This window comes from Hyperoodon ampullatus (genome assembly GCF_949752795.1).
Source record: "Hyperoodon ampullatus genome assembly, chromosome: 2".
Lineage (NCBI taxonomy): Eukaryota > Metazoa > Chordata > Mammalia > Artiodactyla > Ziphiidae > Hyperoodon > Hyperoodon ampullatus.
Window position 1 is genome coordinate 158595190 of NC_136915.1, and position 221720 is coordinate 158816909.

General features: G+C 39.9%; 2 protein-coding genes across 2 annotated transcripts; one reads left to right on the forward strand and one right to left on the reverse strand.

The window, feature by feature from the left end:
- Window positions 1–17453: 17453 nt before the first annotated feature.
- On the reverse strand, window positions 17454–138494 carry LAMC1 (laminin subunit gamma 1; the record flags this gene model as incomplete). The annotated part of the gene is made up of 28 exons (XM_079696558.1): window positions 17454–17814; window positions 19717–19816; window positions 22046–22204; window positions 23723–23922; window positions 25348–25462; window positions 25729–25878; window positions 26896–27040; window positions 27585–27722; window positions 29256–29335; window positions 30000–30205; window positions 33448–33604; window positions 34950–35128; window positions 36096–36238; window positions 36844–36997; window positions 37493–37738; window positions 49100–49288; window positions 49409–49630; window positions 52179–52291; window positions 52604–52793; window positions 52885–53007; window positions 53382–53518; window positions 53610–53708; window positions 54311–54428; window positions 55251–55439; window positions 58141–58307; window positions 60345–60475; window positions 64594–64898; window positions 138080–138494. The coding sequence occupies 28 exons, from the start codon at window positions 138492–138494 to the stop codon at window positions 17558–17560; spliced, it is 4827 nt and encodes a 1608-aa protein (XP_079552684.1). The 3' UTR covers window positions 17454–17557.
- Window positions 138495–208436: 69942 nt separating this feature from the next.
- SHCBP1L (SHC binding and spindle associated 1 like) lies at window positions 208437–218818 on the forward strand (the record flags this gene model as incomplete). The annotated part of the gene is given in 3 exon segments (XM_079723666.1): window positions 208437–208844; window positions 218662–218793; window positions 218795–218818. Coding segments are annotated over 3 exon segments (564 nt in total).
- Between the last annotated feature and the right edge of the window lie 2902 nt (window positions 218819–221720).

A 221720-nucleotide genomic window follows, 5' to 3' on the forward strand; every position in this document is an offset into this window, starting at 1 on the left:
GAAAGATCTGAAAATGAATAAGGAATTAAACATAAAATGAGTGGGATGGTCAGAACCAATATAAATGAATAGCTGTGAGCCAAATGGAAAAGCATCCCTTGGCAAGTTTAAACTGGTTACCTCAGCATGTCCTGAAAATGTGTTCTCAGTGTTCCAGGCTATTAGGCTCCCTTTGTAGGCATGAATCCTGCCCGTCCTCAGAAAGGAAGCTCTCTCTATGCCTCTCTCTTTCGATTGATCTAGTGTTAACATGCTCTTAAAAATCACACACACACACACACACACAGACACACACACACCTCACCACATACCACACACAACCAAACAACTTGAGAATAAATTCCATGTCTTAGAATTAGAATAATGACAATTAGAATAATTGGCTGGGTAGCTGAAAATCCACTTGAACTTCTCCTTGGAAAGATTTCTTATAAAACTAAAAAGCATATGTTTGGGGTTAATTTGAAAGAAAATGGGGGAAGATTATTGTTGGATCAGCTTATAAGGTTTCCATATCTCTTTGGTCAGATCAAACTTCAGCCGCCACTGTCTTCATTCTATCAGAATACTTTTTCTCTTAAAGCAATTCAAAATTTGCTTCCAAAGCACGGGCTGACAGAAATAGGTGAGGGCTTATTTCTCCAGAATTTACTCCAAGACAGAGAGACCTCTAACATGCTCATGTCGGGCACAGCCTTAGTCACAGCATTCCATGGCTCTGACACATATCTTTGGAAACCCACCCACTGCATAGTGTATGGAAGCATCCATTTCCCAGCGGTGGAGGCTTTTGTTCCTGTCTTATCCTGTTCTGGTGTGCTTTCACAAACACCTGAAAACAGGCCTGCATTTTGATCTAGTATCCCAGGCCATTAAAATGAGCAGAAGGAAAAAAGCCCTTGAACAGTTTTACTGTAATCGTGGTGAAGATTTTTAAAAAGAATTATCCTGGTCAGTTCAGAGCCTTCTCAATTTTTCACTTCCTATACACACAGCAAATGGAGAATCCTTGATTAAATAGAAAGCTCAGGAAAATAGATGGTGTGGTTGAATATGGTTTATTGCTAACTAAACGCCAGCTAACAGTTTTTTCTTAAATATGGCACTTTCGCTTTGCAGACTAAGGCATTCATGCCTTTAACAAATTAGGTGCCCTCTCTGTGTCATCCACGTTGCCTAAAGCATGATTATTATAATGTTTCTGGAAGATTTTGGATCTTGTTCTTTTTTTTTTTTTTTTTTTTTTTGCAGTATGCGGGCCTCTCACTGTTGTGGCCTCTCCCGTTGCGGAGCACAGGCTCTGGACGCGCAGGCTCAGCGGCCATGGCTCATGGGCCCAGCCGCTTCGCGGCATGTGGGATCCTCCCAGACCAGGGCACGAACCCGTGTCCCCTGCATCGGCAGGCAGACTCTCAACCACTGCGCCACCAGGGAAGCCCATGGATCTTGTTCATTCTTAATCATTATTTTTACTCTTCAGCACTATAGTTAATATAAACAGTGTAAGCCAAATTTTTGCCCATCCTCTGACTTCACTTGGAAATTTTAGATAGTTGTCTTTTTTTTTTTTAGTGAGATAATTGATATGAGCTTATATTCTTGAGATATTTTTCTTTTCAGTTAAATCAATTGCAGAAAAAAATTCAGTCCAATTAAGTGTTCTGATTAAGGATTTCTGGGTAAATGGTTTTCAACTTCTTTGCCTAGAGGGGAACACTTCAAAGAAGGCCAATTTGCAGAATGCACATGGCAACCGCAAAAGGAAATACAGTAATCTGATACTTGGTTAGAGCAAATCAAATATCCCTACATAAACCACTGGCTTTACAGAAATTACTCAAGTACACTTCATCAACACCAGGTATGTATGCTAATGTTCATTCGAGATTCAAACCCATCCATTTCCACCAAATGTCCCAGTCACGTGTATGGGTGCAGGATGCAGACAGTCAGGGCATCTGTGAATCACAGTGGTTCACTCATGGCCTATGAGCTGCCAGTAAACAAAGATTTCATTCGGCTTCATTTGAAAAATAAAACTTTTGGACAATTTACTGAGGTAGCTTCCACTGGGACAGGATTGAAAGAGAGAGAAGATTGTGATGCTTAACCAAGTAAACTCTCTAGTAAAACATACCCTACTCAGCTACTCACTCTCGCAATCACATCTAGACCTTGCCATTCCAAGCCACTGTACCTCTTCTAGAACCTCAGTTTCAAGCACCCAATCTCTAATCACAACCTCTGATTTTTGGAGGTCAGGCTCTCTAGTGCCCAGACTTTAAAAATACCACTGAACCTTCCACATATACACTCCTCCCACACCCTCTTGCCATCTCAGCCCCCTTCACCCATGTTAAATGCCATGGTCAGTCATTAGAATCCCTCCCTTAGAATCCCACTAAAATCCCACGCACAACTTACTGTCACATTTTGAATTCATACTTATTAACCTCAAGGGGTTGTGAGCGATCAGACTCCATTTCCCTAGGCTGCCTGTTCTTCCATTCCCCTCAAAGGCTATTTCTCTTCCCCCCTTTCTCCAAACCTCTCACACCTCCTCCCCATGTCACTGTCTGCTGACCTATTTCCCAAGACTCTGAGAAAGTGGAAGCCCTCGGAAGAGAGCCTCTACCATACACTTTTACTGCCTCATCCAATAACCTGCCCTCCTTTCACCTGTCCCGCTGTCACATCCCTCATCCCAGGCCAACAGAAGGGCTCCCCCCCACCTTTGTCAAGGACAGCACCCCACCCCCTGGAAAGGGATTCTTCACCTTTGCTCCTGTGTCATCAGTTTTTCTTTATCTTCTGGATTTTTCTCATCTTAAAAATAACTCCCAGGGCTTCCCTGGTGGTGCAGTGTTTAAGAATCCGCCTGCCAATGCAGGGGTCATGGGTTCGAGCCCTGGTCTGGGAAGATCCCACATGTTGTGGAGCAACTAAGCATGTGTGCCACAACTACTGAGCCTGCACTCTAGAGCCTGTGAGCCACAACTACTGGACCCTGCGAGCCACAACTACTGAGCCCGTGTGCCACAACTACTGAGCCCACAAGCCACAACTACTGAGCCCATGCGCCACAACTACTGAGCCCGCAAGCCACAACTACTGAGCCCATGCACCACAACTACTGAGCCTGCGAGCCACACCTACTGAGCCTGTGCACCACAACTACTGAGCTCTTGCACCACAACTACTGAGCCTGCAAGCCACACCTACTGAGCCCGTGCACCACAACTACTGAGCCCGCGAGCCACAACTACTGAACGCCGCGTGCCTGGAGCCTGTGCTCCGCAACAAGAGAAGCCACGGCAATGAGAAGCCCGCGCACCGCAACGAAGAGTAGTCCCCGCTCGCTGCAACTAGAGAAAGCCCATGTGCAGGAATGAAGCCCCAATGCAGCCAAAAATAAAAATAAACAAAATAAATAAATTTATTAAAAAAATAACTCCCTTGAACCTGTGCTACACTTCAGCTTCCGCCCTATTTTTCTGCCCCTTCTACAGTTGTCTCCCTTGCGGACAACAAAAAAATTGTCTATCCGTGCCCTCCCCGGGGTTCTTTCTTCCCAGTACCTTCTGAAACTGCTGCAGTTAGATTTCAAGAAACCCCTCCAACCACTGCGATTAGGCCTCAGCCTTCACCATTCCACCATTCCGCTGAAACAGCCCCTGCTACGGCCTTCCAGGACCTCCATGGTGTAAAGCTCAATGGCCAATTCTCAGCCTTCGTTTCTTGCATCTTTCAGCATCCTTTAACATAACTGACCATTCCTTTCTTTCTCCTTAAAACACTTCTCTTGGTTTCTAGGACATTGTATGCTCATGTGGCTTTTCTTCTTCCTCACCAATCACCCCTTCTTGGTCAATTCCTCCTCATCTCTCTGACCCCTTAACACAGAAGTGCCCTCCTAATGGAGAAGAAACCACCCAAGGCTCAGGTCTTGGACCTCGTCTCTTTTCTGTCTATACTCACTTCCTTGGTTTTCTCAGCTAGTCTCAGCTCTAAGCACATCTGCTAACGACTTCCACATTGATATCTTTAGCCTCCTTGCACAGCCCCCCTGAACTCTTAAGATCAGATTCAACTTCCTAATTGAAATTTCCATTTGGATGGAGAGTTCACATCCCCGGTGTAACACACAGCTGAGCTCCTCATATTCTGCCTCCTGCTCCTCTTATGCCTCAGTCTTCCCATCCTTCTGGACTTCAGTCCAAGCACCTTAAAGTCATTCTTGACTCCTCCCACTCTCACAGTAGATCTTGCTGCCCTGCTGTACCTTCAGAGCATAATCAGAATTGGATCACTTCTCATCACCTCCACTGAAGTCACCTTAATACAGGCCCCCTCATCTTTTGCACAGATTATTGTGATCTCCTCCTATCTCGCCTCCCTGCTTTTGCTGTTGCCCCCCTCTAGTCTACCTTAACACCACTGCCAGAATCCTCCTATTACAGTATAGCTCAGACCACATTACTGCTGGTTACAAAAGCTTCCAATGGCATTCCATCTCACTCTCAAAGCCAAAGTCCTTGTAATGGCCTCAAGGTCCTACACTGTGCATCCTGGCCCACCTCCAGTCCCCTTTCCCTCAGTGTTTCCCTTCTTCCTCACCTCCAGTCACATAGCCACTTCCTCTTTGTGGACTCTGCACTCTCTCATGCCTCTATCAGGAAGGTGCTTTCTCCAGACAGTCATGTGGTTCAGCCCTTTACTCAAATGCCATCTTAGTGAGGCTGTCTGGACCATCTTGTATAAAACTGCAAGCTCCGCCGTACCCTCTAAACATTTTCTTTCCCCCTTTCCCTGCTTTATTTTTCTCCATAGAGAATTATTTTCCTTTCGACCCTACTAGACATCGGTGTGCCACTTAGAGTCAGTATGATGCGGTGGTTGAGATGCAGGTATGTCCTGGAGTCCGTGTGCCTGAGTTCAAGGTGCCGCTATGTTACTTACCAGGTAGTCAAGATAGAATCTCTCTATTGTTCATTTTTCTCATTTATAAAATGGGAATAATAATAGTCCTCACCTCATCAGGTTGTAGGTTTCATATTTGTAAAGTTCTTAGAAAGGTATCTGGAACATATGAAGTGCTACATGGTTAGTTAACACATATTTCATCCATCTTTTGTTTATTATGCCTCCCCCACTAGAATGTGAGTTCCATAAGGGTGGGGTTTTGTCTGTTTTGTACACAGCTTGATCCCCACCACATAGTCAGGGCCTCACCCAGGGCTGATTCTCAGTACACAGCTGTAGAATGACAAGTCATTAAAGTTTCTGAGATACTCAAGAGTCAGTAAGGAAAACTTGCAAAAACTTTCCTTGATTTAATGATGTCATATGAACAAAAACTAAAGTTCCTGATTGCTGATGTTGACATAGTCCTGGATAAATTTGTGTTCATCATTCACAGGTGGCAAGCCTCTCTCCTAGGTTATTTCAGAAAGTCACAGAATAGACTCTCAGCATGCTAGGTGAGCATGCATTGGTTCTATTTTAGTACTAGATCTATAACTACCAAAAATCATTTTCCTTTGGTAAATGGGAACTAACTGAGGTGTTCGAGTCCTACATTGAAGCTCTACTCAGTGTTTTCTGACCAGAATATTCTTCACAATGCCACTTAAGTGCGCAGATACCCACAGGGTACTCTGGGGCCCCAGTGAAATGGGCTCCCTAAATAGTTTGAAGAACACTGTTATTAACCTATACCAGCGGTCCCCAATCCTTTTGGCACCAGGGACCGGTTTCGTGGAAGACAATTTTTCCAAGGGGTGGGGGGGTGAGGGGTGATGGTGCAGGCGGTAATGGGGGCAATGGGGAGTGGCAGATGAGTCTTCACTCGCTGGCCTTCTGCTCACCTCTTGCTGTGTGGCCCGGTTCCTAACAGGCCGAGGACCGGGGGTTGAGGACCCCTGTCCTATACCCCTGTCCTCTACCATCTCACAGGCTCCAGAAAAATAGACTCAGAATGGTAAGCTTAAGAGTTTAGATCTTTCAACTCGTTAAAATAGCATTGTTTTTGTTATGTTTGCTATTTTGTTTTGTTCTAATAAAAATAACCTGGCACCAAGTCCTGGCTGAAACATGAGGATCTGAGTCCTTGCTGTCCAGAGTTTACGTTCTGTTCTGTATGGTGAACGCTTAGAGCAGGCTTGGGCCTGAATGCACCTAAGAATGACTCCAGTATTGGACTGTCTTCGGTATTATATATAATTCCCTGAGGAGAGAAGTGGACGGAATTCTATTTTAAGAAGTGATCTTTAAGAATAGAGTCTGCCTCTTCCACTTCTGAGATTAAAAGGTTTAGTGAAGAAGATAGTGTGGGCTCTCCCCAGTCAAGTCATCCACCGTTGCTCCAACACGAATGCCTGCCCTGGGGCGCTCTTTCTTCCTTTGGCAAAAGTCTGATTCTGCAGCCTCTGGGCACATTCTGGAGGCCAGGCACTCCCTTCGGAGCCGCACCCACTGTCGTCATGCAGTGAGCACACCAAACAGGTTCTCCTGGACAGACGCCTCTGAGGTGTCTGCAGTGGAAGGGAAGTACAGTCATGCACACGCCCGATGACACAGTGACATGAAGGAAGCAACTGCTCTGCCTTCCCCTGGCTTAAAATAAATATAGTAACCACATAGACGTGGATTTCCCATGTGGAGGTAATGGAGCTTATAGGCCTCTTTCCAGCTCTATCCTTACTTTTGCATTTGTGATTGTATATACTTTTTTAAAGGAAGGTCCCAAATTGTACAAGCTTCAGGCCCCACAAAAACTTAGTTTACCTGACTATCCTATGTTTTGTATAATGTCACATACTTACCCACTTACGTGAAGAACTCTGTAAGGTTGTGCTAGCCCCACTTATGGGAAACACTGGCAGGTTGAGAGGCTTAGTTAGCTAAGAGCACACAGCTAAGTTGTCCATGAACTGTGGCCACTCAGTAAGGCCTGAGGTTTAAACTGAGCTTCTTTTGATGTCTTTAGGTGTATTTGTTGGTTAGCCTAATTTCAAATGAATCACCCACATTAAATGATTTGGCTCTCTTTTACTTTATACTTCAGAACAAGCTCACCACATTCACAGCATTGGATGGTAATGATGAATCATAAAAAGTCTAGTCTATCCTGTAACCCTTTGGCCTGTTCATACCTAGTGGATAGAAATTACTATTTAGAAGATCTTATAAAAAGTGGAGAAATCAATTGGGAGATAAAATACTTATATTAAAAGATTTTAAAAATAGATACATCAGTCTCTGCCTACTTTTTAAGAAGGCCTTTGGACTCCAAAAGAGGAAAGTCTTGATTAATCAACCAATTCAGTGTTACAGAATACTTAGAGTTTCTCAGTAGTTTTAAGAAGCACAGAAAAGAGTTAACACTGTCTCTAACACTGTAATTAGCATAGACACATTCTGAACGTCTCTCTCCCCAATTACAACCTGTTTCCTAGCAAGGAGAGCTGAAAGTAAAGATGATGCTTGGTTGAGTCCAACATGCAGACACACAGGATATACCAGTAACAAAGATTAACACAAGGGGGAAAATTGCGAGAACAGTGCGTAGCACTCTCTGATGCTCTAGGCAGCATCAGAATCCCCTAGAAGGGGCTTGTTAAAACACAGATTATCCCTCTCCCCCCAACTCTGAATTTCTGATTTGGTAGGTCTGGGGTGGGGTCTGAGGATGTGCATTTCTAAGAAGTTACCAGGCAACGTAGATGTTGCTGGTCTCAGGGCCTCTCTTTGAAAACCATTGCTCAAGGAAAAGTTCTGAGTCCACGATTCTACTTGAGTACAAACCTCATTATATTACATATTTAACCCTCATAACACTCAGCAAAAGAGCATAATTAGGCCCACAATAGTTTTTGCCAGCCCTTTCTTAGAATCTAATAAAACATCAATAGACTACTAATGGTTTGATAACTACCTTTTTTGACCTCAACATGGCAAGATCTTTCTACTTTGGGCCCTGACTAATGACTAGGCACTTCTTCAGATCCTCAAATAATAAGTGAGAGTTTGAAATAACCAAACAATTTGCCATGATGTCATTGGTCTTATGAAATGACAGCACCACACATTAAGAGTAGCCAACAATAATCAATCAAGAACTGGAACATGGAAAATGCCCATATAGGGCATGAGTTTTCCTTGGGGCTAGAGACCACAGGGCTGGGTTGCCAGAACATCTTCAAGACATAGAGAGGAATAGATGGGAAGAAAACTCAACTATGCAGCTGCACATCATTGAATTCTCTGTCCATGCATTGTCGTATTTGGGTCAGTGTTTCCAAGCTCATTTCCCAGATTATATTCTCTCCAACACAGCTAAGAAATACACACCTTTTCATATAATTTGTCCTTCTAAGACTTCCCATAATAAACAGTCCTGAGCATTCATTGGTCACACACACACACACACATACACACACACACACACACACATGCACACAAATATATATATAATGTCCCTATGCATCTGTTTACCAACATCCTCACATATTCCTACTTTATAGAAATATGTCGTTCTCTATTTTTGTTTGTATTGTTTATGTTTTGTTTTTTGCTGCCTCCTTGACTTAAATAAATTTCCCAAAGTAGGAATAATTGCTTTTGTCACACTGTAAAACCCATGAGTACCAGTACTAGGTAGGCTATACGAGCAATGAGTACTCCAAAAATATTTGTTGATAACGCATAACCTAGGCAATCATCTATGGGGAGAGAACAGGCCATGTCCCCTAAAATCAGGTAGCCTAATGAACAATTTGCTTAAAACTCATCACCATTTTCAAGAGTTTTTGCATTCATTTGAGCAACCTATTTTTGCTATCATTGTTGTTGTTGGCTATTGGCATTTTGAGAATTGACAAAACCTAATTTTGCTCCTGGAAAAGTGCCGGATTCCAAGATCAGGGCAGGGAAAGTACAAGATGAGCCTGTAATGTCTTGATGTGCCAGAAGTAAGATAATGCTCAAAAAATGATGGGGATGTATCAAAAGGTCACAGAGGCCAGCTTTAGAGTATTCCCATTGGCCAAATAAGGGACATTTAAGATCAAAACAAATATCAAGAACAAAATAGTAAATAAAATAGGAATCCATGAATCTAAAGTAATAGCAATCAGGAATTCCCTGGTGGCCCAGTGGTTAGGAATTGGTGTTTTCACTGCCGTGCCCAGGTTCAACTGGGGAACTATGATCCCACAAGCCATGCGGTGTGGCCAAAAAAAAAAAAAAAAGTAATAGAAATATATATGATATAGATATAGATAAATGGGAGAGATGGAAAAGCTCTACCTGACAGCATTAACACCAATTAATATAGAAAGAATGATGGAGTTAGAAAATCTCCATTTGGCAGCCGCCATCATTGGGTAAAGGTATAAGGAGTAACAGGATATATAGTCTCAAAGCATCTCCTTGTGAGATACTTAGTAATTACAAAGGATAACAGAGTAACTTTACAATGGAGAAACCTAGAAGGTACCAGCCCAACCAAATGGCAAAGTTAACATTGCCAGTAATTAGTTATGTGCCTCCTGATTTAATGTGCTGAAAAAAATTCAGCATCACTTCTACGATCACCCTGATGAAAGTGCACAACCTGAATCCAGTCAAAAGAAAACAAGACAAACCAAATTGAGGAACATTCTACAAAATAAGGGTCTGTATTTTTTAAAAATGTCAATGTCATGAAATACGAAGAAAGACTCAAGAATTGTTCCAGATGAAAGGAAATATGGCTTAACTTAGTGGCTTAAAACAATGCAAATTTCTTATTTTATAGTTCTGTAGGTTAGAAGTCTGATAGGGGTCTCCCTGGGCTAAAATCAAGGTGTCAGCAGGGCTTTGTCCCCTTCTGGAGGCTCTAGGGAAGAATCATTCCCTTGTCTTTCTTTCTGAGCTTCTAGAGGCCACCCACGTTCCCTGGCTCCTGCCCCCTTCTCCATCTTCAAGCTGACAGTGGCAGTCTTAACACATTGCATCACTCTGACCTCCTTTTCTGCCTCCCTTTTCCAATTATAAGACTCCTTATATAGTATAAGGATTGGCCCAACTAGATAATCCAAGATAATCTCTCAATTTTAAGATCAGCTGATTCACAACCTAATTACATCAGAAAGCTTAATTCCCCTTTGCCTTGTGTAACCTAACACATTCATAGGTTCTAGGAATTAGGATGTGGATATCTTTGGGGGGCTGTTATTCTGCCTACCACAAATGGTGCAATCTGTATAAGGGCTGTAGATATAGTATTGCATCAATGGGAATTTCCTAATTTTGACAATTGTACTGTCGATATGTAAGAAAGTTTCCTGTCTTTAGGAAATAACACATTGAAGTATTTATGGGTAAACGGGCATTGTGTCTGCAACTTAAAACACTTCTTTCTCTCCCTCTCTCTCCACGGAGAGCAAGAGTGAGAGCAGTGAAAAAGCAAGGGTACCATTGGTGGAATCTGAATAAAGAGTATTGGAGAATTTTTTGACTGTTCTTGAAAATGTTTCTCTAAGTCTGAAATTATGTCATAAGAACAAAAAATTTCAATGCCGTCTTTGTGAGTAAATTTCCTATTTCTAATAAATACTTAAATTTGTGTCATATTATGAATGACATGTTCATTCTGATGGGTCTTTCAAAATCTCTTTTGAAACACTGACATTTTAGCAAGTTGTTTAATGACTTATTTGCAATTAACTAGGAATAAGTTATGTATTGGGCAGTTTTGAGTGTATTATGAAGGTAAAATCAATTATTTTGGACTCCACACTCCCGTTGTCCCATAGCTTGGGTATTAATGTTGAGTACTTTCATTTTCTGTCTTAAAATTCAGTATTACTTTTAAAATGGAGTCTTGAAAAGGTATTTAAAAGTAGGCAAAAACTGTTTAGTTAGTAGTATTCCTCCAATATTAATTTCTTAGTTTTGGTAAGTGAACCATAGATATATCAGATGTTAACATTAGGAAGCTAGGTAAAGCTAGGTGACCCAGCTTCATGCTCCTTAACCCTGAGCCTATGTAGAGGGAAGAGACAAAGAGGGAAAAAGCAAGAGCAGAGAGAGAGGTGTGAGCCGTGAGGTGTGTATGACCCAGGTTGCTTGAGGACAATCAGGTTCCAAGTAACAGTTCTGCTGCTAACTGGTTCCTTAATATTGGGCAAGTTACTAATATATTTAAATCCTGCCTTGATCACTCTAAACAAGGGATTTGAGGAAGTTTTAATAAAACACATGTACATAATCGAGGACCTTAAAAGGAAAATGGATCAAAATCATGACAGAAAATGAGGCAACAGCTAACTGTGGCTAGGGTGATGGGGAAGCAAAACATGGCTTCGATTTTCTCAATGGTCAAATGGAGAGCGTCATCACATGAGAGGCAAATGAAAGAAATCAATTATGAAAGTGCCTTTGAAAATACGGCATGCAGTGTGAGTTACTTTCATAGTGCTAGTCTTGTCTGAGCCCTCAGAAACATAAAGAGGGCAGGCAGCCCATCTGAAATCTACATGGCAAAACTCATCTCTCTGGCCAGGTGTGCGCCTCTGTATCACCCTAACCGAGACAGCACAGAGAGCAGACTGTCTGAGCCAAGAGGGATCAGCAAGTTGTAACACAACCTTCTCTGACCACGCTAAACATGTAATCACCCAAATCACAGCTGTTTCTCCTGAGCCTTTATCTTGGACGCTGGCTCAGCAGCCCAGGAACATGTAATCCACACTAGGACAGCACATCTTCCCCAGACGTTTCTGCTCCTGGCTGGACTTGTGCTTACTCTGCACTAATCTCACCTTGGAAACCATGCTCAGGAGGAAAGAAAGGTCCATGGAAGAAGAGTCTGGGATCAATGAACAGAGAAGATTAAGGAAAATTAGCACCATATACATCCTAGAAACCAAGCACTGAATATTCAGGATGAAATCACACTAGAAATTGTTAACACAAGTTGCCATGGCACAAAATTTGATGATTGCCTTGAAGTTACCAAGATGACAAAGGATCTCAGTTATTAGGGCAGACACCATGGCATGGGCCCCCAAAGCATCAGTCTAAGGCTCACGTAGAATTTTCAGTTACTGGCCATGGTGAAAAAGGATTATGCGAGGATGGAAGGGTGGCCCTCAAAGGTATGACCAGGGACCTTTTACAGAGAAGCACTTACACTGACTTGGGTAAACTCATGGGAACAGTGATGTAACAGAGGGTTACATTCTGATTTGATCAAAGGCCTGAAGCTCAACTTTTTACAGAAATAAATACAAACTGAATTAATCATACGCGATACCTCTGCTTATGAATTAATACTGAATTAATCATACTGAATTAAACATAAGCAATACCTCTATGGACTAAGTTATAAGGCTTTCCAAGGTAGGAAGCAAACAATAAAACACCAACCAGTCTGTTGAAATTTACTAGGACCATTCCCAGGAGTTAGAGAAAAAGAAAAGGAATTAATATTATAACTTGGGCCAGGAGCCAGAGATGCCTACAGAAGGGGCTGTGGGTAAAACTCGCAGACACACATACACAGCGTTGGGAATGGCTAGTGTGAGGCTGGGAGTGCAGAGGCCCAGGCCTTGTAGACCGCATCACACCAGCTGGTTGCTGACCGCATAGCCCGGTGAGGTCAGTGCTATGCCATTTGGTGAAAGACAGTGGTTTTGGTTATTTTTCTACAAATCCATCCTTAGGTAAGAGTGCTGAGTGAACGGAATGCTGTTGGAAGGAGAGGAGGAGAGATAGAGACAGAGAGAGAAAGAGAGAGAAATTAACAAGTATCCATAAACCTCCCTCTCTGCTCACAGCAGGGAAAAAGTAACAGGAGTGGGAGAACAGGATGAGAAAGGTTGATTTGATTGCATCTTTAAGACAACATGAGTGACTACTGTCTGCCTCCTAGCCCTGAGGATGTGAAAGGGAGTAACCAAGACCCTGATCTTAGAGGTTAGGAGAAAGGGGGGAAGGAGAGGTGGGTGAGACACACCTGACCAATAAACACATGACCAAGGGCCGAGCCGGAGGCCAGTACCAGGCTGAGAGGGGTGGTGAACAAAGGACTGGCCAGTTTCAACAGAGTAGGGAACACCTTGACCTTAGGCTTTCCTGTACTGGGGAAGGGAAAGCAAGCACATTCTGGGCAGAGAAGAGTTAAAGCAAAGACATGGAGGTCTTAATACTTGAAATGTTAAGGTTTCTCTTATTTGAATTCTTATTTGAGATTTTCTTTGGTCTTCTGCTAAATATTTCCCTTTCTTAAGAGGCATACGATTTTTACTTAGAATTTCATTTATCGGTATAGAGCAGGTATAATCATTCTAGGAGACTCCATACAAATAGAAGACACTCTGGTTGACTCCTGAATGAGTGCAGCCTCTGAGAGATACATAGATTCCTTACAGAAAGTTCTTATTTTTCACTCCAACTATTAATATTTTCAATTAAACCTGCTTAGTGTGAACAGGCAAAATTAACTGACATTTACAGTCGTCTCATTTCTGTTCCCATAAACTATTGGCCTGAAGAGATTTGATCTTTCCTTGGGTGGGTCCTTCCTCACCTTAGGTGGAAGGTGCCACCTGCTTTTCTACTTCATGACTCTCCTGGGCACCAGGAGTCCTGTCTTCTCCAGACATTCTATTTTGAACTTAACGGAAGTGGGTCTGGTGAGTTCAGATTTATTAAGGGGTTAGAATGCTTATTTAAGGGGTAAACCTTTGGAGATATTTTGAATCAGATTATGCTGATACCAACTTCGGAGAAACTGCTGACTCTGAAATAACAAAAGGAATAGGAACAAATTTTTAGAATTCCACTCATCACTCTGACACAGTAACTATGGAGGTATATTTGCACCTGAATCATGTCCTACAAATGGGTTAAGAACACGGTATGTAAGAAAGCTAGTAACTAGTGCCCTCTAAAGCTCTCTTCGAGGAAGTCTAAAGAGAAGAGTTCAGGTTCTTCTTTACAGGTGTTACAGCTGTAATGATTTACATGACTGGGAAGGTGGCATGTCATTCCCAGAGCCTCAGGGCTATAAACAGAGCCAAAGAGTAGAGCAAAGCCCTACTGCTGTCTCTGTAGTTCCAAACTTCTTCATCTGGTCTTAAGTTACTCCAGTTGGGTCAGCCCTCCAGATGGCCTGCTGGTCCAGCACATTACTTACTGTTTCTTCCATTATGTTTGAGAGTGTTTCTCATCATATAAAGAAAGTACGAAAGTACCTTTAGTTTAGCTGAAGACATGTGTATTTACAAGGTGGAAAGACAACTCTTTACATACATCTGCTAATTTAGAAAGCCCAAATAATTTGAAAATAGTCCTCCGTAGTCACTATTCAAATATGGAGACTACACCAGGGGGTCCGGCAGACTCCAGCCCGCAAGCCCGGGCCTGTTCCTGTAAATAGTTGTACTGGATCACAGCCCTGTTCATTTGTTTACAGACTGTTCACAGCTGCTTTCCTGCTACAACAGCAGACAGAGCAGTTGTAACAGAGACTGTATGGCCTGCAAAACGTAAAACATTTAGTATCTAGAGCTTAACAGGAAGAATCTGCCAAACCTCTGGACCACAACCAAAGTATTCCAATCTGAGAAGGGTTAAAAAAATATATAAATAAATAAATTTATAGACTCACACACACGCACGTACACATACCGGATTGTTGTCAGGAAAAGAAACAACCCAAAGAATACATTACGAGACGCTTCCCCTTCATCATACCTTTTAAAACATCTTACATCCTCTGTACCACACTCAGGCCACACCAAGTATAAAGGGTTACAAATATTCAGATTTTATTATAAATAAAATACTGGGTTTTTTTAACATAAAAAATGCCAAGTGTTGCATTTTATTTACTACCCTGGAGAGCAAGACCGTAGAGATTAAGGCAAACAGCTAAAGTGAAGGCACATGGAAAAGGGCCACGGTTGGAATTAAGAGGGAAAATTCCAGGGGACAGCTGTGTATGTTCCCTGTGACACCCAGCATTCTGCAGCAGCCATCCTGTCAATTTTATTACATAAAATACAGATAACTGGAACTATACAATAAAATAATGGCTATATTGCAGGTGTGTAATTAAGGTATTGTCTTATAAAGAACTTTTATTTTAAAAATAAAATTCTGTTTAAAAATATACCACACAGATGGAAAAGGAGAAAAGAAACAACAACAAATCCCCAAAATTTTACTGTGGCCTAAGACTTACTGGAGTGAACCTGACCCATAGGCTAGAGGGTAAACTACCTTAGCAGTCTATCTTCAGTCCTTTCCCTGAAACCTTGACCAAAATGTCTCATAGGATGTGGCCACTTAAAAAGAGGAACTAGCTAGGAAACACTGATGTGAACACTTGGCAAGAAAGAGCCAGGCCTCCTGCGATAGGAGAAGAGGCCTGAGAAGAGGAATGGAGTGGAAGCTTAGGAGGATGCCAGGTCAAAACACCAGCAAGTCAACTCTGGGACGCAAGGAGGAGATGGAAAGGGGAAGAACTAAAGGCAGACCACCTCTCCCACTCTGTCTGTCTGCAGCATGATCCCTGATGCACTACAAGCACTCAAGTAATTACGCACCCCTTATAAAAATGACCCCATCCAGCTCAAACAACGGCCAGAGGGCATTTCTCACTCATTCCTGGCTAGGCTCACACGGATGGTAAAGATGCCCTTCAGCGAACTTTCCTAATTCCATCTTTCCCTGTCGAGCTGGCGTTCCTGCTCTGGGACAGGCATTAAGAACATCGTGCTGTGGCTGAGGACCACCAGGACTGCAACGGAAGAGGGTTCGAGGTACCTCTTTATCGTGGCTGTGTGGAGGAAAGCAGGTGGATGTGAATGTCAGAGAACGGACATGCTGCAAACACAAGGCGAAGAGCAAAGCAACAGGGAACAAATCCAATCCAAAGAAGTGCAGACGGAAGGGAAGGAGGTATACAGACACATTGTGCCGGTGAAGAGGAAAAATGAAGTGAAGAAGTGAACGGACAGTGCCATTCTAGAAACAGGACCAAGTATATTTACATAAACTCCTTACTCTATAATCATGATAAACAAAAAAACATTCACACAAAAATATAAATTTGAAATAATTAATAGCACCAGTGTGTCAGATAATAGTTTCTTTCCCCCGCTACGCAAAGTACAAAGTTGCATAGTGTTAAAGGCTATATATGAATCTCGAAAGCGGGTTGGTAGGAAGTAGGGGTTTGTGGCAGAGAATCGTCATGCAGTGACCTTAGAAGAAAACCACAGAGCTGAGGGTCAGAAGTTGAGAAGCTCACTAGGAAACTCCATGTAAGGGTCTTCCCTCTACGCTTAGAGGGAAGGTTTAGAGGTGGGTTTAAATCACAAAGTGCAGGAACGAGATGGTGTTGGCAGCTGTGTGAAATACTGAGTGCAAGTATTTGTCACCAGGATTTGGCAAACAATGTGTTTTGAGGGGTTCTACAAGATGGGAACATCAGGAGAAAACTGAGGCTAAGGGTCAAATGTTTCATCTCTCCCCGATGGAAGAAAAATGGATATGTGGGATCCTGACAATACAAGTTGCATCTAAGTTCTATCCCTTTGCTAGAAAAGACTAGGACAAGGAGGCTTTTCTTTTGTTTTGTTTGTCAAGATCGTAAGGACCACCCGTTCTCTGCCAGGTAACAACACTAGTTCCAAGACTAATATTCTAAAAAAGCTCTAAGAATTAGTTTGATTTTGAAAAAAACTTTAGTGGTTATCATATCCCTATTTCTTCTGCGTAAATTCCATCTATAGGAAGAGAAGACGTGTGTTGGTGAGTGCAAGCTGCCCATCCAGATTTAAATTATCAGCTGCCCAAAGATCTGAAAAAAGTTTATCTTCCTAGTCAATTATTAACATCTGAGAAAATGTTCAGCCTACTTCTGCAGTCTCACATTCTCCTGGAGGCTGTCATAAATCATTGCATCCTTACCCGTGGGATGGCTCAGTGTCCTAAACTCAAAATAGCTAAAACAACAGTTGATGGCTCTCGACATTCTAAATGACCAATACCTTTGGCACAGGATGTGTATTTCCTTTTGCTTAAAAGGAGGAAGGGCAGGAGATGTGGATGCATTTTCTTTACCTATAGACTGGATATACTGGCCATCACAATGCTACTGTCAGTAGCCAGACTTCTCCTTCATAGAAACAAGAGTACTGAGACTGAGGAGGTTCTGTTGGCATCGGCGAGAAAGGGAGGGCTACTGGCTCAGCCCTGGCCCACAACGGTTCCCACGAAGGGTTTAAGCCACTGTACAGCAACGCAGGATGCCACGTCCTTATGCAACTCAGAAGGGAAAGGTGGGTCTAAGGGACCACCACTAAGTGGAAGAGAGACTTTATTAGATAAAACCCTTTGTTCCTGATTCACGATGTTTAATTTGCTTCTCTTTAAACTTTGTGACTTTTCCTGGCTCAAAAGGACAGTGGTGGAGAGCAGCAGAGAGTGGGGGTCTGAAAAATGTAATCTTGGTGTTAAGGCACTCTGTGGCCTCACAGTGGCTCCCTAAAGGAAGACGCTAGGGCTTTTCAATAGACGGGGTGTTGAAGCAGCCAGAGGGTAAGGTCTTCTTGATGTCTTCCAGGTTGCGGATGTCCTTCAGGATCTCCTCAATGTCTCTGTTATAGTCCATGATGGCAGCCTCCTGCCTCCTGGCTTCATTCTCCAGGTTAGACACTTTCCTGTCTAGATCACTGACTTTCATTTCATCTTTGGCTTTGTTCAGGGTACCTTCAATCTCATTTAGCTTGTTCAGGTCCACTGTGTCCAGCTGCCCTGTTGAGTCAGAAAAGACACAGAAGAGGACAGACACATTCAGTGAGAATTATAACATCACTCCACAAGTATCCCCACCAACGTTTTTATAAAGGAAGCCCAGCAGCTGTCGCTATGAAAAAGTGGCCTGAGAACTTGATGCCTGTCATACAAGGGCATTAACAATGCAAAGCAAGTACAATCACTGACCTAATCTAGCAGGGATGGGTTAGAGCTTATAATGAATATTGGGGCTGGATTTTTTTTTTTCCTGAGAAGACGGTTTTTGTGAAATGTTTTCTAAATGTATAACAACCATGTCCTAGACCTTAAGCCTCACTTGTGGTTTTGAAGGTCATCTGGTAACGTGTAATACCTTTTTCACGTTTATATATGTAATCCTTGTGTCTTTTTAGTGCCCTCTAATGAACATAAAAATCTTTACGCTAGAACCCTAAGCCCTCAGCTCTTCAATTCCAGGGAAACTGGGTTTTTCTGGGAGTCATGTCCTGCTCCCAAGAGTCAGACACTATTATCGGAGCCCTCCTATGGAAAATGGCCAGGGTTGAAATGCTGAAATAATTTCAGCAAAGCTTCACTTTTTAAAAAAAATTAATTAATTAATTAATTAATTTTTATTTTTGGCTGTGTTGGGTCTTCGTTTCTGTGCGAGGGCTTTCTCTAGTTGCGGTGAGCGGGGGCCACTCTTCATCGCGGTGTGCGGGCCTCTCACTAGCGCGGCCTCTCTTGTTGCGGAGCACAGGCTCCAGACGTGCAGGCTCAGTAGTTGTGGCTCACGGGTCTAGTTGCTCCGCGGCATGTGGGATCTTCCCAGACCAGGGCTCGAACCCGTGTCCCCTGCATTAGCAGGCAGATTCTCAACCACTGCGCCACCAGGGAAGCCCCAAAGCTTCGCTTTAAAATTAGCAAGAAAAAGAGGTCCTTTTGAAAGGAACTACTTCTATATTAAACGAAAGCAGATAGCCAGCTGCACAACGACCAGCACTTTATGCATATTGTACTTGATTAAATTCTCACCAGATCATTTGACATCAGTGGTTCTCAGCTGTTAAGTAATTTGCCCAAATTTGCACAGCTTACAGGCAACAAAGCAAAGATTCCAACCCAAGTCTGACTAACTTTAAAATACAACCTTTTCTGTCACAAAACCTACCCCTTCCAGCTTACTTTCATTTTAAAATCCATCTGATGGCACATAATTTATTATTCTTGAAAATTGAGACAGATAAAAATATCACACACACCTCCCAAAAAAAACCCCCCACAAAACAAAACACTGACCAAAACCAAACTTTAAAGGCTATCACATTAAAATAGAGTGCCTTGCTTACAAAGCTGTACTGGCTAGAGTATTACAACTTTATAATAGAGGCTGGTGACAAAGTACACCTGCCCTATAATGAGGCCTGCTCCCTATATCAAACTGGATTAAAGGAACATTTCAATATGTTTATATTTCCTTCAAAAAGAAGGCCTTCTCTCTTTTGGCATAAAAACTGTCACCTCATCCAATTAGCCTTTAATCGATTATCCTTTAAAGTGTTCTTTTATTCTGTCATTGAAATCCTTCACTTTAAATCCTTTAAAGACATTCTGCCAGCAGGATGAACTAAGAATAATCACTGTTCGCTTGTACCATAAACCTTGACCATAAATGAGCCACCCTAGCTGGAAGCATATCTTCACAATTTTATTAAGTCCTCAGACCACGGTCAGATTCCAATACTAAGTCAGATTCCATGGAAGGACCTAGTAAGTACACGTTGAATTAATACAACTTAAAGTCATGATTCAGTTCATATGGTCTTTGCACTGTAGTATCTACTTTTGAGTCAACTATCTCAGATCCCAAGAACAGTACAAAGAATTCAAAGGCTGCCTAACAAGACTCTGGTTACCTACCCAGCTGCTCCAGGAGGTCATTAATAAGGTTGAGGAGGCTGGTGACAGAGTTTTTGGCCTTTCTGGCATTGATCTCAGCTTCCTGAGCAGCCTGTGAAGCCTGTACAGGAAAAAAGGATAAATGATACAGTAGTCTTGATGATACATTTTTATCTTCTTGAAGTATCTTTTCCCCAATGAGTCAACAAATCTAATTTTCAGATGGTTTCCCTTCTTCTAACTCATGAAACTATTATCTCTTACTGTAGAGATGTTCTTTTTTGGTCATATCTTCATGTTGAGGATGTTGCTATTTTTAATTCACTTAATAGTCATAAGGAGGCAGTCAGTATGCCTATAATGACTGTATTTGTATTTCAGAGATCAATGTTACCTCCTTTTCTCACTTTCTCACTCAAAAACACATGGAGGTGTATTCATAATAAAACCCATCAAGCAGAAACAAGTTACTTTTTAAGGATGAGCATAAAAACTACCATTTTAGAACCAAAACATGTCCTCTGGGATGATCTTAGAGACTTGATTGTCAGAAATGTCCTATTCTCAGAAATTTTTCATAATTAAGTGACATTCTTCTAAAACTCCCTCTCCCCATGCAGTCACACAAATACACATATACAAATTGGGGCAATACAATTTACATTTAAAAAATCAACCAAAGGTAAAAATATTTGGGAAAATTCCATGAAACCTGAACAAATACACTTGTGCATGAGTCACAGGAAATGGCAATGGAAGAGGAAGTGTCTAAGTATCAGAAAACAGATGCTCTCACAAATAAATCTGGTCAGGATATACACGAGTAGCTTTGAGCTTCCTACCACAGAACTGTTTTTCCTAGCTTTTTTGGGTCAAGAGAATACAAAATGTTTGGATAGAAACAATGTGAAAATTTTAAAAAGAAAAAGAAAGCAACGGAAAAAACCTTCACAAATAAACGATTAACCTCTGTTCAAACTGCAGCCATTCTCACTGCACCTTCCCAGGCTGTCTGCGAGTGTTCTAGCAGAGCTGTAAAGGACTCTGCTATGGCCATACTATTACATTTAACCTGCTGTCTGCAGCCTCCTCTTCCAGGAACAACTGTGAGCCTTCACTCTTTCCCTTAAAAAACAGGTTACAGACTGCAACAATAATGATACAATGTTGGCCTTTCAGGACTGATATTTAAATATAAATGCGATAGTATATATGATGAGGGTGCCTTGTGCTCCTTAGAAGTTACTTACCAAAAGGAACAAAAGGTGCATCTTCTTTCTACCCTTTTCATTGAATTCATACCCTTTTTTGAAGCTCATAGAGAATACATATCTTTTCCTTTCCTTCAACAGGCTCTAAATCTAATGTTTCTATAACTGTATTAAAACATAAAATCCAGAGACCCTCAGCACATATGAAATATACACATTTTTACTATATGGGAATTTCCACTTGAGCCATACCTTGCTATAGAAAATGAGGACAATTCAAAACAACAAAAAAATGCATAATAAAATAAGGTATTTGCACACGATGCTTCCTGTTATCACTTCCCTAGGGACTTCTTTACCTAGATTAACAGGCTTAGTAGTTCTTTCCATCCCAAGGTGAAAATGATCTACAGTGAAGGGTGTGATTTTTAGCAGGAGTGGAAGAAGGGTCCCTTCCTTGCACTGAAAGTCCACAATTAAACAAGTTCATGTCTATCATTGCTGTAGTTATAATCAGATTGAACTGTAAAGGAATATTTCCATTGTGACTCCATCAAAGTCTTTCAAAAGCAAAATATAGCACAAAACGGAACCTAGTCCTTTGTTGGGCCATGCATTCACAAGTCAATTTTGTTACAAACAGGGCTATGTATACACATCATCACAAAAAGTGAAAAATCAAATTGGATGTAAGTTTGGTGTGTTTTGTCATCTTCAAAAATGTCCTTTTACACAAGAAACTGGTCTTTGTCTTTAGGCAGCAAGTTGCTGGGAGAATAGGAGGACGGAAATTAACTTTTCACTGCATGGCTTTTGTTCTTTTTTGATTTTATACCACCTATGAATTACTCATTCAAAAATATAAAGACATACTTTTAAATGTCCTAAAATCTCAAATGTGTAAAACAATGTTTTGCTTTTAACTGAGCGTACCTTTGGGAAGGAACTATTGTGCAACAATCTGGCAGAAGATCCAAATTCTTTGTCTTCTATGTAAGTTACTAACCCAATTCTTGACCAGAAAACACAATTAAAAACAGAAGTCAATATGAAAAAGACTCTTCTCAACAAGTTAGGGATCTTTATTATTAAACACCCTTCACTTTCTGCCCATTAGCAAACATGCAAAAATCACTTACCATCCCTGCCATCATCATATCCTGGTCCGCATCATCTTGTTTTTTCTTCAGCTCCTTTTCTGCTTCCTGTAGCTGTTTCAACATATTATTCACCTCGTTATCCAGATCTGTAACTTCTGCAAAAGTCCTCTCAGCTTCTGCCTTGGTGCTGGTAGCATTCTAGGCACAAAGTAAACAATTCCTAATGAAAAAAAGTTTCCCTTTTTCTAAAGTATGCTGCCACTCCTTTTATAATCTGTAAAATGGTTCAAAAATATGATCCAGAAAGAACAGGGCAATAATTTGTACTATATGTTGAATTACGTTATCATTTATTTGGGCTACAAATTTAATGAAAAAAATAACATTACCACCTAACATAACATTTTATATTTTATAAAGCACTTTAATTTGTATCCTCTTGTTTAATCCTGTTAATAAAAATTCCTGGGCTTCCCTGGTGGCGCAGTGGTTGAGAGTCCGCCTGCCGATGCAGGGAACGTGGGTTCGTGCCCCGGGCCGGGAAGATCCCACATGCCGCGGAGCGGCTGGGCCCGTGAGCCATGGCCACTGAGCCTGCGCGTCCGGAGCCTGTGCTCCGCAACGGGAGAGGCCACATCAGTGAGAGGCCCGCGTACCGCAAAAAAAAAAAAAAAAAGTTCCTGTTATATTGTTGCCTTTTTTTTTTTTTTCCCGGTACGCGGGCCTCTCACTGTTGTGGCCTCTCCCGCTGCGGAGCACAGGCTCCGGACGCGCAGGCTCAGCGGCCATGGCTCACGGGCCCAGCCGCTCCGCGGCATGTGGGATCCTCCCGGACCGGGGCACGAACCCGCGTCCTCTGCATCGGCAGGCGGACTCTCAACCACTGTGCCACCAGGGAAGCCCTATCGTTGCCATTTTTAGTTGGGGTCACATAGCTGCAACATTTAAATGGTGTATACTTTCCACCACATTGTACTGATTAGACTCTTTCGCTTGGATAATTTTCTATTCAAAGCTAGCCTTAGTCTATTGATACTTGGCAGTTCATCATAATGTACAAAAAGTCCATAATTCTGAAATATATTTTATAAAATATAATTAATCCAAGAAACTAAAAAATGTGTGTGATTTCCAAACACATAAGTTTAGAATCAGCTCCAATTTCTCCTTTAAATAAAACAGATTTATCTTTAAGTAGGAGAAAGCCAGCCTAGAGAAATTATTCTTTAAGATGAGTAGAAAGAATCCTACCACTGGTAACTTCAAAAGTTCTAAATAGGTGGGTCTTAGATATGGCAATATGCTTAATAGGGGGTCTTAAAAACTGTACTGACTTGGCACTGTATATAAGATGGAAAAAATATCAATTGTTCATGTCAAGGAACTGTGTTTACTTAGAAAGAATCTGTTTTTTGTGGGCAGGAGCTTGATGGGTCACTGAAGCCAACCCCCCTCCTCAACAACTCAGACCCTGCCACTGAGACCCAGTAGAAATTTTAGAGTAAAGGACCCTTTCAATGACTCCCTCTTCAATCAGTGTGGTTACCTGCTCTAATGCCTAGTAAAAGAAAATGAACGACAAGGATGGTTTAATATAACTTTACTGGAGGTGAGGAAAAAATTTGCAAGAGCTTTTGGGGGTCTGGAAAGAAACCGGAAAATGACTAGAGAATAGATGAGCAAAGGCTTCGTTTCGGACAAGAGGGGAGAGCACACCTTTTGGACAGCACTGGCGATCCTCTCCGCCTCGTGGGCCTTGTTCTTGGCCTCGGTGGCATCTGCGGCAGCATTGCCCAGAGCCAGCTGTGCTTCCCTGGTCTTTTCATTGGCTTCGATTATAGTCTGGTTGATGGCAGGGATTCTCCTTAGTGCTTCCTCTGCAGCCGTCTTGTTATCATTTACTCGCCTATCAAAATCTAAAACAGGTTCAAGGAATGCAATTAAACTAAACTTTCAACAAGCCAAAAGGGAACTTTTCAGGGAGCTGCCACTGGATTTTGTTTTATGAACAATGAAAGTCAGGGGAAAAGAATGAAAAACAGCATGGACTGAAATGTTAGAACAAAGCACATAGATCTACATGGAAGATTCATGTGAATGAACACCTGTTTCTGGAAGGCAAATTCTCACTTGAAACATTTATTTTCATGCAGAGCTGAGTATGCCATCACCTCCACCTCAACCAATATCAAAAGGCTGCAGTTTATTTAGTGTTTACTAAGTGTTAGGTACTGAGTTAAGAGCTTTATGTGCTTGTGACACAGGCATTGAATCATTTTTATACATGAGAAAACTGAGGATTAAAGAGGTAATTTTTTTCAAGGATTCACAGTAAGTAAGAGGTGGATCAGGGATTCTAAACCAAACCCACTGACACAAAGCCCATACATTCAACCATTATCCTATAAAGCTTCTGTATATAGAGAGCTTATGTTTATCAGATGTGAATCCAAGGCTACACAGTGAATTGAGCACAGTTCGTTTTTATCTTGGGTGAGGAAAGAAAATATAAAGACTGAGATGCAATTGGCAGAGAAAATTAAAGATAACCTCCATTTACCAACACAAGTCAGCTAAACAGGCATATCTTGGTTACAGGCAATATCTTTTTTTGGCTGCCATACCTAAGAATGTTGGGGTAAGATGACATGAGCACTGGTATTTTTCTTTGAAATACTTTACCATAAAAAAAGGTAGGGTAGGGACTTCCCTGGTGGCACAGTGGTTAAGAATCCACCTGCCAATATAGGGGACACGGGTTTGATCCCTGGTCCGGGAAGATCCCACAGGCCGCAGAGCAACTAAGACCGTGCGCCACAACTACTGAGGCTGTGCTCTAGAGCCCGTGAGCCACAACTACTGAGCCCAAGTGCCACAACTACTGAAACCCATGCGCCTAGAGCCTGTGCTCCGCAACAAGAGAAGCCACCGCAATGAGAAGCCTGCGCATCGCAACAAAGAGTAGCCCCCGCTCGCTGCAACTAGAGAAAGCCCGCAAAAAGCAACAAAGACCCAACACAGCCAAAAATAAATTAATTAATCAATTAAAAAATAAAGCACTATCAGCTGATGCGTAAAACAGTAATTGTTGGCTTTTTATATGCATTAACTGATAAAAATTTTTTTTAAAAAGGTAGGGCAGGTGTTGGGGGATAAAGTAAGTGCAGTAAAAATCTTAACTGCTGAATCTGAATGACAGGTATATGGGATTTCTTACACTATTATCTCTTGTGCTGTATGTGTTCAGAAAGTCTCATAGTAAAAATTTTTTTACAAAAGAGAGAGAATCACCCTAATGAAGGACACATACAAATTTACCCTGTTATCTGACCCTCTCATACCTTTCAGGTTGCTGAGAATGTCATTGGCTTCTTGTAAGGTATTTCGTCCCTTTTTAGCAGCTTCTTCCGCAAGAGCCTTGGCAGCATCAGCTCGGGCTAGGAGTTGGTCGGCAGTCTGCAAACACGTGGCAGATAAGAGGACAAACCCTCCAAGGTAAAGCCCTTCTCTCTCCTAACAGACCAGGCACCTACAAGCCACCACCCTGACACTGGCCAGTATACAGCAGGTTAGGCCTGGGCATCAGCATAAGGCCCTCCTCTGAATACTTTTTCATGTGTTTTGTTTCTTCTGCAATTGTGGTAACATCACAGACACAGCCTACAGTCAGGCAGTTTCAATTTTTGCCTCAAGAAACGAAGCAACTTGCAAAGCAAACCAACCTGCTGTTCAGTCTTTCCTTTTTCCAGAAGGTTCTTTACTTCAAATTCCTTCCCTCTCATGTCCTGTCTGAGGTCCTCATAATCTTTTAACTTTTGGTCAATCAGACGATCCAGATCCTCAGCTTCCTTCTTTATTTTATTTGCCTCATTCTATGAAAAGCAAGTAAGATCATCATATTTTAGGCAAAACAACTAAACTGATGAAAAGGTAGGCTTAGTAATTCTATACTTAGAGAATATTTTTAAAAGAATAGCACAGGTCAAGATTTTATGGGCCTTTTTAAAAAACTGAGGTATACTTACACATAGTGAAATGCACAGCACTTAGTTTGATGAGTTTTGACAAATATATTCACCTGTGTAACCAACACCCCAATCAAGATACAGAATATTTCCACCCAGGAAATTCCCTTGTATCTCTTTCCAGTCAATTTCCACACCCACCTTTCCAACAATGCAGCTGCCACTGGTCTGGTTTTTATCATCATAGATTAGTTTTGCCTATTGTCAAATTCCACATATATGGAATCATACAGTATGTACACGTCTGAGGAGACCTAAAACTTTATGGTAAAAATGAAGTCAACACCTCAGATGTAAAAAGTGAAACTTAATAAATTGCAAGTTTAATGTAAAAAATACACCATTTATATAGAACTTGGTATGAGGATTCATGATTAGAGTACAGATGAAATAAAATACTACCAATCCCTAAATATTTTACCTGCCCCAAAGCATCCTGATATAGTTCTTTCATTTAAACCATTCTTTTATTTCTCTCTTGTTCAAAACCAGGGTAACGACCTAGGTGTAGTCTGTTTTAATTAATCCAAATATATTATAATTCGGATTTATATCCAAGATTTAGGAGTGATTATTCCTATCACTAAAGGAGTCTTTGCTATTTAATGTTTATAATAACCACAGGATTTTTTTTTACCTCAGTAAGTTCTACTACCGTATCTAAACTAGAACTCAACTTTACCATTGAGCTCTTGGGAGGACAGAGGAGGCAGGTACTGATGACAGCTGCAGGGCAGTCAGAAGAGCTCTTACCCAGACTGAGGGGGTACGTGGCTGTGCGTTTGGTGGGAAGAGGGTAGGAGCTGTGAATGGGGGATGGCAGTGACAACCAAAGCCTGTGCATGCAGGCTGTCAGCGCCATACCTCCATGGCTTCTGAGTCCACAGGAGTCAGCTGGGCAACACTGGCATAGATCTCCACAGCTTTCTCACCAGCCTTCTTGGCCTCCTCATGTACTCGGGCAGCTTGCTTCTCTAGATCCTGTGAGATGTTCTTTGCTTGTTCATACCTAAGGAACAAAAGATGTGATTTGATGAAAACCCTAGCTGCTTTTAGCATCTTAATGTTCACCAGATTCATTCCAGTTTAAATCACCGTGATAGTATTTCCAAAACCTCAAAGAAATGTTATATTAAAATGCTATTATTTAATACCAACATAGCTTAAATTTAGATTTCATCTCAGCACTTCTATTTATAGCATATGGTTTACCATATGCTTTCTTATTTCAGACACCTTTTAAATATTTGTAGCTCAAATATATTTTCTCTGCTTACTCTATGATATTTTTTCTCTTCTCCTTTATGCAGAATTTTAAGTATCATGGCTAGTCGTTACCATTCTCTGCTGATACAGTAACTGGATCAGATAAAATGTCTGTGGCTCTACATCCCCTGCTCTAATTACTGCACCATTTCAAAAGCATGATTAACAAAAGAAATCTTACTGCATGAACACATGGCCTGAATTCACCGGCATTTGATTTTTCCTTAAACTGGTATTACTTACAAGAACAACTGAAGGGCTATAAACCACTTTTAAATTACACTCACTTTCTATTAAGCTCTTCAATCTCAAATGCTGTTTGATTTTCTCCTGCCAGCGTCCTCAAAAGCAGATTATATGCCTCAGTTGATGTATCATTGGCTGCCTTTGCCACTCGTACAATGTCATCAGCTTCTTGTTTATGGCTGTATGACATAAGAGGAAAAAGAAGCCATGAAACACAGCCGTCTAAAAGGGAAAGAAGTAGAATTTAGGTAATGCTTACCTTATTAATACACATAAACTAATGTGGGCAGAGTTCCACAAATATTGAAAAAAATCTTATAAATTTGGAATTTTGTTATCATTTCAGCGGGGCTGAGTTTATAAATAGCATTCTGTAATCTGAGAAAATGATATTTCCCAAGGATATTAATGATATAAAATGTATAGGGGCAAATGCTTATATTTCTTAAAAATTACTTTTAAATATAATTATTTAAGGGTATTTATATATGAAACTGTGTATACCAGCAAGAACTCATTTCTCTAGTCATAAACACAAATCCCAGACCTCATCTTTAATTGCTACTCTGGTTCTGTTACTGCATAGTCTTGAAACAACTTTGACTATTCAGATTTCTCACATGCAACCTAGTTACTGGCCAGGAAGAGCAACTCAACAAGGAACATGTCAACAGGGACTCCAGACAAATAACGCATTTTAGCTGGGTAAATGCTAAGGTTTTTTCAACTCTAAAATTTCATATTACATTGTCACACTGTAATACATGGCCATTCTTCTTGATATGATAAACTTTCCTTCAAAATTCATGCATGAAGTACACCACAATTAATTTCCAAGACCTAATTTTCTCGGGAGTTTTCGATAATGTTTTCAGCTGTCTTCTTTTAATCAGAAAATTCAGCTCTGAAACCATGAATGTTCTATGAGCTAAATGACAACAGTTCACACACATTTACAAAGAACAGAAAGAGAGCACATATGGTAAAGCAAGAAGCCAATGTAACTGCTCAGATATTGAGGCTAAAATTCTAACATCAGGCTTATTTAAGCACCCTGTGCCTATGAGGTCTACTAGCTGTTCTGCAATACATTCGATAAACATTTATTGAGTACCTACTATATGCCAGACATCGTTTTAAGCATTGGGACTTCAGCAGTGAATAAAGCACACAAAATCACCTGCCCTCACAGAGCCTACATTTTAGCAATTTTATTTTTAAAAAAATGTTTTCACTTGATGCCCTCTACAATTTAAAGTCTTCTTAAGAAATTACCTTACATTTAATCAGGAATGAAATAGTCTGTTTCTGATTTTCACATGTACTATGGGTTAGTAAATGTCTCTATTGAAACTTGAAAATTAAACATTTTTGTTGAAAATTTAAAAATTTTTAAAAATAACTAAATTCTACTGAGCTTAATTATCTATTAACTTTAAGGTTTCAAAATTAAAAATCTAAAAAATGGTTTTCCTTAGATGTGCAAATATAATTTCCCTCCAAACCATCATATTCTAATATTCAAAGTAAATATTCTAATTTCAAAGTAAAGGGAAGCAAAGAGTACACGTAGCTAATCGCATTTCAGAAACGAGAGCAAACTTTGCAAAAGTGGGTTACATGGGAAGTGTGTGTGGGGATAGGATGAAACAACGTGTGCACACCGCGATGAAAGCCATAACTTAACCATTAAAGAGGGAGCTGGAGGTTACCGTTCAGCAAGCTTTCGTGCCTCATCCGCCAAAAGAGTCATGTTGTTTGGGTCCCCTGTAGATTCTGGTTGAGTGATTGACTAGAGAGGAAATAAACAAAGCACTAATCTCAAAGGAATGAATTATTTAAATTTAATAAAGCAAGTGTCAAAACTAAATTTTCACTAGTGTTATTTAGAGAAAGAACGTCTCTTCTTAATTTCCGAGATCTTCAGGTAACATCAGCATCCTTGATTGTGGATTATTATTTCTATTTTCAGCAGAGAATAAAGGGAGCTTAGGGACTTCCCTGGTGGCCCAGTGGTTAAGATTCCATGCTCCCAATGCAGGGGGCCTGGGTGAGATCCCTGGTTAGGGAACTAGATCCTGCATGCTGCCACTAAGAGCCCGCACGCTGCAACTAAAAGATCCCGCGTGCGACAGCGAAGATCCTGCGTGCTGCAACTAAGACCTGGCACAGCCAAATAAATAAATATATATATATATATATTTTTTAAAAAGGAAGATTAAATTGCCTAGTGCCATAGAAGGAACAAAACTAGAGAAAGGACCCAGATGTCCTTTGGTTTTAATCCAGTTTGTGATAACTATTTCATGGCAACTATGAGCAATGTGGCTTTCTTGCTCCATGTTTGAAGACAAATAAAAAGATACAAGGAGTCAATTTAGCTGGAGAAGCATTCCACTACCAGTAGAAGCCAAGGGACTCCCTCAGCCCCACCTCAGACCTTCCCAGTCACTCACCACATTGGCAATGGCAACTTTTGCTTTCTCCAGTTCTCTGGATGCGATTTCAATCAACTGCTCTGTGCTTTCTACCCGGGCAAATGCTTGTTCAGCCAAGTTTCCAGTCTCTTCAATGGTATTCCGGATATTCTGTAAACGGCTAATTTGGCTGAATAAGGTGTTATTCACTCTCTGGAGGCGATCCATCAAATTTTGGTCGACATCTGCAATCACAGTGCAGAAGAAAGTCCATAAATTATCTGAAGCGGGGTTGGGGCGGGGGACACATATCATCTCACGTGAAATCTGAGGCGCTGCTTATCCTTACTCTTCCAAACATAGCATCTTTCTGACAAGTTCCTCTAAGTCCATTGGCAGAGCTGGTCAGTCTTCACTGTGCCCAGCAGTAGCGCCATTGTTACATTCATCTACGGTCTCCAAGTGGGTTAACTGGAGATTAACACACTGTGTCTCTCCCACTTGACTATGAGTCCCTCATTCTTACTCAACACTGTATCCCCAGTCTTACACAGTGATTGGCAAAGAGAAGACACTCGAAAAATGTCTGCTGAAGGAAAGATTTTGATATTCCAGCACATGCAAGATTGAATCATAAAAATACAATGTTGTTAAAAGCACTACCAGCCCTGAGAGCTGGACGTTTTTCTAAACTAGGAAAAAACTCGGTTCAAAACTGATGTTGAGGGACTTCCCTGGTGGCGCAGTGGTTAAGAATCCGCCTGCCAAGGCAGGGGACACGGGTTCAAGCCCTGGTCCAGGAAGATCCCACATGCCGCGGAGCAACTAAGCCCGTGTGCCACAACTACTGAGCCTGCGCTCTAGAGCCCATGAGCCACAACTACCGAGCCCGCGCACCACAACTACTGAAGCCCGCGTGCCTAGAGCCCGTGCTCCACAACAAGAGAAGCCACCGCAATGAGAAGCCCGTGCACGGCAACAAAGAGCAGCCCCTGCTCGCCACAACTAGAGAAAGCCCATACGCAGCAGTGAAGACCCAACACAGCCAAAAATAAATAAATAACTAATAAGAATTCTTTCTGGGAAAAAAACCCAAAAAAACTGATGTTGAAATATGGCACGTTAAAGTTATTTTGTATTTTAAACTAAATAGACTCTTGCTGCCACCTCCCACTGCCTGGCACATCCATGTAATTTCTTTCAAATTGATCTCTGCTTTTGAAAAGTTCTTCAAATTGTTCTCTATTAATTATGCCCATTCAATTTAAACCTCATACCTGTGTCCTAATCAATCAATAAATATAAGCCCATGCAAAGATAATTGTGACGTTATTACAATTCTCACGTCATGAAGTTATATTATAATATACAGGAACCATTAAGTCAATCCTATTCAAAATTGACCAGTTCTTATTTCTGCATGGTGTTAGTGTTGGCATCTAAATTTTCCAAGGAATGTAAAAGAGATGAGGAGTCAAAGTTAAGATCAACAAAGATGAATACAGGTTTGGAAAAATAGCAACATACAAGCAGGGCCACCCAATCAATACACATGCAAAGCTGGTGGCCTGCAAAACATCTCACCCAACTATACAAAATGGCCCTGCACGGATGATTACTTAAAACAATTCTTTCATAATCCAAAGATTTTAAAGAAAATACAAAATATAAAAACAAGCTGAAATCATAGAAAATCATTTAGATTTAGGAAACGTAAGCATTGGCTTCATTGGCTAATGAAGTTATAGAAGCCCCTTCCCTTTAGAACTTCAAAAAGGTAACAGATACCGATCTCTCTGGCCAGTTCTTTACAGAAACAATAGTATCCCAAAAAGGGAACAAATAACCTAAGTGGATCACTTCAAAGCCCTCTAATTCCAAGTGTCCAATTGCAAGACCTAATTGCACCATATAATCTCCCTTCAAACTGCAGAATAAACACAAGTTTAACTACAAATGAACACTTAGGGAGAGTCTGAAAGGGTAAATCAGTTTGAAGATATTTTTATTCTTGGCTAGTTTGAACCTAAGTAGGAAAGGTCAGCCAGGAACTCCATGAATCAGGATTTAGTGGGAGTGGATTTTAACTCCAGCCTCACTGTGGTGCTCCCAAAGCTACCAGAAGCAGCCCGTTATGCTCCCCATCTTTCAGGTGGCTCAAGGGAAGGTATGGTGGCCATGGCTCCTATCAGAGCTTCTGTCCCACAGAATCACTGGCTTGGGCAGAGGAAAGCACGTAGCCAGAAAGAGGCAGATGTAACTGGGGCTGCACCAAGGTGTGGAGCCTGGATGAGTGGCAGTGCTGTCTGACCTCCCCTACCTGCCCCGTGCCCGTGCCCATGCCCATGTGCTGGTGCTGCTGGCACCAGAGCTGCCTGCCACGCCCCACCTCTCAGGTTGGCTGATTGGTACTTAAGAATGATCACCCCACGTTCAGTTCTTCAACGGATAGGGCAGGACAGATGCGAATTTGCTGTTACAAGAGAATACATTAATGAAAAAAAACGTGTGCCCAAATTTGAAAATGAACAGCCTAAAAAAACCACCATGGTTTATACAGAACAGGAAACATATAAATTCTTCTTAATCTATGTTTAAGACTTAAAATGTAACAACAACTGAAACAAAACACATAAGTTTTTGACCTCTCATTTTATTTTTCAATTTCTATAAATTTACCTCATAGAACAATTTTTGGACTGTCCTAATAAAAATGAAACAAACTGGCCCAAACCAGATACATCCAATTTCTTCCTTCTCTACTTCAGTAATTTTATAAAATCTTAGGGACATTTACAACGAGAAATAAGCAATATATTTAGTTTTTGTTGACCCGTACTCTGACAAGAGGACTTCTCTAACTCCAGATGGAAACATCATCAATAGGGAAGTTGATCATTGTGGTCCCGGGTGTATCAATGTTAATGCACATTTACTATGAGTATCTGATGAGCATCTGTGTCTCAGTGATGGAAAACTCCAAAACAAAGTGACTTCAGCCCAGTGGTGAACACCTTGATAGAAGGATTTATAAAATGCTTGGATTTTAACATCTAACAGTTTTTGATGTGTTGGGAGAATTATTTCTGCTTAGTGTATCTTAAAACATTGACAGGTTCTTTTCTACATGTTTAAAAAACAAAATAATTCACATTCTAAACAGAGTTTAAAAATTGGTGGGCTTCCCTGGTGGCGCAGTGGTTGAGAGTCCGCCTGCCGATGCAGGGGACACGGGTTCGTGCCCCGGTCCGGGAAGATCCCACATGCCGCGGAGCGGCTGGGCCCGTGAGCCATGGCCGCTGAGCCTGCGCGTCTGGAGCCTGTGCTCCGCAACGGGAGAGGCCACGGCAGTGAGAGGCCCGCGTACCGCAAAAAAAAAAAATTGAGAAAGAATTTTATAAAACCATACTACTTAACCTTGCATTAGGAGCTACATCTAAAGATGGACCATCTTATAGAAATTACCCACTTGTTTAATCGCGTGTACCTTTGACATCCTGGGCCTCACGAAGGAGGTCAGTCACCTCTCTCTCTGCTTCCTTTAGTCTATCCTCAAAGGCTTGATCCGTCACCATCTCATCCCCAGTTCCAAGGTTTGCAATGAGATTCTCTAATTCCTGGAGTTTTGCTCGATGATCAGCAACCTAAGCATAATGGAGGAAGAAAAGGGAAAGGTAGGGTGTACAGACATTCCTGAAGAACTCGACTGTACGTCCTGCAGGAACAATAATCAAAGGGGGTACTCTAGAACAGGGGTGCCCAACCCCCAGGCTGTAGACCGGCAGCAGTCCGCGGCCTGCTCGGAACCGGGCCGCACAGCAAGAGGCGAGTAGCGGGCGAGCGAGCAAAGCTTCATCTGCTGCCCCCATCACTCTCCACGGCCTGCGTTACCACCTGCACCATCACCGCCCCCCGCACACCCTGTCCACGGAAAAGTTGTCTTTCACGAAACTGGTCCCTGGTGCCAAAAAGGTTGGGGACTGCTGCCCTATAAGTATGAAGGTCTATACACTTCATGTATGTATACTTTTAAGTAGATAACATGGGTAGTTTTTCCTCCTTTCTCTGGCTTCAAAAGAAAAACTGGTTGATTCCTTTGACGTTAAACTCTACATGCTCATGATTCTCCAGTTCTGACCTCTCCCTTGTGTTTGAGATTACCTATCTGATATCCCCACTTGGCTCTCTGATAGGTATTCTCAACTTAATATCCAAAATTCTACCCTTGATTTTTTCTCTTAAATATGTATTCTCTGAGTCATCGCCATCTCAGTAAGTAATGCCTACAACTACCTTAAGCAAAAAACCCAAGATCCATCGTTGATTCTTCTCTTTCCCTAACCTTACCCTCTCTCATACCCTGCCCTGCCGAACACACATATAATATTTATCCGATTCAATCTAGGCTTCCCCCTTTTGCCCCACACCTAACCATCAATCTTCACACAGCAGAGTGCTGTTCTTAAAATATAAACTGGATCTCCCAGCTTAAAACTCATTAGTGCATTCCCACTGGATTTGGAATAAAATCTGAATTCCTTACTCTGGTCAACATGGTGCAACCTAAGCTGTCTCTACCAACCTTTCCAGTCTTATCACAAACCACTCCCTCCTCACTCAGCAGGCTCCAGACACTCTCCAGCTTTGAGGCCTTTGTACCCCACGTTCCCCCTGCCTGGAACAGCCTACCCACCACTTCTCCTTTGGTTTTCTCTTTCTTATCCTTAAGATCTCACCTTAAGTGAGTTTCCATAGAGGCTCTATATAAAGTAGTTCTCCCCAGTTATTCTCTGTTTGTATTCTTTCTTGCACTTATCTCAGTTAGTATTTCTTTAATTTTTATTATTTGTCTCCCAACTGGAACTTGAGTCTTTGAGAACAGGGACTGTGTCTATTTTGTTCACCATTTTTTCTCTAGAGCTTAGAGCATAGGAAGTGCCCATTCAACGTCTGCTGAATGAATGAACGCATGCACTGTTGACAGCTGACCTTATCCTTTACCAGCCGGTAACAAGCTGGACATTCCTGGCAGCCAGGCCAAGACCGATTGTAGAAATAGTTCTCTTCACACTGGTCACAGCGATTCCCCACAAAGCCTTCTTTGCATTCACAGAGACCATCATCTTTGCACTGGAGGGAAAGAGACCCCTCAGGATGACAGTCACAGGCTGCAGAATAAAGGGAGAAGGGTACATAATAAGGAAAAAAGGAAGAGTGCATTTTCTTTTAACTCACATTGGTATCAATAAGTCAACTGTATTATTATTATAATTAGATGCTTTGTGAAAAGCAGGCCGATTTAGGAGAATTTAAATGGTTAAGCCTGCTTAGCAGAGAAGCCAGACATTTTTAAAACAACAGTAAATTTTAAAGTGAGCATCTTTTGGAGGGGGCACATTTCATGTGACTGAATAATTATAGAAATTAGTCTATTATAGAAAGTGCCCTTTTTGTGCACTTCGAGAATTTATCTCTACCTTCATCTCTCCACTGTTTTTCTCTCACTAAGGAACTAGAAAACCCAAACGCTAATGCTTATTTTCCATTATTTTATAGTTTGTTTACTCATTTTGTTCTCTGAACGGAGTCAATGACTTATGTTACATTCCACAGGAGAAATGAAGGAATTCAGAAAGCAAAAACCCAAACTGTTCCGTGGCCTAATTCCAAGCAAGTGTTTATGCCAAGGAGCAGCAGATGTGGACATGTAACCGCACCAAAAGGGCCCCAAGGGTGGGAAGCAACTGAGCCAGTAAGTCAACAAACACGTTTGAGCAGAATCCCTCACTGTTTCATTTTCTGCACTAAGAAGGTGATCAATTAAAAAGTTTCATTAAGCACGGGGAAGGCTCGGTAACCAAAGGGTAATCATCTGGAAAAATTAAAGACTAGAAAAAGGAAGGATCAGAAACACTGTAACAGAAGACATAAATAGGGTGGTTGCAAAGAAACTAGAGAGACTTTCGGTCCTCTGAGTTTTAAAAAATGGATAATATTTCTTGAATAAAGCATCTATGATGATTTGGGCACAGTCCTGACTGTGAGCCGTGTGGCTACAGTGAGGCTGTCGAAGTCCTTTCTGGACTAACAGTTCTAACTGGAATGAGACGAGACTTTGCCACCAACGCCCCTTACGTTTACAGCCTTCAGGTCCAAACCCAAAGTGGTTGACCTCGCAGCGCTCGCAGTGCTGACCAGTGATGCCAGGCTGGCACTCACACTGGCCAGTGTGGATGTCACACTGTCCATTGGTGGAACCTAAAGCATGGCAGTCACACCTGAAAATGAACACATGACATTTCTCAGGTAAGAAAAACAGACTTTAAGCAAACCTTTCTTTTTTGTTCCTTTCAGCATAGGACTGATGTAATTTGTATTACAAAACAGAATGTTAAGGGCTATTATGACAGACATTAAGGGTTATTAAAACCTGAGGTTCAAGTAATTTTCATGAGTTCTATTCAGAACTTCTTTTTCTAACCTAACCCACACAAATACTTTTATTTCACGACTAAAACTACTACCCATGGCTCTCCAATCTGGCACCACATGGGCGCTGAATAGGAGGTTTGAAAACAGGAATTCCCAGGCAACTGCAACCCTTGAAGGTCTAAGCATCTCAGAAAGGACCATATAATTTGTATTGTTAAAAAAATGTTGCTCAGGTGACACTGACACAGCTGGGGCCACTGCATTCCACTCTTTTCTCTCATTACTTAATTACATCTCTCCAGTATTGCCTCAAAAGGGTGCCTTGCCTATTTTAGGCACTCAAATAATTCCTGAACAAAGCCAAGCCAACTATGAACCATAACTTATAAAAATTCATCTCTGACAATAAAAAAGCAAAGGTCACTTGAACCAAAGGCAGCCGCCATCTTACCTCTCACAGCCCTGCCCGCTCTGCAGGTTGTAGAATCCAGGGTCACAAGCTCCACAGTCCCGGCCGGTCACATGAGGCAGACACTCACACTGCCCGGTCACAGGGTTACAGCTGCTCTGCTGCTTCACGGTCCCATAGGGGTTGCAGTCACAGGCTAAGGCAGGAAGACAGAGACAGCAAAAGATGCAAATCATCTGAGAGAAATACTAAAGTATAAACAACACAAATAGATTCTTCAGATCTGCATTATCCAGTACAGTAGCCACTGGTCACCGGTGGCTACTGAGCACTTGAAATGTGGCTGGTATGAATTGAGATGTGCTGTCAGTGTGAAACACACACTGGACTTCAGAGACTTGGTGTGGAAAAGAACATACATCTCAAAAATTTTTTACTGATTACTTGTTGAGATGATAATACGTTAGATAGGTTACGTTAAATAAAATACAGTGTTAAATTAATTTCACCTGTTTCTCTTTACTGTACTGTGTCTACTAGAGAAATTTAAATCACATAAGTTGTTTGCACTATATTTCTATTGAACAATGCTGCATTCGACCAAACAACTGTAAATATTTAAAGAGACCATGCAATGATTTTCAGAACGAATGAATATAACCGTGACAGAATCTGGCCGATGGACGATTACCTTTGCACTTGTCTGCTGGATTGGGAGCCAGGGGATTTCCAAAAAATCCGTCTTTGCACCGGTCACAGTAGAAGCCAGCCGTGTTATAGATGCACTTCAAGCATTCTCCCGTCAAGCGATTGCAGTTTCCAACTGCATTGGGATCGATGTTGTCATTGCACTGGCACAGGCGACAAAGCCTCACAGGGCCGTTTCTACCCAGAGGGTCTCCAAAGTAGCCGTCATCACAGAGCTCACATCTTTTACCTGCGCATGAGACAATCTGATGTTATGAAAGAAAAGGCCTTAGATGTTTCTAGTGCTACTGGTTACAAACAGTCTGGAGTAACCATCAGATGCAAGGCAACATGGGGCAGTGGACATGGCACCAGCCTAGAACAGAGGACCTGGGCTGCAGTCCTGGGACCCTGGACACATGTCCATTTCCTTATTAGAAAGACACCACCTGTTTTGCCTCCTTTGCTTCAGTTGTTTGGAGGATTAACTGAAATCATGCACTAGGAGTGCTTTGTAAATGAGTCCAGCTCAGGTTTATTAACCTTTCCAGTCCCAAGGGCTGGTACACTCATCTATGTTTGTTTTTTCTGATAATATTGAGAAAAATGAAAGATGACTCTTGATACCATACATTTCTTATACTACAGGGTGGGCAGGATCATTCTCTTAAAAAATAAAAGGCACGTGCTAATCCTTGTTTGAGCTGGCACAGGAGAGAACTTGGAGATCATCATTTGCCACTCACTTCTATTACAACTAAGGGAACAGCCAGGTTGAGAAACTTGCCCACAACCAAACAGCTGATAGTAAAAGAGACAGAGGTAGAATTCAGGGCTCCTTCCTCTGTATTAAACTCACTGCTCCTCATCCTTCTTTTTCCACTTTCCCACTATTATTGGCTCAAGTTGTGTTCTTGGTATCTTTGTAGCCAACTGGGCCTGAATTACCTAAACTTTTTGGAGAAGCAGAGGTTTCTTCATTTACTCATCCCACAAATACTAACTGAGCATCTACAGACACTGCTCGAGGTTATCAGGGTGATGTGGTGAACAGGGTGGATGAGGTCTCTGCTCTCACAAAGCTTATGCAGCAACTGAGGGAGACCAGTTCACAGACATATAAACAAGATCACTTCAGAGAGCGACACACATAAAAAAGTTAAAACAGAAACCATGACAGAGAGACAGGGTGAGGGCTACTTTATATTGGGTGGTTAGAGAAAAGCCTCTGTAAGAGGAGACATTTGGGATGACAATGGAAAGACACAAGAAACAAACCATGATAATATCCAAGAGAAGAATGTTCCAGAAAAGCAAGATAAGCTTGTGGAAGCAGTAAGAGACAACCATATAGGTCACAGTAAGGAAAATGGGTTTAAAGTACAGTGAGATGCTATTAGGGTTTTTTTTAAGTGATGAGATCTGATTTACATTTTAAAAGTATTATTCTGGCTACTCTATGGAGAATGGGTTGTAGGAGAGCAGAGTGAAGCATGGAGACAAATTAGGAGGCTATTTCAGGTGAGAGATGACAGCGGAGTAGACCAGGGTGGTGGCGGTTTAAGTGGTAAAGAGTGCTCAGATTTGAGAGCCAGCAGCACCTGCTGACTGTCTGCTCCTAGGAAATGAAAGAGAGAAGAATCAAGGACAAGCCTCGGATTTTAGCTTAAGCATCTAGGTAGATGGTAGTGTTTTTACTGAGATGAACAAGACTGGGGAAGGAACAGGGTTAGGGTTGGAGAAAATCAAAGATCTAGCTTGAATTTGCTTAAATTTGACATTCCTTTAGCCATCTGATTCAAGATCACACCAGAAAATATTTGGCACATTGAAACTAGCGAGACTTGAGGAAAGACATTCACAGAAAGACAGACAGGACGAAAAGGCAGAGGGCTATGTACCAGCTGGAGGAACAAGATAAAACCCCAGAAAAACAACTAAATGAAATGGAGATAGGCAATCTACCAGAAAAAGAATTCAGAATAATGATAGTGAAGATGATCCAGGACCTCGAAAAAGAATGGAGGCAAAGATCGAGAAGATGCAAGAAATGTTTAACAAAGATCTAGAATTAAAGAACAAACAAATAGATATGAACAATAACTGAAATGAAAAATACACTAGAAGGGGCTTCCCTGGTGGCGCAGTGGTTGAGAGTCCGCCTGCCGATGCAGGGGACACGGGTTCGTGCCCCGGTCCGGGAGGATCCCGCATGCCGTGGAGCGGCTGGGCCCGTGAGCCATGGCCGCTGAGCCTGCGCGTCCGGAGCCTGTGCTCCGCAACGGGAGAGGCCACAGCAGTGAGAGGCCCGCATACCACAAAAAAAAAAAAAAAAAAAAAAAAAAAAAAAATACACTAGAAGGAATCAATAGCAGAATAACTGAGGCAGAAGAACAGATATGTGGCCTGGAAGACAGAATGGTGGAATTCACTGCTGCGGAACAAAATAAAGAAAAGAGAATGAAAAGAAATGAAGACAGGCTAAGAGACCTCTGGGACAACATTCACATTATAGGGGTCCCAGAAGGAGAAGAGAAAGAGAAAGGACCCAAGAAAGTACTTGAAGAGATTATAGTCAAAAACTTCTCTAACATGGGAAAGGAAATAGCCACCCAAGTCCAGGAAGTGCAGAGAGTCCCACACAAGATAAACCCAAGGAGAAACACACCGAGACACATAGTAATCAAATTGGCAAAAATTAAAGACAAAGAAAAAATATTGAAAGCAGCAAGGGAAAAACGACAAATAACATACAAGGGAACTCCCATAAGGTTAACATTAACAGCTGATTTCTCAGCAGAAACTCTACAAGCCAGAAGGGAGTGGCATGATATACTTAAAGTGATGAAAGGGAAAAACCTACAACCAAGATTACTCTACCCAGCAAGGATCTCATTCAGATTCGATGGAGAAATCAAAAGCTTTATAAACAAGCAAAAGCTAAGAGAATTCAGAAGCACCAAACCAGCTCTACAACAAATGCTAAAGGAACTTCTCTAAGTGGGAAACACAAAAGAAAAGGACCTACAAAAACAAACCCCCCAAAATTAAGAAAATGGTAATAGGAACATACATATCGATAACTACCTTAAACGTGAATGGATTAAATGTTCCAACCAAAAGACACACTCTCGCTGAATGGATACAAAAATAAGACCCGTATATATGCTGTCTACAAGAGACCCACTTCAGACTTAGGGACACATACAGACTGAAAGTGAGGGGATGGAAAAAGATATTCCATGCAAATGCAAATCAAAAGAAAGCTGGAATTGCAATACTCATATCAGATAAAATAGACTTTAAAATAAAGAATGTTACAAGAGACAAGGAAGGACACTACGTAATGATCAAGGGATCAATCCAAGAAGATATAACAATTATAAATATATATGCACCCAACATAGGAGCACCTCAATACATAAGGCAACTGCTAACAGCTAAAGAGGAAATTGACAGTAACATAATAATATGGGGGACTTTAGCACCTCATTTACACCAATGGACAGATCTTCCAAACAGAAAATAAGGAAACACAAGCTTTAAATGACACAATAGACCAGACAGATTTAATTGATATTTATAGGACATTCCATCCAAAAACAGCAGATTACACTTTCTTCTCAACTGCGCACGGAACATTCTCCAGGACAGATCACATCTTGGGTCACAAATCAAGCCTCAGTAAATTTAAGAAAATTGAAATCATATCAAGCATCTTTTCTGACCACAACACTACGAGATTAGAAATGAATTACAGGGAAAAAAAAGTAAAAAACACAAACACATAGAGGCTAAACAATACGTTACTAAATAACCAAGAGATCACTAAAGAAATCAAAGAGGAAATCAAAAAATGCCTAGAGACAAATGACAATGAAAACAATCCAAAACCTCTGGGATGCATCAAAAGAAATTCTAAGAGGGAAGTTCAGAGCTATACAAGCCTACCTCAAGAAACAAGAAAAATCTCAAATAAACAATCTAACCTTACACCTAAAGGAACTAGACAAAGAAGAACAAACAAAACCCAAAGTTAGCACAGGGAAAGAAATCATAAAGATCAGAGCAGAAATAAATGAAATAGAAACAAGGAAAACAATAGCAAAGATCAATAAAACTAAAAGCTGGTTCTTTGAGAAGATAAACAAAATTGATAAACCATTAGCCAGACTCATCAAGAAAAAAAGGGAGAGGACTCAAATCAATAAAATTAGAAATGAAAAAGAAGAAGTTACAGCAGACACCGCAGAAATACAAAGCATCCTAAGAGACTACTACAAGCAACTCTATGCCAATAAAATGGACAACCTGGAAGAAATGGACAAATTCTTAGAAAGGTATAACCTTCCAAGACTGAACCAGGAAGAAATAGAAAATAAGAACAGACCAATCACAAGTAATGAAATTGAAACTGTGATTAAAAATCTTACAACAAACAAAAGCCCAGGACCAGATGGCTTCACAGGTGAACTGTATCAAACATTTAGAGAAGAGCTAACATGCATCCTTCTCAAACTCTTCCAAAAAATTGCAGAGGGAGGAACACTCCCAAACTCATTCTATGAGGCCACCATCACCCTGATACCAAAACCAGACAAAGATACTACAAAAAAAGAAAATTACAGACCAATATCACTGATGAATATAGATGCAAAAATCCTCAACAAAATACTAGCAAACAGAATCCAACAACACATTAAAAGGATCATATACCATGATCAAGTGGGATTTATCCCAGAGGTGCAAGGATTCTTCAATATATGCAAATCAATCAATGCGATACACCATATTAACAAACTGAAGAATAAAAACCATATGATCAACTCCATAGATGCAGAAAAAGCTTCTGACAAAATTCTACACCGATTTATGATAAAAACTCTCCAGAACATGGGAACAGAGGGAACCTACTTCAACATAATAAAGGCCATATATGACAAACCCACAGCAAAAATCATTCTAAATGGTGAAAAACTGAAAGCATTTCCTCTAAGATCAGGAACAAGACAAGGATGTTCACTCTCACCACTATTATTCAACATAATTTTGGAATTCCTAGCCACGGCAATCAGAGAAGAAAAAGAAATAAAAGGAATCCAAACTGGAAAAGAAGAAGTAAAACTGTCAGTGTTTGCAGATGACATGATACTATACATAGAGAATCCTAAAGATGCCACCAGAAAACTACTAGAGCTAATCAATGAATCTGGTAAAGTTGCAGGATACAAAATTAATGCACAGAAATTGCTTGAATTCCTATACACTAATGATGAAAAATCTGAAAGAGGAATTAAGGAAACACTCCCTTTTACCACTGCAACAAAAAGAATAAAATACCTAGGAATAAACCTACCTAGGGAGACAAAAGACCTGTATGCAGAAAACTATAAGACACTGATGAAAGAAATTAAACATGATACCAACAGATAGAGAGATATACCACATTCTTGGACTGGAAAAATCAATATTGTGAAAATGAGTATACTACCCAAAGCAATCTACAGATTCAATGCAATCCCTATCAATTACCAATGGCCTTTTTTACAGAACTAGAACAAAAAATCTTAAGATTTGTATGGAGACACAAAGGACCCCGAATAGCCAAAGTGGTCTTGAGGGAAAAAAACAGAGCTGGAGGAGTCAGGCTCCCTGACTTCAGACTATACTACAAAGCTACAGTAATCAAGACAATATGGTACTGGCACAAAAACAGAAATATAGATAAATGGAACAGGATAGAAAGCCCAGAGATAAACCCACGCACCTATGGTCAACTAATCTATGACAAAGGAGACAAGGATATACAGTGGAGAAAAGACAGTCTCTTCAATAAGTGGTGCTGGGAAAACTGGACAGCTACATGTAAAAGAATGAAATTAGAACACTCCCTAACACCATACACAAAAATAAACTCAAAATGGATTAGAGACCTAAATGTAAGACCAGGCACTATAAAACTCTTAGAGGAAAACATAGGAAGAACATTCTTTGACATAAATCACAGCAAGATATTTTTTGATCTACCTCCTAGAATAGTGGAAATAAAAAAAAAATAAACACAAAAATAAACAAATAGGACCTAATGAAACTTAAAAGCTTTTGCACAGCAAAGGAAACGATAAACAAGATGAAAAGACAACCCTCAGAATGGGAGAAAATATTTACAAATGAATCATCAGACAAAGGATTAATCTCCAAAATATATAAACAGTTCATGCAGCTCAGTATTAAAAAAACAAACAACCCAATCCAAAAATAGGCAGAGCACCTAAATAGACATTTCTCCATAGAAAACATACAGATGGCCAAGAAGCACATGAAAAGCTGCTCAACATCACTAATTATTAGAGAAATGCAAATCAAAACTACAATGAGGTATCACCTCACACCAGTTAGAATGGGCATCATGAGAAAATCTGCAAACAACAAATGTTGGAGAGGGTGTGGAGAAAAGGGAACCCTCTTGCACTGCTTGTGGGAATGTAAATTGATACAGCCACTATGGAGAACAGTATGGAGGTTTCTTAAAAAACTGAAAATAAAACTACCATATGACCTAGCAATCCCACTACCGGGCATAGACCCAGAGAAAACCATAATTCAAAAAGACACGTGGCGGGGGCTTCCCTGGTGGCACAGTGGTTGAGAGTCCGTCTGCTGATGCAGGGGACACAGGTTCGTGCCCCGGTCCGGGAAGACACATGCACCCCAATGTTCACTGCAGCACTATTTACAATAGCCAGGTCATAGAAGCAACCTAAATGCCCATCGATAGATGAATGGATAAAGAAAATGTGGTACATATATACAATGGAATACTACTCAGCCATAAAAAGGAATGAAATTGGGTCATTTGTAGAGACGTGGATGCATCTAGAGACTGTCATACAGAGTGAAGGAAGTCAGGGATAGAAAAACAAATATCATATATTAACGCACATACATGGAACCTAGAAAATGGTACAGATGATCCGGTTTGCAGAGGAGAGGTTGAGACACAGATGTAGAGAACAAACGTATGGACACCAAGGGGGGAAAGCGGTGGGGGGCGTGGTGGTGGTGGTGGTGTGATGAATTGGGAGATTGGGACTGACATGTATACACTGATGTGTATAAAATGGATGACTAATAAGAAAATAAATAAATAAACATTAAAAAAAACAAAAAAATTGAAAATTATATCCCTATTAATATTTAGTTTAATTTCCTTATATCAAACTATTTTTGAGAAATGGTAGGGAACTCTGACTAAAATGTTTATATACAGCACCATCCTATGCAGTGTCACACAGTGGAGAGCATTTTTTCAAGAATAATTTTCCAGTGTTTAAAAATTCATGGGATATTAGTATATTAAGAAATTAGAACATGATAAAAATGGTATTTCAAAACATCAAAGAAAAGACAGATAATTGAAAAAAAAATAAAAGACTTGAAGAGAGTTAATAAAATATACTATCCATAGAAGGAAGGGGATAGTGTTGAGAAACCACAAGTAGAGCATAGCACCTGGGATAGTAACTGCAAGGCTCCAGAACCTTGGCCTCAGAGGGTGGGTGGAGGGAGCAATTACCAGAACCTAATAGTTTCTAACTTTCTTAGAAAGGGCTGTTTGGAGAAGGTCACCTGCCAAGAGCTGGTAACTTTGATTAAGGCCACCAAACCACAAGGACCCTACAGAGAGGGGGCCTTGGAATACATACTCTGCCCTCACTCTCCTTCCTCTCTCTCTGATCTCCTATGTGCTTCCCACCACCTGCACTCAAATGGAGGTGGCCATGCGATGTAGTACATGCGGGTCTCATCGGGGTGGAGAAGGATGAAGAATGGATATGGAGGGGCAGATGGAAGGCTTCCAGCCCACCATCCAAGTGGACACAGCAAGTAGGTAGCTGGTACTCAAGAGAGCGAGGTCAGGGCTGAAGACATGGATTTTGCAGTTGTAGGCACGGAGGGGCTTTTGAAGCCAAAAGATGAGACTTGCTCACCTAAGGAGAGAATATAGATAAAGCTGACATGAAAGCCCTAGGTTGAGAAACAGAAGTGATCAAAGGAGACCCGAGAGAAGAGAAGAAAAGGAGAAGAAAACCAAGGTGAGGGAAGTGTCACAAAAAGCAACAGGAGAAAATGTGTGGAGCAAAGTGAGTAGTGAACAGTGTCCAGTGCTGATGAGAGACCAGGTCAGATAAGGACTGAAAACTGACCACTGCCTCTGGCAAACAGAGACCACTGATGAGGTAACAGAAAATGTGGCTGGGGGAGGAGCAGGACACGAAGAAACAGGACGTTAAGAGAGGACAGGAAGCCAGGGGCCCTTCTTGCCTCTGAGGCAAATACTCAATAGTTTCCACACCCGCACCCGAGATCCTTCTCCACATTAGGATTAAGACACCATTTCAGTTCTGCTTTTTCATCGGGTAGTTTAGCTAGTCTAGATACGATCCATATTTAAAATGTCTTAAAAACTGTTCTGAATAAAACTCAATTAAAAAATCTGCTAGAAAACTTAAAACAGAGCTACGTGATAGCCCATGAAAAGCTCTCATTGCAAAATATCTTCCACAGCTACAGCTAGTCTACCCCTCTGTCTCAGAGTCTAGGATGTAGGTTCAAGTCCAGCCGGTACTACTTATATGACTTCGGGCAAATTATAGACTTCTCTTAGTCTTGGTTTTCCTTATTATCCCTCCCACACTGGGAGTGGTGTCTTCCTTTCTTCTCCTTGAGCACTCTTGTGTGTGTTCCTTTATCTGAACTAACCACACTATATTAAAATGATCTGTGCTTTGCTCCACACTTTTAGACCCTGAAGATTAGGGACCCTCCTTTATTCATCTTCATGTTCCAAAGCCATGCACTCAAAAAATTTTGTTGAAAAAATGATTATTATTTTTAATTTACCTGAAAAGATTGTTTGAAGTATTAAATTAAATGCAGAAGCATCTCACACGTGAAGATTTCAGTGACTACCAGCAGTTATTCATATTCTTCAACCATTTTCTAAATGAGGAACATCTTACTTTGTATCTGCAACCTCTATTCATTTATTCAATAAATACTTGCATTCATTCAACAAACACATGTGCCAAACACTATTCTGGGTGTTAGGGACACAAAAGTGAATTAAACAGACAAAAGTTCCTGCTCTCAAGGAGCTTAAACTGGGGGTGGAGGGGGAAGACAGGCAATCAACAAATGAATACACATAAAAATATCAGGTGGCTAAAAAGCGCTATGAAAAGAAGTAAAGCAGGATATAGGAAGATAAAGAGTAATGGACGGCATTGGACTTCCCTGGTGGCTCAGTGGTTAAGAATCCACCTGCCAATGCAGGGGACATGGGTTTGATCCGTGGACCGGGAAGATCCCACGTACTGCAGAGCAACTAAGCCCGTGCGCCACAACTACTGAGCCTGCGCTCTAGAGCCCGCGAGCCACAACTACTGAAGCCCACGCGCCCTTAGAGCCCACATGCTGCAACTACTGAAGCCCACGCACCTAGAACCCGTGCTCCACAAGAAGAGAAGCCACCGAAATGAGAAGCCCGCGCACCGCAACTAGAGAAAGCCTGCACGCAGCGAAGACCCAACACAGCCAAAAAAAAAAAAAAAGACTGATGGCATTACTTTTCACAGGGTCTGTGCTGTTTTCATGCAGACTTCTACATCCTAATTAACATCCTCAAGAACTGCTATAGATCATTTCCTTCAATCCAGGTGATAGCTAACAAAACAAATACAGCTGACCCTTGAACAATGCGGGGGTGGACTGATCCCTCTGCACAGTCAGAAATCCTTATACAACTTATAGTCAGCCAGCCCCCACCTTCTGCGGCTCCTCTGAATTTGCAATTCCACATCCATGGATTCAACCAACTGTGGATTGTAGTACTGTAGTATTTACTATTGAAAAAATCTCATACAAGTGGACCCATTCAGTTCAAACCTGTGTTGTTCAAGGGTCAACTGTATATTTCACAAATGTTCTGTGAGAAGCATTTGATTAGTGACTAATATGTGTATAACATTTTCTAAAATCTCCTGTATGATACTCCACTCTCTATAAGCATCCCGAATAATTTTACTTCACCATTTGTACTATTTAGTATAGATATGAGAACGACTCCACAATGCCTAACTGTTTAGTTTACTGTCCAGTGAAACAACAATCAGTAGAGGGATCTCTTATCAAAATGCTCTATTAAGTACTTCTGAGAGTAGACACTGCACGAGGGATACTTACTATACTCTGTGGCAGCAGAGTAAAGGGTCCTAAGAACCTGGGTACAGCAGGGAGGGTTCATTGAGGAAAACCATCCTGGGGAAGTGACGTTTCAACTCAACCCACAGAACAGACAGGAGTTGGCTAAGAAAAGTGAGAGAGTCGGGTAAGCACTCTAAAGAAAGAGAACAGCACGTGGCAGGCCAGAGTCGGGCACACCTGAGCCCAGGAGGGCTGGAGCAGAGAGTACAAGTGCAGCGGTGGGTGGTGGGGAATGAGGCTGGAGAAGTCTATCTCTAAGAGACTTTGTTGGGCCACTGTTTTCTTAAAAAAAAAGGGAGAAAAGAGTCAAAAATATGAAATTCTACACTAGCTTCTACTCCTTATTTTTTCAACTACCTTAAGCAAATGATTGGCTCTCCCTGTGTGGCACTTCCCTTGTGCTCAATGTGCGGTCAGGGGAGAAGTAGAAAGAAGGTGGAGTGTTTTCATGTTTCCCACTGATTAAAGAATGTTTTGATGAGACATGAGAGATACAGATTATGAGCTCAGTGTTTGGGTTTTTCTACTTATGTTCATGCTCTCTAGCAATATCTTTTGAACAAAGAGCTTGTAATGGAGTCAAAGTCTGTATCAGAAGCCTGGCCAGAACCTCTCCATTACGTGGAGGCTAAAGTCAGTGGAAGAAAGGGGAACGGGCAACAGTGAGGCCCCGTCTCCTCTGTCAATCAGCACAGGTAACTCCTTGAGTAGCTAGGAAAGATCTAGTTTTATGTTCTTATCAGAAAGAAAGAAACTCAGAGAATGGGAACAGAGGTCTTATCCAAAGCTCTACAAATATTTTTTTCCCCAACTAAATGCAATGGGCCCTGATACACTGAAAGGACTATTTAGGTAAAGAATTTAAAGAATTTTAAAATTACCACTTTACACCAAGAATCCCAGGGCAGCCTCACAAACTAAAAATCAAGTTTTGATTCGCATCTTGTAAGGGAGAGTATATTGTAGTGATCATCATCTTTGGAGCCAGAATGCCTGGGTTGAAATTCCAGCTGCTCCAATGACTAGCCATGTAGCCTTGGACATGTAACTTAACGTCTCTGTGCCTTAGTTTTCTTAGCTGTAACCTGAGGATAATGCAAGAAGCTATCTCAGAGGGTTGTGAGGATTAATGAGGCAGTACACGTTAAAGTGCATAGAAAAGCACCTGGCCATAAATATGTTAGCTATTATTAGTATCTGATATGCATTTTACAAATCCATAATAAACCTGTTTCCTACAAAACTTTTGCCTACTAGGAAAACTAATCATGGAACCAAACAAGAAAATCCAAAAACCTCCAAAGTCCTTCTTCCCAAGGTGTGTCTATGGATAGGGCAGACTTACCAGTGGTGCCAGTAGGACAGTTGGTGCACACCACCTCCTGTGTCTTAGGGACAACAGCACAACTGGAGCCCCCAGGACACGGACAGGGTTGGCAATCAGAGGAGGTGCCCACGGTTGAATCTCCATAGTACCCGTCACTACATTTCTCACAGTGGGGGCCGGCTGTATTCTCTCTGCAGTTACAAACACCTATTTGGAGAGCAGGTGTGAGAAAACAGGCGAGTGTATAAGCAAATAAGACAATGAGCATTTCCAACCACCTGCGAAAGAGCATTTAGGTCTAGCAGCCCCCAGAGGTCATCTTCTCACCTGTCTCAGGGTCACAGGTCTCACTGTGCCCATTGCAGGTACAAAGCACACATGGACTGTACGGTCCAAGACTCGGAGTTTCTCTTCTGTAACCTGAGAGGCACATCTCACAAAACTGCCCTCCGTATCCCACAGGACAGGTGCAGGACTCCACCCAAGTTGCAGGGACCCCAGGCCCAGGACGAGCGCTTGCCAGGGTGACATCATCCAAATATCCAGCACCTGTGTATGATGTGAAGAAGAGGATCACTGAACTGGCTTTCGGATTCCAAAACTTCTTGCAAAGTCAATAATGCTAAAGGGTAACCACACCCAAAATTTCAGAGACAATCAACCATCAGTTTAATTCATCTGTTGGAGAAGATAACCAGAAAATAGCATTTAGAACAATTATGTGCTACCTGGTGCTAAGTATCTGGCATGGTGGTAGAGCAAACTTCATTTTTTAAACACACACACACACACACACACACACACACACACAGATTTGTTGGATTTTACAGTTCTCCCAATCACCAATGTGAAAAATGAAAAGCACTGGGCAATAATCTGGGGCAAGAAAAGATAAAAGGAAGAATGTGGAAATAATAAGAGTTTAAGGCTACAGCCATTAAGCCGTGTTTCTGTTCTTTTCCCACAAAATCAGGCACTGATCGTAGAGTTCAAGGGTAAGAAAGGAGGGAAAGCACCTGTCGACAAGTACCACTCAAATTATATTTTTTGCCCTGCATAAAACAGAAAAAATAAGTAAACAAGTTCTAATAATCAGGGCTACTTTGACAAATATGTAATTATTCCAAAGCTGTTATGCCGTACATCATAATGCTTTCCCATTTCCAGAAGAAAGTAAAAATAGAGGAAGCCTTATATTGGCTTAGCCCAGTGGTTCATCCAACCTAACAGTGCACATGACAGACTCAGCAGGAACATCCTATGGAAGACACAGGTTTTGATTGTATCATCATATTTCCCTTTAATTTCCATTCCACTCCTGTCTCTTGCACTCTTATCTTTCAAGTGTATTTCCCCATGTTATGAAATATCACTTGCTGTTTATATAATTCTTAGAAACTGATGATCTGAGGCTAAAGGACAGCTCTTCTATTTCTGCCTTGAATTTAGCTAACTTTTACTACATTTATGGGTTTTTTCAACATTAGGTCATGAGAGACATCTCCACTGTTAATGTGCTTCCAACTCCAAACATTCTTAAGCCTCCCCATCCTAAAAGTACTCTTTCTTTGTTCGATCTGTCCCTACTCCCAAATTAGAGTCCAGTCACTCTCTTTTCCTTCCCTCACAGCAGAACTTCTTAAAAGAATAATCTGTATTTTACTTCTTCACCTTTGAATTTACTTAATTTGTGATTTAATTTACTTAATTAAATCACTGCAATCTAACTTCAGTTTCAACACTTTTTTTTTTTTTTTTTGCGGTACGCGGGTCTCTCACTGCTGTGGCCTCTCCCATTGCGGAGCACAGGCTCCGGACGCACAGGCTCAGTGGCCATGGCTCATGGGCCCAGCCGCTCTGCGGCATGTGGGATCTTCCCGGACCAGGGCACGAACCCGTGTCCCCCGCACTGGCAGGCAGACTCTCAACCACCGTGCCACCAGGGAAGCCCAACACTTCTTAAAAAAACAAACAAACAAACAAAAACCCTCACCAATGATTCTTCAGTTACCCAATACCAAAATCCAATTGTACTATCTTCCTAAAGATAATTGTTCCTCTTCCTTAAAATTCTTTTTCTCTCAAGTCTCAGGTCATGGTCCTTAAATAACTATGTTTCCAGGATTGCATCTTCTTTTCTCTTTCTATATTTTTTTGTTACATTTCCAAGTTTAAAAATGATTACCCAGGGTTTCCCTGGTGGCGCAGTGGTTGGGAGTCCGCCTGCCGATGTGGGGGACACGGGTTCGTGCCCCGGTCCGGGAGGCTCCCACATGCCGCGGAGCAGCTGGGCCCGTGGGCCATGGCCGCTGGGCCTGCGCGTCCGAAGCCTGTGCTCTGCGGCGGGAGAGGCCACCGCGGTGAGAGGCCCGCGTACCGCAAAAAAAAAAAAAAAAAAGATTACCCATACGTTGACAACCCTTCGATTTTAGATCTCCCGTCTCAACTTCTTCGTAAGCCCCATCCATATTTCTAACTACTTATAAGACATTTTCATCTGGATATTCATGCAGGCATCTCAAAAATCAACACGTCCAAGCTGCTGATGCCACTTTCAATGCCACACCACCACTCCTCTGATTCCTCTTCCCCCAGACAGCTTTAACTTTCTATAGAAATAGGTCCTCATTAAAAAAAAAAAAGTTATAGGAAAAAAATTTAAAGATATGCTTAAAAACAGCTTTTTAAATTTAAAATTATAACAAATGTTCATTCAGTAATTTTTAATTTTTCATAATTTAGCCAATTTAGTTAAAAGGGCTTGATAGTTACATAGCAAGAAATAAAAAGAAACAAAGGTTAAGCAATGTGAGTCAGCAGAATTATATTTGGGATTCTTAGAAGATTCTAATTATATATAATGTAGCCTCAATAGGCTTATTTATTATAAAACAATACTATTTACTAATTTTCTCCAGGTCCTTAAAAGTAGTTTTAAAATGCATTATTTTTATACATAATTCATGTATGATGAGGCAGCTTATACCACTTCTTTAGGATCAGTGTTATAGTATTAGGACTTTAGAGATAACTTTTGATTACGGATCCTTTTATCTAATCATCCTAAATGATTCTCTTAAATTATATCATAACTTACTTCTCTCACTATATGTCCCACGGATCTTGATAGAGGTCAAATTGTTTAGGAGTTTCTGAAATTCGAAAGGGGTAAGAGTAGGCCTCCAAGGGTAATCTGTTGCTTCATGGAGCCTAGAGAAAAAGGAAGGGCCACATTAACCTCTGTAAGGACAATTCTGGGTGCTGAGAAAGCATTTCTTACTCATTTATGCCACCAACAATGCACTGCTCTGCCAATCTAACCAGGTCAGAGATGAGTCTGTTGGTTTGATAGTACAACTGGAAAAGGTACATGTAAACAAAGGGAAAGTTCCCTTTTACAAAGTCACCTTGAGAAGTCAGAAGTTTTTCTTCGACACACACCTTGAGGACTGATGAACTTTGACAAAGAAACCACTTTTATAATTCTGGTCAAGTCAGATTTTACAAACAAAACTGTCTTACCTGAAGACATATTTCATAGTGGTCTCACTCGGATAGGAATTGCCCTGAGCGATCAAGGGCACAGACACTCTTAGGCCAGCTCCCTCAAGCACCAGGTCTTCTGCAGAGAGGCGAGTGTCTCGCCTGTCCACTCGAAAGGAGAAGGAGAAGTTCTGACCATAACTCAACACCTGCTTGCCCAAGAACTTTGCTGGAAGGCAGACACAATGGTGAGCAAGAATGTGAGAGTACGAATAAACAGGGGCACAAGCCAAGCCAGACCGCTTGCTAGCATTACTTACCAGGGGCAATGAAGTACCTAGGAAAGTAGCTATCTGAAATGACAGCGATATCTTGCCTCTCAGAGGACCACTCAAATGATGCTTCAGAGCCATCCCTTTGTTCCGCACGCCACCCATCCTCATCTGCAAGCAGAGGATGGAACACAAGTGCCGTTACTTTGTAAATGTCCTGAATTCAGGTCCTCTATATACCACAAAATATATAGCAAGTCATCAATGAAAGTTTTTTAACAAATGGAGGCTATAACAGTACCTACATATGCTATACCCCTCAAGCTATAATTTTCTTCATTTTATATAACATTTTATACTTAATTTGGTAAATTCTAAAACCATTTATATATACTTTCATTAAATTAAAAAGCCAAACAAAAATCACATACATTAAAAAGCAATGTGCTGATACCGTCAAAAAAATCCTCAAAGAGCTACTGACTTTTTAACACTGTAAGTCTAGTCTCACGATTCTAGAGGACAGAAGGAAAGGTCTACTTTACCGATCTGAAAGGTAGAGGTTATAGAATAAACACTGTAGCCGACAGCATTTGTACAGACAGAAGAATGCCCAAAGCAGAAGCAAGGTGTGCAACCCATAGGATTAGATGATTCCAGATTAAAAAATCCAGGTTTGCATCTGAAAGAGATTAAGATACAATCAGGTATTCATTGTACTTGAAATATGATAACAGAGAAAATACAATACGGCTAGAGAAAAAATGAGCTACCTCTCGCAATTGAAGCCTTCAACATTGTCTTTGCAAACACATCTTCCTGTTTCAAAATTACACTCGTCTGTGCTGCCAGAAGGATTACAAGAGCATGGCCTATTGGATGGAAAATGGAGGAAAACAATGAAATAAGAGAAAAGATAAAGAAATTCCACTCAAACTCAATCTTTTGTTTTATATGTTAACAGATTTTTAAAAAAGGAATTCCTTTTTTTTTTTTTTGCGGTACGCAGGCCTCTCACTGTTGTGGCCTCTCCCGCTGCAGAGCACAGGCTCCGGACACACAGGCCCAGCGGCCATGGCTCACGGGCCCAGCCGCTCCGCGGCATGTGGGATCCTCCCGGACCGGGGCACGAACCCGCGCCCCCTGCATCGGCAGGCGGACTCTCAACCATGCGCCACCAGGGAAGCCCCAGGAATTCCTTTTTTTAAAAAGGAATAAAAAGAGCAAAATGAATCCTAAAGTCATCTTTATATTTGGATTTGATTTCAGTCAAGGATAACCATCACTTTTAGACATTGAAAACTCTGCTTCACCTCTGTACGGAACAATCCTGGATCATCATTACAGCTAGAAGCCTTAAATCTTGGTTTACAAGTATTATGGGGGGAAAATGTTTATCTGGCTGCAGATTAACTACAACATCTATTATTAAGAATCAGCTACATTTGGATCCTGCCCCCTTGAAAAATCTTACCTGCATCCAGCCTCAGTAAGAGAATGGTACCCAGGCTGGCAACGGTCACATTTGTCCCCCATCACTCCAGGCTTACAGCTACATCTGCCATAGCTATCACACTGTGTACTGAGAGAACCTGAAATGTAAAGTGTTCAGTGTCAACTACCAGTTAGGTAAGTAAAATGAATGTCTCAAAGAAAGAAGGCTGGTAACTAAAAACAATGCCTGAAAACCAGAATGCAGATTGTTTTTCAATATCTAGATGGTAACCAAGAGAATAAAGATCAAATTTTAAATCAGAACACTCTCAAAATCATACCCCTTTAAGCCAGGACTTTTAAACTTTCCAGACATACACCCTAAGATGAATCTACTCATAACTGTTGAAAAACACTAACAAATCACTCTGTACCCAATGGTAAACCGTACACAAAACCAGTCGCTGCTCTGTGGACAAGCACAGGCTCCTTATGGCCTGTGTCTAGAATTTAAGTATATACAGGCATGAATAGCAAAAATAAAGCTCAAACTCCTGAAAAAGTACAACAGACTAAGAGCACTCTGCCCCTCTGAACACACACCGATGTGCTGAAAGAGTTCAGCCCTCCAAGGAGGTTAGACTAAACAAAACCATTAACGAGGAAGAACTCACGAAGCAGCTAACCTTTTACAGTCAAAGTTCAAATGGTCTTGATGATCTTATTGCTAATTATTTACAAAACCATTACTCAGGCCAACCCCACATTTTTATACACACCAGAAAATCATCTGAAGGTCCAACCTGGTTAAAGAGACTAGAGGCAGATCCTAAATCATTTACATGTTATAACAATGTACACTCTCCTGTACTTAAGCTGTGCGAATCCCTAGGAAACAAAGCTTTATTTTCTGGGGGTACAGGGAATGCTTATTTTGTCTTCCAACCATCACAATGAAGCAGACACTGCCTCTCACTTACCAACAGGACTACAGTGGCAGGGAGAGCAGGCTTCTCTGTTCCCAAGGCGGAAGAAATTCTCCCGGCACCTCTCACAGTTGGCGCCGTCCGTGTTATCCTGGCAGTTGGTACAGTGGCCACCATGGCCCGTGGAACGGTATAGTTCAGGGTCAAAGTAGCATTCCTGCGATCGGCCATTGCAGTCACAGGCTGTTGGCCAAAATGTTAAGTCAGATCCATGTTCCTTTACAAACAGCATTTTAAAAGACTCAAAGAAAACAAAACCATAATTCCCCACATCTCTGACAGACAGGTGGTGGCAGATTAAGAATGACCACGAGATGCACTGTTCATTCAAAAACAAAAACGAAAACTGTATGTCTGTCTATAAAGGGTTCATACAGTCAGGTTAACAGCTTACTAAGAAATGTTCATCCTTATCAAAAATAGTACCATCATAAAATATAAGTAATCCTCGTACTTAGGAATCTCCGCATAGTTGTACACATACAAACAAAAGCCAAGTCAAATTACAATTTTTCTGAATCTTTATCCTTCATTCTAATACCAACTCCAAGCACAAGGGGCCAATTTATATGCAGGCTTCAATTTATGTTAACTTTTCAGGGCTCAGACAATTCAAATACATTAGATACCAACTTCTAAAATGCCAGATTACTTGCATACCCAGACTGGAGTAATCTTGAGACACATGGGTAAAAATTAGTGCCTCTTTCAAAAGAAGCAGGAAATCTATAGATCCACAAGAAGGGAAATCTAGATCCATAGATGCCTCCAACTGCTGGCAAGCCATAGTGCCAAACGGGTCATCTGTTAAGTAGCTATATTCCCTACATGACGAGTATCTGTAGTCACTGAAAATCTTTATTATATTTATACTAAGATGATTTTTTCCAAATTATTGATTCTGCTCCAAGTACAGACACTAAATAAAATTTTATTTGATTACAGATAGAGCAGGAGATTGTTGTTTTAAAAAATTTTTGAATATGTTTTTTTTTCTCCTCCCTGCCTTTACAATGAGTTCTATTATAGTACTATATCTGAAAACTTTTTAGAAACTTGAATCGCTGGCACCAAGAATTAGAGTTAAGTAACTTTGAAAGCTCCCATTCCCTTCATCAGCTATTTCTCTTCCCTCAAGTCTCCCTAGATTATCTCCCTAGATTACCTCGCAATCAGCCCAGCTCACAGCACCTAGATGGTCTGGTGCTTAGAGACTGTGAGGCACAACAATCCCCATGTCCTAACCCACTGCTAAAAGCAGATGCTGTGGCTCCCTCATCATCAGCTGGTAAGAGAGAAGGCAGCTGTCATTTTCTCTTCCCTAGCTCCAGCACCCTGACAATACTGTAGTACTGTCACACCTCCAGAAACTTCTCTCTTTGATGGGCCATAGTGCTGAAGGGACCAAAGAGGGAAGCAAATTGACTTAGCTCCTTATCAAAGTCTGTTAGCTACTGTATTGTGTTCACTTGCTAGTGAGAAGCTGGATATAATGTTACACTTGTTTTTTTCCCATAATGTTCCTGGATAGACTCAAAATATGACATCATTAAGCAGATTACTTTTCAAACACATGTGTACATTTATTTAGATGTCACATCTTAGGAGTATTTCATTTTTTTCTTTTATCAGCCTTTATCATGTAGTTTCCAACACTGGATATTACAGTTCAGTAAAAGAATTCAAGAAGTTCAAGTGCGTAGGAATGCTAGAGGAGGCTATAAAATTTATCTGAAAATCAGGAATTTGTTGAGAAAAGAAAAGTTGAATAAGAAAATCTGGGGCTTCCCTGGTGGCGCAGTGGTTGAGAGTCCGCCTGCCGATGCAGGGGACACGGGTTCGCGCCCCCGTCTGGGAAGATCCCACGTGCCGCGGAGCGGCTGGGTCTGTGAGCCACGGCCGCTGAGCCTGCGCGTCCGGAGCCTGTGCTCCGCAACGGGAGAGGCCACGGCAGTGAGAGGCCCACGTACCTCAAAAAAAAAAAAAAGAAAATCTGCTGTAGGCAGCTAATGGAAACAGTCATGAGTCAAGATATTGGTCCTTTTTCAAGGTTTTTGCCAATAATTCCTGCAAGTTCAGAGTGTCTTCCTTCTTATTCCCTTTATTACCAAGAGGATACAATAAGGAATATTTATAAGGACATAAGAAAATGTTGCTGCTTTAAAAGTTTCTCACTTTCAAGTCCTTGGCAAATCATGATTACACGGTTTCATGATTTTTCTCCTGAGATTCCTTCCTCTATCTATTCAGAATAAACCAAGACATTATGAAGGAATAAACAATGTGTAATCTTTTTCATTTTACCTCTTCCTAAGAATACTAGGATTTACTCTTCCCAGAGCCACCCACCTCTGCATGATGGAAGTAGGAAAATCCTCCCCATTGTGCTCTTTAGTGAGATAAAGAAAAAATAATTTTGATAAATAATCCATCGAATAGCAGTCCTAGTCTAGAACTCATCACACCTGACAAATGTTAATCAACAATCCTGGCTGTTCGAATAAATGAGCATTGAAAGCAAGAAGAATATTTTAAAGGGCAACAAAGAAAAGACTGGAGAAACCATATTTTAGAGTAGGCAACCCCAGCCCAGTATTTAGAGCTAAGCAAAGGCCAAACCTTGAAGATGCTGCTCCCATTCTGTTATGTGTGTTCATGAAGGAAACATAAAACCAGCACAGTTTATGTTTATGGCCAATTGCCCGCATCTATGATTTTCCTTTGACATGCATGCAGGTTATTGTTCTACACTCTCAAATTAGGGAAGAAGCTCTGCCTTTCAGGCTTTTCCTTTCAAGGAGGAATCAAAGGAAGTCACCCATTCCTTCTCCCACCTCTGAAGTCCTCAAGACAATTTAGCAGACGAACACCAAGGGGCACTCACGCAGGCATTCGCTGGCACTCTCAGCAGTCGCCCTCCTCCACGGCCGGTCATTGAAGAAAGGAAGGCACTTCTCACAGTCTACGCCGTAAGTATTATGTTTGCAATTACACACCAGCTTGTCAAATTCATTCTTCACGCACTCGCTTGCATGTCCGTTACATTTACACCTGGGGAGAGAAGAGACCCTTAAAAGAATGAAACACCTATGAAGCCCTGAAATGGATGCAGAAAAAGGATGTACACATAGAACTGAAAACCACCTCAGGATGTTTTTGAGTTTACCACTCAAAACGGTAAACTGAGAAACTGAGCAAGATTAAGTAATGACTGTGTGTTTTCAGGTATGAAGAAAAATTAAACAAGAGAAAAAAAAAAAGGTAGCTTTATTTAACAGGGGATGGGGCATTAACCAGACATGAGAAGAAAGTCCCCAGCAATTTCTGAGGGCATCTGTAGGACCATTTCCTGAAGTGAAATGTGTGCATCTCAAGAGGCAGCCAAGTGTAGTGGTTAAGAAGAACATGGACTCCAAGGCCAGGCTGCCTGGGTTCGAAACCTTGCTCTGTGACTTACCAATGTAACTTAAACTTGGTGCCTTACCTGTAAAATAGGGAGGATGATAATACCTATTTCACAGAGCTATTGAGAAGATCAAGAGGTGGCTATATGTATGTGCCCAGGACTGTACAGGCATATAACAAGTCAATAAATTTCAGCAGCCATCTGCCATCATGATTTTAAAGTATTTGACCTGAAGACAGTGAGAGACAGATACCACACCACCGTATGGATCTCTGGTAGACTGACGTTCCCTCGGGTTGTTTGGGGCAAGAATCCTGGAAGGAGCCTCTAGATGCAGGTACTACCATAAACTAAGGACTCATGGAAACCCCCATGAATACTAACACGCACTCTGGCGCAGAGCCGTTACCCTCACTCGCTCTTTAAAGATAGCAGTCAGTTCCACAGCCTCAAGCACCACCTAATAATACACTCAAACACTTCTGCAACACCTACAGTGCACCAGGATGAATCCCAAATGTATATCTCCAGGCCGCCTCTTTCTCCCAAGCTCTGTCCTTGACTGCTACACAAATTTAGATGTCCTCCACGACTTAAAACTTTACATTCTACAACGAAACTCACCACCTTCCCAAATGAGCTCACCTTCTCTGTTTATTCTGTTAATGATACCATCATTCTCCTGGTCACTAAACCTTCAAAATCACCTCTGACTAAAATCCTGATAATTCTTCCTTCATAAAATGCACCTAAATGTTTCTTTCCATTCTGTGCTGTCACCACCTTAATGTCAGGTATTTGTCACCTAACACCTAGATGACAGCATAATAACAGGAATATAAATTCTCTCGATCATATTCTACTGTTACCTTGCCTGCAGCTAATCTTCCTAATCTACTGTGTTGAAATCATAGCCCTAACTCCAAAAAAGTACATGATTTCTCATTGGTCACAGTTTCCATCAGCTTTCACTGAGCATCAATCCCATACCAGGAACACTGCATACAAAAATGATGTTTCTGCTCTTGAGACTTCATAGTCTATTACAAGGGGAGGTAAGTCCAAGATTCTTGGCTCACTGTCTAAGGTCTCTGGCTACCAAACTCTCTCTGGTTTACAACTCCACAAATTCATATAAGATTTTCCTTAAGTCAAGGAGGTTTAAACGCTTCCAACTCTATACTTTTGCTCATGACATGCACCCAACCCTCCTGCACCCAACCCAGACATCCTCTCTCCTTATCTCAACCCTACCTATTCTTCCACGCCTAGCTTAGATTCCATCTGTTTCTCTAGCCTGACAGTCCTGTAACTACTCTCTGACATTTGACATCTCTTTATCTAAACGCTTGATGGTACTAGTATTTAACTTTTCGCATATTCATACATGGCCTGCCCCATTCACCTGCAGGATCCTAGAAGGTCAGGTCCTTCTCAGTAAGTGAATGTCAGACTTGCACTTCCTCAGTAGCTCCATAGTGCCTGTCATAGAGCTTTGCACTTAAATGCTCAATAAGAATTCACTAATGTGTTGATTTGACAAGGTTTTAGAAAACCTAATTACTTTGTTTCCAGGATAATGAGGTCCAAAAACATTACTAATACAGTTGTAAACAAGTTGCTACATTCACTTCTACACCAAAGCTCCAATCACTTTCAAGGTTATTTAATGGTTTACTTACCTACCACCCACAGCGAAATCAGAGATTGCATAATAATAGGATTTGAGAACTTTGGGGTCATTAAACACTTCATCCCCAAAAGTGTTCAGGCGATTCAGTGTTACTCTGATGTCAGTGGCAGTTACCCATTCCTGTCAGAAAACAAAAACACAGAAAAGATAGGTAAAGGCACTGAAGATAAGAGACATATATGTGACAAAATCTTCTAAACAGTTAATGTATCATTTAACTTATGTCCTCTTCTGGCATTAAATCTATTATAACACTCAAGGACTCCTTTCATTTCTTCATACTTGAATTTCCTTCTTGACTCTTCCTTTCTTTGATCTAAGTTGTTACTTTACCACTCAGAGTCTCCCGAGGCAGGAATAATATTAGTTTCTGCACAAGGCTGTAGAGAGGCTTAAATGAAATATGCTTTTCAACGCTCAGCATGCATTAGGTAGTCAACAGACATGTCTCGTCTCTCCATCCTGTATCCACACCCCAAAGCCAGTCAAGAGAAGCCAGCACAGAACTCACGTAGTACCACACTGTATCAGATACACTGGTCATTGCCTCCTCCTGCCCATTTTATACCATCTCACTCTCCCTCTTACCCAATCCACTACGGACAGATCTGGGAGACACATCCAAGCACAAAGCAATCAATCATTACACTGGCCTGAACCAATCAGACATACTCTTTGTCTTGACCATTCCCAAATGTCACTTCTCGTGAGGCCTTCCCTGGCCACCCTATCTAAAATCGCCACCCCCCAGCCCCCTGCAACTCCCTATTTACCTTCCTTATTTTATTTAAATTGCCTGTTTCCATCACCACCACCTGCCCACCCCACCATTGCCACCACCAGATTATAAGCCCCACAGGGCAGGAATTTGTTTTGTTTTGTTCACTGCATTTCACTAGTGCTTAGCATATAGTTGGTGCTCAAGTAACATTTACCGAGCAAATGAACACATTTGAGGAAACTACAACTGATCAAGTCGGTAGGTACACCATAATGGCAGAGGACAAGAATGAAGGTTATACAGTTTTCCCCTCGGTTTTATGAGATCTATGTGCTTATAATAAATGCACTTTCATTGAGCTAATTTTAGTCAGATGTTTACATCTGTAGTAGTTATAATAATTATCCCAATGGATCATGTCTGCCAGTGTCCACAACCTGTGTAGTCCCTGTATATGCTGATTCTAGGCTTGGGCATGTGACTTGCTTTGGCCAAGGAGACATCAGCAAATGTGACACAAGCAGAGGTTTAACAAGCATGGGTGCACTGGGATTTACCCTCTTGGAATACTTCCTCCATCACATGAAGAAGCCTAGTTTAGCCCTCTTGAGGATATAAGACCACCGGGAGAGAAAAACCCAGCTCCCAGCTGACCTGCCAGGGAGCGAGCCCAGGCCAACACAAAATCATGAGAAATAATAAATCACAGTTGTTTAAAACCATTAAGTTTTAGAGTGGTATATTACATAAAACTACCCAAATATACCATGGCCACTTACTTATTTATTTTTTGGCCACACCCCACGGCATGTGGGATCTTAGTTCCCTGACCAGGGATCGAACCCGCCACACCCCCCTGCAGTGAAAGCACGGAGTCTTAACCACTGGGCTGCCAGGGAAGTCCCCCGTGTCCACTTTAAGTCCTCTCCTGGGACTGCATATCAGCATTACCTACAGAGACGTTAAGAAGCACGTGCAGAGCTGCAGGCGTCTATGTTTTCAGAAGGCTTCACATGAGACTGGGAAGCACACTCCTGATTAAGAATCACTGCTTACACCAGGCCAAACACCTGGCATGTAGAACAACACAGAGAGCTCATCAAGGCTAATCTCCATGAAGCCTTCATGTATAATTAGAAAGGAGAAGAGATGATGATTTCACCATATCCAAACTTGGAACTCCAATAACAACGCCCACTCATGGCCACAATGTTAGGAATCTTTTAGTCGTCTGTAGTGTAAACAGCTAAACATATCTCTGTGTTTAATGCTTATTATATCTTCGACAGGCTTCATCTTTATCACAGCTCTCCTGGAATAAAAGCTTCTCAAGAGTTGAATCTAAGCCTTTTTTTTTCCCCCCATAATGGGCATCTTAAAAAGAACAGACTCTAGAACTAGACTTTCTACGTTTTGAATCCCAGTTCTGCCACTTAAAACTGTGTGATTTGGGGCAAGTGATTTTATCTTTTCTGGGCCTCTGATTCCTCATCTGTAAAATGGAGAAAATAAAAGTATCTACCTTATAGAGTTATTGGGAAGGTTAAATGTGTTAATACATTTAATATATCTAAAGCGTTTAGAACAATGCTTGTCACATTGTGCCACATTATAGTAAGTGCTATAATAAATGCTAATTATTATTATAAATCACTACATGCTTAGTAATATTCATATACATTGAAACCGGGAAGGTTTCTTCCGGGAGATCACAACTTTTAGAGGGAGGCACAGGGAGCAATGAGGGCAGAAGCCAACTGCCTCTCTCCTCACTGTCAGATCGGCTACAAGTCGTATCAGTTAACCCTCCTTGGCAACTGTATATCAGAGCCAGAGCTCTTACATCCAGAGACGCATAATTAATGTTTTTGCATAATGATACCAACTGACCAAATCTATTGCAGATGCCCACAGCCTTTTGCCACATTTAGTCTTACAAGTTTCTGTGGCATGAAGAGTTAAGAAACATGAGAATTCCTATAGCTGGGGGAACTGCTTCAAGACAGGCTGACAAGGCATACAGTTAGCAAAGGTGCCAGAAAACCACAGTCACATCATTACCTCACTGCTTTTCCCTACTGACTATACTGTTCCCTCCCCAGGACAGTAAAATACAATAATTTGTGTAGGAAGAAACAAAGTTAGAAAATGTGTGCCAGTTGACCAACTTAGAGTATTTATAGATCACTTCTGCCCTAGGTAATCTGTCTCCTGCTTTTTCGTCTATCAAAGTCGGTTATTCTTCCTGCCATGTATTTTGAACACACCTTAATGCCTTTTAAAGAAATATTTTCTGAAAGACCTTTGCAGACACAGTCATTGCTCACCAGAACCCTCAGAGCTTACCAAAATCAAGATTTATGATCTCCCAGCAAACTATAGAAATACAATGGAAGGGAAGAACTGGACCCAGCGAGAATATATTCTCATTTTTTGCCACTGTCCAAAGCCGCACGGCCAAATTAGACAAAGGGTCCTTGTAAATAAAAAGTTCCAAATACAAAGAATGAGGGAACACAAAGGCATAAGGCCCAGAAAAACAGGGAGATTCCTTACTTAGAAGTCACAACAGCTTTTCATAAAGTATATACAGCATTTGCAAACCCACATCCAGTCTTTCTTGTCTCAGCGAATTAATACAGGCTGTCCCCATTTAGATGTTAACTCCAGCCATGTGACAGAAGCATCTCCAGTCTGTATGAATGTGCTGAGTATGGCATGACACGCGTCTCTCCACAATCAAACAGCCAGAACATAAGAAAAGGTCACAGACGTCTAAGCAATACAGAAAGATTCCAAATTATAGTGTATAAGGAATATGCACACAGCATTTATGAAAAAAGAAATCTTTAATTCTTTCTATTGCCATATAGGGAAAAGTTTCTATCACTGTCCTTAAGCACTATACCAGGGTTACCTAAGTTCATATCTTGTCACAAAAACCAGTGCTTTTAGGTGATGAAGAGTTTTCATAGTGATTGGCAACAGTGCCAGACAAACCCAACCAAAATTTCCTTGTACAATAACGAAGGAAGCTAGAGTTCTTAAACATCTTGCTTCAGTTGTTCCCTCTTGCTAATATTAAAAAATAGTTTTTTCATTTTGTCAAATCAAAGAAGAGGTACGACAGGATACAAAAAAATTTGGTAGAGTCATTCAAATACCCTCCTTCAAAAGGAAGGCAGAAGCAAAATGTTTCCACTGCATTGCAAGTACAGAGACTCAAGTCAAAATTGTTCAACATTTAAAAAAATCTGTAAAATTTACATCCCAGAATACACGTGCATGAAAACTAAGAACAAACATCAACTGAGCAGCAGAAATAAAACTACTTTCCTTCACTTATTAAGAGTACACAGGAGAGCAGAATAAAATCCAGCTGTCTGTCCTGGTGCAGTAGGTGCTATTCCTACCCCTTACTTCAGAGGTGGGACCATGTTCCCCCACTACAATGATCTTCCTGCATCCTGCATATGGAAAAACTGACTGACTACCAAGCCAACCGCTAGGTGCCTACCTGCAGCACAGGGCTATTGTCAAAGTTGTAGGCACTGGGCCTTCCTTCCAGGGTTGAAAAGGCCACGTTGCCCCCGGTGAGAGGGGAAATGTCACTGAATTCATCTGTGCACAAGGCCTGCTGCTCGTCCCCTCCCGTCCTGATGAAGCCTCGGTTTGCCTTCGAGTAGGTGTTCTCGCAGGAGCCACTGTAGTACTGGTAAGGGACCCAGGGCCCCTCTTCCCGTGTGCGCTTGTAAATGGCGAAGCTCTCCGGGCGGCTGGTGTGGAACTTGAGGCGCACATATGTGATGTCAAATGCTTTTCCTGTGGGGCAAACACATCGATGTCCAGAAGTCATACGTATGAAGCAAAGAAACCCCGTCTATTCCCACTTTGCTTTGGAACTTGACAAAGAAAGAGGATACAAACCAACCTGTGCACACTAGGCTAAGAGGGTTCCAGAACACACAACACATTGGCTGTGTCCAATAGGCTACTGTAAGCCTGGACACAGTGCGTGTTTTCCCACAGAAATAAGTTATAGCTGCACTCATAAGTCGGCTCATAAAAGCCCATTTATGATGTGTGTTGTTAAAATTTTGGTTGCCATGAAAAATGACAGCATGTATTACGTACTTATATTGTTAAAGAAAAATAAAATTGAGTGAAAATGAGCATTTATCCTTAATGCCGGTGCTTCCACAAAAGCTTAATTGAAAGATAAGAAAAGAAAATATTTGCTGGCTTTCTAAATGGGTCTTCTGGGCACTTTCAAGATTTTTAAAAATTCGTTCTTTATTAATTTTAATGTTACTTCTTGATGCAGGAAGAGTATCATCAGCACTATTCTTCTACTTACTTACCAGGTTAAGAAAGAGAAATCTGAGAAAGAGTGAAGGACAGGGCTTCCCTGGTGGTGCACTGGTTGAGAATCTGCCTGCCAATACAGGGGACACGGGTTCGAGCCCTGGTCTGGGAAGATCCCACATGCCGCGGAGCAACTAGGCCCGTGAGCCACAATTACTGAGCCTGCGCATCTGGAGCCTGTGCTCCGCAACAAGAGAGGCCGCGATAGTGAGAGGCCCGTGAACCGCGATGAAGAGTGGCCCCCGCTTGCCACAACTAGAGAAAGCCCTCGCACAGAAACGAAGACCCAACACAGCCATAAATAAATAAATAATTTTTTTTAAAAAAAGAGTGAAGGACAGTGATTGAGGTATGGGGCAGGGACTACAGCAGGAAAGAAGAAAAAAAATTCCTCTAGTAGCTGACAAAGAGATGACAAAAAAAAGAGAAAGAGAGAGAAGAGAAAGGCGGTTGGTTTAAAGAAGCTGTGTTCGTTCAAAAGAGAATATATGAGACATGAGTGCTGAGCAAGGAAGGACAGCAAGAGGGAGGAGCGAACGGGCTGTCGTCCCTCTGGAAGAAGAGTCACTGCGTCAGGCAGCTCCCTGAAGCAGGCAGAACACAGCCTGATGGCTGGGACAGCTTGGTTACCAGCCAGCAGGATTTCAGGTGGGTAAAAAAGATAATGTGCAGCTGTTTTTAAACACCATTCATTCACAAATTGGTCTTTCTATCTCTGACAATATCTATATTTTGCTGCTTCTATGTTATAATGAAGATCACGGTTTGTCAACAAGTATTTATGGGCACAGCTACATGCTCAGTCCCATGTTATATACTTTGGGAGACAGGATGCATTAGACATAAGTGGTCCTTGAACTCGAGAAGCTTACGGTCTCTTCCGTCCAAGTGAATCAACTTCACAGGAAGAACCACCCTACAAAGCCCACAGAAGAGGAATTCCTGCACTCTCAGAAGTGTTGAGGAGAGACTTCTGCCATTCTCTCACTTGCTCACACCCACCCATCCCCAGGGGAGAAGGAGTGCTGCTCATGTGTGGCCCAGAATCTCCTCAGCTCTCTCCTAGTTGCCACCGGAGTCCCTCTCTCTCCTCTCCCTCACTCCTCAGGGCAAGACAGCACCTCTGCCACTGTGCGGGGGAGGCCTGCTGCTGTCCTGCTACTCGATTCAGGACTAAGTGCATGAGTTCAAGTGGGGTGGGGCAAAAGGCCCATGTAAGCTCTATGTCCAGGCTCTGTTCTTCAAGCCAGTTTTATCTGTAATAAAACTGATATGATGAGGCATATCTAACTCCATTTCCCAACTGGTTCAGATCTTAAAAGAGGGGTTTGATTAACTGTCCCCCATATAATGACACATTCACACGCATAAGATCTTGAACATAAAGGTGTATGGTATGATGGAAAAAAACACAGGACTGGGCATTATGAGACCTGAGTACAGATCCTGGCTCCTTCAATTACTAGCTGTGTGATTTCTGTTCCGTCATTTTCTCCTCTGTAAAAATGAGGGTGATACAGACATAGAGAACAGACTTGTGGTTGCCAAGGAGGAGGGGTGGGTAGGGAAGGGAAGGATTGGGAGTTTGGGGTTAGCAGATGCAAACTATTATATATAGGATGGATAAACAACAAGGTCCAACTGTATAGCACAGGGAACTATATTCAGTATCCTGTGATAAACCATAATGGAAAAGAAGATGAAAAAGAATATATATGTATAAACTAAGTCACTTTGCTGTACAGCAGAAATTAACACAACATTGTAAATCAACTATACTTCAATAAAATTAAAAAAAAAAATGAGGGCGATAATCCCTGAGCCTCCTACCTCAAAGAGTTGTTGGAAGGTCAAACTAAGATCTTGCATATACCTGATTCATTATAAAATGCTATACAAATATAAGGCATTATTATAATACGGTACAGAAGAGAATTCGTGAACTAGGATCCTGGAGATGTTCACACACAAGAGCCTGATTGTACAAGGGCCTACCTGGTATAGTTGCCAAAGAATATCTTACAAATCCAGATCCTCTACCTAGGAGGCAGTATAACACTTCGTCTGGACACAGGTCATGCAAATACAGTTTACAACCTTCTTGTTCAAAGAATGCAAATTTAACCTGTATCTCTTTACTGTGTCAAAAATGTACAGACGTCACCTTTGAATGAAGGCGAGGTTATAATACAGTATCGATGGCATTCCAGAGACTGACTAAAACATTCTGGAACGGTAAAACAATTTAGTTTTACTCATGAGTATGTGGCTTGGGATGTTCAAAGGCTTACTCACTAATCTGTGGATTACAGATTACCCTTGCTTTTCTATTTTCTCTGTCTACATTTCTGCCATCTCATTGTTCTTTAGCAACCCAGCCTACAGGAGAATGGATCAAAGGAGAGGAGGTAAAATGGATCAGGGTATCCTGTGTCCCAGACAAACATCTGCACCACAAAGCCACACACTGAAAGAAACAGGCATATGTGGTCACTCAGTGTCGGCACAAACACAGCGATGGGTGGCAGAACGTCAGAAAAGCAACTCCGCTAGCGTTAAACTTTGAAGCACCCTAGCTTGCTGCTGCTGGTGCTGCCTCACCACGCCTCATTTTCAGAGATGCTTTTTTCATTCTAACTTACAGCTGCAGTTGAAAGAGGTAGAGGGCTCTGTGGCAATCTGTAAAGGAGGCTCACACATGCCACATTCCACACAACAAGATGGCCATGTGCGTGACCTTTGACATTCCAGCCAGCCCAGTAGTGGACACAGATCACTGCAATTCCATGTGATGAGTGCTATGACAGGGGGAGGACATGAGGTTTTGGGAGCATGGAGGAAAGTCACCTAACCCACATCTATGAGGTCAAGAAATTTTCTAGAGGAAGTGACATCTAAATCCAAGACCTGAGGAATGCAGAGGAATTAGCTAGGCCAACAGAGATCAGTCATCCAGGCAGATGGACTACGATGTATGAAAGCCCAGAGAACACAGAGGAGTGGCCACTGGAGGAATCAGAGGTGTGCAGTACATCTAGAACTGGAGAGAGTGGCTGGAGATGAGTCAGCCAGCAAGCACAGCACGCCAGGCCTGAGGCCATGCTAAAGAGCACCTTCAACTTCCTCAGGCTGATGGCAAGCCATTGAAGGATTTACGTCAGGAAATGTATGATCAGGTTTGATTTTTAGAAAGATCATTCTGGCCACTGTGTGGAGATTACGCTAGAAGGGACAGGACTAAAGGTAGAGAGAATATTTAAGAAGATGTGGCGGTAATCCTGGCCGACAGTGGCTGAACTAAGAATAGGGACAGCTGGAATAGAGAAATGAACAGATTTGGGTGACATGTAGTTAGCAGACTTCAACAGTAATATGTAACTGATGGAGGGGAGCAGGCATCATTTCTGAAAGCCTTCTCTACTTTTATCCTATTGACATTCTGTTTCATTGCCAAAGCTTCCTTTACGCATTCCACAAGGTGGAAGGATTGAGAATAACATTCAGTTTTCTAGTTTAAAAACAGCCAGATGGAGAGATGTACCATCCACTGAAATAGAGAACAAAGGAGGTTAAGCAAAACTGGAGGCAGAAGTGGAGGGCAGGATGGGGAGATGAGTTCTATTTTGGATACACAAGATTTAAGGTGTCTGTGGTCATCTAGACAATAAAAAATGTCTAGTAGTGAATAGTCTGAAGGCCCAAGAGAAACATCTAAGTTAGAGATACAGATTTGGGATTCATTAGCCTGTGGATGGATAATGAAGATGTGGTACGGTTGAGACCAATGAGGTCAGAGCGTTGAGTGAGGAGAGAGCTGACTTTTAGGATCATGCTGAGGAGCATCAACATTTAAAGCACAGCCAGAAGATGAGGCAACAGAGGAGACTATGAAGACCAGAGGGAGGAGGGCAAGTAAAAGACAACAAATATCACAGAAGCCAAGAGGATGAAGAAGGAAAGAATCAATCAAGAGGGTAAAGAAGGAAAGAATCAATGGTGTTTAAATCTGCTAAGCGAATAAAGAATAAAGTAAGATAATGACTAAGAAGCGTCCAATGGCTTCAAGCCACAAAGAGGTCACTGAGGTGCTTAGTGAGAGCAGTCCCACCGGCAGGGATCTTGCTGGGTTGGAACTGAGAATGTATGGTAGATAGGACGTGAGAAGGTAGACAGTGAGTGTAGCCAACCTGGTACGACATCTGGCTAAAGGGTAGGAGGAAGAGAAGATGACGGTAATTGGAGGGGATACAGGGCCAGGGTAGGATTTTTCCCTTTTTTTGTGACAGAAGTTACAAGGCTGTATTACGTGCTGTTGTGCTCCAGTCAGCAGAAAGAGAAAGAATGACTGGAAACAAGGCGGGGAAACAAGAATGTGATTCAGCACTGGTGAAAGGACTGGCTCCATAAAGGAGAAAACCTGCATCCTTGCTTTCTACCTGGGTGCAAATGTAAGTGATTTAGTAGGTTTTAGAGGATGGAAGTTGAAAGAGTTCTAACTGATGACTTTATTTTTTCTGTGCAGTGAAAATCAAGGGTACCTGCTAAGGGGTTGAGGGCAAAGCCAGTGGGGAATATCTGAAGAGACTGTAGAGCCTCGATAGAGACTAGCAGAGAGCTGACTAGAGAGAAAGGCTTGCTGGGCAGAGACAACGCTGCCGGGATGAGGGCACGGACATCTTCGTGGAGGTGTGATGTTCTACAGCAGCACTTAGCACCTCCTGTACAGGGGCAGTGGAAGGACAATAAGGTAGTGGGATTGATGTTACTCCAAGGAACTTAGAATCTAACCTGAATAAATAAGGAAGCAAATACAGAAAACAGAGTGGAAGAGTCATGGCTTGAATATCCTGTGTTATCTGGAACTACCTGTAATCACGGATAATCAAGAACTGAAAACTTAAGGAGCTAGTTTTTATTCCATTAAACAGCTATAGTTGAGACCTTCCATGTGCTTGTTCACACACTCTCTCTCTCTCTGAATACACTTCTCTACTTTTTATCTGTCCATCCTACTCCTTTCACAGTTGACAGAGTAAGAAGATCTAGTTAAATGGCAGATGAACAGAAAAGAGGACTAGGTCTCCGTTTTTCCAATGACAGCAACGACACTATCTTCATACTGTGGGGGCATGCAAAAGTAGACGAAGGACTTTAAAGGAAAGGAGCCAAGCCAAACAATTAAGAAAACCAGTAAGTACATGTCTGGAAAGTATTCCAGTAACTCTACAGCTAGAATGTCTTTCCCCTTTACCTCATGTTCATGCACATGAAGACTAACCATGGGACTTCCCTGGTGGTGCAGTGGTTAAGAATCCGCCTGCCAATGCAGGGGACACGGGTTCGATCCCTGGTCCAGGATGATCTCACATGCCGCGGAGCAACTAAGCCCGTGCACCATAATTACTGAGCCTGCGCTCTAGAGCCTGCACGCCACAACTACTGAAGCCCGTGCGCTCTAGGGCCAGCGTGCTGCAACTACTGAAGCCCACACGACTAGAGCCAGTGCTCCGCAACAAGAAAAGCCACCGCAATGAGAAGCCCGCGCACTGCAAAGAAGAGTAGCCCCTGCTTGCCGCAACTAGAGAAAGCCCACGCAGCAACGTCGACCCAACACAGCCAAAAATAAATAAAAAATTAAAAAAAAATACTAACCATGGGTATACACACCCTCAAGAAAATATTTAGCTTCTGAATGTTCTGCTGCCTCCCCCGCCTCCCCTTGCCACATTCCTTCCATAAACAAAAAGACTCAAGTGCAGATGTTTAGAACGAAGCACACAAAATTAACTAATACTTCCTGCTCTGAATCCTACAGTGAATCTGGCTGAGGGACTAAGAGAAGGGGAGGGGGCCACCTGGACAATGAGAATCCAGCCTTTGTGCACACAGGGCTAAGCCAAGGAATTCTGCTTAAGCCTCCTACGTGGTGAAGTATGTCTAATCTCTCTGAGTAGGGGAGAAACCCTTCCTGTCTTAGAATTGGATTCAAGTACTAACTGCTGGGGAACATAAATGCTTCTCTGTTATGTGCAGCTCAGAAGAATTTCATGAGGATGTTGTGAAACAGCCTCCTTTACAGTGAAGTAATGAGCGACAATGGCCATACAGAATTTCACAAAACTTCCAAATGCCCTTCCATGGCCTGAATTAGAAGAGAACTAGCTCATTCTGCAATATCAAATTAGGAGTCACTGATTCACTATTGTGCTTACGTGCTCACTCTTCAGCATCAGAAAATGACTATTCTCTTTGCAGTCAGACTTGATCTGAGGAATACGAAACTTTAATGAGGTTGTAGCACAGAAAGTCAATTAGAGATGGTAGATGTTTAGGTTTCTAAATGGGAGTCTCCAAACAGTTAACACAAACAGTAGTCACAGAAAGCAACTATTTGAAAATGTTTCCAATTTTGTTAGTATAACTGCTGGCTGAAATAGGAGTTCCCAGGGTGAAGTGTACAGCTGCATACCAGCTGTTATTGTTCCACCTCAGCAGACAGATTGCACAAATACGGCCTCGCCAATCAAGATGACCCAGGGCCAGTTAATGCTGAATGTGGGATCCTCAAGTGGACACAGATGGGAGATCAGAAAGCGTGGAGAGGAACAGTCAAGCACAGACAGAATGTGTTTGGGTGATCTGGGTACATGGAGTTATTCCAACTGTTAGAAGACTCTTTCCTAACTGCCTGTTGAAAGGCTAGTTTCTATGGCTCAAAACTTACCTTCAAAATAGATTGCTTTTAAAAACGTATTATCCCGTTCCTTTCCCTTAAATTTCGGTGCTCTTTTTTCAAGGCCTCTCTCTTGTCAATCAGCTAAGTGCCAACAGTGTAAGGGGACAATCCCATAGGAACTGCATCTAAATCAGTCAGCACAACTTATGAATGAGGACAAGTAACCTTTATAGCTTTCTATGAAATAGTCATTTTTCATTGAATTTATTAAAACAAATGCAACAGCATTCACAATTTGAGAAAGCATTCCTTTCAAATGAATAAAGAAAATGGTTCAAATTTCCTGAGTACATGCAATAAGCACATCCCATCACACATGAACCCCTGTCATGACAGAAAGACATGCCGAGATGAGTGGTGCTAGAATATGGACAGTTTCCATTCCAAGCTGCCACTGGGAAACAAAACAAAGGAGGCAGGTAAAACAAAGTGAAGAAAATCATTTTAGAATTTTTTAAAAGGCTAATCAAATTCTATACCAAGGCTATGTATAAAAACGATGGTATGGCTATGAAAATAAAGCTAAGGGGAAAACAAAAGTTTTTTATAATTGACTGGTATGATTTCAGAGAAGATAAACCCATAATCTCTTAGGGAAACTAGATGTGTCCATAAAGTACCAAATTTAAAGTTTAAGCCAAAGAAAACAGTTCTACTCTCTCCCTATCACCTGCCAAACCTCCACTTGGTGCACCTGCTGAGTAAGACCCTGGCACTAACCTAGTGTAGCAATCTTCAAAGCACAAAATCCTTCTGCTTGTGTTGCCCAGCTGTAATATCCAAAAATGCTACATACTCTTCAGCAAATTGAAGGGTCAAAATTGATTTGGCTTTATACACTAAATATCAATAAATATGAGATCATCAGACAGTTGTTACGTGGACACGGAGGATTCTTAACTGAACACTAGAACATCAAACACTTTTGGAGGGTAATTTCAAATAGGTGCATATTACTGTTAGAGGCTACAGATGTTTTCCATTATCAAAACATAAGACATATATATCCTCATTTGTATGTCTTGCCATTTTGTTTGAAACTGTCACCAGGAGAGACAAGATTCCCAAGTGAAATTCCAAGACAAGAACTGGGCGTATGCCTTACTAAGCCAAACCTCATGCTTGCAGACTCAATACCAGCCCTAATTCAGGCCAGTAGGTCACAAGCATGCCTGAAATCTTTGAGCCAAGCTGAAGGAATGCAGCCAGCAGTTACTCCCACTCACCCAAGCTGAGGCGAAAAAATCCACTCTGCTGAGTGTCAGAGTTCTAACTACGGGGGACTGACTGATGTGTAAGACTTAATGGAGTCACATAAAGAAAGTAGTCAATTATAACACTAAGGAGATAAAATAAAGACATCAACAGGCAATGAAATGTAAGCTCCATAAGTAAAACCCACACTTGAAAAACGTCTAACTGTTAAGACGTGAAAAGGAAAAAAGACACCATAATTTTACGGGAAGCTGTTTCTTGTTCTGTGACGTCCATACACTACTGAGGTTTGACTATTTTTTTGGCTATCATCCGCAGCAGAAGAGTGAAGAATTGTAAAAGAATAGAGAGAAAATCTGATTGGAAAAAACAAGAGATTCTAGTATATAGACATAGTAGTACAATCATAGACTAAGATCAGGTCTAATAAATCCTCCCCCCACACACAAAGTCTCAAGAAGTTAACCAATAGTGTACTTTCATTCATTCAATAACTATTTGCTAAGTGAATTTAAGTGACAGTCCACCATAACAAGCTACTTAAAATACCCAGTCCTTCATTTCGCTAGAATGCCTTTTACTCTCCAGTTTAAGTCTTGATAAGCTCAGCCCGCTAGTCCCCTAGATCATAAACTATTTGAACCTGTCCTCAACAGAAGAAACAATTACAAACACCATAAAGTATCTTCAATACTCGAATGTCTTTCTCAGTTTTCACAATTGTGTAATTTCTTACCACAGCCACCCATTAGGCCAAGGTTAATAGCCATAACTGGTGTTGATAACTGCAAGTCCAAATGCTTCCACTCGTTCATCAAATATTTACTGAGCACCTTTATGTCACTGTCCCAAGCACTATTCTAGACACTAGGGCTACAGAAGAAAAGACAGACAAGGTTCCAACTTCATGGGGCTTACAGTGTGGCAGGGAGTCGGGGGTGGGTAAGGGATAGATAAAAAGCAAAAATAAAAACAAAAATCTTGTGTGTCAGATGATAGATGACATGGTAAAGAACAAAGTGGGGACAGAAAGCATGGGAATGGAGTGCCACTTAATGTAATATGACAGATGGCCTCACCGATGTGGATAAGGTGACATTCCAGGAAAGCACTGAAGAAGTGAGACAGACATGGTGGGGGGAACATCTGGGGGAAGAGCATTCCAGGAAGGACACATGCAAATACCCTGAGGCAGGTATGCTGGCCAGTCCCAGGGAATGATCAAGAGGCCAGTGTGGCTGAATAAGCCTGAACAAGAAGGAAAGAACAGGGGATGAGGTCAGGGAAGCTGAGGGCAGGGAGGGACTGCGGATCATGCCGGCCTTTAGGCCATTGTAAGACTTAGGCTTCTCCTCTGAATGAGATGAAAACCCACTGGAAGATTCTGGACTAGGGAGTAACATGATCTCACTAGTATTTTTAAAGGATCACTCTGGCTGCTTTATTGACAAAAGACTATGGAGGGGAGTACAGAGAGACAAGAAGGCTAGTCAGGGTTTTTTTTTTTTGCAATCTCCCAGGTAGGAGACAATGGTAGCTTGGTCCACGGTTGCGGCAGTGAGCAGTGATCAGATTCTGGCCATATTTTGAGGGTAGACCAGACCAGTTACTGATGGACTGGACATGGTGTGTAAGCTGTGGCAACTACAAAGATCGAACTGTCGTTTATAATGAGATAGTGAAGTACATGGTAAGAACAAGTGTGGGGATGGAGAGCAAGGAAACTGGGAGTTCAGTTCTGGATATTTTAAGTTTGAGATGCTTATGAAACATCTAAGTGGATGTTTCAAGTCAGCCATTAGGATATACAAGTCTGGATTTCAGGGAGAGGTCCAAGCAGGAGAGAGAAATCTGAAAGTCATGAGCAGACAGACAGTACTCAAAGTGATGAGATTAGATGAACACACCTAGAGAATGGATTGAGGTACAGAACTGGGTCTTGGGACATACCAACTTTTAGAGATGGGGGAGATAGGGAGGATCCAACAAAGGAGACTCAAGAGGGACAGTCACTGAAGCAGAAAGAGAATCAACAGGGCAGAATTCCAGAAGCCAAGTTTTAAAAAAACACTTTTCAAGAAGAAGAGAATGATCAGCTGAGTCAAATGCTCCTGAAAAGGTGAGAAAGGTGAAAACTGAGTGTTGGCTACTGGATATAACTGATTACTACAACCTTGACAGCGAATGGTTTGGTAGAATGACAGGGATGAAAGCCAGAGAATATTGAGGGGGTGGGGAGGACAGAGACTGGAGACAGCTAATAAAGACATTTTTCCAAGTAATTTTGCTATGAAGAAATGAGGTGGTAGATAGAGGGGAGAAGACGGGGTTCAAGGAGAAATTACTTTCTAAGACTGGAAGACAGCACGTGTTACGTTGATGGGAATGATCCAGTGCAGCAGCTGAATTTACACTGAACAATAAGGACCATCTCTGGTGTTGCAGATGGATTATAGTGGGTAAAAGAGACCCACTTTGGTGCACTGTAAAGTTCTTTGAGCCTTTCCAAACATTTCCCTCAAGGAAGAAGAAATAATGGAATTAACAGGATCACTGTAAGTATCTAGATTAAAGAGAGTTATCTGGTGCAAGCTATCATATATAGCATGGATAAACAACAAGGTCCTACTCTATAGCACAGGGAACTATATTCAATATCCTGTGATAAACCATAATGGAAAAGGATATGAAAAAGAATGTGTGTGTGTATATATATATATAACTGACTCACTCTGCTGTACAGTAGAAATTAACAAAAGATTGTAAATCAACTATACTTCAATAAATTAAAAAAAAAAACTTTAAAAAAGAGTTATCTGGTACCCAAACAGTTCAAAACCCAAGGAGCTCTGGAAGGCCCTCCCCAGTAGAGCCAGCCCAGATCTAGGCTTTCCTGCTAGAAATAATCTGGCCCACAATAAGGTACCAGACTAGCTGTTAGAATCAACCAGAGAGCTTCTGAAAAAAATGCGAATTGTTGAGCCTCCTCCCCAGAAGTTCCATTTTGGTGGGTTCTGGGTGAGTTCCCCAAATCTGTATTTTTAAAAGCACCCTAGGTAATCTTCAGGTACAATTACATTTGAAAAATACTGTCCTACTGTAAACTCTTCCTTATCCTGGTTCTCATCCTTTAAAGATTTAGGTAGGAAAGGCTCTGCCCTTGGTGCTGCACTGCAGAATGAACTCAGGCACTCATGAGTGGGGACGACTTCCACTTTCACATCATGTATTTTAAGGTGAAATTTACTGCAAGTGTTAACTGTGCAGGCATGAACAGGGAACCAGAATAACAGGGGTCTATCTTCTTTAAGACACAGACAGATGTTAAACTACACAGAGGTTGTTCACTCCATACGCAAGGAGGCTTGGGGCGACTGGACCCGCTGAACCCAAGCTCTGCAACATTTTTCTCCATGCCAATTTCCTCTGTCATTCAACTTGTATCCTCAAGGCCCTATCTCCCAGGCAAGTAGACATAAGCGTTTGATTTTGAGAAAACCCACCTACTGCTGGGGGTTTCACAGTGCTATTCTTTTCATGCAGATATTGGTCAAGATTCCCTGTAATCCAAACTCCCTACCCCCTCTGGTTTCTATCCTTCCTTCCTCCTCCCAACAATTACTAATAGTTAATAAAATGACAGAACACTACCAACAGTTTTCTCAATGGCAAGGACAAATCTGGAAGCAAAGAGTTAACTTCTGCTTCAGTACACTCAAAAAGATAAGAAAACACTTTTTCTTCTTTGTCTAGAAGCCTAGACTTGTTTAATCCCAGTCTGTGTCGGGTAGTGTTGGCATTTTCAGGGAGAGTGTTACGTTCTGTTGGTTAAAGACCAATGTAGAAATGTTTACTTTTCAGAGAAGAAATGTCAGGTATTTTTTTTTTAATATATATGCTTAAGAGCAAAGTACCAGACATTCATATTGATATTAAAGAGATGGGGGGTGGGGAGTGGGGCAGGGGGAGACTGAGATTGATTGAAGAATTAGAAGAACACTTCAAAAATTCAGACTCGATATTCTGGTTTTTAAATCTCTCCCAACATTCCCATCTGATCTACAGGGCATGCTTTCTTTTCATTTTGAAAATACTTTGAGGTCACTGATCCCATCTCCGACCAGAATCAAGCCTTAGGGCACACCTTGAGTAGTTCAGAAATCTAAGGCTGGCAAAGTGTAGCCCACAAACTGAGTCTAGCCCATCACCTATTTTTTGTAAATAAAGTTTTAATGGAACAAAACCATGCCCATACATTGCACTTTGTCTATGGCTGCTTTCTGGCTACAAGGGCAGAGTCGAGCAATTGTGAGAGAGACTGCAGGCCTAAAATATTTACTGTGTGGCCCTTTATGGAAAACATCTGCTGATCCTGATCTAAGAAACCAAAGAATATAAAAACAAAAAAAATTCTACTGAGACCTTGTCTACCTCTTTTCTGCAGGGCATACTATTTTAAAATTTGGCCCTAGGACATCTGAATTTTTCCTCTATGGTCACATAAAATATCGAAAGAGGAATTCTATTCAGAAATTTTACAAGATTGATAACAATTCAAATCCATTTGATACCTAGATTTACTTATTTTATTACTTCATAGGAAAATTATTATTTCAAATGAACAAGCAAAAAGATTAGCAGTTGAGAGGAAATGGAGATTTAACTCATTTCAAAAATCAAATCTAGGGCTTCCCTGGTGGCGCAGTGGTTGAGAGTCCGCCTGCCGATCCAGGGGACACGGGTTCATGCCCCAGTCCGGGAAGATCCCACGTGCCGTGGAGCCTGCGCGTCCGGAGCCTGTGCTCCGCAGCGGGAGAGGCCGCAGCAGTGAGGGGCCTGAGTACCACACACACACACAAAAAATCAAATCTACAATAATAAGCTTTAGCTCTTTTACACAGCCCACAAACATGAACCAGTCAAGCAGAAAGACAAGGAAAAAAACACCACTGGAAAAAGTAGCACCATGTTTCCAGTGGTGCCCCCTCTCAGACCCACCCCAAATGGAGACTTTAATAAGCAATAGCAGTGAACGGAGGAAAACTGATGAATCAACTCCACAGCAACCGCTAGGATGGCAGGAAAAATGATGTTGAAAACTGCAAATAGAGTGGAAAATGCAAGTAGATCCCATTTAGATCTCTGCGAGAACCTCCCTCCCTTGTCCTCTGGGTAGGAATTCAGTCCTTCACACAGGCCTCCTTGTACTTCTGCTCTTCTGAGCGGATGGACAATTTACATCATGAAAATACTCTGCCAGCTGGCACTCTCTCCACAAGCAACTGATTGTGAGCAGATGCCTTCATAAGATAAGGGTAAACGGATACACCCCCTTCTTCATCTTTCATTCATCCCCCCTCTTGGCAGAGGAATGGAAATGCATGCTCTACACACTACCTTTTAGAGACCAAAGTTTGTGTTCTTCACATCCCTTCATCTCTCATGGGCCGTGCTTGGACTTGGCCATTGCGTTTCTGATTATATTGTGCCCCCCCACCAAGTATCTAAGATGTATGCAATCTCCCTAGATTATCTGTAAAAAAAACCTTGCGCTCCCAGATACAAGCACCTGCTTATTTTTTCTAATAATTCAGATTAAACACTGAATATTCTCTAGCATAGCCTCAATTTAGAACATTTGATAATCTACCACAACAAAGAATCAAAACTTCCAGCCAGAAGTCAATCAAAATTATTGGCGTATTTAGCGTTACAGATTAGTCATGCTTAAATACACTTTTTCTAGTTAAATCATCTTCCCTTTAATGTACGTTATAATTTCAGAAGCTTCTTTGTTTTAAATTTCTCTCCAATTGGAAAGTAGCAGAGAGTTTTAATGACGCTTTTCAGGGAGGAGAAACGTTTTGTGATCACTCCCAAAATTGTTTTATAAATTAGGTATATGCCACATTCAGTGAAGGGAAGAGAAGATCATCTGACAAATTATTTACATAACATGCTTCAGGTAGGCCAGTCAGATTCCCTGTACTTCAAAAACACGAGCCTTCCTTATCTGGTTTTCCTTTTACATTGAGAGCAAATATTTAGCAGTGATATAAGAAATGTTCTTCTAACCCATCCTTCACCATATTTCAAACAGACAGTGCTGAGTTCTCATCCATGGGAGTATTTCACAGGCACCACAATGGGACTTGTTCTACCTTTCTATTTACATTCTGGAGAACAGCCAAAGTCCTTTCTAGCTCTCTTTGATCTGGTGCCAGAGACTTGGTATCTAACACCCACCTAGAAGAAATTCCCTCAGGAGCTCCATGACTAAAGAAGAGTCAGGAAGGAGCTGGAAAATATTCTGTAAATCCACCCTACATCATATTGCTACCCATTTTATGAATCTGTACAAGTTATCTAATCCAGTGCAAACTCTTTAGGCATGTTATTGAAAGGCATTCATAAATCTGAACAGTTGTGCTTCATTTTATACCTCCAAACTATATCCTAAAACTCTGCAAGGTAAGACTCCAGTCTTGCCATCTCTTTTATATATATACCATTTCTTACTTCTAAGCCATTCTCTAGCCTTCATTCCTTCTAAACCCTACCTATCTTCCTAGGTTTAGTTCACGTGCCACTGTCTCCACGACACTTCCAACCTGTGTTATCTTACTTATTGGAACACACAGCTCTTAGTATCCAAACCACATAATTCAGAACTTGAGTATTCACTCCTTTGTATAAGTTTCTTTCCCCTAAAAGAGTTTAACTTTTTTTTTATTATAGTTGATTTCCAAAAATATATTAGTTTCAAAGTATAACTTATTCAAAAGCAAGTAATCTACCTATACTTTTTGGATATCCTCTACAATTGTATTTTTCAAGTTTTTCTGACCATGACGGACAGTAAAAAAAGGCACTTTTTACATTGCAACTCTCAACACACACACACACACACACACACAAACTGAAAATCAAGTTGATAAAACAATGAAATACCATCTATGCAATCTGATATTCTATTCCATTCTCTATTTCATTTGTTAGAAAAACGCTAGTCACAGCTCACAAAATTCATTTTATGACATTAGGAAGTTGTAACCTATAATTTGGAAAACACTATTCTGTAATCCCTTGGGCACTGTCCTTGGCACAAAACAGGTGCTCAATAAATATTTCTTCACTATGGGTTGACTCATGTACTATACACAACAGGTCAGAACTCCACAATGAGATGACGTTTTCTAGTTATTGACATAAAATTTAAGATGATGCCTTCCAAGACCTTCCAATTACTTAAAAAACTGAACGATATTTTTAAAAGCTTTTGTATGTGGCAGCCTTTAACAAGATCAAAACAAAACAAAACAAAACAAAAACCTCTTCCTAAAGCTAAAAGGCAAAATCCCAATCATCAACATGGCATCCCTAAGAGGACCACAACCCACCAGCCCCGCCTGAACTAATCCTTCCAAAGAAGTTCTTTTTAGCAGCTCTGGTTCCAGGAGAAGTCCTTCAACCATGAGCCTGTGATAAGCCTTCAGGGTAGCAGCAAGGATGTCCTCTCTGTGGGGTAGATGGAGTGATGCCCAGCGCTGGGCGTTAGACTCTACTAAAGAGAAGACTTTTTTTTTTTTTTTGCGGTACGCGGGCCTCTCACTGTTGTGGCCTCTCCCGTTGCAGAGCACAGGCTCCGGACGCACAGGCTCAGCGGCCACGGCTCACGGGCCCAGCCGCTCTGCGGCATGTGGGATCTTCCCAGACCGGGGCACGAACCCGTGTCCCCTGCATCGGCAGGCGGATTCTCAACCACTGTGCCACCAGGGAAGCTCAAGAGAAGACATTTTGATATTTATTGGGAAACTCAGTTCTCCATGTCTCATGTTCATGGCACTTTTCTCATTGGGTTATCAGTACCTGGAATTATCTCTTTTATTTTTTGCATGTCTGGTTTATATGTCACCACCCCCCACCCCCATACACACACATGAGAGTAAGCTTTTGAGGAGAGGACTTTTGTCTTGTCCCCTGCTATCCCTTTACTTTGAGATATGTTTTTGTTCTTACCTTTTAAAGAGAGAGAAATATCTGACTTACAAAATAAGCAGCAAGCTCATAGGAGAAAGTCAATGACCTAGGTAAGTCTGGTTTGTTGCTTGGTTCATTCGTTCACTGATTCATTCATTTTGCAAAGATATGCTAAAACTTAACTGTGTACCAGGCACTTGGTTAGGCACTGAAGACACAAGGAGGAAAAAAGACTCAGTCCTTTCCCTAAAGTACTTCCATATGATACACAAGGGAAGACAGAAATAATTAAAATGCAACGTGAGAGAAGTATTATACTAGGGAGTAAGGAGCAACCACATATGTTCTCATCCATAAAATAAAGAGTTTTGACAAGATGAATTTAACATTCAGATCCCAAAAGCTTGATTCTACAATCTATGTGTCAGCAACATTTCTAAGGATACTTCCCTCACCAGATCAATGCTTTCTTTTCTTATAGTAACATTCTAGAGAAATGTTAAAATGCCACAGGAACTGATTTTGCAAAGACAAATGACAAAAGCAGCTGGTTTCCAATTAACCTCAGTTCTTTAAAGACAAATAATTTTCTGAACCTATACAATGCTTTTGCCAATACTGTATCTGTCAAGTCCTATAATCCCAGGTGAGCTTATACTGAATAACCTGCAAAGGTTAACAGAAATTAAGGTTCTACTTTTAAGGTTAAAACTTTTCTAATGACTGAATAAAGGGTTCTCAAATAGTTGCTTCCATCTTTGGATGAGAAAAAAATAACTCTTGGTTTCTAGGTCCATAAAATATGAAGCAGTTCAATCTCCAGGCTATAAGCAAATAATCAAACATCTCTGTCCACATCTAGTCATGAGGGACAAATGACACATAATGTTTTAGAAAAATTTCTTCAGTACCAAGAAAGAATGGATTTTCTGCTCTTGCTTCTCTCACTTGAAAAAGTAAATGTCTGCATCCCTTTGAAAATTAGCCCAATCTACAAAACAGTGGAACTAAACTGAACTCCCAACAAGACTTGGCTCATGCATTCTTCCACAAGTTTGGAACAAAGACCCCATTGACTTACGCATGTAGGCGGATTAGAATTGCAATGCAGCCATGTAGCACATTACTGCTCAGTGATTCGACCGGGATAAGTCAAGGGAGCCTTCTCTAGATATTTCTCCCTGTTTTCCTTCTTTCCACAGCAATATAATTTCAAGTCTACCCTGTAACACAGATGTGCAATTTAGCATAAAGCAGGCCTGTCTGCACATTTTTAAATAGAAAACAGGCATTACATTTTTTAATTTGCCTGCTCATATTCAGTGCTATTTCCAACCCTTTTAGAGCTCTCCTTCTTAAAAGGCCAGATAAGTGGACACATGCTAAGGGTCAAACACTCCAAGTTCTTAAATATCCAGTGAGAACCTAAAAAGAAAAATATTATTATGAAAAATGAAAGGAATATGAGAATGGGAAACGGGCTACTGGTAGAAAACAAGAGCAAAAGGATAGCATGAGCAGAAACCAATTTTCACCAGTTTGTTATATCTTTAGAATTGATAAAGCAAGTTTATAAACTTCTTTTAGTGGTCCCCACTTTCTAATTTAATTTCCAAGCACATACTGACTGCCTAAAGTAATAGATTTTATAAGGATGGATACGCTCTCTGCCCTCAAAGAGTTTACGATCTAATAGAACCACAAATCCAAGTGCAACCCAGAGAAGAATGTGCTAAGTTTTAGCAAAAGCATAAACAGGGCAGACTGATTCCAAATGGATGATTTCATAAACTTTTATAAAGCAGCTATGGACAAATTTTGATTTCTTCTTCTGAATAACTGATAAAATACAAGTGGGTGGTTTTGACACAACAGACCAACATAATATATACTCTCAACAGCGTTTTCTTTCAGTGCTTCTCCTGATGTTTTAGTGTATGAGTTTTAAGAATACTCACTTGAATAGAATGCCTGGCATTGTCACCCTTACTGTCAGAATAAAAAAGGGAGCATTGTAAGGAACCCACAGAGAATTTATATGAATACATGTACAGATAAGGACAGAGACTGATTTTAAATACCACATATGCCTGAATATAATAAAAGAATTTCCCCCCTAAATTATCCTTTCAGAAAAGGGAGAACTGCTTTGTATTTCAGTTCTTACAATCCCTCCCAATTATTTCATTTTAGACCACAAATTACTGTGAGGAAATCAAATTAGCTTGAAATGACCTCATATAATACAAGTTTTGGACACTTACATAAGACACATAATAGAAGGGTTTTTTGTTTTGTTTTATAAGAGGCAAGAAATTAACTCAGATTTATGTAATTTTCCCTGAGAGGTATGGCTTTAAAAATTAAAAGTGCTGAATATTGTAAATAATAAAACTTTTAAAGAATACTTTATTAGGCAGGAGAGTAAATGGTTATACTATGAAGACTGCAAATACAAACCAAAAGAAGTGGAAAAATACATATGCTAGTATTATATTAATCAGTATGTATGGCTTAAGATAAAATTACCAATGATAACAATCTTATACAAATGTAAAAGCACTGTATCATAAACAATTTATTCATGGAAATGAATATAATATGATCTGTAAACCTGTGCTGACAGCTAAAAAGTGACTGTAACAATCACTGATGTCAAAGATGTATGTAAAGAACTGGAATAAAACGGTTCCATAAGATGTGAAAATGTGGAAAACAACACTAAGTTATAAATATATTATTTAAAATATGTAAATTAATAAACATTTTAAATAGACAGCTGATTATTTCACCTATATCCTTTACACGTTGGCAAAACCCTGTTTTTAAAATCTTCTAAAAGGGAAAATGAGAAACAGCTTAATATTTGAGGTTGTCTTTTATACATATTCATATGGTAAATTTCGTGTTGTGACTCAAAAGAGACAAGACAGTAGCTCAAAGGGGATTCTGTATGAGAACTGTCCAATATTTAACAGAGCAGTATCCATACCAAAGTTTCAGTCCCAGAAGAAACCAGCACAAGTCAGGAAGTGTGTGGGTTGGCAGGCACACTACCAATCACCCTGGTGTGATTCTTATTGTTTCCATATAACAGATACAAGTTATCCAGGTGGATGCCCTGCTTGAGACTCTTCCATCCCTTCCCATTTTATTCTTACTTTAAAAAGGAAAATCAACTTTAAAGGCAGATCAATCACCATCAACACTAATACATGAAAGAGCATAAGTATAGGTACATTAGTATTATATACCCTTGATGGTATCAGAATAGCATGAGGAAAAAAAAAATCTTTTTTTCTCTTATTTGCCTTGCACTAACTCAAAAAATTATCACCTTTCTTTCCTTCCTCCAAAGTCCTCCCACCTGCACAAGTCACTGTGAAGGGCAAAAATGTTGGAAGAGTTAGTAGCACAGACAGCAGGAAAGTGAGCACTCAACTAACTGCATGAGCTGTGCTAAGGCCAGAGCCCTTGCTCCACTGTATCACTAACAGGCCAAATGATGGTACTGTTAGTACACATCAAGGCTCAAACTGGGGGAACCTCACCAGGAAACCACCCTGACTCTAAAGAACACTGTCCAAAGTCACAGTTCTCACTTCAATTCCCAGCACTAGGATATGGTTGGCACTGATCCTAATAAAATCCCACCTAAAAACCATCTTTAAAGGTCCAGGCACATGCCTAAAATGCCACAGACATTTTCATCATCAATACTAATACAGGCATGCCTTGTTTTATTGTGGTTCACTTCATCACTCTTTGCAAATGTTGCATTTCTTACAAATTGAAGGTCTGTGGCAACCCTGCATCGAGCAAGTGTATTGGCGCATTTTTCCAACAGCATTTGCTCACTTTGTGCCTCTGTGTCACATTTTGGTAATTCTAGCAATATTTCAAATATTTTATTCATTATTATATTTGTTACGATCTGAGATCTTTGATATGACTGCTTGTTGAAGACTCAGATGACAGATTTTTTAGCAATAAAGTATTTTTAAACTAAGGTACATACATTTTTTTAGACAGATTACTGCACACTTAATAGGCTACAATACAGTGTAAACATAACTTTTATATGCACTGGGCAAACAAAGAATTTGTGTGACTTGCTTTAATGTGACATTCACTTTATTGCAGTGGTCTGAAACCGAACACACAGTATCTATGAGGTATGCCTGTGTAATGAAAGAGCATCAGTGCTATAATCACATTAACAACATGGCTCTATTTCCAACGATGATTCCTAAAAGTAAGACACGGCTTCTGAACGAGCTGTGGTAATTTGGAAAAGGGAACATGATGGGAAGTCCTTGCCCTTCAACTCCCTTTACTTAGGCACATGCACATACATGCACACATCACACATGTGTCAATCTGCCAACGCTTCAAACTCCACAGTCCTTCTTCACCAAAATGATATCCCCACAAGGAAGCCATCAAAAATATTTAGCGGGCTTCCCTGGTGGCGCAGTTGTTGAGAGTCCGCCTGCCGATGCAGGGGACACGGGTTCATGCCCCGGTCCGGGAGGATCCCACATGCCGCGGAGCGGCTGAGCCCATGAGCCATGGCCGCTGAGCCTGCACGTCCGGAGCCTGTGCTCCGCAACGGGAGAGGCCACAACAGTGAGAGGCCCACGTACTGCAAAAAAAAAAAAAAAAAAAAAAAAAAAAAAAATATATATATATATATATATATATATTTAGCATACCAATCTCTTTAGAATTAACAGCATCAGTACTCTCATTCACTGCTAGTGGGAATGCAAAATGGTACAGTCACTTTGGAACACAGTTCGGCAGTTTCTTACAAAACTAAACATACTCTTGCCATACGATCCAGCAATTGTGCTCCTTGATATTGAATCAAGTGAGATGAAAACTTACACACACACAAACACCTGCACATGGATATTTATAGCAGCTTTATTCATAATTGCCAAAACTTGAAGCAACGAAGATGTCCTTCAACCGGTAAATTAACTGTGGTACATCCAGACAATGGAGTATCACTCAGCAATAAAATGAAATGAGCTATCAAACCACAAAAAGATATGGAGGAACCTTAAATGCATATTACTAACTTAAATAAGCCAATCTGAAAAGGCTAATTCCAATTATATGATATTCTGGAAAAGAAAAACTATGGTGACAGTAAAAAGATCAGTGGTTGCCAGGAATTTGAGAGGAGAGAGGGATGAACAGGTGGAACACAAAGGATTTTTAGGCCAATGAAACTATTCTGTTTGATACTGCAGTGGTGGTCATAATGTCATTTAACACTGCCCAAACCCACAGAATGTACAACACCAAGAGTGAACCCTAGTGTAAACTATGGACTTTGGGGGATATTGATCACTGTTGTCTCATCAACTGTAACAAATGTACACTCTGGTTTAGGATGTTGACAGTGGGAGACGCTGTGTGTATGAATGAGGGGAGGAAGTACGCCACCGGACGTCTCTGTACTCTACTTTCAACTCAATTTTGCTGTTTAAACTACTCAAAAAATAAAGTCTATTAACTTTAAAAAGAACGTTACTAAATTTCATTTAAAAGGCTTGTTTTAGAAGCCAAATGAACTTTGTTATAGGCTTTCAAGGCAGTTTTCATTCAAAAATATTAAAAACTTAGAACATCAGTACTGCCAAAAAGTTGTCTAATGGCTAGTTTTTTAAGGCCAAAAAAGGATTGTGTTGGGAAAAAACAACTAAAAAATAAAATCTTACCAATCTAACAACATATATAAAATAACACAGTCTAACAATATGCATTTTTCTATTTAACATAATATTTAAAAAAACCTAGCATCAAATTACAATGGTTAAGATGTAACATACTAGCTACTGAGTCTGGAAAGAAAAACAGGAAGAAACAAAATCTCTGATCCCCAAAAGGTCTGACTCAATCCACTGACCACTAAGTGTAGTTGGGGGTATTCTCAATGGTCCTAAGTCCCAAGGCTGAAGTCTGAGAAGATAAGGGAGGGAACAGGGAAGGCTTAGGTTCCCTAAGTAGGACCAGGGCAAAATACCAAGGATGGAGGAAGGTGGGGCTAATCCCCTGAGAACTCCAAGCTTACTTTCCATCCTATCTGGGCCCCTCAGCTAAAACAATTGTCCACACTCTGACTTGTGCCCATGTATCTTTCATCATTGTTCAGTGTAATGCTCTCTGGAAATGGATAACCAAAGATAAAGGATACTACCTAGAAACTGTAGAAATTATCTTGGTATCTTAAATATCATCTGTGGGAAAAAAACAGCCAATATAACTTTTTATTTTTTTACATTTTCATAGCACTGTCATTATTCAATAAGACATCCCTTCATTATGCCTACAGTAAGGAAAAACATTTATGTTTCTATTCAATGGAATTCTATGGGCTCTCTTATACAGACTGGTAACACTGGTTACCAGTCTGGTTAGTTATTTTATGCAAAATCATCTGATCTTCAGCTGTTCAAATTCAGAAATTTAATTTTTATCAGTCCATTAAATGCTGATTAGGCTCTTGCAACCTTGTGCTAACCAAACTCAACCAAACTGATTTATCCATAAACAACCAGAGGTTCATTCTGTATAAAAGCTATTTTTGTCAAAACAACAGGAGCAGATAGCTGCACAGGGCAAGTACGCACAGACCAAATTAGAGATCACAAAGTTGCCTGGTAAGCAGAGAACTAGAGCAAATGGGAGTTGAACACTCTTGGGCAAGAGTTCTGTCAAATTATGGCAAATCGCCCTTCCCTATTCTAGAGATAGTTCTAAAAATAATCAGACTAGTTGTCTAAAATTAGAGCACTCTCTCCCCCAGAGAATGGGACAGAGATTAATATTTTTACTCTTTATTTCCCCCTTTTCAATATTCCTTATATGTCACTAAAACTTCTGTTACTATAGTTTTTTACATTAATTATACATCATGATCCCCTTAATCTCACAATGTTGCCTTTAACTACAACATAAAAATGAGTTAAAATTACTCCATTGATTAGGTTTCATTTTCTCACCTTGACTCCAGATTTGGGGATTTGAGGATCTTATCATTACTTGAGCTTTTAGATTTAAGTGCATTTAAAAAAAGCAATTAACATTCCAATGTGATACCTATCTTTCCAGTTAGCACCTTATCTCCAGATGCAGAAATTCATAGGACCCATGACTCGTCAAAAATAAACAACCAATACGATAAATTCCTGTTAAGAATCATCTTTCTGAACTAGTATCTTTCATCATTTTAATCCATATCTAAAATATCAAAGGAAAAAGTAAACACTAAAATACACACAAGCAAACCAACAAAAAGCAAAGCACAACTTTTAAAGGTTAAGGAAAAAAAAAAACCACCAGAGTTGAATAAATTTTAAGAGAGAACTTTATTCCCTCAAACAAGGAAACTCCAAAGAGATGAGACAGAGAAAGCTGGTAAGAACCACTCAGCACAAACAACAGTACTGAGAAAAGACTTGACAGAACAGGAAAGAGGGAAAGGAAGAGGAATTCTTGCAAATAGTCAGTACTGTCCACACCATGAGTCTCCCCTCATGGAGTAATTTGATTCGAAAGGACTCAACAGGATTATCTCTGGGATCACAGTGTAAAAAGAAAATGCTATAGAATTATTCGGCAAGGTACCTTCAAAGGAATCCCCACTTCCCCACACACTTTAAGCAAGCGTACCTGCTTTTCAAAAAAAGGAGAAATGAAGGGGCAATTTAGGTTTGAGACTGTTTGCATTTTTAGTTTCTTTGTCCTGTTCTCTTTAAATTTGAAAGAAGCAACCCAAACTGTTCTCCAGAGAACCTCTTAATTACACCAACTACCAAAAGGAACTCATGAAGCACAACCTTGGCCTTTCAAGCTACTTCACAAAACTGCAGTGAAAAGGTCAGTCACTAGGTAACAAAATCAAAAGGCCCTTCTTATTTTTTTTGCGATACGCAGGCCTCTCACTGTTGTGGCCTCTCCCGTTGCGGAGCACAGGCTCCGGACCGCAGGCTCAGCGGCCATGGCTCACGGGCCCAGCCACTCCGTGGCATGTGGGATCCTCCCGGACCGGGGCACGAACCCGTGTCCCCTGCATCGGCAGGCGGACTCTCAACCACTGCGCCACCAGGGAAGCCCCAAAAGGCCCTTCTTTAACTAGTTGGGCATGAAGTTGAAATATTTTTGTGCTTAAATATTTATGACAAGGCATTAGATGGTGGGTGGGGCCTGGGGTAGGGGGGACAAACTGGGATATCTTGGAGAAAAATAATTTATTTTTTGTTTGTGCAGAAATGTTTTGAATGCCAAGTGATTTTGCCAAAATTTGTATCCAGCCTTCAATAACCAGTGATCAAACCTATAACATGAATTAGAGAGTACATTCACTGGATGAGTTGATAACTGAGATAGAGAAAAGCAAGGAAAACAAGTGGAGACTGACTTTGCTCTGACCTAGTATTAGATGCAGTATTGTATGGTCCAGGTACTGTCTCAACCTAAAGGTCTCCAATGGTCCTGAGGTAGGCTTTGCTGGTGCATGAAGGCTGGTTCTCAGCCATCGCAGAACAAGGGAAGAGAGAAAAGAGGTTAACCCCTTCTGCCTTACCACTCCAACCCCCAGCTTGGTTCCACTGCTCCTCCCAGGCTGTTGGACAAAGGCGGCAAAGGATGATGAACAAATGAAGAGAGTCACTGGACATGTTAATGGAATAAAATACAACTACTGAGGCGTTTCTCATTTGACATCAAAAATCCCATGACAGCATTCTTTTGGTCCTTACTGCTAAAAAATAAAAATGATAAAGCTCAGTTAGACAAAATGTCCTTCCCTACTCGCGGATAAAGGCAAATGAAAGGGAGCTGAAAGCATTAACATGGAGCGTGCCTAGCAGTCACAAAAAAGTCTGGTAAGCACAGAGCCTTTCAAAGGATGAACACAATAGATTCTTCATTTCCATCCTTCTTTACTACTGTGGAGGCATATTTATAGATTCACTGTTGGAAACAACTTGCCAAGGAAAGTTAGTTCTCTCTTTATAATAGTTATAAGATCTGGTAAAATGACAGAATGAGGTTTTGTGATACATTGCTTATGACAGCTGCAGAAGCATGTATAGAAATTGGCCAGACAACACAATGTTGAATCCACTGATTTCATGTGTCCCAGTGTGCCAAGAGATTAGGAAACTATTACTGTACTACCTCTGAACCTTCCTCTCCACACAGGAGACAGCTGAGAGTCGTAACCAAAAACATTTTCAAGCACCCAGAATTTGAGGATTTGTTTGAAAGGAAATGAAATTTTTAAAAAACTCTCCAAGGACATAAGAGTGATCTCTACCAAATGCTTGTAGCTATTCACTCAAATGTACTACACAAATTAACACCATACCTGAAATTGCTAACTCTAAAAGTTGCAAATTCCCTATCTCTGGGGAAAGACAGGGGAGGCCAGATCATCACTATCCAAAATGAGCAAACAAAACAAGATGCTCCACTGGGATGTGTGGGAAGAAAATATCAGAAACTCTATTAGTATTTAGTTTTGTCTTACCCTTCTAAACTTCCCATTTACTGTATTTGTAATGTATATAATATATCACTACAGCCTACATGTATATTATTTATAAATAAATCAAGATACATATATTATGGGTGTATGCCAAGAAATACTTTACTACTAGGGTGCTTGATCCAAAAAGTTTAGAGACCATAGGTCCAGATAGCCACTTAGAACCCATGCTTGTCAATGGACTCAAACACTGGGTAAAACTTTGAGATAACCTGAGAATTTACTTCCTAACTTATGTAACATCCTTTCATTCTTGCTTAAATATATCTATAATCTTAAGAACCTGTTTTGGAAAATATTTTCCATTAGACAAGAAAATTATAAGCAGTGGACAAACTTTTATTTCAGGACAATTCTTTTAGACTTAAGTGGGATTGAGGTTGTGTTTGAATTTGGGAGGAAATAAGTTTTCTTTATAAAACTAAATGAGATAAAGGCCAATCTGTATATCCAAAGGTAGATAAATGAAAGAGATTTCAATTACTGCTATTCAGTTACCTGATATTTAGGTAGAGTTTTCATCTTTCATTCTTGCAGCACTGAGTAGAGAATTTCCAGGATTTTTTCCTTATAGACTCCATTAAGATTATTGATTAAAACTATAAAACAACAGGCCAGAATGAAAAACATAATTTTTTCTAACTCATAAAGTGTCAAAAATCCTCTGTAATGAAGTAGATGGGAATAGTGTTCTACGTCCAGCTCTTCCTTAGGTAAGTACTCAGCCTCCTCTTCATTAATAAAACATGTAACTCAAGTTCAAAATTATAAAATCATATCCATATAGAAAATACCCTATCTTGTCAAGGTCCCTATGGACTGGAGTCTTTTGCAACCTAACAGTTCCAGCTTTAAACCAGGACCCTGTGAAGACTGGGGGAATTCTTAATAAACCATGTTTTATATCTTTTTGCTTCCTATGCATGATCAAAGAGTGAACCACACACTATATGGTAAACTTGTATGGATGTATTTTTTAGACAACAGCACTTGTTTTCCACATGCAAATATCACTCTTAGACTCTGAACACTCAGCCTTTTCTAAGTTATAAGTTCATAGAGCTTAACAGGTAAGAGCATAAGAACAATTAAATTCATTACTTTATAAAAATATGATATGTATGAGGGAAATTTATGCATATCCAATAACACTAACCTATAAGTCTATATAAAAGACACATATGACTGGTGATATCATGTATCTGATTTGAATAATTTCATAATTAATCTCAATTAAATTTCTCTACAGAAATTAAATTTATCTTATTTTGTCTCTAATAATTTCAATATCTGAAATTTGTGTGTCTGCTTCTCTTGTCTATTATTTTGCTGGTTTTCTTTCATTATATCTTGTTTTCTTATATGTCTTGTTATCTTTCACTATGTGCTGGACATTGTATTTTAAAAATACACATATGTATAGGTAAGGTACATTCTTTAGGTAAGTACTTAGCCTCCTCTTCACTAATAAAACATGTAACTCATACATATATTATACACACAAACAAACACACACACGAAAAAACTCAGAGCTAGTATCGTCCTACAAAAGAATGTTCAACTGCTTATGCCAAGCACTCGGGAGTGACACCAAACTGGCTCAACGTTAATCCAAGTTCAAGGCTTGAGTGTCTGAATTACCCAGGTGATGCAAAGCTGGCTCAAGTCTACCTGTGGAATGGTATATTTCTATTCTCCCCTTACTCAGAAGATGAAAGCCTTTTAGGGACCCAGATAAGTCCTAGACTTTGACTCTATTTCCCTTGCCGTGTGGGGCTGCCAAAACCTTTGCTTTGTAGCTATTTCTTTGATTAGAAAACACACTCAAGGCTCACCTCTGTGATTCCTGCCTTTTTCTAGGTTTATACTCAGAAATTCCTACCTATTTTGTTAGCACTTTGAGGTGCTTTTTGCCCCTCACAAACACTAGGCTGAAAATCCTAGCTGAATGTTACCAGAGGCAGAAGTAAGTCCTCTCTAGTAACATATAAAAAAGATATTGCATTACGTCCAAGTTGGGCTAATTTCAGGAGTGCAAGGTTGGTTCCTGACTTGCAGAGGGATGCCTTCCCACCGTTTCCTCACGTGGCACAGAGAGGAAGAAAGAGCTTGTCTCTCTTCCTCTTTGTATGATGGCACCAATCCCACCATGAGGATGCCACCCTCATCACCTCATCGAAACTTAATTACCTCCCAGAGGCCCCACTTCCAAATGCCATGATATTGAGGGTTAGGGCTTCAACATATGCAATGGGGGAGAGGAGGCACAAACATTCAGCCCATAACAAGTATCATTTCAAACAGATTTTGGAAGCTGACTTACATTAAACAATTTTTATGGAAAAAAATTTTTACAAAGCAAATCATGGTTGAACATGTGGCATATATCCAGCTCATGCAAAAGTGTGACTCCTAGATACCTGATTCATATAAAAATGGGTGTGTCTCCTTTAGGTTCCCATTGTCATATGGTAAAAGAACATCTTCTAGATTAAACTATACAAATAGTATTTTTAGTTTGGCACTGCCTACCTAGTACTTTCTTCTTCTCTTAGCTTCTCATATATATTTGATCTAAAGACTAGTTTAAGGAAGTCCTCTTCAGACAAGAGTAAATGAGGTCAAATAAAGAGGAAGGACACTAAATGTCATAGATGAATTTTAAAAGCAAAACTTCAGTTTTAATGCTATTAAAAGAAAACACCAAGCAATGATGCTGCAATAATGTCCAGCTGACTCTGTCCACTAACCTGCTGTACCCAAGAGTCATCCATTCACCACATCCAAGTATGTTCCTATAACAGTAATGTGGGGAAATTCTCTCCCACCATTTCCTAGATTCAAGTCAGGCATTTACTCTGGAAGGTCCATACCCATAAAGAATGGTCTCTGTAAAAGGAATACAGTGTTTGAAAACCAGTGGAATGAGGGGCTCCCTGACGGTCAACTCAGGACCTCTAATGAAGTAGAAATGTACACACAATCAGCCAGGACTTTTGGAGTCCAAGATATTCAAAGAGCTGTCTGCAGACTTTGCAAGGACCACTTAAATTAAATGTTCCCAAGCCTCAGTCTTTGGAATGTGTTGTAGCAAGATTTTATCTACACTCAGAAGTTTACCATAGTCAAATTATCACAGATGGTGTCCCCCAGGTACCAGACTATAGAAAGTCAAACTTTACCTATATGCTATTATTTGTTCTTAGCTCCAAATGAAACAGTTCCTTTAATTCTCAGGAGATTTTTTAAATCAATTAAAAAGCATAAAAATTCCCCATGTTCAAACCCTCTTACACTGTTGGTAGGAATGTAATTGGTGCAGCAACTATGGAGAACAGTATGGAGGTTCCTTAAAAAACTAAAAATGGAGCTACCATATGATCCAGCAATCCACTCCTGGGCATATACCCAGAAAAGAAAACTAATTCAAAAAGATACATGCACCCCATTGTTCAGAGCAGCACTATTTACACTAACCAAGACACAGAAGCAACCTAAATTAAATGTCCATCGACAGATAAATGGATAAAGAAGATGTGGTGTACACACACACACACACACACACACACACACACACACAGTGGAATATTACTCAGCCAAAAAAAGAATGAAATAATGCCATTTGCAGCAACATGGATGGACCTAGAGATTATCATACTAAGTGAAGTAAGTCAGACAGTGAAAGACAAATGTAATGTTACATCGCTTATATGTGGAATCTAAAAAAGTGATACAAATGAACTTATTTGCAAAACAGAAATAGACTCACAGACATAGATAACAAACTACGGTTACCAAGGGCAAAGGCGGGAGGGATAAATTAGGAGCTTGGAATTAGCAGATACAAACTACTATATATAAAATAGATACAACAACAAAGACTACTGTACAGCACAAGAAACTATATTCAATATCTTGTAATAAACCATAATGGATAAGAATCTGAAAAGGATACATACACACATATATACATATATATGTATATATGTATACATCACTTTGCTGGATACCTGAAACTGACCCAACACTGTAAATCAATAATACTTTAATTAAAAAAAAAAATTTCCCATGTTCATCCGGAGATCTGAACCACGAGAAGGGCCAATAAGCTTACATTAAATACAGTCAATTCTCATTATTCTGGTAGTTATGTTCTATAAGGTTGCTGTGATCACTAAATTCGCAAATACAGAAGCATTGCTCCCAGGGGAAATACAGGATTAGATTCTTGCAAACCTTTGGTCACAACATTTTGTCAACAGATCAGTACATAAGCTTGTTTCATGTATATTTCTGTTTTAGGACACCTTATTTAACATATATTTTTGATTCATTAACATTGAACTCAGGCCAATAGCACTATAACTCACACCTGAACAAAGTTTATCTAACACATGTATTTTCTCCCTAAAGCACATAAAAGCCTTCTTGTACCAAGAAACACTAGACACTTGAGGGCCATTTCAGATAGCAAAATCACCAAGAAAAAAGCACCAAAGTGTGAAAAATGTGGCACTAAATGTTCACAGTATGAGAGCTGAAACAACAGGGCAGAGCATCACCTTCTCCAACGTCAGCCAAGAACACACGTCAGGTGACGTTTTTCACCACTCCGAACACGTTCCCAAGTAACTGCAAAAGCACCATGAGTACTGTTTTTGTGTTACAAATAAAGTTTAGTAAGGAGGCGAATTTGCAAATACCAAATCTGTGAATAATGATTATGGACTGTACAGGGTCTACATATATACCTCAAACAGCAACACAATTTTAGTCTGTCTTCCTGGTGTCCAAAAAAAGAAAAATACAGACTTACTCTTTATTATTTATTTATTTGTTTGTTTGTGTGTTTATTTATTTATTTATTTATTTTTGGCTGCATTGGGTCTTCGTTGCTGCTTGCGGGCTTTTCTCTAGTTGCAGCGAGCTGGGGCTACTCTTTGTTGCAGCGTGTGAGCTTCTCATTGTGGTGGCTTCACTTGTTGCGGAGCAAGGGGTCTAGGCTCACGGGCTCTAGAGCGCAGGCTCAGTAGTTGTGGCACGCAGGCTCAGTAGTTGTGGCGCACGGGCTTAGTTGCTCGGCGGCACGTGGGATCTTCCCGGACCAGGGCTCAAACCCGTGTCCCCGCATTGGCAGGAGGATTCTTAACTACTGCGCCACCAGGGAATTGTTTTATTATTATTTTAAATTACAGCTGTAACTGGATACAGTTTCAATTTTCAAGTGAGAAACCCCACAGGGTAACAGCTACAGAACACAGTATAAAGTATTTTCCTCCACCCAAGTATAGACAAAACATCTATACACACACAATTCCAAGTTACTCATTATGTCTCTTCCTTCATCAATCACCAGTTCCCTAACTTGACAACATACATACACATACACACACACACACACACACACACACACACACCAGCTTTCAAATTTAGACCCTTGAAAGACATTTCCTGGATCAGCCTTTTGTGGAACAACAACAAAATCAGCTTCCTGACATATAAAACATGATTTCCTAAACAGCAATCTTGAAAAGCACTGTTACTTTGTATAGCAACACAGCAGGTGGCAGGGTGTGATGAAACAGGAAATGAGAACAAATGTCTCCCACACAGACCTGCAGACCACCACAGGGAATACATCAGTACACAATTCCACATCTTTATCATCCACCCAGCCAACATCTGTACAATTTCTCATCCTTTAACTCACCCTCACCCACTGTTCAGCTACCCTTTGCACCTATCTGACAATTCTTTAGATATTAACATGAGAAATTTGCCAAGGGTGACATTACTGTGAGAATTACACTGAATTCAAGTAGAAAAAAGATTCCCTAATTCCTAAAAAAATAACAATTCCTAATTCTCTAAATAGCAAATCTCTTTAAGCCACATATTTTAAAATATAACATTGATATCTCAAGAAATTATTAAACCCTTTACACCTGACCACCTCCAAAGACTAAGGTTTCCCTAATTACCAACTAGATATAGCATTTATTCCACTTAAAGTTATAAAAATCTAATAGGAGTTTTTCCTTCACTACCTCAGAGATCAAAGTAGCCATATAGATACAAATGGCAGTATACTAGTGAGATCATGACCCAGACAACAGAGGAAGAACACACAGATGTTACCATCATCCACAAAACTGGAAGTATCCCAGGAACATCTGAGCACCCACAAAGCATCTCAGTCATCCAAACTGTATGACAGACCAGAGTGACGCTTAGAGAGCCAGGACATAGAACCCAACTGAAGGGACTCAGCTCTGAAGCCCCAACAAAAGCACTAGTCCCTGTACCTTTACTTAAAATCATAGATGTTCTAAGGTGGAAGGAATAGAAGAGTTCCCAAGTCTAACTGCCTCATTAATAGGTGAGAAAATAAGCCCAAAGATTAAATGATTTGCTAACAGAACTACTGAATCACAGACTGAACTGTATAACTATGTATTTACCTCATAAAGGGGCTATGGAAGGATGATTCATTAGGCAATAAAAATACCCAAATTTTAGAAGATATAATCCAGTCATTTCATTCCCTTGTACAGATCTTTCAATAATTTCTCAAAGCACTCTGGACTTTACATATGGCATGAAAGATTTTTATGGCTAAGCCTACGTATTTCTTACCTAATTCTACATACACTCAGCAATCCAGCACATTCATTCATCTGTCCATTCACTCAATCATTCTTTGAGTAATTATTCATGAAGAGTCTACTGTGTGCCATGTACTGTGCCATCCCAAACTACTTAAAATTACTCAAGTAGTCCATTCTCTTTTTGGACTCAGTGCCTTTGCCCATGATATTCTGTCTTTACCTGGAATGCCCTCTCTATCTTCTACTTCTAAGTATACAAACACATTAAGACATTAAACTGCATTTCTTAATGATTAGGTTTTCTATATCTTGGTGGATAGCTCCCATCTGTCTTACTTTGAACAAGCGTTAGCACAACAGAGATAATGAAACTCCATGTTTATTGTTCCCAGATGCATACAAGGCTGTTTTGAAAATATGGCAAGAAAAGTAAGCTCAAATGCCTATTTGCCAGTGGATAAAATGAACTAAAGCACTCTCTGACAATGAGCCTAAAGCTACTCACTGGGTTCTTCTGAAGTTGCTGTAATAAGTAGTATAGTAGGTACAATACAGTTTATACTGTGAGGGTACATATTAAATTTTAAGATATACAAATCAGGCAGAGTTCAACCATGATTTTTAAAATTTTAAAAACAAATAACAATACAAAAAAACTTACCATCAGGCCATTCCCTATTAAATCCCTCTAAAACAGGAATATTACTAGGATTTCCACTATTACTTCAGGGTAAAATTATTTTTCCTAAAGCTCAATCAATAAGTGATATGGTTTCTAGTCATCTGATTTATCAAAATTTATAGGTACAACCCACCACCTGGAAATCATTTCAAATACCCCAGGACCATAAGGTTAACTAATTACCAGATTCATGAAAGGTTACTTCTGGAAAGAACCTTGTTTGCGGGTTTAAAGAAACTAATTCAAAAATGTTAAGAGCTCAAAATCAAAGTCACACCACCCTTAAGCGACACAGGAAAGATTTGAGTCCTTGGCAAACACCCCAGAGAGTACTCTTTTCACTCTAAATGGGCCAAAACTGAAGACTACTCACTTCAGTTTTGGCCTATTACCAAAACCCGCGTTTAGAGTTTATGCTATAAATTCTGACAAACTCTTGAAATATAATTTCAAAAACCTCTATACTTCAAACAGGCATCATCAAAGTAGGAAAAACATAATATTGATATCATTATTTCCCTCAAACATTTTTAGTCACCAAAATGGCTTTGAGACAGTATTTTCCAATTTCTGCCTTTAAGTGTATCTCTCACTTTAGGTAGGCTACATTCCTAAAGCACCAGGTTGGCAAAACAGACAAAAAAGTAACAAATGTCTGATAAGCACACTTCTTCTCCAGGGCCAACAGCACCTTAAAGTGGGAAGAGAAGATAACTTCTTTAACCTAATAGGGCATCTACAAAAAGCCTTCAGCAAGTATCATGATCACCTGTAAAACATTAAATCATTCTCATATTTAAAATTAAGAACAAGACAAAAAATGCCCACTTTACCACCTCCATTCAAGACTTCATTCATAACTCACCGCCTTTGCATCCCAGCCTCAGAAATCCTCTGGCAGAGCCTCCCTCATGGCTCATAATCACCTTCTTTCTTGTAGGTGGTCAAGTGAGGAAAAATGGAAGGATCCCAGCATACTTAGGCTCTACCCTACAGCTATGCTCCTACCCAATGTGGGAACTCGAGCGTGTCCCCTCAGCCTTCAGAGTCTTGATCTCCTCAACTAGAAAATGGGGATAACTGATTCCAGTAACAAAGCATTAACTGAGTTTCTACTAGCTGACAGACAAGATAACTAAGGCTTTACGAAGAACATGTAAACAGATATACAGCCGGTATCATAGTAAAAGGTATGAAAAGGCTTTGGAAAACACAGATAAGAAACAAATTAATTCTGTCCTACTTAAGTCACAAGACTGCAGTAAAAGATCAAAAGAGATAAGATACGTGAAAATAGTTTTATAAATGACAAATCCTTCCACAAATATGGGTTACATTATGACTAGAATACATAAGATGGCATCTGTGTTTTCATGTGTCTCTTTATTCCCTAGATCAGGGGTCCCCAACCCCTGGCTGTGGGTCCGTGGCCTGTTAGGAACCGGGCCGCACAGCAGGAGACGAGCAGCGGGCGAGCAGGTGAAGCTTCATCTGCGGCTCCCCATCGCTCCCCAACGCCCGCATTACCACCCGCATCATCCCTCCTCCCCCCCGACCCAGTATAAAAATTGTCTTCCACGAAACCGGTCCCTGGTGCCAAAAAGGTTGGGGACCACTGCCCTAGAGTACCTAGGAAATGGCAACTGAATTAACTCAATATTTATTATATAAATTAAAAAATGTGCAAAGCCCAAGAGATTTGGATTAAGATGCCAAGTACAATATCTTGAATGAAAGCTCTCTGAGAACACTACTTTTTAAATTGAGACATAATTCACATACTGTAAAATTCACCTATTTAGCATTTGTGGTAAAATCTGACCTGAAATGACATGGGCTATATATTATATATAGTCATTATTCCACATACGCATGAATTTTTATTTCACTGCATTTGATTATAGGGTACTTGTCCAAAAACTGCTGAGAGGAGGAGTACGTAATATAAAGTGTACACATTGTGTTACGTTTCTAAAAATCATGAATTCTGAAACACGTTTTGCCCCAAGGGTGTTGGAGCTGGGACTCCAGACCTGCAATAATCTAGTACCTACTTCACAGAGTGGTTGTGAGGATGATGAACGTCAAATGCTAGCACAGTGCCTGCACACAGCAGGTCTTCTTTAGGAGTCAGGGGCTACTGCTAGCCTTCTGGGACTACTTGGTGAAGAGTACCAATACCCCTAAAACCTTTCTCATTTTGACCTCTCCATTCCCACCCCAATGGATGTACTTCCCTTCCTTGTTTATGTGCTATATATATGAGTTCTGGCTTACTATTTCTTACTTTGTACTGTAACATCCCAGATGTTACTTCAATTTACATAAAAATAATTAACTTACACTTCAAGTTCACTTAAGCATCTGAGTTTGGGACAACTGTATCCACTATCATTCTCCACAAAAAGAAACCAACCACAAAACAAAATGGATAACCCACTAAAATGTAATATCACAATAAATAAATAGGCAATAAATAGCAAACGCTTTTTTAAAAATCCACTTTCAAGTAAGAAACTAAGTATTACGAGGCACTTTCAGTATAGCCTTTAGCCTCTCAGTAGGTTACTAGGAAACAGACCCTAAGTGCACCTTCCATATGCTATAGGAAACGCAGGTTAATGGACTCCAATCTAGTCATTTTCCAGGAGATTGACCAGAAGCAACAGGTAGAAACAGTTAATCTCTTTTTGCCATTCATTTTAGTACAGAAGCACCCATGTGAGGCCCCCAATAACAGATCTTTCCGAAGTTGCTTCTGCTATCATGATACTCCCAACACTATTAATATCAAGGTCAATACTGCCAAGCTACAGAACACCCAGCACAGAACTACAGCAACAAAGAAATGCACAAAACACATTTTGCAGCTGTGTGGTCAACTTTAAGAGGAGGCACCCTAATTTTTTCTTTTTTTTTATTAAAATAAGAGTGCTTTCATAACTTTAAAAATACACTTACAAAAAAGAGAATTCCAAACAAAATTGAAAAACCTTATAATCAAAGATTACTTTTTATTTCTGAGCAAAATCCTAGAGCTGATCAGTAAATCATCATCAGTAGTTAAACAAGGTCCTTGGTATGAAATCTGTAAGAATATGATCTGCTTTAAAGATTTTATAGAAAATATAGTTCCATCTCAATGAACACTAGTATCAAAACAAGAAATTAAGTTTCAGATGCAATCTCAGAACGTACTTAGCCTTAACCTGTGACTTTAGAAAAACTATATACTAATGACTAAAACTATGATAAACAAAACTTATTGTCCCAAGCTTTGCAGATGCTTTACAGAATACCTCATTTAATCTTCAAACAATTCTTTCAGATCATAATACTGCTCATCTTTATTGGTTGTTCAATTATAACATTCTTTTTAAAAAAAGAATGATAAAATTGAGAGATGCTGGATTTTGATTCCATTTTTCCCCATAAACAATACCAATCAGGTACTCATATACATTTTATTAGCCTATAGTGAAAAGATAAGGGGGAATTAAAAACTTTAAAATGCAATATAAATGTAAGTCTATAATAATAATCACAATGATAAGTTATTATGTATTGAATGCCACTATATGCCAGTCACTATGCTGGGAGTTTTACTAGCATTCTTTCTTTTAATTATCAAAGTAGTCTGATGAAGTAACACTTTATTTTATAAATGGGGAAACTAAAACTCAAATTTAGGAAACTTGACCAAAGTCATATAAATTGTCAATGGCAGAGCTGTGATTTAAACCAAAGTTGTCCAGCTCTACATCCTTGGCTCTTTCAATACCATACTGCCTCTCAGAGTAAAGTACTTTTCATTCTTCTCAGAGCTCTAGGCTTCCAAAGAGGTACTCACATTGAACTAAATTTAATTCTTTTAATATTTTTAATGTTTCAAAACTTATAATTAAAAATACACAACATGATACTTAATTTTATTGTCATCTTGGTTAGGTTAGGGTGCCCAGATGTTTGGTCAAACACCAGTCTAGATGTTGCTGTGAAGTTATTTTTTAGATGTGATTAACATTTAAATCAGTATAGACTCTAAGTAAAGTAGGTTACCTCCAAAATACGAGTGGGTCTGGTCCAATCAATTGAAGGCCTTAAAAGCCAAGACTGAAGTTCCCAAAAAAAGAAGGAATTTTGCCTCCAAACGGCAACATAGAAGTTCTGAGTTTCCAGCTTTCGAACTCAAGACTGCAATATAAACTCTTACTTGAGTTTCCAGCCTGCTGGTCTCCCCTACAGATATCTGGCTTGCCTGATATTGGCTCACAATTACGTGAGCCAATTCCTTAAAATAAATACGGATATTTGTATGCATACAAACATACATACATATCTGTATACTTGTACATATACGTATGGATATACGTTTGTATGCATATACTGATTTATACACACACACACACACACACACACACACACACACACACACACACACACACCCCTCTCTCTCCTGTTGGCTGTGTTTCTCTGGAGATTCATGACTTATACATACACTTACATGTATTATATATAGAATTTTAACCACCAAATGCATTAACTCATGCAAACAAGTTAATCTGTTTTTATGCAGACTTTGAAAAAACTCTTCTCCATCTCTGTGGTATATGTGAACTTATACATGTGACTTAATTAGGCCAGTTATAGTTCCACTTTGTTTTCATGTAAATTCAGTTTGGGGCTTGTCCACTTGTGTAAAATTTTATAAGCACGCACACTGTTACTGCCATTGTATGCCACACTCGAATGCCAAGGAAAGTCTAAACAAACCTGCACCCCTGGTGCCTGCACCTGCCACAGTGTAACAGTCAATTCTCAATAATAAAGATGTTACCCACTTTGCTTCATAATATCTTAATACATAAAGTGTCAGGTCTTGCTGTCTTTTATACTTATAACCTGACAATAAAAATGGAAGTACTTTGTCATTCAAAAATAAATTACCATATCACAGAATGAACTGTGTGGGAGGCAAACATTATCCAGAAAAAGAAAGGTAAAAAAAACAGTATCAAGTTTGATGTATGAAGCAGTTATGGAAATAAGTTTAATATAATTATCTCATAACACCACCCAGGGAAGATTCCAAGCAAGAGCATCCTTTGCATATGATGAGTTCATTCAATGTCTGAAATTGGCTCACCTCATGCTAACAATTCAGTTTGATGAGACAGATATGCCTCTGTCTTCTTTGTTTTTTAACATGTTGCTGCAGAAAAAAAATATGAAGAGGATTTACAAGACATTATGCTACACTGTTTAAAGCAATGATAGAAAAGACCTCAGGAATAGCATGGTCCCTACAAAAGCAACTCTATAATGTGTTCAATAATAAGCATCAGATGTCAGCATCTTCCAAACAGTACTGGACAATGACATAAAAGCTGCCAGTTTCACTAAGCCATCTTTGAAATGCTCGTTTTCCAGGGTATCAATACCCGTATACAGCAATTTCAACTTTTTTTTTTATACCTAAGTTTGTTATTTGCTCTGGAGCAGTGTGCTGATTTAAATCTTTCTAATGAGATTTTTTTTTTTTTTTTTTTTTTTTTTTTTTTTTTCTGTATGTGGGCCTCTCACTGTTGTGGCCTCTCCCATTGAGGAGCACAGGCTCCGGACGCGCAGGCTCAGCGGCCATGGCTCACAGGCCCAGCCGCTCTGCGGCATGTGGGATCCTCCCGGACCGGGGCACGAACCCGTGTCCCCTGCATCAGCAGGCGGACTCTCAACCACTGCGCCACCAGGGAAGCCCTCTAATGAGATTTTTAAACTCACTTTTTGGTTGATAAATTCCATCAATTAACTATCTCTCAAATAAAACATTTAATATATATTAATTTGCCTGTATTCCAGAACAAGCTCCAATCTTACTATATGTACTTAAGGCCTACAGACAAGTGTTAGTTCAGACTCAACATGTAAAACAAAATAAATTTGACTATCCTGAAACTTTGGGTGAAAAGCTGACAGTCTTTTGATTTTTTTAAGTAATCATGAACATCTTAAAATGTTCCAGTGTACATTCAAAAACCATTTTCTGCCAAATAATGAATAATGAAACTGGATGTAGAGATATTCACTAATTCCCTGTCTGTGCCCCAAAATGAATTTAACTGATATGGAATGTAGAAACCACTATTTTTTTTTTTAACATCTTTACTGGAGTATAATTGCTTTACAATGGTGTGTCAGTTTCTGCTTTACAACAAAGTGAATCAGTTATACATATACATATGTCCCCATATCTCTTCCCTCTTGCATCTCCCTCCCTCCCACCCTCCCTATCCCACCCCTCTAGATGGTCACAAAGCACCAAGCTGATCTCCCTGTGTTATGCAGCTGCTTCCCACTAGCTATCTATTTTACATTTGGTAGTGTATATATGTCCATGCCACTCTCACTTTGCCCCAGCTTACCCTTCCCCCTCCCTGGGTCCTCAAGTCCATTCTCTAGTAGGTCTGTGTCTTTATTCTGTCTTGCCCCTAGGATCTTCATGACCTTTCTTTTTAGATTCCATATATATGTGTTAGCATACGGTGTTTGTTCTTCTCTTTCTGACTTACTTCACTCTGTATAACAGGCTCTAGGTCCATCCACCTCACTACAAATAACTCAATTTCATTTCTTTTTATGGCGGAGTAATATTCCATTGTATATATGTGCCACATCTTCTTTATCAATTCATCTGTCGATGGACACTTAGGTTGCTTCCATGTCCTGGCTATTGTAAATAGAGCTGCAATGAACATTGTGGTACATGACTCTTTTTGAATTATGGTTTTCTCAGTGTGTATGCCCAGTAGTGGGACTGCTGGGTCGTATGGTAGCTCTATTTTTAGTTTTTTAAGGAACCGCCATACTGTTCTCCATAGTGGCTGTATCAATTTACATCCCCACCAACAGTGCAAGAGGATTCCCTTTTCTCCACACCCTCTCCAGCATTTATTGTTTGTAGATTTTTTGATGATGGCCATTCTGACAGGTGTCAGATGATATCTCATTGTAGTGTTGATTTGCATTTCTCTAATGATTAGTGATGTTGAGCATTCTTTCATGTGTTTGTTGGCAGTCTGTATATCTTCTTTGGAGAAATGTCTATTTAGGTCTTCTGCCCATTTTTGGATTGGGTTGTTTGTTTTTTTGAGATTGAGCTGCATGAGCTGCTTGTAAATTTTGGAGATTAATCCTTTGTCAGTCGCTTCATTTGCAAATATTTTCTCCGATTCTGAGGGTTGTCTTTTTGTCTTGTTTATGGTTTCCTTTGCTGTGCAAAAGCTTTGAAGTTTAATTAGGTCCCATTTGTTCATTTTTGTATTTATTTCCATTTCTTTAGGAGGTGGGTCAAAAAGGATCTTGCTGTGATTTATGTCATAGAGTGTTCTGCCTATGTTTTCCTCTAAGAGTTTGATAGTGTCTGGCCTTACATTTAGGTCTTTAATCCATTTTGAGTTTATTTTTGTGTATGGTGTTACGGAGTGTTCTAATTTCATTCTTTTACATGTAGCTGTCCAGTTTTCCCAGCACCACTTACTGAAGAGGCTGCCTCTTCTCCATTGTATATTCTTGCCTCCTTTACCAAAGATAAGGTGACCATAGGTGCGTGGGTTTATTTCTGGGCTTTCTATCCTGTTCCATTGATCGATATTTCTGTTTTTGTGCCAGTACCATACTGTCTTGATTACTGTAGCTTTGTAGTATAAGTAATTCAACTTTAAAACAAAATTTCCTATTTCTCCTTCAAGTTTTCTGGATCAGTGTAATCAGACACTACCCTGAAATTGCATGACAAGCTATTTTAAAAGCTATTAAAGGTTCACATTGTAATTTTTAGCACTTTCTGACAAGAAAAACAATATTAAATAATATTAATCCAGCCCAAAAAGAGGTACTAGAATTATCTTATCCACATGACTTTGAACTCTTATTTTACAAACAAAATGTAGAAATAAGTTATAAGTTAAAACTGGACTCAGGAGAACGGAGCCCGCATTTCCGCAGAACTAGAACTCCCGGCTCGGGGTCTCTTCCCTCCGCCATCACGGAACTGCCCTGGAGCCCGAGGGGAGGGCGGCCTCACTGAGGCTGCCGGCTCTGGAGGGGCCCCGGCGGCCGAAGCCGCGAAAATCCTGGGGACCGCGGGCAGGAATCATCGTAGCTAGGATCCTGGAGAAGATGGCAGAAGAGTAAGACGCGGAGATCACCTTCCTCCCCACAGATACATCAGAAATACATCTACACGTGGAACTGCTCCTACAGCACACCCACTGATTGCTGGCAGAAGACCTCAGACCTCCCAAAAGGCAAGAAACTCCCCACGTACCTGGCCGTGTGGATGACAGGCTGTTGGTGCTCCAGCCAGGCATCAGGTCTGTGCCACTGAGGTGGGCGAGCCAACTTCAGGACACTGGTCCACAAGAGACCTCCCAGCTCCACGTAATATCAAACGGCGAAAATCTCCCAGAGATCTCCATCTCAACACCAACACCCAGCTTCACTCAACGACCAGCAAGCTACAGTGTTGGACACCCTATGCCAAAAAACTAGCAAGACAGGAACACAGCCCCATCCATTAGCAGAGAGGCTGCCTAAAATCATAATAAGGCTACAGACACCCCAAAACACACCACCAGACGTGGACCTGCCCACCAGAAAGACAAGATCCAGCTTCATCCACCAGAACATAGGCACTAGTCCCCTCCACCAGGAAGCCTACACAACCCACTGAACCAACCTTAGCCACTGGGGACAGACACCAAAAACAACAGGAACTACGAACCTGCAGCCTGCAAAAAGGAGACCCCAAACACAGTAAGATAAGCAAAATGAAGAGACAGAAAAACACACAGCAGATGAAGGAGCAAGGTAAAAACCCACCAGACCTAACAAATGAAGAGGAAATAGGCAGTCTACCTGAAAAAGAGGTTATAAGATAAAACTGATTGAAGGTCGAAACCTAACTCTCAAACTGAAATTTAGTGTGCCAAAGAAATTAAATGTATATAACTCAGCACTATTCTTATCCATTTTATGTATTGGGAGTTTTATTTCATTGGATAAAAGGTCCTGTTACTAAGAAAGTTTGAGAACTGCTATATGTAAATGTTCAGGGCCAACTGGGCACATTAAAAAAAATGCCGGCTTCCTTTTTCACTACTTCCCAATTATGCACAGATACAATTTAATTGCGCAAAGCTTTAGTTTCCTTAATAAATTATTAATATTTACTTTATCAGATGTTGTGAGCATTCAATAAAATGTCTGTGAAGCAACTAGCTCCAAGAGTGGGGAAGAGTTGGCACTCAGTTTTCCTGACCTTCTTATAAGGTCTGTGTGCATTTACCTCAATAGCAAATGAAAATGAGAGATAGTAGTTTATCAATTAGATCATGTATTTTTAACATACATGTTCAGAAAGCAAAATTGACTTCTGATTAGAATTCTTTTTTATAATTTTTCATAATCCATAAAAAAGACCTTATAGGAATATCTCAAAGAAACATAAAACTTAAAAGATACAGGAACCTTAAAAAAAGAAAGAAAAAGGATATAGGTGCTGTATCCCAATAAGTACTTATCAACAGCAACCCTAACGAAATGTCAGGAAGAGATACTACAATAAGGAAGCCATAGGAACATCTTGTAAATGCCAAAAAGAACTGACAAATTATTTCCCAAGCTTCCTTCTAGGCCCACAGCCCAGTAGAGATGAGCCAAGAACAAACAGAAAACAAAAAAACTAAAACCAACAGTTATTACAGAAAGAACTTCTGTTCCTCTTCGAAAAATCAGAGTACAGAGTTTCAGATTTAGGTTGAGCTTTTAGACACTGATACCAAAAGACTGGAATGGAAAGGACTTTACTTTTGAAGGGAGGGAAAGGGGAGAAAAAAAACCACCTTGGCAAACCAAAATGTGAGAAATCTAAAAGGGAACTAGGTCTGTCAGAGTTTTGCAGTTTGTTGTTTTAAATGTCTCTCCTCTGGCCTTTCTGATTGGCACATCACCCTAGACTCAGTCATCATTAGCTCACATCTGGACTGCTACGATAATTTAAACTAGTATCCCAGGATCCAAACTTTTCCTCACTCCAAACCATGCAGCCACTAGATTGATTTTCCAGTAACTCTGCTACGTAACCATGTCACTCCTCTGACAAAAACCTTAAAATGACTGCCTTCCATAACGCACCTCAATTCTGCTTCATGTTCAAAGCCTTCCAGACGAAGTGATCACATCTCTCTTTTACAGAAGCCTACTTCTCAGCACAAATCCTTCTTTCCAATTAAATGGTTTGTTTCATTCTTCCCATCAAAATAATGCTAATTTTGCATCCTTTGCTTATGCTGTTATATCATCTCAGCATAACCTCTAATCAGGATTTCTGTTTTCATTCATTTATTCATACATACAACCATCTAATGAGCATCTACTATGTGTTTGGTAGTAGGGGTAGTGCTAGGGATACGAAGATAACTAAGGCCTGATCCTTGTCCTCAGGGGATGTAATGATTACTTAGTGAGTCAGACATGTAAATAAATCATTAGGACACAGTTTAATAACTGTTGTAATATTGTGTACAAGGTACTATGGAAACACAACAGAAGTAGTGATTCACCACAGAAGAAGGTAAGAGATGGAGAAACCATGGTCCGAGAGACTGCACAGAAGAAGTGGAATTTGAATTAAGTCATGAAGGATGACTAATGGGGAGTGGTGGGACAGGATAAAGGGGCAACTGCTATTTAAGAAAAAAATGAAAATACGTATCATGTTTCAGGAACTGCAAAAGATTCAGCATTAAAAATACAAGAGGTTAAGCTGGAAAGTACATTTGCGTAGGCTTAACTTCTTGATACATGATGAGGAACCTAGGATGATTTTTAAGCAGTGACAGGGTCAGGTTTTTAAAGCTTGCTCTGAAGAAACTCTCCTTTCAGGATCGACAAGAGCCTTCTTGTTACGGTTAATTTTAGGACAAACTGACTTGGCCAAGGGGTGCTCAGACTAAACATTATTTCTAGGTGTGTCTGTGAGGGTATTTCTGGATGAGATTAGCATTTGAACCAGTGGTCTCAGTAAAGTATTCTGCCCTCCCCAATGTGAGTGGGCATCATACAATGCACTGAGAGCCTGAACAGAAAAATGGGAAAAGGAAAAATCCACCCCTTTTTGCTTCCTGCCTGTCTGAGCTGAGACATCTGTCTTTTCCTGCCCTTGGACTGGGATTTACATCACTGACTCCCCTGGTTCTCAGGCCTCCGGATTCAGACTGGAATTACATCACTAGCTTTACTTGGTCTCCAGCCTGCAGACAGCAGATAGTGGGACTTCTCAGCCTCCAAAACTGCATGAGCCAATTCCATATAATAAGTGTCTTTATATAATAAGATATCTCTCCTATTGGTTCTGTTTCTCTGGAGAGCTCTGACTAATACATCTCCCTACTATCACAATGTTCACATTTCTCTCCTTGTTCCCCTTGAAACAGAACAATAATAACTGTCATTATGGAACACTAGCTATGTCCCATGCACTCTGCCAGATATTTAAAACCATCATTATATTTAATCCTTACAACATTTCTAAGATAAAGGAACGTAGAGTCAGAAAAATTAAGTTTCTTGTCCTAATGTCACATAGCTTGTAAGTGGTAGATGCCATTCAAACCTCACTCCAGGGCTTCCCTGGTGGCGCAGTGGTTGAGAGTCCGCCTGCCGATGCAGGGGACACGGGTTCGTGCCCCGGTCCGGGAGGATCCCACATGCCGCAGAGCGGCTGGGCCTGTGAGCCATGGCCACTGGGCCTGTGCGTCCGGAGCCTGTGCTCCCCAACAGGAGAGGCCACAACAGTGAGAGGCCTGCATACCGCAAAAAAAAAAAAACACCTCACTCCAGATTCTGTGGTCTCCATCCATCATGCTGCACATAATCCTACACTGAACTGCACTCTCCTTGGCCTCTCCCTGTTCCATATCTATGTGTCCTCTCTTTTACCTATCTTGTAAATTGCTGCAGGACCTGGGTTCCATACCCAGGGCTGCCACAAATTACTCGTTGACTTGGGCAAGTCACTTACCTTAACTAGTTTCCTTGGATGAAATGGAGAATTAGATCAGGTGGTCTCTCAGATCACTTCCATTTTCTCCCACCACACACTTGGGGTTAATACAAACTACAAGTGCTGATATATAACAGGGCAAATGGACTGTTAAAACCTGGGATGCTGTGGTCCACCATGATATAACTTATTAATAGTCCATCCACCAACACTTATGCAGAACACCTCTCAAACCAGGAGCCAAACCTGAGTTAACAAAATCATCAACAATGAAGCCTCCCCTTCATTGAGCAGCTTTCTTATTCTGCTAACTCAGCCTCCGCTAAGCATGGATGCTTTGCTTATGAAGGCTTGAATTAGAGACCACTTCACTACCAGGGGATTCTAAGTAAATCACAAGACAGGCAATAGCTACATGGAACACAATGGAAGGAATTACCTACATTAAACTTCCAGTAAACTGAGACACACAGCAAAAACAGATGCTGCCATAGTACAGCTATCTTTCAAGAAGAATCTTTCGAGACTTTATTCCAGGAGAAGAAAAATTTCCATGTTATAAAACAGAACAAAATATAGATATTACCTTACCTGAAGAACCCTTGGCTATTGAGATTGCTGTTGATGGATTTTACCTTTAATAAACATGTAGGGAGCTTTTTGTTGGTGGCTTTTTGTGAGTTTTTCTCCTCCATTAATCATCTTTCACCCTCCAGGGAAACCAAGTAGGTGGGCAAAAATTCCTGGAGGTTTTCTGGGAGATACTGAGAACACCCACACCCAGAGACATAAAAAATACTTCAAGTCTAGATAAACAGTCTTAGGAGATAATTTGGTTAACAAGAAACATTAGTATGAGTAAAGATAAAATATTTACATGTTGAGACATAAGAAAATATTATAGGAAAATGGGAAAGAATCTTTCCGATGTGTTTTCTAATGACTCATTCACACACAAAACTCCCAAATCACCAAATTCATCATTCTTCACTTCAATCAATGTCTTCTGGGGACAAGAAAACAATACGTATCTGTATTATCAAATAACTATAGAGATGAAACAGGACCGGACTTAAATTTATACCTACCAAGCAAATTAAAATAACCACAGAGGAATCTTCTCCACAAAAAGCAGTATATTCATTTCAAGAAGCAGAAAAACACAACGATGTATAAAATGGCAATGCATTGTAAAATTCCATCACCCCCAATATCCCTATGCTATCAACATGAAATACAGCAGTTGACCAAAACTCACATCCACTAAACCACACAATCAGCAAGCTTGAGATAAAATCCTTAAATTGACCCTTTAAGTATACCTCCAAGAATTTACTAAATTTAGAACAGAAATGGAGCAGTCAATAGCAATGAACTTTTGGAAAACTACATCATAGGCAAAAAAAATAAATGTCCTCCCACATTAGAGAGAATGAGAGAGCGCCGCCTCTTTTCAGAAGCGTCAAATATACTCAGTGACATAAACTGACAGTTTATTTTTAGAAAGAGATGAGGTCTGTTATTATCTGCTAAACAAATGCAAATCCTAAAGATGACTTTTGATTATGACTTAGTTACTTCTTAGGTGTTAAGCATAATAAAATATCTGATACATTTATAGTTAGGGCACATAATATTTATGTAAGGAAAGAAAAACTTCAATAGAGACTAAATGAGGGTGATATATATATATATTTATATTTTCAACCTCCCAACCCTACCAGCTTAGGCTATAGTTGACAGCTATTCAAATTTTTAAATAAATTTCTACATGGTTTTGGATGGTCTAGGAAGTTTCCAGAAAGACAGGCAACGCAGTCTCTCTGGAGATTGGCCTGTATCATGAAATCTGTTTACGCATCAAAGATGGCTAAGGGACTGGCTGACCAAAGAAAGTCCCTGGCAGCATTCAGAAGGCTATGAGGTGGGTACAACTACGGCTCTGAAATAGAAACAAATGCACCTGTCACTACTAAATACCTTCTCTCTTGGAGAAGCTGAGGGCAGAGACCAGGTGAGTACCAATCTGTGTTTCTCTGAATCTGTACTGTGGGGAAACAACACTTTAGCAAACCTAAGAATACTTAGTCCTGCTCCAGAGTCTTCCTAATCCGCCTGTTTTTTAACAGCCCAGTAACCTGTGAGCCCTTCAAAGACACAGACTTTCTTATAAAGCTCACAGTCCTCAAAGCTTAGCACAAAGTGCTTAGTAAATTTAGGATTATTGATGCTTGTGTTGTGATTTTAAATGAGAGGATTACTCAACGATAATGGCTGTCATGTAAATAAAGTGGGTATATAGACTGTGAGCAGGACGCACACTCGGAAGAGGCTCTGTGTCCCGTGAGGCGCAGTCTGCATACATAACCTCCTATTTCTGTTTTGTTTTGTTTTTTTAAATAAGCTCACAAACTGGGGTGGTGCATGGAATCGTGGAGAGAGAGCACTATTCTAAAAGCAGGAAACCTGATCGCTATCCTCCCTGGACTTCAGTTTCTTCATCAGTAAAAATGAGTGTGGTCAGTGAAATGACTTCTGAGGTCTCCGAGGTGCCTTCATGCTGCCTCACAAGGCTGGTTAAGTGCCAACCAATGGCACCCGAGAATTCAGGAGGGAGGGCAAAGCCATGGGGAGGGGAACGGGGAAATGTGAAGAAGCCCTCAAGGATGAAGAGGCTCAAGTCAGGCTTCAAAGACAGTGGTCCTTGTCCAGTGGACAACAAATATACCAGATCGGGCAAGGTCAAGTGTTCATACAAGGAGGAAATAGAGATGAGCCAGAATATGAGGAGCCTTAAGTGTCAGCTAATTCTCTCAGGGAAGCTGACTAGTCTCAGAATCTTGACCCTTATCATTCAAGCTTATTATTGAACTCAGTATTTTTCAAACAATACATTGGTTAGAAATGAAAAAAAACGCTGGTAGGTCAAGGTAAGCATTAAAAAATAATAATAATTAGAATAGAATGGAAATATCAGAGTAAGCCTTGTTTTAAGACACCGGTCTCAGTTGTTTGTACTAACTAGGTGGCTATGTAAAATATATTTCCTATAATGGGCTACAGTCAAAAATATCTGGGAAAAACTCATCTATTAAAAATTGACAAGGAAACTAAGTTTTTCGAGTCTTTAAGCACATTTTTCAAGTTTTTACATTTAATGCACTGTAAAACCCTAACAAGAGATTTGATTTACAGCATAACATAAATTCAAACAAATTCAGAAAGGACTGCTCTTTACCCTCCCTGGACAGGAAGCAGAAGTACAGAGAACTCGGGCCAACACTAGGAAAAACAGAGAAATCATTGTGTAAGTCTCTTGCCTCATTTACCTGCGTTTGCATAAGGAAACCCACATGCTCTCAAGACAATAATTCCTTAAGTTTCCAGTCACTAAACCCCTCAAGAACTTTTATGTAGCTTCTTTGAGTATGAAAGAAAATGCAAATATAGATAAGGTTTCTAGTTAATCCAAATAATTTAATGAACACTATTATGTATCATGAATGAATAAGAACTTCTCTGTCCTCAAACTGCTTATAATCTATTATATGAAGGGATATAAGACAAACACCCAAAAAGCCAAGCTGACTGTGCTCAAGGTGAGGGAGGGGGAGGGACATGAGTAGGAGAAATGAAATGAAAGATGGGAATAAAAGGAATAAAAAGGAGGCAACTGAAATTGGCCTTTTAATATGAATAGAATATCAATCTGCAAAGTTTGGGAGAGACAGGATGAGGAGGAGAAACTAGGGTGCCTTTGAAGGAGGCGGGAACAGCAAAGAAAAGGCATGAGAGCTGTATAGAAATGGATAGGTAGCTAGTTGGACACCTGTAAGGAAACAGTGATAGTTAAGGCTATGGTTAATGGCACCAGGAGATGTACATTTTCTTTGCCCGGAAATGAAAGGGAAGCTTTTTGGTCATGGGGAATGGCAGAAACCTATGGATACCAAGAATCTGAACACAGCTTGTCTTCTTAGTGTTAGCCACATTTATGGCTCTCCTTGAGTCCATCTTAAAGATGGGTTCTTGCACCTGCCTCTCATTCAGCAGCCACAAAAGGATACTGACCATAAAAGAGTCTGCTCTCTCAGACACAAGATTCCCGTGATAGGAACTTGGTTTGAAACTTCTGCCAAGCTTCAGTTCTCACACAAAAATGCACAGCCTCGGGATACTTCTGGCTCCTCTCCCACTGCTCTCTAGTTGAAGCCAAGCAGAAGTGCAATTTCTTCTGAGAGTCCACAGGTTTTTTTTTTTTTTTAATGCAACAATTCCAAGAAGGAATAAAGGCTGACTCCCTTTGGGGGAAAAACAGCTTAGGCTTTCCAAGTCAATACCCCAGAGACTCAATAACCGGCCCAAATCTGACAGCAGGCTACTCCAATGCACAGTGCTTTACAGCAACCACCATCTTTTTATCTCATGATTTTGAGAGTCAAGAATTTGGCAAGGGCTCGGTTGGGTGATTCTTGAGTCCACAAGGCACTGACTGTGAAGTCACTTGGTAGTATTCGGCTGGGCTGGTCATGCCTGGTGCCTTGGTGGGGATGGATGGAAGGCTGGACACTGCTGAGACTACCCACCAGCGTGTCTACCCATGTTCTCTCAAGTCTAGCAGTTTTAGTAGTCAGACTTCTCCATGGCGGAGCAGGATCCAGGAGACCAAGGTAGAAGCCGGCACTCTTCTTAAAGGCTTAGTCTGGAACTGGCATATCACCACATCTGCTATCCCACTGCTGGGTCACAGGCCAGCCCACATGCAGAGGGAGGAGTGTCAAAGCACTCGTGCTCATCTTTAATCCATCCTAACCAACAAAATCGGAGCTGCATCTTAGGCAGCCATGATTTGCTAACTACTCAAGATAGGGAATTTTAAAACCCAGGTGAAGAAAAATTCATCTGACTACCTCACATTAAAAGGAGAGAAGGAAAGAGAATTTCTAGAGCAACAGATATTCTCAGACTCTACTACTCAGAGTTTAAGACTAAAAAGCATAGATGGATGGAAACTAAATTTTTGATGGTGAACACACTGTAGGGTATACAGAAGTGGAAATGTAATGCTGTACACATAAAACTTATATAATGTTATAAAACAATGGTACCTCAATAAAAAAGTTTTCTTAATTAAAAAAACCAAAATAACAACAAAAAAAGAGTAAGGAAGCATGGAGAACTTTCTCCAAATTCAGTTTCTATTATAACAGGGGAAAAGCAGATTAAAAATATCAGCAAACACATCTGGATTATACACTAGGCACAAAGAACTATATTAATGTTGGAGATGCAAAGAAATCTAAGATACAGTCCCTGCCTATCAATGTCTCCAAATGGTGAGACAATACATATACCACAAAACAGTACAAGATAGCACTTGAGGAAGTAACAGCTGGTGTTTTAAAAATGGGAGAGGGAATCGGAGGCAGGAGACCAGTTAGAAGGCTTACCTGTGTGAGGATGAATTGCTGTAAGATGATTCTCAAGCCTACAGACTCCAGCCCCACTTTATAACAAATATTTTGTAATGCCTTCCCTTCAACAACCCAAAATGAAATCCATAGGTTATATAATCTACAACATGTAACTTCCAAGATTGGGGGGGGGGTGTGTGTGTGTGCGTGTGTGTGTGTGTGCGCGTGTGTGTGTGTAGCCCTACCTATAATGTAAAGCAGAAACTAAAAGGACACATGCATTTCAATAGATAAAAGCTCGATAACTACTAGAAGGCATAACAAAGCCATCAGACACTTTTATCAACTTATAACATGTAAGTTTGCATTTTTCATTTATTTATTTATTCATTTTTTGGCCATGCCACCCTGCAGCATACGGGATCTTAGTTCCCCAACCAGAGATCGAACCCATGGCCCCTGCAGTGGAAGCTCAGATTCTTAACCACGGGACCACCAGGGAAGTCCCAAGTTTGCATTTTTAGAAATAGGACTGGATGGCATTCTGTACAAGACACAGAAAATGAAGGGGCAAAGGTATAGGTGGACACTGCAATAAAAATTGGTGTTAGCAGGGCTTCCCTGGTGGCGCAGTGGTTGGAGGTCCGCCTGCCGATGCAGGGGACGCAGGTTCGTGCCCCGGTCCGGGAGGATCCCACGTGCCGCGGAGCGGCTGGGCCTGTGGGCCTGTGGGCCGTGGCCACTGGGCCTGCGCGTCCGGAGCCTGTGCTCCACAAGCGGGAGGGGCCACAGCAGTGAGAGGCCCGCGTACCGCAAAAAAAAAAAAAAAAAAATTGATGTTAGCAAAAGTAATAACACACCAGATTAACCTGTGTGTTTTAAGAAAAAGAGAAATATCACTTTAACTGAACAGGTATAACAAGTCAGGACAAATTATAGACTGTCAAAGTAGAGAACACGAGTTAGAATGATATATCTCAGCCAAGTTTATCAGCATGTTTCCTTGTAAAATATTCACTTAATCTTAATGATTTGATTACTCCAAAAGAAAAAACATGTTGGCAGGATAGGCATGTTGGTAACTATTCATGTGCAGGAAAAGCTGTAAAAGCAAATTCCAAAATTTCAACTGAAGAAGATCAACACTTTTCTTGACATTTGATATTTTAGAAAAAAGAGGCTAAATATACAAATAAGCACACAGAATCACTCTGACTGTGAGTGCTAGAATGTAGTGTGATCTACACGTGTGCCAAATGGGCAACGTGAACACCATGAGAGGCACTCTTGGCAGAGAAATGACTTTCCTCTTGCTAAGCCCAAAAACTATTTATTTGCATGGTGGCTGTATTCATGGAAAATTATGTGTAATAAAGTTATGTGGAAAAAAACTGTGTTTATGTATAAAGACAAAGTTACATTCTAGGCTCAGATATTTATAACTGGGTTTTTAATAGCATAAATGTCCCATGAGAAATCAAAGTTGGGCAAGATTTGGGCACTTCTTTGCTGTGTGGGACAGCCTCCCCTCCCCACTTCACCCCCTCTGCCTCCTGTCTACTACATACCCCTAAAGGGACAGTACCACACTCTTCTCTGAGGACCACCTCTCTGGGGTTTACAGCTGAATCCATGAGGCTTATCTATCCCAAGAACTTAAAAAAACTTCAGATTTATCATATTTTACAAGACAGTCTTTCTACAGATTCCCATAGATTCATCATTCTTTGTTCCAAAACCTCTAAATCCAATCCACCTCTCCGATTATAAATAAGGTTTCAAAGTGTATTAAGACAGTTTTAAAGAGGGGAAAAGAGCTTAAAGTATATGACCCACATTAATGATATAGCAAAACCATGACAACTGGCCTAACACATCTCAGGAGCTTGAGAAATTTATCAAACTCTGAAGTCAAGGGTGATTCAGTTAGGAAGACAAATTAAAACCCAGGTCCCTTTATCAGTGCTTCCTGGAGGTGCCACTGAGACACTTTGCTTTGTTTTTTAGAGAAACAAATGTTTTAATCAAGTCTTCAGTAAATTTTATAAGTAGCAATGTTTTCATTACCCAAAATACTACTTAGGCCAAACAGTATAAATAACAACTAATTTGGTGACTACTTTACCAAAGAGGTGAGTAATAACTGTATATTACTAAATTTGAGCTAATTTTTTTTTTTTGGCTGCACTGCGTGGCTTGCGGGATCTTAGCTCCCTGACCAGGGATTGAACCTGGGCCCTCAGCAGTGAAAGCGCAGAGTCCTAACCACTGGGATGCCAGGGAATTCCCAAATTTGAACTATTTTAATTCACTGTAACCTGTAGCCAAAACATTCCTTAAAGTGGTTAAATACCAAAATAGAAACTAAGCTAAAAAGATTTTGTATTAATACCGTATCTCTTTACAAAAAAAGGAAGTGAGGTAGCTTATAGAAATAAATATTATGCAACAGAATAAAAAATAGCCTCAACAACTACAAAAGAAATGCAACCTAAAATAAAAACATTTCTCATCTATCAAATTAGCAAAGCTTTGTAAAAATCACAGTACTTAAGGGGAATGTTTAAACAGGAACTTTGTATATTGTTGTAGACAGCAAAGAAAAGAAAAAATAAATAAAAGAATTAAGGGTCAGTAGGAAGAAACAAAACTGTTATTATTTACAGATGATGACTGTCTACATATAAAACCGAAAGAGTCTAAAGACAAGTAATTAGAATTAATAAAAGAATTAAGCAGGGGGAATAAGATCAATATATAAAAACCAGTTACATTTTTATATGCCAGCAACAAAGACATAGAAAATGTAATTTAGAAAAAAAAGTTAAAATAACAACAACAAAAATGTACCCAGGAATAATTATAACAGAAAAAGGACAAGGTTCACATGGACAGAATTATAAAACATTACTGGAATTCATTAAAGAAGGCCTAAATTATACTATGCTCATGAATAGAAAGACTTGAAATTTTCAAGATGTCAATTCAACCCAAATGGATGCCTAAAGTCAATGTAATTTCAATCAAGATCTAACTAGAGTTTACTGAGGAACCTGACAATCTCATTCTAAAATTTATGTGTAAGAGCGAAGGCCCAAGGACAGCTAGGATATTTCTAAAATAGAAGAATAAGTTTGAAAGGGACTTGTCCTAGGAGATAAAGACAACACACAAATCAATTAACACATTAAAATGAAGAAATTCTGTCCAAAATCTATCATAGAGAATATGAAAAGACAATCACACACTGGTAGAAGATATGGATAATACATAATTGATGAAGGATTAGTATCAAGAATACAGGAAGAATTCTACAAATCAATAAACAGGCAAATCAATAAATGAGCAAAAAACATGAAGAGACATTTTACAGGAGAGGAAATATGGAAGACCAATAAATACATGAAAAGATATTAGCCCTTATAAATAAAATGACTGAGATATAATTTTACACCATCAAATGAGCAAAATTTAAGCATTCTAACAATACGAAATTTGGATCAACGGTCTATTAACACTGCTGGTGAGCATCTAAACAGGCACAACCACTCTGGAAAACAATTTGCATTATCTCATAAAAATGAAGACACTCATTATGATCCAGCAACCCAGTTAGAGAGACTCCCACATAAGCAACAGGAGACACATGTGAGAATGTTCACAGAATACTTTTCATCATAACAACAACCAAAAAAAGTCCATCAGCAGAATAATCCATAAATTATCTGTAGTATAATCACAATAGAATACTACACAGGAATGGAAATCAGTGAATTACAACTACACCTTAGAAATGTATTGAGTGAATAAAGCAAGGTACTGATGACTATATAAACCATTTTTATAAAGCTCAAAAGCAAGCAATACATTGTCTAGAGATGATAAACTACTCTCTTTTAAAAGCAAGGGAATAAAACATAAAACCCAGGGTAGTGGATACCTAGGGTGGGAGGGTGGGCAGAAATGCTCCTAGAGCTACTCAAATACTTCACAGAGAAGTGTTCACTTCTACTCCAGATTTCTGTCCACTAAAACAGAGTATCTGCTGCACAAACAACGTAATTATCTACTTTATCTTGCATTTACCTGTAAGTGCAAAACAACACCTCACAGTAATACACAGCTGACCATATGTATTTCAAAACAAAATAAAACACAAAAAAACTCCACAGATGATTCAATTTGGTATTGGTGAGTACTTGAGGACCACAAGCCTAGATGACAACAGGACTTCCTCCTTGAGGAATAATCCCCGGATTCACTGGCAATTAGTATTAAGAATTTATAAGAAGTATTACACTGTAGGGCTTCCCTGGTGGCACAGTGGTTGAGAATCTGCCTGCCAATGCAGGGGACACGGGTTCGAGCCCTGGTCTGGGAAGATCCCACATGCCGCGGAGCAACTAAGCCCGTGAGCCACAACTACTGAGCCTGCATGTCTGGAGCCTGTGCTCCGCAACAGGAGAGGCCATGACAGTGAGAGGCCTGCTCACCGCGATGAAGAGTGGCCCCCGCTCACCACAACTGGAGAAAGCCCTCGCACAGAAATGAAGACCCAACACGGCCAAAAATAAATAAATAAATAAATAAATAAATTTATTTAAAAAAAAAAAAAGTATTACACTGTAATAACCTTCAAATGATAGGAAGAAGGAATTTAAACACCTACTTTAAAGTGCTCTATCCTTAGTGAAACAGAAACTCTTAAAAGTTTCAGTCTGAGAAACCCTGCTCTCCTAAAAAAAGAAAGGTATTTAACTTGGCATCGTGGATCCTGCAAAGGAGCACAAGGCTTCTCAAAAAGAAACAAAACTATGGTTGGTCCCAGCTATTCTTCGGTTCTTAAAAGAAAGTTCATCAGAACAAAAAGACAGGCCTTCTATTTTTACTGTCCACAACACGGATGATGTCTTAAATTTTGAGAAAACAGCTCTGTGGACTTTCTCCAAAGATCAGTAAACACACCTCTTCCAAACACTTTTCCAAAAAGTCTGGACATATTTACTGAACTTAGCCCTATGCTTCTCATGAGTTCAGAACTGAGTTTTGTGATTCAAGACAATCGAAGAATATTCAAATGCCTATGATTTCACAAGTCAGGTACCTAGCTCTAAGTTGCTGACCCATAGCTCCTGTCCTCAATGAGCTCATATGAAGAAACAAAATAAGTACACATTTAAAAGACTCCAGAACAAGATGATATGCTCAAGTGACCAAGGAGGGATACAATAAGCGCTACTGTCTCACACTTCCAGAATGTGGAAAAGAATTTTTAGAGAAGGCAATTTCCTTCCAAAAGAAACTGGGGTGATAAAGCACAGAGGACAACATGATATATATTTAGGCAAAGGGTGATGGCAAAGGACTCTGAGCAAATAAAGACAATGAGTCAAAGGAAAATGATGTCAATCCAAGGAGACCACAATCTTTTAGAAAGCAAAACCCAAGTTGAGAGAACCCTAGAGGCAAAAGCAATCACTTATAACCATTTATATAGTCATTCTCAATATAAGTGATTCTTTAAAGATTCCTAGAGACACTGATTTATTGCTGATTTAAAGCAACTGGACAGAAAGAAAAAAAAGCTGTGATAAGTAGGTAGATAGGGAGGGAGATGCATAAAGTGTGGAGAGAGTAAGGACACAGACATCACTGAAATCATATGCTTCTAGGAACAAGAAGAAAATCAGAATTAACTTCCAATTCAAAAAGTATCTCGAATGAAATGGCTTTAATGCAGCCAGGTTCCTAACAGAGGCATTGGAGATGAAATTGCATTTCTACAAAAAACAATCAAACAAACAAAACAATAAACTACTTCTTTGAAACATTTATTTAATGCTCTATTTGGAATTCTAAATACTCTTACCATAATTTAATAATCCACTCAAATCGTCTTAAAATACAGCTGTTAAAATGCACCCTTTCAATGAAATAGAAGTTCCTATTAAATGGACTTTTATTCAATAATTTAGATAATAACCAATTTATCAAATGCCTATTATGTGCCAAATTTTTACATAGCCTTTAGTAGTTCTATTATCACTATCTGTAAAAGTGGTATAACATATAATCAAATGTGATGCAGTCCATAATCCTTTATCTGTGATTCTATATCCAAAAATCTCTAAACAGCAGAGGATTTTCATAATATCTGACAACAAAACGTGACTTAAACTAGTGTGAGGCCCTTATAGCCTTTAATCAGCCTTTAATTCATAAAAGTATGAATACATTTCACTGCAGAGATAGTGAGGACCTGGCTGTTAAGTCTCTGACCTAATTAATGGTTAAAATACAGCTCCTGCCCTCAATGAACTCAACTCATATTGAAGGAAAAGATAAATACACATTAAAAAAGATTCCAGAACAAGACTGTATGTTCAAGTGACCAGTAAATGGTACAAACAATAGGCACTGTTTTACTACTTCTGGAGTTCCTGTTTCTGAAACACATCTGGATTTTAAAACAGCTTTGATTCATCCATCACAGCGGAAGGTAAACATGATCACTACTGTCAAGTAAATCAAGACTTAATGATTCTGCAAGGATGTGCTCCTCCGAGATGAATCTGATACAGAGCCGGTCAGTGTTTAAGTATCCAACATTAACATAGTGAGATCTCAGTGTCAGGAGGGGACCATGGGAATGAAACCTGGTAGTCTCAGAATAAAATGAATTGTGCAAAGGTATGGAGTGAATGGTGCACACTGAGAAGAGCAGGACGAGCGTGCACCCCTTTTCTTCGTAGGCTCTTCTCCTGAAGTCCTAGGGTGGGAAGGTCTACAGAGAGCATGTTTGCTAGTTTTTCTAGATCCACTTCCTAAAACAGCTAGCTACAGAATGGGATCCTCTGAAGAAGGTACTTCAGGAAGACCAAAACTCAGGAAAGAGAGGATTCTCCAGCACAGGAACTGGCAGGCACAATACCACAGTAGAGGGTTGGCATGCCAGAGCCATCTGCCAAAACCAGTTCCCCTCCCCGCCACCCTCCATCACTGTAACAGATTTGTGGCTGGGCACAAGGTTGCCCAGCCAGACTACGTTTCCCAGCCTCCACTGCATATATGAGTGGCCAGGTGACTAAATGCTCTCCAGTGGCAGATGATACAATGATGTGGACCTCTGTCGGGTCTCAGTCTTGAAAGTTAGGCATACACTCCTCAGTAGCATCTTCCCATTTGTAACACAGAGGTAGCTATCACTCAGCTCCAACCACACACATGAGGACGGCACCCTAAGGGATGGCAAATCATGAAGATGAAAGGACCCTGGGCCCCAGAATGTCTGTGTGGATCAGAGCTACCTTGCTGCTCACTCAGGACTACCACATGAAAGAGAAACCTCTATGTTTCTTGAACTACTTTATCATTGGGGCTCTTTACTACTATGGCTTAGTTTTTACCTAACAACACTGGTGAGGAAGCTACATCATGGACTAGCCATCCCACTCCACCTGCCCAATTTCAATAACCCTATGTAATAGGCAAACTCCATCTTGGGAAAATCTAAACAAAACTGCCATTTCTCACCCTCATCTGCATTCTGTGGCTGTAGCCTCACAGAAATAGGAATTCATTCATTCAGCAAACTTTTGAGCACCTACTACTAAATGAAAGGTATTATGCTATACACTAGGAATATATAAGCCAACGTAAAAAAGAAAGCCAAGGGAACCCTCCTTGGGCAGGTCCTCTGTTCTGCATGCTTTTCACCCAGAAGTTAAGCTCTAGGTCTTCCTGTCTGTCCTATCTCTAGCACTCTGCAGTGCCTTTTACGTAACAGGCACTAATAAATATTTGTTAGGTGAATGAATTAATAAATCAATAAATTCATCTTATCCTCAATGAATTCAGTCTAAGGGGGGAAACAAAACAATACAATCTAGCACCTCTCACATCATAGGCATGCAATATGGTCAGTGATTTTTAGGAATGAATGAATGTATGGGCATTGAACAACATGACAGCAAATGCTATGGAGGGGCAGGAGGAATTAGAAATCAATATCTTCCCAGAGAAACTGAAATTTGCCATGAGTTCTGAAGGACAATGAGAAGGTAACCAAATAAACAAAGTAAGGAATCAAGAAGATGTAGCGCCCATGCTGTCTGAACATGTTTACTATGCCTGGAACTTAAGGGCAGAGTTCCAATCACACAGTGAACATATCTAGTACTCCTTTGAATACCACTGCTTCCACTAATTAAGCCAAAAACTGACTTCTTTTCTTTAGCATTTGCATCATCATATGAACTGCTGTCAATGCAGTGCTACACCCTTCTTTAACTTTCAGATTTAATTTTCATTTTTAAATCTAAAATCAGGATTTATTTGACTAGTTCTAACAAATCCTCCATCATATAATCAAAGAATCTCAAGGTTGGTAGAAATCTGAAAGGTCACCAGATAAACGCTCTGCGAAGTCATTTATCTTGACCAGCTACAATCAGTTCTTTGCAGTCACATGGAATTTTTATCCTTCTTTTACAGCACTTTATATTTTGTCTCAGAGTATATTTGTTGATATACACATGCTCGCTCTCCCACTAGACTACACGCTTTTTATGTACAACTCACATTCTTCTTTATCTCATATTCTTCCAGTGCTCAATAATCATAAGCTCTGTATAAAATCATCTTTTAATCCAATCCAACCACATCAGCTCCTGCAGTCCCTGTCAAATCCAACCCATTTGCTTACTCCTGTGTACAGCCTCATTGTTACCTCTGGTAAAGATGAGTTGTTGCACCTTCTTTCCAAGACCCACAGAGCTTCCTTCCTGTTTTTAATGCCAATGATGCCACATTGCTTCTTTTTTCACCTCCATTTCTATGTCATGGATTAGCGCTTAAGACTCCAAATGTTTGAAAAAAATGCAACAAGTTCCAAATAAACCATCCCTTTTGTAAGCTGCAGAATGTCCATATCTCAGAAACTGTCAGATGTTTCCCTGCAGATGTTTTAAGCCTAAAATCATCAATGCCCTTTCCCGTTCCACCTTTTGTCCCTCTGACAAGGTTACTGTGCTTCCTCGAGACTTCCTGTTTGAATAACCACACACTTGGGTGTTCAAACCCCCAGGTGTCCATTATTCACCACAAAAGGGACCTGAGGAAGTAACCAGGCAGTTGAACACAAAATGATCTACGAACAAAAACAGCTGTGTGTTAGCAGGATGGACAAAAAGACAGCAGGGATCTTGACACTGCTGTGAATTTCAAAAACAAGGTCTATTTAGTCAGGCATGGTTAAAAGGCTGCTGATTCAGAGCATTCGTGGCCCATTTCATAATTGAAAATCACTGGAGATGTGAAGAAGTCTTTTTAGTTACTTCCACAGAGTCTCACCCCAACACCAGCCTTCCTAACAGTCTCTGTTACGGGAACAAAGCTGCCTCTCCTTTCTCTCACAGCAATGGCACTACCAACTCAAAGGTTTCACCAAAAAAATTTAATACTTATTTTATTTCCCAGTCCAAAAAGCAGATTCCCCCTTCCCCAAGTGGTTTTCCTATAAAAACACAGGGAAGCACAGATATAGATACACAGAAGAACACACACAAAGAGGCAAAGAAAACAAGCCTACATTCTCCAAACATCTGGAAAGTATGTTAATATCCAGAATCAGTCGATTTCTGATACCCTAGATTTACCATCCATGCCTTGTGCCAGGATATAAGAACTTTAAAGTGGGCATAAGTATAAAACCAAAGCTTTATCAGAATGGCCGCAAAACTGAATGATTCCAATTGCACCAGGAGTTGATGCTAACTTATTTCTTGCCAAGCAGCAAAAATGCTGAAAATAGTAGTAAAAAAAAAAAACCAGCTTGAGCCCCTAAAGCAATCCTGATAAAGTAAACAAATTTTATTACAGCTGCATTACAGACAGTCTCACAAACTTTCATAATCTGTAACAGAGTTGTAAGAATTTGGTATTCGATAGACTTTCTATCCCATGAACTTATCTAAAATACTTACTATAAATTCACAACTATGCATAGAGACACTCTGAAAGTTAATCCTAGATGCTCAACCCCACAGAACATGACCCCTTTACCATGAAGGGGTAACCACATGACCAAAGCAATTAAAGTAGACAATTGCTCTTTGGTTTCCAACTGTCTCTCCCCACACAACATTCACCTTTAGCCTCATGTTTCTTCCCACCTCCAAAAAGAACACAACTTCAATGAAAATTTCAGGATGCTCATCTCTACCAGATCACGATCTGGCGTTTAAATAATAGTAATAATCTAAAAACTTAGCGCTTCCCTGGTGGCACAATGGTTAAGAATCCGTCTGCCAATGCAGGGGACACGGGTCCGAGCCCTGGTCTGGGAAGATCCCACATGCCACAGAGCAACTAAGCCTGTGCACCGCAACTACTAAGCCTGCACTCTAGAGCCCGCGAGCCACAACTGAGCCCTCATGCCACAACTACTGAATCCCACGCGCCTAGAGCCCGTGCTTCACAACAAGAGAAGCCACCGCAACGAGAAGCCCTCGCACTGCAACGAAGAGTAGCCCTTGCTCACCACAACTAGAGAAAGCCTGCATGCAGCAACGAAAACCCAACGCAGCTAAAAATAAATAAATGTATTTAAAAAAATTTTTTTATGAAAAAAAATTTTTTTAATGAAAAAAAATAAAAACTCAGTGACACCAAAACAATAGGACAAGTTACCAGTCCTATCAGAATAAGGTCCATAGGAGAAGGAACCACTAGAGGAGGAACAGCAACACTGAAGCATAGATAAACTGCTAAGCCAAGGCAACCATACCCTAACTTCTTTGGTAAGAGATTAAGTAAATTAAACCAGGACCCATCCCTAAAACATATTTTTTACAGCTTAAACTTTCCTAAGTTTCCTTCCAACTCCAAAATTATTCTAGTTAGCCACATATTCAGAAGTCCAGAGATGCCAACATTCCAGAAAACTAAAGGTCTAAATGTTGTACAGGATAGGGTCAGAAAACAAAATCCATTTCTAGATCTAATCACTTTACATTGCCAAGCTACTATAACTTATTTCTTAATAGTTTCTGATAATAAGATGATCTCAGATTTTGAGAACATGTGTGCAGACCATTCCTGTTTCTAATCAGGATTTGTGCTGCCAGAGCAGGAAAACATCATTTCCCAGTCCCTGCCAATGAACAGAAAGCTCAATAAAAGCTGTTCAACTCATTTTCATCAAGCTGTCATGACCCCCTTTTCAAAAACTGTGAAGCTCTTCTCTTGGAAATACTTAAGATCCTTGTATTCTCTTTGGAGAAAGTTGATGGAAAAGCCCTTAGAAAATACTTATGCTTCTGTATTTTACCAACTGGCAAAAGGGGTGGGGGCGTTTTAAGCCCAATACTCGGCCTCAAATGTAGCAATGGGTGCCATTCTTCCCATAAGAAATAAAATTGAGCATGTGAATTTAAATATCAACAGTCACTAGGATGTGATGATGTAACCACATGTATCACAGAAATGCAATGTGGACAAAGCAGGTCTGTAAAGAAAGCAGGACTGTGATTCAATAATACTTAATATTGAGTTGTAGAAGTGGAGGTAGTATGCAGTGGGGGAGAAACCCAAAATACAAAATCTAAGTGGGAAATGTAACCCCCTTCTTCAGAGAGGAAGCAAAAAAAATTCTTCTTTTTTTAAATTTTAAGATATCTAGGAGTCCCCTGATTGAACCTTAGCTCAGGAATGCTCTGGGGAAACTAAGGAGATAAAGAGTGAATGATAGATACACAGATAAGATAGATAGACAGAGTTGTAGATTTACAAACTAACATATACAGAAATCAAAGTGAAGGAAGTCACTTCTGAGCCTGAAAGATGAAACAGTGACAAAGAAATCTCCTGGGACCACAGTAGTTATTTATCAATCAATAAAAGGTGGTTAGACCTTTCAGTTAGCAAACCTGAACAACAAAAAGGCCACCAACTAAGAGTTAGAATTTACTTGAAGCAGAGGAAACGAAGTAGAACCTGGAGATGGCCCTGACAGCCTTATCTTTAAGGATGTCAGATAAAGTAAGCAACTGAACTAACTCAGCCATTCTCAACAACCAGAAAGGAGTCATGGATAAGGCAGAAAGGAGATAAGGTGGCAGTCCCCTGACCACCCCTCAGGAAACAGGGTATGTGGTACACTTTTCCTATCATTAGACACTGACAAAACACAGAATCTCATTCCGAAATTCAATAAATTCCTTAGAAATTCCTAGAAGCGTTAACAGCTAAACATAAAACTAGTATAAGTACCCAAAACCTAGTATTTTCCCATTGCTAACAATCCTCTGTTCTTCACAAATAAGTGGAAAGATCTTTTTAAAAGAGGCACTCCAAATCCAGAGCTCAAGCAGAGATCTGTCAGAGAAACCAGACTCAGTCCTTTGGTTTGGTATACTTTCATTTCACTTCCTAATTAAAGGTCCTCTACAGTTCTCCGTCACTAACCACGCTTGTTCTAACATGGCAGAGTGGCAAGAGCATAATCTATCCACAGCAGGTCTGAATTCCAACCTAAATTCAACCTGTTCTACCTTAGAGCAGTCACCAGTCATATTACTATCCATAGGGGTAACAGTAGTTTTCAAGATTGTTTTAAGGATTCAAGGAGGCAACCAAGGGGTGCTCAATGAAAGGAAATTTACTTTCTTTTGTTGCCCAGTTTTCATGATCCGCATCTCCTCAGAACCCATCCTCCAAGTCTCTACTACTCCGTGAAAAGCAAACAATGCCTTCACCATTATCTGGTTACTTAGACATTTATTCAAACAAATCACCCTTCCTGGAAAGTCCTCCACTCATGTCTACCACTCTTCTTCAAGACCCAAGAAGCTTTTCCTGGTTGACTGCCATCGACACTCTTCAAAGTGCTTTGCAGGTATTCCCGCAGCACTTTAAAAAGTTTCAACTGAATTATGTTTATTGTGCTTATATTCTCCCACTGATTTTCTGTACATGAATGTTTTTGTCTTATCCCCTCAAAACACATTACAAATCACCTGAGGATAAAGAGTTTCAACAATATTACCTACACATTCCATATTACAATGCCCATAAGAGAAGAATTTTCTCAGCAAAGAATTTTATTTACAAAAGAACTTTGCCCACTAACTAATTAAAATCACAATCAAATAGGCTCACCTCATTTTGAGTGGGTCTTTTCACTTAGTTGGAAATACTTCACAAAATTTCATACACTTCTCTAAGAAAGCCACACAACACAGTTCAAGCTTCAGACTTATTTCTTTTTTAAAAATTTTATTTATTTATTTTTGGCTGCATTGGGTCTTTGTCATGGTGCACGGGCTTCTCATTGTGGTGGCTTCTCTTGTTGCAGAGCACAGGCTCTAGGTGCGTGGGTTTCAGCAGCTGTGGTACACAGGCTTAGCTGCTCCGTGGTATGTGGGATCTTCCCAGACCAGGGATCGAACCCATGTCTCCTGCATTGGCAGGCGGATTCTTAACCACTGCACCACCAAGGAAGCCCCAAATATATTATTTCTAAACGGCTCAATGAGAAGAAGCCACTATCTAGAACATGTCAAAGGAAGGAAGATGGGGTCTTCAGATTATACATTTTATGTAATATGTGGAATATTTCGTTTTCACTGTAGAGTTTAAGTAACAACTTTTATAAAAACCAGAATTGTAACAAAAGCACATGCCAAAGGGACATTCTTAGAGAACTCTCTAAACTTGCCCCCCAAAACACAAACTTACCATTTATCACTTCAAACCGCCAAGCACCAACCAAATCCATCACCTGGTTAAAGGTAGTCGTGAGAAGAGCAAAGAGAACTTGCTCTTCCTGCACACCTGTCCACACTCCACTTCCTGAGACTTACCACGAAGCTCACCTGAATGCTTTTCTGAACGCACTCTGTAGGTACTTCAAGTAAAATCAGCTGATACCTCAATGAAAATCAGCTGGTTGGTTGTTTTGTGTCCCTTCACTCAAAAAACATTTCTCAAAAAACATCTCACTCAAAAAACATGCCTATTGATGCCAGCAACTGCTGGTAGGGTAGAAAGACCGTACAAGAAATAGAACTTAGATGATTATGTCTTAGATTCTGTGCTCTCCTATTTTAAACCAAAATCGTACCCCAAACTAACAAAATCACCTATTTATTTTTTGTATTTTAATAGGTTGAAACTTTTAATTCTTTTTTTCTAATTTGAAGAATTTAGATACAACAAAGTACACAAATATTAAATGTACAGCTCTGAATCTGTACATACGTATACACCTTTGTAACCTCCATGCAGGTCAAGATACAGAACGTAAAGTGGGAACTATAAAGGAGAAAAAAAAAAAGACTGATTACTAGCTGTGTCTCTGAAAACACTGACAGGCATCTCTGTAGTCACTGCCTTGGGCAATCGCTCTGGTTAGCAGAAACCTTCACATACAATGTGATTTATCATCATGAACCAAATTCATTGAGTCCCTAACTCTATACAACAGAGTAACTCTATACAATACCACTTGTATTTTTTATTTCAAGAAATTAAAAAAAAATGTGAAGGAGGTTGATTCTGAATCCTTATTTCCAAAAACTTTCAAAACAAAAAGAAGATAAAATAACAAAAAAAAAAACACAAAAAAAGAGGATACAGCAAAAATCCAATGTTGACTGCAATATAATAGGAAGCAGCCATGCAGTTGGAAACAAAGAGTAAAAGAAGGGAGCTGAGGGACTAAAACTCCTAAAGTTTTAAAAGAAAGAATGTAAATCCCCTCCATCTCCCAGCCTTGCCACAAAAGATCTGAGAGTGCCATTGTCTAAGAAAGAGATAAGTCTGCTTTATTTTATTTCATGAATATGTAGCTGCATAGGGCACCAGGCTGACTGGACCCAGTTATTTTAGGCTGGCCTCCTGGAAGAGCCCATGGAAAGAAAAGCAGATGTACTTAATTAGTGTCACCACAGTCTGGCACAAGACTCTAAAACCTCAGTGACATTTCTATAAATGAGTTTTCTGCTAACTCCATTTAGCAAGCTGTCCGTTTTAGGCCCAAATGAGCAAACATCTAACTTTATCATTTTACAAGAAAGGAGATGCTTGCAAATCTTAGCAAGGCCCTCTTACAAATCTCAGGGCAAGAAACAGGCAAAGTAATAGAACCGGCACACAGTCATCTTGAAATTTTATCCCTTGACAATTTAAGATAAGGGACAGATTAATCCCTTATTTTAAAAAATCCTCTCTGGAATTTTGGGCAGTAAAAATAAACAAACAGTTCTGCTCTAAACTTTGACACTTTTCCCTAAAACTCAAACAGACCAGCAGTGGAGCTGTCAATTAAGTACAGCTGGAAACAAGCAACAAGGAAAGAAGCATCTGTTGGTTCTGCTGCCTGTTAAATCTAGGCAAATAAGTGGTTATTATTCATCTGTCTAACCACTTTAATGTGGTTCTTCACTATCCTGCAGAGAAGGCATACCTCAGTATGCCGGTCTCCTGAGTGTACCCATAATGAATTAAATAAACTAAAAATGATGCCACACACAATAAGCAAATAAGATATTTCACTGCAACCCTTCTCCACAACTGCTTAATAATACCCTTTTAGAGTCTATTTCAACAACAAACATGTGAATATATATTTTAAAATAAAATTTATGTCCATTTCTAAAGAAAAAACACACAACATTAACATTAAAATTTCAGAAACATATTCACATGTGAGATTCAAACCTGAGCAAGTAGTTTACTCATAAAATTTATCCAGCTGACTTCAAATCATATAAAAGTCTAATTTTTACACCAAAAAAGGACAGTCACAGATCTTTCAATTCCGTATCAGTTCCATACCCAACTTAGTACTTTTTTATAAAGCTACAGAAATAAACCAACCAAGTACCACATTCACAGTGGCATAAATCTTAAGAAAATGGAGAGATGGCACTGATAAAAATAAACTCAAGTTCAAAAGTGTTACTGAGAAGAATATAAATTAATGTGCAGTGTTTTGGGACTTCTTATAATTCAGGCATTCATTTATTTACTCACTCTTCATATATTTACTGAACACTATGCCAGACACACTGTTAAGCAAACCCTCCAGCCTCGTGAATGCTTTCTGTGTGTGCACCTATTTTTTTATTTTTTTTATTTTTTTTTTTTGCGGTACACGGGCCTCTCACTGTTGTGGCCTCTCCCGCTGCAGAGCACAGGCTCCGGACGCGCAGGCTCAGCGGCCATGGCTCACGGGCCCAGCCGCTCCGCGGCATGTGGGATACTCCCAGACCGGGGCACGAACCCGTGTCCCCTGCATCGGCAGGCGGACTCTCAACCACCGCGCCACCAGGGAAGCCCTGTGTGTGCACCTTTTACCTAAAAACTTATTATATAACATTGAACGTATCGGTCTAGAGCAGAGGTCACCAAACTTGTCCTGTAGAGGGTCAGAGAGTAAACATTTTAGGCTTTGTGGGCCAGGACTTATTGTTACAATTACTCAACTCTGCCTTTGTAGTGCAAAATCAGCCAGAGACAATATGTTAATAAATGAACTTGACTGTGTTTCAATAAAACTATGGATACTAAAATTTGAATTTCATATAATTTTCACATGTCAGAAAATATTTTTCTTCTTTTGATTTTTCAACCAATTAAACATGTAAAAACCATTCTTAGCTCATCACCCATACAAAAATAGGTGGCAGCCCCGGGCTGGATTTAGTCTGTGGGCTATAATTTGCCTACCCCCAGGCTAGAGACCTAGGTCTCCACATCTAAGCCACAAGTTCCATGAGGTCAGGGCAATGTCCAATGAATCATTATACACCCAGGAATCTGTATGGTGCTGAGGCATAGCAAGCAATTAACTAATGTTAGTTATATTCAACTAAACTAAAAAGATGACTAAGTCCCCGACCCTGCCTTCAAAGACCTCATGGTCTAGAAGTGGAGACAGACAAGTAAAGAAACAAGACAATACCATGTGATAAGTGCTGTGGTAGATACCTACAGGGTCGTGTGAGTAGGACACCTAATCCAGGCCAGGGAGAGAAAGAAACTGGAGAAGGATTCCTGAAGGTGATGACACCTGCAAGTGTCAAACCAAAGAAACAGCCCTTCAAGCACATGAAATGACAAAAGATAAGCCTAGAGGTTATAAAGGTCCGGATCTTAAAGTACATTATACACCATGCCAAGGCATCTGGATTTTATCCTACTAAAGGCTTGAGGAATCACTACAGAATTTTTAGCTGGGAAACGATATCATCAGATTTGCATTTTAGAACTATTGCTCAGTCCAAAGCGATGGCTGCCTGAATAGAAAGAGCAAAACTGGAGGCAGAAAGATCACCAATTCGTTAGCAAGTTGTTGCAGTAATCAAGGTGAAATTCCATGGGGGGTTACAGTAAAGCAGATATAAAGATAAGGATCCAAGAGACATATGGCTGGATACAGGAAGTGAAAGTGGAGTCTTGGGCAGATTGTAGTAAGGATGGGTGGGAAAGAAAGTGGTGGAGTTACAGCTGCCCAGAGACCCAGCAGTGGATGCTATCTGCTGGCCAACCAGAGTAATCTTTACTGATGAAAGCCTATGAAGCATGGTTCTTGGCAAAAGATTGGTTGAGAGCCTCAGGAATAAAGTAGTGCTGTTCATTAAGATACAGCTTTGAACTGGATAAGACAGTAAGGAATGAATTTAGTTTTGGACATGGCCTCTGGACATATCAAACTGACCATGTCCCACATGGAGAAAAAGCTGTCCTGAAGATACAAATTTAGAATTTATTGATTTGCAAATAGTAACGGAAGCCTTGAGATTTAGAGGACTTCATTCAGGAAGAGTGAGTAGCATGAAAAAAAAAAAAGGAATCGAGAAACATAAGTGAAAAGGAACAGAGGGAACAGGAGGAAAACCAAGGGAGTCTAGTATCTCTGAATCAGTATGTACATGAACTTGTATTGATATTTTAAAGTTGCCCTGGAATAAACTAGTCATTCTTTTGAGAGATTTGTTAGAGAAACGAAGAACTGCAGGAGCTAGTATGTTAGACTGAGTCAAAAACCTACCTCCACCATAATTTTTGGCAAATCACAACTTCAGGACCCTCATCTTTGCCTTCCCTCACTGAGTTATGAAAATCTAATCAGTGATAAACTGGAGGCTTTATAAACTGTAAAATATTATAAAGGAACTCCTGATTTATTATTGTAATGGCATTACATCTGGGTATGAAAATTCCATCTAACAGAGTACAAACTTCTGAAGAATGGACCTTCAATCTTCTATACCTTTCTATCAGGTACTGCACCACGTATTTATTAGGTATTTAAAATATGTTTGCAGAATATTTGGGAGTAACGTGAGAATGTATGCACAGGGAAAGGAGTGCATAGCAAAAGGCATGTCCAACTTCCTAAAAGGATTTAGAATTGAAATAGTCAAACTTTATCCCTCCCACAAATGTGGGACAAATACAAAATAATGGGGGGAGGGGAGCTCACAGCTCCAAATTTTCTCCTAATGTGTAAACTGTTTTTCTGAATGCTTTAGAAACATGAAAAAGGTATTTACGGAAAAAGCAGTGAATTGTAGAACAGGAAAACAGCCAACAGCAACTTTATAAAACTGTGTTCACCAACTGCTGGCCACTAAAGAAGAGCTCCTTAACTCCTCAAGTTGAAACCTGCAAAATGTAAATCAGGCCTTTGTAAGACAAACTAAAATAGTGTCCCCTCAGGGTGCACAAATACCACAGTGAAGTCACCAGAGTTCTAACAGAGTCAGAACCTACCTCGCAAAGATATTCTCGGGGAAAAAAATTTGCTGTTTGTTTCATGTTAAATACACACTAAGGGGACCAAACAGAATAAAATGTAATACCCTTATATAGCAATTATTATGATTTAGACACACAAAAACAATATTTAGATACAGCTTAAAAGCGTCATTTAATCACTGTCTGCTCCTAAAGCTTATAAGGAGCTTGGACACCAATCTGGCAGACTGGACACCCAGTCTGCCAAGTTTTCATCTACAGTGACTATCAGGTTAATTAAAGGGGCTGTTTAATAAAAGGCAAATCCTCAGATACAACCTTACTATCAACTACTCTGCTGATAAGGATAAAACTTATTATAACTTATTACAAAACACAAAAGCCAAACTTTTAAAAAGCAATTGAATAATTCATATAGGAGTTAGGAGAGAAGATCCAGAAGTGAAAGGTAAAATAAGAAAGACTTCTTTTTAGAAAAGGATGCCTTGCTAAGATTTCTCTCCACAATAGGCAGAAAATGCAGTTCTGATGCCCATAGCAACTTTAACTCATTATATCTAAGGATACATTGCACCCTGTACCCTGGATAACTGTAAATGGTGCTTAAGACATGGCTGCTTACAGAAACAATGCTGATTTTCCTGGCTTTTGTACAAGTGATGATAATGGTACAATCACCTAATTTGTACTTGCCATCTGTTAAAATATGCCTCACCCCCCAAAAAAGGTGCCAGTTAAAATGATCGTGTAATTTTATACATACATGTGTATGCATGAAATGTTTCTGGAAGGCTACATAAAAAATTGTGAGCGACAGTCTCTAGGGCAACTTAGCAAATGGAGATGAAGAGACTCACTAGTCATTACACTGTTTTAATTCACTATGTCATGTTTTACTTTTACACTAAAAAAAGTCTTAGGATCACTGGCAAAATATGTATATTTCTTGTGACTACTTAACTGCGATCTGACTTTGCTTATTTTAAAGTTTACTGTGCTTAAAGTTCAACATCAAAAGGAAGGCTACAAAAGTGGTGGCTAGACCTAGTTCTTTCACACTGCTCCCTTCGAGTTTCACATGCTCTGTAAGGGCAAAGCACAATATGCATCACTTGTTTAAGGGTATGTGAAATTTGAACTGGATGGGAGATTTAATAGATGCACAAACAGTCATGGTCCTTGAATTCATGGGAAATAATTAGTTAGCTAGAGCCCATGGAGTAACTGAAGTTAGGGAGTGAATATGCTGAATATCAAAACACACAATAATACATAAAGCCCTGCCTATCTGTCATTAAGTTATAGATCATAACATTCATGAATACATATATCCTTGTCATGAAAAAAGAGAGGGGAGAGAGAGAGAGATTGAGACATCAACGCCACTACACACAAATCTCCCTACCCTTCCCCATCTTCTCCACACACAGTTTCCTCCAGGACAGCATTTCTGATGCAACAACAAGTATAATAACTTCTAGTCAAGTTTTTAGAAATTGTCTATCTAAAAATCTTCAAGTAAATGTTCTTACAGTACTTGTATGAAAACTATTTTAAATAACTTTTATTTACTTAGAAGTTTTAAATCTATAGTTTTATGAACTTCATTTAGCAAGAATGTTACCAAAAACTGAAGAATTTTTCAGCAAAACAAGTTCAAGCATATATAACATTTGCAGAGTAAAAAGTCTTTCAAGCTTTTTAATCACTAGGACCCAAAGCTCATATATCGGCCTCCCAGTAGTAGCAATCTAACTTGATGGATACTATCTTACCTAACACATTATCTTTGTAATAAGAAGTAATCACTGAGTAATCTACCTTCCTCTACCATCACCTGAAATAACCTTTTGCTACATAGTGCTCACAGCAGAAAATTCAGAAGGTCCAGATTGACAGCCCTATCTTTACCTAAATAAGAGATTCTTATTCAGAAATTTTCAGTTGAATCTCAGGCATTTGAGACATCAAGGCTGTGCTTTGGCTTTGAAATTTTTAATATTTCAAAATACATAAAATAAATACGACGTTGTAGGCATTCAAAATTCAACACAGAAGCTTTAAAAAGACCAAAAAATTTTTTTAATAATTGGATACAAATTTCAAAACTAATCTTGGCCAAGTTTAAAAATACAACACTTAGGAGAAAAGTGATAAAGAGCATCCCCACAAAGTCTTAGGAGGCCCTAGGTCTCTTGCAGAATCTTTAGAAAGGCACCTGTTCCAAGATACTGCTTAGTTCCATGTTTCCAATACCTTTGAAAAACTGAACTCAGTTTATTTCCTCCATCTCTGAAAAACAGGTGCCTCAGAGTTCCATGAACTCTAAGTTCATAAGTTTATGAACTTATTTTTGAAAAGTTTCATCTTCCTAATGACTTGTCTACAAATAAAATGATATTTACTACAAAGGTGCTAAATACTGTTTTTCTAAAACTTGCTCCACACACAGCAATTTAACTCCACTTTTCAAAGTACTTTCTCTAGAATCTTGATGCTTTCATAAAATTTAATGTATCAGAGAGCAGTGGAAAGAAAAATACAAAAACCACGACCAGAAGAACCATGTGCCTACCAAACGTTCCTTTCAAAGATTCCCCAAATAATGTTACTAGCCTTATAGAATTAAACTGCTTTGATAGAAGAATGGCGTGGCACGCTGTTCGCTCTGGAAGTTCATTACTACCAGCTACTGGTCTGCAACGGGACTGAAGCTCTGCCCGTCAATGCCAGTTTCTCACGCATGTTACTCTGTTAAACACAATAACGAATCATTCTGCTTGTTTGTATATTTCAACGATGAAGAAAAACTGACCCAGATCAAACATGATTTTTAATACTCGGGGATAAACATATCCATCCTCGTCCACCACCCAGTAATGAAGTTTTCTATACATCCCTTTCCTGATTGCTAAAAGGTCACTTACACATGCTTCTACACTTGCTTTGAATCAAAGCAAAAGGAAAGACAGTGAGGAGAGCCTTTTTACTCAGGGACAAAACTGTACCCAACAATTACAGTGAGTGCAGATACTTCCTTTTGTTTTGTCTGTACCAGGATTATCAGTGAAATCGCTCTGTGCCCCTTAATTAAAGCTGAACAACTTTAAAAAACAATAACTTTAAAAGTGAACTTCTATTTTAATTACACATAGGCAACAGCGGTAGTAAAGTCACTTGCTCCCCTCAAATCCCCTTAACTTAGACCCTTTCCTCTCTAGCTTATTCAGCAAAGCAAACAGCAATCACCCTCAACCCTGGAGAGAAAGACTTTTACAACAAGGTAAAAGTGCTAAAGGTGGACAAGCGAGGAGGGGGGTTTCTGATTAACGCTTCAGGAAAGAGGGACCAAAACAGCCGAAATGGCGAATAATCAAGGAGGCGAAAATCCGGCTAAGTTATTGATAGACTAGGAAAGCAAACAGAGAGAGATGCTGGTGGGAAGCATCTTGGCTCGCGGGATGTTAAGTGCTAGATCTAGTTTAGAAGTTGGAGAAGGGAATTTCTGTGTGGCCCATGCTGGGGAGCAGAGAGCCACCACGCGGCTGTTTGGTCCCCGCAGGCTGGGTGAGGGGGTGAGCAGTAGTAAGGGATGGGGCTGTCACCGCTTACCCAGATGCAGCGTGAGGTTGATGGAGGTGGGGTACTGCACCCCGGCCAGCATGGTCTGGCTCTGCCACCAGGTGGTGTCGGCCTGGTTGTTGTAGTCCGTCAGGAAGGCTGCCCCGTGCTGCAGGTGGGGCTGCCCGGCGTCGCACAGGTGACAGGACTTGGTGACCCCGGTCACCCCGGTCTGCACACAGTACTCCTCGGGCGGAGTCCCGCACGTGTTGGTGGCCACCACGGTCACGTTGAAGGCGGCGTTGACGAATTCGGGCATGCAGCGCTGCGACCGCCCGCCCTCGTCCGTGCACTCGTCCATGGCTGCCCGGGCGCAGCCGGCCGCAGCGGCCGCCAGCACAGCCAACACCCGCCAGAGGCCGCCCCGCGGCCGCAGCGCCGGCGCGGCCGGTTTGCTACCCCTCATCCCGCCGCCCGCGCGCTGGGCCACGGCAAAGGCAAGAGCGCGGGCGCGCTCCTCTCGCGCAGCGGCGTCCCTCGGAGGCCGCTCAGCAGGCTGAGCCTCGGGGCCCAGTGGCCGGACTCTCCGGACGGGCGGTGGCGGCGGCTCGCAGCGGAGAGGCGGTCCGGAGGGCGCCCCTGGCGAGAACTGCGCGGCTCGCTAACCACTGCCCCGCACGCCGCCTCCGCGCCTCCCTCTCCCACCCGGGACACAGCCGGCACTCGCCACCGACCCCTGACTTCCGAGCGCGTACCCGAGCGCGCGCCCCCGGGGAGGAAGGAGCAGGGGGTGGGATCGGCAGGGTGGGGTGGGGTCTGGCCGAGGAGAAAGCCCAACCCCGGCGTCCTCTCAGTAGCTCCTGCGGCCCCCGTAGCCGCTCCCCCGCTCTCCACGCGCGGTGGACTGCGCGTCCGCCCCGGCAACTCGCGGCGGCGGCGGCGGCGGCGGCGGCAGCGGCGGGGGCGGTGACATCTCGCGCTCGAGCCCGCGGCGCGCGATCGGCGGGGGAGGGGCCTTGAGGGGCGCGAGGGGTAGGCGGGGAGCGGGAGGAGTGGGGAGGGAGGGGCGGCGGGGCGGTGCATGCCGGGAGGGAAAGAAAGGCAGCGGAGAGGCAGCTCCCAGCCGGGAGGTGGATGCCACGGTCGCCTGGCGCTGAGTCCCCGGAAGACTCGGGATTAGGGGAGGGGGTAACGGAGGGGGCCTTAAAGGGGCGACGCCGGAGGGGTGAGGTCGCTCGGAGTCGGCCTTTGGGCCGCACGCCGTTCTGGGCCGCAAGAGCGCGGATCCCTGCCCCGCCAGGTGTCAGTCCTTGCGTCCAGCCGGCCGCACCCCGGGCCAGGGACCAAAGGGACCCGATGGTGGGGGATGCCCGCAGGCTCTTCGCCCCAGCCGGCCGCCCCGGGAATGCCCCCTGCCGCTCGGGGCCGGCTCCAGCTCTTTCCGAAGAGCGGTCCCGGGGTGTCAGGGGGCTGACATGGTGGTCCCCGGAGAATATAGGGCCTGGTCGCAGCATCATAATGAGTTTTCTGAAGCGATTTCCTGCCTCTGAATTAAAGTATAACCAGTCGTTTAACAGGCGCAAGGAAGGAAGTGAAAAGGCTGGGAATGGAATGACATTTTTCCCCTGGGTACGCAGACCCACTGCGAAATTCTTCCACTGTGTTGTTTATGTTCCCCAGCTTGCCTTTAAAAGACTCGAAATTATCTGGATCTGACATCCTCCTTTTCGGGCCTGCTGAGTCACGGAATATTCTCCGTGCCAGGATGACTCAGTTCACAGAACCTGAGCCAGAACATCATGAGGTTTAGTCCGAGATCAGAACCTGGGCACTTAACCAGTGCTGATAACGACAAGCAAAGACGCGAAGGGAGGGTGCCGTAAAAGTGGATGACCCGAGGCGGCGTTTTTTAAACCTTTGGAGTCCCCAGGCAAAGTGGGTGTACGTTGGGGATGCTCCTGAGGCAGTTTTTTTCTTTTTGTTTTCTATTTTAATATTCAAGCTCGTAACAGTAAAGTGAGAATAATAAATACACTGGGGGCGGAAGGCGGGGGTGGAGAATACCTAGTTTGGGACCCAGTAGTCCCGTTAAGAGAGGGATGGTGAGGATGTGAAATAATGAAATAAATAAATGTTAGGTTACTGTGGTTGGGGTCAGTGTTAACTCTAGGAGGACCTTAAGGATAATGGTTTGGGGGAGGGGAGCAGATTAGGGGACGTGTCAAATGGTGAGCTTGGTTAGCAAATACAAGGATCACTTATATTGGTAGTTTATTTGATGAGATGGGTAGAGATCATGCATGACTCAGAGTCTCTAACTCCTCGCCCCCTGGCATCTACTCTTTGGGAAAGTTATGGAGCTGTGGGTAACAATGTTTTAATCCTTTCACGTGTGAGTGGAAGCAAAATAAATTTATTCATTTATACCTAGAGGGGATGCTATTCTCTCTCAGTCCTTGATTGTTCTTGGGAACAAACGAGGGCATACAGGACAAAGATAAGATGTTAGCTGTAAATAAAGCTACAGATATTTTAATAACTATATTTAAATGCATATATTAATACATTTGCCTGATAAATTTTCAGTATTTTATTAGGTATTGGCAAACCAAACAGTGGGTCTCCTTTCGTTTTCCACCAGGTCAATAGTTGGGTAAGGAGACCCCAAAGGCTACGAATCAACATAAATGTTTCTTTGTCACTGCTCCCTTTTAGGTTCTAATGTCCAAGGGTTAACTACAAGCTCTTACTTATGCTTACCTACCCCACTGTTTCATTACCAGAACGTCATCTGGTATTTGTAAAGCACATAAAGAGACTTTGAATTGATTTCTGAATTGTATTGCTCATCATGAGAGTGTGACAAGGAGATATCTATTTTGAAGCGAGGTAAGAATGTAACCAGTATGCTTGATGATAAAAAATTTTGCTCCATTGTCTGAATCCTGATTCAAACAAACTAATGTTTAAAACAAAATTTTTAAGACAACTTGGGAAACTCAAACACTAATTAGATCTCTGATGATAACAAATTAAGTATTTACCTGGAGATGCCACTGTTGACTAAATAGACTTGAGTGTGTTTTTTTTAAGTGAGAGTGTGTGAGATTTTCTTTACTTCAAGTTACCCTGTTTTTTTCAAAAAAATTCCGGAGCCCTTAATACATGTTCTTAGCTGCTGGAAGCTCCATTATTTGGTGAACAAATGTGGTGTTCAGAAGAAAAACGTGAAGGTGTGGGTGAAATGGGTTCAGATCCCTCAAAACATGATCTTAGTGCCCAATCACCAGTGCCTCTATGCTGAAAGAAAGGTAGGATGAGGGAATGTAGTCGTTTATTGTACATACAAAAGACCTCCAAAAAATTTTTTTTTAATTCCACTTAGAATTTCAGAGAAAAGAGCTTTCCCTATCAGGATCTGTATACTCAATTTCAAGGAAGGATCCTGATTTCCCTGACTTGGGTCACTGCAAATTCCTGAGCATACCCATCCCTAGTGAGGGGAATAGAGTAATGTGATTAAGCAGCCCACCAGAAAACCATGGAGTTTAGGAAAAGCAGTTCTCCAAGGAAACATGTTGCTGTTGCTAGAAGGGGGCAGGTTGCAAGGCAGAAAAAAAAACACCAGATGCCCACTACATCAAGACTGAGACTATGTCATATAATTAGAAAAATAATTTAAAATGTTGTATTGACCTTTTCAGATTGCCACTTGGCCCTTTTTTATCCTTTTATAATTACCAATGTGTTTATTTTTCCATTCCTTAGTCTTTTTGACCTCGTTTCCCTATATTCTTCCCAAGCCTAAACACCACTATACTATAAGCTTTATCTTTTATATTTAGCATGCAACTTGAAGGTAACAGTTACAACTACTTATGTAATCATGTTAGTCTATATTTACATTCTGTTTTATACTTTTCAAAATGTAATAACTCTGAAGCAAAGAATATTGATTGTGTAGAGTTGAGGAAACAGGATCAAAGAGAATAAGTTACAGCAAAGTCAAAACGTGAGACTGCACTTTGTGGCTCCCTGTCTAGTGTTGTTTTCTTTTCTGTGTGTAAAGATCATTGTAGAGAAGAGGGAAAAGGAAGAGCTTTCCCAAACTTCCAAGGTTTTGAGGTTATCAAGTGGGAATTTTTAATTAGGTGAAAATTAATATGATACTAGAAGAGAATTACAATATCCCTCTTCAAAGTTACGCTAACTACCAATGATTCTTGGTGTTAGGTTTATACATCCTGCTTGGGTCCTTGTTACAAGTCCAAGCATAACAAGATAATATATCATTGTGGCCAGGCTCAGGTGAAGACAGGATTCCTCTTATATGAGGTAAAGCCCATCCTTCCCATCTAGCCCCCCATACCCAATTTAAGCCATCTTTACATTGTGATACTAGTTTTAAAAGGAAGAGAGAAAAAAAAAAGGACACATAATACATAAGATTTAAACTAGAATTCTCTTATTATAAAGACAATTTTAAAAAGAAATATTTCCGGGGCTTCCCTGGTGGCGCAGTGGTTGAGAATCCTCCTGCCAATGCAGGGGGCACGGGCTCGAGCCCTGGTCCGGGAAGATCCCACATGCTGCGGAGCAACTAAGCCCGTGCGCCACAACTACTGAGCCTGCGCTCTAGAGACCGCAAGCCACAACTACTGAGCCCGTGTGCCACAACTACTGAAGCCTGTGCGCTTAGAGCCCATGCTCCACAACAAGAGAAGCCACTGCAATGAGAAGCCCACGCACCACAATGAAGAGTAGCCCTGCTCGCCACAACTAGAGAAAACCCGCACGCAGCAACGAAGACCAACGCAGCCAAAAATAAATAAATAAAATAAAATAATTTATGAAAAAAATATTTCCAAAAGTTAGGAGCAAAGTCGAACCCCTCCCCCACCCAAAATCTTCCCATCAAAGGAACAGAAAACTTCATATCTCAAAAATTGTGTTATTCTGCTAACCAGATGTGGAATGCATCCTACTGTAGAGAACAGAGGGATAAATAATCTTTAATACACAGATGAAATGGCTTTATTGTGGGAACTCAGAATGTCTTTAATAAGTTGTTGACCAATAATGGTTAAATACTGTTAGAAAGGGTAATTCTTTCAAAACCAAAGTTATTATTGGTAGTTTTCTCCCAACATTTAATCGCATTATAGTTCATTACCTCATTCAATTACTTAGATATATACTGCAACAATTTTTTGGAGGATGTGCCTAGAAATTTTATTGTTCAGAATTAGAAGTTCACAGCTCTTTGAGCGAAACTCTCTTTGGGGTATGATAATACCAGCTTTATATTTTTTTCTCGTTGAATTTGTTATGGTCCTCATAAAGAGCTCAAAGGCCTCCATCTCTAGTTTATATATGCATTTGAACAAATACTAAATTACTTTGTCCTTCCACCCAAATTTTGTTTATTGTAACAACCAAATTAAAGCAAGATTTTAAAAACTTCATCCATAATTATACTACACTAAAATGACTTTTCTTTTATCAGAACTCCCTCTCCTGGTCCTAATCATTCTTTTATTTTAATAGACATCTTTTTTTTTTTTTTTTTTTTTTTCAGTACGCGGGCCTCTCACTGCTGTGGCCTCTCCTGCCGCAGAGCACAGTCTCCGGACACGCAGGCTCAGCGGCCATGGCTCACCGGCCCAGCCGCTCCGCGGCATGTGGGATCCTCCCGGACCGGGGCACGAACCCATGTCCCCTGCATCGGCAGGCGGACTCTCAACCACTGCGCCACCAGGGAAGCCCTAATAGACATCTTTTATTGAAGTACAGTTTACATACAAAAAACACACAGATTCCAGGGTATAGTTCAATAGTTCATATCACAAAGTGCACACACTTGTGTAATCACTACCCAGGTCCAGAAATAGAATATTGCCCTAACCTAAAAGCTCCATCATGTCCCCTGACAATCAGTATCCCTCCCTCCTCCCCAAATGTAGCTTCTATCCTTACTTCTGTCACCATAGATTAGTTTTGCTTGTTTTCGAATGCTATTTAAATTAAATCACACAGTATGTGTTTTGTGTGTGGGTGGCTTCTTTGATCAATATTGTGTTCTTGGGGCTTCCCTGGTGGCGCAGTGGTTGGGAGTCCGCCTGCCGATGCAGGGGACGCGGGTTTGTGCCCCAGTCCGGGAGGATCCCGCGTGCCGCGGAGCGGCTGGGCCCATGAGCCATGGCCGCTGGGCCTGCGCGTCCAGAGCCTGTGCTCCGCGGCGGGAGAGGCCACAGCGGTGAGAGGCGCGCGTACCGCAAAAAAATATATAATAATAAAATAAAAAAATATTGTGTTCTTGATATGAATCCATCATGTATGTAGCAATAGTTCACTATTTTTCTTTGTTGTGTGGTATTATATTGTATAAATAAACTGTAATTTGTTCATTCTATAATTGGTGGACATTTCAGTCATTTTCAATTTGGGGCTATTATGAATAATGTTACTATGTTACTATCAAAATTTTTGTCCTTTGGAAATACACACACACATACACACACTTTTGTGAATACATACCTAGAAATGGAATTCCTGGGTCATAGGATTAGGCATATATTCAAATTTAGTAGATATCACCAAACCGTTTTCCAAACTAGTTGTGCCAATATTCCCTCCCACCAACTGTGTGTGAGGGTTGTAGTTGCACCATATCCTCAGGAATACTTGGTATTGTCAGTCTTTTTAATCTATTCTAGGCTAACATTATTATGGTATGGGTGCAGAGCTTGAGAGCCTCTCATTCTGGTTTGTATATGTATTTGAACAAATGATGACTTACTTGTATCATTGGGTGTGTAGTATTGAACTGTGACTTTAATTTCTAATTCCTTGATTACTGATTAGACCAACACCTTTTTCATATATTTATTAACCATTTGGGTATTCTTTTTTGTACATTTTTTCTTTTTTTGCTCATTTTTCTGTTGAGTTGACTGTCTTCTTCCTATTGATATGTAGGTATTCTTTATACATTTGAATATAGGCCCCTTTTCTGGTTCTATGTGTTGCAAATATCTTCCTTCACTCTGGTTTGTTAATAGTGTCTCTCCTTTTTCAACTTTTATTATCAAAAATACAAATATAAATAAAAGTGGAGAGAATTATGCAGTGAAACCCCAGCTTCAAAAAAGATTTTTTGATTTAAGACCGATCTTATTTCAGCTATATTTCCTCATTTCTCCGCAACCCCACTACCATCACCACTTAATTATTTTGAAGCAAAATCACAGATACTATACTATTTTTTCTTCCAGTTTTATTAAGATAAAAATGATATAGAGCACTGTATAAGTTGAAGGTGTACAGCATAATGATTTGACTTACACACATTATGAAATGATGACACAGTAAGTTGAGTGAACATCCATCATCTCATATAGATACAAAATGAAAAAAATAGAAAAAAAAACATGTTTTCTTTGTGATGAGAACTCAGGATTTTTCTCTTAACAACTTTTATTATAACATACAGCAGGGTTAATTATATTATTAATTATATATTAATTATATTGTATTTAGATGCTCTTATGATGGGTGCATATGTACTTACAATTATTATATCTTCTTGGATTGATCTCTTTATTGTTTTGTAATGTCTTTCTTTGTCTCTTGTTACACTCTTTGTTTTAAAGTCTCTCTTGTCTTATGTAAGTATTGCTACCCCAGCTTTCTTTTTATTTCCATTTGCATGGAATGCCTTTTTCCATACTCTTACTTTCAGTCTGTGTGTGTCTTTAGATCTACAGTGATTCTCTTATAGGCAGCATATATAATGGGTCTTGTGTTTGTATCCATTCAGCCACTCTGTATTTGATTGGAGCATTTAGTCCTTTTCATTTAAAATATTGATAAGTATGTGCTTATTGCCATTTTGTTAATTATTTTGGGGTTGTTTTGTAGTTCTTTGTTGTTCCTTTCTTCTTCTTTTGCTCTCTTCCCTTGTGATTGGATGACTATCTTTAGTGTTATGTTTAGATTCATTTCTCTTTCTTTGTGTATCTAGTATAGATTTTTGTTTTGTGGTTACCAAGAAGTATATATATACTGACCTAGGTACATATACATACATGATTATTTTTAGTTGCTGATCTCTTAAGCTTAATGCATTTTAACAACCGTGCATTTTTACTCCCCTCCCCATGTTTGTTTGTGACATCATGTTCTACATCCTTTTATTTTAATGTATCCCTTACCTACTTCTTGTGGATAAAGATGATTTTACTACCTTTATCTTTTAATCTATTAACCTTGTACATTGTTGGTTTACTACCTTTATTGTATATTTGCCTTTACCAATGAGAATTTTCTTTTCATAATTTTCATATTTCTAGTTGTGGGCTTTTCTTTTCTGACTAGAGAATTCCCTTTAACATTTCTTGTAAAGCTGGCTTCATGGTACTGAACTCTTTTAGCTTTTGCTTATCTGTAAAACTTTTGATCTCTCCTTCAAATCTAAATGAAAGCCTTGATGGGTAGAGTATTTCTGGTCATAGATTTTTCCATTTCATTCCTTTATATCATGCCACTCCCTTCTGGCCTACAGAGTTTTGGGTGAAAAGTCAGCTCATAGCCTTATGGGAGTTCCCTTGTACATAACTTGTTGCTTTTCCTTTGCTGCTTTTAATATTCTCTCTTTATCTTTAATTTTTGCCATGTATACATATTATGTCCAATTTTTTGGACATAACGTCCTAGTGTGGTCCTCTTTGGGTTGATCCTGTTTAGGACTCTGTGCTTCCTGGGCCTGAATATCTGTTTCCTTTCCCAGGTTAGGGAAGTTTTCAGTTATCATGTCTTCAAATATGCTCTCCACACCTTTCTCTCTCTTTTCCTTCTGGGACCCCTTTAATGCAAATGTTGGTATGTTTGATGTTGTCTCTGGGGTCTCTTAAATTATCCTCATTAACAATATTTTTTTTCTTTTTTCTCTTCAGCTTCAGTGATTTCCACTACTCTATCTTACAGTTTGCTGATCCATTCCTCTGTATCATCTAATCTACTGTTGATTCCTTCTACTGTATTTCTTATTTCAATTATTGTATCCTTCAGCTCTGTTTGGTTCTTCCTTATATTTTCTAACTCTTTGTTAAAAACTTCTAACTTCTCACTTTATTCATCCATTCTTCTCCTGAGTTCTTTGGTTCTTTGAGCATCTTTGTGACCATTATCTTGAACTCTTTATCAGGTAGATTGCTTATCTTCATTTCACTTAGTTATTCTGGGATTTTATCTTGTTCCTTATTTGGAACATACTCCTCTGTCACCTCATTTTGCCTAATTCACTGTTTTTATTTCTATGTGTTTAGTAGATTGGTTATGTTTCCTGATCTTGACGAAGTGACCTTTTGTAGAAAACATCTTGTGCTTCCCAGCAGCATACTCCCCTCTGGTCACCAGAGGTATATGCTCTAGGGGTGCCCCTGTGTGGGCTGCATGGACCCTTCTGTTGTAGGGGGCAGACTACTGTGGGTGGTATGGTAGATGTGACTGGCCCCTGGTTTGTTTGGTTGTCAGGCTCTGCCTTATGTGGAGACTGTCAGCTGCTGGTAATCGGGGCAGGTCTCAGCATGGATGGTTGAGGGGCTGAGGTTCCTAGATCTAGCATCAGCTTGCAGGTGGGTGAGGCTAGTTTCTCTTACAGCTGGCTGCAGGGTCCAGGGTGCCCCAAAGCTGGTGTCAGCTCACTGCTAAGTGGGACCAGATACTGGGGCAACCAGCTGAGAGGCCCAAGGTGTCTTGGAGCTGGTGCCAGCCCACTATTGGGTAAAGCCAGGTCCTGGGATTTCTGCCTGCAGGGCCCTGGGTTGGTCTCAGCCTGCTGCTTGGTGGGGCCAGTTCCCAAAGGCTGGCTGCAGGGCCCTGAGTGTCCCAGGGCTAGTTCTGGTGCACTGGTGGGCAGGGCTGGGTCCTGGGCCCTCTGTTGGACAGGACTGGGCCCTGGGACTGCTGCAGGGTCAGGGTGGTCCTAAGGAAGCAGGCCTGCTGGTGGGTGGGGCTGTGTTCCTGCCCAGCCAGCTGCTTGGCTTTAGGCCTGCTGGTGCTGGTGCCAACAGGCTGGTCGGGGGGTCATGCCAGCCCCAGCACTAAGAAACCAGAGAGAGGATTCCAAAATGGTGCTTGCCAGTACCAGTGTCTTTGTAACAGAATGAGATCCTAAAAATGGCTGCTGCCAGTGTTTATGTCCCTAGGGTGAGCTCCAGTTGCCTCCTGCCTCTCCAGGTTGCTCTTCAGGATCAACACGTGGGTCTGATTGAGAATCTTTTCAAATTACTGCTTCTGCCCTGAGTCTCAGAGTCTGAGATTTTTGTGTGCACCCTTTTTTTTTTTGGCTACATGGGGTCTTTGTTGCTTTGCTCAAGCTTTCTCTAGCTGCGGCGAGCGGTGGCTACTCACTGTAGTGGCTTCCCTTGTTGCAGAGCACGGGCTCTAGGAGAGTGGGCTTCAGTTGTTGTGGGTCGTGGACTCTAGAGCGCAGGCTCAGTAGTTGTGGCGCACGGGCTTAGTTGTTCCGCACCATGTGGGATCTTCCCATACCAGGGCTCGAACCCATGTCCCCTGCATTAGCAGGCAGATTCTTAACCACTGCGCCACCAGGGAAGCCCTGTGTGCACCCTTTAAGAGTGGAGTCTCTATTTCCCACAGCCCTCTGGCTCTCCCGAAATTAAGTGCTTTCAAAGCCAAATGTTCTGTGGGCTAGTCTTCCTGGTGCAGGACCCCCAGGCTGGGAAAGCCCAATGTGGGGCTCAGAACCCTCACTTCTTGGGGAGAACCTCTGCACTGTAATTATCCTCCCGTTTGTGGGTTACCCACTCAGGGGTATGTGTTTTGACTATACTGTGTCTCCACCCGTCCTACCAGTCTTATTGTGGTTCCTTCTTTATATCTTTAGTTGTATAAGATCTTTTCTGCCAGTCTTCAGGTCTTCCTCATCAATAGCTACTCTGCAAATAGGTGTAACTGTGGTATGCCCTTGTGGGGAGGTGAGCTCAAGGTCTTCTTATTCCACCATCTTGGCCACTCCCCCACTATACTATTTCATTTAATGCTGTCCTTTGATGAAAGAAATTCTTCATTTTAATGTAACCTAATTTTGAAGTTTAGGATTAGTGTTGTTTCGGGAATTCCCTAGCAGTTCAGTGGTTAGGACTCGGCGCTTTCACTGCTGTGGCCCAGGTTCAGTCCCTGGTCAGACAACCAAGATCCCTCAAGCAACAAAAAAAAAAAAAAAAAAAAAAAAAATTGTTGTTTGTACACTCATTTAAAAAAATCTCTAACCATGAAATTTAAAAAAATAATTTAAAAATCTTTAAAGTTATTAACATATCTTCCTATGTTATGATCTGGAAATTTTGTTTTATCTTTCACATTTAAATCTTTAATGCTCCTGGAATTGATTTTTGTATATGGTATGATATAGAGGTCAAGATATATATTTTTCATATGGCTGCCCTATTGCTTAAACACTAATAATGGAAAGACTATTCTTTCCCACATTACTCTGCACTATGGCCTTTATCACTAATCAAGTGCCCAATAATCTGATTCAGGTTTCTGTAATCTGTTTTATTGTAGCTCTGTAGTGTCTTGATAACCAGAAGTGTAGGTTCTCCAGCACATTTTTTTTTTTTTTTTTTTTTTTTTGGCCTTGTGGCATTTGGGATCTTAATTCCCTGACCAGGGATCTAACCCGTGACCTCTGCAGTGGAAGCATGGAGTCTTAACCACTGGACTGCCAAGAGAAGTCCCCACTTTTTTTTTCCTTCAAGACCATTATTTGATTATTCTTGTCCTTTACTTTTCCAAACAATTTAAAAATTGCTTGTCAGTTTTCAACAAAACTACCTAGAATTTTGCTTGTGATTGCATTCAATCTATATATTAATTTGGGAAGAAGTAACATCTATACATTATTGAGTCTTCCATCCCTTAATATATGTCCCTCTAATTAGTCCTTCTTTAGATTATCTTGGTAATTTTTGATAGTCTTCTGTGTAGAATCTTGTACATTTTTAAATTAAATGTTTTGCTAAGTATTTTCTTTTTTATCCTATTTTTTGTTACTCGAATATAAAAATACAATTGATAGCTTTATATTGGCCTTGTATCTAGCAATCCAAATACCGTGCTAAATTCACTTATTATTTCTAATACTTTGAAATTTCTTTTAGATTTCCCATCTATACAATAAGGTCATTTGTGCACAAAAACAGTTTTGTTTTTTGGAGTTTTTTTTTCTTTTAAATAGCTTTCAGTTCTTTTTTTTCTCAGCCTGCATTGTTTAGGACTTCTTGTTAAATGATAAATAGAAGTGGTGATAGTAGACATTGTTATCTTGTTCTTGATCTCAGAGGAACTCTTTTCAACATTTCACCATTAAGTATGTTTGTTGTACATTTTCTATGTTTACCTTTTATCAGATTAAGGAATTTGCTTTATACTCTTAGTTTGTTAAAAGTGGTTTTTTTTAGGGTTTCCCTGGTGGCGCAGTGGTTGAGAGTCCGCCTGCCGATGCAGGGGACACGGGTTCGTGCCCTGGTCTGGGAAGATCCCACATGCTGTGGAGCAGCTGGGCCCGTGAGCCATGGCTACTGAGCCTGCATGTCCGGAGCCTGTGCTCCGCAATGGGAGAGGCCACAACAGTGAGGGGCCCGCGTACCGCAAAAAAAAAAAAAAAAAAAAAATTGAATAAATAATTACAGTAAAGTAAGATGGGATATGACATAAGAAATACAAAAGTAACTGGAAGTCATTGAAGGGAATATTAAATAACTGGAAGTTATCTTAAGCATGGAAGTAACATGATAATATTTGCAAATTTGAAAAATGAATCACAAATGGAAGAGAGACATTTAGAAAGTTGGTGGTTATCATCCCAATAGGAGATAGATAATGATGGATAAGGAGATGGAGAAACATGGCAATCTCAAGACATACATATGAGGTAGAATAACTACCTCCTGGGTTTATTTCTTGAGTTTAGAAGATTACGAAGACAATAGGAAAGAAATCTCTAGATTCTAGATTGAGCGACTGGGTTAATGGTGATGTCATTTAAGGAAATACTGGAAGAAGAATACATTTGGGGGTAAAGTTTGAATATGCTGAGTTCAATTTTCAACAAGTTCAGTTTTGGTCATAATGACTGCATTAGATGCAAAACAAAGCATAATGTCTGACCTTGAGGGTTCATACTATAAGAGGAAAATAATGAACACGTTATTGTTTTCAGCATAATAAAAAACTAAATAGAGACACAGAATGTTGAAATAGGATACGTGAGGTTATGAATAAACTCTAAAGCTCAGTGACTTAACCAACAAAAATTTACTTCTTGCTTATATGAACTCTAATGCAGGTTCAAAGGATTTTCCAGATCAAAACCCCCCTCCCCCAGTACGTGGTATGTTTAGGCCATTTCCATCTTGTGGTTCTGCCATCTTATCACAAGACCTCCATCATTACCAACAGAAGAGAGCATTAGAAGGTCAGGTACCAGCTCTTAGGTGTTTTAGACCAGAAGTGGCACAACTCCCTTCCACTCATGGCTGTTTGACCAGAAGAAGTCACATGGCCCTACCTCATTAGAAGGGAGCTGGAAAATGTAGGGCATCAAAAGACTACTCAGTGAGGAACAAGAGTTTGAAATGAGAGTGGTTCAATAACTATATGGGAGAGCCAAGAAATCCTTCACAGGGAGGTCACATTTATGCTGAGATTTGACGAAAGTCTACGAGTCGGCCATGTGATGAGTACAGAGGAAAGACTTTGTAGGCTAAGGGAATGACATGTGTGTGGACGAGCTTGAGACATTACAGATATCTGGGGAATGGCAAGAAGACATTTGTTAGAGTACAGGGTTTCAGGGAAGTAGAAGAAAATAAGGTGATGATAAAGATTGGGGAAGGCATGAATATTATACTAAGGAGGTGGTATTCTGATCTGTAGGCAAGGGTGAGCCATCGGTAGTTCTTAGGTAAATAAATATCAGATTAGTGAGGAAAAACAACTAGAAAGAGGAGAGACTGGAGGCAGGAAAACCATCTAGGAGACTGTCATATAGTCCACAAGAGAGAAAAGAGATAAATCTACTTAGAAGGTAAAATGGGTAGGACTTGGAAAACCTTTGACATGTAAGGGTGAGGGAGAAGGAGCTGTGGAGAAGAAATTTGAGGTTTCTAGCTTTGTCACTTCAAAGGATAGTGAAGCCACGAATAGAGGCAGGGAAAACAGTCATTGGAACAGATATAAGAGTAAAATAATTGTTTCTACAGTTAGACATTTGAGACGCCAGGATCATCTTTTGCTGGAGTTTGTTTACCAAGAATTTTTCTATAACTATGTTGTAATAACATTTTTCTTTAAAAAAATTTTTTTTGCTTATGGAAACACTGAAGGAGGAGGCTTTGTTATTGACTAAAACCACCCCTCTTATTTGAGTCTTAGCCCAGTTTCTATTGCCTACTAGATCCTGGTGTGCTTGGAGCATGGAAGCATCTGGAGCAACCACATTTCCTTATTTAAGCCAAAACAAGTTAACTCATCTGTGGCTTATCTCATATCCGCCCTGTAGATCTCATGGGAGGATATAGCCCTTATTATTAAAATAATGTGTAGAAAACAAAAATAGCATGGAAAGGAGTTTCAGAACACGATCTTTATAGTTGCTTTTCAAAAAAACTTACTCATATAAAGTTAATGTAAGTTAATGTTTTGTGGTTAAATATTGCTTGGTTTTGATAAAGTATCTTTGTTAAGCTTTTTTTTTTTGTATTTTTATGTGCATTCATTTAAGTTGGGGGAAATCTTTTTTGTAATAAGAAGAGAAACACTTAGATGCTGTTTTTTCCTCTGTAACTTGTGGTAAGGCATTTGACCTTTTGACAATTAAGCCCTTGACTGTGATACAGGATAATAGTGTTCAACTCTCCTATGAGAATATTTTTGAAACTTATTTAATCAAAGGTGTTAAAACACTGTTGTGCCCTTAGGTGAAATGTATTTGTAAATACTAAGTATGAATAATTACTGCTACTTATTTTGAATACAGAAATTTATTTAGTCCTGATATTTAGCCATCTTCCATTATATATTTTGTGCTGAGGATTAAAAGATAACACATGGTTCCTACCTTCAAGGAATTCTTCCTTTTAGCAGAGAAGATAAACCATAACATCAAAGAGTCAACATAGATAGTACAATTTCATGAATGGCCAAGTGAATCACTAGAGGGAAAAAAAAGTGAAAGTGAAAGAAAATCAATAGAAAAGTTACCTGAGCTAGTTGTTCTAAAAAACTTCAAGAATCCTGATTGACTCTCTTTTTTAACTAATAATAAGTTATAGTAATTTTCAAAGCTTCCACTTGTTGGCAAGTTATTTGAAGCAAGTCATATTTTTCAACTTAGTGTCCTATTTATCACAAGGAAATAATGAAGAGAATCGGTCCTGGATATGAACCTCCTAAATTTAATTACTGGTGTGTGACTTTGAGCAAGCTTCTACTCCACTTAATGCCTCAGTTTCTTCATCTGTAAAATGTAGTAATAATAGCAAAACTTCATAGAGTGGTTGAGGACTGAACAAGTTATACATGCAAAGTACCTAAAAGTAATTGGCACTTATTAAGCATTCAGTAAGTGCTAGCTGTTATTATTAGCCACACCTCCTAGGATAATATTTTGCATACAGTAGATATATGCTCTTTGGATTAAACTAGCAGACACTTAGGCATAATCCAGAATTAGGTAAAAGTATCCATTCAACTGTCACTGTTCTTGACAAAAACAAATATAAATTCTGGAAAGATTTCACCTCATGAAGAAATGAGGAAAGAGATGAAAACTAAATGTGGACCATGAAAAAGTTCTTCAGAACTTAGGAAGTGAACAGTATCTTTAACATGTCATGGGAGGGACTTCCCTGGTGGTCCAGTGGTTAAGACTCTGCTCTTCCACTGCAGTGGGCACGGGGTTGGTCTCTGGTCAGGGAACTAAGATCCTGCACGCTGTGCAGGTGCAGCCAAAAAAAAAAAAAGAAAAAAACAATAAACCACATGTCATGGGAGCAGGGACAATGCCAGTCTTATAGCCCTGATGCCTACCTACCTAATGTCTAGCACATTAGATTCCCCATAAATATTTGTTAACTGACAATCCAATGGGGGTTGGGGGCAAAACATAATTCTGAAATTATCTAGCATTATTCAGAAGAAAATTTCCATTTTTGGCCTCTTCCATAAAATACAAGAAGACATACTTTCTATGAAACAGTATCAAAAAACCATAATGAGAAAAAAATGGGGCATTGCTAGTCCAAGCACCAGCTATAAAACACTTATTACTACCTGTGATGACTTTGAAAGTGTTTATTGAAGGCAAGGCCTTAGCAGATATCATATCTGCTGCAATAGATCTTAAGCAGGTGTGGGGTAGGAGTGGAGGGTACAAGGAGTCAAAAACTGTCAGGCAGACTGGCTGCTTCTAAATGTTCATTTATATTGTCCAAACCCTGGACAGTGAATATGTGTGGTAATGAATTCTAAGGATGTTAGATCAGAAGGCAGGAACATAATTTTAGATTGGGCTGAATTTATCACTTGGCATGTATCCAGGAGAGCTTCTGGATTCAGTGAGCTAACTCAAGCAGCTGAGAATAGTTCTAATTGTTGGCTTTGATTTAATGGTATTCTATGCTGAGTTAAGTTGAGATAACAGAAATTCCTTGGTATATATGAAGCAGTGATTCTCAGCTCTGTTTGACCTCATGCCCCCTCTTTATGATAATTTTTTTGTAATATCCCCTTTGTTCTCAAATGAAATTCATATTTCAACCTACTTATATACATTATTTTCTTAAATCAATATAATATTCTAACTGTAACATAAACAAATAAAAGGAAAATATTATTATTTCAATGTATGAATGCTTAAGCACAACTCTACTAGAAGACACAGCAGCAAAATAGTCATATGTCTACATCTATATGAGGAATTGCCTTGAGTACAACAGCTCTAAATATAGACTGATAGAGATGTATTGTTTTGAAGATAAAAGTTCACAGGCAGTCCTGTAGTTAGTGATATAATTTTTCCAAAATAATGAAACAAGTATTGGTGAAGTTCTGAGCAAAACAATATAGTAATAGCTTCGTTGACATGATTCTTGCTTTCCAGAGAATTTAGTGTATATTAAAACCTCACAAAAGCTCTTGGATTTTTCCAAAAGACCCTGTGCCATTTACTGAGGTAACTGTATACTGGGGAAAGAGAAATATTCTTCATGGATTATTGGACATGTATCTCTGAGCTGCCATGAATCCCTGGGAACCCAGAACTTAACTATGGTCACTCAGTTGAGTTTGACTTATACAGGTCATGTCATAAACGTGGTTGGGCTCAGGTCCATCTTACAGTGGGTCCTGACATTTACAAACCCACCCTATGTTTACTTCCACTATTCCAAAGTACATAATTGGAATAGTATACTCAGCAGTTGGTAGAATTCTAGTATTGGTTCCCAATCCAAGTAGGCTATTACAATAGAAAAGATCAAGTAGGGGATTCCCTGGCGGTCCAGTGGTTAGGACTAGGTGCTTCGATAGCCGTGGCCTGGATTCAATCCCTGGTTGGGGAACTAAGAACTCTCAAGCAGCCAAAAAAAAAACGAAAGAAAAAGAAAAGATCAAGTAGAACATCCTTCCCAATCAAAACAGCGAACCTAAAGCACTACTGAATTTCAGGGAGAATTGTTGAAATTAATGCTTGAAAGGGTTTAAAAGACTTGAAACAAACAACCAGTACAAGAGTACTAGTCCTCATCTTATCTCCATTGAATTTGACATTTGCCTGTGCAGAAGACAAATAGGTTCTGGCATCATAAGCTTAATCAGGAATAGTATATAGTTGCACTTTTGAGCTCTTTACTGAGTCAAATCAACAAAATACCACATCTTGTATGCAGCTAATGATTTGATAAATGCATTTTTTTCTGTCTTAGTAAGCTGAGAACACTAGAAGCACCTTGCTTTCACTAATGTGGACAGCAGTACACCTTCACTATCTTGGTAAGCAGATGTCATGTGTGCCAAAGGATGGAAGATAAGTCCCATAAAAGTGCATGGTCCTGCCACCTCAATAAAGTTTCTGAGATTCCAGTTGTTTTGTTTGTTTTAAAATATTTATTAATTATTATTATTATTTTTTGGCTGCATCGGGTCTTAGAGGCAGTACTCGGGTTCTTCGTTAAGGCATGCGGGATATTTCGTTGAGGCACACGAGCTCAATAGTTGTGGCACACAGGCTTAGTTGCTCTGCGGCATGTGGGATCTTAGTTCCCTGACCAGGGATCAAACCCACGTTCTCTGCATTGGAAGGCGGATTCTTTACCACTGGACCATCAGGGAAGTCCCTGAGATTCCAGTTGTTTGAGTCACATGAGGATATTCTTTCCAAAAAGAAATATACAATCACGCACCTTGCAATTCTACTTTGAGAAAAAGGCACAGCACTCGGTGGCATGGTTTGCATTTTGTAGGTAATATGTGCCATAGTTGGGTGTACATCTCTGACCTTTCCTGAGTAACCTATAAAACCAATGACATTGAATAAACCTAGAGTAAGAGAAGGATGTCAGCTGCTCTGGGCTTCAATGCAAGCACCTGGTCCTTAATATACAAAAAATAAAATGGCAATTGACATATCTGTGACTAATTTGGAGTGCTGTGTAGAAACCTGTGGCAGGCCTAAATAAGAGAATCATATCAAAGCTCCTTTGGATTTTATCACAAAGTCATTCTCTCTTCAGCAAATAACTACTCTCCTTTTCATATATATCCCTTAATTTGTTATTGGGTCCTGATAAAGATTAAACACCTGACCACAGGACATTAAATGATTAATTAGCCTGGTTACTCATCACCAACTGGGTGTTTTCTTATCTAATCCATCACAGTGAAAAGCTGGGCATGACCAGAGCACTCCATCATTAAGTGGAAGCAGCAGTTGAGTTTGGTCTGAAGCAGGTCCTTAAAGGACAGGTAAGTTGTGTGAACAGGTGGCTCACTCTTCCATTGCACTTATGCTATACACTGGCTCCTCTCCCTGAACCCACACATATGCCCTCATGGAAGTCCAGTATTGTCAGTTAACTGAGGAAGAAAAATTCAAGCCTGATCTAAATAGTTTTTGGAGTATGTGCTGGTACTGGCAAGAAGCAGACTGCCACAGAATTAGAACTCCAAGTGGGGGTGGGAATGGGAGGGATTGGATAAAGGTGGTCAAAAGGTACAAAACTTCAATTGTAAGATAAAAGTACTAGGGATGTAGAGACTTCCCTGGGGTGACGCAGTCGTTAAGAATCCACCTGCCAACGCAGGGGACACGGGTTCAAGCCCTGGTCCGGGAAGATCCTACATGCCGTGGAGCAACTAAGGCTGTGCGCCACAACTACTGAGCCTGCGCTCTAGAGCCCACGAGCCACAACTACTGAAGCCCGTGTGCCTAGAGCCCGTGCTCCACAACAAGAGAAGCCACCGCAAGGAGAAGCCTGTGCACCGCAACAAAGGGTAGCCCCCGCTCGCCACAACTAGAGAAAGCCCGTGCACAACAACAAAGATCCGACGCAGCCAAAAAAAAAAAAAAAAGTACTAGGGTGTAAATGTACAACATGATGACTATAGTTAGCATTGCTGTGTGATATGTTTGAATGTTGCTAAGAGAGTGAATCCTGAAAGTTCTTGTCACAAGGAAGAAAAATTTCTCTCTCTCTCTTTTTTTTGTATCTAAATAAGATTATGGACGTTAACTAAATTTATTGTGGTAATCATTTCACCATATATGTAAGTCAAGTTATTATGCTGTACACCTTAAACTCATACAGGGCTGTATGTCAATTATATCTCAATAAAACTGAAAAAATAGAAAAGAAAATTTTAAAAGAAAACACTGTTAAGCAGAAAAAATAATAATAATAAATTTATAAATGCACCAAAAGAAACAAAAAAGAATTAGAGCTCCACCCAGAAGAAGTGGTTGGGAAAAACAATTCCACTCCTGGTGGGAAGAGCTTTAGGCAGCAATATGGGTTATCTGCTTTGCCTGGAAGGATAGGTGGCCAAAGGTTAAAATCAATAGTGATTTATGGCACTACCCTTTAGATGAATGGTCAGGGACTGGACAGAAAACCCATTGGGAGAATTGATGACAAGGAGATTTGGTTAAGCTATACATATGAAGCTCTCAGCCTAGATTCAGCATGTGAGAAGATTTGTGTTCCATGTAAATGATCATCCAACTCTCCACCCCACCCCACATTAGAGAAAGCTCTAAATAATCAGGTGGACAAATTGATCTGCTCTTTGGATATAATCAGTGCCTTTCTCCAGCCACTCTAATGAATATTTAATAGGCTCAAGTACAAATTACCAATGATGGCAATAATGGAGATTATGTATGGGCTCATCAAAATGTACTTCCCCTTATCAAGGCTGATTTAGTGATTGCTACTCTTGAGTGACTGTACAAGTGACAGGTTAAGCTGAAAATACAGAGACTTAAGGCAAGAGTAATACGAATAAAGTGTATTTTTCTTTCCTATAAAAATCCTGGTAGGTGATCCAGGCTTGTATGGCAGCTTAACAGTTTGGGTGATTCAGATTCTTTCCTGCTTGCTTTTCCCTTTTTTTTCTCCTATTTTATATAGAGTGTGTCGGTAGTGGTGAATTTATTTAGTCCACACGTCACAGGTTCTCAAAAGAGGATTGTGACTGAACTAGAGTAAGAAAGAGCATCACCCGGAGATGAATGCTGTGACTGAGAAGATTTTGGGTGTCCTCTTTTGGAAAGATGGTAAGGATGTTTTTATTTGTACCAAGTGTATTTGCATTGTGTTAAGTGGGAATATGTGGTTGTTGGAAGTTTAAGTATGGGAAGAAGGGTGTGTATAAATGTTGGGTAGCCAAGAGGACTTGCGCACACATTGTGGAACAGTTTGCACAACACCTATTTCACCCTTGTCCCAGAATGCCTTCATGAAATGCAGAGGTTGGAAAGCTGAAAGCTATTTATACCAGAATTTAGACTTAAGTTGCAGCTAAGTTTCCAGATTCAGGTTATTTGGATTGAGCCAAGCAGATACACTCTGAAAGAATTTTATTTGGAACTGAATTACGTGAGGGTAGAGACTGATACAGATTGTGGAGAAGAGAGATGTTCTAGAGCTGGCAGCTATGGCACACTGATTCCCAGGGATCCTCCTGTTTTAACAGGAGGCTTTTAGATTCAGCAACTTTTAATGTGGCAAAGGTGGCCTGGTTCTGGTGCCAGCCATTGTGGAAGCATCTTCCTGATTCAGCAGCTTCCTGATCATGACAGAGTCAGCCACTACCTAGTTCTATGTATTACTTTGGGAGAGGTCCTGAAAGTTCAGACAAGAGATTCTTCCTTTAGCTCTTTCAATAATTGTATAAATAAACTTCTTTGGACTTAAACTAGCTAGAGTACATTCTCTAGACTGTTAAGAATCTACAACAATACATGGGAGCTAGAAAACAGGAGATATGCTACAGAAGGATGATAAAGAAATGTTCCATCTTAATAACTATACACCAGGCCTAGAGGGCAATCAGTTCATATTAGAGTCAGAAGGACTTTGGGAAAAAGGTATCCAGCAAAATGAAAACAGAACTCATAGATTATCTGATGTGATTAAGCATTTGGAAAAATTATTGCAAGGTGTATTGGAAAAATAAGTGGTAGGAGCATTTTGAAAAAAACTAAAGCTAGGTACAGAAAAAACCTAAACAAATAAAAAAGGAGTCAATTATTAATTGCAGGAAAGCCAGAAAGGTGTACAGAAAGCATGCATGATCAAGGTACATTATTTGGCTCAATAGTGAACAATATTTACATAATCAGAAGAATATATACATTGGCTATTGCTTTAGCAAATTTCTTTGAGAATGGAAGAAAAGAGGTACAGAGGTAAATCCTCTACTACCATAATAGGTAATCTATAGGTTCTGTCTAAAACTGATAAGTTGATATGTATAATTTTAAAAAGATGGAGTTAAGTAGCAGAAGACACAGCTAAAAGAATTGAAAATGGCTGCCCCTAGGGAGTTATATTTGGTGGTAGAAAGAGGAGACTAGTATTTCTTGATTTAAGCCTTTAGTACTACTTGATAATTTACTTATTTGTATATATTACTTTGATGAAAAATTTTAAATTAAAAATAAAATACAAGAACTAAATATTCCACTCAAGAAGTTAGAGGAAAATATAACAAAAAATATCCCAATAAAGAAAGAAATAATTAAAAGAACAAAGAAATGAGCTGATAAACCAAAACAAAATATAAAATGTAATGTTAATTGAGAAAACCAGAAGCTGTTTTATTGAAAATATCAATAAAACATAAAAACCTTTGGTAAGACTACGCAAGAAAAAAATGAGTAGAAATCATTAAACACCATTAAAAGCAAGAAAGGGACAAAAATACATATGGTGAGATTAAAGATTCTTAGATAATATTGTTAACTATTATGCAAAATTAATTTGACAAGCTATTTGAAATGAATGATTTTCTAAGATAACATAATATAAATGTTACTTCTGAGTCAAGAAGGGGTAAAAACAACAAATACATTAAAACTTTAGAAGACATTGGAATCTGTCAAAGAACCATTCTAAAAAAATCAACCAGTTTTATACAACTTCTTCATGTAGTTTCAATACTTTTTATGTTGTAGAAACTAGGAACATGTGTTTTAAAAAATCTTTCCAACCCATTCTATGAGTCAGACATAACCATGGTTTTTGTTCTAAAATACAATTATAGCACACCCAAAAAAATTATAGGTAGTCTCACTAATGAACAAAGATGCAAAAATGCTGAATAAATACTAGAAAATTAGCTCCTACAGTATGTTAATAGTGAATACTTTGCTTAATTAGGTTTATCACAGGAATATAAATATGCATCAACTTTACAGAGTCTAAGCATGAAATTCACTATATTAACAGATTAAAGTTAAATAAAAGTGGTCATACTAAAAGATGACAAAAAAAGAATTAAATAAAAATCTATAAATGCATTTAGTACACTAGGAATATATCTTGAGAAAACTTACCTACCAGACTCTATGGCAAACATCTTACTTAATGGTCAAACATTAAATGCAATCCCATTCAAGTCAAGAAAAAGCAAAGATTGATCGTATCAACATTGTACTGGAGGTGCTAAGCACTGCAGTAAGATAAGAAAAAATAAAGTATACATTTTGAAATGGAACAGACAAATGGTCTTTATTTGTAGCCTTATGTACCAATAACAGTCACTTACAAAATACAATGAAAAAAGATACAGTAGAAAAACAAATAAATACACAAAAATCCATATAATGCCAAAGATTAAATCTATTAAACATGAGCAAGGGACTTCCCTGGTGGTGCAGTGGTTAAGAATCTGCCTGCCAATGCAGGGGGCATGGGTTCGAGCCCTGGTCCAGGAAGATCCCACATGCCACGGAGCAACTAAGCCCGTGCGCCACAACTACTGAGCCTGCGCTCTAGAGCCCGCGAGCCACAACTGCTGAACCCACGTGCCACAACTACTGAAGCCTGCACACCTAGAGCCCATGCTCCACAACAAGAGAAGCCACTGCAATGAGAAGCCCGCGCACCACAACGAAGAGTAGTCCCCCCACCGCTGCCACAACTAGAGAAAGCCCGTGTGCAGCAACGAAGACCCAACGCAGCCAAAATTTAATTAATTAATTTAAAACAAACAAACAAAAAACATGATCAAGACCCAAATGGAAAAAACTAAAAATTTTACTCAAAGACACAAAAGGCAATCTGACACGTGGAGGGATCGATCATGTTCCTGGATAGGAAGGCTAAATATTGTGAATGTGTTCATTCCTTCAAAAGAGTAACCTGTTAATTCTATCAAGAAGTATTTAATTTGTTTCCAATATTTCATCCATCTTTGTGAGCACCTGGAATAATCCAATCTGAGTATGTTTACTTTGTAGAAAAGTTTTTTTCTTTCTTGATGTATGTAACATTTCTTTATCTTTGAAATTTGTAAATTTTATCAGAACATATCTAGTTGTACATCTTTTTCAGTGATCCTGATTACATATCTACTTATAAATGTCTTTTTGTTGTTTTCTATTATTTCTCTGCCTTTATTGCTTTCTGCAATTCAGTAAAAACAACATCAGATTACTAACATATACATTTCATGTTCTTACCTTTTATCTAATAATCTCCACCAGCCTTTTTGTTCTCCTTTATGGGATAACTGACCAAGACCTAATTCACACATTTAATTTTCCATAATTTGTTGCTCATTCAGTTACAATCTATCTTAACTGGGTTTGTTTAAAATATATTTCTCTTATTCTCAGATTGCTTCCTTTGAGCAGGAGCCGAGTCTTGGTTACACTGATCGCAATCTCCCGGGGGGCAGGTCTCCAAGCAGGCTTCCTCTTTGTTGAGTGGTTTAGAGAACAGGGCCAGGCAAGTCTTTCCCTGGGGGCAAACCTGTAAAGAGGCTTCCTCCAGGGTGGGAGGCTAATAAGTATTTGTGAACCAGCCAGTTCTCCTAGCAAGCAAAAAGGATGAATCAAAGTGTTCTCTACCATGTCTTAGAGAAAATGGTTAGAAGAAACTGCCAGGGCTTCCCTGGTGGCGCAGTGGTTGAGAGTCTGCCTGCCGATGCAGGGGACGTGGGTTCATGCCCCAGTCCGGGAAGATCCCATATGCCGCGGAGTGGCTGGGCCCGTGAGCCATGGCTGCTGAGACTGCGCGTCCGGAGCCTGTGCTCCGCAACGGGAGAGGCCACAGCAGTGAGAGGCCCCCGTACTGCAAAAATAAATAAATAAATAAAATACAAAATAAAAAGAAACTGCCAACAGGTTTGTGCTCCTTTCCTGCTTTATGTTAGCTCTGTGAAAATTCCTTGAGTCTTGAGATATGTAAGTGAGATAGGTCTTTACTTTCCAGGGTTAGGCAAAATATATCCATTTTATATTTGCTAGACTATTTTAGTAGATGTTTGGAAAGTAAGGTCATCAAATGCATATGCTTATATTACTATCTTAGCTTCATCCCAGGAAGAATTTGCCTACCACAAGGTGTTAATTGGAAAGGTAAAAAAGGAGGATGTGCAATTAGAAAAACAGTAACCATAATTTATTTCTACTGCTTTTGTTGAAGTATATCCTATGTACTAGAAGGTGCACAAAATTTTAAGTATACAGCATGATTGATGTTTTACAAAGCAAACACACCTATGCAACCACCAGCCAGGTGAAGAGGACTTTAAGAGGCCTCACTGTTTCTTCTGTTACTCTGGGAACCCTGCCATCATGCTGAATGAAGCTTGGGCTACACTCCTGAATGATGAGACACCATGGAGAGGCAGAGGGAGCCATGTGGAGAAGCACAGAGGAGCCAGACAGTGAGTGAAGCTTTCTTGGAACTTCTAGCCCAAGCTACAGCTGAATGCAGCTGAGTGAGTGACCATAACCTTTGTTACATGGAGCACAAAAAATGCCCAGCTGAGTCCTGCCTGAATCCCTGACTGAAAGAATTGTGAGAGTTGCATTCTTTTTGTTTGCATACATCATATTATTTTGATGTCATCTCAAACTTTAAAGTTGCAAATACACTACAAAGAACTTTTTCCCAAATCATTTGAGAGTTAAGTTGCTGACTTGTTGTCCTAATACTAGGAATACTTTATGAATTCATATCTACAATACAACCATTACAATCAGGAAATTAACACTTATGATCTCCTTTATAGGAGACAGAGTCAATCCGGAATCACTTATTACATTTACAGGTGATGTTTTCTTAGACTCTTTCAATACCAAACAGTTCCTCAGTCTCTCCTTGATTTTCATGACCTTGATTTTTTAAGTTATTTTATAGGATGTCCTTCAACTTGGATTTGTCTGAGATTCCTAATGAGTTCAAGTATTGCACCTTTGTCAGGAACATCACAGATGTACTACTCTGTTCTTCTCATTCCATCTAATCCAAGTGTACAGAATTTTGATTTGTTCTATTTAACTCTGATCACTTGATTAAAGCGATGTCTGCCAAAATTCTCCACTTTACAGTTACTCTTTTTCCCTGTGTCACTAATAAGTAGTTTGTAAAGCAGTACTTTGAAACTAGGTAAAGTCTCACCAAACCTTCGATGTATTCATTTATTAATTTATGTTAATAAGGACTCATGGATTCATTACTTATTACAAACATTATTTTGTTGTTCAGACAGTCCCCGTTTTGGCCAATGAGAACTCTCTTTAAATTGACTTCTGTGTCCTTTTAACATGTCCCCATCATTCTTTGAGTATTTCCTTTCTGTCTGGCAGAATAAAATATTCCAGGCTCATCTTTCACTTTTGCTGCATCAACTCTGGAATCAGCCATTTTTATAAGGAGTCCTGATTCCTTTTAGTGGAGAATGGCATGTAGAAGCCAACTTCTGCACCATTGGTGTGCTTGTTGCTATTGGGTATTGGGGAAAGGGGTGCTACTCTCAGCCAGAATTAGGGAATGTATGTCTCCTATATCTATATTTATTTCCATACCCATCTATATACACTGAAATCCACAAGTTCACATGAATACTTCTAATTCCAATCCATTACAGTGTTCATTCTAGTTTACGCCTTTTCCATACCTGTAACTCCTTTCTCCAAAAAAATGGAAGAATCTGGTACCCATCATCAATAATATATTTCATTATTTTTACGTATTATATTTGTATTTTATATATTATCTCCCATTGCCTCTGCTGCATGCTTAGCTTGTTCAGGGGATAGAAATAAATCCAGTAGAGCAGGAATGGGAGAATAAAAGGCAAAATGGTAGAAGATGAAATTAGCATGATATCACTAGTGTCCTAATATTAAACTTTTGTTCTGATTCCATGATAAAACATAATAGGTATTATATAAAGTTAGTCAAATTTAAGTGAAGAGAGATCTTATACATGGACTCACACATCATCAGACATGTACATTTTTTTCTTCCTGTATTTTATCTTTTAAATTATTTTTGTCTTGTCTTTGTATGCTTCATAATACTTACCTAGCACAAAGCAGGTGTCCCATATATTTTTATTATTTAATTTAACATTTAAAACAATAAATTTAAATTTGTTTTTAAAAACATGATTGAATGATTTCTTTTCATAAAGGAAATAATGATCTGCAGTATTTCAGAGGAAACTGGCTTATTTTTATATATTCTTAGCATTTTCTTTTTTAAGCATTCTATTGTTTTAACTTAAACTCTGAAAAATAACATTTCCTTCCCCTAAATACCAATGTATTTAATTTTTTTCTATTTGGCAAACATTGATTTGGGGCTTCCAAATCAATTGGAATTGGTTATGTAGGTGATGGAGACACTGTTAAGCCTCACAGGGGTAAGGTGGCAGTGCAGGTATTAGCAGAGGCAATGGGATGGGGAGGGCTTACTAGGGCCTAGAGGCCTAGAGGCCAGGGCCAGGACCCCAGAGGACAGGGTTGCTCCATAGGAGCTGCAGCTATAGGAAAGGCACAGTGACTGCTGGAGATATCACCTGAAGCAGAGTGAAAAAGAGAAAAATACCTTGGCTTCTCCCTTCCTCTTACCTTCCAATCTCTTACCAGTGCCACCCCTTTGGGTGAACCTAACAGGAGCGGTTAGCAAGGGAGCCTGGGAAATGTAATTCCTTGTGATACAGAGCAGAGCAGGGGAGCAGAGAAAAATGGATATGAGAACAAACAGCAAATGTGGCACAGAGCACATTTCTTAGCTTTTATTTTCAGGAAAATAAATAGTGACTTTAAGAAACAATAATAATACTTCATGGGATTTAAAAATACAGCTAAAATTAAATTATATAATGATAACAGCACCATAAGGCAGTAAGAGGGACAATGGAGATCAAGTATTCTAAGGTCCTTCCACTATTTGGGAAGAAGTAAAAGTTATGATTTGTATCAGATACTTTAAAAGGTCAACAATGACTTAACATCACTAATCATTAGGGAAATGCAAATCAAAAACTACAGTAGGATACCACTTCACACCCATTAGGATGACTATTACCAAAACAAACAAACAAACAGAAAATAACAAGTATTATTAAGGATATGGAGAAATTGGAACCCTGAGCATTGTTGGTAGGAATGTAAAATGGTGCAGCTGCTATGGAAACAGTATAGTTTCCTCAAAGCATATATTGAAAATGAAGAAAAACTGCGTTAATTATTGGAGTAAACATCTCAAAAAAAATTTAAGTACAGCAAATTAACATCCCCCCCACCAAATTAGTGGAGATAAAATAATAAAGATAAGAGCAAATTTTAGAGAAATAAAAAATAACATAGAATAGAGAAGTATCAATAGAGCCAAAGTTGGTTCTTTAAACAATAAATAAAATTAATAAATCTCAGCAAGACTGACAAAGAAAAAAAGACAAAAGTTAAAAGTTACCAAGAATAGAAAACTAAAAAGGATACCAGTATATGCTATGGACATTAAAAAGGCAGCGAGAGAATATTAAGAATAATTTTATGACAATAAAATTTTAAATGTAGATGAACAAATTCCTAGAAAAACAATTTTTAAAAATGGATAGTTTTACATCTAATAAAAAAGCTGAATTCTTAATTATAAACCTTCTCACAAAGAAAATTCTAAGCCCCTTTGGTTTCACCAGTAAATTTTATGAAACATTTGGAGAAGAGATAACATATCTTACAAACACTTCCAGACAACAAAAACAGTATATACACTTCCCAACTTGTTTTATGAGGTCAGAAAACTTTCACATCCAAACTGAGAAGGACATATAAAGAAAACAAAAAACAGCCCACAGAATGTCTCTGATGAACTACAACAAAATCCTAAACAAAATATTAGCAAATGAATCCAGCAATATATAAAAAAGATAATACATTATGACCAATTTGGAGTCATTCCAAGAATGCAAAAATGATTTCACATTTGAAAATTTATATATGTACTCTACCATATTAACAGAATATAGGAGAAAATCAGATGTTCATGACAATAGATGTAAAAGAAAAACATTTGGCAAAATTCAATACCCACTCACAATTTTTAAAAAGAGAAACTCCTACAAACTAGACTAGAAGAGAATTTTTTTTTTTTTTTGGCTGCACTGAGAGGCATGTGGGATCTTAGTTCCTTGACCAGTGATTGAACCCATGCCCCTGTTCACGCCCCCTGCAGTGGAAATGCAGAGTCTTAACCACTGGACCACCAGGGAAGTCCCCTGAGAATTTTCTTAATATGATAAAAGATATCTACCAAGAGCATACAGCAAACACCTAACTTAATGGTGAAATGTTCAAAGCTTTTTCCCTGAGATTTGTAATAAATAAGGAAGCCAATCTCACAACTTCTATTTAGCATAGCGCTGAATCCATAACCAGTGGAGGAAGGCAAGGAAAAGAAATAAAAAGCCAAAAGTTTGGAAAGAAAGAAATAAAACACATTTAATTCAGAGATGCCATGACTGTGTATGTAAAAATATCCAAAAGAAACTGCTGATAAACTATTACAATTAATAAAAGAATTTCACAAGGTCTCTGGATACAAGGTCAATATGCATAAATCAATTATATTTCCATATGAGAATGATTAGAAAATGAATATTAAAAATGACACAATACCAAGAATATCATCAAATACACAGAACAAATCCTATGAAGGAAAGACTTTTACACAGAAAACTATAAAATATTCTTGAGAGAAATTAAAGAAAACCTAAATAAATGGAGAGATATGCCATGTTCATGGGTTAGAAAAATCAACATTGCAAAGTTACTTTTTTCCCAAAGAATCCAAAGATTCAGTGTAAACCCTTATCAGAAATCCCGATGGCTTTTTATTTCATGGAAATTGATGAGCCAATTCTAAAATATATGAAGGAATGCAAAGGGCTATTCTATAATAACCAAAAAAATCTTGAAGACTAATTTGGAAGATATATACCCTTGGATATCAAAATAAAGCTACAATAATAAAAGCAATGTAGGGATTTCCCTGGTGGTCCAGCGGTTAAGAAACTGCTTTCCAATGCAGAGGAGGCAGGTTCGATACCTGGTTGGGAAACTAAGATCCCACATGCCGTGGGGCAACTAAGCTGGCACACCGCAATTAGAGAGTCTGCACACTGCAGTGAAAGATCCTGCATACCGCAACTAAGACCTGACGCAGTCAAATAAATAAATATATTTTGTAAAAATGTAGCAATGACACAGAATAGACAAATAGACTGAACAGAACAGAGGATTCAAAAACAGACTCAAACATTTATAGATTCTTGATTTATGCCAAAGCAGCACTGCAGAGTAATAGGGAAAGAACAGTATTTTCAATAAATGATCCTAGGATAGTGTCATTTAGGAAAAAGTAAATATTGACTTCTACCTCATATTATATACAAAATTAATTCTAGGTGGATTAAAAGTCTAACTATGAAAGGTGAAACAATAAAGTTTCAAGAAAATAGCTTAGAAGAATATTTTCATAACCTTAAAGAAAGTGTTCTTGAGTGGGACAAAAAGTGCACTAACGATAAAGGAAGCCATTTATAATTGGAATACATTAAAATTAGGAACCTGTGTTCATCACCAGAGACAGCATTAAGACGGGGGGGAAAAGCAAGCCACAAACTGGGAGGAGATATCTGCAACTGATATACCAACTTGTATCCAGAATATATGAAGAACTATACATCAGTAAGAAAGAGGAAGAACCTAATAGAAAAATTGGAAAAAGATTTAAGATTTCAAAATGAAGATATTCAAGTAGACAATAAACATATGAAAAAGTGCTCAACATCATTAATCACCACGGAAATGCAAATTAAAACCATAATCAGATACCACTATCACCCATCAGAATAACTAAAATTAAAAGGACCAACAATACCAAGAGTTGGGTGAGGATGTGTTGCTGAGAGTAAATTGGTGCAACTACTTTGTAAAATTATTTTGCATTCTCTACTAAGGTTAAACATATGCAAACCCCATGACCTAGCAAATCCACTCCTAGATATATAACCAATAGAAATAAATAGATATGTACAGTAAAAAGACAACTATAAGAAAATTTATAGGGCTTCCCTAGTGGCGAAGTGGTTAAGAATCCGCCTGCTAATGCAGGGGACACAGGTTCGAGCCCTGGCCCAGGAAGATCCCACATTGCCGCGGAGCAACTAAACTTGTGCACCACAGCTACTGAGCCTGCCCTCTAGAGTCATTGAGCCACAACTTCTGAGCCCGCGAACTACAACTACTGAAGCCCGAGTGCCTAGAGCCCATGCTCTGCAACAAGAGAAGCCACCGCAATGAGAAGCCTGTGCACCACAACGAAGAGTAGCCCCCACTCGTCGCAACTAGAGAAAGCCCACACACAGCAACGAAGACCCAACGCAGCCAAAATAAAATAAATAAAAATTAAAAAAAAGAAAACTTAGAGCACCATTATTCTTATTAGCCCTAATCTGTAAACAATCCAGATGTCCACAAAAATAATAAATTATAATAATAATTATACATTACAACATATATATTAAATATATTTAATATACTAAATTATATTCATCACATAATAGAATATTATATAAATATAATATAAAGAACCAAGCAGTTAAAAAGAACCAACCATTTCTACATGCAGCAACATGGATGAAACAAACATAATATTGACTAAAAGAAACCAGAGACAAAAGAAAACTTACTGTTTAGTTACATTTACATAAAATTTAAAAACAGACAAACAATCTTTGGCTCTAGAAGGCAGGACAGTGATCCCATTTAGGAGAAAGAAGGCATTAGCAGTCAACGGTGGGGAGAGGAGGACACTTATGTGTATTCTTGGGTGCTGTTACAGGATGTGTTCACTTTGTCATAATTCATTTATATGTGCCTATGTATAATGTAATAAGAAGTTATTAGTAAAAATATATTCAGGTGAAAAATATACTGAAAATGTTCACTAAAATAATAGTAAAGTAGTGTTAGGGCACTGAAATTGTGGGTGATTTTTTGGCCTTAGTTTTCCAAATTTTCCATACTACAGTTATCAGTTTATAATATACTGATTTGTCACAAAACTGCCTCTATTGTTTAAGAAATTATGCTTATAAAAGTGATTTTTTTTCATAGAGATCAGAATTGAGATATTTGTGAGACAGTTTTTAAAAGAACCACTAATGGAAGTCATTAGTTCTCTTAAATTTTGAAATCTTTCAAAACAAAAATATCTGTTTCGCCTAATCATGGTTTGATTTATACTTCATTGCAGCAAGTTGCACTTAAGCATTTAAGATAAAAAGTTAAGTAACTCATCCAGATCATTTACTCATAATATGTTTACTTCCTACAAAAATAAACAATTAGGTGCAAAAGGGCAATTTCCTGTCTAGTATGAATTCTTTGTTCATTTTTAGTTGTAACACAAATTTCAGTTTGTTCCAGAACAAATTCTACTCTGCAAAAATTCATGTTGTTAATTCTCTAAAGACTAAAAATGACAATGAGACGTTATAAATGATGTAAAGTGTAGCATTTTATGGCCTTTCCCCCCTCTTCTCAATCTAATTCCGTTCTCTTCTAATAATGTTTTGATTTCACTTAAAAAAATAAAGCCTTCTTTTACTTCCCCAACTTATATCAAGATTCATTTTGATGCTATAGTAATTCAAACATAGGTATAGGTAAAAGAAGCATAGGCAAAGGGACAAATAGGTCAATGAAACAGAACAGAAAAAACAAAAACAGATTAATGAGTATTTGGGTACTTGGTATGTGATAGATAAAGCTATGTAGACTAATGGGGAAATTATGAACTATTCAATAAATGATCTTGGGACAATTGGATAATTCACATTTTTCAAAAAGCTATTAGATCTCTACTTCAAATCTTATACAAAAATCAGTTCCAGATGGATCAAGGATTTAAATATAAAAGGTAAAAATTTTAGGAGAAAATATAGGAAAAATCTTTATGACCTCAGAAGGAGAAAGTTTTCTTAAACATGGTATAAAAACCATAAATCATAAAGGAAAATATCTATAGATTTGACTACATAAAAATCAAAAATACCTATATGACAAAAGATATCATAAATAAACAAAGTTAAAACACAAGTGACAGCCTCAGAGAAGATATTTGCAGCATATATGACCAGTAAAGGATTCGTTTTCAGAATATTTGAAAACAAACTACCCAATAGAAAATTATGCAAAATATATGAGCAACCAAATCACAAAAAAAGAAACTAAGTGGTCAATAACAAAGATGATCAACTTCACGCTTAAGTAGGGAAATACAAATTAAAGTGATGAAACCAACATTCCCCAAGCTGAATGGGCCAAGGAAGCTTTCACTTAAATCCCTTTTTTGGTATATCCCACACTTACATGGACCTTGTGTCCCCAAGTCCAAAATTCTGTTGTTGCTTTTTTCCCTTTATCTTTTGTCCTTCTGGATTTAGGACTTTAAAGCTCATACATGTTTGTATACACTTTTCTATCACTGTAGCTTGTTTGGGAGGAAATGGCTGTAAAACTAAATTCAATCAGCTATGTCATCTGTTTCTTTATTTAACCTAATTTAGCTCTTTTTTATAATTAATTTTACCCCAAAACTAACCTCATTTTAGATGTAAAATTAATTTTCAAAAAACCATAATACCCTATCACCTATCACCCTATCACCTATTAAAATATTTAATAATTTCCTAATATGCTAATTAGTCACAGTATTCAAATTTCAATTTCAAATTAATCTCATACATTTCTTGGAAATGTTTAATTGTTAGTTAAGCAAATCAGAATCCAATTAATCCAATTCCACACTGGTATTGGTTGAGATATCTTTTAAATCTCTTTGAATCCATAGCTTCCTCCTCCACCTCTCATATTTCCTTTGCCAGTTTATGGTTGTTCTTGAAAAAAGCCAAGTTATTTTTCTTTAAGAATTTTTCATGGTATGGATTTTGCCGATTGCATTCTTGTAGTGTAGTTTAAAATATTCCTTTGTCCTCTGCATTTCCTGAAAATTGGTAGTTGGATCTAGAGGCTTGATCAAAGTCAGGTTTGATTTCTTTTGGCTAGACATCACAGTTTGGGTTGTGTCCTTCCATCAGGAGGCACATATGTCTGATTCTCTTTTTTTTGTGATGTTAGCAGCAGTTGACGAGCAATGCTAGTAATTTATTACAAATCACAAAATCATTATATTTTCTTCTTTCTTTTTCATTTATTACATGGAATACGATAAAGAGAAACCTCCCTTATTTACCATTTAGGTAACCAACAGTAGTAGTTTACATAAGAAAAGTAGGTAAACATATATATTTGATGTGCTTTTCAATCCAGTGCAGTATTTATCCTTATGGATGCCTAAACTTTTCTATCTTTGTCAGTGGGAGCCTCTTCAGATAGGCTTCTGGGTTCTTCTGACACAATCTTAGCAATCTCAAAACATTCCTTGCAGTCTAAGACAAGATTTTCAAACCTGTCCTGTACATTCCCTGTCCTATACCCGAAATCAGTTCTTTTCCCAAAGTGTCCTTGTTACTTTTAGTACGAGATACTATTTGGAGATCACAGTCTGGGTGCTAGCAGCGCTCATTGCTACTGGCTTGATAAATGCATTTAGGCCTATACAGTGGACAAAACTAGGTAGCTATCTTTAGGCCACCAAAGTGTATATATAACACATGTATAATCTTTGAGCATCCCTATATGTCCTATGTAACAGGATTTCTGAATTTTGTGTTATCATTTCCTTTTCTATGTATCTTTAAACAAGGTATTATTTAGTTCTTCATTTTTGCAACTTTATATAAATGGAATTATACTGAAGATGCTTTGAGTCTTTCGGGAGTTTGTTTGGTCAACATTAAGTTTGTGAGATATACCCATGTTAAAGCAGTCACTTTCATTACTTTATACTATTCCATTCTATGAATATAGCACAATTTATCTATTCTCCTAAGTATGCAAGTTTGAGTCATGCCCAGTAATTTGCTCCAGCGAACAAAGCAGTTATAACCATCTTGTGTATGAGTCTCTTGGTGCACTCATGCAAGAGTTTCTTGTTTCCAATAACTGAGAAGTGAAATTTCTGGGTTATAGGGTCTACTCTCGCTTTTGTTCCTTCAACTAAACTGAACACCCTGTTAAGTTTACTAGAGACCTTCATAGGGCCAGATGGGTAATTTTCTGTTCTCATTATGCTTGGTTCCTCAACAGTTATATATATATATATATACTTTTTTTTTTTTGCGGTACGTGGGCCTCTCACTGTTGTGGCCTCTCCTGTTGCAGAGCACAGGCTCCGGACGCGCAGGCTCAGCAGCCATGGCTCACGGGCCCAGCCGCTCCGCGGCATGTGGGATCATCCCGGACCGGGGCACGAACCCATGTCCCCTGCATCAGCAGGCAGACTCTCAACCACTGTGCCACCAGGGAAGCCCTCCTCAACAGTTTCCAACTCAGCTTTTCCTTCCTTGGAATCTCCGCCCAGGTCAGGACAACACAGTCATCGAACATTGCTCACATTCCAATGGTAGCTCCTTCTTGATCTATTCTGCCAGCTCCTCCTAATAGCCTCTACCCTACCTCTCAGCGCTCAGAGTTCCTTGGAATCCTTCCTGAGCCCTTTCTTCTTTTCCTCTCTATCCATACTTTCTCTAGGTGAACTCATCCATTTCCATGATTCTAAATGCTATTTATTTGTTTTAGATCCTGATTTTATTGGTCCTCAGCTTTTTTCTCTGAACTCCAGTTGTATGATTAACTGCCTAGATTACTCAGTCATTTCAAATTTAATATGTTTAAGGTGGAATTTTTTTCTTTTCCCATATATCTTATACTACTCCAGACTTCCTCATCCTAATAAATAGGTTACCAGTCTTTCAGTTATTACAACCAGAAGCACTGATGTCTATGAGCTGCTGGTTCTACCTCTAAAATATATCCTGAATCTGAACATGTTTCTCTGCCTTAATTGCCACCACCCTACCCAAGCTACTATCATCTTTCACCTGGGCCTCTGCAATAATTCCATAACTGATCATAAACGTTTCCATTTTTGTAACCCTTCACTTCATTCTTCCTACAGCAGCTGGTCCTGATGCTTCAGTCACACAGGCCTCTGTCAGTTTTTTTACAACATGTCAAGCCTTTTGACCTGTAGGGCCTTTGCACTTGCAGTGCTTCTGCCTGTGTTGATCCTCTTGGGTTTCCCATGAATGGCTTCTTTTCATCATTTGGGTCTCATTTTGAAAGTCTCCAACTCAGAATGGCTATCATCAAAAAGAACACAAATAACAAATGTTGACGAGGATGTGGAGAAAAGGGAACCCTCATTCACTGTTGGTGGGAATGTAAATTGGTACAGCCACTGTGGAAAACAGTATGGAGGTTTCTCAAAAGACTAAAAATAGAACTACCATATGACCCAGCAATTCCACTCCTGGGTATATATCTGAGAAAAATGAAAACACTAATTTGAAAAGATATATGCACCCACAATGTTCACAATTGCCAAGATATGGAAGCAACCTAAGTGTCCATCAACAGATGAATGGATAAAGAAGATGTGGTAAATATATAACAGAATATTACTCAGTAGTAAAAAAGAATGAAATGTTGTCATTTGCAGCAGCATGGATGGACTTGGAGGGCATTATGCTAAGTGAAATAAGTCAGGGAAACACAAATACTGTATGATAGCACTTACATGTGGAATCTAAAAAATACAACAAAGTAGTGAATGTAACAAAAAAGAAGCAGGCTCACAGATATTGAGAGCAAACTAGTGGTTACCAGTGGGGAGGAGGAAGAGGGGAGGGGCAAAACAGGGGTAGGGGATTAAGAGACACAAACTATTATGTATAAAACAAGCTACAAGGATATATTGTACAACACAGGGAATAGAGCCAGTATTCTATAACTATAAGTGGAGTATAATCTTTAAAGATTATGAATCACTATATTGTGCACCTGTAACTTAAATAATGTTGAACAGCAATTATACTTCAACTGAAAAAAAATACAAGAAAAAAGAAAGTCCCCAACTCAGGACTTCTCTGACACCCTATTTAATTAGCTCCCCTCTGCTATTTTCTTCTCAGTACCCTATTTCTTTCAAAACACTAATCACAGTTTGTAAAAATATATTGTAGAAAGATGTTTACAGCCTGTCTCCACCACTAGAATATAAGGTTCAGGAGAAAGGAAGCTTTGTCAGTCATTTTTCTGTTGTACCCCGGCATCTTGGAAACTCAACCCCATTCTAGATACTAAAAACTTGACAGTTGTGAATGAGACCTCTATCACATCCTCAAATTTGCCAAAGTGAATAATATTTTTGTAAAATATTCATCAGCCATGACTGTAGATGCCAAAAGATTTCTATGCACATTGTAGTATCAGAGGTGAATTTCCTTAATAAATTCCTGTCTGGCTCCATCTAACTCGTTACTTTGCTTCCTTAGTGGAGGATATTTGGTGGTGGCTTCCGAAATGCCATTAAAGCCTTGTTTAAAATCCTATCAAACTTTTTAGCTTGGCCACACAGCACTGATCAAAAGTTCAATCTTGAGGAAATGAGCAGTCCTTTTTCTTGTCCTGGAGTCCACCTGAACAGCCACCAAGAGTCTCTTTGTTTGGTTGGCTGGGTCTAGCTTGATGAATGAATAGCCCCTTTACCAAAGAACAATAGCATAGAGCTGGGCCACTAACTAGTTGAGAGGTGTTAATCTCCTTGCAGGTAATTATTTCCAGAAATCTAGAAACTACTAGAATGTTTCAATTCCTACCATGGTCCTAGAAATTTAACTAATACACTTAAAATGTTTTTTAAACTTTTTAAAGATTTCGTAGTTTCATGCTCTTTAATTTCAGAAATCATGGTTTTGTATTGAAATTGTAAAGTTATAAACATTTTTCTTGAAATTGTTATGAATTTATAGTTTAGAATCTAAGAGATTGATTTAATTCATAAGTTTAATTCACTTTCAACTCTTAAACACAGGGAACAGATACATTGATCAAATGTGTAGTTTGCCATTAATACATTTACCTCTCCACCTGAAGTGATATGTAAAACCTACCAAGTCACTGCTGTGACCTGCAAATGTTTACTTCAAGAAGTTAAACATCAGACATTGTGCAGGGGTTAATCAACAGTCTATTTCTAATAGCTTGCTGACAAAGGCAATCTTATTCTATATGTTTCTAAAAACCACCAGAGTTAGTTACTGTAACTTTACAGTGAAAACCAAAATATTCATGGCCTCAGTGTCCTGAGATGCATGAAGTCCTTAGAAACCAAAAGTAAACCTTAGACTTGATCTTCCTCTAAAATTTATGCTGGCAGGTAAACTGGGGCTCCTCCTCACACCTCCTTATGAATTGGAACATTTCATGCTGAGTAAATTGTGCTTGGTAACACACCATGCTGAATTTAGCTCATATCTGAAAAATACCACAACCATACTCCATTGTTTGGCCGTATTTACTTTCTGGCTAGAAAGCACTTCCAAAGAGTATTCATTTCCTCTATCTCTTTAGGCCCTGGACCTTTGTTTATTGTGGTATAGCTTTGTGTGGTGGGACATAGGTTGAGTTTTGAATGCTGAGAAGGGATGATTAGATTTATCTTAAAAATACCTTTTGAAAATACTATCCATATCTTATTGTCTTACTGAATTCATCCCAGCCCATTTTTACACAAAATTTCTAGATAAACTGATTTAGTGTTTAAGACCTGAGACCTCAGATTACAAAAAACAACAACAACAAAAAAAAAACACAACAGAAAAACTCAGCAGCTTGTCATTTCTTATTTAATTTTGTTATTGTTTAGATACCAGACTCTTCTATTGGATGGGACTCTTCATTCCTCTGTTGTATTGATACCTGTCACTTTTTAATTAAAGAACTAAACCGCTTCAGGCTTCTAAGTTGGTCTTCAGTTTCCCTTTTGGTGATAAGCAAGGTACGTCTGTTGAGCAACCCAGCTTCCAACACAGATATAGGAACAGCCTTCGCTCTCTGAGGAGGTATGCAGTACCTAGTATATCACAAGGACGTTAGGCAGGAGCAGCCTCCAAGAATGGGTTTCTTGATTGGTAACATTTCACCCTGACATTTCCATTAGTGTTTAAGTACACAGTTTAATTTTTTAAGTTACCTAAATCAATAAAATATAATAAAGAATGAAAAGAAAGAAAATTGTTTCTGTGAAACGTAAATTGAACGCCTTGGAAACACGCAATAAGATCGAATCACTTAAACCTGTTTAGTTGTCAAATTAGATGTAGGTTAAACAATAAAAAGTATAACTGACATTAAAAGGTCTGAGAACAAACACCTCAAGCATAATACAGCAGCCACTTCTCCATAAGAGTTAATGTTGTGAGCACTAGGTAAGTCAGTTAGGTGGAGGTCCTTAAAAGAGAATCTACTTAAATGTTGGCTTATGCCATTTTTATGATATTCCTTATTTTTAAAATATATCATGGGTGTGATAAAGTGTGCCAAATAAATGCAATTGAACAAAGAGAGACTCATGAATAACTTAAGAATTACGATAATAAAAGTGGCAATAAATCATCCCAAAGAAAATGCCATAATCATTTTATGATTATAGAAAACTCAATGAGTTTTCAGTTACAAACAATAGAAACTGAATCTGGATATTTAAGCAGCTTATTAAAAGAAGTTTTGAAAAGATATTGGGTTAAAGCAGATGAATTTTATGGTATGCAAACCATAGCTTGATAAAGCTGTAAAAGAGGATACTGGGTGTCTAATGTGTGTTTTTCAACACCACCAAGCAGTTAACTCAATTCTGACAGTGTCTACCTGGAGCTAGCATCAGACCCCAGAGGTTAAGGGCTCAGTCCTACAAGACTGTCTCATCCCCCCCCACTTCAGACAGCAATCACAAGTCCAGGCTGTCACCTGTGCTTCTGACCAACCAGCTATAGATCAGAGGTTCCCATGCTCCCATCCTTGGGTTCGACAGATTTGCTAGAATGGCTCACAGAACTCAGAGAAACAATTTCCTTACTAGATTACCAGATTATTATAAAAGAATATAAGTCAGGCACAGCCAGGTGGAAGAGACACACGGGCAAGGTATGTGAGAAGTGGCACAGAGCTTTCATGCTCTCTGAGCATGCCATTTCCCCCACAGCTCCAAGTATTCACCAGCCTGGAAGCTCTTCAAAGCTCATCCTTTTGGGTTTTACGTAAGCATGATTGATTAACTCACTTGCTGTTGGTGATGGAACTCAGTCTCCAGCCCCTCTCCACTCCCTGGAAGTAGAGAGGGGACTAGGAGGGCCACCAACCCTCTAATCACTGTGTTGGTTCCCCCTAGCAACTAGCTCCCATCCTTAGGTTATCTTGGGGCTTTCCAAAAGTCACCTCATTAACATAATAAAAGGCATCTTTATTGCTGTCATCACTGAGACAAAGACCAAATATATATATATTTCTTATTATAAATCACAATATCACAGGTTGGCTCACAGAATCAGTAGGAGGACTGGAGAAAACAGACTTAAGGCTACACTTCCAGGAACAACCCTGAAAACCACGGTGCAGAACTGGTCTGATGAGGAAACTGCTGCTGCTGGCCCTGCTCTCCCCACTGTGGGAGGACACATCATGGCCCTTCTGCCAGGGATTGACCTTACTGTGCCCATACTGCTGGCAGCACAGGCTAACTCCTGGGTCAGAACTCAGCCTTACGACCACAGCCATCCCTCTGCTTCTGCCCTTGGAGACAGAGCCTGTCTCCTCATGCAGCTTCTGAAATAAAGTCTCAAATGCCTATGCACTAGCTGCACAGGATCCTGAGGAATTGAGTTTTCTGGGTTTCTATCTTGAGGAAGCAGAACTCCTAAAGCCAGGCACTCTTCCTAGACATAGCAAGAGTGATCAAAAGATGCTGGCAGCCTGAAAATGTAAGAAATGTCTATTTCAACAACTTCTAATTTTCAATGGATTTACCCATGTTCAGTCAAATTCTCCTAATCTAATACTTATGATATCAGACCTCTAGAGTTCCACATACAATGTGTGGCTTATCAAAGTCTCTGACTTTTCCAAAAGAATACAATAATTAAGATTAAAGGTGATTATATGATTGCCACAATAAGTTTAGTTAACATTAATCATCCCAGATACAAAAGAAAAAAAAAAGAAAAAAAGAATGTTCTCACCATAACAACAACAACTACCACAGAATGGTAATTTTGTGAGTTAAAGAATGTGTTCCTGGGCTTCCCTGGTGGCGCAGTGGTTGAGAGTCCACCTGCCGATGCAGGGGACACGGGTTCGTGCCCCGGTCCGGGAAGATCCCACATGCCGCGGAGTGGCTGGGCCCGTAAGCCATGGCTGCTGGGCCTGTGCGTCCAGAGCCTGTGCTCCGCAATGGGAGAGGCCACAACAGTGAGAGGCCCGCGTACCACAAAAAAAAAAAAAAAAAAAAAGAATGTGTTCCCTGTTGGTGGGAATGTAAATTGGTGCAGCCACTATGGAAAACAGTATGGAGGTTCCTCAAAAACCTAAAAATATAGTTGCCATATGACCCAGAAATCTCAGTCCTGGGCATATATCTGGACAAAATTCTAATTCAAAAAGATACATGCACCCCTATGTTCATAGCAGCACTATTCACAATAACCAAGACATGGAAACAATCTAAATGTCTATTGACAGATGAATGGACGAAGAAGATGTGATATATATATATATATATATATATATATATATATATATATATATATGTATATATGTATATATATATAAATGGAATATTACTCAGCCATAAAAAGAGGGAAATAATGCCATTTGCAGCAACATAGATGGGCCTAGAGATGATCATACTAAGTGAAGTAAATCAGAAAGAGAAAGACAAATACCATATGCTATCACTTATATGTGGAATCTAAAATGACACAAATGGGGCTTCCCTGGTGGCACAGTGGTAAAGAATCTGCCTGCCAATGCAGGGGACACGGGTTTGAGCCCTGGTCTGGGAAGATCCCACATGCCATGGAGCAACTAAGCCCGTGCGCCACAACTACTGAGCCTGCACTCCAGAGCCCGCGAGCCACAACTACTGAGCCCATGTGCCACAACTACTGAAGCCCACATGCCTAGAGCCCATGCTCCGCAACAAGAGAAGCCACTGCAATGAGAAGCCTCGCACGGCAACAAAGAGTAGCCCCCGCTCACCGCAACTAGAGAAAGCCCGTGCACAGCAACGAAGACCCAACGCAGCCAAAAATAAATAAATTTATTAAAAATAAATAAATAAATAAATAAAATGACACAAATGAACTTATCTACAAAACAGAAACAGACTTGCAGACATAGAGAACAGACTTGTGGTTGCTGGGAGGCAAAGCGGGGGAGGGATGGACTGGGAATATGGGATTAGCAGATGCAAAATATTATATATAGAAAGGATAAACAACAAGGTCCTACTGTATAGCACAGGGAACTATATTCAATGTCCTGTGATAAACCGTAATGGAAAAGAATATGAAAAAGAATGTAGATATATGTATAACTGAATCACATTGCTGTACAGCAGAAACTAACACAACATTGTAAATCAACTATACATCAATAAAATAAATTTTTTAAAAAAGAATGTGTTAACTAACCTTATTATGGTGATATGTAATATATATGTGTACCAAGTCATCGCATTGTGCACCTTAAACTTACACAATGTTGTATGTCAATTAATATCTCAACAAAGCTGGGAAAAATGTTGATTGTTGAATCTGGCTGATAGGTATACAGGGCCTCAGAAAAGTATTTACTGTTTTTGTGTGTGTGTGTGTTTGAAAATTTTTATGGTAAAATGTTTAACAAAAAACAATGAATTTATTTTTGAAACTTAAAAAAATGATTGTTAGGTCCACATGAAAGAATGAAATACTTGTGACATGGACAATTGAAAATGTAGATTAATGAAAGGTAATGGGCACCACCAGTCACTAAAATGTATTGCAAAGCTACAGTTACCAAAGCAATGATGGCACAAGAATAAACAGTCAATGAAGAAGAACAGAAACCCCAAACACAGCCCCTGTTATATATAAAACTTGAGTTTTTATAAAGTTCTGATTTCAAAAAAAAAAAGATTAAAGGTGTTATATATACATCTCTTAGAGGCCAAGAGTATGACTGTGGAACCAGACTTAACTGGATTCAAATCTCAGTTTTGCAATCAATTAGCTGTGTGACCTTGGGCAATTTATTGTAACATCTCAGTATCTTCAACTGTATACTGCAGATGATAATGGTAACCTACCTCATAGCAGTGTTGTGTGTTTTAAATGAGTCAATATATGTAGAACTCTTAAAACAGTGCTTAAATAAGTACAAGTAGTTATTATTATAGGTAATACCTATGTACTGTAAGGAAATAGGAAGGTACTGAGTCTAGGAGCTATACAATATGTGCAAAGCTCATAGATGGAGGCTCAAAGGTGAAAGGGACACACGGCCTTTGCATTCTGAGCTGGAAACCAAGTGTGGAAGATAAACACATAAATAAATGTGATACAAGACAGATGGCAATAAGTGTACAATATCGGTACACACAAAATACTATGGGAGTATTAAGGACGGTGAGATTCTTTCCTGCTGGAAGACCCTTGCAAGGCACTTTGGAGCATGTCAGCTTTGAGCTATGCTTTAAATAAAGAGTTTAAATTTGATGGGCAGATACTCGGGGGAGGGAGAGGAAGAGGGCATTCCAAGCAGGAGTGGAGCAACTTGAACAAAAGCACAAAGCTAAGAAATGGTAGGAAAGGAGTCACCTGTGTTTGGATGGGTTAAATAAAGTTCAGTAGGAAACAAGGCTTGAAATAAGCACGGACCAATGTGTGGAGTGCTTTCAGTTTTAGGCTAGGGAGATGCACTTGATTGCGAATGCAATGGAACCTTCAATTGTTCTGTCTGGTGGGGTGGGGTGAGCTGGAGTTCCCAACCCATACCAAATCATTCTGCCCCAGACCATTCCATTTTCTTCTCCTTCATTAGTTACCCTCCGATTCCAAGTTCTTTAGAAAGATATTAACTTTTCAAGACTACAAGATGAAATGAATTACATTTATAAGTCAAACTGGAACCTGCTTTGAACTGGCCTTGCTTGGAGTTTTCTAAATCCCCTCTACTGTATTCTTCCCTGGGCTGCCTGAATATGGTTTTTGTTATCTAAACAGGCAAAAGCCAGTTAAAGGTATTCAGTGACTCAAGTTTTTCAGCATTAATAAGGTAAAAACACGACCGCTCTCCCATTCACCTCTTTACTAGCACATTATTTCCTTCTTACTCCCTTTGAGAGCAAAGAGAAGGAAATGGAGAAAATCTGCTTAGGTCAAGCAGTTCCTTATCTAAAATGTATTGATACCTCATTCCCCCTTGCCTCAGTGTTCGGTATGTTGCCTCCAGCAACAAATCCAGAAGAAAGATGTATGAGTGACTCCCTGAGCAGTGCTTCTTCACACAACTTCCCTCGGGCCTTAAGTCGCTCGGTCAGCCCAGCACTCCGGCACCTCTCGTGCAGCAGCGATTCCTCCACTTGGTGAGCCTTCTAAATGTGCGAACAACAAGTTGATTTATGTAATGTGTTCCTCAGTAAAACATACTTATGGCTTAGACTTTCAATATATATGAGATGAATCTGAGTATAAAAGTATTCCAAAATTAATAGGATTTGGGGCTTCCCTGGTGGCGCAGTGGTTGAGAGTCCGCCTGCCAGTGCAGGGGACACGGGTTCGTGTCCCGGAATGCCGCGGAGCAGCTAGGCCCGTGAGCCGTGGCCACTGAGCCTGCGCGTCCGGAGCCTGTGCTCCGCAACGGGAGAGGCCACAACAGTGAGAGGTCCGCGTACCGCAAAAAAAAAAAAAAAAAAAAAAAAGAAAGAAAGAAATCGGATTTGGAACCCCTAGTGTTAGGGAACAAACATACTACTGTTAAAACATTGGTGTGACTCTACATAAGTCCATGCTCCGTAAATTTGGTTCTATGACAGACATAGGGCGTGTGTGTGTATGTGTGTGTATATATATATATACATAGTGGAATATTATTCAGCACAAAAAGGAATGAAATGTTGCCATTTGCAGCAACATGTATGAACATGGAGGACATTATGACAAGTGAAATGTCAGACAGAGAAAGACAAATACTGTATGATTTCACTTAGATGTCGAATCTAAAAAATAAAATGAATGAACAAACATAGCAAAATAGAAATAGAGTTACAGATACAGAGAACAAATAGGTGGTTGCCACAGTGGGGAGGGGGGAGAGGAAAGAAATAGGTGTGGGAGATTAAGGGGGAGAAACTTCTAGTTGCAAAATAAGTGAGTCATGAGTATGAAATGTACCATGTGGGGACTATAGTTAAAAACTATGCAATATCTTTGTATGGTGACATATCTTAGCTAGACTTATCATGGTGATCATTTTGAAATGTACAGAAATATCAAATCATTATGTTGTGTAACAGGGACTAACATAGTGTTGTAGGTCAATTATACTTCAAAAACAAACAAACAAACAAATACAGAAAAAGAGGTCAGATTTGTGGTTACCAGAGGCAGGAGGCAAGGGAGGGGGATTGAATGAAGGCAAAAGGTACAAACTTCCAGATGTAAGATAAATAAGTACTAGGGATATAATGTACAACATGATAAATATAATTTAACACTGTTGTGTGTTATATATGAAAGCTATTAAGAGAGTAAATCACGAGAATTTATTTAATTCAGTATCTATATGAGGTGATGGATGTTCACTAAATTTATTGTAATCATCATTTCATGATGTATGTAAGTCAAATCATTATGCTGTACACCTTAAACTTATACAGGGCTGTATGTCAGTTATAGCTCAATAAAACTGGAAGAAAAAAAATTTGGTTCTATGACTCGAAACCAGAATAAAAAACTCACTTGTTTCACCACTATTTATCTATTATAGGTTATTTTTTTAAAAGCATGAGGATTTATTGGCCCATAGAATTGAAGAGTCCAGAGGTAGTTCCAAGCTTCAAGCATTGTTGATTCAGGGCTCTGGTTTTCTTTCTTTCTGTCCTTATTGGCGCTGGCTTCCTTCATGTCTGTAAAAGGGATCTCGGCAGTAGGGCTACATGTTGGAAAATGATCTTATGATTTCACTGTAGGCTTACTGAATTTTTTTACTTTCCTTCAAAATTTAGCAGGTGCTGGGGCTTCCCTGGTGGCGCAGTGGTTGAGAGTCCGCCTGCCGATGCAGGGGACACGGGTTCGTGCCCCGGTCCGGGAGGATCCCGCATGCCGCGGAGCGGCTGGGCCCATGAGCCATGGCCGCTGAGCCTGCGCGTCCAGAGCCTGTGCTGTGCAACGGGAGAGGCCACAACAGTGAGAGGCCCGTGTACCGGGGGGAAAAAAAAAGTGGGGATTATGGGGCTACTTTTAGAATTAAATTAGTCAGCATATGTAGAGTTCTTCAACTGTGTCTGGCACATAGTAAGAGCTAAACGCTATTATCATCATTATTATAATTATTATATATAACATCTTTGTGCACATATACAAGGGAACTGATTTCTAAAGATGGAATTACTGTGTTGAAGTTAAGCACATTTAACATTTTGAAAGGCAGGCTCAGCGGCCATGGCTCACGGGCCCAGCTGCTCCGCGGCATGTGTCTGCTCCCAGACTGCTCCGTGGTCTGCTCCGCGGACCGGGGCACGAACCCGTGTCCCCTGCATCGGCAGGCAGACTCTCAACCACTGCGCCACCAGGGAAGCCCATAAAATTTTGAAAGGTTTTGCCAAATTGTCTTCCTAAAAGTCTTTAACGATTTCTACTTTAATCCACGGTAGTTAAGAGTGCCTATCTTACATTGGTCACTATCAATTTAAAATATGTTTGCTCTACTATTAGACATCTGTGCACTTTTCAAAACTTAGGCTAATTAGCTATTGTCATTCTCAGTGTCCTTTACTGTCAAGAAATGTAAGACTTCTGTTGGGTATCAAGGCAAGTTTAGGCCACCAGATTTTTACCAGAGGAGCTATAGTCAGCGGTTTTAGGCTGTGCTTTGTCCCTATCCTGTATTGCCTCTCTTTAGTGGAACGCATGTGCCCTGAAACATGTTTGGTGCTTCTTTTGTGTGGTTTATGTAAAATGAAATTAAAATCCTGTATTTACCTCAAAAAGAGCTAAAAACAAAAGCAGAACACAAAACAAGTATCAGGGGATAAGCACATATTGTGAGAGTCTGAAGATTTCGCAGAACATCACGCTTGAGGTTAAAGAAGTGTTAGACGTTAAAGAAATGTGTCTGAGCTTGTCCTTCAGCAAAGTGGTGGGTAGCCTGCTTCTGAGTCAGGGCTGGAGCTGGCGGGGCTCAAGGAATGCTTCAGGCTCCACCCAGCCCTTTGGGATTAAGCAGCCCAAAAGCTCTCTAGTGCCCTCTTCTGGCCAAAATTAGGAGATACATGCTAACCGGAGAACGTTTCCTGTATCGTCCCAACATTCAGAGTATTTGTTTACAAAGTTAACGTCAAAGAGTTAAGGAAGAGGGAAAATTCAGTGTTTTAAGAGAGAAAAATTAAAGTATTTGGGAATAAATTGCTGACTGCAGTGTTTATTCATATTTATTTTTTCAATTGAGAAAGCCAAAAGAAAAAAAATACATTTTACAGCATCCTACTGTGTGCACCTTCGAAACAATAAAAACCAAATCACCATACAAAACTTCTAAAATTCCTAAATCTTCAGATGCACTCACTTAGTGTTTCCTGACCAATGCCAGCCTTATTTAAATGCTTAACATGTAGAAAAATGTGAAAATAATATGCTAGCAATATTAAGAACTTTATAAAACTGTAGTTACTCCTTATTTACTAGTGTTCTTTATATCTGAATTGCCCTCTGGGAATGACTGAATGATGGAAAAAACTTTCCTTCCCTTGCAGCTGTCAGGGTCGAAGGTTGTCCTCTGACCTCCTTTAGATCTTTACTCAAAAGTCACCAATGGGGTCTTCCCTGGTGGCGCAGTGGTTGAGAGTCCGCCTGCCGATGCAGGGGACACGGGTTCGTGTCCCGGTCCGGGAAGATCCCACATGCCACGGAGCAGAACGGCTAGGCCCGTGAGCCATGGCTGTTGAGCCTGCGCGTCCGGAGCCTGTGCTCCGCAATGGGAGAGGCCACAACAGTGAGAGACCCACTTACCGCAAAAAGACAAACAAACAAACAAACAAAAAAAGTCACCAATGGGTGACTACCCTCCCAACTCTGTATAAAAATTGTATCCCAGCTCCACCCTCCAAAATTCCCCCATCCCTGCTCGGCCCATGCCTTTCCCCCTTATTTTTTTAACATTCTCCATAGTACTTACCACCACTGAATGTACTATAAATTTTACTTTTTCAAATTGAGGTATAATTCACATACCATGCAATTCATTCATTTAAAGCATATAATTCAATGGTTTTTAGTATTATTTTCAGAGCTGTACAACAAACATAACAATCAATTATAGCGCATTCTCACTGTCCCCAAATGAACTCCTGAATCCATTAGTAGTCAGTCCCCATTTCCCCTCAAACCATCCCACTGCCCCTACTCCTAAGCAGCCACTAACTTACTTTCTATCTCTATAGATTTGCCTGTTCTGGGCATTTCATATAAATGGAATCATATGTTCTATGGACCTTAGTAACTGACTTTATTCACTTAGCATGTTTTCAAGGTTCTTCCATGTTGCAGCGTGCATCAGTACTTCATTTCTTTCAGTGGCCAAATAATATTCCTTTGTATGGTCATACCACATTTTCCTTTTCTGTTAATCAGCTGATGGACATTTGGGTTCTTTCCACTTTTGGGCTATTGTAAATAATGCTGCTATGAACATTCATGTACAAGTTTTTGTGAGGATGTATGTTTTCATTTCTCTTGGGAATTTTACTTCCTTTTAAAAAATCATGTTTGTTGTCTGTCTCCCCAACAAGAATGCAAGCTCAGAGATTTTTGAATATTTTGCTATATCCCCTGCACCTAATACCATGTCAACATAAGGTAGATGCTCAATACATACCTGTAAAATGAATGAATTGTTTCCTCTCTCCTTTTTGGTAGACAATATTTTGCAGCATGGGCTCCCCCAGTTCCTCTTAATTCTGGTTCCAACTTTTTGCCTAAAGTCAGGTGAGTCATCACTAGGAAGAAAGGAAGGTGACTCTGTAGACCTAACTTAACCTAGGAGGCAATAATCAAGCAAAAAGTATTTATTTGGGATCAAAAAATTGCAAAGGGGCTTCCCTGGTGGCGCAGTGGTTGAGAGTCCGCCTGCCGATGCAGGGGACACAGGTTCGTGTCCCGGTCCGGGAAGATCCCACATGCTGCGGAGCGGCTGGGCCCGTGAGCCATGGTCGCTGAGCGTCCGGAGGCTGTGCTCCGCAACGGGAGAGGCCACAACACTGAGAGGCCTGAGTACCGAAAAAAAAAAAAAATTGCAAAGAATTGCAACGCACTCCGGTGTCCCACTAGGGAGTAAACGTCAGGGGCTTTTAAAGGCAAAGAAAGGAGTTTTGCATTACAAATACTTAACTGATTTGTTAAATCTGCAGATGCAGAACTGTAGAGACAGAGGGCCTACTGTAAAGTTAAAGGATTTTTGACTGTGTGGGAGTTGGTGCCCCTAACCCCCAACATTGTTCAGGGTCAAATGTATTTGTTGTTTGGTCCAGTTCAAGAGTTCATGGATCCAGCAGGTGAGGACATGCGTAAGATCCACCTCCTTAATGGCCTCCTGGCTCCATTTTAAAAAATCCCTCGACATAAGTGGCTTCATTTTATTTCACATTTCACATTTCCCTCTCTTGATCAAGATCTTTCTCTAAAACATTGCTAATCAACTTACAGATTTGCTTTGTCTCACATTGCTGGGATGGACCTGTCCCAGAAAGTCATGTCCTACATTGGGGGAAATTTTTAATCTTCCATGGTTATTTCAAGGCGTCAGTATCTTAAGGGTTAGGCCACATTTGAGCAACAGGGAGATGTTTAGGAAGTGATTCTTAGGCAGTTTCCTTGTCTGGGAATTTCATCAAGTTACATGAAGGTTCAGGTGAATAAGACTTATCTATCATTTCAATCCGTTGAGCAACCATAATCCTGGTTTTCATAGATGTTTCGGAGCAGAACAGAGTGAGGAGTAACATAAGAAGTTTAAATCAAGCACCCATAGCAAAATTCCAGTAATAAAAGAATGAGCAAAATTTGAAGTCCTGATGTTAGCCGAGAGCCTGTACCTGAAGGAAACCAGCTGAAAACATCAATAGGGAACCAGAGGATATTGGACCAGAGAGGTCTTGTGCTATTTTTCTAATTTTTTTGAGTTCTAATTCAACTTCACCAGAAGCGTTGATTCGGGTGTAGCAGAAGGTGTTGGCTATGGCACAGATACCAACCTGTTCTGCAAGGAGATAATCGAGTGCTATTTGATTATCTAAATGTAACCCTTGCTAGGGAATCCAGGGATCATTGCCGTTGAGCCAAGGCTCGAGCGGTAGAATTTTCTAATTTAGCTATGCTTAGGGATCAATTCTTTATCAGCACGTCATTATGGACTGCACCAATCCAGGGAACAAGTCCTTTGGCAACAGTAATCAATGGAGAGTAGATCGGGTATAAAAAGGGGCTGCCAAGTCTCTCCTTGGATTTTTTTCTTTAACAAAAACTTGAAACTAAATTTATGGTATTCCCAAAGTTATTGTCCTGTTATATGCCAGCTTCTAGATATTCATAAGCCCATGGTTCTCCTTTGTAACCACATACAAAGGTGTATCCAGAAGAGGCACATAGTATGCTGCCAAGAGTGCGGTTATTCATGTTTTCAGTGACAGGAATGAACTTAGGGGTACATTCTAGCCAAGGATCAGTGCGGCCTTTACAGACCATTAAGGGGTCGGCTGACAACCATCTGATCCCAGTATGACAAAAGGCTTGGCATACACTGATGAGATCACATTTCTTACAAATTTTGGTCAGTCATTTGCTTGATGTCAGAGGTAAAGGAAAAAGAGGGTACAGGTGGTAGGAACGTTAGAGGAATAGGGCTTTAGAGAAATGTTTTGTGTCAACTGAAAGCAAGGTGGAGACACCTTATCATATAGTTTTACTCTGCAGACAGTTTTAGGGGCTGGAAGCTTAAAATCTACCAGAGGGGCTTCCCTGGTGGCGCAGTGGTTGAGAATCTGCCTGCCAATGCAGGGGACACGGGTTCGATACCTGGTCTGGGAAGATCCCACATGCCGCGGAGCAACTAGCCCCGTGAGCCACAGTTACTGAGCCTGCGCGTCTGGAGCCTGTGCTCCGCAACAAGAAAGGCCGCGATAGTCAGAGGCCTGCGCACCGCGATGAGGAGTGGCCCCCACTTGCCGCAACTAGAGAAAGCCCTCGCACAGAAACGAAGAGTCAACACAGCCATAAATAAATAAATAAATAAATTAAATTAAAAAAAAAAAAAAAAAAAAAATCTACCAGAGTGTTGGAAACCAAGGAGAAATTATTGATGATGAGTATAACTACAAAGTCCTTAAATCTGGATGATTGTGGTCTTTGGAGACATACCAAAGCACTCAGAGAGAGGTCCCCCAGTTGCTTTATTTTGGGAATAGTTCACTAGAATAATATCTTTCCCATTTTTCAAAAGAAGCACCCTCAGCGAAGGTAAAAACTTCAGCTAAGATTAAATAGATTCCAACAAAATGTCACCATCTTGGACATAATAAAGGAAGTCAATAAGTGATATTCTGAAACCACCAGCCAATTGAGTGGGCCTACCTTAGCAACAATGTTGAATTAGTATCATTAAACTCAGTAAATTATTCAGTGTGATAGAGCAGATCTAACATGAAAAGGATCAGTAATGAGGTTAGAGCAGTGTGTATGTATGTACTAGCCTGGTCCTGAATCTTGGGAGAGCCATTAGCGTAAGATGTCATCTGATGCTAGTAATTTTTTTTTTTTTTTTTGGCGGTATGCGGGCCTCTCACTGTTGTGGCCTCTCCCGTTGCGGAGCACAGGCTCCGGACGCGCAGGCTCAGCGGCCATGGCTCACGGGCCCAGCCGCTCTGCGGCATGTGGGATCTTCCCAGACCAGGGCACGAGCCCGTGTCCCCTGCATCGGCAGGCAAACTCTTAACCACTGTGCCACCAGGGAAGCCCTGATGCTAGTAATTTTTTAAATTAAATTTTAATTTAAAGTTTGCTATGACAGTTTCAGGTTGGGTGGCTTGTAAGGCAGCTGTCCTTGTGTCCTGATCAGCCAAATTATCTCCTTTGGTTTCATCTGAATTTAGTTTTGAATGTACAAGCGCCTAAATGATGGCTAGAACAAATGGAAGTTGGATCATCCCAATCTCTATTCTTAATCTGGTTTCCCCCTACCCCCCATACTTTCCAAAGCATGTCAAAGTCATGAACTACCCCAAAGACATAGTGACTATCTGTATAGATACTCACAGTTTTGCCTTCTGCTAAGGTGCAAGCTCTAGTTAAAACATGGAGTTCTATGTGTTGTGCTGAAGTAGCAGTCATCAGCAGAGCTGCCTCAAAATAGCTTCAAAAGATGAGGTGACTGCATACCCAGCACAATATTTTCCTTTGCCATTTTCCAAATAAGAACCATCAATAAATCATAATTCTCTGCTTTAGCAATAGTGGTTTCTTGTAAGTCAGCTCTTAGGATTAATAACTGATCAGTCAGGGTCAGACAGTCATGAGGAGTTTCGTCAGTAGGTAAAGGGACACGGCTTGCTGTGTTAAGGTTGTTGCAGCGCGAAAGAGTTATGTGAGGAGCAGTTAGTCACAATATTTCGTGTGAGGTAAGACAGCTTGCAGAAAGGTGTTTAGTGTGATGAGAATTGAGCAAGGCTTTTATTGCATGGGGAACATAGATGATGAGTGGACAGCCCATAACTATTTCTTCAATTGATTTTGTAAGTGCTGCTGCAGCTGAAATATCTCTCATTCATGGGGGAAGACTTCTGGCTACAGGGTCTAATTCTTGACTGCAATAGCCAAGGGGTCGGTGTTGACCTCTGTGCCTTTTCATAAGCACTCCTAAGGCATTCTCTTCCCTTTCCTACACAAAGAGAAAAAAAGGAAGCTGGTAATTAGGATGTCCTAAAGCAGGGGTACTGAGAAGTCTGCTTTTCTGGTTCTGGAAAGCCATAAGGTGTTTTCTTCCCACTCTAAAGGATCTGGTCTTTCAGCTTTGAGCAATGCATAAAGAGACTGGGCAATTAAGTTAGGTATCCAGTTCCTACAGTATCTGGCCAGACCCCCAAATCCTTGAAGTTGTCTTTTGGTCTGTGGGAAATTTGAGACATTTTGAATCTTTTTAGGGTCTAAAAGGAGTCCTTGATCTGAGATCAAGTGTCTTGGGTATTTGATCTGAATTTGAGTAAGCAGTAATCTCTTTAGAGACCTAAAGACCTTTAGTTACTAACAGCTTGAGGAGACGGATGTTATCTTGCTCACTTGCTTCCTTGGAAGAGGACCAGAAAAGAAGTTCATCAACATATTGAAAGACGGTAGACTCTTGTAGAAAAAGGACATCTGCTAAATCTGCTTTTAGGATCTGTGAAAGGTAGAAAAAGCTCTCAGTATAGTCAGGGGTATTGTTGTCCTTCCCATGTGAAAGTGAATAAAAATTGACTTTCAGGATCCACAGGGTATGCTGAAAAATTCACTACAGAGATTTATTATGGTGAAAAATTTACTCTCTGTAGGTATTGCCGTTAAAACGGTATGAGGGTTGGAGACAACTGGATAACAAGAAGGAGATAACAATGTTATTAATAGCCCTCAAATCTTGGACAAATCTCTATCCTCTTCCTCGGGTTTCTTAATAGGGAGAATGGGTATAATACAAGGACTGGTGCAAGGGACTATGGGGCCTTGTGTCTTATATTCCTCTATGATTGGTTTAATCCCTGCTAAGGCCTCAAGATTTAAAGGATATTGTTCAATATTAGGAGAAGGCTTACCAGGCTCAATTTAAATTTGAATTGGGAGAGCTGAATGAATCCACCCAATGTTGGTTGTGGACTTTGCTTGCCCAGAGTTTCTCAGGGACTTCTTTGAGGAGCTTTAAGTTTATGTCATTTTAGAAGCTTGTCTTAAGGGCAAAAACTGCTAATAGGATTGAGGAGCTTGGAATGCCATTAGCTGTTGAGGGGGTTAAATCAATTTCGAGGATAAGTTCCCTCTTTAGAGAAAAAAAGATAGCAACATGATATTTTTTTAAAAAGTCTTTTCCTAGGAAGTTGACAGGAGCAGAATTGACCAATAGGAAGGAATAGCTGTCCTGGAGGGAGCCCAGTTGGAAAGGAAAGTTAAGGGACTTATAAGCTGTCAGGGGTTTATTAGATATTGTCACCATTTGAATTTTCTCAGTGCTCTGAGGAAGGGGTTGTTTGAGGTTGGTGTGGTTGAGCATGAATAGTATGGCTCCAGTGTCAAATAAGACAGTAAGGACTTCATTTCCAATCATAAGGGAAGTTTCATCCAGATAACTAAAGGGAAGGATTGGAAAAACCCCTTGTTTGTCCTCGGAGCAGGCTCAGTCCATAGGAGGAGCTGAAGGTTTAACATGGGAGGATTGTTTAAAGTGTTTTAGTTTAAGGCAATCCTTTTTCCAATGGCCATGTTTCTTACACAAATGGCAGACATTTTTAGAGTTTGAAGGCTTTGATTTAGTTTGTTGAAGCCCCTGGAAAGAGGCCTATACCTGTTGAAGCTGTAAATTCACGATTTTAGTGGCTTTTCATTTATTTGAATTTTGAATAGTCCAGGTCAATTGGTTTGCCAGATTAACCAAATTGGAAGTTACCATGGTTTCCCAATTACGTTGTGTTCATTTTACTAGAATTGTGAGATCTTCATCTGGGCTGTTTATGAACATGGAGTTACAGGCCACCTTAGTGACTCTGCATCTAAAGGGAGTCCAGAGTTTTCCTTAAAAACAATTTTATGTCGGTTGTAATAGTCATGCACGGGTTTGTCAGACCTTGAATGCATGCTTGGATTTTATTCCAATCAACCGGTTTTGGGAAGGCCTGGGAGATGGCTTCAAATAAGGTTTTTGCTGCTTCTTGGACTTTGGATCAGCTGCCATGATCCACTGAAGATACTCTAGAGGATGATTCCAGCTAGCATTAGCTATCTAGTGTTGGGCCTGACCTTCTCCCATGAGCATGTGGACTAATTATTAAAGATCAGGAAACACAGGCTCATAGGTTTGAATGACAATGATAAATTCCTTTGCAGAATGGTGAGGGTCTTCAGTAACCTTGGGAAATTCTTTGGCTATAGCTCGCAATTCTGCTTTCATCCAAAGTGTATAAATGACATTTAAAAGGGTGCCCTGGGAATTCCCTGGAGGTCCAGTAGTTGGGACTACATGCTTTCACTGTTGTCGGCCAGGGTTCAATCCCTGGTCAGGAAGCTAATATCCCACAAGCCATGTGGCATGGCCAAATAAATAAATGGGTGCCCTCATTATTGGTTCCAATTTAAAGGGCAGAATTTGAATATGGTTTAAATGGAAGACGCTGGGGCTGGAAGGTCAAGGGAGGCCTTGGGGTCTTCGGAATAAAATGGGAGTTCAGCAAGGGAAGGGTAAAGGGAAGCAGGAGAGGTGGAGGATGGGTGGATGGAGGGCAGAATTGAGGAGCAGGAGGGGGTGACAGAGAAGAGTTATGAGTCTTTTGTAATTGAGAAACCTCTTCAGAAAGTTTAGAATTTGCATCTTGGAGGGAAGTGATTTTGGAATCTTGGACTCATTTAGAGGCTTCTAAATACCAATTAAAGTAAGTGCCCTATTCAGTTTGCTTAGTTCTGCAGTTCTCAAGTTTATTGTGCAGAAAAATAAGTTTAGGGACTTCAAAAGAACCCCATTGTAGCCAACTGTAATTTTAAATCATATTTGGTGTTATCAGTCCATTGAAAGAGAAATTTATAAAATAAAGGACCATAGTTTTTTTGGATTTTTTGTTGTTGTTTTGTTTTGTTTTCTGTTTGGGTTTTTTTCTGTTTTTTTTTTTTTTTTTTTTTTGCAGTACGCGGGCCTCTCACCGTTGTGGCCTCTCCCGTTGTGGAGCACAGGCTCCAGACTCGCAGGCTCAGCAGCCATGGCTCACAGGCCCAGTCACTCCATGGCACGTGGGATCCTCCTGGACTGAGGCACGAACCCGCGTCCCCTGCATCGGCAGGCGGACTCTCAACCACCGTGCCACCAGGGAAGCCCTGTTTTCTGTTTTTTGTTTGTTTCTTTCTTTTTGGATTTTGGCCATGCTGTGTGGCATGTGGGATGGTTCCCTGACCAGGGATCAAACCTGGGTCTCTGCAGTGAAAGTGCCAAATCCTGACCACTAGGCCACCAGGGATCTCCCGGGACCATAGTTTTTAAACATAAAACCTGCTTGGGTCCCTGGGGGAAGATACTTGGGGGAACTTAAAAAAGGACAATCCCATAATTAAATAAGCATGCAAAGGGATCAGAACACTCAGCAGAAGGGAAACCCCTCTAGCAGCACAGCAATGAACTGGCACAGTGAGACAATCATCCTCCAGGGCAACTGCCCACCTGATCCCAAAGAAAGGATCAACCTCAACTTAAAGAAGGGAGGTTGGAGCCTGAGATAACTCACAGTTGAAGGAGATGGCAATTTGTGGAAACAGTGAACACAAGAGGGTCTGGGTGTACCACACTGATTCCAGGAAATATCAGTCCTGTGGCATTGAGAGCACTTCAGATCCCACTTCTGACACCCCTCGACCTAAACAAAACTAGAAGGGGATAATCAGGTAAAAAACCTTTATTTGGGATCAAAGAATTGCAATTCAAGGCATGCAAATTCAGGTAGCAACCCGAACAGTGTCCTGCTAGGGAAAAAAAGTCAGGGGGTTTTAAAGGCAAAGAAGGGAGCTTTGCATTACAAAGACTTTTAATTGGAGTTGGAGGCAGAAGCTAGTCTTTGCTAAACATTACTGAATGCCAAAGTTATTACTAGAGGGAGGTAAAAGTCCATTACTCTGACAAGTTGCAGGTGTTTTTGCAGAATCTTTGGACTACTTGTGGTTTGGCTCAGTTCAAAAGTTCATGGTTCCACCTGGTGAGGATATGTGTAACGTCCACTTCCTTAACAGCCTCCTGACTCCATTTTAAAACCGCTTGACATTAGTGACTCTATTTTATTTCACATTTCACAAATTCTCCAGGTCTCTGCTATCTCTCCAGTACATTCCTCCAATCCCAAAGTTGGTTTTATTACACTCCAGCCCCTATTACATCTCTGTATTTATGTCACATGGATCTGCACTGCTCCTGACTCCAAGCCCCTACTCTATATAATAATGAAATATCAAGAAAACTCTGAGTCTGGGTGGACCTCTGAAATGTCAGTGAGCCTTATCTATGCCTTGTTTTGCTTAGGGCTAGCTGTTATTACTCATCAGTGCTTTGTTCTTTCCCTCTAAGACCAAAAAAGAGAAAAGAAGATCCCAAGGAATTAATGTTCAGGGGCTGCAGGATTGAAAGAATTTACAAGCCTACTTTTTCTACTTCACGGTGACCTAAGAAGAAAAGAAGTTTCAATCAGAAATATTTTTCTGATAAAAAATAATGAGTTCTAAATTTTAAATAAAATTTTGTCACTTAGATGATTTGTATATTGGAAACAGTCCGTGGATTTAACCCAGAGATCCCCCAGACAGCCCAACCCAAAGAGAATAACAGCATAAAAGTATTCACATTAATCTAAAGAATTTAAGCACACATGCACTAAGAACTGGCAATGTGAGACCTCTGTGCTAAAAAAGTTCTGTAGTGAACATAAAGATGAGTAGAACCTGATCCTGATCAGCATGGAGGTAATAACCTAAGGGAGGCAGACACACACTTCACAATTCAGAAGTTGGAAAAATATTTATTGTACCCCTAGAGTGCTGTAATTCTTTAAACTTTTACTAGTTATGTGCCAAGACTGGGTTAATGGATAAAAACTATAAATGTCATTGTCTTTCCACATTAAGTATTTTCAGTGTATTATAATACTATACAAAAAGTACTCTGAGAGCACAGAAGAGAGGAAGTTTAGTTCTGACAAGGGACATGTATTGGAACCTGGCTTAAAGGAATTTTGACAGGTAGAGGCAAGCAGGAAAGGGATTTCAGGTGAAGAAAAGGTCATGAGCAAGGTAGGACAATGGCTACTGATCAGATCCTTGGGAATGAGAGATAAAGAACGATATCCAGGACCTTAAATTTCTCAAATTCAATTATGCTATAGTCAGGTATCCCCTTCAAGGTCCTTGTGACAAACAAGACAAACCAGGAGGTTTTTGCAACAAAACCCAATGTGGAAACTAGCCCATGTATGCAGGGTCCACAGACTCTCTCCTCATTTTTGGCAGACCTGAGCCCTAATCTCTACACAGGCCTGGAAACATCCTTTCCACCTTGGGGCACCACTCAACTATCAAAATCATGCATCTTACCACTAAAATGGCAAGGAATATCCAATTCAAGGAAAAGTCTCCAAAAGAGAGGAAATATGCCCCCACACACCCCTCCCCCATGCAAAGTATAGAATAGGGCTGGCGTCATTTAGCACACAAGGCCTTGCTAGTTAGAATTACTAACCAAATGCAAGAATTGTTTTAACTGCTGTAAGAAAGCACAGATCGATTTAACATTGATGGGGTGTGCCTCAGGCACTAGCTAAACAGATAAACATATAACCTCATTACCATAAACTTTTAAAAAAAATTTTTATTGGTGTATAGTTGATTTACAATGTTGTGTTTGTTTCAGGTATACAGCAAAGTGAATCAGTTACACATGTACATATAGGTCATTAGAGAGTACTGAGTAGAGTTCCCTGTGCTATACAGTAGGTCCTTATTAGTTATCTATTTTATATACAGTAGTGTGCATATGTCAGTCCCAATCTCCCAATTTATCCCTCCCCCTCCCTTTCCCTCCTGGAAACCGTAAGTTTGTTTTTTACATCTGTGACTCTATTTCTGTTTTGTAAGTAAGTTCATTTGTACCATTTTTTTTTTAAATCACAAACTTATTTAAATCCCATTTTACTGGCAAGGAAACTAAGGCCTTAGAGAGGAGGAGAAGCTTACCTTTACATCATAGCAAAGCCACTGAAACCAGGAAGTCTGGCCAGAGTCCTTGCTCTTGACCATTCATTATATAATATAACTTTAGCAAAGAAATGAATTGAGAAAAAGTGCTGGAGGAAAGGAAAGCTCAAAGACAGAAGATCAGCTATATGGACATTCAAACTTTTCAAGTCCTTTGCATGTCTCCATTCCTTAAATCCCTTGAGTCCCAGCCTTAGGGAAAGGGTGACTAACACTGTGTAATCCAGTGTGGTTGCCTAATTTTCTATCAGTACCCAAAGCTAAATTTGATTGACTTCCAGACAATAATCTTAAGTGCTGGAACTAACTCTGTCTTTTAGACCAATAGCTCAGATGAGTCAGCATTGAGTCTAATCTTGTAGAGTTCTATTCTATCTTATATCCCAATTCTGATAACTGCATGTAGTGAATGCTGGAGTGAGCTGCCAACCCCTCTTTTAGGATGAAGACATTCATTTTCCCAGCTGCTTAGTGTTGCCTACTGAAGACACATCTGAATCCCTCTCTGGGAGTTGTCCTCAGCCAAAGGGAACTGCCACCATCACACATCCACTAGAATGGCCAAGATCTGGAATACTGAAAACACCCCATGCTAGAGAGGATGTGAAGCAACAGGAATTCTCATTCATTGCTGTTGGGAATGCAAAATAGTACAGCCACTTTGGAGGACAGCTTGGCAGTTTCTCACAAAGGGAGCTGCCACATCAAGGTGATGCCCCCTCTCTGTGCTCTTTGTGAACAGCTCACATCCAATGACTGGAAGATTCAGGGCCACAAAAGGTCCACACCTTGTCTCAAATCTAAAGGACCACCCCAGTCCAGAGCTGCCAGTAGGAACGGCTGAGGACTCTGTTCCAAATGTATCACAGTTCAGTAGCTCTCTTTGCCCATTCCCACTTCCTTCATTCCCTTACAGATGTTGTTCTCAAAAACACTCCCTCAAATTCTCTTTATGCAAATCATTCTCTCCGATCCTGAATCCCAGGAGACCCAACCTAAGACAGTTGGTAAGCAGATTATAAGATGATATTTTGGAGCTGGATCACCAGTTGTCAAGGAGAGCACTGTCATTGGTGGTAGGTGGAATACCGATAGCTCCCAGCAGGTGTAGGTGCAATGGTTAAAACTTTCACTGTGGCTGAAAGGGAAGGGCTTCACTGATGATACAATATCAGGAGTTTGAGAAGTTTGGTGGAAGAGGTAATTATAAGGACTCTTATGGTTCTTGCTGAGTCTTACTTATTCTATGCACTGGCATAAGACAAAGAAAGGCTGAGGTGATTAATCACCAATTTAAGGTGAGAGGCGAGAGGCCTCCACTGCAGCAAATAAAAAGACTCGTTTTCTGCAGAAGGGCAGGAAAAAACTGAGCTCCAGGTTTTTACAAAAGTAATGAAGTTTCAGAGATGGTTGAGTTCTCAGCCAGAGCAAGATTGCTAAATCAAAGTGAAGCTCTGATTGGGAAGGAGTGAGAACCTGAGACTTGGGGACATCTTGGTTGACACATTTGAAAATATTAAATCCCCAGGTTCCCCTAAACCTTCTGGGCATACATGAACCCATTAAAGGCTAGTCCCCCTGTGCTTGTAGATGATGCATAGGCTTCTGCCTTACATGCACCACTCCTGACGATCTACCCCATATTTCCTCCTGGCCACCAGTCCAATAAATAGGGTTAAGATACAACAAAACCCAATGCCCTCTTGCGAGATCACCAGAATCACAACTAACTGCTGAACAACCATTGACAAGAAGACACTGGAACTCACCAAAAAAGATACGCCACATCTAAAGACAAAGGAGAAGCCGCAATGAGACAGTAGGAGGGGCACAATCACAATAAAATCAAATCCAATAACCACTGGTTGGGTGACTCACAAACTGGAGAACAATTATACTACAGAAGTCCACCCACTGGAGTGAAGGTTCTGAGCCCCACGTCAGGCTTCCCAACCTGGGGGCCCGGCAACGGGAGGAAGAATTCCCAGAGAATCAGACTTTGAAGGTTAGCAGGATTTGATTGCAGGACTTTGACAGGACTGGGGGAAAAAGAGACTCCACTCCTGGAGGGCACACAGAAAGTAGTGTGTACATAAGGACCCAGGAGGAAGGAGCAGTGATCTCATAGGAGACTGAACCAGACCTACCTGCTAGTGTTGGAGGGTCTCCTGCAGAGGCAGAGGGTGGCTGTGGCTCATGGTGGGGACAAGAACACTGGCAGCAGAAGTTCTGGGAAGTACTCCTTGGAATGAGCCCTCCCGGAGTCTGCCATTAGCCCCACCAAAGAGCCTGTAGCCTCTAGTGTTGGGTCGCCTCAGGCCAAGCAACCAACAGGGAGGGAACTCAGCCCCACCCATCAGCAGACAAGTGGATTAAAGTTTTACTGAGCTCTTCCCACCAGAACAACACCCAGCTCTACCCACCACCAGTCTCTCCCATCAGGAAGCTTCCACAAACCTCTTAGATAGGCTCATCCACCAGAGGGCAGACAGCAGAAGCAAGAAGAACTACAATCCTGCAGCCTGTGGAATGAAAACAACATTCACAGAAAGACAGACAAAATGAAAAGGTACAGGACTTTGTATCAGATGAAGGAACAAGATAAAACCCCAGAAAAACAACTAAATGAAGTGGAGACAGGCAACCTTCCAGAAAAAAATTCAAAATAATGATAGTGAAGATGATCCAGGACCTCAGAAAAAGAATGGAGGCAAAGATGGAGAAGATGTGAGAAATGTTTAACAAAGACCTAGAAGAATTAAAGAACAAACAAACAGAGATGAACAATACAATAACTGAAATGAAAACTACACTAGAAGGAATCAATAGCAAAATAACTGGGGCAGAAGAACGGATAAGAGACTTGGAAGACAAAATGGTGGAATTCACTGCCGTGGAACAGAAGAAATGAAGACAGCCTAAGAGACCTCCGGGACAACATTAAATGCATCAACATTCACATTATAGGGGTCCCAGAAGGAGAAGAGAGAGAGAAAGGACCTGAGAAAATATTTGAAGAGATTTTAGTCAAAAACTTCCCTAACATGGGAAAGGAAATAGCCACCTAAGTCCAGGAAGCGCAGCAAGTCCCAGGCAAGATAAACCCAAGGAGAAACACGCCTAGACACATAGTAATCAAATTAACAAAAATTAAAGACAAAGCAAAATTATTAAAAGCAACAGGGGAAAAATGACAAATAACATACAAGGGAACTCCGATAAGGTTAACAGCTGATTTCTCAGCAGAAACTCTACAAGCCAGAAGGGAGTAGCAAAATATATTTAGAGTGATGAAAGGGAAATACCTACAAATAAGATTACTATACCTGGCAATGATCTCATTCAGATTTGATGGAGAAACCAAAAGTTTACAGACAAGCAAAACCTAAGAGAATGCAGCACCAGCAAACCAGCTCTACAACAAATGCTAAAGGAACTTCTCTAAGTGGGAAACACAAGAGGAGAAAAGGACCTACAAAAACAAACACAAGAAAATTAAGAAAATGGTAATAGGAACATACATATCGATAATTACCTTAAATGTGAATAGATTAAATGCTCCAACTAAAAGACACAGGCTCGCTGAATGGTTACGAAAACAAGACCCATCTATATGCTGTCTACAAGAGGCCCACTTCACACCTAGGGATACATACAGACTGAACGTGAGGGGACGGAAAAAGATATTCCATGCAAATGGAAATCAAAAGAAAGCTGGAATAGCTATACTCATATCAGATAAAATAGGTTTTTTTTTTGCGGTACATGGGCCTCTCACTGTTGTGGCCTCTCCCGTTGCAGAGCACAGGCTCCGGACGTGCAGGCTCAGCGGCCATGGCCCACAGGCCCAGCCGCTCCGCGGCATGTGGAATCTTCCCAGACTGGGGCATGAACCCGTGTCCCCTGCATCGGCAGGCAGACTCTCAACCACTGCACCACCAGGGAAGCCCTAAAATAGGTTTTAAAATAAAGAATGTTACAAGAAACAAGGAAGGACACTACATAATGATCAAGGGATCAATCCAAGAAGAAGATATAACAATTATAAATATATATGCACCTAACATAGGAGCCCCTCAATACATAAGGCAAATGCTAACAGCTATAAAAAAGGAAATCAACAGTAATGCAATAATAGTGGGGGACTTTAACACTTCACTTACACCAATGGACAGATCATCCAAACAGAAAATTAATAAGAAAACACATAACACTTCACTTACACCAATGGACAGATCATCCAAACAGAAAATTAATAAGGAAACACAAGCTTTAAATGACACAATAGACCAGATAGATTTAATTGATATATATAGGACATTCCATGTGAAAACAGAAGATTACACTTTCTTCTCAAGTGCAAATGGAACATTCTCCAGAATAGATCACATCTTGGGTCACAACACAAGCCCTGGTAAATTTTAAAAAATTGAAATCATACCAAGTGTCTTTTCCAACCACAACACTATGAGATTAGAAATCAATTATAGGGAAAAAAATGAAAAAAACACAAACACATGGAGGCTAAACTATATGTAACTAAATAACCAAGAGATCACTGAAGAAGTCAAAGAGGAAATCAAAAAATGCCTAGAGAAAAATGACAATGAAAACACAACAATCCAAAACCTATGGGATGCAGCAAAAGCAGTTCTAAGAGGGAAGTATATAGCTATACAATCCTACCTCAAGAAACAAGAAAAACCTCAAATAAACAATCTAACCTTACACCTAAAGGAACTAGAGAAAGAAGAACAAACAAAACCCAGAAGGAAAGAAATCATAAAGATCAGAGCAGAAATAAATGAAATAGAAACAAAGAACACAATAGCAAAGATCAATTAAACTAAAAGCTGGTTCTTTGAGAAGATAAACAAAATTGATAAGCCTTTAGCCAGACTCATCAAGAAAAAGAGGGAGAGGACTCAAATCAATAAAATTAGAAATGAAAAAGGAGAAGTTACAACGGACACTGCAGGAATACAACACATCCTAGAGACTACAAGAAACTCTATGCCAATAAAATGGACAACCTGGAAGAAACGGACAAATTCTTAGAAAGGTATAACCTTCCAAGACTGAACCAGGAAGAAATAGAAAATATGAACAGACCAGTCACAAGTAATGAAATTGAAACTGGGATTAAAAATCTCCCAACAAACAAAAGTCCAGGACCAGATGGCTTCACAGGCAAATTCTATCAACCATTTAGAGAAGAGCTAACACCCATCCTTCTCAAACTCTTCCAAAAAATTGCGGAGGAAGGAAAAGTGCCAAACTCATTCTACAAGGCCACAATTACCCTGACACCAAAACCAGACAAAAATACTACAAAAAAAGAAAATTACAGACCAATATCACTGATGAATATAGATGAGAAAATCATCAACAAAATACTAACAAACAGAATCCAACAACACATTAAAAGGATCATACACCATGATAAAGTGGGATTTATCCCAGGGATGCAAGGATTCTTCAATATATGCAAATCAATCAATGTGATATACCATATTAACAAACTGAAGAATAAAAACCATATGATCATCTCAATAGATGTAGAAAATACTTTTGACAAAATTCAACACCGATTTATGATAAAAACTCTCCAGAAAGTGGGCATAGAGGAAACCTACCTCAACATAATGAAGGCCATATATGACAAACCCACAGCAAACGATATTCTCAATGGTGAAAAACTGAAAGCATTTCCTCTAAGGTCAGGAACAAGATAAGGATGTCCACTCTCTCCACTATTATTCAACATAGTTTTGGAAGTCCTAGCCATGGCAATCAGAGAAGAAAAAGAAATAAAAGGAATCCAAATCGGAAATGAAGAAGTAAAGCTGTCACTGTTTGCAGATGACATGATACTAAACATAGATAATCCTAAAGATGCCACCAGAAAACTACTAGAGCTCTTCAATGAACTTGGTAAAGTTGCAGGATACAAAATTAATGCACAGAAATCTCTTGCATTCCTATACACAAATAATGAAAGATCAGAAAGAGAAATTAAGGAAACAGTCCTATTCACCATTGCAACAAAAGGAATAAAATACCCAGGAATAAACCTACCTAAGGAGGTAAAAGACCTGTACTCAGAAAATTATAACACACTGATGAAAGAAATCAAAGATGACACAAACAGATGGAGAGATATACCATGTTCTTGGATTGGAAGAATCAATATTGTGAAAATGACTATACTACTCAAAGCAATCTACAGATTCAATGCAATCCCTATCAAACTACCAGTGGTAGTTTTTACAGAACTAGAACGAAAACTCTTAAAATTTGTACGAAGTCACAAAAGACCCCGAATAACCAAAGGAATCTTGAGAAAGAAAAACAGAGTTGGAGGAATTAGGCTCCCCAACTTCAAACTATACCACAAAGCTACAGTAATCAAGACAGTATGGTACTGGCACAAAAACAGAAATATAGATCAATGGAACAGGATAGAAAGCCCAGAGATAAACATACACACCTATGGTCAACTAATCTATGACAAAGGAGGAGAGGATATACAGTGGAGAAAAGACAGTGTCGTCAATAAGTTGTGCTGGGAAAACTGGACAGTTATGTGTAAAAAATGAAATTAGAACACTCCCTAACACAATACACAAAAATAAACTCAAAATGGATTAAAGACCTAAATGTAAGACTGGACACTATAAAACTCTTAGAGGAAAACATAGGAAGAACACTCTTTGAGATAAATCACAGCAAGATCTTTTTTGACTCACCTCCTAGAGTAATGAAAATAAAAACAAAAATAAACAAATGGGATGTAATGAAATTTAAAAGCTTTTGCACAGCAAAGGAAACTATAAACACAACGAAAAGACAACCCTCAGAATGGGAGAAAATATTTGCAAACAAATCAACTGACAAAGGATTAATCTCCAAAATATATAAACAGCTCATGCAGCTCAATATTAAAGAAACAAACAGCCCAATCCAAAAATGGGCAGAAGACCTAAATAGACATTTCTCCAAAGAAGACATACGGATGGCCAAGAGGCACATGAAAAGCTGCTCAACATCACTAATTATTAGAGAAATGCAAATCAAAACTACAATGAGGTCTCACCACACCTGTTAGAATGGGCATCATCAGAAAATCTACAAACAACAAATGCTGGGGAGGGTGTGGAGAAAAGGGAAACTTCTTGCACTGTTGGTGGGAATGTAAATTGATACAGGTACTATGGAGAACAGTATAGAGGTTGCTTAAAAAACTAAAAGTAGAATTGCCATATGAACCAGCAATCCCACTACTGGGCATATACCCAGAGAAAACCATAATTCAAAAAGACGCATGCATCCCCGTGTTCACTGCAGCACTATTTACAATAGCCAGGTCATGGAAGCAACCTAAATGCCCATCGACAGACGAATGGATAAAGAAGATGTGGTACATATATACAATGCACTATTACTCAGCCATGAAATTGGGTCATTTGTAGAGATGCGGGTGGACCTAGAGAATGTCATACACAGTGAAGTACTTCAGAAAGAGAAAAACAAATATCGTATATCCATGCATATATGTGGAATCTAGAAAAAATGGTACGATGAACTGGTTTGCAAGGCAGAAATAGAGACACAGATGTAGAGAACAAATGTATGGACACCAAGGGGGGAAAGCGGGGGTGGGGGTGGTGGTGGAATGAATTGGGAGATTGGGATTGACATATATACACTAATATGTATAAAACAGATAACTAATAAGAACCTGCTGTATACAAACATTAAATTAAAAAAAAGACTTCATATGTTAATTCCAGTATCTGGTTCATCTCTAGGTATACTCCTATTAACTGTTTTTTTAAAATTAATTAATTAATTTTAATCTTTTTATTTTTGGCTGCGTTGGGTCTTCATTGCTGTGCGTGGGCTTTCTCTAGTTGTGGCGAGCAGGGGCTACTCTTTTTTTTTTTTTTTTTTTTGTTGCGGTACGCGGGCCTCTCACTGCTGTGGCCTCTCCCGTTGCGGAGCACAGGCTCCGGACGCGCAGGCTCAGCGGCCATGGCTCACGAGCCCAGCCGCTCCGCGGCATGTGGGATCCTCCCGGACCGGGGCACGAACCCGCGTCCCCTGCATCGGCAGGAGGATTCTCAACCACTGCGCCACCAGGGAGGGGCTACTCTTCATTGTGGTGCGTCTGCTTCTCATTGTGGTGGCTTCTCTTGTTGCAGAGCATGGGCTGTAGCCACACTGGCTTCAGTAGTTGTGGCACACATGCTCCGTAGTTGTGGCTCGCGGGCTCTAGAGCACAGGCTCAGTAGTTGCAGCACACAGGCTTAGTTGCTCCGCGGCATGTGGGATCTTCCCAGACCAGGGCTTGAACGCGTGTCCCCTGCATTGGCAGGTGGATTCTTAACCAGTGCGCCACCAGGGAAGTCCCTAACTGTTTTTTCTATGATATGTGTGTGTGTGTGTGTGTGTGTACTTTAATCATATTCTATCTCTTTGCATAAGAATTTGTTTTATAGGAGATCTTTTGGGTGATTAAAAAAAAAAAGAGAGATACAACATAACTCAGCCAGGGGAGTACTGGGTCTGCTAAGGGAAGACAAGGACACTGAAGGAGTGGCCCATATGTAATGGAAGGAGGTGGGAAAGTTTATATGGGAATGGATACTGAGGGTGCCGGATCAGAGAGTGGAATATAAAGTAGGATAAGGGACAGTTTATCAGTATGGTTAGAATTCAACTCCTTACAGACATCATATATGTGACCCTTTGTGATATGGCTTTTGTGTCTTTCCAACCTGAGGTTTTGTTCAATTTGTCCCCTCTATTCCAGCAATACCAACCTCCTTAAGCCAAGTTATTTTACCCCTCTGTAAAATCATTAACAGCTCTCTCTTCCTAGAATGTTCACCCTACTCCATCCCCCATTCTACCCTTGCCGTAGGCGCCTATAGTCTACTTCTATTTCATAACAGCACATCTGGGAATCTTACCTGCTAAGTGAAGTAGAAATTAATGCATCCTTTTTGGGAAACAATTTTGCAATACTGAGAGCCTTAAATTGGTTCAGGAATCCCACTTTTCCCTGAGGGTGGTGGGAGGGGATCTGAAATTTTCAAAAATTTATGCACAAAGATATTAAAAATGGCATATATATTATTATAAAAATTAATGTAACCCAAATATCTGAAAGTATAGGTTTAAGGACATTACATCCACACAAAAAAATTGTATGTAGCTATTGAAAATGAGGTGTTTAAATAATTTGTAATGATAAGAAAATGCTTATGATACACTAAATAAAAAACGAAATGAAGTTAATAGGACCAAAACTTTGTAATAATATGATAGGAAACAATACTGAAATAAAATATTACCAAATTTAACAGCTGTTATTGCCAGGCATTGCAATAAGAAGAAAAAGTTATTTAAATTTTCTTCTTTCTTATGCTTTTCTGTACTGCAAAATTGGCTCAGGGAACAGATACTGCTTTCATAATCAAGATTCAGCTTAAGTATCCCTTCTGGGAAGAAAAGTCCCTTTTACTCACAATGTGGAAAAAATATATATATATACATATATTTGTATATACATATATATGTGTATACTTATATATGTATATATATTTTTATCATGGTCCTTACCAAACACAATCATCTATTCACCTATCTGCACCCTTCACTACGATTATGAGGATAAGAATTTTGTCTTTTATTTCTGTGACTTGGCATTTATGCATTGCCTGGCACATAGCAGGTTCCTAACAAATATTTGTTTTCTTTCTCTTTTTTTGGTGGGAGGTTGTTGTTGTTTCCGAACTTCTGACTAAGACAAGTGGTCTCTATTATTCTGAACCTAAGAATAAAAAACCCAAATTTTATTAAAAACAAACTTTTTCAAGAGATGCTTGTGTAACTGATTTTACTTTTGGTGAGTAAAATCTACAGTGTGGGATCATTTTTTTAAAAAAATCCAGGACTTCTGAAAAAAGAAATAAACTTAGCGTTAAACATGATGAATGTTGTAATTATTCCCTGAACTATAGTTACACGATATTAATACTAATATTTTCCTCAAAATAAACTCCAAATTTAACACAGTGTCCTTCCAGATCAGGGGGAAGGCAGGCAGGTGTTTTCCCAATGGTGTTCCTCTCCGTGGGTGCTGTCAGCCCCAATGCAGTATTTCACAGCTAGACTGTAAACAAAAGTTATTCCAGTTGGCTCAACGTACATTCAATAGTAAAATCACAGAAACGAATGGTCTCTGTTCTCCAAAGTATTATCTTGAGTAGACTTTTATTGTGAAAGTGTTATAGTTTGCACAGATTACTCCCAGCTGGAAATTTGCGTCCAGTTTAACAGTTACATAATATAATCTTTCACGTGAGAATTTTGAGCAACACAATAGGGGCATGAAAATAGACTAACCTATCCTTCTTGGCAGAAAGTGTCTTGCTTAAAATGTAAAAGAAATTTTATTTTGGGAACCCTGTGAATATGTTGGAGGAAACCTACGTCGTTGGATTTGACACTGGAGTTTCCTCTAGTAATAACCAGAAAGTTGTAGTTATCATCACCACCCAGTATAAAAATAAATTTTCCTCCAGGTTGTGTTTGTGCAGACACGCGTGTGTAGAGGGTTAGGTACCACCTACATTCGTTAGGTCATGAGGACCTGGAGGGTAACGCACAATCACCCTGAAAACGTGTGAGGACCCCATGAAAACCCTCCATGGGGAGAGAATTCTGTCTCTGGATGGTTCTGAGGTGAGCAGGGTGAGGTTAGAGCCAGCGCCTGCGGAGTCGGCATCATCTAGTGGCGCCCCTCCCCCGCCCGCCAACAGCTGGCCCAGAACCTTCCTTCCCCCGCGCCCCGTCGCGCCCCACAGTATCCCTACCCACCTCCAAGCCCCAGAACCACCCGCGACACCCGGACCCGCGCCCACCACCCCATCCCCCAACTCCCTCCAGGCCGGATCCCCTAGAGCCGTCGCGCTCGTTGCTCGCCCATTGGCCCGCGCGATCCGGGCGGGAAAAGCGACTAACGGCTGCCGCTGGCCCGCAGGGTGCTGAGGAGATGGCGTCGGGATCCAGAGCCACGGTGCCTGAAGACTCGGTCCGAACCGTCAGCCCCGGCCGGCGAGGCAAGAAGGCTGTCTCCGCGCTCACCGGGGACTCAGTGGAGGCGGGGACCCTGAAGAGCGCCGCGTCTGCTGTGCGGTCGGTGGTGGCCTCCCCTCGCCCCGTGAAGCGGAAAGCCGACCGGGAGGCGGCCCACAGGCGGCTCCAGCTCCTGCCGGGCTCTCAGGACGAGGGTCGGGGACAGGGGCCCGAGGAGGAGGAAGAGGAGCCCCTTCTGTCAGTGCCGGAGGAGGATGACGAGAAGGCGCAGCCACTGCCCCCAGTCTGCGTGTCCCCCATGAGGGGGATGTGGCGGGAGGAGAAGGTGGCGCTGTATTGCGACGAGGTGCTGCAGGGCTGCAAGGTGAGGAGGAGAAGAAAACGGACGGGAATCCAGCACCGAGGGACTCGGGTCTTCCTCCTATGCTGATGGGGGTATAGAGGGCACAAAGAAACCCTGCATTTCAAAAAGTAAATTTACTCCACACTTCCAGGGCTTCCACCTTGTTGCAGGTTCCCAGGCCCTGTTAAAGAAGTTCCAATTCGATTTTCCTTCAAACAGATCACATAGTGTTTTCTGGTTTTCTGAGAGGTTATCAGTGCCCAGGTATGCATCTTAGTGTTTTCATTAACAATCTGTGCCCAAGCATAAGGATAAGATTACTTAGCCTTGACTTTTACACTACAATAACTCAAAACGTTTACACTTTAAGAGTGGTTCCCAGCCATCAGTCTAGGATGTGGAATGAGGTTTTGTAAAGAAGATACATGCCTGGCAACACTGAATAGAGCAAATATTGTTTTTTCTAACCTATTTTTTTTTTAAGTTATAGCAGAATTTGTTTACAAGGGTTTCATTGCACCGATGTTTATAAAATTTAAAAACTAGAAACTAAATTTCCAACTATGGGGGCTGTAAAGAACTTGTGGTGGCTTCATGTAATGAAAAATCATGCATCAGTAAAAATTATGTTTTCAGAAACTATAGATATGCTTATGCTATAATGCTAAGGAAAAAAAATCAGAAGACAAAACATAGGCTTCATATGTATGGATGAATATATGCATAGAAAAAAGACTGGAAGGAAATGCACCAAAATATCAACAATGGTTATTCTGGCTGTCAGGATTAGGGGGTGGTTTTTGTTTTCCTTATATTATCTGTATTTTGCAGATTTTCTGTAGGTTAACCATATTTTATAATCAGAAGAAAAATTTTTAAAATACTGTTACCATAAAACTAGAATGGTATTTAATGACCAACTTATATTTGATATTCGGGGTTGGAGAAGGCTAGGCCTCTTAAAGGCAATTGAAAAACATTTATATAAATCACAGTGTCATTAATCAGTCAGGGTCTAATGACTGAGTTTCATAATAGTTTATATTATTTATCATCCTGAGGTCACTGAATTGAAATGTAGAAAATCAAATGGGCAGATATTTATTGAATGCTTAATATGCTCATTTGTTTTATAGAGTGGATTTCTATTTTAAATTTTTATGTACTGAATAAATTTTAAATAAAGTCAATAAATCTTTAAAGTTCAGAAAAAATCATTACTAAGTATTTTAACATGATAATAACTATGTTTTAATATGTATAATTACAGTATATTTTTTGCTCAGTGGATTAATAAAACAAATTACTTAAAACATAATAAGTAGATGTCTCATCTCTGAATTACTCTATTGAGTGAATAGATCTCTTTTAAATTTATTTTATTTTATTTATTTATTTATTTTTTGCAGTATGCGGGCCTCCCACTGCCGTGGCCTCTCCCATTGCGGAGCACAGGCTCCGGATGCGCAGGCTCAGCGGCCATGGCTCACGGGCCCAGCCACTCCGCGGCATGTGGGATCTTCCCAGACCAGGGCACGAACCTGCGTCCCCTGCATCGGCAGGCGGACTCTCAACCACTGCGCCACCAGGGAAGCCCCTAGATGCCTTTTACTTATTTTTACCTAGTTGCTCAGGCTAGAACTTCTTCTGGCTAGTACAGTGTTGAATAGCAGTGGTAAAAATAGGTTTCTTTGTTTTGTTCCTGATCGTAGGGAAGTGTTACAGGATGAACTGTGTCTCTCCAGAATTCATATGTTGAAGTCTTAATCCCCATACCTCAAAATATAACTACATGTATTTGGAGATGGGTATTTAAAGAAATGATTAAGTAAAATGAAGTCCTTATGGTGGGTCCTAACCCAAACTGCCTGATGTCCTTATAAAAAGACAAAATTTGGACACACAAAGAGGTACCAGGGTGCACATGCACAGAGGGACAACCATGTGAAGAGGAAGCAAGAGGGTGGCCATATGCAAGCCAAGGAGAGAGGTCTCAAAAGAAACCAAACTTACTGACACCTTGATCTAGGATTTGCAGCCTCCAGAACTGTGAGAAAATAAATTTCTGTTGTTTAGCTAACTAAGTTTGTGGTATTTTGTTACCCTAGGAAACCAATACAGGGAGAAAGCTTTCAGTCTTTTATGATTGAGTATGATGTTAACTGTGAGCTTTTTGTAAATTACATTTATTGTGTTGAGGAAGTTCCCCTCTATTCCTAATTTTTGAGTGGTTTTTATAATGAAAAGGTATTGGATTTTGTCAAATGCTTTTTTTTTTTTTTTTTTTCCTGCGGTACACAGGCCTCTCACTGCTGTGGCCTCTCCCGTTGCAGAGCACAGGCTCCGGATGCACAGGCTCAGCGGCCATGGCTCACAGGCCCAGCCGATCTGCGGCATGTGGGATCTTCCCGGGCTGGGGCACGAACCCGTGTCCCCTGCATCAGCAGGCGGACTCTCAACCACTGCGCCACCAGGGAAGCTCCTCAAATGCTTTTTATACATCAATTGAGATGATCCTGTAGTTTCTTTCCCCCCTTCATTTTATTAATGTAGCATTGATTGATTTTTGTATGTTAAACTACCGCTGAATTCCTGGGATAAATCCCACTTGGTCATGGTGTATAACTCTTAAAATACTGTTGGGTTTGGCTTGCTAGAATACGTTGAGGATTTTTGCATTTATATTCATAAGCGAAATTGGTCTGTAGTTTTCTTCTGGTTTCTTTGGCTTTGTTATCAGAGGACGCTGGCTTCATAGAAGGAGTTAGGAGTTGTTCTCTCCTGTTTTTGGAAGAATTGGAGAGAAGAATTGGTGTTAATTCTTTAAATGTTTTGTAGTAGTTACTAATGGAGCCATCTGGTCCTAGATTTTTCTTTGTTGGGAGGTTTTTGATTACTGATTCAATCTCTTTACTTGTTCTAGGTCTGTTCAGATTTTCTATTTCTTCTTGACTCAATTTTGGTAATTTGTGTATTTCTAGAAATTTGTACATTCATTTTGTTGGAGAATTTGTTGGTGTACATTTGTTCATAATATTCTCTTATAATCCTTTTTATCTCTAGAAGTTCAGTAGTAATGTCTCCACTTTCATTCCTGATGTTATTTTTTTGCCTTCTCCCTTTTTTCTTAGTTTAGCTAAAGGTTTGTCAATTCCATAGATCACGTCAAAGAATCAACTTTTGATTTCATTAATTCTATTGTTTTTCTGTTCTCCATTTATCTCTGCTCTAATCTTTATTATTTTCTTTCTTCTGCTGACTTTGGATTTAGTTTGTTCTTCTTTTTCTAGTTCCATAAGATGTAAAATTGACACAGACCTACTAGAGAATGGACTTGAGGATATGGGGAGGAGGAAGGGTAAGCTGTGACAAAGTGAAAGAGGGCATGGACATATATACACTACCAAATGTAAGGTAGATAGCTAGTGGGAAGCAGCCACATAGCACAGGGAGATCAGCTCGGTGCTTTGTGACCGCCTGGAGGGGTGGGATAGGGAGGGTGGGAGGGAGACGCAAAAGGGAGGGGATATGGGAACATATGTATAACTGATTAAATTTGTTATTAAAAAAAACATAAGATGTAAAATTAGGTTACTGATTTGAGATCTTTCTTTTTTTTAATTAATTAATTTTATTTTTGGCTGCATTGGGTCTTCATTGCTGCGCACGGGCTTTCTCTAGTTGTGGTGAGTGGGGGCTACTCTTCGTTGTGGTGCGCGGGCTTCTCATTGCGGTGGCTTTTATTGTTGCAGAGCACGCGCTCTAGGCATGAGGACTTCAGTAGTTGTGGCACATGGGCTCAGTAGTTGTGGCTCACAGGCTGTAGAGAGCAGGCTCAGCAGCTGTGGTGCATGGGCCTAATTGGTTCGCGGCATGTGGGATCTTCCCAGACCAGGGCTCGAACCTGTGTCCCCTGCATTGGCAGGTGGATTCCCAACCACTGCACCAACAGGGAAGTCCCCAAGATCTTTCTTTTTTAATGTAAGCATTTATAACTATAAATTTCACTCTGAACTCCACTCTGAGCATCCCATAAGTTTTGGTATGTTGTGTTTTTGTATTCATTCACCTCAAAGCATTTTCTCATTTTTTCTTTGGGTTTTCTTTGACCCATTTGTTGTTTAAGAATGTTGTTTAATTTCCACGTATTTGTGAATTTTCCAGTTTTTCCTGCTGTTATTCATTTCTAAATCAATTCCATTGTGGTCAGAGAGGATACATTTATTGAAACTTGTTTTGTAGCTTATCATATGGTGTATCCTGGAGAATGTTCCATGTGCAATTAAGAAGAATATGTATTCTTCTGTGTTGAGTTCTGTATTAGGTCTAGCTGAATTATAGTGTTGTTCAAATCCTGTTTCCTTATTGATCTTCTGTAGATGTACTAGTCATTATTGCAAATGGAGTATGGAAGTCTTCAACTATTATATTATTGTAGAACTGTCTAGTTCTCCCCTCAGCTCTGCCAGTGTTTGCTTCATATATTCTGGGGCCTCATTGTTTCCTGCATATGTGCTTATTATGTCTTCTTGATGAATAAATTCTTTTTGGTCAATATATAATGTCCTTCTTTGTCTCTGGTAAAAACTTTTGGCTTAAAGTCTATTTTGTTTAATATTAGTATAGTCACTGCAGTTCTCTTCTGGTTACTATTTGTATGGAATGTCTTTTTCTATCCTTTTACTATTAATTTATTAATATTTGGACCTAAAGTGAGTCCCTTGTAGACATTATATAATTGGATCATGTTTATCCATTCTACCAGTCTCTATCTTTTAATTGGTGATCTTAATCCATTTACATTTGAAGTGATTACTGATAAGGACTTCTGCCATTTGCCATTTGATTTCTATATGTCATATTCTTTTGTATTTGATGAGTTTTTTCTAGTGTTTTGTTTGACTCACTCATTTCCTTTCTGTATATTTTTAGTTATCGTCTTAGTGGTTACCATGGAGATTACAATTAACATTCTAAATTTCTAATAATCTAGTCTGGATTGATACCAACTTAGCTTCAATAGCACATAAACACTCTGCTCTTTTACAGCTCCAATCCTACTTTATGTTGCTATTGTCACAAATTACATCTTTATACATTGTCTGCCCATTAACATGGATTTATAATTGTTTTATGCATTGCTCTTTTAAATCGTACAGGAAACAAAGAAAAGGAGTTACAAAGAAAGATTCTAATAATACCGGCTTTATATTTACTCATGTATTTGCTGCCTTTGCTGGAGTTACTGCTTCATATGGCTTTGAGTTACTATCTAGTGTTCTTTTCCTTCAGTCTGAAGGACTCCCTTTAGCACAGGGAAGATCCAGATCCAGCCTTTGTTGATCTGGGAATGTCTTAAGTTTTTCTTTATTTTGAAGGATAGTTTTGCCAGATATAGAATTCTTGTTTGATAGTGTTTTTTCCCCCTTTCAGCACTTTAAATATGTCATCTCATTGGTTTCTGTCTTCCATGGTTTCTGATGAGAAATGATGTTAATCTTATTGCCAATCCTTTGTTCGTATTGAATTGCTTCTCTCTTGCTGCTTTCAAGGTTCTCTGTTTTGGCTTTCAACAGTTTGATTATAATGTATGTTGGTGTGGATCTCTTTGTATTTATTCTGCATCCATTAAGCTTCTTGGATGTGTTGATTCACATCTTTCAACAAATTTGGAAAGTTTCCAACCATTATTTTTTCAAATATTCTTTCTGCTCTTTTCTTTCTCTCTTCTTCTGGGATTCCCATATCAGTGTTCTTGATGGGATACCACTGGTCCTTCCAACTTTGTTCATTTTTCTTCCTGCTCCTTAGATTCAATAATTGCAATTGTCCTATCTTCAAGTTTGTTATTCTTCTGCCTGCTCAGATCTGATATTGAACCTCTCTAGTGAGTTTTTCATTTCAACTATTGTACTTTTTTGTACTTTTAATGTACAGCTATAGAATTTCTATTTGGTTCCATTTTATAAGTTTTATCCCTTTATGGATATTCTCTATTTATTCATCTGTTGTTCTCTTGGTTTCCTTTAATTATTTATCCATGGTTTCCTTGAGCTCTTTGAGGCTATTTAAGACAATTGATTTAAAGTTTTGTCTCGTAAGTCCAAAGTCTTTTCTGGACTTCCTCAGAGATGGTTTCTGTCAATTCCTTTTTTTTTTTTCCTGTAAATGGGCCATAGCTTCCTGTTTCTTTGTATGTCTTATAATTTTTATTGAAAACTGGGTATTTTTAATAGTATAATGTGGTAACTCTGGAAATTGGATTCTACCTCATCCCCAGGGTTTGCTGTATTGGTTGTTTAGGACTGCAGTTGTCCATATGTTTAGTGAATTTTCCAAACTGTTTTTGCAAAGGCTCTATTCTTTTTTGTGTGTGGCTGCTGAAGTCTCTGTTATCTCAGCAGTTAGTCAGTGACCTGACAGAAATTTCCCTTAACACCTGCAGCTAAAAAGAAAAACAAAACCAAAAAACTCCTTGTCTTTGCAGATTAGCTCTGAGTTGAGGCACTCCTTCAAACTAAGCCAGGCTGCCTACAACCCTGCCTTAGTTTTCACCTCCTGCTTGCACAGGGCCCAGTGATCGGCCAGAAGCACAAGCTTAAGGTCTTTACAGGTCTCTTCTGAGTATGCATCCATCCCTGAGATTGTGCATTTTACTGTAGATTCCCCAGTATATAAAGTAGCTCTTATTTCCCCAAGAATCTTCCTCCTCAGCCTCCTCATTTGTAGGCTTTTCCTTGCCCTTCCTTCATCCTTTGCCCCAGGTAGCTTTGGGTAGAGTATGTCTTTAAATGCTTTCATCAGATGCTACTTATAAAGCTGCTCCATCCTGAGGGAGGTGAAACAAAGGTCAGTTTCTTTGCCAGTCCCTCTCCTGAGATACTGATCATCAGACAGGTCAAAATGCACGGTCACAATTTTTTGAGAATAAGGTCCCTATGTCCCCCACCCCTCACCCATCCCAGTGCCAGCAAGCCACATCAGAAATATGGGCTGTTGCTATTCACTCAACTGCTGCCAGTCTGGAGAATGGGATATGGTAAGCAAGTAAGTAAAAACACCAGAACACTTTCTTACTGAATTTTAACAACCTCTTCATCTAGCACTCCTTGGCTATGTTTAATTAGATTTCAGAGTTACAAAAAACATTGATTCTGTCATTTTTTGCCAATTTGTTTGCTTTAGAAGAAGAACTAATTCTTGGAGCTCTTTACTCCACTATTTCCAGGATGTCACCTCTTTCTTGTATCTTTCTCTCTGCTCTCTCCTTCCTGAATGCATTGAGATACTCAATTCTGTCTTATCTTAAATAACAAAACAATATCTTCCCTAACTACCACATCTTTGTCTCTTCCCTTGCAGAGCCAAACTTCTTGAAATATTTGGCTTCACTTGTCTTTACTTCTTTCCCATTCATGCCTCTACTCACTGTGATCTGGTTTCTGCCTCCAGAATATCAGTGAAAATGCTCTTGTGGTCATGTGGGACCAAGCTGTGGCTAAATGCAGTAGGGACTACCATCTCTTTTAATCTTTCAGCATTTGACATGATCAACTACTTCCTCCTTTCATGACAGCTTGATCTGATTTTCTTACCACCTCTTTGGCCACTCCGCAGTTTTCTTTGTAATATCTTGTTTTTGCCTATCCTTTAAATGTTATTCCTCAGTGTTCTGTACAAGGGTGCTACCTTTTCCTTTTTATACATTCTTATAGCTAATCTCACCCATTCCCATGCCTGAATTTTCATACAAGTGAACAATTCTAGGATCTTTATACCTTGTCAGATTTCAGTCCTGTATTCTAGATCCTTATCTAGATGGTCTACCGGGTATCTCTGAGTGACTCCACTGGTACCTCAAATTAACTGGCACCAAAATTAAACTCATTATCTTCCCCCATCAAACATTTTTCTCATGTTTCCTGTTTCAGTGAATAAGGCAAATATAAATGATGGGAATTCCCTGGCAGTCCAGTGGTTAGTACTCTGTGCTTCCACTGCAGGCGGCACGGGTTCGATTCCTGGTCGGGGAACAAATATCCTGCAAGCCATACACATGGCACAGCAAAAAAAAAATTTTTTTAATATATATATATAAATGAGATGTATTCTAGAGTTCTTCCAAAGTATTTACAGAGGTAGTCCTTGTACTGTCTGTTACAGAAGTATTTAGAGTATGTAAGATGTAATACAAGCACAAATGACTGTATTGGTTTGCTGATTTAGTGAGGATTTTTAAGAGTTTCATATATGTATCTGGAAAAAAATGTTCACTCCTGCTTATCAAAGAAAATTAAAATGAGGCAGTGAGCCTATTAAAACGGCAAATATTTTTATACATTTAAAAGATACCCCATGCTGATGAGCTTGCAGAAAAGTGAGTTCTCAGACCAAGTTTCAATTGGTTAAACTTTCTTGGAGGGTGGTTTAGCAATATGTATCCAAGAGGCTTAAAATGTTTTATACCTTTTGACTTAGTAATTCTCAATTTAGTTTATACTAAAGAAATAACTAGAGATGTGCATGATTTATTTGTGGTAGTATTTTTGTAATATTGAAAAAAATTGTAAGCTATCTAAATGAGGGTAAGAAAATCATATTATGACACACCTGTATGATGTATTATTATGTAACTCATAAAAATTAGGCCTTGGAGACACAGACGTAGAGGACAAACATATGGACACCAAGGGGGTAAGGGGGTGGGTGGGATGAACTGGGAGATTGGGATTGACATGTATACACTAGTATATATAAAATAGATAACTAATGAGAACCTGCATGTAGCACAGGGAACTCCACCTCACTTCGCTGTACAGTAGAAACTAACACAACATTGTAAAACTATACCCTCCCAATTAAAAAAAAAAATTTAGGCTTTGAAAAAATATTTAAAGACATGGGGAAATGTGATATAATGAAATGAGAAAAATCAGGATTCAAAACCATATGCATCTATGGTATGATATATTGGTATTATGAATAAATGAATATATGCATGGGAAAAAGACAAGAAGGAAATATCTATATAAATATATTTTATTTAGGTTAAAATTTCCATTTTTGTTATGCTTTGTTTCATTTTTTTTAAATAATAAGTGCCTCTTATATAATAAGAAAAACGATATATGAATGATGATGCCATTTCTATTGGGATAAAAGAATAGGCATTTTTTCAGAGTATATTTTTAGTTATCAGATTTTATTTTTAAAGTTCCTCATTCTTCATGGCACTAAAAATGAAGTTCTTTCCCCTCTCCTACTCCCAGTGCAAAGTTCTGGTACTTTTTTGATTTTAGTTCTAGAATCTTTAATATATAAATTTTTGTTGGTTTACCAAAATTTTAGAGTCAGTTTGAGTTAAAACAAAGTAGTAGTTTCCAGTAGGAAAGAGATCTGATGTCATCAAGACCTAGATCTAAAACTTAGCTTCACCACCCACTAACTCTGCGTCCGTGGGCAAATCATTTACTCTCACTGAGTTTCAATTTCTTAACATTACAAGGGTATAATAATACTTTACCTCAAAGAACTGTTGTGAGGCTTAGGAGGTAATATGTAAAGGTCAAAATATGACTTCTGGCTGTATTTAATAGCTGTAAAATTACTAGTGATTGTAATCATTCACTAGTGAATGTAATTGTAATGAGAAAATCTCTTTTCATCATTCCTTAATTGATGGACTGATACTTTGAGCATTTAATGAACATAAATACATAAGAGTATTTACAGTGCACTAACTATACAAAGTAAGTCTTTGGGAAAAGCACATGTTACCAATGAGTTAACTGATTAAAATGACCTGTTTCAGTTTGACCTATTGTTTTCTTTTTTTCAGGTAAAGGACTTATCTTCAGACACACTTCTCCAACAGCATGATGATTTGGATTTGGCTTTGGATAGTTGTTACAGTGGAGATACAGTAGTTATTCTTCCAGAATATCGAGCTGTAAATCTTGCTTCATTGACTTGATGACATTGTTATAAAGGGTTAGCAAAGCACCCTCTGCAATTTTTTAACAGCAATGTATGCTGGAGAAACTGTATATTATAAACATGGTTAATCAGATTACTAGAAATTAGAACAGGGTTTTGTTTCACAAAAATCCCTTATGAGCTTTTTACAATTAAGATTTTCTCACCTGTTCAGTAGTATATTATCTGTACAGGTGACCTCGTTTGGACATACTGTACCAGAGCAAATCAATCAATGAGACTACTTTCTTCCCCATGATAATGTAGCACTACAAGCAGATTCTAAATAAATAATCAAAATAAAAAAAAATCAGTTCACAATATCTTCTATTAGCTCTGTATTTTTACCTACTTTTTTCTCCTCTGTCTCCATAGCACTTCATAGCACTCTAGTAGGAAAACCTAAATGTAAGGCTATATTAAAATATGCTCAGCATTTTCTCAAGAAGTTTAATTCACATGCAAACTCACTAAAATAGAAGTAAAAAGCAGAGTTTACTAAATTTCTTTTAGGTTCTGAACGTATTTAGTGACTTTAATTTTGACCTTTTAAAGTAAGGTTATTCCCCTTGTCTAGCCAAAAAGAAAAGATGACTTAAACTTTGCTATCAATTCAAAAATTGAGCAACATTTTCACTAGATTTTGATGACTGTAATCAGTTATATTTTGCTGAACTATATGGGTAATAAGGATCATACTTGCAATTTTAAAAATTGGTAGTCTTCTTAAAGATCCAACCCCTTATTTTTGGATTGTTTAGATGATTGCTCAGACTACTCTAGAGCAAAACTATGGATATGATTACATTAATCTTGTAACCTAATTCAAGTCTCTGCCTTTTTCATTATGGTAATTTATAATGGTTTTGAAACCAGGTTTTGGTAAGATACTTTTTGTATCTTATACATTTTGTAGATGACTGCTCACTATATAATATAGGGAAATATATAGTGGAAGGAGTATGTTGAATAAGTACCATAGGTACATTTAGATTGATTATAAACCCAGATTCTTCCATCATGGCATCAAAATAAGATATGCATTCACAGGCTCTTGGAATTAGCACGTGGACATCTTTGAGGAGGCATTATTCTGCTCACCACTTGTCTTAACCAATTTTCTAGGTCAAGGGAAGACAAATCCTAATTCTACTCCTCAAATGGGATTTAAGAAGTTTCCTCTACCAGGACCAACCAATGCATAGCTTTTATACATTTAAAAGAGATTCTAAATTAGAACAATGGCATATGCCCTGAGAAAACCATAATTCAAACCATAATTCAAAAAGAAAACCACAATGTCCACTGCAGCACTATTTACAATAGCCAGGACATGGAAGCAACCTAAATGCCCCATCGACAGATGAATGGATAAAGAAGATGTGGCACATATGTACAATGGAATAGTACTCAGCCATAAAAAGAAACGAAACTGAGTTATTTGTAGTGAGGTGGATGGACCTCTGTCATACAGAGTGAAGTAAGTCAGAAAGAGAAAAACAAATACTGTATGCTAATGCATATATATGGAATTAAAAAAAATGGTACTGATGAACCTGGTGGCAGGGCAGGAATAAAAACGCAGGTGTAGAGAATGGACTTGAGGGCGGGGGTGGGGGGTGCGGGGGCGGAGCTGGGGTGAAGTGAGAGTGGCACACACATATACACGCTATCACATGTAAAACAGATAGCTGGTGGGAAGCAGCAGCATAGCACAGGGAGATCAGCTCGGTGCTTTGCAACAACCTAGAGGGGTGGGATAGGAAAGGTGGGAGGGAGATGCAAGAGGGAGGGGATATGGGGATATATGTATGCATATGGCTGATTCACTTTGTTGTACAACAGAAACTAACACCATTGTGAGGCAATTATACTCCAATAAAGATGTATAAAAATAAGAGATTCTAATTTAGAACCTAGAGGTGGTTCCATATTTCTGCTCTGTCCTTCCCATTCGTGCACATATCTGGCTTGCCTACTGGACAGTAATTTTGTAGTATAGGCATTGGGTCTTAGTAACCATTATATTCCCCACTGTGCTGTGCATTCCAAGTAATAACTGCTAACAGTTTAAAAAGAATGCTACCATTGGGTCTCTGCTTATGCAAAAGACTGAAATGAGATTTACAATCTAGGACTTTTAAGGATATTTCATCACAGTTGCTGGGGATGGAAATGTTAGGATTCTGGAGGTGAGGACTAGACAAATCAAGATTAGAAGAGTGGCCTTGGTGTGGAATGAAAAGGGATGAATTAGAACCCCTTTCTGCCTTTTTGTAAGGAACTGGCAGTAGGAGTGGAGATTTCCTTTGCTCCGCTGCAATGCCAGTAACAGCTATGGTAAAGTCTCAATTGAAGAAAAGAATGGGAACTATAATGCTAGAGCCTCTTGTCAGTTTATTAGAAGCAGTTAAAGTGGCAGGTGGCTACAAACCAAGGGACTGAGGCACTCTTCAGCAGCACAAGGTACAGAGAAGTTGCTAATATAATAAGAGCACTTCCTTGGTGGTTCAGTGGTTAAGAATCTATGCTTCCACTGCAGGGGGCATGGGTTCAATCCCTGGTCAGGGAACTAAGATCCCACATGCTGCCCGGCATGGCCAAAAAAAAAAAAAAAGAAGCAAGTTACTATTCTTTGTGAGACACCCAAGATGCATGTTATCTTATAGATTTAACAGTTATATCAGAAAGCAATAAACTTGAGTACAGGGGTCTACTTCTTCCAAAGTATTAAAGTAGAAAATGAGAAAATTATACAAATATACTGTATTTTCAGTGACTGAACTAAATCAGCCATTCTTAAACTGAAGTACACGCTCCAAGAGTCTGTGAACTACCTGAAATTTTAAGTAAAACACTTTGTGTACATGCTCTTTGCTGGAGAGAGTCCATAACTTTCATACTCTCAAAGGAGCCTCTCAG